This window comes from Ruditapes philippinarum, unplaced genomic scaffold (assembly GCF_026571515.1).
Source record: "Ruditapes philippinarum isolate M1 unplaced genomic scaffold, ASM2657151v2 ctg3604_1_1_1_1, whole genome shotgun sequence".
Taxonomy (NCBI): Eukaryota; Metazoa; Mollusca; class Bivalvia; order Venerida; family Veneridae; genus Ruditapes; species Ruditapes philippinarum.
The window spans coordinates 1-284,373 of record NW_026864919.1 but is presented as its reverse complement, the minus strand read 5'-3'; the positions used below and the strand labels follow the sequence as shown (position 1 = coordinate 284,373).

The 284,373-nt window shown below is 32.5% G+C and overlaps 9 protein-coding genes and 2 long non-coding RNA genes across 16 annotated transcripts; 5 read left to right on the top strand and 6 right to left on the bottom strand.

The window, feature by feature from the left end:
• Positions 1–6,524: 6,524 nt before the first annotated feature.
• LOC132727284 (ankyrin repeat and SOCS box protein 11-like) lies at positions 6,525–17,188 on the bottom strand. Of its 3 annotated transcripts, none has more exons than XM_060712715.1 (9): positions 17,005–17,188; positions 15,748–15,786; positions 12,628–12,706; positions 11,844–11,897; positions 11,563–11,633; positions 10,645–10,703; positions 10,258–10,369; positions 8,232–8,288; positions 6,525–7,344 (listed from the first exon to the last, which is right to left on the bottom strand). In XM_060712715.1, exons 1-9 carry the CDS (start codon positions 17,116–17,118, stop codon positions 7,195–7,197), a joined length of 735 nt encoding a protein of 244 aa, XP_060568698.1. In that variant the 5' UTR covers positions 17,119–17,188; the 3' UTR covers positions 6,525–7,194. The 3 variants fall into 3 exon arrangements, with proteins under 3 accessions (XP_060568698.1, XP_060568699.1, XP_060568700.1); XM_060712716.1 differs by lacking the exon at positions 15,748–15,786 and adding an exon at positions 14,682–14,693; XM_060712717.1 differs by lacking the exon at positions 15,748–15,786 and having other exon boundaries at positions 17,005–17,186.
• LOC132727285 (UDP-N-acetylglucosamine transferase subunit ALG13 homolog) lies at positions 17,095–32,542 on the top strand. The gene is made up of 5 exons (XM_060712718.1): positions 17,095–17,189; positions 28,617–28,756; positions 29,274–29,436; positions 29,976–30,114; positions 32,357–32,542. Exons 2-5 carry the CDS (start codon positions 28,640–28,642, stop codon positions 32,472–32,474), a joined length of 537 nt encoding a protein of 178 aa, XP_060568701.1. The 5' UTR covers positions 17,095–17,189; positions 28,617–28,639; the 3' UTR covers positions 32,475–32,542.
• Positions 32,543–46,272: 13,730 nt separating this feature from the next.
• LOC132727281 (pyridoxine-5'-phosphate oxidase-like) lies at positions 46,273–50,873 on the bottom strand. Its single transcript, XM_060712714.1, has 7 exons — positions 50,735–50,873; positions 49,511–49,667; positions 49,139–49,238; positions 48,585–48,638; positions 48,074–48,202; positions 47,164–47,240; positions 46,273–46,495 (listed from the first exon to the last, which is right to left on the bottom strand). Exons 1-7 carry the CDS (start codon positions 50,748–50,750, stop codon positions 46,330–46,332), a joined length of 699 nt encoding a protein of 232 aa, XP_060568697.1. The 5' UTR covers positions 50,751–50,873; the 3' UTR covers positions 46,273–46,329.
• Positions 50,874–61,019: 10,146 nt separating this feature from the next.
• On the top strand, positions 61,020–149,261 carry LOC132727280 (uncharacterized). The gene is made up of 9 exons (XM_060712713.1): positions 61,020–61,055; positions 115,538–115,685; positions 131,873–132,039; positions 134,539–134,634; positions 136,024–136,148; positions 136,485–136,737; positions 142,305–142,519; positions 144,929–145,058; positions 145,883–149,261. Exons 5-9 carry the CDS (start codon positions 136,119–136,121, stop codon positions 145,972–145,974), a joined length of 720 nt encoding a protein of 239 aa, XP_060568696.1. The 5' UTR covers positions 61,020–61,055; positions 115,538–115,685; positions 131,873–132,039; positions 134,539–134,634; positions 136,024–136,118; the 3' UTR covers positions 145,975–149,261.
• On the bottom strand, positions 75,003–77,093 carry LOC132727282 (uncharacterized). The gene is made up of 3 exons (XR_009625324.1): positions 76,550–77,093; positions 76,137–76,290; positions 75,003–75,209 (listed from the first exon to the last, which is right to left on the bottom strand). It is a non-coding gene; the product is annotated as an uncharacterized LOC132727282 (long non-coding RNA).
• On the top strand, positions 86,891–89,429 carry LOC132727283 (uncharacterized). Its single transcript, XR_009625326.1, has 3 exons — positions 86,891–87,190; positions 87,456–87,643; positions 88,573–89,429. It is a non-coding gene; the product is annotated as an uncharacterized LOC132727283 (long non-coding RNA).
• A 2,265-nt stretch (positions 149,262–151,526) lies between the features above and the next one.
• LOC132727279 (actin-related protein 2/3 complex subunit 2-like) lies at positions 151,527–162,346 on the bottom strand. The gene is made up of 10 exons (XM_060712712.1): positions 162,156–162,346; positions 160,502–160,592; positions 159,845–159,898; positions 159,272–159,317; positions 158,418–158,604; positions 157,213–157,306; positions 156,507–156,633; positions 155,340–155,440; positions 152,740–152,837; positions 151,527–152,231 (listed from the first exon to the last, which is right to left on the bottom strand). The coding sequence occupies exons 1-10, from the start codon at positions 162,227–162,229 to the stop codon at positions 152,207–152,209; spliced, it is 897 nt and encodes a 298-aa protein (XP_060568695.1). The 5' UTR covers positions 162,230–162,346; the 3' UTR covers positions 151,527–152,206.
• Positions 162,347–162,631: 285 nt separating this feature from the next.
• Positions 162,632–198,672, top strand: LOC132727278 (sterol regulatory element-binding protein cleavage-activating protein-like). Of its 2 annotated transcripts, none has more exons than XM_060712709.1 (24): positions 162,632–162,759; positions 175,307–175,466; positions 177,239–177,383; positions 178,663–178,823; positions 179,009–179,146; positions 180,001–180,080; positions 183,290–183,404; positions 184,007–184,188; positions 184,444–184,570; positions 185,285–185,397; positions 186,454–186,548; positions 186,964–187,062; positions 188,858–189,154; positions 189,523–189,660; positions 190,262–190,443; positions 190,786–191,365; positions 191,605–191,720; positions 194,212–194,732; positions 195,455–195,582; positions 195,943–196,141; positions 196,503–196,675; positions 197,180–197,260; positions 197,612–197,887; positions 198,433–198,671. In XM_060712709.1, the coding sequence occupies exons 2-24, from the start codon at positions 175,354–175,356 to the stop codon at positions 198,613–198,615; spliced, it is 4,242 nt and encodes a 1,413-aa protein (XP_060568692.1). In that variant the 5' UTR covers positions 162,632–162,759; positions 175,307–175,353; the 3' UTR covers positions 198,616–198,671. The 2 variants fall into 2 exon arrangements, with proteins under 2 accessions (XP_060568692.1, XP_060568694.1); XM_060712711.1 differs by lacking the exon at positions 162,632–162,759 and adding an exon at positions 162,761–162,883 and having other exon boundaries at positions 198,433–198,672.
• A 6,312-nt stretch (positions 198,673–204,984) lies between these two features.
• On the bottom strand, positions 204,985–216,682 carry LOC132727277 (zinc finger CW-type PWWP domain protein 1-like). Its single transcript, XM_060712708.1, has 13 exons — positions 216,513–216,682; positions 215,102–215,601; positions 213,721–213,980; positions 212,591–212,798; positions 211,819–212,014; positions 211,071–211,394; positions 210,349–210,473; positions 209,370–209,525; positions 208,470–208,564; positions 207,534–207,730; positions 206,673–206,753; positions 205,820–205,927; positions 204,985–205,149 (listed from the first exon to the last, which is right to left on the bottom strand). The coding sequence occupies exons 1-13, from the start codon at positions 216,538–216,540 to the stop codon at positions 205,022–205,024; spliced, it is 2,406 nt and encodes an 801-aa protein (XP_060568691.1). The 5' UTR covers positions 216,541–216,682; the 3' UTR covers positions 204,985–205,021.
• A 2,721-nt stretch (positions 216,683–219,403) lies between these two features.
• On the top strand, positions 219,404–276,220 carry LOC132727276 (transmembrane protein 98-like). 2 transcript variants are annotated; one of them, XM_060712706.1, is made up of 7 exons: positions 219,404–219,555; positions 223,156–223,241; positions 255,088–255,626; positions 261,479–261,607; positions 262,882–263,091; positions 265,708–265,828; positions 271,882–276,220. In XM_060712706.1, the coding sequence occupies exons 3-7, from the start codon at positions 255,484–255,486 to the stop codon at positions 272,011–272,013; spliced, it is 735 nt and encodes a 244-aa protein (XP_060568689.1). In that variant the 5' UTR covers positions 219,404–219,555; positions 223,156–223,241; positions 255,088–255,483; the 3' UTR covers positions 272,014–276,220. The 2 variants fall into 2 exon arrangements, with proteins under 2 accessions (XP_060568689.1, XP_060568690.1); XM_060712707.1 differs by lacking the exons at positions 219,404–219,555; positions 223,156–223,241 and adding an exon at positions 246,702–246,794.
• On the bottom strand, positions 229,115–232,849 carry LOC132727275 (uncharacterized). Of its 2 annotated transcripts, none has more exons than XM_060712704.1 (2): positions 231,936–232,849; positions 229,115–230,167 (listed from the first exon to the last, which is right to left on the bottom strand). In XM_060712704.1, the coding sequence occupies exon 1, from the start codon at positions 232,833–232,835 to the stop codon at positions 231,945–231,947; it is 891 nt and encodes a 296-aa protein (XP_060568687.1). In that variant the 5' UTR covers positions 232,836–232,849; the 3' UTR covers positions 229,115–230,167; positions 231,936–231,944. The 2 variants fall into 2 exon arrangements, with proteins under 2 accessions (XP_060568687.1, XP_060568688.1); XM_060712705.1 differs by having other exon boundaries at positions 231,940–232,849.
• Positions 276,221–284,373: the final 8,153 nt, after the last annotated feature.

The window sequence follows — 284,373 nt, the reverse complement described above, 5'->3', positions numbered from 1 at the left end:
ACCGGAAGTTGACGCCATAACTTAATATGAAAAATCTTAGATAAGATTGCTTTGATAATTGGATTTCATTTGGAAAATTTTCCCTAGTGATGAAAAATGATATACATGTATGATAGTTAGTCACCGACACAATAACTGGCCCCATCACAAAAACTGGCACACCAGCACCAGAGTAAAAAAACTCCATGCCATATATGAATCGGGGGCTCTTGCCAATTCACCCTAGACCGGACTTCTGAGGAGTTCACTACTGCTGAAGAAACCGGTCAGGGATATCAAGTCATAGCTCAAGCTTGAGAGGTTCCCACCAAGTCATATTATATTAAAATTATCTCCATTTGCAACCTAGATGGCTCCACAGCACTTACCAATGTGAATCACACATAAACTAGGAGTGGTTTGCAAGCCAGTAAGCTAACCAGTACTGTTGTCAAACCTGGATGTAAAGTCAGTAGTGTTCAAGACATGTAACCAGCTAGTTAATCTTTTACTAGCTAAATTTCCCTTCTAGCTGAGGAGTTGGCTTTAAGGGTTGAGGCATTAGAATTGCAGCCACCATTTATCCCTGTGTGATCATTAAAGGCGACTAAATGGGTTTGAGTCTATGCATCCCTAGGTAGGTGGGGTGGTTTTGGCTAACCTCAGGTGTTGCTTTAAAATTTGCAAGCTCTGTGTTCACTAAAAGAAGATCAGGATCAAGTGATCCTGATTTTTTTTTCATTGTTTTATGTTATACCATGTACTAAAATTAATCATGTCTGTTAGAATTAAGTGGTAAATATTCAAAATGTAAAAAAATTACTGATTTGCAAAGTAACCAAACTATTTTGGGATAAAATCAACAAATAACAAAACAAATATATTAATAATTTGGATCAAAATAAGGATCAATTTTATGATCAGGATCAATATTTGGATCAACTGTAAAATGCCGGTATCTTGCAAAAATAACAATATATTTATTCTAAAATTTCATAAATTTGCTATTGCAAGTCCAGTTTTATTAAATTGTATTAGATATTTAATCTATGAGGATAAACAATGAAGAATATTAGAGTCCTGATCTTGATCCTTAAATCTTTGTGAGGTTAGCCAAAATCATCTTTCCTGTTTTGGTGCCATATGACCTATATTGTGATGGTGGGCAGTTAAACCAAACAAAACAAATAAACTAGCTAAACCTTTTGAATTTCACTGTAATAAAAACTAGAAATGTGTCCATAGGACACGGGTGCCCCCACCGCGCCACTGTTCTGTCAATCTTTTTACTAAGTCAAGGGAAATAACTCTACAAATACTGGATAAATCCACAAGCGAAACCCCAGGTGCAAATCTAAATATGCTGAGCAACCTGCCCATAAGGTTTAATGACTCTATGTCAAATCCTTTTTGAGTAACTTGCGACACAAGTTGAAAACTGCAAAAATACCTGGCGTACAACTGCACATGCTGATCAATATTCCTGTGAAGTTTCATCACTCTAGGTGAAATACTTTTTGAGTTACGTGCGACACAAGTTGAAAATTGCAAAATATTACAAAGTTAAGGGCAATTACTCTGAAAATACTAAAAATATCCAGACGAAAATACCCAGGTGCACAACTACACATGCTGATTAACATTCCTATTAAGTTTCATGACTCTAGGTCAAATACTTTTGAGTTACATGCGACACAAGTTGAAAATTGCAAAATTTTACTAAGTCAAGGGCAATAACTCTAAAAATACTAAAAATATTCAGACGGAAATACCCAGGTGCACAACTACACATGCTGATCAACATTCCTGTACAGTTTCATGACTCTAGGTGAAATACTTTTTGAGTTACGTGCGACACAAGTTGAAAATTGCAAAATTTTACTAAGTCAAGGGCAATAACTCTGAAAATACTAAAAATACCTAGACGAAAATACCCAGGTGCACAACTACACATGCTGATCAACATTCCTGTAACGTTTTATGACTCTAGGTCAAATACTTTTTGAGTTACGTGCGACACAAAAGTGAACGGACGGACGGACAGACGGACGGACAAGGGTAAATCTAAATGCCCGCCACTAAAGTGGGGGCACAAAAAGTAATTGGTCAAAATTCTGTAATTATATTTGTTCACCTTAGAGCAGTAATGGGTAAATTCCTTATATAATTTTAAGGAGTAAGCCCGTTACTGCATTAATGTAATGATTTCATAAATATTGTATACCGTATTAATCCCAAAACATCTAAAGAAATAAGCAAGATTCAATTTTACTATGGTATTTTTAATCAAGATACAACCTTGTGCAGTTTACAACAATTGGACAACAAAACAAACACAGTGCTGCATTCACTGAATTCATTGAGACATACATGTATTTTAAAAACATATTTGAGCCACGCCATGACAAAACTAGTAACATAGTGCGTTTGCGACCAGCATGGGCTCAGACTAGCCGGCGCAGTCTGATCAGGATTCATGCTGTTCGCTATCAGTTTCTCTACTTGTTACAGGGTTTGTAAGCAAACAGCATGGATCCTGATCAGACTAGGCGGATATGCAGGCTGGTCCTGATCCATGCTGGTGGCTAACACACTATGTTAGTTTTGTCATGGTGCGGCTCATTTTACAAAATATAATATACTAACTCATAGCTGTCCAGAAAATGAAATATATATTTGCTCTTAAATGTATTCTTGGTAATCAATGTGTATCTTAAATCTGCAAATTTAACCATTTTCTGTATAGACAAACACTTTTTAATAAGAAATGAGCTGGCAAAAATTTACATAAGAATAAATGAGATGATAGATGAATTACATACTTGGCTTAATTAATTGAAAAAAATGTTAAAAATCTCAAAGTTGTAGAGCAAATTATGTGCATGATAGGTTGATTGACTATTCATAATTCTCAGGTCTTGTAAAACAAGTTGATCAAGTAATCTTATTCAGTAAAATCCATGCTACAGTTATTGGTTTTGGAAACTGGTTTTTGGAAATTGAATCAATGTACAGTTTCAAAGAATACCTTCAGTGGCTAATAAGATATGAAAATCTTTGCAAATCAAAACCATAACCAAGTATTAAGTATGCCAACACAGATACCAAGGAGAAGAAAAATGCCACTATTCTTTGAATGAAGAGAGACTTTTAACACATCATATTTGCAATAAATTTAACATAAACTTTCTGAATTTCTGTAACAGATTTGCCTAGTTTTGATTTTGGAACAGCCCATTCAATGTTGAATGGATTTCAAAATCAAACACATAATATGGGCTTTTAACAGTACATGCAGATTGCCATGGCTCTATACTGACGGCAAAGACTTATCATTAAAGGTTAAAGATAAAAGAAAAACTGATCTTTTCAAGTTCAGCATCCATCTTATCTCTTCTAACCAGTAACTTTGCTTATATAACATCTGGGACAGAAAGATACAAGTTACATTTTTAGTCCCAGTATCATGTTATAAAAGAACAATAGAATAGGATAACATATCATAAAAAGCACTAAAATTTTAAACACTTAACTAGAACTATCACTAAATGTGATTAATACCCCCACAAGTCTGCTTCGGAAATGAGGATGTTACTAGTAACAGAATACCTTGTAATAGAATTGAAACATAGAGTTATGGTTGTGGGCAATTAAAGATAATTGTGGTTCATGTATGTTGCATTTCCTTTCAATGTGGTTGGCAATTGATGAAGTTTAATTGAATTACTCTGTAATAAGTCCAGAAAGACAAAGAAAAAGAACAAAGGGCAATAACTCTATAAATACTGAAGATAGAGTTATAGTTCTTGTGCACTGCACTTCCTGTTATTGTGCTTGACCATTGTATGAAGTTGTTTTGAATTCAACCAGTACGTTTTAAGTTATGCTCAGGACAAGGAAAAGTATCAAAGGGCAGTAACTCTGTATTTTGTCAAAATGGAGTTATGGCTCTTGTGCACTGCACTTCCTTTTAATGTCCTTGACAACTGTATGAAGTTGTACTGAATTCCAAACAGTAGTTTTCAAGTTATGCTCTGGACAAGGAAAAGTAACAAAGGGCAATAACTCTGTAATTAGTCAAGATGGAGTTATGGTTCTTGTGCACTGCACTTCCCCTTATTGTGCTTGACCATTGTATGAAGTTGTTTTGAATTCCAACCAGTAGTTTTCAAGTCATGCTCTGGACAAGGAAAAGTAACAAAGGGCAGTAACTCTGTAATTAGTCAAGATGGAGTTATGGTTCTTATGCACTGCACTTCCTCTAAATGTGCTTGACCATTGTATGAAGTTATAATGAATTCCAACAATAAGACTTCAAGTTATGGTCCGGACAAAAGAAAGCAATGGAAAAGTAACAAAGGGCAATAACTCTGTAATTAGTCAAGATGGAGTTATGGTTCTTGTGCACTGCACTTCCCCTTCTTGTGCTTGGCCATTGTATGAAGTTGTTTTGAATTCCAACCAGTAGTTTTAAAGTCATGCTCTGGACAAGGAAAAGAAACAAAGGGCAGTAACTCTGTAATAAGTCAAAATGGAGTTATGGTTCTTGTGCACTGCACTTCCTCTCAATGTGCTGGACCATTGTATGAAGTTATAATGAATTGCAACAATTAGTCTTCAAGTTATGGTCTGGACAAAAGAAAGCAATGGAAAAGTAATAAAGGGCAATAACTCTGTAATTACTTTAGATAGAGTTATGGTTCTTATGCACTGCACTTCCTCTCAATGTGCTTGACCATTGTATGAAGTTATATTGAATTCCAACCATAAGTCTTCAAGTTATGGTCCGGACAAAAAAAAGAAGGCAATGGAAAAGCAACAAAGGGCAATAATTCTGTAATTACTTTAGATAGAGTTATGGTTCTTGTGCACTGCACTTTCCCTTATTGTGTTTGACAATTGTATGAAGTTGTTTTGAATTCCAACCAGTAGTTTTCAAGTTATGCCCCGGACAAGGAAAAGTAACAAAGGGCAATAACTCTGTAATTAGTCAAGATAGAGTTATGGTTCTTGTGCACTGCACTTCCTCTCAATGTGCTTGACCATTGTATGTAGCTATATTGAATTCCAACCATTAGTTTTCAAGTTATGCTCCGGACAAGGAAAATGCAACGGACGTCTGGACCGACCGACCGACCGACCGACCGACCGACCGACCAACCAACCGACCGACCGACCACCGGGTGACTCCTATATACCCCCCAAACTTCGTTTTTGGGGGTATAATAATGTAAATGTGTGTAAGCATAAATGAGCCGCGTCATGACAAAACCAACATAATGGGTTTGCGACTAGCATGGATCCAGACCAGCCTGCGCTTCCGCGCAGTCTGGTCAGGATCCATGCTGTTCGCTATCAGTTTCTCTACTTGTTATACGGTTTGTAAGCCAACAGCATGGATCCTGATCAGACTGCGCGGATGCGCAGGCTGGTCTGGATCCATGCTGGTCGCAAACCCATTATGTTGGTTTTGTCGTGAAGCGGCTCAAATGTTAACAGTAAAGGTCCTTCATGTTCATCACAGCATAGAGCCAACCTGAAAGGAATAATATCTTATAATTTACCCTAAAAAAATATTTTCAGGAAAATGTCACCGGTGTAGGACTTAAGCTCACCTAGACAAAAGCCTTCCCATCAAAATGACAGTCATGGTTTAAAATAAATGATTACAGTTCAAGAATTGCAACCCTCGCCATCAAAATATTTCAAAACATTGTACATGTGAGGGCTTTTGTTAGCTTCCAAAATCACAAATGCTTCTGTACAAGATTACTCTATAAAATGTACATGCAAAATGAACAGGTACATGTATTTTAAAATCACATAACAAACATAACAAATAGAGAAACAATAATAAAATCAGACATTGTTAAAATCTGAGCTCCACTGAGGTCAAAAAGCCTAAAAAAACATATTTGAAATTTTTACAGTTTCAAGGGAAGCACTTAAAATGGAACAATCTGCAAAAGATATTAAAGAAACTGAATTTAAAACTGGCAGAGTTAGTGCGAGTCTGAACCCTATATAAGTGAAAAATGTTGCAATGCTTTTCTTTTTTGGGTCATTTTGCACAATAAAAACGATTATTTTGGAAAAACAAATTGAGGGAATGATCTCAAAATTTGCACACATGTTATTGGTTCAATTACCTCCATCAAAAGGTACACAAATCTTGGAAAAAAACATTTCCTGTCCCTTCATGTCAAAAACCTCAGTGGAGTCCCTTTAAAACTACTGTACAATAAATATATATCATACATGTACACCATATTTTGAATGTTTATAATGTGTACATGTTTATAGAAATTTATTTTTCTGCGAGATTCAAAGACAAAATATGTGGAATTTATAATACATAACAACAAAAGGTTACATAATAATTTTAAATATTCTGCTCTGGAATGTATTTTTAAAAAATACCTGTAGAATATATATTGCAAAAATATAAAATCTCATAAAAATGTTAATGAAATTTTGAATTTAAAGATTTAGAAGAGCTAACAAAGTGAAATACCAACAACTCCACCTACCAAGGAAATTGTATAGAACAGGGACCAAAATTCCATATTTCACTCAGATCCAATATTGATTTTCAGATATATTTCAAAAGGGAAAACAATAATACCGACACTTATTAAGTAAATACAGTTGAAAGCATTGTCATGGCTTTACAAGATGCAATTTTGTTTATGATTTGATATTTGTCTACTGAAATTAAATGGAAAGAAAGGGTATTTCATTTTCAAATGTAATAAGTCAACTGTCACAACAATAATTCAAAACAAATTAGTTTAATTACATGATAAATGAAAAGCATTTTGAGTAGATTCCATTAGAGAAGATTCCATTTTTGCTAAATTATCCTTATTCATAGAAATTATATATTTTTCACCCTAACAAATCATAAATGATTTGTTGTACATGTATCAAAGAAAACCAAAAATTCCTATTTCAAGGATTTAACATTTCAAGGTTCAATTCACAATTACTTGTATAACTTATGAAGAACACTTTTAGACATCATAGTGACAAGCCCTCAACATTTTGAGAATCATGTCGTCCACTACATAAATCATTACTGTGTTAAACAATAACAGAAGTTTTCTTATCTAAAATTGATAAGATTTTTCTCTTGGAGAGTTTTATCTTTAAAATAAGATTTTAGGATATCTAGAGGATGAAGAAGTGTTCTATTGTATAAGTCTAGATCCCCCATCATCTCCACATTGAAAACTGAGGAATATTGGACGTTGAACTGGGAGCCGAGCTTTCACTTTGGTCAGCTAACACGTCACCTGTGACAGCTGCATGTATAAATGGATCACTGTTATATTCATACTTGGATTCTGCCCTATCGTAAGAAGCCTGAAGTAAAAAATTTATAAACAATAACCATGTCCTTACAGAGAACATCCTACGATAGAAACATCTTAAGTCAAACCTGGGTAGTGTTTCATAGAAAGTTTCAGGTGTATCCTTATGGCCAACTATAGGATGCACTGAAGAACTTCAATAAATATTTTTACCGTTAGTGAAAGACTTAGACTTTAATTAAATTTATTCTTCTGAGAAAAGTTAAGAAATACAAGAAAGTGGCATATTCTTTAATTCAAAATGTGTTTATGTTCATCTGCGTTGCCATTCAAAAATTGAAGGACTCTAAAAAACATAGGAGTCATAAGTTAAAGTCTTTGAAATGCAATATTTGTTTCAGTTTTGGTCTTGACGAGAGACTGATTATCATTCCAGGAATCATTCTATTCAGTGGTACTAGATTCAGCCTTGTTATAGGAAGACTACACTCAAATTTCCCCAAAGATTATATTCATGAAAGATTAGTTAGGTTACTACACACCCATAATGTACCAATATATCATAAGCAACATAATTTTATGATTACCATATAAACAATCTAGTTTAACTTGACTGTATATAATCCTGTCTTAATAGTCACCCAACTGCTTTTAGCAGATCATTCGAAATTTACCATTAATTATAGTAAACACAATTGTATCAAGTGATCGTCTGTTGTAGGAGATCAGATTTTAATGTGTCCCTTGGCTGACTGCATAAAGCAGGTTTGACTGTACAGATATCAGAACAAAAACTGACATTTTGCAAAATATTTGAAATACAATTTTTTTTTAAATATTAAAGATACAAATACATTTTTAGATATTTTCATGTTTTTTTTATATATAATTTAATATTATTCTGGAGCAGTTACAAAAAAATAAAAATGGTTTCCTTACCATTTGTATACCCTGACCAGGGACCCTCATTTTCCTAACTGCTGATTGACTAGAAGTCTGAAAATTATAATAACATATATATTTTAATAGCCAATGTAAAAAAATACCTTGTTAATATTTTATTTCATCAGGAATCAAACTTTAGATTGTAATGCTGCTTTTTATTTTAGCACATTCCTTGGATGATTTTGTTGACCAGAAAGAATGAATAAATAGGTTTCAAGAAATTCTTATTATACAACTTACAATAAAACTTTGTACAATTTACCCATAACTCACTTTTCACTTTTCTAGTTCTTTTTAAAGTGGTGCAATTTTTTTACAATGACAAAGAAGGAAAATTCAAACTAGGGCAGAGAAATTTCTAAACCTTTGCATGACTAATGAAAATAAAAAAATTGAAAGAAAATTGATTTATAAAAAACAACAACAACAGACACCACCCTACTTTTGTGTTATCTGCTCTCTTAATTAAAAAGATGGGTCATGAAGCATACACTTTATCAGAAAATTGATAATTTCAGTGACTGATTGTAATAACAAGAGCTGTCGGTAGGACAGCACGCTCGACTATTCTAAGTGCTTGATAGTAAAAGAGCCTTGATAATGTTAAATTTCTTAAGTTCACAAAAGGGCTAATTTTTCATGTTATAGGCCTTAGAGAGAGTCTAATTACACAGTATTGGCTTGACTATTCGGAAGGTAATGTCACAAGGGTGTTTTATTGAGTATAATAATACTAATAACCTATGAATACATAAATTTGACAGAAAAGGTACAAAGGATTGTTATTAAGATAGTTTATCAAGTAAATCACTGCTTTATTATTATGAATGCATAAAATTGTCCCAAAAAAGGCACAAACCCTTCAGTAGTTATGGAGATAACAGCTTACAAGCAAAACTTTACCATGAATTTCTAAGTTGAAAAAGGGAAGAAAAATCAGCCTAAATGCAAGATAGAAATTATGGATCTTTGTCAGTGACCTACAATTATGACCCTAAATGCATATGTGAAGTTTTAAATAAATATCTTTAATTGTTATTGAGATATGTAAAACTTGCATGTAAACATTAACCAAGAGAATAAGTAGAAAAGGGGATATAAATCAGCCTTAATGCAAGATAGATTTATGGAACTTGGTCAGCGACATAAAATTATGACCCTCAAATTATGACCCTAAGTACATGTGTAAAGTTTCAAGTAAATATCTTTGAAGACCTTTAACCAAAATTTCTAAGTTTCAAAGGGGCAAATAATTCTGCAAATATTGCAGGCAGAGTTATGCAATTTTGCAAACTGATGTACATTGTTACTATAAAAAAGTATTTTAAATTTCAATTGAATATCTCAAGCAATAATTGAGATATTTGACTTTACAAAAAAACTTTAACCAAAATTTCTAAGTTCCAAAGGGGCATAATTCTGTCAATATTGTAGGCGGCAGAGTTATCCAACTTGTCAATCTGATGAACCTTGTTACTATCAATAAGTATTGTAAGTTTCAATTGAATATCTCAAGCAATAATTGAGATATTTGACTTTACAAAAAACTTGAACCAAAATTTCTAAGTTAAAAAGGGGCATAATTCTGTCAATATTATAGGCAGAGTTATCCAACTTGACGATCTGATGAACCTTGTTACTATAAATAAGTATTGTAAGTTTCAATTGAATATCTCAAGCAATAATTGACTTTACAAAAAACTTTAACCAACGCAGATGCCGACGCAGACGCTGACGCGACTACAATAGCTCTCATATTCTTCGAATAGTCAAGCTAAAAACTGTCACACACTAAAATAGTTTTATTCATTATTATCCTTAGAAACGTGCATTTCCTTACACAAAGATTTTGTATTTAGTATAGAAACATCCATTGAAGACTAAAAATTGCATGAACCACTTGTCATCTACATGATTCCATTATCAAACTTTTGACAGTTTAAAAATCTCCAAGTTAGAGCATAAAATTTTATACCACTAAAACATACAAAATTATTTGTCATAAAATATAACAACTTACAGGTCTGAGTACTCTTTTCTCTATAAGTTCTGCACGTGAAACCCGTTTACAACCAATTGCGGCAAAATGTGGCCATATCTTATCTGACGCCGAGGCAAAATCTATCGGAGTCCTAGTTAATATTGAATAAAATGTTGAAAAATTAATGTAAATCTAAGTCCATGTGTTATTTCATTGTAATGAATATGGATAAAAAATTTATCCATTTTTTTAAATTCAGTCAAACATAAACTGAGAATACAAATATGAATCAGTTTTTTTTCCATTATTATTATTATTTATTATTTGTAAGATAATCTGAAAATACTTCAACTTATCTTCAGCAAGTAATATATAAAAAGTCTTTGCAATGTATAATTAATAAAGAACTGACAAAACAATTCAAACCTGCCAACTGAGTCAGGGCTGTCTGGTTTAGCACCATATTCTAACAACAACATAACAATCTGAAAACAGCAACAGATATATACTTTATTTCCTTCAATGTACATGAAGAGCTGATAACATATTGATAAATAATAACATTCATGTATTATTATTTGGCGGTGTGATGGTCCTAAGAAAAGATTTTATCTTAAATCTATCACCACAATACTTCAAATATTTTTTAAAGAAAAAGTAGATTGTTTACGGGTTTTTTATCTCAATAAAGCAATGTATTGCATTAATAAATTTCTATTTTCTGAAGAGAAAAAAATTAAATAACTTATGATAACAAGAGCTGTATATAGGACAGTGTGTTCGACTTTTCTCAGTGCTTGATAGTAAAACGAGAGCCTGGATAATGTAGAAAGTTCAAAAGGGCCATAATTATGTCAAAATCCAAGAGTTATGGGCCTTGGACAGTGACCTTGTATTATGCTCTAAATGTGTGAAGTATCATACAATTCCCTTCTTTGGAGATACCAACCTGAAGGCAAAACTTAACCAAAGTGTTAGCGTGATGCTGATGTGTGTATAATAGCTCTCCCTATTCTTAGAATAGTTAAGCTACAAATTTAGAAACTCATCAATGACCATCCATTTAAATTGCAAGTATTTAACTTCAATTTGCTTTTCAATCAAAAGTTTATTTCTTACTTTATGCATGTAATATCTTAAACAGACATGCAGACAAAACAATTAAGAATTTTTAGCAATAATTTCAATACACATACTGACTACATAACAAACAGTGCAGACCATGATCAAATGGTACAAATGTCCCAAATGATCTTGATCTCCAAAATGGTTGCATTGGCGTCTGCAGTAGGCCAAGTGTTACAAATTTTAAGAAATATAGAGAAAGATATGCGTATATCTTACTGGACCATATTCCTGGAATGTGGCAGCATGAAGTGGTGTCCATAATGTTATGTTATTCCTTCTATTTACATCTGAAACAACAGAGAAATATTAGATGTGGTGAATAAATGTAGTTTCCATTTTTCCACAAAAGGTCAACTTAAATCACTTCTTACTTTGTTTATACAAAATACTTAAAATTATAAAAACATTAAACCACGCCATATCCACAGCAATGCCCCATAAACTTAGATTTTTCTTAAATGCATTTATTTATTTATCTATAATAGTCTTATATGTACCTGTTTTGTTTCTTAGTAACTGATCTACTATATCTCGAATGCCCCAAAAACAAGCTGAAATGAAAAATGTGTAATTAATCAAGCTGATTTCAAGAACAGAAACTATATTAACTTTTATAAAAGAGGATCTAGAAGTCATCTACCATACAAAACAATCCTGTTATTCATTGTACAGTGTTTTACCCAGTAAGACAGTTGTAAAAAGCTCAAATAAACATACCGTATAGTTTCCATTTAATAACCTTTAGGCTCGCCTTTTTAAGTCAGATTTTACATTACTGGAGTGACATTTAAAATTGTTACTTTTGAAATAAAAATATTTGGTTTTTAATCATTGCTCCTTCATTATGGATTATAAATCTACAGTATGTATTCTTAACCCTTATCTGGTTCTACTCAGGTGCCTGTTCGTGCCTGTAATGCCAGAAAAGCTGGAACGTTGCCATATGACATATGTGTCGGTGTGGCGTAAAACCCAATTAAACAAACTTATACCTTATCTACTGAATTACTAACATGAACTTACCCACTCAGCTTCTATTTTTACATTATCATAATGTATCAAGGTAAGGTGTATCAAGTTTGGCCACTAGCAGTTTAGAGCTTGGTCTGTCTGCTGCTGGATGTGCAGGCTCCAACCTGTGGTTCTGTACTGGTGGTAAGGGCTAATCACTTTTGGTGTCAGCACAGTAAGTGTTAATGGTAAAAGTACATTTTTAACAATTTTCCCTGAAAATGTATCCTCAATCATTTTTTCCCCTAATCTACCAAATATAATACATACCTATGTATAATTGGCTTTGTGTAACATCTGGACCATTGCCTTCTAATTTAATATTCTCTGTTAAAAACTGCTCTATCAACTGTAAAAGGATGAAATAAGATCATTTAAAGCACTGTTTGCTCGATTAAAAAATGTCTACTGAGAGAATATGTCCAAGACATATATAATATAATGCTTTTTTCAAGTGTTATCTATTTTTTTCGCCAGACAATGATAGCAGTAAATTGAAGATTCAAAGATGCTTTGAGAAAAATTGCTGCATTTTTCAAGTTTCAGAGACAATGTCATATTCTTTGATTAAATTGTCTCAAAAAAATAACAGTTGTTTTTTTTGTTTTTCTTATACATTTTAGGAACTTATATTTCAAAAGCTTAAATCATAAATATCAAAGTGAAAATCATACTGAATATATGTTACTTTTATGACAACAAGGACAAGCATATAAATCTTAAATTTCAACAGTGAATCAATGGCTTAAACTTTAAATCAAAAATATGATTTAAAAAAAAAAATCTTAATATTTCCTTAATTATAGCTTTTGAAAAGAAACTTGACTACAAAAAGGTACTACCTTACATATTAATGAACATGAATAAAATGTATTGAACAAAACATTTTGTTGAAGAAAAACAATCAACAAAACAAGCACATGAAGTGAAATTGATGAAGAGCAAATGACAGAAATCAATTTGTGAACAAATCACACTGGTGCTTTTCAAAACAGCTTTGAAAGTGTAAGATGATAGAGTAGAAATTTCAGCTGAGTAAATTAACCATCAGTCTCAGCTAAAAAATGATCAGTCACAATACCCTTTGCAACCTGCTAGACTCAGACTCAAGAGTACCTCAGCATTTTGCATGTTCTTAGGTTCCAGTTATAAAAACAATGACTATTTCAAGTTATTATAAAAACACAAATTCAATTGCAATTGTTTTCCGTAAAATTTTAATGTTTTATAAATTTCTATTCACAGTTTTTTTGCTGTTTTTTGCTGTTGTTTTTTGGGGTTTTTTTTGTTCTTTCATGAGCAGTTATAATATAAATGTATATATCTGTATACATGTGTACATGTATTTGTATTAAAATTGCATAAAATAGCATAAAAAAAACAAAACAAAAAAACCCAAAAAAAACCTGTAAAACTCCAATTCAAAAAACACTAAAATGTCAAAAAAGAACGGAAACATTCAAAAGCTGACAAATTTTGTAAACAAAAAAAAGAAATTTTATTAAATTGAAAAAAGACTGATTTAAGCATTGTAGTAGAGTTAAGATGTATAGTAAAAACACTTTACAGATAGATCTACAGAAGATGGAAAGTTTACACAATAAGTGAACTATGTATGTTAAAAACGACTGCTTACTGAATTTTATAATATAATGATAAATTCAGCACTTGTACATCTCTAATTTCAACAACAATAAACACTACTGTCCATACACCCAGGTTTCTATATATTTTCCTTTAATTCTTGACTCAAAACAATTAAAACATCCATTGAGGACAAACATAAAATTATGTGTGTGTGCACATTTTCAATTTCCAATCAACTTGGAAAGGATAAAATTGATGTTTCTTATCACCTCAAACATTCTTGTCATTTAATAAATAAATCACAAGTTTCCATTAAAATGATTTTGGCAGACATAATTATTGATCATTCACTTCAATATTATTGTGGACTTCATGTGCTTTCAACTTTTATTCACATAAAATACAATTTTGTATTAATCAAACAATAGTTAACTCTTTGCATCTGAAATCAGCACAAAGATATTCAAAACTTCTACATAAAGGACACAGTTATTCAATATAAAATGGACACAGTTATTCAGTATAAAAATGGACACAGTAAGTTATGCAGTATAAAAATGGATGACGTTATCCAGTATAAAAATGCAACATTTCAGCAAATTAGTGAGTATAAAAATCCACAGCATACATCATCCTACATATACTGTACACATGCAAGGTCAATAACTAGAAGATGCAGATAATTCAGAAACAAACAAAGAAAAAACAACAACAACAATTTTTCATTGACACTATACCTCTCGTTCTGACTAAATAAAACAAAATAAAAACAAGAAAAAAATAAGGTAAGTGATACAGCTATGGTATGGCTACAAAGTTTGCTCCTTTATACTGAATATTATATAACCACTGCCTTATACAATATGTAAATGATACTACAATGAAGAGAACAGTCCCCAATAATAACACAAATTTTGATTTATAAATAAAGGTATTGTAAATTTGGAACTACAAGAAAATTGTATTATTCATCAGATATATTTAAAGTGACATTATGCCCATCCAAGAGTAAATAGTTAGTGAACAGGTGAAAGACAAAGTATGTTTTCATTTTGACATACATGTAATTCCCTTTAACTTTTATAATTACTTCGTATGAATGAAAAATATCTCACAATTGGCCTGATGAAATTTCTGTAAATATCCAACAGAATTTACCTCTTACCGGTCCAATTTATAAAACAAATGGGGCAATCTATTTATATTTTGGACAGATTTGTGTTTTTAAATCTTAATCATTTTCCAATATCAAATGACTTTTTGACTGTTGGTCAATCACCATTAAAACAGTCAATCTTTTGAAATATATAGTCAATTCAGCTAAACATGACAAGTAAAAAATGTGCATAATGTCACTTTGAGTTTGAAAACAAAAATACTTTCTCAACACTGCTTTAAATAGTACCATTAGATGAATTTGTGTTTAATATTTCAAAGGGGACTGCCTAACTATGTATGCATTCTAGTGCTTACAATTTTAATAGCAATGTGCTAGCAAATAATCATAAATCTCAAGCCATATTCCTCCCAAAGAGCAAGGCCATCATTAAAAATATAGCAAAAGCAAAATTATGACATGTAACTGTAATGGCCATTATAAATCTTGAAATTATATCACTGGTCCTGTTACAAGTACTTTCTTTATAAAGCTTGAGAAACATGAATGTTTGTTTAATGGGAATCTCAATACTCATTAGGTTTAGGATAAAGCATGATGAGAACAACAGACATTTTACAAAGAATATGGGAATATCTGATAGAATAATGTGCCGGAATTGAAAATTACACTACATAGAACTATACCTTCAGACTTTCAGGATCCAAGACATATTTTTGATCTTTCTGAGAAAATTAATAGTGATAAATGATTATTCAATACCTTGATTATTTCCAGCTCTAAGGATTAATAAATTGATAATGATTTGTCTATTAAAAGTAATAACATTATCTCACATACTGTTCACTCAGTGTTGATTTAAATGTTGTTGTTTCAAATTCATGTCTAAAACTAACTCACTTTTTTTACAAGGATAACCAGTCCTGGAATATTTGTTGCTTGGTATAAATGAATTAATATTAAATTTTTTTGACTTTATATGTCACTTAACAGAACTTTCTACTAATTAGATCAGATGTGTGAGCCACAGAAATTGGGACCATAACTGTATAAAGCTCTAAAGCAGTCAGTTAACATTGTTCTCTGTTCCCATTAGAAAATCTGGGAGGAATTTCAATTTAGCATTTAAAGAGCATGTCATCGCCAATAACTGTTCACTTATTAGGACAAAAGGTGTGTAAGCTGCCCTAGATATCTCGGTTTCTGAAGTTGCATAATGTTACTGTATTCTGAGGGTCCAGAGTTAAAGTCCTGGTCAAGCTGGGAATTTTTTTCACCTTGTGACATGTACAGTAAGTTGAGAAATTCTTTGTTAGAAATAAATGTGTTGTCATAATCCAATTTTTACATATTATCAATATTTACATGTAATATATATTTAATTATATCATATTGATTTCATATTTAAATTGTCATGAGGGGTTTTTTGAAAAAACCATTTCCCCAAATATGGAAGAATGGGGGAAAAGATAGATATTCCAGGTTGTGTAGACACACAACTGAAGACACAGTGCCGGCAGATCCAATTTCTATGAAACATTTATGTTATTGTTAGACAAAATAATATTATTTTTTTTGGAATTAGACTGTTTAGATAAAAAGCTATGCATACAGATTTTATTTTTTTTTGTTAAAATAACTATTGTAGAATATTATAGATCTAATATTGTTCAAACAAGTGAACCACTATCAAATTTCAATTCTCAGTGTCAGAAATTTTGTGATTCAAAATTGTCACAACCAATAGATTTATCTGATAAAAAAGAATAAGCATATGAAATAGATAATCATTTCAAACATTTATATGTAAACAATGGTATAAAGCTATCTTTTGACAGTTGTAACCAAGGACGCCTAAAATTGCTAAATTGATAATTTTTAATTTATGTAAATTTTTAACACCATGGGTGAATGGACATGTATATTTTCATAAATTACCGCACCTGCTCATCTCCCTCTTGTGCTAATGTTGATAGATTTTCGACAGGGATTTTAGCTGTGCGTAAATGAACTTGTAAATCTTGTAAAATGCCGAAATTTTGGCCATCTTCGGCCATTTTTAAGATTCGGAATATCTTCGTGTCGGTGTTAACGTAAAAAAGTCCCTAGACCGGTTGTCCACCACAGGGTAAGTACACGTTGATGTTTTTCACAGTTTTTGTCTGAAAATGACATATTTTTTAGTATTATATGTATCTTATACTTCCATAATGATAATGTGCTAATAATCGAACAACGATAGTTTTACACAAGTAGACCGACATGTTGTATTTTTGTCGGTAGCAAGACACTTCACCCTCCAGACACTCCTCTCCCTCAAGACATTTCACCTCCCGCCCCCCCCCCCCCCTCAAAAAAAAAAAAAAAAAAAAAAATCAGTAAGACACTTCACCCCTCATCCAATTTTTTTTCTATAAAGTAAATAAGCCAACTCCACAATGCTTTAACAGTGTTTAATATATAATATGCTTATTTTTAGTATTATTTGATTAATAATTTTTTAATTAAATGACAATTTACAGACATTTCTAAGAGTAAATATTTGTTAAGTAATTAATTCAAGGGAAGTTCTGTAAATCTTTTTGTCCCCCGCCTTTTCAAAGAAAAAAGGGGGATATAGAAATCCGTCTGTCCGCTCTCACGGGACAGTAATAATGTGGCTAGAGGGACAATAGGTAACTGTTCTTTCTCTTTGATGTCATTCATTCCATAATGCTTTTATGTGGCTATTTTCTTTTGTGACGCTAAGAAGAACAATAGAGTAGCGACATAATTACTGTCCCTTTAGAACGTCCATCCATCACACTTTTGTGTCCGATCCATAACTTTGTCATTTGTAAAAGGAATTTAAAATTACTTGGCACAAATGTTTGTTATAATAAGACGATGTGTCATGCGCAACAACCAGACCCCCCACCTCCAGGGTCAAGGTTGCACTTGCTCATTCAACGTCAACATTGTCTATTTGAGGGTATATGTCGTATCCGGTCCATAACTTTCTTATCTTTGAAGGAATTTTGAAAATACTTGCCACAATTGTTCACAATAATGAGACAATGTGTCATGCGCAACAACCAGTCACCTTCCTCCAAGGTCAAGATCACACTTGGAGGTCAAAGATTAACAGTCAGTTATAGGGTATATTTTATGTCCAGTCAATAACTTTTTCATAGATCGAAGGATTTTGAAACTACTTGGCACAAATAGTCACTATAAAAAGAGGATGTGTCATGCGCAACACCTGCATCTCTACCTCCAAGGTCAAGGTCACACTTAGAGGTCAAAAATTACCATTGTCTGTTGTAGGGTATATTTTGTGTCCGATCTAGAACTTCTTCATAGTTCAAGTGATTTTGAAATGACTTGGCACAAATAGTCACAATAATGAGACAATATGTGTAGTACTACACCTGCACCCCTAAGTCCAAGGTCAAGGTCACACTTAGAGGTCAAAGGTTAGCAGAGTATGTTAATGGTATATTTTGTGTCCCTTCCATAACTAATTCATAGATCAAGGGATTTTGAAAATACTTGGCACAAATATTAGTCACAATGATAAGATGATATGTCATGCGTAACTTCTGTGTCCCTACCTCCAAGGTCAAGGTCAACTTAGAGGTCAAAGATTTACATAGTCTGTTATAGGATAAATTTTGTGTCCATAACCACAGGGGGCCCACACAGTGTTTGGATGGTATATACTGCTTGATAGTGACCTTAAAATGAGATTTTAGTCATAACCTTGTAATATGTATATAAATATAGACTATATTTATATACATATTACAAGGTTATGACTAAAATCTCATTTTAAGGTCACTATCAAGCAGTATATACCATCCAAACACTGTGTGGGCCCCCTGTGTCCATAACTTTTTCATAGATCAAGGGATTTTAAAAATACTTTGCATAAATAATCGCAATAATAAAATGTTATGTCAGGCGCAAAACATGGGTCCCTACTTCCAAGGTCACACTTAGAGGTCAAAGTTTAACGGTATATTTTGTGTCCGATCTATAACTTCTTCATAGTTCAAGCCAATCAAGGGATTTGAAAATACTTGTCACAAATAGTTACAATAATAAGATGATATGTCATGCACAGCACCTGCACCCTTACCTCCAAGGTCAAGGTCACACTTAGAGGTCAAAGCTTAACATGATAGATTTTTATATTCTGTGTTTCATTTTATTTCTTTAATAAATTTATTGTTGTATTAGCAGATCTAGCATTGATCATAAATTTGGACTGAAAGCTCTGAGATTCATACCTCAATCTTTGAAATAGCACAATTTTATGCTTCATATAAAACTTCCCTGAGGCGGGGGATGTTGGTAAACTCTGTTACAAATTCTTATTAGTTTTACACATGCAGGAAATTTCATGCGTCATGGGGGATGCCAGATTAGTCACATGCAGCATGATTTCAGTGAATTAATATCTTTCTTGAATAATATTAAAAAAAAAAATACCTGAGATATGTTTGTGGTTCAGATTGAAATATCCACTGATACCAGCCCAATGGGCATGTGTAATGATTTTTCACAAATTTAACTAGATTAAATTTGTTTAATACTTTGTTTTCTGTTGTTGAAATGTGTTTCAATTTATTCCTCACTTTAGTAACATGAAAATGAAATGTCTGACTTATGATCTAAAATAGCTAAATATACCTATAAGTTCTTCCTTCTCTACAAATTCACATGCTTAAATCAAAAAATTAAATATCTATTAGTATAAATGTTATAATATAACGAAAGAAATGATGAAAATGTAAAAACTATGATATAATTTTTTCATTTCACTAAAAAACATGTGTAGAAATAAGATTTTATTAAAATATTGTAAGTTTATCATTGCAAATACATAAATAACATATAGTCAAAATTGTCTTTACAACATAAGATATTACAAATCAATATTTTATGAATAACTTGTGTATGACAAATTTACAGATATAAGTCAAAGAATTTTTCCAGCATATAATCGCCAACTGGTTTAGCCAGCCAACCATTGGATACAAGGTTGTCAATGACATATTTCCTTGAATGTTTATCTGTGCTTTGATCCTTATCATTTAATTCATTTACAGTTTCTTTTAAATCAATACTTCCAGAATACCTGGTTTTAAAACCTTTGCCCATATTTTTCCTTTTTCTAAGCTGCTTTTTTTTAATTTTTTAGGGAAATTTTTTGGGGTTTTAAATTTAGGACAAAATTACACGCTGTTTGGCAGTTTCATCTACAGTCTTTTATCTTTTCCCAAATGAAGTGGAATTTTTTTCTCATTAATTTGGCACCAAAAACCATTACCTTCCCTTATTGCATTTATAATCATTTTTAAATTCATTAAATTCAATTTCCCTTAAATAAGGAAATTTAAATCCCCAGCTTGATGGAATTTTTTCCAAATTTTCTTGGTCATTTAAAGATTCGTCAGTCATATTTTTATATGAACTGTGTTCTTTCATTGTGCTTGGGTTACTTATTATTTCTTTATTTGTTTGGTTATTTACACCATATTTCATGTCATATTCAGTTCCACTCAGCTGCTGTCGTATTTCTGTAGAATTGATATTATCAATTTCATCTTCAATCATTATAAAGTCAGGATTTGTTACAAGATCTTCTTTGAATTCTTCTGCATATGCTTTTCTCACGGCCTCAGTTTCACCTTTACGACCTACACAGACAGTTAAACATTTGCTTTTTGCTTTCCATTTCCAGTGACCATTGCTGAATGCAGCCTTGTCTGCTCCAATTACCATGGCAACCTTGGCATTTTTGAAATTTTCCCACTTCTTTACATTTTCTCCGCAGTTTCTGGCAGAATGAGTGGTGGTGAAGTGTGCTTTAATCAATTTTTGGCCACTGCAGGCCAACTCGCATAGCTTAATCCGATGTTCAGCTTTAATGCACCTATCCCCTTTTCTTTTACACTTCTTTTCAACATAACTATCAGGTGCGACAGCAAGACGTGCTGCAACAACATTATAGTTTGCCATATTACTCAGCCACTTCACTGCACTATCTAACATTTGTATGTGTCCGACATGAACTGGATTAAATGACCCACCTAAACATACAATTAAATCCACTTTATCTCCAGCAAAAACTGGTTTTGTACAAGTAGTATATTGAATTCTTTGCCACAAGGTTATCAATGGGTTTTTCTAAAAACACTTCCTTTTTTCATTTGTGGGTTTTCATGGGCTTTAAAATCCCTCAGCAGTTAACCTTTTTCCCTTTTTGCTTCTTCCCCGTCCGAGCTGGGGAATTTTATCCCAAAAAGAAATGCCTTTCAAAAATTGGGTACATCTGAAAGGTGTGTAAAACGCGTTCTCAGGAGTTTGTTAAACTTGTGTAGGGTCGTTTTTTTAGTACATGCTGACGTTGCTCATGGACCATGTCAGTTATGTCCTCTATGTGTTGTATATATTGTTCGTGAAATCTCTCTAGAGGAATACCTTTGATGCCAAGCTGTACGGCCCTTCGTCTTTGGTTTCCTCCTTTAGGGTCATGATCTGGATCCCATTGGATTCGAACATTACCTTTGTAAACGAAAACAAATATTTTATAGACAGTTTACATTGGAGAAGTTTTATATGTTTTTATGCCACCGCAGCATCTGCGATGCGGTGGCATATAGCGATTCACCTGTGTGTGTGTGTGTTTGTTTGTTTGTGTGTTATATAGATTATATAGTGAACTTAAAAAATCTTCTTGTGAAAAACCACTTGTCCAATTTCAACCAAACTTGGCAGGATTGATCCTTGGGTGAAGGGCTTCCAAAGTTGTTCAAAGAATTTTATTCCATGCAGAAATCTGGTTGCCATGGCAATGAAAAGGAATTAAAGAATAAATTTAAAAAATCTTCTTGTAAAGATCCAAAAGGCCTAGAGCTTAGATATTTTGCATAAGGCATTGTCTGGTAGACCTCTACCAAGATTGTTCAAATTATAGCCCTGGGGTTAAAATCGGCCCTGCCCCGGGGGTCATTGATTTTCACTATATGTAAATATAGTAAAAACTTAAAATAACTTCTTGTAAAGACCAAAAAGGCCTAGAGCTTAGATATTTTGCATAAGGCATTGTCTGGTAGACCCTTAACAAGATTGTGCAAATTATAGCCCTTGGGTCTAAATTAGCCCCGCCCCAGGGGTCATTGGTTTTCACTATATGTACATATAGTAAAAACTTAAAATACCTTCTTGTAAAGACCCAAAAGGCCTTGAACTTAGATATTTTGCATAAGGCATTGTCTTTTAGACTTCTACCCAGATTGTTCAAATTATAGCCCTGGGGCCAAAATCGGCCCTGCCCCGGGGGTCATTGGTTTTCCTTATATGTATATATTAAAAATTTCTTCTAGCAATTGACAAATGCTAGAGTTTAGATAATTTGCATGAAACATTGTGTAGTGAACCTCTAGCAAAATTGTTCAAATTGTAGCCCTGGGGTCAAAATTGCCCCCGCCCCGGGGTCATTGATTTTCAATATATACATATAGTAAAAAATAAAAAATCTTATTGTCTGAAGGTACAAGGCTTAGAGCTTTAATATTTGTAAGATGATATCATATATAGATACTCTACCAAACTGCCAAAGTCTTTAAAATTTTGCCTCTAGTGTCAAAATTAGCCCCGCCCCGGGGGCCATAGCTTTTCCTTATATGTATAAAGAAAAAACTTAAAAAATCATCTTCTCTAAATTTTCAACGGCTAGAGTTAAGATATTTTGCATGAAACATTGTGTTGTGAACCTCTAGTAAGATTGTACAAATTATAGCCCTGGGGTCAAAATTGGCCCACCCCTAGGGGTCATTGATTTTTACTATGAACATATAGTAAAAAATTAAAAAAAGGTTCTTGTCTGAAGGTCAAGGCTTAGAGCTTTGATATTTGGTATATAATATCATCTATGGGTCCTCTACTAAAGTTGTTTTAATTATGCCCCTAGTGTTAAAAATTGCCCTGCCCCAGAGGCAATAGTTTTCCTTACATGTATAAAGTGAAAACTTGAAAAATCTTCTTCTTTGAATTGACAAAGGCTACAGGTTAAATATATAGAATGAGACTTTGCGAAGTGAACCTCTACCAAGATTGTTCAAATTATAGTCCTGGGGTCAAAATTGGTTCCGCCCTGGGGGTCATTGATTTTCATTATGTACATATAGTAAACAAATAAAAATATCTTTGTCTGAAGGTACAAGGCATAGAGCTTTGATGTTTGCTATATAATATCATCTATAGGTCCTCTACCAAAGTTGTTCAAATTTTTCCCCTGGTGTCAAAATTGGCCCTGCCCGGGGGCAGTGATTCTCATTATGTACACATAGTAAAAACAGAAAATAAAACAAATGTTTTCTGAATGGGAGAAAGCTACAGCTTAGATATTTGACTTGAAATGTTTTGGTGGACCTGTATCAAGATTGTTTTGAATTAAACCCTTTGGTTAAAAGTTTGCCTTGCCCAAGGGGACAGTGACCTACTTTCTTGTCCAATGAAATTTAACCATGTGCACAGTTTTAATTGGAAAATTGAACTTTGATATCAGCTGACCTAGATTTTGATGATGTGACCTACTTTCTTGTGCTTTGATCTACAGCTATGAAATTTGAACCATGTGCACAGATTAAGATGTAAAGTGAACTTTGATATCAAGCTGACCTGGATTTTGACAAAGTGTCTTACTGTGTTATCCTTTGATGTAGTCATGAAATTTAGGCTGTGTGAAATATGACCTTCACCCACCAAATCATTAGACTCAAGTGCATTGATATATTCCTACTCTGATCTTTTATTGGATTAACAATAGATTTAACCACTAATCTGATAATAAGAAAATTAGATAGGTCAGGGATCTATGCATTATGACAATCTTCAATTGTATAGAAACAAAAAAAATCTGTTCCTACACTACTATTAGTGTTGTGTTAATGCGGTGGCATAGCATTTTTCTCAAATGCAATCTTGTTTTAAAATTATTTCATTGTAAAAAGAAAACTTGCATGATTTAAAGAGCAAAATAATTCTATATAAATATTAATTACATCATTTCCCTTGTTTTATCTGAGCATACATGTATTTTTGTATGTATAATAAATGCCGCTGAAAAAGGCTGTAAGGTAGAAAGCTACGGCAAATTCAAATTAGCATTTCTTTTATTAAATATTGATTAATATAATTAAATTCTTTAGATATTTACCTGGGGTGCGGCCCTCTGGACGGATGCCATTGCCTCTTGAAAATTTCAGTATCTGATCAAACCCTTCTATTGACAGATATATAGCAAGGATTCTGTTCTGATTTTTTTTCTGAGCCCAGTTTGATCTGTACATCATCCATAGGAAATTTGTCTTGATCCAGGTCATACGTGTAAAACTGTATCTCATCCCTGAAACAATAATCACTTTTATTTTTATTATTATTATACCCTGCACAACGAAGTTGTAAGGGAGGTATACTGGAATCAGCTTGTCTGGCCAACAGCCGTCCAGACATCTCCCCGTCCAGCCGTCTGTCGGTTTTTCCTTGTCCGCCCAATAACTTAAGATTCCTTTGACCCACAGTAAGATTCCTTTGACCCGCAGTCTTCATATTTGGCATGGAGGTTAGTCATGACTAGTAGATGACCCCTATTGATTTTGAGGTCACTGGGTCAAAGGTCAAGGTCACAGGGGCCTTGACTAAAAAAAGCTTGTCTGCCCAATAACTTAAGATTCCTTTGACCCACAGTCTTCATATTTGGCATGGAGGTTAGTCATGATTAGTAGATGACCCCTAATGATTTAAAGGTCACTGGATCAAAGGTCAAGATCACATTGGTCTTGACTAAAAAAAAGCTTGTCCGCCCAATAACTTAGGATTCCTTTGACCCACAGTCTTCATATTTGGCATGGAGGTTAGTCATGATTAGGTAATGACCTCTATTGATTTTGAGGTCACTGGGTCAAAGATCAAGGTCACTTGGACTTTGACTTCAAAGAGTTTGTCGCCCAATTACATAAGAAACCTTTGACCCTCAGTCTTCATATTTGGCATGGAGGTTGATCATGACCATTTGATGACCCCTATTCATTTTGAGGTCAAAGGTCAAGGTCACAGGGACCTTGACTCAAAAAAGCTTTTCACCTCAATTGCTTAAGAATGCTTTGGTCAACAGTCTTCATATTTTGTATTGAGGTTGTTTATGACTAGTAGATTGCCACTATTGATTTTAGTTGACTGTGTCAAAGGTCATGGTCACAGGGATTTTCACTATAATAAGTTTGTCTGCTCAAATGTTACAGAATGCCTGTCCGCAGTGTATTGATTTTTGACATTTTCACATTTGAAGCATGTAGAATACATTAGCATGTAGAATACATAACATAGCAATGCACTGGCTTAGTAACCTCAGATTTGACAGGGAGGTTGTCCTGGAGCTGTAAATGGCCACTGTTGATTCTGACAAAGTAGTATGCGGGGGTATTTGCGCCATGACAGTGGCAGTTCTAGTTATTATTATTAGCTCACCTGTCACAAAGTGACAGGGTGAGCTTTTGTGATTGCTTTTCGTCCGGCCGTCGTCCGTAAACTTTTACTTTAAATGACATCTCCTCATAAACCACTAAGCCAATTTCATCCAAACTTCACAGGAATGTTTCTTTGGTGGTCACTTTTGAAAATTGTTCAAAGAATTTAATTCCATGCAGAACTCTGGTTGCCATGGCAACCAAAAGAAAAAACTTAAAATATCTTCTTCTAAAAAACCCAAAGAGCTAAATTTTTGGCATGAAACATATTCTGGTGAGTGTCTACCAAGTTTGTTCAAATAAAAGCCCTGGGGTCAAAATTGGCCCCGCCCCAGGGGGTCATTGATTTTCCCTATATACATATATATATAGTAAAAACTTTAAAAAATCTTCTTTTAAAGAACCAAAAGAGCTAGAGCTAAGATATTTAGCATAAAACATCTTCTAATGGATGTCTACCAAGTTTGTTCAAATAAAAGCCCTGGGGTCAAAATTTGCCCGGCCCTGGGGGTCATTGATTTTCCAAATTTCCTTATATGTGTATAGGAAAAACTTAAAAAATCTTCTTTGGAAAAAATCAAATAGCTAGAGTTTAGATATTAAGCATGAAACATCTTCTAGTAATTGTCTACAAAGTTTGTTCAAATAAAAGCCCTGGGGTCAAAATTGGCCCCACCCCGGAGGTCATTCATTTTCCCTGTATGTGTAAAACTATAGCAAAAATTGAAAAATCTTCTTTGAAAAAACTCAAATAACTAGAGTTTAGATATTAAGCACGAAGCATCTTCTAGTGAGTGTCTTCAAAATTTGTGCAAATAAAAGCCCTGGAGTCAAAATTGGCTCCGCCCCGGGGACATTGATTTTCCTTATACGAGTATAGCAAAAACTTACAAATCTTCTTTGAAAAAACCCGAATAGGTAGAGTTTAGATATTAAGCCTGAAACATTTTCTAGTAAGTGTCTACAAAGATTGTTCAAATAAAAGCCCTGGGGTCAAAACTGGCCCTGCCCCAGGTGTGTCATTGTTTTTACCTATATGTGTAAAGAAAAAACTTTGAAAAATCTTCTTTTAAAAATCCCAACTAGCTAGCCCTTAGATGTTTAGCATGAAACATCTTCTTATGGTTGTCTACAAAGTTTGTTCAAATAAAAGCCCCGGGCTTTAAACTGGCCCCGCTCCGGGGGCCTATGTACAGGTGAGCGACTTCAGGGCCATCATGGCCCTCTTGTTATTATTATAGTGTAAAATAAACTTGGAAGGGCATTTTCTGAACTTAATTTGGGATTTGTAACCATGATCTGAATTGTTACAGTATCACAGACATAAATACATTTGTCACTTTGATTTAATGAAAAGCTTTTATTAAGATAAGATTTGCCTATTTGTAAAACATAGAAATTTGATATATATATAGATTATAATTATATTCTTATAAATAAATTAGAATTAAGCACAAAAGTAATTTTTAAATCTGAAAGTATTGAAAATTTTACTAAAATAATCTTTCATCATCTTAAAATAGTATTTGTAGAAGCATTGCAGAAATAACTTAAGAAAAAAATACAATTTTCATATAATTAAGATATGAATATTTTATGTTGTATTATTAATCACTTCTGAAAAAAAAACAGTGATTACAGCTAGTTTTAAAAAATTATTATTACCAATACACAAGGTACTGTGTATCTTTAAATGAAGATAAAATATATTTTTTACAGAATGATCTGAAACATTTTTAAAATAAACATTTTAAAGGTACCTCCAAACTTTCCATGTTTCACTGCATAATCAGCAATATCTGGACAAAATGCTTGATACACAACAATATAATCCTTGTCATACTGAGCTAGAATATGTTTCCCTATTGATGGCCAGTGTGAAGCACACTGTTCCTTGTAATTCTCCCATTTTAACCTAAATGTTTTACCTTCAGCCATTATTGTAAACTTGAACTACTTATTTTACAGTGTTTATTTTATATATATACTCCATGTACAAAAATCAACTGATAATATACATACATGTCTATTTATAGATATTGGGTAATACGGAAGTGTTGCGAAATACCCAATATCCTATTATTGTGCAATAGTGTGTTTAAACTTGTTTAAATCTATTTATATATCAGTATTTCTATTTGGTATATTTAATATTATTGATTTATGGTCACACACACTTCTTTTAATATTAAAGAAATAGTTAAATAATATCAGCAGATAAAATACATGTACATCAGCAGTAAATAAAACTGTTTTGTTTACATAAAATATTAAGTATACAGAAATCAGCCTCAGAAATCTACCTGAAATTATAAAGTTAAACGTTTATGTCCTAGGATTTGAAGAATAGGGGGGAATTTTTTGTATAGAAAAGTGGGAATTTATTACATTTGTTGATGTTTTTCCTTCTTTCTCTATGTGAAATTTTCCTCCTGCCTCTGAAAAAAAAGGGGAATTCTCAAAAATATGAGTGAATCCCCCCCATCCCCCCTCCTAGAATAGACACTGAATTAGGCTTTATCCATTATTTATATTTAAATCTATTAGTATGATTTAAGTTAATAGAACATATTAAATGATCAAACTGAGGTTGTATACAACAATTTTCAAACATTGAAGAATATGTAAAATATGTACTGCAAATATTTGTACATATCAAAATTTAATGTAATCATTAAATTATATGCATAATGCCATTCATTTCTTATTGAAACATTTGACTTAGATTTTATAGAAAATAATTTTTTTATTACCTCCCTTTATTTACATGAAATATTAAATTGTTATTCAGTAATATCTTTATAAATAATGCTTTTTGGAACTTACAAAATTGATAAATCTTAATTTGAGCATCATATTTATGATTTAAAACCATAAAAAAATGTGTTAAAAGCGTAATGACTTTATTTGCTTGGAGAATTTCTGAGAATTACAGAAGCTGTGAGAACAGATTTATTCATGTATAATAAAATATGCAAAATCTATACATAGAGGGGGAGGATCAAAATATAAATAAAAATTCAATTTATATTTTACAGAGAAAACTCTTATTCCGGTTGTCATGGAAACAAGAAGCAGGAAACAACATGGTGGGTGGGAAAAGTCTGTTTTCGTAACAGTTGGAACAACAAGATTTGATAAACTGATTGAAACAGTTTGCTGCGCGAGTACATTAAAGGTACATGTAGTCATTTATGTATGATAATAGTAGAATCGTTACAGATAGTCATTTTATGGGTATTTAAAGTACAATCATGTTATTTGTTTACAAATGGTTATGTAACAGTTTTGGTTATCTGTGAATGAACTATGATGATTTTAGACGTGTTTATATCTACAAAAAAAAGAAAGGACCCTAGCAAAAAATACAATTTCCAAACTTTATTGTATATCTGAGTATGTATCTTAATTACCTTTTTCATATTTTTTTCTGTTTGAAGCGCCCAAGCTGATCTATGTAAGAAAGTCAATTTTTATGTATTTAGGCTTTTTGACCTCAGTGGAGTTCCTGTCATGCCAGTGTTTTATTGAATCTCTCCAAAATTTATCTGTTATTTCTATTTCTAACAGGGTTACATGTTCATGTGAAATCATTTTTACCTATAAAGAAAATTATCAAGTTGTAGAACATGGTATTTGTTTATCTAAGTGGTAAGAAATTTTGTATCATTATTATTCTTTCTCTCTGGTTTCAGTGTCTACAGATGTTGGGTTATAAGAAAGTGCTGTTGCAGGTTGGAGCTGGTGAGGTTGAACCAACAGAGTCCACAGTTCAGGGTATCACTGTTGATTCCTATAGGTTCAAGCCTTCAATAAAGGAAGATATTGACTCAGCTGACCTTGTTATTAGTCATGCAGGTATATTTGAGCAGCATCACGACAAAACCAACATAATGGGTTTGCGACCAGCATGGATCCAGACCAGCCTGAGCATCCGCGCAGTCTGATCATGATCCATGCTGTTCGCTTACAAACCCTATAACAAGAAGAGAAACTGATAGCGAACAGCATGGATCCTGATCAGACTGCGCAGGCTGGTCTGGATCCATGCTGGTCGCAAACACATTATGTTGGTTTTGTCATGACGCGCTCATTTATAGATCATTCCTTGAAATGTGTATTTTACAATACAAAAAGGTTAAAATTTTCACAGTAATTTTATAATATAGAGGATATTGAATGTGTGTAAGTTCAATACTGAATTTATTGAAGTAGAATAAAATATTATAATATTTTATTTATCAAATAATATTTATAACAATTATTTAGCATGGTAGAGTTAACAGAAGTACCATTATTAAGGTGTACTGTCTTGAAATTTAGATTTAAAGAAATCACATTGCGACATTGTATGAAAATATATGTACAAGATTAACAACAGTGTATTTATATAACAGGGGCAGGTAGCTGCCTTGAGACACTTGGTGCTGGTAAGAAACTTCTAGTGGTGATAAATGACGAGTTGATGGGTAACCACCAATTAGAGCTGGCTTATCAGTTACATCAAGATCAACACCTGTATTACTGTAATTGCAAGTAAGTTCCGATTTATTTCTTAAAATTCAAAGGAGACAGATTCATTGCATTTGAAATGTGAAAAATATTTAGCTTTACGGTAGTCTTACTGTAATGATTTCCCACCCAAAGGATTTCTAACATTGGCCAATACCCTAATAAATCAGTCATTTCCTGAACGTTATTTTTCAAAATTTTCGGTATTCAATAACTTTTAACCATTTATAACCAGAATTTAGTACATAGTGATCAAGGATGAGTGATTATAAATAACCTAATGCCCAAGATTTTGAAAAAAAATGTTCTGGAAATAACCTTTATGCTACGATATTGGCAGATGTTCGAATTTTTTGACGGGGTGGGGGAGGGGACACAAAAATTGGTTTCCAGTAATAACTAAAGTTAGGAATTAGACTCAAATTAGTAATCAAATTTAGTATATAGCAAGCTTATGAGGAGACATCTCTTCGATATTGTGTTTGGGCCTCCTAGGGTCAAGGTCACTGTTACCTGGGAAACCTGGGAAGGTAAAATTCATCCCAGCTGTTACTAAAAATAGAAAAACTGCGTTTTGGTTTATATGAGGTAAGGCATTGGATTGTAATAATGTTTTGTACACAGGTATGACATCATAAAATACAAACCACTAATGTTTCACTAAAGGTGGCTGATGGTGGTATGGATAGTACGGAGCCCCTAAGGTGACATTTTCCACACTTTTTTCCCCGGAATTTAATTCGTTTTTACGAAATAATAATTCGTAATTACGAAATAATAATTCGTTTTTACGAAATATTAATTCGTAAATACGAAATATTAATTCGTTTTTACGAAATATTAATTCGTTTTTACGAAATATTAATTCGTAATTACGAAATATCATTTCGTTTTTACGAAATATTAATTCGTTTTTACGAAATATTAATTCGTTTTTACGAAATATTAATTCGTAATTACGAAATATTATTTCGTAATTACGAAATATTAATTCGTTATTACGAAATATTAATTCGTTTTTACGAAATATTATTTCGTAATTACGAAATATTATTTCGTTATTACGAAATATTAATTCGTAAAAACGAAATATTATTTCGTAATTACGAAATAATAATTCGTAAATACGAAATAGTATTTCGTAAAAACGAATTAAATTTTTTCTGGCGTTTCAAAGAGTTTTGGTAATATTTATAAATAAGGCCTCAAAACTAAGTTCCTGACTTAATATAAGGCATGTACATGCAATATAAATAGTGATTTTTGTTCTCCCCAAGTTTTTTAACTTTACACTATTGTACATAAATTAAAATATTCGCATGTCAATAGCGTTGAGCCACAGCCGTAATAGACACGCGCTAGGAAAATTTACTTAAAATGGGGGTCCTGTGCTTCAAATCCAAACACGGACATTTCTAATACTAAATTGTGAGGAAATATTCATTTTAAATTGATTAGATTAGTGAAATCTGGACCAACCCCCTCCTCGTCCCATTAGTTTTACTTATGTATATGATAAAAGAACGGAATAATATAGCATGTTTCTGTTTTAAAGATACATGTCGTAAAATATTGCCTCAAACATTAAAACATTGCTGATAGGAACATGTATTTGACAATGGGGAAAAAAGACCATTTTGGATAGAGAATGACTTCTCACTCAAAAACCCTGTTCACTTAAATATAATAACTTGAGAACCATTCGGCTTATAATCGCAAAGTTGATCAAGGCATGTAAATGACCCATTTGTGAGATTAATAGGTTCATTATCAAGCTCAAAATGACCTTAAATAAGATTTCGTAAAAACGAATTAATATTTCGTAATTACGAAATAACATTTCGTTTTTACGAATTAATATTTCGTAATAACGAAATAATATTTCGTAATTACGAAATAATATTTCGTAAAAACGAATTAATATTTCGTAAATACGAATTAATATTTCGTAAAAACGAATTGATATTTCGTAATTACGAAATAACATTTCGTTTTTACGAATTAATATTTCGTAATTACGAAATAATATTTCGTAAAAACGAATTAATATTTCGTAAAAACGAATTGATATTTCGTAATTACGAATTAATATTTCGTAAAAACGAATTAAATGCCGGGGTAAAAGTGTCGAGAATGTCACCTTAGGGGCTCCGTAGGATAGCTCTAGTTTGACCAAGTATAAAATTTAGGCTATACATACTATACATGTATGTATGTTGGTATGAAAACACTTGCATAAATTTCCATTTTCCATTCTTAATTTCAGAAATCTTGTGGAAACATTAGAAACTTCAGATTTTGAAAAGTTGGTGCCGTTCCAGCCAGGGAAACCAGAAATCTTTGCACAATTTCTTGATAAAATGATGGGATTTTCATCACCATGACAGTATCTAAACTGAGCTCAGACATGCAATAATTTATGTGTTCATCACCAGTAAAAGTTGGATATCTGTCCATTTATTAAGTATGTTTAAGTAAGCTGATAAGATGATTGATAGATTAAGCGAGGCTGAAAGAAGTTTGGTGAATCGTGATCATTTGTTACAAAACTTCTCCTCACACAGATCACTGATGCAGCGACCAGCGGCGAAGTTCTTCATATTGTAAAGATGCTACAGAGTAGACCAAGTTGTTTAAGTAATTGTTAAAATGGGTGATATTATTTTACCAAATGGTGAAAATCACTAATTAATGTGATATCTGCTCATTTTTATGCCACCGCAGCATCTGCGATGCGGTGGCATATAGCGATTCACCTGTGTGTGTGTTTGTTTGTGTGTGTGTGTGTTATATAGATTATATAGTGAACTTAAAAAATCTTCTTGTGAAAAACCACTAGTCCAATTTCAACCAAACTTGGCAGGATTGATCCTTGGGTGAAGGCCTTCCAAAGTTGTTCAAAGAATTTCATTCCATGCAGAATTCTGGTTGCCATGACAACCAAAAGGAATTATAAGAATAAATTTAAAAAATCTTCTTGTAAAGACCCAAAAGGCCTAGAGCTTAGATATTTTGCATAAGGCATTGTCGGGTAGACCTCTACCAAGATTGTTCAAATTATAGCCCTGGGGTCCAAATCGGCCCCGCCCCGGGGGTCATTGATTTTCACTATATGTACATATAGTAAAAACTTAAAATACCTTCTTGTTTGAAGGTACAAGGCTTAGAGGTTTGATATTTGGTATGTGTTATTATCTAAAGGTACTCTACCAAAGTTGTTCAAAGTTTGCCTCTAGTGTCAAAGTCAGCCCCACCCAGGGGGTCATAGGTTTTTCATATATGTATATAGTAAAAACTTCAAAAAATCATCTTCTCTAAATTCACAAAGGCCAGAGGTTAGATACTTTGCATGAAACATGGTGTAGTGAACCTTTAGCAAGATTGTACTAATTATAGCCCTGGGGTCAAAATTGGCCCCACCCCTGGGGGTCACTGATTTTCAATATGTACATATAGTAAAAAATCAAAAAAATCGTATTGTCTGAAGGTACACGGCTTAGAGGTTTGATATTTGGTATGTGTTATTATCTAAAGGTACTATACCAAAGTTGTTCAAATTTTGCCTCTAGTGTCAAAATTAGCCCTGCCCCGGGGGTCATAGGTTTTCCTCATATGTATATAGTATAATCTTAAAAAATCATCTTCTCTAAATTGACAAAGGCTAGAGGTTAGATATTCTGCATGAAACATTGTGTAGTGAACCTCTAGCAAGATTGAACAAATTATAGCCCTGGGGTCAAAATTGGCCCCACCCCTGGGGGTCACTGATTTTCAATATGTACATATAGTAAAAAATCTAAAAAATCGTATTGTCTGAAGGTACACGGCTTAGAGGTTTGATATTTGGTATGTGTTATTATCTAAAGGTACTTTACCAAAGTTGTTCAAATTTTGCCTCTAGTGTCAAAATTAGCCCTGCCCCGGGGGTCATAGGTTTTTCTTACATGTATATAGTAAAAACTTTAAAAAATCATCTTCTCGAATTGACAAAGGCTAGAGGTGAGACATTTTGCAGTAAACATTGTGTAGTGAACCTTTAGCAAGATTATTCAAATTAAAGCCCTGGGGTCAAAATTGGCCCCGCCCCTGGGGATCATTGATTTTCAGTCACAATGTCATAAAGTAAAAAATTAAAAATCTTATTGTCTGAAGGTACTAATCTTATAATAACAGATAGGTAAGTGATCTATGCATTATGGCAATCTGTGTAGAAACAAAAAAAATGTGTTCCTACATTACTATTTAGTGTTGTATTTATGCGGTTGCATGGCATTTTTTACAAATGCAATCTTGTTTCTTCAGCCATCTATGAAAACTATTATTAACCTTTTCCCTTATATAAGCGTGTTTCGACGGCTTTTTGCCCCCCCCCCCCTTTTTGAGGCCTCAAACAGTGAAAAAATGTCCTATTTAGACCCCAAACACTGTTTTTCGTTTGAGAAATGTTGTTTAAAAAAGTGACCATTTTTTCGGCGCCGTCCCCCATCCAAATAATACATCAGGGGGTTGCCAGAAGGGGGATGTGCCCCCTTCTGTTTGGGGGGTTTGAAGGGGGGCGAAGTCCCCCTCATCGCCAAGAAAATTTTGGACTTGTGAGAGGCTTAAAATGACCCCAGGTTGATCATAAGGTAACGTGTAACCAACGCTGAAAAGCCTTTGACTCTATCTCAATCCCTTGAGAAGTTGCAGCACTTTGAAGTAAATTTTGATGGAAAAAATCGAGGCAAAAATGTGATTTTTGGCAATTTTGAGATGTCCCCTCGTTGCCATGGTAACATGAAATTTAAGACTGAGCATGTCGTTACAAAGGCAATGGTCTAGTCAACAGTTGTGCCAAGTTTGATTAGTATTGAAGCATTTTTCATAGTTTCATAGCAGTTTGAACTTGTAAGAGGAGGCTTTTCAGTGAAAATGGCAATTTTTCACAATATGCTCATGGGGGAAAGGGTTAACTAAAAAAATTATAAATGTTACAAAACAACAATTTTTCACCAAAATTAGGTAAAAGACCACATGTTAACATGGAAAAACTAGATTTTGAGTGATTCCAAGGTTTTTCATCATTTTTTTGTTAACCTTTTCCCTTATATAAGCGTGTTTCGACGGCTTTTTGCCCCCCCCCCCCTTTTTGAGGCCTCAAACAGTGAAAAAATGTCCTATTTAGACCCCAAACACTGTTTTTCGTTTGAGAAATGTTGTTAAAAAAAGTGACCATTTTTTCGGCGCCGTCCCCCATCCAAATAATACATCAGGGGGTTGCCAGAAGGGGGATGTGCCCCCTTCTGTTTGGGGGGTTTGAAGGGGGCGGAGGCCCCCATCATCGCCAAGAAAATTTTGGACTTGTGAGAGGCTTAAAATGACCCCAGGTTGATCATAAGGTAACGTGTAACCAACGCTGAAAAGCCTTTGACTCTATCTCAATCCCTTGAGAAGTTGCAGCACTTTGAAGTAAATTTTGATGGAAAAAATCGAGGCAAAAATGTGATTTTTGGCAATTTTGAGATGTCCCCTCGTTGCCATGGTAACAGGAAATTTAAGACTGAGCATGTCGTTACAAAGGCAATGGTCCAGTCAACATGTGTGCCAAGTTTGATTAGTATTGAAGCATTTTTCATAGTTTCATAGCAGTTTGAACTTGTAAGAGGAGGCTTTTCAGTGAAAATTGCCATTTTTCACAATATGCTCATGGGGGAAAAGGTTAACTAAAAAAATTATAAATGTTACAAAACAACAATTTTTCACCAAAATTAGGTAAAAGACCACATGTTAACATGGAAAAACTAGATTTTGAGTGATTCCAAGGTTTTTCATCATTTTTTGTTAACCTTTTCCCTTATATAAGCGTGTTTCGACGGCTTTTTGCCCCCCCCCCCCTTTTTGAGGCCTCAAACAGTGAAAAAATGTCCTATTTAGACCCCAAACACTGTTTTTCGTTTGAGAAATGTTGTTTAAAAAAGTGACCATTTTTTCGGCGCCGTCCCCCATCCAAATAATACATCAGGGGGTTGCCAGAAGGGGGATGTGCCCCCTTCTGTTTGGGGGGTTTGAAGGGGGGCGAAGTCCCCCTCATCGCCAAGAAAATTTTGGACTTGTGAGAGGCTTAAAATGACCCCAGGTTGATCATAAGGTAACGTGTAACCAACGCTGAAAAGCCTTTGACTCTATCTCAATCCCTTGAGAAGTTGCAGCACTTTGAAGTAAATTTTGATGGAAAAAATCGAGGCAAAAATGTGATTTTTGGCAATTTTGAGATGTCCCCTCGTTGCCATGGTAACAGGAAATTTAAGACTGAGCATGTCGTTACAAAGGCAATGGTCCAGTCAACATGTGTGCCAAGTTTGATTAGTATTGAAGCATTTTTCATAGTTTCATAGCAGTTTGAACTTGTAAGAGGAGGCTTTTCAGTGAAAATTGCCATTTTTCACAATATGCTCATGGGGGAAAAGGTTAAGCAATTGTATAAAATAAATAATTAAATTATGAGGGAACAATTTTATTTCCAAATCCTTTTTTTCACATTCCATTGTTATTCAACATTAAAAAACACAGATTTGTGTACCATTATTATTACATAATTCAATAATTATAACACAGTTTTACTTATAATGTTAAATTAGTGTTTAAAATCATTTGTTGACCAATGGAAATCACTACAATGTACAAAAATTGCCCTTCTTAATCCTGTAGACAAGAAAATTTGTCACTTAATTTTGAAGTCTGGCACTAAGACTTTTGTGTGCATATGTAAACAGAGTGTAGAAGCCCGTTCTTGTTTTGTAGTCTTTGTTGAGATATTCTTCCCGTTGTGGGTTCTGGTGTGTCCAAAACATGCAATACATATAAAGAAAATGTCACTTAATGAACTAAAAAAAAACAGTTTCTAACTTCATTGTTTTTAATGCATTGTTTCTGGAGAATTTGGCATCACATCATCACTGTTTATAGCCTTAGCTAAGTTTGAGTCGGGAGCAGGCACTGTGTTTTCAAAGTCTGATGGTTATGTTCTTTCTGTACAATTCTTCATTGAGTCTTAGAGCGTTTTTTTTATATTGCATAAGACTTATTAATTTTCCTTTTTCTCAATGTTTTTTATACCGATGCTACGCTTTGCAGCGATTATATGGTAACATGTACCTGTTGTCGGACAGTGACACTTCTTTTGGAAAAAGTGAAACAGTATATTTCTTATCCCTTAATCCACAAGTCACAGATGTGTTCATTTCTGCGGCACAATCTCCTCGCCCCGTCTGCTGAAATAACTTTATTTGCTAAATCTTCTTATGTTTTTTTTTAATTTCATTTGTTTCTTTGTTGCGCTGTGTTTTTTTTCTCCATGGCCCGCGATCAGCAACAAACCCAATGTCTGTCTTTTTAAGATGTGTGCATTTTTCGAGAATGATTGAAATATAATGTTCATGAAACTTTTGGTCCTTTTTTCGTGAAGCATAAAGGCAACTGGCGTAGTAGGCCCTTTCTTAAATATAAAGTTTTTGTACAATAATGGCGTGACCTTAAAGTTTCTGTATTCAAATGTGGTATTACAGTCTGGTTTTACAGTCTTGTTCAATGTTTAATGAACTATTTAAGTTGTCTACAAATTCTTTCATGCCCATTACTATCGTCATGTCAGTTTGGTGAACAAACCCATCTAACTGATAAGATAGATGCTTTATAAATGTCATCTTATGAGGAACGCTTCCGATCTTGCATATATTTTGTCACCTTTTTCACTTGTTTTTTTTATCTTTGGTTTTCCAGATAGCACCTGTTATTGTTTTGGTCACCTTGGCCTATTTACTAGAGAGGAATGCCCCTTTCATGATGCGTGTTCCAATCCTCATGTTGTGCAGTAATCCAGGTATCCGTGTCATTGCCCACTTGCATATTATCATCCAAAAGATCGGGAATGTTCTGCAATGTTATTATTTACATTTATAACATGTTGGTTGAATTGCTGTTTACCAATTCACATGACTGCTTTATTTACAATGTCATATATGAAGATTTTGGTCCTCTAAGCTTATCATAACCAACTTCTGTGCACTTGATGCTCTTGAAGCATTTGTGACCCTCACTTCCTCCTGTGATGAACAATGCTCGATTTAGTTCAGTTTAACATACTCATTAGATTGACTATGGAGCATATTTTTCACCTTTTCCATGATACATTCTCAATCCTTGAAGCTGTTGTACTTCACAACAATAGTGCATTTATTCAGATCCTCAATTTTACTCTATGGGCTCTTTCGATTTTAACATTTTCCATTTCCAGCATGTTATGTTCATTCTTTATAAAATTCCTTACTTTTGTCTCCCATATGGCCAAGTTTTCGAATATCGCTCCCATAAAGCCACTTATACAAAAATTATTTCTCTGTGAATGTCCTTCTATACTATCTAGCTGGTCCTTAAGTGTCTTAAGCTCAAATCTTATTCTTCCCTGCCCATCGCTATTGTTAGGCTTGGATACAAATCAATTTGGTGAACAATTGGTAAGATAGCAAAATATCAATAGCAATGCACTATAATTATTATCTTGTGATAGGCGCATCCGATCTTGCATACATTTTGTGTTCTATTTCACTTTTCCTTTGTTCTTTGGTGCTTCAAATAGTGCCTGTTGGCCATCTACGAAAAGATGAAGCTAATTCTTTATATATTTTTGCCGTCTGTTTGTTATTTTTGGCTTCTTCCCCTATTTTATCTAAAACTGATGGGCATGTTCTAACAGAAGCTTGTTTGTTTCATGCCTTTATTGCTGAGGTCAGTTGGCACATACCAAGATTATGTAATAAGTATGTAATATCAAACATTTTTCTAATAATTTGTGTTCAGTTCTTGCGAATTCACTTGAAGGTAAGCCTTTTCATTTTCGTTGTTCTTTACCCACATTAAAACGTGTTTGGCAGATCTTTTGCTGTTTTCTTGGTCCTTCTTTTTACATCCATCATTATGCCATTGGTAATCATGGCATCTTCTGTCCAGTTATACTTTATTTATACAGGTGTGAATAAAAATGCTATCACTGTTGCTACAAGTGGTTTAAAGGGATTGTGTTTCCCTTGTGTTTCCCTTCACAGAAATGAAACCATTGTTTCATACTGTTTCCTGGTTGTTCCCCACCACAAATTGATGAAAAATCTGCTGATCTTCTTTTGAAATCCTTCTATCTTCCAAGTGCTGCCCTGATATGGGAAAAAGTGCCAAGCTCATTTTTTTATGCCCCCGGGCATATGGTAATTGAACCGTCCATCCGTCTGTCTGTCCATATGATGTTAACCTGAAACAGCAAGTTGGATTTTTCTCAAGTTCTACCTATACCAATGGGTTCATAATTTACACACTAATCAACACAAAGTACATGATCTGGGCAAGTTACATAACAGTCAGTTTAGTAGATAATATAGGGCTTTTAGCAAATTCCATCACATTGATAATTTACACCTTAGAAACTGTTCACTTCGTATATAGGTATAGTGTAAAATGCATCAGAAATGTCAATCTTGCCAAAATAACAATTTTTCTCATTACTATTTTTTTTGTGCTCTTGATAGCTGTTTTGTTCTGTAATTATATCCCTACAAACAAAGTTTAGGGGGGTGTATACAGGAGTCAGCTTGTCGATCGGTTGGTTGGTCCACATCATGGTTTCAGGACGATTACTATAGTTGTAATGACTTATTGTACTCAAACTTGGTATATAGCAATCTTATGTGGAAACCCTGGTTGTTTCCGCATTTGGACACCCTGGGGTCAAGGTCACTGTTACTAAAAATAGAAAAATGGTTTCCAGACTATAACTAGAGTTAGGAATGAGATATTGTAATCAAACTTTGTGTATAGCAAACTTATATGTGAAGACTCCGGTTTGCATTGCATTTGGATCCCTTCAGGTCAAGGGCAAGGTCACCGTTACTAAAAATATAAAAATGGTTTACGGACAATAACTAGAGTTAGGAATGAGATATTGTATTAAAACTTGGTTTATAGAAAGTTTATATGAAGATCCTCAAGTACTTTAGACTTGATTTGGCAACTGCCGCCATAACTGATCATTCACCAAAGGTATTTGTAGAAAATCAACATTGTTAGGCCTCTTATGTGCGTCAAAAAGTTCCTTTAACTTTTCTTCTTTCTGTTTTACATGCAGAGCCTTATTCCTTAAAGTGGTTAGTTTGTCACTTATCGCCACTCCTGTTTCTGAGCCATCCTCAAAATCCATCATACCGAATTCATCCTCATCATTTCCGTCAGTGACCCCAGAGTCTGTGAAAAAGTTTCCCACGCTCTTGTCATCTGAGCATGAATCATCGCTGGCACAAGAACGTTTCGAACTTGATGTTTCCTCTAAGGTAACTGCAGGTATTTTCAAAGAATTAACCTCGGACCTCATTTCCGCTAAGAGAATATGCTAAACCTTTTACCAATAAGCTTATAGCTTCCAACACAATCAATCTAAAATAAATTTGTATAAATTAACATCAAATCTCATTAAAATCAGATCATTGTTTTCCCTCCATTACTCTTCGCTACATATTGCACTATTGACGTCCAAATTTTCAACGTCAACGTTTTTGAAATATACATTAAAATATTAACATTTACGAAAGTTGAAATAAAATTAATTACTTAATTGTAAATGAAACATGTATTTACTGTTGATTATAAATATCATTTGTGTTAAAATGTGGTGCCTCATTTACATTTTTGCATCCTAAACCCTGTTTTCTTTTCCTACACACTTTTGCGAAATGATTTAACTTTGTACAGAACAAACACTTTTGACCCTTGGCTGGATATGTATCACGTTTTAAATGGTAAGTCGCACAGTTATTACAGTTATTTGTATTTCCAGTAGGTACTCGTTGATTGGTTCTAGTGCTGTGTTTACTGCCATCTGTCTTCCTGCTTTGCATCCAAAACTTCTTAAATGATGCTGCTGCTGTTGCTGCTGAGGATTTCTTGACTGCATTGATGGATTTGGCTTGGCCGCTTATATCCCTTAGCTGTGTCTGACTTAATGCATAAGTGCGAGACAAGTCAATACATTTTTCAAGTGTCAAGTTTGATCCTTCATTGATGAAATTTTTCTCTCTTATCTGGTGGGAACGTACACCAAATACAATGTAATCACGTGTCATCTCGTTTTGTATCTCATCTGCATATCCACAGTCCTTTATTAATATTTTTAACTCTGTGACGAATTCTTTAAAGGTCTGTCCTTTAGATTGTTTGCACGATTTAAACTTATACCTGGAGTATATGTGGTTCACTTTGGATGCACATTATGTCTCGAAACCTTTGTAGTATGTCTGAAGCAGTTTTCTTTGATCAGCTGTAACTGTCCAGGTTGAAAAAATTTGGCGACCCTTCTCACCAACCCATAACATTAAGTAGTTGCACTTAGCTTCCTCTGTTTTCTTTTCTAGTGGCCCTCCAAACATAAGCTAACAATGTTCATTAAACTTCATAAAGGCGTTTGGCAAGTCTCTAGGTTTCCAGTCCATTCTTGGGTTTGTTTGTGAATCCATCTTTTAACAATGGTTATATATCCCAAAAATAGGTTTAATTTCTGTTATTTTAATTATTATTATAAATAATTTAATCCTTTTATTCTGACACCATGTTTTATGTTTGTTAATTTGGTGTGGATGCAGAAAATACGAGGTGTTGATACTATGAGTTTATTTCTAAGACCGTCTAACAATACAAGTAGGCGGAGCTTAAAGGTGCTGCATGCAATATATATTTAATGTAGAATTAAATATGAAACAGATTCCACTTCACAGTAGCATTAAATACATATTGCTGTCTTATTATTTGACTAATAAATTTTTCACTGCCTTATTCATGTTACGTAAGCGTTCCTTGCTTACCCTGAGCTTTTGTTTTGATAATTTCTGAACATTATTCCTACCACTTCCAGTAAGAATAATTTCCAAGAAGCATTCCACAGAAACAGCAACAGTCAACCAAGGAATGGATTTTTTTATGGTGTTTTTGCCACCGTATCGCCTATGCTTACACCTAAGCATTTTGAAGACAATGATTTGATTGGCTAATCAAAAGGTCAAATTTAGGCAACACCGAATGCCATGTCCTCCGATCCTACGAGCATAGGGTAGTGGAGTGGCAGTTAGGATATGATTTAAATGAGATTGAATTAACATCAGGGCTATTTTAGGCTATGTAATTAGTCCCCTACCAGTCTACCGGAGGGGACTTTAGGTTTACCCTCCGTCCGTCAGTCCGTCCGTCAGTCTGTCCACAAAACTGGATCCCGCGATAACACAAAAAGTACTGAAAATATTTTAATGAAACTTGGTATATGGATAGATGGCAGTATGGAGATTATGCACGTCTTTTTCTTTTCTTCCTATGTTGAAAATTCTGGTTGCTATGGCAACAAATAGACTGAAAATATGGCAAATTTTACACATAACCTGGATCCCGCGATAACGCAAAAGTACTAAAAATATTTTTATGAAACTTGATATATGGATAGATGGCAGTATGGAGATTATGCACGTCTTTTTCTTTTTTTCCTATGCTGAAAATTGTGGTTGCTATGGCAACAAATAGATTGAAAATATGGAAAATTTTACACATAACCTGGATCCAGTGATAACGCAAAAAGTATTGAAAATATTTTTATGAAACTTGACATATGGGTAGATGGCAGTATGGAAATTATGAACATCCTTTTCTTATCCTCCTATGTAGAAAATTCTGGTTGCTATGGCAACAGATAGACTGAATTTCAAGATTTCTGACTCTAGTTTTTAAGTTTTTTTCACTATAAGTTCTTTATATCTTAAGGTATTTTCTTCAAACTTTAAATATAAGTTGCTTGTCATCAACAACATCATATGTGACAAGGTTTACAATTTTAGCACACAATTTATCAGAATTACCTCCTTTGAACTTAAAATTTTCATGAAAAAAAAACATTTTTTTTTTAATAACTTCATTTTTCTAAATGTTTCTACTTCAAACTTCATATAAATGTTTCTTATTATCACTCAACATTTGTGAGTGTTCAACACTCTAGCAAGACTATTTCTAGAATTATGCCCCTTTTTAACTTAGACTTTTTTTTGAGAAATTGGTAATTTTTACTCCAACTTCTTCAATCATGATAGAATTTTCTTCAAACTCCCACATCATTATAATATGACAAGGTTTATAAATCTAGCATCCATATTTCCAGAATTATCTCCTCCTTAAACTTTTAATTTTTCCTATTTGTTCTTTTAACTTTCATTTACTTCAATTTCAAAATAAATATTCAATATTCATACCTTCATTACTAATTGTTCTTTGTTACACTCACATCATGTATGACATCGTTATCTTCTTTTTTTTTAAATTTTGCTTTTAAAATGTTATATTTTGATAACAGGGATGTTTAAAAAATAACTTTAGACTGTCTTTCAGTCCGTCTGTCTGTCTGTTCACTGTGATCACTTTTAAAGAACTTTTTCAACAAATTTACTTAAAATCGAAACATAAGTGAATGGCCAATGGCCCTTCAGAATGTTGCTTGGGCTCTTACCGGTAGGGGACTTATGGATTGCTTGCAATACTTTGATAATTGCTTGTTTTACATGTATCTGTTGGTTTGGTCATACAATTTGAGCCGTGCCATGGCAAAACCAACATAATGGGTTTGCGACCAGCATGGATCCAGACCAGCCTGTGCATCCGCGCAGTCTGATCAGGATCCATGCTGTTCGCTTACCAACCCTATTACAAGTAGAAAACTGATAGCGAACAGCATGGATCCTGATCAGACTGCGCGGATGCGCAGGCTGGTCTGGATCCATGCTGGTCGCAAACATACTATGTTTGTTTTGTCATGACGCGGCTCAAATTTTATATATTATTGTTACATGAAACATGAAATATAATATTTAAATGTTTGATTAAATGAATGAAAAACATTATTTTTTGTTTGTAGTTTTTACTTGAGTCACAAATCATTATGAAGTGAATGACATCACATCTGTTTGAGAGGCTTTCTCAGGACTTAATGTAATTTTTATAGCTATTTTATTTTATGATTCTCCTATTTAACTAAATAGGCAGATTTAACTAAATAGGGAGAGGACTGGGTTGTAATTCAAGGAAGGGGCACTTGTTTTATCCCCGGGAGAGGCTGCATTTCTCCATGACATTGAGTTTTATCATCAATTGTCTCTAACCACTGAATTTAGAAATCATGTGGAATAAGTAGTAGGACACATGCAAAGAAATTGGTAATTACAGGTTACTTATCCAGTAAAGCCATCTGAGGTTGACCTAATGCCAAGATATGACAAAAAAGTGTGAACACCAAAATAAAAACAAAGACAAATGAATGATAAGATATTGAAAAGCTGGTTCATGATAAGATATTGAAAAGCTAGTTCATGATAAGATATTGAAAAGCTGATTCATGATAAGATATTGAAAAGCTGGTTCATGATAAAGATATTGAAAAGCTGATTCATGATAAGATATTGAAAGCTGTTTCATGATAAAGATATGTTTCATAACACCATAGATAATAAGACTTGGCGCCAAATTTGGTAAAATCTGACTGATGAAATGGAAACATAGAATGCAATGTAAAATAAAAGAAAACATAACACTGGCACATGCCATTGCTGACATGTGACCTCAATATTACTGTCACCTGACCTAAATGGTGTTAGCATATGACCCTCAATGCCATCCGGTTAGCTCAATAGGTAGAGCGTTGGACTGTGAATCGGGCGACCCGGGTTCGATTCCCAGACAGTGCAGGTCACATTTGTTGCAATTGATCATGAATTCTTTCTATGGTCATTCGCACTGTACTTCTGCTCTGGTATGTACAGAAGTTTCAGTTTCTTGCCAAAGTGAAAGCAGCTAGTACTGGTAATCTGCTTGACAGCCTGCCCAGGAATGATGCGGTGGTTGAAATGTGCTCTGGTGAATTCAATGTGGCTTACTACCGTGATCTGGAGTGTCAAACTACCAACACACACACCCTCAATAGTATTGGCATAAGATCATTTCTGTACTGAAGGAGCAGCTAAAAAAACAATAGATGAAAATAAAAACATAGGCATTTTAAATAACAAATTTTATTAACTATAATTTTTAGCACAATTAATCAGACAGTAATGCCGTAAAACTTCTGAAAGACATGTTCCTAAGACTGGACAACATTACAACAAACATGTACACAAAGCAGATAAAAAGACCCTGCTCGGCTATCAAAATTTGTGATCATATAAATTTTCTTAACAGATTAAATATCATATTAAAACCATAATACTTATGTTTTTATAGCAAAAACAAGTATAGAAATATCAGAAAAAAAATGAAATAAATCATCAAAAATGAGATTAAACTGTTATGGTAAATTCAACAAATACAGCTTAAAATTGTTAAGAAAAAGTGTATCAAGCAAAGTTTTAAATCTTATCAAAAGATATGTTAAATAGTGTGATTATAAACCTCTATGATTAGTCAATTTTGTGTAATTCAATTTTTATCACTTTGTCACGTCAGTGCAGTAACGTGTTAAGTCCTTCTAAATTTGATCAGAAATAACCAGTTATTCCACTAAGGTGACAAATTACTGCAATCATCAAAAACACTTCTACACTGAAGGAAGCAAAGCCACCCTACCAGTATATACATGTATAAATATTGTTAGAATGCAAAGGATAGCATAAATCAACATTCAAGAGATTTTTTTCTTACCATTTCTGATCAAACAATAATTATAATAATTTAGAATAGTAGTCTAATAATTCATGGAATAACATATGACAGCTGTTCATATTGCACACATTATAAAATTACAATTTTCAGCACATCACACTAGTGGCACACTAATTGTCTAATTGTCATGACTTCAATCTGACACAACCATAGAAAGTTAAATGACATTTGCAGCTCCACACCAAAAATTTGCAGCTTTACACCAAAAGTACATTTAATTAAATTTGCAACATTTACTTTTGAAAAACTGGGTTCATATTTGATTCATTTCTTGATCACAAATAAGACTGCGAATGTAATGTTAAGTTCATGGGTGCAAGTTGAAAATTTTGAAAAACCTGAAAACTGTATTTCATAATCATTTTTCTACATAATGTAATAGTAAAACATGATGAAATTTGTCACAAACAACCTGAACTTCAGGCATATGCCTGAAAACTTGCACCCATGTAAGTTTAGTATTTCATAGCACTACAATTATCGCTATGACGATAATCTCTCTATGATCCAGTCACCTTCTCCTTTCACCATAAGAGTCTCGTTAAAAGTTTCACCGTCGGAAAGTTTACGAAACTGGATTCGGTCATGAAGCCTGTTTGTCTGCCCCTGCCAGAATTCAAACTGATATGGTCGCACCAAGAATCCTCCCCTGTCAAAAAAATTTATCACCATGATTACTACAGGATTATATTCACGTTTGAATTTAACTTTTTGGTTGACATTCCCTCTATTTTGAATAATAAAATATTAACTATAACTTTCATTTTATTTGAAACTTCAAATAAAACATTTTAAAAATTTGGTTGGTTTTCATGTCACACCAACACTGTAGAGGTCATATTGCCACTTTCTAGCTTTACAGGTAGAGGGAAGACCTTGGGTGCCCCTCTCATGCATTATTTCAGATATAAGTCATAGAACCACCACTCTTCTGTAAGCAAGATGGATAGCTTCCAAATATCAAAGAATTCAATATAATCAATAAGCCTGCGAGATAGAGGAACCACCGACCATTTTTGAGCTCCTCACATAAATTCATTCATTGTACCTAGCATGACATGCTCCAAACTAACTCACTTTGAGCTAAAATCTCCACTTCCTTGAAATTCAGAACACAGAGCTGAGATATGAGTTGAGATTTTTTAAATGTTTATACCCTTGGGGCCTGGACCGACATAGTAATGTTCGTTTATCATGAAATTTTTTTTTTCATTTTCTTGATGTTTTTTTATTGAACTGTTTTCAATGAGCATAAAAAAACTGGTCAAAGTACATGTATCTCTTCAGTATAATCTAGATATAATAGATGGTCCTTACCAGTAATCAGGTTTAGGCACAGTAACATCGTCTCCCCCATATTGTTCCTTCAGATCCTTCAATTTCCTATCTAATGTCTGAAATATCAGTAGCAAAATAGTTCACTAATTCACTACAGCAATCACATATCTCTTTAAATTATGTTGTTAATTTCATTTTCAAAATAAGTTTATTTGATTATTTGAATGAAAAAGTTGCTAGTTGTTTATTAACGAATGTTCCTGTATTCTTTACCTGAGTCAACTTCAATGTCAACTAAGACTGTTCTACTGCTTGTAGAATATTCCTTGAGGCCCCTAGTATGCTAGAGCACTTGCAAAATTGTTTTCTTATATTTAAGTAGTCATCATACTTTGGGATAGGGCCTATCCCAAAGTATGATGACTACTTAAATATAAGAAAACAATTAGGGGCTACGGGGAATGATTCAGGGGTTGTAGGGAGGGATTCAGGGGCTGTAGGGGAGGATTCAGGGGCTGTAGGGAAGATTCAGTGGCTGTAGGGAAGGATTCAGGGGCGGTAGGGAGGGATTCAGGGGCTGTAGGAAAGGATTCAGGGGCTGTAGGGAAGATTCAGTGGCTGTAGGGAAGGATTCAGGGGCGGTAGGGAAGGATTCAGGGGCTGTAGGGAAGATTCAGTGGCTGTAGGGAAGGATTTAGAGGCTGTAGGGAAGGATTCAGGGGTTGTGGGAAGGATTCAGGGGCTGTAAGGAAGGATTCAGGGGTTGTAGGGAGGGATTCAAACCCACAGTTACAATGGAGAAGGTGATTATTCATTTACAAACTCTATAACCATACAGTCATGGATGACAATGTTGCAAGGCTAGTAAGTAAAATCTATTTGTAGAATTATTTTCATTTCATCTTAAACATTGTGTACCCAATAACAAGAAAAGATAACTCATGCTTACTTGTCTGTCTGGAATTACTGTACTTTGATTACTAACTATTGCACCAATCTGGCTTTCTTTTGGTCTTGAGTTGAAATACTCCTTAGACTTATCTGTGGATATCTTCTCAACTTTTCCTTCAATTCTTACCTGTATAATTTTAGACCAAATGAGTATACAAGTTATCTGTATGCCTTAAAATGAGATACTTTAATATATCAATGAGATATAAGCCATATCACACAGTGAAATATAAAATTTTGGGTCCTGTTTGTATACAGTGTTAGATAGAATGCAAAACTTTAATGAAGTATTACAACACCACTAACAGTCCAACATAAATCTTATTCTTCAAAAAGTCCTGATAAAACATTACAGACATTTGAGAAAGGGTTAAATGCTGATGGGGGAGGGAATAGATAATCTGTTTGTATAAATCAGTAACAAAATAATATAACCTTTTTAAAGTATAAACAATTATTCAAATCTAAGTGTCAAAGTATAAGAAATGAAAGACTGAATGAGTACTTACAGATCTTTTCAGAGGTTCCCAGTAAAACATTAAAGAGCATTGTGGATTTTCTTCCTGCAAATACAATGTATTAAAACATCTATACATTTAAATTAAACTTTTCTACAATATAATTTTAAAATGTTTCCTTTAATTATATTTCAAACATTTTTAAAAGTATTTTTGTTGCATTTAAAATTAAACTAAAACTGAGGGGAAAAGGTTTTCAAAGTCAAGATCACTGTGACCAATACACATTGTCATCCCCAAATCATTAGGGGTCTTCTACTCAATGTGGTTGATTATCTTAAGAAGTCTGAAGGCTATATATCAAATGGTTCTCAAGTTATTGAGGGGAAATGATTTACACATTCAAGGGTTCTGGTAGGTATAACCTTGACCTTCCACAGAGTCCCATACTGAATAAGGGTGATCATCCTACCAAGTCTGATGGTTCTCTAAAACAAACAGGTCTATTTTCAGACCAACAAACATATCCCCTTATCTTCAAAGAAAGGGGGGGGGGGCATATTGATAGTTGAAAGGCCCACAACTATAACCTTTAAAAATCTTACCAGTTCTTTCCCCTTTTTACTCTCATAATTTGTGAAAAATGTGAATCCCTCTGGAGATATATTTTTACATAACACAATCCTTACTGAAGGTATTCCTGACCTGCAAAATCAAATAAAAAATATGTTAAGTCATTAACGCTTACAGAAATATCTTCAATAAGAATATAAAATATCCTTGATAAATATATTATTAATGTAACAAAGGTTAAATAATGATGATAAAAAATATATAGACAAATAGATTAGTTGCCAAAATATATAAGTTGCCTTAATATGTAAAATACAAAAAACGGTTTCCTTATTTATAAATTAATTTATAAATATATATAGCTTAAACTACTAATGACTCAAACTGTCCAATAGAAACTACACCTTGTTGCTGTAGCAAGAGCCATGGCATTTGGTTCCTCAACTTTTTTGTTTTTACGAATATCTTCAAACCATGCCTCAAATTGTTTTATTGGATCTCTACTTGCCAGATCTGACATATCAAACTTGAAATCAATCCCATGATAAGGGTGCCTCATATCTGTAAACAAGTAAGTGAAAGATATAATTTGAATTGTTTTATAGTTCTAAAATTGAATCTGTGGTATAAAAGGAGTAGTCTAAACTTTACCACCTTTTACGGCCAAAGCGTAAGAAAACGTATCGAATTTTTACATTTCTGAAAGCCAGTTCTTATATTAACAAGACACCATAGCCGCGTAGTTTTAAAACATATCAAAAATATACCTTTTCTAGATCCATAAGCGAAATCAGCGTAAAACTTGAATTTTGTTTCCTGCAACCCCGTAAAAACCTCGTTTTTGTACATTCTGGCTTTTTTAATGTGTTTATGAAAATCGGATGGCCGTCGAAAGGATATACAAGTTTTAGACCTGAAAAATATATAGGGGTCTAATCCAGGAGATTGCCATGGATAAATCTTTTTTAAGCCCCTCTTCTTTCTGCAAACTTTTGCCACAAATTCATGTTGGTATCGTCTTACATTTATTTACATGTATACTGTAGACTATATGTAGCTGTTGTATAAGTTTTTACAACATTATGCTACAGGTAACATTTTAAATTTTGTATGGTACATGTATTTCTCTGGTCCAGTGTTGATCCAGCTTGATTTTAAATTCATGAACACTTTTTGAGTCTACTACATTTTCATTTCTGCTGTAAAGTTTTTGCAATAAAAAAATTTCCCAATTTTGTATTTTTTTTAAAAATCAACTAACGTAAAAGGGTCAATGTATACATTTTAACAAAAAGGGTTCCGAAAAACTCAAAACTTTAACCTAAAAAAGGGGATTAGAATGTTTTTCCCATCGTCAGGGTTTCCCCCTTGCCAATTTAAAATAAATCGAAACCCCAAAAATTTTTTGGGCCATATGTTTTTTATCAAATTGTACAACAATCACCTTTTATTGACCCTTAAATCTTAAATATGTACATGCATAATATACATGATACAGATGACTGACATGTAGAATTATGCTAAATAACCATTCTTGAACATGTTTAATTATGGACTTATTTCTGCGTGTCATCCGTTTATATATTTGCAGAACATAACAATTAAACAAACTCTTTGAATAAACATACCTGACAGGTCTGCCATTTCGATATTTATGCTAAAAATTATGCTTGAAATTTATTAACAGTCACGTTTACTTGGGACGGATGTTGACGGAGGAAGTAGTAACAAACACCGTCTTACACCGTACCTTACCGTAGATTTTCGCGCCCCCCAAAAAAAGAGCTATGGTCGTTAATGTTTAACTATTAAGGCAGAGCTCTATATATCTAGGCGAATTTGATGCAAAACATACTACTAATAAAAGAATTTAGCGAAAAAAATTACTACCTGGTCACAGAGACACGGACAGTGATATCTACATACACTGTATCTGCTGTTCGTTCACACCCCTAGCACCGACCTGGGATGTCCCAGCACCGACTTAAAGCTACATATGCCTCCAGATGAGTCAAAATATTTCAATAAAATCAAACTTGAGAAACATGTACTAAGATGTAAGAAAAGGTAATAGGTTTCAAGATTGAAGTAATATTTTACATATTATGTGCGATTAATTACTGATTTTTCAGTATTTAGAAATCTACTACTGAATTTAGATACCGCGTTACTTACGCAGTAGATGCTGTTTATGCATATTTTGACCACGTTTTGGTAATTTACGTGGCTTATAAGTGCCATTGATAATGTGTAAATTGCTTCCTTTGGTTACTTCACAATATTACACATTCAAATACATTTTTAAAATTAAGGACTCCATTTCAATTTTGATGTCAAGAATAGCCCCAAATAATAATAATAATAATGATGATGATGGTGATGGATAAATAAATGGATCATAAGATTTCATTTTGTAAAAATATAACGGAAATATGTGAAAGAAAAAAACAACAACACTGCATTGCTTCCTATCCCCTACTCACTTCGCTTTCTCCCCGTACAGCCCACTTTTAAGGCAGTTTTTAAGATAAAACACATTCTGAAAGATTCGGAATCAATGACTATGATACTTTTTTCTTCCCGTCGGAGATTGCTTGTCGTAGAGGAGACACAGAGTAGAGCAACAGCAAAACAAGACTCTGGTCCTATAAATATGACGTTGATTTGGGATACTTATATATACTCTTTATTTCCGCTTTTCAGCGATTACAACATATACAACATGAAATATATATACAAACATATGATACATGATTATGACAAATGTACATTTATATATCATTAAAGAGACATAATAATTAAGTTCAAGTTAAATGGTTTCATATACATGTATAAGCTTCTATATGATTATATTTCTATATGATTATATTATCATTATATCAAAGGATATCTTTGAGCAATAAGTATTTAAGCGTAACAATAAAAAACACACATTTATATAATTGTTTTATACATATTTTCATATTTAAAATTTCATTTGAGTTATCTTACTGATAATGCAATGTAATTATATATGGTTTAAAAATGCCTCGGTATTCAACCTAGTATCACACATCTTACCGAAACGAAATATAAGCTATGTAAATTAGGTAATACCGCTTAAATATTTTCTGTCATTTGAAGTACTTGTATTTATTTAAATAAAACGTTTAGTTATTAAAAACTAAACAATCGTATATAAACTTACAAGCACTTTGTATGAAGTCTTTTGGAGAAATTCAAACAATGTCATATATATCCAAGGCACGAGGATTTAAAATAGTTCTTAGAAACGTCTCGTGGTTACATCCTTTCAGGAAGTTACTAAGTTCACAACTATATTGTTTTTCAACACTATTAAGGAAAGTTGTTCGAGTCTTTTTAAGTGAAATACATTTTGATATTACATGGAGATTTATGTCACTTGTTTGAGAACCACATTTCTTGCATATTTTCACATCACTTTGCTTTGCCTCAACAAGAACTTTAGCAGTACATAATGCATGTTACTTACGCAGTAGATGCTGTTTATGCATATTTTGACCACGTTTTGGTAATTTACGTGGCTTATAAGTGCCATTGATAATGTGTAAATTGCTTCCTTTTGGTTACTTCACAATATTACACATTCAAATACATTTTTAAAATTAAGGACTCCATTTCAATTTTGATGTCAAGAATAGCCCCAAATAATAATAATAATAATGATGATGATGGTGATGGATAAATAAATGGATCATAAGATTTCATTTTGTAAAAATATAACGGAAATATGTGAAAGAAAAAAACAACAACACTGCATTGCTTCCTATCCCCTACTCACTTCGCTTTCTCCCCGTACAGCCCACTTTTAAGGCAGTTTTTAAGATAAAACACATTCTGAAAGATTCGGAATCAATGACTATGATACTTTTTTCTTCCCGTCGGAGATTGCTTGTCGTAGAGGAGACACAGAGTAGAGCAACAGCAAAACAAGACTCTGGTCCTATAAATATGACGTTGATTTGGGATGCTTATAAGTTATTAGTCATAAACAATAGTCTATATATATATATATATATATATATATATATATATATATATATATATATATATATATATATATATATATATATATATATAATATATATATATATATATATATATATATATATATATATATATATGGACTACAGAAGACCCTAAACACCAAGAGAGGAGGAAGAGGGGATCTTTAACTGCAATCGCAGTTAGGAAAGAATAGAAAATAAAACACTTGCAGACAGAACTATTTATACATTTTTGCTTTTAAACCACAACTTCTTCATTTGGTGGGAAACTGATCTTTCTATTTATGGCCCATGCATGGTTCCATCTCTACAGAGCGGTCCTCTGTAGAACAATAACTTTCTAGACAACAACAATAACAGTTGACAATAAATTTACCCTTTCCAGAGCAACACCTCTCGTGCAACCACAATCCAAATGATCGTCTACCTAGTATAGGTTTGTGTTTAAGTATGGGTAAGAGTTCGTATTAAGACGACCGTCGAACTCTTACCCATATAACTGCAAATGTAATTCAAAGGCAAACTACAACGCTATTACAAACATGAAAATTTAAAGAAATGAATCCACTTGTCGTGTTTTTCAAGGACTTGATAATATAGGAAAATATTTGAACTGTCAATAATATTAACCTTCCAATTTACATTAACATATATTGTTTTATGATACACTGATGCCAGTTGCGAGGTTAATAGTCTCCCCTTTATTACATCAATTTAACAACTTATAATCTGCGCCGATTAAGTTAATTTCATCCTTTATTTGTCATAAAGCGATGAACATTATTACCTCGAGAAAATAATGTCATATGCTAGCAAATGAATATTCACTTACAGAAGTTACTTGCTGTAATATGCAATTGGCTTATGTCTTAAAAAGGGAGTGCGCTGCTAAACTTAAGACACATATAGTATTGTATGCATGTAACTGACAGAAACAACAGATCAAGCACACATGTATGAATATAGAAAAATGAAGTTTTTCATGTTCATTTCTCTATTTATAGTGCAATTTTGTCGTACTAAATCATCACTTTTTGTATTGTAACTGCATGTTACTAAAAAGCTTTTTTCGATGCACATACCGCATTAATAACTTTTCTATCTTGAGAAAATATTAGAAATGATAGTTTAACGTCTCAATTCTGACTAAAAGGACGCAAAGAAAAGAGGAATTGATAAAAGATTGAACTTAATTTTCTGTCAGAATGTTAGCCACTTTCATGGTATTTCTGCCATCGACGGCAGCATTTATAATATGTATCTGCCTACAACGGCAGCATTTTTTCTTCGACCTGACAAGATTGAGCGTCTGTAAAACTTTCAAGAAAAGACTCATGGGGTAGATATTTGGCTTGCGTGACCCTAATGGATAAACGTCTATAATGATAACAGGAAATCTTGTCATTTACTTAAAACTTGAGATATTTTGAACAGAAAACAGACAATTTCACGGATTTTTCGGAGGCTGTCACTTTTAACCTGCTCAAAATAGTCTTAAAACAGGAAAAAACGAGTCCAAAATTACATTACAGTATCTCCATTCAATGGAAAATAGTTTTATAGCAATGATATGGGCCGTATTTGTTTAATATAATTAAACCAACCAAATTTATAACCTACCTGTACCGATCGGTAATTTTCAGATATCTGCCATCACTGCAGTGATCTGCCATCACTGCCGCCGGTAATACGGTGTGAGAATGGGTTCAGAAAGGGTAGAAGTACAATTGATCATATATCTTCATTAACTAATATTATTGATACTAGAAAAAAGGCCAAAAAATCTACTTTTTGTGCATTTATTGATTTCAAAAAAGCCTATGATTTTATAAATAGAACTATTTTATGGGACAAATTGATGAATTCGGAAATTGGTGTTAATGGCAAAATGATGAATGCTATGAAATCTCTATATAGTCAAGTTACATCTAGTGTTAGGGTTAACGGTTTTTATACAGATTGGTTTGATGTTAAATGTGGCTTAAGACAGGGCTGCTCCTTATCACCTTTGTTATTTAATTTATTCGTAAATGATCTGGCAGTATCTATAAAAGCAGCCGGAAAGGGTATTTGTATTGATAATGAAAAACTATGCATCCTTTTATATGCAGACGATATTGTACTTATAGCTGAAAACGCAGAAGATTTACAGTTTATGTTAGATATGTTAAATAATTGGTGTAACAAAAATACTATGATTGTGAATCCTATGAAGAGTAATATCATGCATTTTAGACCTGTTTCTGTTCCCAGACCTTCATACAGTTTCACATGTGAGGACCACAGTCTGAAAGTTGTTGCCAACTACACTTACCTAGGTCTGTTACTGACCGAGATGCGTGATTTTAATATCATGGTGAAATCTGTTGCTCAGAGTGCTGGTAGAGCCCTTGGTCTCCTAATAGCTAAGTCCAAGTCCTATGGTGGCATGCCATATAAGGCATTCACAAAACTTTACGATAGTACAGTATGGCCTGTTATTGCATATGGGGCATCTATTTGGGGAACAAGATCCTATTCTTGCATAAATGCAGTGCAGAGTCGAGCAATAAGATTCTTTATGGGGTTGGGTAAATATACCCCTATCAATGCCATTTATGGTGAGTTAGGTTGGCAACCCCCTCATGTGAAACAGTGGAGATCTGTGTCTCAACATTGGCATAGAGTGAAGTCAATGGATAGTGAGAGAATTAATTTCAAGATTTTTAGATTTTGTGACAGTAAGAGTAATAATAGTTGCAAAAATTGGCAATTTCTGTATAAGAAACATCTATTGTCAAACAATTTATTGAATTTGTCAAACGATTGTATTAACATGTCTTCCAAATATTTTTGTGATAAGATAAGTAAGTGCACCATGGATACTTTCATTCATGATTGGAGAACCAGTATTCAAAATGTCACGGGTCCCTCTGGTAGAGGTAGAAATAAACTTAGGACTTATACGCAGTTTAAATCTGTTTATGAAACTGAAAAGTATGTTGAATGTTCAACTTTGTCTAGTAAATACAAGTCTGCGTTAGCTAAGTTTAGATGTGGAGTTGCCCCCCTCCGTTTAGAAACGGGGAGATATGAAAATATCCCAGAAGAACAGCGTCTATGTCCGATTTGTGAACTTGCAGTGGAAAATGAAGTTCATGTTTTATTTCATTGCCCATTGTATCAGAGTCTCAGAAATGATATTGTTAATAAAGCTATTGAGATTGATGCCTCATTTAACAATTTATGTGATCAGGATAAATTAAACTTTGTACTCTCAAATGAACATATGTTAAAAGTAAGTTCCAAAACGTGCTTTTTGATTTTAAAAGCCAGAAACAATCATTTATATAAATAGTTTAACAGACTACATTTCAGGATTAGTCATATATCCTTTTTATTTATTATAAGTATTAGTAGCGTAAATAGTGTAAAGCAAAGTTATATTATCTCATTCTATGTAGGAGATGGGGTATACATACAGATACTGACAGTTTAAGTATGTTTGTTTCACTGACAATTCTATTTTTATTTTTATGCCCCCCGCCATGTAATGGCCGGGGCATATAGTGTTACCCTGTTCCGTCATTCCGTCCTTCCGTCATTCCATCCTTCCGTCCTTCCGTCATTCTGTCATTCCGTCATCATCAGTTTCCGTTCATTATCTTAAGAACGGTTGGGCACATTCAACTCAAATTTGACATATGGATATGTCATGAGAAAATACAGGTCAAGTTCGAATTTGGTCATGGTTCGATGATTTTTGGCAGAGTTATGCCCCTTTTACTTTGAAAATAATATGAAATTTCAGTTTCCGTTCATTATCTCAAGAACGGTTGGACACATTCAACTCAAACTTGACATATGGATATGTTATGAGAAAATACAGGTCAAGTTCGAATTTGGTCATGGTTCGATGATTTTTGGCAGAGTTATGCCCCTTTTACTTTGAAAATAATATGAAATTTCAGTTTCCGTTCATTATCTCAAGAACGGTTGGACACATTCAACTCAAACTTGACATATGGATATGTTATGAGAAAATACAGGTCAAGTTCGAATTTGGTTATGGTTCGATGATTTTTGGCAGAGTTATGCCCCTTTTACTTTGAAAATAATATGAAATTTTCAGTTTCCGTTCATTATCTCCCCAACGGTACAACACCATCAACTCAAACTTGACATATTGATGCGTCAAAGGAATGCGCAGGTCAAGTTCAAATTTGGTCGTGGTTCGATGATTTTTGGCAGAGTTATGCCCCTTTTACTTTGAAAATAATATGAAATTTTCAGTTTCCGTTCATTATCTCCCTCAAGGTACAACACATTCAACTCAAACGTGACATATGGATGCGTCAATGGAATGCGCAGGTCAAGTTCAAATTTGGTCATGGTTCAATGATTTTTGGCAGAGTTATGCCCCTTTCACTTTGAAAGTAATATGAAATTTTCAGTTTCCGTTTATTATCTACCCAATGGTACAACACATTCAACTCAAATTTGACATATGGATATGTTTTTGGAATGCCCAGGTCAAGTTCAAATTTGGTCATGGTTCAATGATTTTTGGCAGAGTAATGCCCCTTTCACTTTGAAAATAATATGAAATTTACAGTTTCTGTTCATTATCTACCTAACAGTGTTACATATTCAATTTTAATTTGACATATGGATATGTCAAAGGAATGGGCAGGTCAAGTTGGAATTTGGTCATGGTTTGATGGTTTTTTGGCAGAGTTATGTCCCTTTCACTTTGAAAATAATATAGATACATCTTAGGAATAAGCAGTTTAAGTTTGAATTTGGTCATGGTTCAATGATTTTAGACAAACTTATCTTTCCTGAATGTTGGAAAAATTTTGAACTTTCAGTTTCAGCACTCATTCTTTTAGCCATTATTTTGGCTACAAATATGCAATATGCTTTTTCTAAAGGTTAAGACTGAATAATTTCAGTGCCTTGAACGTTGTATGGAAATGGTTTGTGTTAACATTGAAAAGTTTTAAGGGTTTTGAACTTAAAATGAAAAAAAAAAAAAATTAATGCACCATCTGAAATTTTGGCTGCATGCGGGGGCACCTGTGGCATGATGACACATTTCTAGTTTTAAATAAGTGTTAGTCTTTAGAACATTTCTTAATTCATAAACAAGAATGTGATGTTATGCCTGTATCTCACCTCGTGCCTGGAGTGAACAGTTGATATAATTTTAAACACATAGAAATTTTAATATAGAATATGATACATTTGTATATTTTAATTTCATAAATAAGTTTTATCGCTATGTTTTGATAATCACTACTGAACAGTTCATCCATTGTCTAAACATGAGTGTTAAACCTTTTTTTATATTGCGTGATAGTGCTTTTATTACAAAATTTAGTATTTTACAGTATAATTTCTTATGGAAGTTTTTAAGACAAGGTCAGTAGAGGTTATCAAACTTTTAGAATGTAAAAAGTCTATTATAATTTTGTAATTAAATGTCTCAAATAACTTTTTAATGACAATGTGCAATTATGTCATCCTATTGCAATTGATTTATATGATGTAAATGTTGAGAATGTGAATATACATAAATAAGGGGGGTAAATCTACAGTACATATTATACATTTCTATAATATGGACTGTGGAATTATCCCTTTTAGTATAAGCTATAACAAGTCTCTTGTAATTCTTTCGAGAATGGCTATATACAATTTTAATGTTTTAAATGTTTTATATGTATATATGTGTATAGATGAGACTATAATAAAGAATAAATAATATCACATTTAGATAAGCTAAATAAATGGCCCTATCAACAAATAATCAGGCACATTTTTTTTACTGAAATGTCACAGAATTTATACCTATAGAATATCTGGAAAAAAAAACAGCGAGGAAAATGATGCAATTAGGTAAAAACAATGGAGTTAATGAAATGTGTACATCCTTTATAAATAAATGGAAAATGTGAGAAGATACATTAGATTAATAATTTATACAAATTCGTTATTAGCTTTAAGTTATTCACTAACATTTAAATTCCCTATTGATTTGCTCATTTGAAAAACAGTTTTTCTGTGTGTCAATCTAGGTTTACAGGCGGACGGGGTCCATTTACAATGAGTTTTCCAGCCAAAAAATTTAATCATTGTATTCTTAATTAATATCAAGGATTGTCAATGCAGTTCATTCCTATCAAATGAAAGAAAATTATGTTTTGGTTACTTTTTCTAGAAAAAAAAAGAAGTTTAAAACAGTCAGCAATTTATAACAGACATTTTTCTTAGAGTTAAAAGGATATAAAAAAGTTACTATGTAATCATTTGTCTCTGCATGCCCCACATGTATTATCTATGTAATAAATCAATTAATTGACTTCCTCACATTTAGAGACACCTGACCTCGCTTAATTGTTTTTTACGTTGGCATTGTTTTGCTAACCTAGATATTTTACAATTCAGAGTGCAAATCACACCTCTAACTCCTCCCTAATATAATGCATTATTGAATTTTGTTAGACTGGTTAGACGACAGATTAAGTAAATTTTATTTAGTTAAAAGTTAGACTTAGCAGAAATTTGAAAAATACTACAATGTGATTGGACAAAAAAATAATGTTGATCATTAAATGGAATTTCTCCGCCATATCCGCAGAGGGTTAAAAAAGCTGTTCACCAATAACTCACACGTGCCCTTTCCGCGTAAAATTACGAGTATATAATTATCTATATTTCGACTAGTTATTCATTTTTTTTCTTTGAATTTCCGTAATCCAATACCACACGGCTGTAACAAACTGCGCTAGAAGGGAGATAATTAGTAATAACTCGGAAAAGAAACCTATAAGAAGTTATCTTTCTTTGGGTTTTTTCTTTTACTTTCAATTATTCTAGATTTTTTGTGTGTTTTAAGATAGCAAATGTCTGTATTTTTTTTTATTTATTTTTTCGTTAAATGTTGAAAATGTCTGTATTTATAGGAAATTCTTAGATTGCAATATATGGAGTAATAGGCAATGACATTAAAAATAATAGCGTCTAATGCTTCTGTAGGCAGTTGTTTAAGACATCTAGAAGGTTGTCTACATCTCTATTAATTATGTATTCGTTGATTTATTTATTTTATTTTTGTATGTTATATTTGTTTTATATAAAGATCTACTTTAATCAGATAATATTAATCACATAAGTCTAGACATAATCATATATAATGAAGTTCTCATTATGTTACAGAAACCGTTGATAAGTATTCCTGCATGCGATACTGTTGTTTTGGGGTATAAAGCACAGGCACGAGTATCGGACCTGGGAAGAAAAAATATGACCAGATTGATAAAAAACCTGTGTTCATCTTAAAATTGTCAAAAAAACCCAAAAAAAATGTAAATAATGACCCCCTTTAAAAATATACTATAAGTTAACTTTTAGTCTATATTTTTTAAAAAAAGGGGGAGTCTTATTTACATATTATTTTTTGAGTAAAATATATAAAAGTTTCATCATTTTTATCTGCGTTTCCCGAGTATGTGGCATTATTATAAAACCTGTTATTAGCATTAAGTATTTTTAAAATCGCTGAAAGTTTAAAAATGTATATGATTGTTATAACTTATCATTTGATATTGTATAACAAAGCTCCTGTGGTTTTGTAGCATATTGCCAACTTGTTTACGTTTTCAATATTAAAGATATTTATCAGTTATTATTTGTTTAGCCGACACAGGGCCCCGCCAAAATATCTTCAAAGATCAATAAACGCCTAGTATTTGTGGACACCACTCGCGCCTAGAGGTACGCAAAACGCTCACGTGACAATACATTTACTCCATTATCAAGTTAGATTTACCGATAAGCGGAGGTTGTCTTTTCAGGTCACTCTGGCAAATAATTTCTCGGAAAAATGGATCCGTTATTTTTGGGCTAATTTTAGGACTTATTTCCTGTCTTATTGCAGGTAAGTTTTTATATTAAAAAGTTATTTAGAGATGTTACAACGTACTTTCATAACTTTTAAAACTTTGGCGACACCTGTAATCAACAGGTAAGTTACCGGTAAAAAGGGGAGGCCATTTTTGAAACTTTTACAAGGCGTCTGCCTGGATTATTGGCGCGATTTGAAAATATATTGATATATTTGTTAGATAATTAAGACCTTGCATGTAGTTGGCATTATAAAAATAAAATACAGTAATTGTTTTATGTATTTAATTTATAATGAATTATCGCTGACAAAGAATATCCTGTACACCTGTATTTCTGCATAACTTTTAAATCTTAAGGTGTATCGAATTTTGCGGCTATAAAAAGATTAAAATGTACAGGAAAACCACGTGTGCACAGAGATATTGACTAAGTTATGTAAAATTTTAGAAAATTTGATATGCCATTAAAATATTTAGCTAGATAATTGCCTTATTTGGAAATTCCATAAAGTTTTGTTAAAAATTTATTTATGAATTTTTATTGATTAAAAAGTTTATGAAATGAGAAATTGTATGGATTGCAGGAAATTGAAAGTCAGATTTGTGTTATTTTCTAATGGACCGAGTTTAAAACTTGATAATATTGTTTTTTCAGAGCTGATTTATATGTTTATTGATTTAAAAAAAAATGTAACTGACATTGCAATATTTGTTGTCATTATATAGATCACATGTAGAGCAAATTGATTTTTGCTTTAGAAAAAGCGGAAAGAAAGCTTCACACTCAATATTAAAGGTATTCGACATTTCAGGCCTCCAGGCACTACAGTACTATCTGTTTGATTTTCCCATTGTTCATTATTACTTTATACATAGAGAAAGTGTTTTATCTATCTATAATCACCCCCTATCATGCATTTAAGTAAACTGTCAAAAGTTAGTGGCCATGCACATCTCTTTCTCCTATATACCAATTGAATACCAATACCCTGGGGATAGTTTGTGTGAAATCTAATGAATCTCAAGTTGTATTTTTATTATTTAATTTAGCATCCAGAGGGTAGACATACATAATCGTATACCCTCCATGATTTTGTACTTTTATCAACATTGATTTTAAGAATAGCTGTATTTTATAGTTGTGCTAAAATAAGATTGTCTTTGGTGTGTAATTAAATTAAGATTTTCATTCATTAAATATCCATTTGGAGCACGTTTTTGTAGTTTTTTTGTTTTTATTATATATAACTTCATATATTTTTATTGGCAAAGTTAGTCATTATTTAAATAAAGATAATCTGGATCTTAAAAATCAGATTTTTTTCTTTGCATTAAGATCCGGAATCACTGCAAGCTTTATGTTCATGTTTTGAATTAAATTACAGATATTCAGTTATAATAGTTAACATTTCAACTTGAAGGCTTATATTGACATGTTAAATCGTAATAAGGCACGTTTTTAGAATTTTATAATTCTTCTAGGTGCATCAACAAAATCTAGCAAAAAAGTGTTGATTTCAGAAATTTATATTTTGATTAAATAAAAGAGAAAAATAAACACGGGAAAACCTTGTGGAAATTCATTGTTGAAATTCCTAATTTGAATTACTTTTTACTGAATACTAAAACTTTTTAAACAGCTCAAGCTTTCAAGTAAATTGTACATTTAACAATGATCAATTACTTGAAATCATATAATTTAAGTATGCCAATTAGTAGATTACTAACTTTCTTTTCTTTTACTTGGCCTTTGACTCATTAAAAAGATTTTCTCATGAAGATTTTGTTTCTATACAAGGCCATATTTTAAATGGTTCCCTATTATTACTCAAGACCGACAGAAGTCACAGATAAGAACATTCCACAAAGCACATCAACAAAGGTTAATTAACTTTCATCTGTTTATTCTAAATCATAGGTAAACATTGATTAGTAACTAAACATCTGCTCAATTTCTGTGATAAAGGTGGGCCCTTTGTCCAATTTGACAGAAACAATTTTTTTTTACCAAGGGCATTTTGATACAGAATTCTGCTTTATATCCATGGTTTATGATACAAAAAACAAAAAAGAAATGAGAATGAGAGTTATCTGGGTTGATAAAACACTTAAAACAATAGGAGAAAAAATGCAATAAAAAACAAAGAATTGTTATATATACCTATGGCTTATCAGAGATTTGCTGACAGGTCCGGTAATTATGTAAATAATGATAACCGTGCTAGACAATATCTCTGTGACCTTATCCACTAGCATTTCTTTCTCTTGGAATAAAATGTCTAGGTATGATTCATATAAGTCATCTGTTTGAAGACTTTGACATTAGAAAATTGCATTACAGACAAACCCTTTTCCTATAATTTAACCAGAGAATTAATATAGCTTCATTTAAGCTTACCTGAAGGTATTTTTTTTAAGGCTAGGCACACCTCTCTATGATTAAAACCCAATTAGGCAGAATTAAATTGTATCATTTACCACAGCATTTTAATACTATTTTCTTTAATGTAGTCCTTTGATAGATTTTGATGAATAGTTTCAATTTGAAGTTTCTTATTAAATTCATGTTTACTAGATCGATGAGGAAAGGCTTTACAAACCATAAATAATTTTAGCTGTCAGATGTGGTGTCATATAAGACTGGGCACTCAAGTAAAATGTTTTTGGTATGTTAATGCATTATCTACCTACCTGGCCGAAGTTTCAGTGAACTTTTATCCACCTATTTTAAATGATAAAGAGCTAGGGTATAAATGGTAAAAAGGTGAAGGTATTTCACCCAATAACATAGCAAACATTGGGTCTAAGTCAGTATTGTAGATAGCAAACTGGAGGTTATTCATAATCTGGTAAAGAAAACATCACAGGTTCCTTAGTCACCCAAGGAAAAAAAATAGCAATGAAAAATATAATGAATAATAAGTGATAAAAAAGATACATAGATAGCTTATAATTTACAGCTTTTCCAGTTCACCTTTGCATTGTGCAATGCATTATAGGCAATTAGTTCAGGCTGTTCATGAAACTAAGCAATTCAAGTATTTTATGTTAAAACAATACATAACCACACAATATGGTTTCCAGTGTCTATTCTAGGATTTGAAAAACGGGGAATTTTTATCGAAATGTGAGGAAATTTTTTTAAATTTTTTTCCCTTTTTTCTCTATGAAAATTTCCCCCTTTCCTTCCCCGAAAAAAGGGGGGTTCTCAAAAAAAGGGGTGAAACCCCCCCCTCGCCCCCCCCCTTTTATTGACATGGGTTTTTGTCACTGAAACCCCAAAAAAGTTCATTTTACTGGGAGGTTTGTGTTTCTTTAGCAAATTTTTATCTAAAAAACATTTTCCCGTTTTGCTCTTCCCATAAGGATTTGTTGAATAAACATGTTCTAACCCGAGCTTTAATATTAAAACTTTCCTCAAAAAGAAAGCTTTACAGTTTATAAAAGTCAAAACCCTCTTTTTAAGGTTCATAATCTTGGGGGAAAAGGGCCCCTGCTACAGCAAAGCAGAGAGATCCTTTTATTTTACAAAAAAATTTAAGGGTCAAAAACAGGAAAAGGGGGATTGCAGTTTTTCAATTAAAGTTTTTCTTGGCTTTTTTTGTGTAAAACTGGCTTGTTTTCTCCCCGTTTAGGAGGGGTTTGCTCAATTAAAGTAGAAGGGTATCTGTGACTTTTATCAAAATATTTTCGTACTTTTAATTTTTCTTTTGTATCCAAATATTAAAATACTGTCCAATTTCTTAGATTATGGGGTTTCTCTAATTTTTTGTGTTTTGTACAAACTTTTTTAAAAAGGTTTTTTTCTTTTGCCCAAATTTTTTTTTTTAAATATATTTTTCTATAAAATGTTTAAACTTAATTGTATGCCTTTCCCGTTTAAAACAAGGGTTTTGATGAAATGGTTGCAATAAATTTTTGTCCCTTGGGATTTTGTGAAAGAAAGGGGGGGACATTTTGTAATTTTATTTTTGGGGCTGCCCAAAAATGGATATAAATTTTAAAAGCGGTTTTTTTTTTTTTGTCTTTAGGCGGTTTTCTGATTTTGGGAAAAGGGTCCAAAAAAGAAAAATTTTTATCAAAAGCCCTTTTTTTACAACAGTTTTAAAAGATTTTTTAATTATGTATGGGCAGCAATCTGTTAATTAATTGAAAAACCCGATTATATTTATTCCCGGGGATGTCCTCCCCGCCCTTAAAAATTTAGGTTTATTTTCGAAATGTATTATTTTTAAAAACCCACGTTTTGGTACCCTTTTTAATTTGTTTATTCTAAGAAAAGAACTTTTTCTTATTTTTTGGAAAAAAGAATTTTTAATTTTTTAGAAAGGCTTTTACTGTGATGAAGGGTGAGGAGGAATTGTGTCTTAAAAAAGGTTAATCCAAAAACGAATTAATGTCGATGATAAACGTAGTAGCCTTTAGTAAGAAATATCTCTTGTTTTACAAAATCATTACAATACTTTTTCCAGTGATTTGAAATTTTATTGAAATGAAATTATTCTGTGTAAAGGGCATTGATTTTGTCAAATTGTAATTGCATTATTAAAAGGCTTTTTATAATGGTTAAATTGAAAATTCCCTGTTATAAGAGATTTAGTGAGTAAAACCAAAACTTGTTTGGGAAAGATAAGAAAAATGATCTTTTAATAGTTTGATATTGTGTTAAAAATTTCTACTGGTGGAGCATTGTTCTCTTCTCCTGTTGTTAGGATGAGGGTTGGGATGTTCAATGTTAGTTCTGCAATCTCAATTATATCTTCACCTGATTGTGTAATAACAGCACTTGTTATGGTTTGATTTTTGGTTTGAGCTTCAGACCAGAGTGCTAAGAGGTTGGAGTGATTGCCAATAGCATTGCTTGATCTTGAAACTGTTTATAAATAAAATCAAATGATGTTTTTTTTCTCTAAAGGATCACTAAAACTAATGGTTAATTGAAATGATAGCTATGTTTGCAGTGAAAGCCATGTTTGCAATGAGACATGTGTCTGTGTTTGTTTTAAGATTTAGAATTGTCAAATCGCTCAAATTCAAAACCAATTTTCAAACTGCCGGACTAGTTTTTTCAGGTTGTAATTGTTTTTGTGATCATTGAGCTTTATAATTTTTGTTGAATTTTTTTGGTTGAGGGTTTAATAGTGCCCTCTTTATTGGAAACCTAGTCTTGTTTACAAAAAATTTCCCCAAAAAAGGTTGGGGGAAAATTCTTATTTGTTAAAGTTTTAAATAACAAAGATGGTTTAAGGGTTTAAAATTTTTTTCAATTTCTAATTTTTTTTCAGTTTAGGCCTACTTTAAAAAAATGTTCTTTTAAAAATATTTAAAATTTATTTAGAGTTTTATTGTTCAATTTTCAAAAAAGCTTTGCCTTGGGCCCAAAAGGCAAGTTGCCCTTTCTTTTAAAACAAAACTTTCTTAAAAGCAAATTTATTTTTATTTACTTTCAAAGGAGGTCCTATTTTTTGCTTTCTTTCCCTTTTTGAAACGTTATCCCGGGATGTTTTTTGGGATCCCAGTTTTGTTTTTCTTTTTTGTTCTGTTTTCCCAAATCTGGCCAAAAATCATGGGCCTTTAAAATTTAGGTTTAAGGGCCCGTAGGGGGGGCAAAATTTATAAAATTGAAAAAATATTTTTAAAGGGGGTGGGTTTTATGAAAAATTTTTGGTCTCAAACCGGGGGAAACGTGGGCCCTTTTAAAGAAAATTTTTAGTGGGTTTAAAACCAGGGGTTGGGTATACAACCATGTTTTCCCCAAATTTGGCCAAATTAGGGAAATTCCAAAGGGAAATGGAACCCAAAAAATTTGTTAACATTGGGGGTTCCCCATGTTGCAAACTTTGCTACTTGTAAAAGGGTTGGGAAAAAAAAGCATGGCCTTCTTAAATGGCAAATATTTTTAAAATTCATTTAAAATTATTCTTATATTCTTACCCATTTTTAAATAAAAAAGTATTTCTTGAAAATAAATATATTTTTATAATTATTATTGCTCAGATTTGTAATTTAAATAAATTAAAGACTAAAAATCAAGTTTTTAAACTACAAAAAAGTTTTAATTTCGTTTTTGCGAAACTTTTTTAAATTTTCCAAAAAATTTTTGGTTTAATTAAATTTTTGGTTTTTAAATTTTGTTAAAAATTTTGTTTTTTAAAAATTTTTAAAGTATGTTTAGGGATTTAATTTCCCTTAGGGAATTAAAGTTTTCCCCTTTTTTTTGATAGGAAATTCAAAAATGATATAAAAAAAATTTTTTGTTCTTTTTAAAAAAATTTTTTCCCCTGAAAATTTTTTGATTTCTATGGTTTATAAAACCCTTTCAAACATTTTTAGCAGCAAAAACCAAAATTGGGAGTTTTTTAAATTAAACCCCAAAAAACCCCCCGTAAAGAGTTTTTATTTTTTACAAATTTTTACAAATTGGGGACTAAAAAGAATTTAAAAAAGATATTAAAATTTGGGGAGCCAACCCTTTCAAAACAGTGTAAGGCCCTTTCCTTTTTTTTTTGGTTAAAAATAATGTAATGATTGGTTTAAAAACTGGTGCTTTTGGGATTGCAAAAATAGAAAAAAAATTTTTTTGGGTTTTGGCCCTTTTTTATTGATTTTTTTTGTAGGTGGGAAAGTGAAACCCCGGGGTGGTTAAAATTTTCCTCTGTCACCCAAAAATTAGCTTTAAATTTTTGGGTCTCAAAAAACTGTTTTTAGAATTTAAAATTTCTTTGTTTTGAATTTTGGGTTTCAAAATTAAAAATTTTTTTCATAAACAAACGATAATTTTTAAAAATTTTTTTAAAAAGAATTAATGGGTTATTGTAGTTTTTTTGGCCCAAAAAAAAATAAGTTTTCATTTGCTTGGGGTGTTTTCTGATTACCAGGGTTCCCAAAAATTTTTTCTGAAAATTTTAAAAATTACGAGGGGGTTATCCCCCTTTGGGGACTTTAAAAAAAACCCCTCTGATTGGGGTAAAATGTTAGGTTTAAAAACTTTTGGGGTTTGTGAAAAAGCTTTACAATGAAAGGTTTTTTCTTCCCTTTTAATTTACAATTTTTCAACATTAAAAACCCGATGTTCTAAAATTCCCCTTGAAAGTTTAAAAGGCCCGTAAAAAAAACCCATAAAAGAAATTTGGAAAAATTTTTCCAAAAAAAGGGGGTCACATTTGGCCCTTTTCAATTTTTAAAAATTTGATTTTAAAAACCCAAAAATTTAAATAGAGGAAATTTTTCTTTTTGACCCTTTAAACAAAAAAAGAACACATTGTTTTTTATGACAAAAAAAATTTCCTTTATAAAATTTTGGGCCCATCAGTAATTGATAAATTTTCATTTTTCTTTGTTCTTTTCCAAAAGGTCATAAAAAATTTATTGATTAATTTTAAAAATGAATAAAAAAACAAAGTCTTCCTTAATTTTTTTCTTGATTGGGGCTTCGGGGGGTTTTAAAAGTTAAAATTTTTCTAATTTTTGGAGAAAAGTGTATTTTGATATCCCTTTAAAAAAAATCGTTCTTATTATTTTTATTTTTTTATTTTCCCCCAAGCTTAAAAGTGAAGTTTTAAAGATTAGCTTTTTCCCTTTTTAACAATGAATATTTGAGATTTCACAAATTTTGTCAATCAGTGAAACAAAGGGGATGACTTTCTTTTTTGGTCATTTAAAATTTGAAATTTTTTTTTCATTTTTTCTCTAGCCCGAGGTTTTAATTTTTATGTGTTGAAAAGGGGTTTTTATAAAAAACCTTATTATTTATTCCCGAAAAAATATTGCAGTTGTTTTTAGCTTTTTTATTTTACATCAGATGGTCATTGATAAATGTTTGACCATAGAATTACAATCATGTAGAATATTTAAGTACTTAGTACAGGTATTTAAGTGAATTATATGATCTATGGGAACCTTGAGGGGGTTATTAACATTGTAGTGGTTAGAGGTCAGAATGGACATCTCAGGACACTGACAGTCCAATTGTCAGGTAAACTGGACACTGACCAATAAATTAATTCAGAAATAGTTTTATTTATTTATTGTATTATAAGTACAGAATGGTGTTCAAAATAAAATGAAAATAAGGACAGCTTATATGTTCTCATGCCATATTTTCACATTGTATAAGATATGCTCTAAATTTTATAATTTGTTACACCCTCAAGAAATCTGCAAATAAGGGTTCTTCCATCTATTCTCTTGGTATCAAACAAACTTAAGTTACTTAAGCTAGAATTGTAAAGGTTTGTTTGGACCTGAGTGTTGATGGGAAAAATCCACTTTGCAGAATTCTGGATAACAATAGATTCTATCACTGTACCCATGTATTTTATTTTGATCCTTGTTTAAAAAAAAACTTGTTTAAAAAAACAAAACAGTTTTGTTAATGATCTTAGTTATTATAATAGCATATCTGACAAATACTAGGATCTGAGGCTTTTGTTCAATGAAAAAAAATTAATGAGGACAAAAGTATTTTATAATAATTTATTTCTGCATGTGCAACATGACCTAATTTTACTTACACCATGCATTTTGCAATGGTATGCATACATCAGTTGGTGTTGGCTGAACTGTATTTCATTCAGGCTAATACAATTAATGGAAATGATAGTCCTGTTTGACATTGATACTGTGTTAATGTATACTAACTGTCAGCAGCTGAAACAAGTCCAAAGTGAAATCTAGTTCATGATGCTTCAGTCTAGGCAGGGAAGAATATTACTGCTGACTTGTAATTTATAGGTTATGAGACATTGGAAACAAATATCTGACTTATAAACCCCCCAAAAAAGAATTTGCAACAGTTCTTTTAAAAGTGCAGGGATTTCAATATCAAAATATACAAAAATTAAGGGTCCAACAGTATATATTATGTATGTATTCTAGGCTTAATGAGGGGCCGATCGCTCTTTCACGCATTGAGAGTATGAACTTTGTACATGTCACCATTCATGTCCTTAAAGGTTATTATCTGCCGAGTGGTGACTTATAAATTTTGAAATGAATGATTCAGTTGACTTTTGTGATGTTTACTATTTTGATGCTCGGGAGGCCTGAGTGAGACATATTTACAGTTTGGCCACATTGATTGTTTTCGTTGGCATAGATAGAAATGAAAACCCTGTTGAGATACATGCATCCCACTATAGAGGTTGGGAAGTCGCATATGATCCAGCATCATTCATTACCTATGCAGACTGCATTCTCTAGAGTAGGCGACGGATGATTGGTCAATCACTGCAAGGCTGCATGTACAGGTTGTCTTGGCTTAACAGGTTTTAGGTTATATGTTAAATATTATCATTAAAAAACACACCTTGGCACAAAGATATTGTCATATATCTGTTTAAAGAGTGTTACCTGTGTGCCGTAATCTGCAGCCATTTATCAACATTAATGTCACATATTATTTATACAGAAAAACAGTTTCTTTATCAGTTTCTTTGACAGGTTCATTCATTTTTTCCCCCACTATACTGGCTAGAGTTTCTCTTGCTCTTCCAAATAGCATTATTCATTTCCTGTATGTCATAATTAGCAAAATATTGCTGACTAGTATGTATGTCATTTTGTTGACCTTGAACAAAAAACATAGCTCATCTCAATTTATATTTATCTTTCTTTTCAACTACATATGCTATTCTTCTTAAATTGGAAAATTTTAGCATGTTATCCATACATATTCACATATTTTGATTAAATTTGGAATTTTCAATTGTTTGGTCATTTGTTGCGGAAAATACCAAGTTTCAATCTCTATGCCAAAAGTAGCGGATTTCTTGCAATTGTGTTTGCAAATTTTGAAACAGAACATCATAATATTGTGTAACATTTATAAGTATTTGTATAAACTTTTAAAATATTATCTCATGTTTGTCTGTGTTACATACTCAGACATAACATACGAGATTTTCACTTGCACATAATTTGTAATGGATTTTTGACATTATGAAATAACTGAACATGAACAGAAAAATGTGATTTTACTGAGGCAGACATATATAAGCAGTATTGATAGTTCATCTTGGGTCACTGACGTGTTGAAATTTTACGAATGAATGCACTTTATTTGTACAAAATAACATATGATTTGGTTTACGGCAGTTAGATAAATGATTAGAAGTAAGTGGGTGTATGTGCCTATAAACTGTAAGATAAACCATGTAATGGATGAACAATACAAAAAGAAGGGGAAAAAAAGAAAGAAAGTGACACATTCTTCAATGTACTAAATTGTAGAAAAAAGATTTAAACAAGTCTACTGTAATGAATCACATACTTTTGTTGTCTGATCAACAAGCTATGAAAAGATACTATCAGAATTTGTAAAAAAAAATTTGTCAAAAATATGTTTATATCTTCGAGACAGAATATATGAGTTTCTTTACAATAGAATTGTTGCCCATATATATATATATATATATATATATATATATATATATATATATATATATATATATATATATATAGTTATTGTCTGTGTATCTCAAGTCTGTTTTGTCTATGTATTAAATTTCAGTTGAGTTTTTATATCTCAATTGTTTTGTAGGCTTTATTTACAGCGTACAGTCACCACTTTTTCCAGGTAAATGTTTGTGATGAATCCGTCCTGTGAATTTGGAGTACAGTCTGTCATAGTTTTTAGAAATTTCAAGGCCAACATGTAAGTTTGAGTGAAAGTGACAATTAGTTGGTACTGGCATGGTTTGCACAAGTCTATCATTATAGCCTTTACATTCTCAGCGCTGTGGGTTTGAATCCCACTGCGGACTTGAAATTCTTTCATGTGAGGAAGCTAATCATCGATGATTATGACTGGTTGTGCTCAGGTGACAGACAGGTAACAGCCCTGAAATAATACAACTAATACAACAGAGGGTACCCGAGGTCTTCCTCTACAAGACAATAACCAAAAGGTCATCATCATGACCTTTGTAAAAGTGGTAGCAATTGACTTGAAAGTCACCAAGAAAATCATCATTTGTTACCACTGCCAGCATTCCTCTTTGCACTTGAATACATAATGTTATATACGTTTGATATTAAAGTACGTCTTAAAAACTTGTAATGAAGGTGTAGAGGACTTTGAAAAGAGACTAATATGAACTGATCAGGTATTTTTATGCTCAGGTAGTTAATTTCAAATTTGAAGGTGTTGAGATCAATGTTTTATTTGAAGTTCCTTGTTTATGTAAACTTTAAAGCCATAATGTTTGTCATGAAATGGCATATACCTCATTATTTTACTTCTTCAATTTAGAAAGACAGTTCAATAGCATACGAATTGAGAATTATGTTACTGAAAAGGATACCTACTTGAAGCCCACTGACTTTCAAAATGTAACATGATCTGTTTGAAAAAACAACTTTGAGATAAATAATTTAAACTGGTGAAATTTAAGTCAGAAATTTTCTAAATGGAACGCTGACGTGTATAATCTGAATGACTTGTACGCAGCAGTTGTTTTTTTGTTCCATATTTGATTATTTGTAAATGATTCTTTCAAAATAATATAGACTTCATTTATGTTTAATGATTGCCCATTAAAGTTTGACACTTTCTGATTTTAGAATTTAAATAAATTCTGGTTATGTATAAGTTTACAGGTCCTAGCTATACAATTCTAGAAAAAAAAAACCCACAAAAGAACATGCTTAACTTGTTTGTTTAAAGAAAGACCCAAGTTAGGTCATGAGGAAATTTAGGCCACAGTTTGAAAGTCATTGTTAGCTATTGTTCTGTCACTTTTTTTCTGGGAAATTTTGATAGTCATTGACACATAAAACCTGAGTTAGTGTTATTCAGCACTTAATAATTATGGCAACTTTCCAGCATAACTGGTGGAGGAAAACCTTAGATGCCCCTTAGATCAAACATCATTTTTCAAACTCAAGTGGGCATCTTGAGTAGACCCACTGACCTTCTGAAAGCCTGCTTGATAGCTTAATAGGTGTATTGCTTGCCATCTAGTAGGCTCAATAGGTAGAGCATTGTAGTGTGAATTGGGCAACCTGGGTTTGATTCTGGGATGGTGCAGACCAGTTAAGTTTTGATTGATCATGAAATCCTTTGTACGGTTGTTCCGACTGTTCCTCTGCTGCGGCATTTGTTCCTTGCTAAAGTTAAGGCAACTAGTTCTGGTAAACTGCTTGACAGCATGCCCTACGTGGTTGCTAAAATGTGCTCTGTTAAATTCAATGTGGCTTGCTGTCATAAGCTGAAGTGAAAACTACCAACACCTCAACCAACTTGATGTTTTCTGTGTAATGTAAAGAAGTTAAACACCACAACTAATGGGTGCGCTTAACCCGGGTGTAGATTTTCCAAGGTTTTTGGCTCAAAATCCTTGGAAAAAAACCTCGGAGTATTGGAACAAGAAAATACAAAACTTTGCTATTAAAAAAACCTTGGAAAAATAGGGAGAGGGTGAAAAACCTTGTAAAAAAATTTCCTAGTTTTTTAAAAAAAAAACCTCGTAAAAAGTAAGACCTCGGAGTATTGGAACGATTTCCAAGGATTTCAGAATAAAAACCTCGTAAAATAATTTCCGAGGATTTTTTTAGAAAACCTTGTAAAATGAGTGACCTCGGAGTATTGGAACGATTTCCAAGGATTTCAGAATAAAAACCTCGTAAAATAATTTCCGAGGATTTTGTTTAGAAAACCTTGGAAAATGAGTGACCTCGGAGTATTGGAACGATTTCCAAGGATTTTTAAAGTGTTTCCGTGGTTTGTTTTCCAAGGTTTTTAAATGAAAACCTCGGAAAGTTTCTCACAACTGGGAATACTGTTATATTTTCGAGGATTCTTACTTAAGGGCATCAGAGAATTTTCCAAGGTTTATTTGAGCAAAAACCTTGGACATTTCTAGAATATCCATGGAAAATCAGAAAATATAACATCCAATGAAATATTCTGAAAAGAGCAATTATATTGTCCTTTTAAGGAATTAAGAAACTTCTTTGTAATAATACAGAGCAAACAAGAGCGATCAGTAATCACATGTGTCGCCTCATGATGGCCAATTTCATGTTGGGACAAATTTTGTGACAGACGGACAGACAGACGGACAGTGCACAACTAGACTTTGTACTGATCATTCCTGTAAAGTTTGGATAAAATTGCACCAGTAGTTTATGAGGAGTAGTTCGGACAAGCTTTTGCGTATCTGGCAACACACAGAAAAAAACTCCTTTTTATCAAAGGGCCAATTAACTCGGCAAAAAATCATTCAACCGGAAAACCCGTGCAATATGCGCAAGGACTTGAGCTACAGATCAATCCTGTAAAGTTTCATTGAAATTGCATAAGTGGTATAAGAGAAGTAGTCTGGACAAACTTTAAAAATAAAAATTATTAAAGGGCCATAACTCAAACAAAAATCATTGAACTGGAAAATGCTGACAATATGCACAACTAGACTTGGTACTGATCATTCCTGTAAAGTTTGGATGAAATTGCACCAGTAGTTTATGAGGAGTGGTCCGGACAAGCTTTTGTGTATCTGGCAACACACAGAAAAAGAAACCTTTTTATCAAAGGGCCATAACTCGGCCAAAAATCATTCAACCGGAAAACCCGTGCAATATGCGCAAGGACTTGAGCTACAATTCATTCCTGTAAAGTTTCATTGAAATTGCATGAGTGGTATAAGAGAAGTAGTCCGGACAAACTTTAAAATTAAAAATTATTAAAGGGCCATAACTCTGACAAAAATCATTGAACCAGAAAATCCTGACAATATGCACAACTAGACTTGGTACTGATCATTCCTGTAAAGTTTGGATGAAATTGCACCAGTAGTTTATGAGGAGTAGTCCGGACAAGTTTTGTGACGGACGGACAGACGGACGGACAGACAGACGGACAGACAGACGGCGGAGAAGTGATCCCTATATGTTGCCACTACTCCGTAGAGGCGACACAAAAATGATCACATGACTCACTTAAACATTTAATGTCAGTGAGAAGTAAATAGCAATGCACTACAAATGAAAAGTTAAGTTAGAAGTCTTTAATGGTAAATATTACACTCAATGTTCAGTTATAATTTTTTGGTATCCGGTTAAATTTTAATGTATTCAAATATCTATCTTTTGAATTCCTGTTCACTCTTCATGATTTTTAAATGTCCCTTAGTTTTTCCCTCACCATCACAGGGGTCACATGTGGAAAATGCTCCAGGATACAATTCCTGAAATAAATAAAGTAAATATTTAATAAAGTACAGCCATTGAAAGAAGTTAGAAAAACAATTATATAAAATCACCACTGGGCGCTTCCCTCTCCATTGGGCGCTTCCCTCTCCATGTGGTCAGGATCAAAGACTTCAAACTACTTGCCTTACAACATTGTATTTTTGACTCCTGAAGCCAGGATGGGCTTCTTCCCTCTGAGGGAGCTATCCAGCCCAGGATTAAGGAACACCTGTGGTTATACTCAGGACAGTTCAGTATATGTAGGCAATCAGAATTACATCATTTAATTTCTTTTTTTATTAATCAATAAAAAAAATGATACATTCCTTAAACGTTTCCATAGACAAAGATATCAGTTCACTGTTGATATATATTGTTTTAAAAAATCAGCACTTTTGTGAAATCCAACACTACTTGAATTACAAGTTGTTCAAGACCATTGATTAAAATGAAGGCTTTAATATTTTCAAATGACCTTTTCTGTAGTTACTTTTAAATGTTTGTCTACTGTTTTGAAATAGTGAATTTAATTTTTTTCATGTTGATTTCTATTTTTTCTTTATCAGTACTTAGTGTCAGGATTTCAAGAAAACTTTGGTAAGCAGTGTGACAATTCTGCGATGTTAAGAAAGAAACGATGTCTGTTACTATTATTTTAGATAATGTCATACTTGATGTTACAACCTAAAGCACTCTAAAAATATTGCAAAAAATAACGCTTTTCATAAGGTGATTCTGATTGCCTACACTAATTGTATCTGTCTGCTCAAAGTGACATCTGTATCAATAAAGCTGGAGAGTCATCATGTAACATTAACAGCATTTCCAACAAAGTATCAATAAAAAAATCAGTTCCAGAAACCTTCATTCATTCAAATTTCAAATTGAAACTTTTAAAACCTAGTTTTAAAACAAAAACATACTGTAGTATATTCCTTGAAGCCTTTCCTGGTCTACAGTTGGCTTCCTTTATCGATGCCTGGATGCCAATGATATACTATGATAAAACACAGCAAAGCTGGATTGCCATCTTCTTGTAGTTTGAAACAGTCTTGCAAACTTGCTTACAAGCTGACTCTGTAATTAAAAATTTGTAGATTCAAATAATAGATGAAAGTTTATAAATAATGTCATCATAGTTTCATGCACTCATCTTGTTCAATACAATCATAGACAAAAATAACATTAATACTCATAAAATATCCTCTAAACAATTGTATTTAAACTAGCTTACATTTAGGTTAAAAATATAGATCTAAAATAGTTTGAATTTAATACTTATTTGAAAAAAAAACAACAACAGATCTTATGCATAAATGTATCTAAAATTATTTACCTGAACCTTTTTACTATCATGTTTCTTTTGTTTATCTTCCTGTCCCAGGTCATTGATCTTTAGGTTCAATTACAACAACCAAACATTTCCTGAATCTTGTCACACTTAGATAAATGTTTTCTTTGAAAATTCCAAAATATGCTCCCTAACATTTAAAACAAGATAGGTCCAAAATTGCTTAAAATAAATCCAGGTTTGCACTATTTCCAACTATAACCACTTGACCCATTAATGTCTGAGATTCAAATTTTTCAACAGTATAACTGAAGGGGCAATCATAATGTGAAACAGGGGTGATCCCAAAATATCAAAGCCATCATCATTTTATTTTTACATTAATTTTATTGAAGGTACAAATATATCAAATGATAAATAAAAGTAAAACTTGAAAATTATAAGAGAATCACAGTTGCAGTGTCATTTTAGACTGTTTTGGATTGTATAAAAACCCAGACTCCCCCTGAATAATCACATGGAACAATCTGGTCTATCCCAGAATGCTCAATGAGAAGATTGATCATGCATAGATTATAAGAGGGAACCACCTGGGTGCCATTAGTTTTATCTGATCAGACTGTGTTATATTCTGTGTGTGAAAACTTAGTGGATGCAGTATTTATTTATCTTAATTATAAGAAAGTATCAAGCATACATATTTTACACATTAATTGTACATAATTATATATGAAAAGGACAATTAAATGAATTAATAACTATTTATGTTTATTGTACACATAATTAATGGCAGAGTAAATTGTAATCTGAATGTATGTCACAGACTTGCTTAGTAGAATATACTATTTTATATGGCATAAAAACATATATTAAAGATTAATAGCATTCTTATTTCAGTGTTGCTTACAGGCTGTCAAGAAACCCTAAGTTAAGTCTATATATAGAAAGAAACTGCAGGAAAAATACTGATGCATTTAGAAACTAATAGACATAAACACTGATTGTTTCTTTTTGTATAATTATAAGTTTTGCTCTTTTATTTATTCTTAAAAATGGAGAAGATATCTAGTAACAATAATTATAAATAATAAAAAAAAATATGAAAATAAAAAAAATAAAATTTTCAAGTCTTTCTGATCATCAGTTATTTGAATAATCTTTATCTTATTATGATTAGTTACAATACCTTTATAGCCATTAATAAAAGGTATTTTATGGCAACAAGGAATTTACATTGTATTTAACTTTTCCATGTTTTCACACTTAAATTTGTTAATTGATTCCTCCCACAAAAATGGCTTCAGAAGATTAAAGTACAAATTTATTGAAAAGGAAGTTGGCCATTGACAATGTCCATACTAAAAATTGATTCCCTGGACCAAATCTCTCCTTTCCATGCTGTTGGACAATTGTTTGCTCTGACCATGGATTAAGAAATATCCATTGGCAATCTACAGTTGGGTTGTTATCTTAGTTTGCTTAAACTGTTGATTATTGCTTTTGATGCCCATTATAAGTTAAATCATGATTATGTCTTAACATTTTCTGAGATGAAATTTAGTTAAGTTCAATTATCCGAGGTCATTTCCAAGCTAAATATTGGCAAAGTGTTTCCAACAAATTTTACGTAAATTTTCTAAGTTCTTTTCCGAGCAAAAAAGTGACAAAGTTCTTATTTCCAAGCTTTTTCCGAGCTGATTTTTGGCAGAGTGTTTAATTCCGAGATAGTTTCCAAGGTTTTCTTTATTTCCAAGGATTTTTATACAAAAACCTTGGATAAATTTTCCAAGGTTTTAAAAAAAACCTCGGAATTAAGAAAAAACCTTGTAAAACTGGTTTATTTCCAAGGTTTTTGAAGCAGTTTCCATGGTTTTTTTCATAAACCTCGGAAAATCTACACCCGGGAAGACAGAAAAATGTGTTGAAAAATGACAATAGCATTAAATACTTTGTGACAAGAACAGTAGGTGTCAAGTGTAAATTTATAGGTGATTATAAATCAGTACCTCCTTCCTGTCATATAAGTGTGGTGTTGCAATGACTTTTGTGTTAAATAAGGAGCTTTTCGAGTATTAATAAGAAATTACCTGTATAAGATTATGAAGTTTTGTTACAGCTAAAGAAGTTTCATTCATGGACTACAATATAATCTTACTTCAAATGAAAGTAGACTATTGTTGCTTGTCATAATTTATAAAGAGTGTAAACTTAATCCTTAAAATGTTTTCCCTTTAAAAAAAAACAACAACAACAAAAAACTGCCCTTTTGGTTTAAATGTCAAATTGTAAGCAAGTACAACAAAAAGAAGGGATATAATTTAAGGTTTCACTATCAACATACATTAATATTGTATAACTAAAGTTTGGTTATTTAGACTTAAAGAAGTTCTCTTTGACAATCCACTTATTATTGACACTGTTGAAATAAATGAATTATTAAATGAATTATAATTTAAGGAAATAGATAGATTTCTAAATATCGCAGAAAGCCATATTTGATATGCTACATTTAAATACTAAATATTTGTCTAGGTGCGCCAAATTGTCCTGCATTGAATTTGGATTGAAGTCATTTAGACAACATGGCTGCAGTGAGGGCTGGCAAAATTGGATTTTGACTTACTTAATGTCCTTTTCACCTAAAGCATTGTTTCTTTACTTGTTCTTATGATATTCATAGAGTAAATTTTGGAAAAAATTTCACTTGTCCATTTATGACCCCCATGCTTATGGCCTGTTATTTTGCCTCTGTATGTTCTAGAAATATACGAAACAAATTTCAATGTTGCTATAACTTGTATCAAATTAAAAAAAACAAAACATCTTCATGTCCAAATAGGTTGGTCATATTTTTCTATATTAGTGAGAAAGGTATAATTTTGTTGTGTGGGTTTAACTTTACATGTTCATGAAGTGTAGAGAGTTTTGACATTGATATAATCACTAGATAAACATGATTGAAAGCTCTAAATCTGACTTGACGTGCAACTCTGAACGATTTGTTGAATGTTCCGAGGTTATAAATAACAATAGTTATTGGCATAATTACAATTAAACTCCACTTTTTTATGGCAAAATTAAGCATCATAAATCAGTTCATTAAGTCTGATCAAGATTATAGATTACGGAATCACGCACATATTTTTATTGACATTCAATCAAGTGAATTTGACGTTTTTACCAAAAACATCGTAACAAACAAAATTAAAGAATTGGCATTTTGATATACACAGTTTGTGATACTTTGGTATGTGTCACATGACCTTAGGTGAAATTGAAAGTAAACATACACAAGAATCTTGTGAATTAGTGTTACATTAAACCTGCTTAAATTATTTTACCATGGTCAGTTTCAAATGAAATTTACAATGGTCAGTACCAAATTTCAAATGGTTGGTACCAAATTAACAATGGTCAGTGCCAAAAATAAGTACCAAATTAAATTAACAATGGTCAGTACCAAGTTAAATACAATTGTAACAAATTAAATTAACAATCAGGTCAGTACCAAATGAAATGACTAATTAACAATGGTCGGTACCCAATTCAGTACCAAATAAAATTAGCAATGGTGGAGACCAAGCCTATAGATCATACAAATTTAGCATGTTAAAGGGGAACGTTTTTATAATTATTGTAGAGAATGTCAAATTAGGACAATGAATTATGCTTCTTTTTTTGGTTGAGAATTAACAGTTTCTATACTACTGTGATGGAAATTCTTTCATGCTGTCTGTTGAACCATATGCCATATTAATCCCATGTACTATTATATTGTTTTCTATTATGAGCATAACCAAATATGGCCTGTTACACATCTAGCCACCTATAATATCCAGGGACATGGCCTTTTGTCGGTGAGTACAAGTATAATGGATTAGTTCTTGCTCCAATGGGAATTTACTACAAGCATGCAAATAAGAGCATTGGTATTTTCCATGTGTTAATGTCACTCATTACAATACAGTTGATGGGCTTTTTCTATTGTCAGAGCAACTGATTCTTAGTTACAAGCAATTTATTAGCTATTCCCTCCATTAAAGCATTGTTATCAATAACCATATCAGTTCTTGTGATCTCTGAATAATTTTTGGAGGGGGGGGGGGGGTGATTTTGGTGTATATGACAATTTATTACCCACATATAATGGTATATTGCTTTTGTTTCATATATAGTTTTTAGAAGAAATTATTCTGTACTATTTTCCTATATATGTAAGGAATGGTTCAAAATTCCTTCATATTTCTTTTAGATATCATCGTACTTTATCACTGTCCTTCAAAAGGCAAATAAAAAAGATGTTTCTTAAAAGAATATGGAGAAGTATATGGCTTGTAGACTTTTGACCCATACAGTCTACCATAATTGTGATATATCATAATATATAATGCATGCTGGTGCAGATTGATGTATATATATATAATAGCTCAGCCCACATGTGTAAAATGTTGAAAGTCATTAATTGTTATGATAACACATCTATCAATGTGCTGAAAGTGATAAAAAGCAACCTTGCATTATTATTTCGCTTTTTTGTCTTATTACTTGCATCCCTATAGGGACACATAGAATGTGCATGATGATGGACCTGTTGTCTGTAATTTTGTGTCTGAACTAACTACATACTTAACTACAGACATTTTGTGTGTGTTCCAGTCAAGCTATTTCTTTACAGAGTTACTGCACTTTGATACCTTGAAATATCACCATTTCATACACTCGTAAAGAGTTACTGCTCTTTGATACTTGAAGTATCTCTATTCCATACACTCATACAGAGTTACTGCTCTTTGATACTTGAAGTATCTCCATTTCATACACTCATACAGAGTTAGTGCTCTTTGATACTTAAAATATCTCCATTTCATACACTCATATAGAGTTAGTGCTCCTTGATACTTGAAGTATCTCCATTTCACACACTCGTACAGAGTTACTGCTCTTTGATACTTGAAATATCACCATGTCATCATACACTGTTAGTGTCTGAAATGATTATTTCAAGTATCAAAGTATTGGTATATGAAATGGTGATATTTAAAGGATCAAAGTGCAGTAACTCTGTAAAGAAATCATTGTTAAACAATGAAATATCTATTGGTCTTGTCTATTCATCTAAGAATCAAATATTATTATCAAAGTTATAGAACATAGAAAACATTGATCGAGGGGCAATTCATAGATGAACAAGTATCAGTATTTTGATGGCCAATTACCTCCTATCACTCATCGCAATAATTTTTGTATCATCCTAGGATTAGCGCACTGAATCCTCTGAATAATGCATGAGCCAGATATCTAGATATTGCAGAGAAAAAATTTCAGAGCTTACAAATATGATTGAATTGAAGCTGCTCTCTTGGGAAGAACATTTAAGCACAATCAAATTAACTTTTATAATATTTCGGGTTTTTCATATGGTAAAGAACAGGTGCTTCATTATCTGGAGTAGCCAAAGGGAATTTTTCAGATGGAGGTCATGCAAATACGCTGACTTTAAACGGGCAGGTGGTTGGCAATATCATTTAAGTTTTACAAGGATCTCTTAATTGTGCCTTTGCATTATTGGCCCAAGCTTCAACCAATGCCATTTATTTTAGTTAGGTTAAGTTTAGATATTTACAGGTTGCTTTATTCATCAGTAGTGGGAGCTTTGACTTGGGGACCAACAAAAATTGTAATTATCCAGCCTCAGATCAGACAATCAGATGGTAAAATCTGAGTCAATTCCTTCACATTGCAGGCCCGACTATCATACCCAGCTATTTTTGGTGCAAGAACCACATTGACAAACAGTTGAAAGTGTAAGGTTCATTTCCCTTGCTATCAGGGCTCTAGGGATGAGGGAATGGAGGGGGTGGGGAGCAGGTCCAGGGGATACCCACCAAGGTTACAATTGATTTGCACATTACTTCTCTGTTAAAATCTTCAATTTTATTGTAATGCGAATTGGATTAAAGACAAGTCCTGGAGAATGGATTATTTTAAAGACATACGTCATCTTTATAACATTACCAGCTGCTGTATTTAATCCTGACAAAAATGTGAGAATGACAAATTGGATTAAATGATAAAATTTGCACAGGGTAATTTGTCCTTTCTTTAAATAGAGTAAATGATCAGCATAAAATTTGTGTCATATTATTTCCAGCTTTAATTTTATATAAATGATTTGAGCCAATAATATGCAGTTATAATATCCAAAAACAACAACAAAATGGAACAGGAAGTTCAAGTCAGGGTTATAGTGAAATTGTGGCTTTTTCATGCATGCATGATCAGGTCCTTGATACTCTAGGGATATACAATGTAATTTTTTTGTCCTTTTCAAAACTAAAACATTATAACACCCATATTCAACAGCCCAAATCTACATGTCCTGACTTAAGTCACCTTGGGTGTGTGGTTTAGATGTAACATAAAATTCTCTATAAAACCAATAAAGGCAGATTTTTGGTGGTGATAAATTATGCAGTATGTTAGAGTTAATGGCTATGGCCTGGAGATAGATAGTAAATTTTGTTGTAAATTTATCTTTTATTACTTATATCTGCCTTCTTTAGTATTTGTAAAATACACTACTATGGGGTTTTCTTCTACCATGAAGTAACATGTATTTTTTTTTTTTTGGTATACAGTTAATGCTTGCTATCAGATTGCCTTCAAGATTTTTTAAGGAATTTACATCAAGATTTTGGATGTTGCACCTTAGGGCTTTAAGCTTGGCTGCACTGCTAGGTGCCATGATGTATCAAAAGTAACAGTGATTTTTAACATACAAATTGATGATGAATGTCAGTTAACTGCAGGTGACACTGCATGACTGTTTCCTTGAAAAACATACATTTATATGTATCTAAAGAGTGAGTCAAACTTGCCCTTTTGTGCAAGAAATTCAGAGCAAGACGTGTACAAACTGTATTAACTTATATGGGAAATTTCAGACACAAGGTCAGATAAGGTCTTTTAGATCTGATATTGATTTTCATGTTATTGATAATTGAAGTTTCTGACGGGATTATGTCATGAATTGAGTCACACGTATCTGTGAATCATCGGAGGGAATATGCTAGCTAAAGAAGGAAAGCGCTAATTGAAGATTTTGCACTTTTGCAGCAGATAATGAAGAAAAATCAATACCTGATTTTTAAATTTGCTCGCTATGAAAATAGAAATGATGCATGAAATTTAAAATGAAAATTTTACTATGAGAGATAACTCACATTATCAGAATATCAATAAGGGAGATAATTAATTTTGTCAATTTAAATATATGTAAGGGTTTGTCAAGTTGATCTGAGAAATTGTAATGGTATATTCATTTATTAGAGATGTTTAAATTGTCCTTGAATAACTCTGGAAAATTAATAATTCAGCGTGATTCAGATCTGGAAAAATTCAGCCTGATACAGACTTTAAAAATTAAATGAAGGAAAAGGTAGAAAAAGCCCAAAGTATTTGAGTAAAATTTAATCCAGAAGAGTCAGGAAGAGATGAAATAGAGCGATTTAGTTTGCTTTGTGTATTTTATAGATCTACAGATGGGTCCAGTAAATGAACCCTATTTACCACATGCTAGAAATTTGATTTATTTCAGTTTTTCCCAAATTGTTGTAAATAGTTTTTCAAAACCTACAATTAAGATGATGTTTGCAATTCATTCAGCCTTTCCAAATGACCCCAAAAATCATGACTTCAAAAAAAACAAGTTCCAAAAACAGTTGGGCAAAACCCAAACAGTTTCCAAAATGGATGGGGGAAAGAGTATAACTTTTTTATGCATATGAATTGTTTAAACAATACTTACAAAGAAGAAATCAATGGCATTGAATATGTTCATGTTGAAATGTAATTTGTGTAAATTTTGTGACAGCTATTATAATCATTGTCTTGTCAGATTGTCACATAGTTTCTGTTTGACAAAATACAGGTCAAAAGTTGGTAATTAATTTTCGGCAGTTACAAATTGGTACAGATATTATTCTAACACCTGGGTGAAATATTTTACATTATTATTATATTTAACATATAATTTTTATCGCAAATTAAGGTGCGTTTTTATGGTTTAAAAGGATGTTTTGGTTAATAAAATGCAGGCGAAGTTGATTTAAATTGCTGAAATAAGTGGAGAGATTGCATGTGACAGTTAACCACCAAATATTTCATATAATTGAGGCATTCTGAGTGAGTGAATTAAGAGTGCACATGTTCAACACATTCTAAAAAGATGCCTCAGTTCTTCCTATTGAGTTTAGATCTATCAAAATGAATACAAAAATTGATATCCGATCTTTTAAGACTTCAGACAAAAATTCAAGGTGGTTTAATCACTTTAATAATTTTAATGGGAATTTCAAAACAGTTTTTATTTGTATGAAAACATGCATTTTAGTCATTAACAACACTTCTTTAAGTCAAGACTGAACATATGTTACTCAGATAGCAAACGAAAGTTGATACTGGTTTAACACAGTTTAATTCTGCCCTTTGGGCCAAAGTCTCTTCATTGACCATCAAAGTCTTTTAAATGACAAAGAGCCGTCACACTGTGGGAAGTCGAATCAACAGAAGTAGGTCATTGACAGTATTCTACTATCTTAAACTGTTTCTTTCATGTCACCACTTATTCCTTCACGATTGTTGCACGATTTTTGTACCGATTTTTGGGTAGTTGGGATGTCATGTTGTTAAGCTATCGGAGGGTATGATTGTAAAGGGTGTCGGTAGCTCAAATGGAGTGAAATAATTATCTTTCACAGGGGATAAGATTGATGAATTCATCTTGGAGAAGCTGTGTCGCGGCATTTGGTTACCTTTCATGGGTCAGATGACTTACTTACCCGGGTGTAGATTTTCCGAGGTTTATGAAAAAAACCATGGAAACTGCTTCAAAAACCTTGGAAATAAACCAGTTTTACAAGTTTTTTTTTAATTCCGAGGTTTTTTTTAAAACCTTGGAAACTTTATCCAAGGTTTTTGTATAAAAATCCTTGGAAATAAAGAAAACCTTGGAAACTATCTCGGAATTAAACACTCTGCCAAAAATAAGCTCGGAAAAAGCTTGGAAATAAGAACTTTGTCATTTTTTTGCTCGGAAAAAAACTTAGAAAATTTACGTAAAATTTGTTGGAAACACTTTGCCAATATTTAGCTTGGAAATGACCTCGGATAATTGAACTTAACTAAATTTCATCTCGGAAAATGTTAAGACATAATCATGATTTAACATATAATGGGCATCAAAAGCAATAATCAACAGTTAAAGCAAACTAAGATTATGAACAACCCGACTGTAGATTGCCAATGGATATTTTTTAATCCATGGTCAGAGCAAACAATTGTCCAACAGCATGGAAAGAAGAGATTTGTTCCAGGGAATCAATGTTTAGTATGGACATTGTCAATGGCCAACTTCCTTTTCAATAAATTTGTACTTTAATCTTCTGAAGCCATTTTTTTGGGAGGAATCAATTAAAAAAATTTAAGTGTGAAAACATGGAAAAGTTAAATACAATGTAAATTCCTTGTTGCCATAAAATACCTTTTATTAATGGCTATAAAGGTATTGTAACTAATCATAATAAGATAAAGATTATTCAAATAACTGATGATCAGAAAGACTTGAAAATTTTTTTATTTTTTTTTCATATTTTTTTTTATTATTTATAATTATTGTTACTAGATATCTTCTCCATTTTTAAGAATAGATAAAAGAGCAAACTTATAATTATACAAAAAGAAACAATCAGTGTTTATGTCTATTAGTTTCCAAATGCATCAGTATTTTTCCTGCAGTTTCTTTCTATATATAGACTTAACTTAGGGTTTCCTGTAAGCAACACTGAAATAAGAATGCTATTAATCTTTAATATATGTTTTTATGCCATATAAAATAGTATATTCTACTAAGCAAGTCTGTGACATACATTCAGATTACAATTTACTCTGCCATTAATTATGTGTACAATAAACATAAATAGTTATTAATTGTCCTTTTAATATAATGTACAATTAATGTGTAAAATATGTATGCCTGATAATTTCTTATAATTAAGATAAATAAATACTGCATCCACTAAGTTTTCACACATAGAAAATAACACACTGATCAGATAAAACTAATGGCACCCCAGGTGGTTCCCTAGCTCTATCTATGCATGATCAATCTTCTCATTGAGCATTCTGGGATAGACCAGATTGTTCCATGTGATTATTCAGGGGGAGTCTGGGTTTTTATACAATCCAAAACAGTCTAAAATGACACTGCAACTGTGATTCTCTTTCAAGAACTTATTATAATTTTCAAGTTTTACTTTTATTTATCATTTGATATATTTGTACCTTCAATAAATGTAAAAATAAAATGATGATGGCTTTGATATTTTGGGATCACCCCTGTTTCACATTATGATTGCCCCTTCAGTTATACTGTTGAAAAATTTGAATCTCAGACATTAATGGGTCAAGTGGTTATAGTTGGAAATAGTGCAAACCTGGATTTATTTTAAGCAATTTTGGACATATCTTGTTTTAAATGTTAGGGAGCATATTTTGGAATTTTCAAAGAAAACATTTATCTAAGTGTGACAAGATTCAGGAAATGTTTGGTTGTTGTAATTGAACCTAAAGATCAATGACCTGGGACAGGAAGATAAACAAAAGAAACATGATAGTAAAAAGGTTCAGGTAAATAATTTTAGATTCATTTATGCATAAAATCTGTTGTTGTTTTTTTTCAAATAAGTATTAAATACAAACTATTTTAGATCTATATTTTTAACCTAAATGTAAGCTAGTTTAAATACAATTGTTTAGAGGATATTTTATGAGTATAAATGTTATTTTTGTCTATGATTGTATTGAACAAGATGAGTGCATGAAACTATGATGACATTATTTATAAACTTTCATCTTTCATCTATTATTTGAATCTACAAATTTTTAATTACAGAGTCAGCTTGTAAGCAAGTTTGCAGGACTGTTCCAAACTACAAGAAGATGGCAATCCAGCTTTGCTGTGTTTTATCATAGTATAAAGCAGAGGAATATACTGGAATGTCATTGGCATTGGCACCTTCAAAGTCAAGTGATTAAGGAAGCCAACTGTAGACCAGGAAAGGCTTCAAGGAATATACTACAGTATGTTTTTGTTTTAAAACTAGGTTTTGAAAGTTTCAATTTGAAATTTGAATGAATGAAGGTTTCTGGAACTGATTTTTTTATTGATACTTTGTTGGAAATGCTATTAATGTTACATGATGACTCTCCAGCTTTACTGATGCAGATGTCACTTTGAGCAGACAGATACAATTAGTGTAGGCAATCGGAATCACCTTATGAAAAGCGTTATTTTTTGCAATATTTTTAGAGTGCTTTAGGTTGTAACATCCAGTATGACATAATCTAAAATAATAGTAACAGACATCGTTTCTTTTCTTAACATCGCAGAATTGTCACACTGCTTACCAAAGTTTTCTTGAAATCCTGACACTAAGTACTGATGAAGAAAAATAAGAAATCAACATGAAAAAAATTAAATTCACTATTTCAAAACAGTAGACAAACATTTAAAAGTAACTACAGAAAAGGTCATTTGAAAATATTAAAGCCTTCATTTTAAACAAAGGTCTTGAACAACTTGTCATTCAAGTAGTTTTGGATCACTCAAAAGATATATTTCTTTTCACAAAAGTGCTGATTTTTTAAAACAATATATATCAACAGTGAACTGATATTTTTGTCTATGGAAACGTTTAAGGAACTTATCATTTTTTTTATTGATTAATAAAAAAGAAATTAAATGATGTAATTCTGATTGCCTACACATACTGAACTGTCCTGAGTATAACCACAGGTGTTCCTTAATCCTGGGCTGGATAGCTCCCTCAGAGGGAAGAAGCCCATCCTGGCTTCAGGAGTCAAAAATACAATGTTGTAAGGCAAGTAGTTTGAAGTCTTTGATCCTGACCACATGGAGAGGGAAGCGCCAAGTGGTGATTTTATATAATTGTTTTTCTAACTTCTTTAAATGGCTGTACTTTATTAAATATTTACTTTATTTATTTCAGGAATTGTATCCTGGAGCATTTTCCACATGTGACCCCTGTGATGGTGAGGGAAAATTTACTAAGGGACACTTTAAAATCATGAAGAGTGAACAGGAATTCAAAAGATAGATATTTGAATACATTAAAATATAGCCGGATACCAAAAAATTATAACTGAACATTGATTGTAATATTTACCATTAAAGACTATATATAACTAACTTAACTTTTCATTTGTAGTGCATTACTGTTTACTTCACACTGACATTAAATGTTTCAGTGAGTCATGTGATCATTTTTTGCTCTGTATTATTAAAAAAAAGATGTTTCTTAATTCCTTAAAAGGACAATATAATTGCTCTTTTCAGAATATTTCATTGGATGTTATATTTTCTGATTTTCCATGGATATTCTAGAAATTTCCAAGGTTTTTGCTCAAATAAACCTTGGAAAATTCTCTGATGCCCTTAAGTAAGAATCCTCGAAAAATATAACAGTATTCCCAGTTGTGAGAAACTTTCCAAGGTTTTCATTTAAAAACCTTGGAAAGCAAACCACGGAAACACTTTAAAAATCCTTGGAAATCGTTCCAATACTCCGAGGTCACTCATTTTCCAAGGTTTTCTAAAAAAAATCCTCGGAAATTATTTAACGAGGTTTTTATTCTGAAATCCTTGGAAATCGTTCCAATACTCCGAGGTCATACTTTTTACGAGGTTTTTTTTTAATAAAAACTCGGAAATTTTTTACAAGGTTTTTCACCCTCTCCCTATTTTTCCAAGGTTTTTTTAATAGCAAAGTTTTGCATTTTCTTGTTCCAATACTCCGAGGTTTTTTTCCAAGGATTTTGAGCCAAAAACCTTGGAAAATCTACACCCGGGTAAGCGTCATGTTGCCGAGGGTATAATGTGTAATTGAGTTAGCTAAGTTGGCTTTTAAAGAAAATATCCACACTTCAACCATTTCACATCCTGCCTTTCCTTATTTTAATACCTTAAAAAAATTCTGACTAATTTTGCTTGCGTAAGAATAAATTGCACACAATTTTACCCATATTTAGATTACATATTTTTCAAACCCATTTTGCCAGGTTCATCACTAAAAATTCAATAATGACGCATAACTTGTGTGATGTTTGAACATGAAATGTTTGAAAAGTTGTTTTCAAATTTGTTCATTATTGTATTCATGGATCTATTATAACTAAATGGAGAACTCCATTGATGATTGGGGTTAAATTGTATGGTAATGTTATAGAAAGATTGCTGAATGTGCAAGTCAATGTAAAAAGGGTGCCTCATTTATATTCTGGGTACAAACTTGCTATAATTTAAATTAGTATTCATTTCAATGCACCATTTTTAAAAGATGTGTAAAGAAGACATTGGTTTTGAATTTGAAGGTCAAACATTTAATTTCATATTTTATATTAAACAAAGTCTAGTCTTATAAACAATTTTGTTTGTACAGAAATAAGCCAGCCAGTACAAGCCATTGCACTTTCAAGCATTCATAATGGCTAATAATGACTTTTGAGGACCAAAATAATTGTATTACAAAAAAATGTATTATAAGTTGCATAGAAGTACTGACTACATGTACCTTAAGTGGCCAGGTACTTTACCCAGGCGGCATTCAGGCACTAAAGTTATTGTTACTTTTAATTTATATTATATAAAAAGAGATTTAATTTATAAAAAGTTAAAAGACCCAGTTAGAATGGCAATATGACCAACTGAATTTCTGATGTTGTACTACATGTATATGCCTATTGAAAGAAATCTGACTTAGTGTGCTTTTCTCCTTGAATTTTTATAAACATTTGAGATAAACATAAAAAGGTTTAACATTTTCACAGCCTGATCTTCTTGTGCTATATTACAGGACGTAACTTTGTATTTTTATGATCAGTGTACATATAAAACTTGCTTTATGCAAATAAGGTATTTTGACACGTTAATTTACAATGTCATTTTAGTAATAAGGAAACCTGATGGGGACTTGTAATTGTAGCTGTTCTCATCATTTCATAGTATAATCATAACATTAGGAGTTTTAGGTGTTTTATATTTATATAACAGTGGTTTATAGAAGAAAACAATTACTTTATGAAAGTAAACAATTTTATGGGATTCTTAAAAGTATCCGATGTTAACCACTGTGATTAAGTGTTATTTTAATTACAGTTGGTCAGAGCATTTTAGCTATTGAAACTTTGTCAAAGTTATCATTTTTTAAGGAAAATCAGTGTATTATAACAATTGTTGCTTACAATGAAGACAATTATTATTCTAAAGTAGACAAATGACAAACCAATATTAACTGTTATGGGGAAGTGACTGTGCCTTTACCTCAATTTACCCAGCTCGCAAAGAGCACAAGATTTGTAATCTCAACATAATGGGTTTGATTCCTATGCTAGCCAACTAAAGTAACTTAAATTCCAAAATAACTAAGTCTTTCAGATGGGACTTTAAATCGAGGTCATGTGTACGAGTGCTTTAAACACTTGGCATGCTAAAGAACCAGGAACAGCTTCTGGAATTCACTGGCGGCATCTTTCTGTATCTTGCACTATCCTCCAAATTAATATATAAAATGGCCAATACTCTCCTGGAGGACTTAACCAAGGCAAGCAGACCGATCAGGCTCTTCTCAAATATTGTATTTTATTTTTAAAATCCCTCAAAATTCAAAATTGGACAGATGCGAATAAGACTTTGTTTATGATAGTTAAAAAACAATTACATGTATTATACATTTCCTTATCAAATGTCACTTTTGTAACAAATAGAATTTACATTTCTCATGGAATTAGTTTGCATAATCCAGTAGATTATCAGTGCATCACATTCTAAAAACCTTTATTCTTAGACATAAATTAAAACAACATCTAAAAAACAAATACCATGTCCCTGACTGAGAATTTTAACTAACTTGCACGTAAAGAAAATTGCAGCATATCAAAATTTTGTTAATTCCCATGCCACTTTAAAAAGAAATAGCATTAATATGTCAAGATGACTATTCAAGAATTTTGATGTGAAGTTTAAAAAAAAAAAAAAAAAAAAGAAAAATGAAATTGAATATTTAACACAAAACGTTAAAGTATTGTCACTTAAGATTTACAACTTGCATTATATTAACACAAAAAAATTGTTACTAAAAATGTGGGAAATACCAGCCTGTTTGAAACATAATCGCAGAACTTATGGGGATTCATGTATTTAAATTGTCTGACTCATATTATACTAAATGTCTTACATAATGTTTGCACATATTGAATGTAAAAGAAAAAAGTACATGTAATGATTAATAGGCAATAATGATTACTTTTAATGGTCTTGACAATATAGAACATAATTGTCACTTAAAGCTTGAATATTCAATCCAGGATTATAAATTCATGATATTTTTAAGTGTAACTTTAATATTGAAAATTGAAATTTCTTGATGTTTATGTTTATTTCAAGGACACATGTATCAAGTTAATTTAAAGAAGTTATTCAAATATAGGCCAAAACTATTTGAGGATCAAGGATAATTTTCGTTTTCCGATACTCAGGAAATCCTTGAACATTTCAGATTACGTGTCAAATGGGGGTAAATAGACCACATGTCCCCAATAAATTGCGTAATTTACCGAATTACAGTTTGAACATGGCATGTTCATTATACAAAGACTCCTCTGTATCTCATACAGTCATATACATGCAATAAGCTTAAATTGTTTCCGTTTTAAACTTGCAATCTCATTTAAAATTTTAAAGAAATTTAATATGATGGATGAGACATAGCTGGAAAATATTAAAACTTACTTGAAGATAAAAAGTGATATTAAAAGCTGTACGTAGTGGGCCATATTTGTGTACATTTTGATATAATTTATATTGAACATTTATACTTCAAATTTAAAATACTTGTTTACAAGTAAGGACAGGTATTTCTGCCAAGCAGTTTTGCATTTTTTAATGCCTATCATTCTTAATTTCATACAGACTATCCAGCACTGAGAAAAGTAATTTTGCTCTTGCAACAGCCCTCGTTTTAACACATCATTTAAAAAAAATAAAAAAAATCTCAGGCCATCCTTAAAAAAATGTTTGTTTGCAGTAAGCCGACCCAGAATTTTCAAGGTGGGTAGGTAGGTTGATTTTTATGCCACCGCAGCATCTGCGATGCGGTGGCATATAGCGATTCACCTGTGTGTGTGTGTGTTTGTGTGTGTGTTATATAGATTATATAGTGAACTTAAAAAATCTTCTTGTGAAAAACCACTAGTCCAATTTCAACCAAACTTGGCAGGATTGTTCCTTGGGTGAATGGCTTCCAAAGTTGTTCAAAGAATTTCATTCCATGCAGAAATCTGGTTGCCATGGCAACTAAAAGGAATTATAAGAATAAATTTAAAAAATCTTCTTGTAAAGACCCAAAAGGCCTAGAGCTTAGATATTTTGCATAAGGCATTGTCTGGTAGACCTCTAACAAGATTGTTCAAATTATTGCCCTGGGGTCAAAATTGGCCCCGCCCCGGGGGTCATTGATTTTCACTATGTACATATAGTAAAATCTTAAAATACCTTCTTGTAAAAACCCAAAAGGATTAGAGCTTAGATATTTTACATAAGGCATCGTCTGGTAGACCCTTACCAAGATTGTTCAAATTATAGCCCTTGGGTCAAAATCGGGCCCGCCCCGGGGTCATTGATTTTTACTATATGTACATATAATAAAAACTTAAAACACCTCCTTGTAAAGACCCAAAAGGCCTAGAGCTTAGATATTTTGCAAAGGCATTGTCTGATAGACCTCTACCCAGATTGTTCAAATTATAGCCCTGGGGTCAAAATCGGCCCGCCCTGGGGGTCATTGGTTTTCTTTATATTTATATAGTAAAAACTTATAGTAAAAACTTCAAAAAAAATTCTTCTAGCAATTGACAAAATTTAATGCTAGAGGTTAGATATTTTGCATGAAACATTGTGTAGTAAACCTCTAGCAAGATTGTTCAAATTATAGCCCTGGGGTCAAAATTGCCCCGCGCCCTGGGGGTCATTGATTTCAATATATACATATAGTAAAAATAAAAAAATCTTATTGTCTGAAGGTACAAGGCTTAGAGCTTTAATATTTGTTAAATAATATCATCTAAAGGTACTCTACAATAGTTATTCAAATTTTGCCTCTTGTGTCAAAATTAGCCCCGTCCCCCGGGGGCCATAGGTTTTCCTTATATGTATATAGTAAAAACTTAAAAAATCATCTTCTCTAAATTTACAAAGGCTAGAGTTAAGATATATTTTTGCATGAAACATTGTGTAGTGAACTCTTGCAAATTGTTCAAATTATAGCCCTGGGGTCAAAATTGATTCCGCCCCGGGGGTCATTGATTTTCATTATGTACATATAGTGAAAAAAATAAAAAATATTTTTGTCTGAAGGCACAAGGCATAGAGCTTTGATGTTTGATATATAATATCATTTATAGGTCCTCTACCAAAGTTGTTCAAATTTTTCCCCTGGTGTCAAAATTGGCCCTGCCCTGGGGCAGTGTTTCTCATTGTGTACACATAGTAAAAACAGAAAATAAAACATATGTTTTCTGAATGGGAGAAAGCTATAGCTTAGATATTTGACTTGAAATGTTGTTTGGTGGACCTGTATCAAAATTGTTTTGAATTAAACCCTTGGGTCAAAATTATGCCTTGCCCAAGGGGACAGTGACCTACTTCCTTGTCCTTTGATGTACAGCAACGACATTTTGACCATGTGCACAGTTTTAGTTGTAAAATTGAACTTTGATATCAGGTGACCTAGATTTTGATGATGTGACCTACTTTCTTGTCCTTTGATGTACAGCTATGAAATTTGAACCATGCGGTGGCATAGCATTTTTCTCAAATGCAATCTTGTTTTTTAATTGAACTGTACTCCCAAATTAACATGGAATTTCAAAATGCTGGACAATAATATATGCTTTGATAATCTGGTAACAATTAATAAATTGATAACTGAATTCTAATTTAATAAGAACTACATTTTATTTCTTCTATAACCTTTAAAAGAACGAAAACAAAGCACACGGCATAATTTTCTGATTAAAAAAAAAACAAATTTTATCCAGACCATGAAAAAACATTTGAGTAGGGGCAAATTTTGTGAGTCGGTCGCGTTACTGCAAACAAACATTTTTTTAAGGATGGCCTCACTTTTTGTTTTCTTTACTCTTCATGAGGTAACTGTACAGATTTAATATTTTCATTTGTTTGATGTGAACTTTATGATCCCTGACAGTTGTTAAACTTTTTGATTTTTATCTTCTTTAAGTCAAGAGCTTTAATTACAAATCTAATTGTGTTTGTTGGTTCATTGACAGATAATTTGTTATCTATAGGACAATGATTTATCAAGCTTTGTGCAATGTTTTTCATTTAATAATGTATGAAAACAAGAGAATTTTGATTACAATAAGAAATCATGTTTGTTGTATTTTTGTAATTTAAAGGTAATCAGAATGTGTTGTTTTGTTTTTATATGTGCAGTCTTTGCAACTCTTGTTTATAAATCATATGTGGTCATCATAAATGCCCAACCTAACATAATGTCAACATAGAGCAGTATTTTCTGGTGAGCTTTTGGGACATGACTCAAACTCATGTTATTATGTATAACCTTCAAACGAATACAAACTAGTTCTCTGTTACTGACAATTTATAATGACTAGATCACTGCTTGCAGGCATCATGAATGAAACTTGTTAAGCATCTAACAACATTGATAAAATCTTTAAATATTCCATCATCATAGAACCAATGTGTGCAGTGTCAACCTTTGACTGCACATTTCTTCACCGGATAACTTCTATTTCACAGTACAATAAGACTTTTCAATATTACACAGATTCAGCAGGGTTAAAAGGCTTAAATAAACCGAGAATTACAAAGACAACATCCATATTTGGTCTAATTAAGCTAAAGGTATTTACCCCATATATCTTGCATGTTCATGGAGTGTCATTAATCACATGCCTTTCCCATTGTCATATTTTACTCTAATTTTGTGAGTGATTTGGTGGAATTTAGACCACAGCAGGCAAAAAAAATTTGACATGAAGAGACAGTGCTTGTAAATGACTGCTCTAACAACATAGTTAATTGTCAATTTAAGACAGTTTAATTGCCTGGCCTCTGACATAGTTTGCAAGTGTGGGAATATTTCTTACCTGTAATGTGTAAATTACCTAGGTGGTGCATTAAAATGCATGAACTTCTTGAAACCAGGGGGATACAACTTGTTATAAATGTCAATTATAATTAACCAAAAACAATGATTGTAATTAACTCAATGACATTATACATGGAAACATGCTTGTATTACATATTACATCATTTCATATTCATTGACATACAGTGTTTATTTATGCACCAGGTATCAGAATATGTCTGATTTTCAATTACAGTTGCAAAATTATTTTTGAAAATTGTCGGCTATTTTCTATGCAAGGTGGTTTTTAATGTTTGAATGGTTATCAATTAACTTTTTGAAGTGATAATGTCTTGCAAATGCCACGTGTATATATTGCCATGTTAAATGCAACAAAATGGCTTTATTACAGAATAAATAATACAAATGATAATCATAACATCACAATCATGTCTTGCAAAAAAAAAAAAAAATCCTTACACCTTTGCTGGTGGACGTTCACTTTCTGGTAACAAACTTTCTTCCTGCAAGTTATCAGGATCATCCAGAAGCCTTGCTTAGCTTCCCTCTCAATATAGAGCCACTCTAGACCTGTCTGTATGGACTGCTGCATAATTTTATCTTTACAATTTTGTCTTTTTTGCCTTCATGGTTTGTTTATGTACAGTCAGTGCCAGTGCTTGCATTTATTCTTATTGACAGAAATATAAAAAGATATTTATACAGATATTTGAAGTCATTTATCATACTAATAATGAACGCTTTATAGATGAACAGGCATATCAGTGATAGGATTTTGTTCAATTAAAAAGTCGTTAAGTTTTTACACCTTTTTTTTTTTAGATGACATGGTTAATGTATTATGAATAGGAACTGAATTACAGCGTTTGTCTTTTTTGTGTTTTTTTTTTGGATGAAATGGTTAATATATTATGAATAGGAACTGAAGTTGAATCATCAACTTGACCATAAATAATTCAGAAATGTAATAATCTGAAGTTAGGAATTTATACCATTTGTTTTCTTAGAATCTATAAGTTGTTCAATATAGCCTATGTTGAAATATTTGTATTAATGTTAAATGATATAGTATTTTAGTCATAATTTATTTATGCATTGTCTACGGGCAAAATGTTTGAATGAAATGAAATGTCAGCAAAGTCAGTCAAATGACGGCCAGCATAGCTCAATTGGTTAGAGCACAACTCTTGCAATCTTGATTTTGTGGGTTCAATTCCTGGACTCGCCAACTATAGAAAATACTAAGTCTTTCGGATGAAACTTTTATGGTCCCCTTGAGAGCTTAAACACTTGGCATGCTATACGAACCAGAAACTTCTAGAATTAGGGTATCTTTCTGTATGTGTATCATGCATTATCCTCCAAAACCTTGAATGACTCTGCAGCTGAAATGGGAAAATTCATTATTTTAACGGAAGCGAAATGCAAAAAGGACACTAGAAACATAAAATCTAGATTTAAGTAAGGTAAACTATTCACAGGTCAAGATATATATCATTTTGATTGACGAGACAGTGTTTGGTTGACTGGCCATCTTTTTTATTTACATTACACATACATACACGAAATCCCTTTGAAATAGGTATTCATAATCATGTGTGTAAATACCAATCTCTTTGCTAATATTTAAAAGTTTTACATTTATCTGCTCCGAGAAGTCATAGTAAAAATATTTGATTAGGAAATATTTCATATTGACGAAGGTGTAGGAAGACCTTAAATAATCTCCCATTGTTTGTTGTTCAAATGTGGCTAGATTTTTGGAAAAATGTTGAAATTGAATGCAATGAAAGTCAATATATTATTATGTTTGTACCACATTTATGTTAAACCAATAAAGAAATTTTGCTGAATGGTTAATGTTATATATCAGGTGTGTATTGCAATAAAATTAGAGCAATTTGATGAAAGTGAAGACAATATTAAATAAATCTCAGGTTTTTGGATATATATCATTATATCACAAATTTCTAGTATAATTATGTATTGCTTTTAGATCTGATAACTTTCTGTGCTTAAATCATTTAAGAAATCTACAGTATAATAGTTTTTCAGCATTAAGATGGATAAGATTCAATATTTTTATTTAAATCTTGTAGACTAAAATGGGTAATTTTAATTTTCTTATCAGAAAAGTTTGTAATTATGAAAGTGAATTACATGGTTGGGTTGATAATATCAGTATTATACAATAAAGTTTTTTGTTATGGTAAGAATCTGTATTATATTTAGAACCACAGATATTTTTAGAAAGCTCGGTTGACACTAATCTTTGAAAAGGAGGTTTAAAATGGAGGATCAGTTGTTGAGCTGCGATAGATCAATGTCAGTAATCTTCTTTAGCAGTTATATATATATCTTCCTATAATTTTAAATCTTCAGCTTGCAATCTGTTATTCATCTAATCTATAAATGGGAAACATTCAGGATAGTAATCTAAAGATACAATGTTTGGTTTAAACATATTTATTTAAGCTTGATTGCAAAACAAGTTCTTGCAACTACTTATAATTCTATCACTTTCGAGTCTGCTTCCTGGAACCAACCTGAGTACTGATGTCATATGAAGAAACACGGACCAGAGTTGTTGCAGGGAGGTGTTTGCTCTAGAGGTTGATTTTAATGTTGTCCTTCTTTGAAAAGATCTTATAGGTTGCTGCAAAAAGGATATAATGCTTTGCAGAGAATTTGCATCACAATTAAAAATTGCGGACCTTCCAAGATAGCCCAATATATTGGACATTGAATGAAGCATTAAGGTTGGTTTGAGTCAGCAATTTCAGTGACAGCAGTGGCTAGATTATGAAAGTCTCTATGTAACCAATGCCAGGCTGTCCAGCGTCCCTAAAATTCCTAAAAAATCCTAATTTTTTTCAGTTTGGCTAAAATTCCTAAAAAAATGAAAAATTCAAAGGGAATTCCTAAAAAAGCCCTATTTTTTCACTTAAATTCCTATTTTTTTTATCTTTTGTGATAAACATAATGCGAAACAACCATGTTACAATCACAACTTAAATTCGAACACAGTCAGTGGAGCTCAGATGTCATGTCTGTCTAAATTGCATAAAGTCACATAAAGTCACATGTTGTATTTACTTCAACTCCTGCAGAAATGCTATACTTGATTAATTACCAGATGTTATCAGAAAAATTATAAGAAACTGTTTGTTTTAAATAGAACAATGAAAATTGTCCGACTTTGACTATATCAAAATAGTCACCAGTTTAAAATTGTGATAAAAAAATTTCCAAGGAAGTTACATTTTTATTGGAGTTTTACCATTTACCTCAGTCTTAGGTGTATTTAAAGCAACTATTTACATTATGAACCACTAAATTTCATCAAACTTTTAGTTTATGTAGGGGTCCTTATTAATAAAATCTTAATTTGTAATCAAGTTATTTTCAAGTGATGACTGTAAAACAGATCTTTGGTAAGTGATACCAGCTGGCAGATCTAGACAAGTCTCCATTGCTAAGTGGGTAAGGTAAACTGGCAGTAATGATTGGATGCTTTAACCATTTTGCTACCCAATTAGTGTACTAAGAAGTGACACATTCATCTGTCCTTTTTGTACACATTAACATGTACTGAACATATGTTATAACATATAGTGTAAGTTTTTTTAAAATCTGGAAAAAAACTGTTGAAAATCATTGAAAACACTGACATTGTTGTGAAATTTCTACAATTTTTAGTAGCCTGATTTATCTTGAACAAATTCTTCATTGTGTATACCCTGCTGTTTGAATTTAAGTTTTAATATTCCTGGGAATGACTTGAGTTGGTCATACTGTTTTTATTATTTTTTTAAAAAAGATCAAGACTTGTTGAAAATGTACCAACCTTAAAATGAATAAATGTTGATAATAAATGCATTTATAGCTAAAATAAATCTAAAGCATAATTTCCCCTTCCATTTATTATTGGCTAATCATAGCTTAACTAATTGAATATTGGTAGTTCTGGGATACTTATAACTTTGAAAATGTTTTCATTCTAGTTATGTTTTAATGTAGTTTTTCAGCTCTTTTTAAAGGCAGTTAACCAGTGAATCCATTTCTTCACTGGCGACTATGGAACACTGGTAACACCTTTGCTATAACCGAACTAGAGCATTATTTGTGAGTTACTTTTGTGTTAAATATGCAAAAGTGAGCCCATATCATGGTCTTTGAGGCCATAATTTAGTTACGAAATTCCAAATTTTAGCCCTAAAATTTCTTTTATTTACCCTAAAATTCCTAATTTTAGCCCTAAAATTTTTTAAAAATTGCCCTAAAATTTGCCCTTAATTTTTGTCAGAAGGTGCTGGACAGCCTGCAATGCACCTGCTCTAAAGCTGAAAATTTAGAATAATAATGAGTCAACAATTGGAATCTTCCATATGACATGAGAAAATTGGACAGCTGTTATAATGATTTAGTACATGTGCCTTAGTACATAGTACATGTGCCTTAATACATGTACCTTAATCAAAAAGAAAAATTGTTTGAGTTAAAGTGCAATGAAATGTACATTTTAATATACATTGTCTACTCCAGTTTGTAAAATAATAAATCATTAATTTAAATTTGCTCCCATCACTTAATCAATCTGGTTTAAAATTTTCAGAATGTTTTATACATTACTGAATAAAGCCTAAAACGTTTTATATATAAGAGCAAATGAAATATATGAAGCAAGTTATGTGAATTTGTTGATCACAGTTCTGTATAATGTAGTTGCATACTATAAAGATGAGAAATCATGAATTCAATTACAGCAAGCTTTCATTTTGTGAATAGACCTTTATTATCCTATGATATACAAGGAAAAAGAGCAATATTAGCGGCACAGAAAGTTCATGATCTGAGAGTTAAAAGTACATCCTTTCTTTCTCAGACATTAACTAAATCAAAAGCCAGAAATAGCGTTTTATATTAGAAATAGCCACCTACTCCTTATTAAGACTTGTGTTTTGAAGGAATTAGTCATTCAACATGGTCCAAAAGTGGTGTGTGGATACAGTGAATGTGCTAAAATGACAAGACATTTGTTTTCAGCAATATTTTCATTAATTGTTTGTCAGAATATTAGCAATATCTTTACTGTTTCCATAGAAAAGAGACATAAAGGTGATGATATAAGTGTCTGCTAGTGATATATTTTTTCTCCAAAATAGTATATCCTAAAAAAGAGACATTAATAAAAGGCAAGGTAGATGAAGTATATATGTATATATGACTTATTATAATTATTTCCTGGTCAGTTTCTTTTGTTTAAAGGTTTATTTTTCTCTGAAAGTAAAAGTGAAAGGTTAGTTAATTGTGCAGTTAAGGGTTTGTTAAGTGAAGTAATTAAATAACAAAAGCTACAATTATGGTCATTCTAATAACAGTGATTTTTTTTCCAATTTTTAAAACAACCTGTGGCTTTCTGAAGGGGAAAATATAGCGCGATAAATCAGGGAAAACACGAAATCAAATTCCAACAACTGAAAATGGGATTTTGCCATACATTTTATTAAAAAAATTAATTTCAATTTAATTTAACATGCATGGTACATAGCAGAGGCTTCCTGTAGGGACAGATTTCTGTCTTCTAGCTGATATAAGTCAGATGCTATTAAGTCATGGTTCTTGTAAGGAAGAGCACAAGGCATTTTAGGGGAAAATATTAGCATTTTTAGGGGAAAATATACCTATTTTTGGCTAGGGGAAACAACCTTTATTCGGCTGTAAAATACAGTGAAAAAAATCACTGAATAACAAGTATGGGATCCATTGTTTCCATGATGTACGCAAATAATTCACTTTAAATCTGAAATTTACTGGAATATTGAGTTCCAAAATAACTTCCTTATCATGATTTAATTTCCTAAGGTCAGTTTCTTTTGTTTAACAAGTTTTTTTCTCTCTGAAAGTAAAAGTGAAGGGTTTGTTAATTGTGCAGTTAAGGGTTTGTTAATTGAGCCAATTAAAAAACAAAAGCTACAATTCTTTATCTGAATAGAGGTCATTCTTATAACAATGAGATCAATTGTTTCTTAAATGTATGCAAATGATGTACTTAAAATCTTAAGCTTACTGGAAATTTTATTAAGTTCCAAATGACTTGGATGTTATTCCAAATAAAACCTTAGTCACCTGTATGTGTGAAACTGAAACCAAATTTTAAAATGATATTCATTATAATTAAGCAAGGAAAACTATTAATTTTTGTTAACAATAAAAAGTTTCTATAACTCCGGGATATTAATGCTATAAATTGTCTTCCTTGTTTATTGTAGGGATCGATATGTAGGGTGTCTGGTCAGGAAATCCTTTACTATAAGTTACTTGGCTATGAAAAACATGGTGAAGAAATGCCTACTGAGATACGAATTGATTTCCTTCAAAGAAATATTAGAAGAAATTGAATAATATAACCACATGATATTTTGTTTGGGTACTTAAACAATTCCAAGAGCAATTATTAGTTTTGCTTATTAAATATAGTTGTGTTTACATTGATTCATGAATATGGAAGGTTGGGGGTCATAATCAGACATATACATATGCCGCAGGGCCGGCAAAATCTGATTTTGACTTACTTGTCCGTTTTTATCTAAAGCATTTCTTAACTTGTCCGTATGATATTTGCAGTCAATTCTTGAAAATTTCCACTTGTCCGTACAGGCTGTGGGACAACCTGGGCAATACGCCGACAATTGATTTTGCCGGCCCTGCATATGCCTAAAGTTTAGTACCAGTCTATGATATCTGCATCACCAAACTGCATATAAAATGGTGTTTGCTCAATTTTGGTACTTATGATGATAATGAATCCCGTAAAGAACAAGTATCCTGGGTGAAGTTAAGATAATTTTATCAGTCAGTTTAAAATCTTAAATGGGAGAACACAGTCCTCCAAATATACCATACCATTATTTTAAGTTTGGGAAATTTTGCTTGTTTACCTGTAATTTAAAAATGCATACTTGACACAAGGTTTTTTTTTTTGTGTAAAAAAAATTCCAACACGCCTGTGTGACCTTATTTAAATTTTCAGGAGGGTGGGGGATTATAGACGTGAATTATTTTGACAATGTTTAATTAATAATAAGTATTGCTAAAAGAAAACCTGCTCCCAGACTTATTCTAACTTGTTGTCTTGACTTGAACCTGTTACCATTGCAAAATCAATCAGTAAAATGCCAAATAAATTTATCTTGTTATTCAGTGTCCTTAAGCTGCTTACAATCAGACTAATCAGGATCAATAGATGCTTGTCACACAACCTAAATTGTTAATTGATTATTTTCTTTTGAACTGATACAAAAAAAAAAGAGGTAAAAATTCTGTCTAGCTTAAATTTGTGGAAAATGCACTGAAATAAGAGTTCTTTTAGAATATATTTTGTAATTTTTTTAGAATTATTGGCCTGTCATTTTGGAACAAATATAAATCTCTTAGTCAATTGATATTAAGTTTTACTTTGCGCCTATTTCGTTTTATGATAATTTTACATGCTTTGAGATTGATATTATTATAACACTTTACCATGCTAAGAGACTTGTCCATCTTAATTCAATATGGACAAGACCCTTCATCTTTTTTAAGGACAAATTCAAAACACATACTGATAAAATAGCGAACTTTGCAGACCATGATCAGGAAGCATGGATGTGTCGGTTGATCTTGGTCTGGAATGGGTAGATTTATTTGCGGGCAGCAGGCTAGTTAGAATAATTATACAGCCTGCAAATATATTGCAATGAAATTAAAGTGGCTATTAATTTTAAGAGTCTTGAAAAACTTAAATTACAGTCGACATTGTATTAAGAGACCACTCAAGGGACTGCCAAAAATTGGTCTCTTAATAAAGTGGTCTCTCAATAGAATTCTGGAAAATTCGAGACTTTTTATTACAAGTCATAGATATAATAACATCTTTTTATAAAAACAAAAACTATACAATATTATGTATGTATTACCGTTTTATAATTACATTTTTTTTTTTTTTAAAGTCATCAATATTGTTTGTTTTTGATTTTTAGTAGAAATTTGTGTTCAAATGTGTTTTTCGCTCATAATACTGTAAACATATCATTTTGACCATGATACAAAGCATATTGTCTTATATTTTTAATATGTTCATACACATCTCCTGCTGAACATACTTTAGAATCATCAGCCAGAGCTCCAGATAATTATTTATGCAATGAGTTTTAATAAACTTCTTGATTTTTTCAACAATTAGTTTTCACACTACCCCGATTTCAAATTCAATAAGATTTTTAGTACAACATGTATTTTGTAAAGCATCAGATGAGCACCTACACCATCAGCAATGAAAGGCTCGACTCTGTAATGTTTAGTCTACTAGGTTTCACGATTTTATTTCCACTACAATCGATGACATTTGCTATTTACTCAGACTCAATTCCATGCACGATTTCCTCATACAATTTATCCGGTCTTATTAGTTGTCTGTCTTTTTTTCGCTCGATCCGACATCATTTTTCGATAAGGGAGGTCACTCTCAGCACATGACAAAACTATGCAAACGCGGTGTTGTGATACGTTATTGCTGTGACAAAATATGTCACAATAAATATTACGATCGGAAAATCCGATTTTGAAACGATTGCAATTGTTATTCATTTCGTTTTTAAACGACAATTATTTGTGACCAATGACCATGAAAATTATTTGTTTGTTTGCTTGTATACATCTAGCCTACTCGCTAATTACACAGGTGAGAATGCCCGCAGGGACGATTGTTTGTCACAGCCGTTTAATAGATACTTTAACACTTAATTTTGTACATTTGGGCCGACATTCAGTGGCCGCTGGCCGCGATATAAAATAGTCGTTTAATGGAATTAAATTAAATAGTAAAAATCATCGGGAGGGATTTTATGCGGCCGCTTAATAAAAAAGTCGCTTAATAAAGGTGGCCGCAAGTACGATGCCGACTGTATTAGATTCAAGGCCATCCTTACAGAAAAGTTTGTTTGCAGTAACGCGACCGACTCACAAAATTTGCCCCTACTCAAAATTTTTTTTCATGGTCTGGATAAAAAAAAAATTTTTTGAATCAAAAAATTATGCCTTGTGCTTTGTTTTTGTTCTTTTAAAGGTTAATAGAAGAAATAAAATGTAGGTCTTATTAAATTAGAATTCAGTTATCAATTTATTAATTGTTACCAGATTATCAAAGCATATATTGTCCAGCATTTTGAAATTCCATGTTTATTTGGGAGTACAGTTCAATAAAAATCGACCTACCTACCCACCTTTAAGATTCTGGGTCGGGTTACTGCAAACAAACATTTTTTTAAGGATGGCCCAATCAAAATGTCTTCCCTGCAGTTACGCATATTTATTCAATATTTCATATCCTTTGCAATATCAAAATGTTCGTTTGAGTGACATTTGACATTGATCATAGTATCATGTCTTGGATTTCTATGTTGCATAAGATACAAAGTTTCCTTCTTTCGAATGCTGTCTGAGGGATGAGAATGAGTCAGCAAAAAATATTTCTTAAAGGGACTCCACTGAGGTTTTTTGACATGACGGGACTGAAAATATTTTTTCCAAATAAATGTACCATTTGATGTAGGTTTAGACCACTAATCTTTGTGAAAAATTAGAGATCATTTGTGCACTTCTTTTTCCAGAATAATTATTCAAATTGTAAAAAAATGACAAAAAATTAAAAGCGTTTAAACGCTTTTCACTCAATCGGGCTAAGACACGCATAAAAATACGATTTTCAATTTATTTCAAAGTATATTTCTTCACTATCTTTGCATATATATTTGTTTAAAGTGCTCTAGCTCATTTATGTAAGAAATTCAAATGTTAGGTTTTTAGGCTTTTAAACCTCAGTGGAGTCCCTTTAAAAAAGAAAACAGAACAACTTGCAAAGAGAGCATGAAATTCCTCAAAATGGATTGTTATATGTGAAAATTTGATAGTGTGCAGTGACAAAGAAAGTTTGAAAGTGATACGAGACCTACTCCATCATATAGAGAAACAAGACGTGTTGAATAATTAAAACGGTAAGACCTGGCTACTATAACAGTGCCCTATACGACAGAAGTTTCCATCAATCAGGTTTTTCATGTTACGACAAGAGCGAGAACACTGTAATATGTCAGAATGTACTATTAGTATAACATAGCATTTCAGTTTGAAGTGAAATAAAAAAGTATTTAAAGATACTCCTCTGTTGTCATGGTTATTATTTTCCATTTATGGTTATTCCTTCATCCTATGGTGGCTATATTATGGCGTGGCACCATGGAAATTTATAGCACTCGATAATGCCATTCCCAATGGAGTGAAGTGAAGCAGCCTGGGGTCAAGAAAATTAGCTCTTTTTTATACGATAGAGAATTTATGAAAAAACATGCATATAAGTCCTTATAATTGTTGCAAGTTACATGTTATACGTACATGTATATCTATTTTAAGCTTTAGAAAATGAATAATTTTGTGTAATATATTTTGCAATTTTAATTTTATTGAAATGCAAAGTAAATTTTATATCCAAATTTCATAGAAGAAAAAAAAAAAAATGTCATAAATCAGTATGTTGGTTTTGTTTAGACGCGGCTCAAATGTTTATTTATTGCTGAATAGTAAATGAAAAATGAGAAAATTTTATGGTTTTATATCTACGGGAATTCTACATTTATACACCTAGTAAAATAAACATTTTATTGAATATGGCACATAGCTAGCATTCTTGCGTAAAACAAAATCGTTTGTTACAAAGTCAAGCGTATTAGCTCTCCTAATATGGTAGTCATCCTATTCAGCTAATGTCCTGATTATAGAAGGGTTGCTTTTAGTTAAAGTTCATTATAAATTGTCCCAAAATTGGTTTCAAGGTAATAAATACTCTGGTTGTAGAATAACCATATTGTTTGCGTACAGTAACATGATATTTTAATGCGAGTATAACTCCTTTTTGGGATGCTCTTTTCTCTGATTAATTTCAAATTGTTAGAGGGTTCAAATTACACCTATTTAATTGTTTCACTGATAATAAATGCAAAGCTATAGATTTCCGGTTTGAAAGAGTTTGAAGTGAGGTCAGTAATTAACCTAGCTCTTTTTATCCTTAATTAGTATTGACTTCTGTTTTTGTATGAATTTTGAGTGCATTATCTATGCTGGTATAAAAAAAATGAGTTGTTAGTCAAGTAATGCTGTGACATCTTTTGTTTTGAACATTATACTATAAAAATGACTGCTGAATAATAAATAAATTAGGTCAAGGTGATTTAAACCATTATTTGAAAAAATTTAATATAAGTTGTTTATGTGTTCTTTTCACAATGCAGAAAAATAGGAATCCAATTAACCTTATGCATTTTATGTTCCCTTAAGTCCAAATTATTTTAAATTGTTAATTAAGAAACAATTAACTGAAGAGGAAATAAAAATGCATACAAAACTTTTTATCAGCCACATGTAATTCTGTTTACACATAATGGCTTAATTATAATGATTTTAATTATTTAATGCATTTATCCAGATCTCTGCTTTATGGTTTTATTCCCTCTCATGAACTTTTCATTACTTCTATAAATGTTGCTTGTTTATTATGCAAATGTATGCAGTGGCGAGTGTTGAACGACTGTGGCTTAATATCAGATCTGCATGTGCATGACTATCCGTGAGTGAATGCCACAAATTATATATATCCCAGCGGCTTTTAATTTGATTAGCCAGACCGGATACACATTGTAATAGTATATTTATTGCAAGAAATAATTCTTAATTTATTCTATATGACAATGCTTACATGATTTTGATATAGGATAATGAAGGGTGTTTAATCTGAATTGCCAAATATGCATGGTTTGAATCTGGAACAAGATTTAAATAACGTAGTGAAATGTAAATATGAAAACCATGTTCTTTCTTTTTTAGCTTAATGATTTGATTACAAAAATAAAAATTTTACATTCGTACAAAATAAGAGGTTTAAGTGTACCAATTGGTAATTTAAGGCATAGTTTAGATGCCCTCCGTTTGTGATAATTTGCCAAGCCCAATTGCCAAGACTATGTCAGTGTATTTTGAAACAATTATCTCAATTTTAAGGGCACCTGACCTTTATCTAATTGATAGCAGCAGATTTCACTCACAAATATTCTGTCTGTGTAATAAATTTCAGTGTTGTCAAACTTTTATGATAATAAAGCATGACTTCATATAATTGAAGGTCAATATCAATATTGTCATATTGACCAGTGTGTGTGTTGGTCAACATGCTCTATTGAAATCTCCTAGGGGTATGATCTTTCCATTTATAGTTAATATCGATGCGATAGTTATCTTGAATTAGGATGCGATAGGAAAACTGATTAATACCTTTATAGTTGACCATCATTCAATTTACAAATATTTAAGGCTGTTTTACAGTCTGAAATGGTCAATAAGTCGTGTGCAGCATATGGAAGTTCATGGTTTGCATCTGGATTGTCGAGTTTATGTTAATAAAACTATCAGGCAATTTGTTTGTACATTCATTTGCGAATGTCATTGGACGTGGGTTCTTAACATCTTAAGTTGTCAGCCCAAACATCTGTCTTGATATTGAGACTTGCAAGATTGAACGATCGTTTGCTGTGACAGGTTTTTGTTGAAGAAGACTTAAGTGATGGCACTTCAGACCCTTTGTCTGTACAAATGCCTGTTTTGTCAAATGGCCACTTGTAAACCTTATAAATATATCTTGTCTTTATGTCAGTTGCTTTGAAGAGAAGGTATGGGGACTTTTCAGTTTAAATTTACAAGGGTGCCTGTTAAGTTTTAGATTCAATGTTTGCAAGGTATTTTCACCCTTTCACAAGGGACCATTTATAACAATAGTAAAAGATGTACATTGTCATGAGGTAGTTTGTCAAATTAAAATTTCTCATATTTACCAAAATGCCAAATATTTTTTCTCAGTTTAATTAGTTGGGGGGGGGGGGTCTTTTTTGCCAGGGTCAAAGGGCAGATATATATCTCTTTGAGAGACAAATTGTTATTTTATTATATTACTCTTCATTACTTGATTTTTAGGGGAGTGGAGGAGGGATTGAGCTTTCAATTTTAGAAACCGTAAAAGTACAACATATAGTTTCAGATTGTATGAGATAGTTGTCTTTGTCTTAATAATAATTTAGTTTTAATAACATTGTCATTTTGAGTCTGTGATAAAACGTGTTCTGCTATTATGGTCACATTGTGACTGAAAATTGGAAAATTCCAAGAAAGATTAATCCTTGATATTTTGCCAGACATCACGTCCATACATATTTCATGAGTCTCTTAATTGATTCCAGTGCGGATAGTTGCTTTTTTATGTTTTGGTTAATTATAGCTAAGATTTTCTATAAGTGATGACTCCATTATATGTATTTGTATTTATTATGTTCTCAAAAGTTGTATAACTCAAATGTTAGTATTTATTTTTTGAATGACACGTTTGAAAACACTGACAAATTGTTTTGAATGTTTTATCACAAGCATAACCTTGGTGAGTTTTTGGAAGATATAAATAAATGATCTGTCATATGCAGATGAATTGTTAAACATGTTCTTTTGATATCCTAGTTTGCCCTAGATGCTGGAGACACTAAATTAGTCAGTTTTCCAATCTTCTCTTTAAAAAATACTTTCCGTTTCCTTATTTTATATGAACTTCATTATTAAACAGGTCTGAACTAGATAAAGTATTAAAGGGGTACATTATTAACCTTAATGCCACCTCCGCTAAATATCTTAAATGGTCATGTCCATCTCTCAATCTAGACAATTTAACTAGGTTGAGGGCCACTCACTTTCAGAGCAAATAAGCTGAGAATTGCCAGCTAAAGAGAATAATATTATAGTTATTAGACTTTAATCAAATGGAAAATAATCAGAATCTGGGTGCCTGAAATCACTACATAGTCTTGTGCCATTCACACTACATAACTCTGTACCTCTTACTACATAACTGCAATTACATATGCCAATTAAAAGGTTCAACAGTAATTATAACACAATCCTAAATTGTCATAACTGGACCAAATAAATATAGATTAGATAACAGTTGTTTTTAAAACCATCTATGTGTACTAGATATAAAGTTATCATGAAATGTTCCCACAACTCTGTGTCCTTGCAAATAAAAGAGTCTATTTTTGAAATTCAAGTACTTGATAATTCTATTCTTGGGGTCCTTTATCAGATATCATAAATCTATTTATGACTTCAGTTTGTGGGTATAGCACTTCTATATCCTGTGCAAATTCAGTACTCCTCTAGACACCAGTATAATGATTGTAAGGGACTGACTGATTTTGTCAGATGTGTAATGACCTTTGCATTGCTTTCACTGAACAATGATAGGGCCTTGCAACCGATGCAGAGCTAGATCATCCTGTACAACCAACATCCTTATGGCCAGACCAGCTTGTGATATCATATTACTAGTTTAGTTGGCTGCTTATAATGTTTAAGCATTGAATTTTGATGAAGAAATCCTTAAAATAATCAAAAGTGAAACAATTTCAAATTAAAGGGACTCTTGACTGAGGTCAAAAGCCTGAAAGCATAAAATTGGAAATTCTTGCATAGATCAAGTGAATCACTTGAATTAAAAAAGTCCTGGAAAGGATAGTCATGAAATTTACCCAGAAATATATTTTAACATCAATTTTTTGTGTGATTCTTAGCCTGAATGATATAAAAAGCATTTCAAAGCTTGTTATATGCACAATTGAAATTCATATTAAAAATTGGGTGAAAATTGCTTCAAACCTGCATCAGATGGTTCATAATATATATTTTGGAAAAATATTTCTAGTCCCATTATATCAAAAAGGTGCCATAGTAGTTAAGATGTTTGTCTCCCAACCATGGGGGTAGTTGGTTTGAGCCCTACAGGATCACAGGCATGTTTCTTCATATGGCACTTGTTAGTACTGGCAAGTTTTTAGACTGGTGCTGAGATCTTTCCTCAGACAATAGACAATAGTTCATTTCTATTTGCCAAATAATGTTTGAAAATTTCAAATTTAAAGCATTTTTTTATGTAAGTTTATTTAATAAATTTAGGATGGTTAAAGTTTACATCAACAAAACAGTATAATATTTGGTTTAAGGAACATCTGTCATTACCAATATATCTAAACTTGTATCCACCCACTCTGGAATGTGACATTCTGAATGTTACATCATTTCTAGATAGGATATTCTTAAGCTATTTTATATGCAGGCTAAGTGCAGCAAAATGAGCAATATTTTATCATTTCTTTTTATAGTGAAACAACATGACTTGTACAGTATAATTAAATTCATCAATTTTTGCTATAAAGTATGCATTTTCAAGGACAAATGCTTGAATTTTATACAGTAAAAAAAAATGGTAAAGTTATTGATGTGTACAATGGTTCATTACAAGAAACATTTAAACCGAACCATTTTCACATTATGACACCAGGAGATCAGACTGGTGTAGGACTGTGTAGGAAAAGGTGATTAGACTGGTGTTAAAGTTGAGAGTTTAACAGAACGAAATATACTTTTGATAAAATGATGAAATATATAAGACAAATAATTGTTTATCTTAACATACTGTACCATAGACCTATGCTAAAATGATTCTCAAAGTAATTACTAATGATGTTCTTGAGGGGGCTGGCGGATGGTGCTTAGCTTGCAATAACCACTACTGCCAGCAAACCTGCATCATATAAGGATTCCATTTTTCTCCAATTTTAATCCCAATCAGTTGAACTTTAAAAGCTTGATATCACTTAAAAAATTAGAACAGTCCATGGACCATTGAAAAACTTGATGTGGGATATTACTTTAGAGATGGGAGATTGGTGTATATCAGGTTTATCATAATTTATAATACTGATTGTTTCATGTTGTTGAATCGATTTTCATTTTTGAAGTATTTGAAATGGAAGACAATTCACCTGTTACACATCAATGTTGACATAATAGCTGATCAAACATTATGTCATGTTATAAGAACATAACAAGAGTACTGTACAACTGTCTTTAACAGTAAAGTAAACAGTTATTGTCTGGTCACCTTAGTGCATTTATGGGTTAATTCCTATTAAATTATCTAAGGAGTTAACTCATTACTGCACACTAAGGTGACAATGTATATATTGACATTTGTAGTCTTCCTATGTTTCATTAATGGGTAATATAAGGCAGTTTTATCTTATTTTTACATCAGAAAAAGGGAGCTTTCTGTATGTTAATCTTCAATAATTTTTAGCTCACCTGAGCATGCTCAGGGTGAGCTTTTAGGATCGATGATTGTCCGTCGTCCGTCGTCCGTCCGTCCGTCGTCCGTTCACATTTAGTTGTTAACACTCTAGCGGTCACATTTTTGCCTCAATCATCATCAAACTTGGTCAGGATGCTTATCTAGTTGATAGCTCGGATGAGTTCGAACATGGGTCATCTCGGATGAGAAACTAGGTCACAAGAGCTAAAAATAGAAAAACCTTGTTAACACTCTAGAGGTCACATTTTTGCCTCAATCATCATCAAACTTGGTCAGGATGTTTGTCTAGGTGATAGCTGGGATGAGTTCGAACATGGGTCATCTCGGATGAAAAAGTAGGTCACCGGAGCTAAAAATAGAAAAACCTTGTTAACACTCTAGGGTCACCATTTTTGCATCAATCATCATCAAACTTGGTCAAGATGCTTGTCTAGGTGATAGCTCGGATGAGTTCGAACATGGGTCATCTCGGATGAAAAAGTAGGTCACCAGAGCTAAAAATAGAAAAACCTTGTTAACACTCTAGCGGTCACATTTTTGCATCAATCATCATCAAACTTGGTCAGGATGCTTGTCTAGTTGATAGCTCGGATGAGTTCGAACATGGGTCATCTCGGATGAAAAAGTAGGTCACCGGAGCTAAAAATAGAAAAACCTTGTTAACACTCTAGCGGTCACATTTTTGCATCAATCATCATCAAACTTGGTCAAGATGCTTGTCTAGGTGATAGCTCGGATGAGTTCGAACATGGGTCATCTCGGATGAAAAAGTAGGTCACCGGAGCTAAAAATAGAAAAACCTTGTTAACACTCTAGGGGTCACATTTTTGCATCAATCATCATCAAACTTGGTCAGGATGCTTATCTAGTTGATAGCTCGGATGAGTGTGAACATGGGTCATCTTGGATGAAAAAGTAGGTCACCGGAGCTAAAAATAGAAAAACCTTGTTAACACTCTAGTGGTCACATTTTTGCATCAATCATCATCAAACTTGATCAAGATGCTTGTCTAGGTGATAGCTCGGATGAGTTCGAACATGGGTCATCTCGGATGAAAAACTAGGTCACAGGAGCTAAAAATAGAAAACCTTGTTAACACTCTAGTGGTCACAATTTTGACTCAATTGTCATCAAACTTGGTCAGGAAACTTGTCTAGGTCATTGCTGGGAAGAAATTGAACATGGGTCATCTTGGATGAAAAAGTAGGTCACTGGAGCTAAAAATAGAAAAATCTTGTTAACACTCTAGTTGCTACTGTTGTGATCCAAATATTCTGTTAATTGGTCTGAAAGTTTGTTTTGATGATTTCTAAGTCAAGTTCGTACATTGGTCATCTTGGATGAAAAAAACTAGGTCACACCGCCCAAATATGGAAAAACCTTGTTAACATTCTAGTGGTCACATTTTCGACTCAGTTATCATCAAACTTGGTCAGGATGCTTGTATAGGTAATTGCTTGGATGAGTTCGAAATCGCATGTGGAACTAGGTCACCGGAGCTAAAAATAGAAAAATCTTGTTAACACTCTAGTTGCTACTGTTTTGATCCAAGTATCCTTGAAATTGGTCTAAAAGTTTGTTTTGATGATTTCTAGGTCAAGTTTGAATATGTGTCACCTGGGTAAAAAACTAGGTCGCACTGCTCAAATATGGATAATCCTTGTTAACACTGTAGTGGTCACATTTTTGACTCACCTGTCATGAGACTTGGTCAGAATGCTTGTCTAGGTAATTGTTTGGATGAGTTTGATAAATCAGGTGAGCGATCTAGGGCCATCATGGCCCTCTTGTTTTTTGTACCTGTGGATCCTTTCTAATGTATTTTAATGTTTTAAGATTACTAAACAGATTTGAAAAGTATTTATTTCATTTTTGTGACATATAAAGACGCTTCAAAAATTGTGTTGTTCAACAACCTGAAGGCAGCAGAATGGACATAACTTCATGTGGAAATGAAAAATAACTTTATTTAAAAAGTAGAAATATACTGCAAGAGAGTGTCTGTGGCCGAGTGGTTAAGGTTGTTAATTTCGAACCTCTAGCCTTCAACAGCTGTAGATTGAAGCTGTGCAAGCATCATCCGATTCAGCTATCCAGCCAGCTGACATTCTACTTGGGGTGCCCATCACTGCCTGAAATATGTATACTGAAATAATGCACAGTACAGAGGGGCACTCCATTAGCTGGAAAGTTGCCATATGACCTATACTATGTTGGTATTGCAAGGTGCTATGTAACCCAAGCAAACAAAAAAAATTATAATAATATACTACAACAGTGCTTAGCTGACATGCACATGCATAATGTTACCATACAGATTGCACAGTGTTAACCAATGTTGATATTTAAATCCCTTAAATATGAAAGCAAAACAGGTTTGTTATGTAAAGTTGGCAAGGTTAATTAATGTTGTAAAATTGGCGATAAAGCTTTTAATCAGCATTGAAAGGGTGGTCTCATATGGTAGTAGATTCCTTATTTAATCATGAGATTTTAGTGTCACCTTGTAAACATTAGGATTTATAGTGTTTGTTTGTGTCAGATAAATTTGTTGTTATCTGTATGCAGATAATGGGCTGACTGGTTAATTAACCTTTAGCCAGCTGGCAGTAACAGATTCTTCCAATGTGACAAGTGTCCACCAAGATTGGCCCAGCACATCTCAAGCCGTCTTGGTCTGCATTGTTCTATAAAGTTAATAAATATTTTTTAAATTTCCCCTTAAGTCAACAAAGGTTTCAAAGGTGGAAAGAGTCCTGCATTTACGATATTATATTTAGATATTAGTGTTGTGTTAAGTGTAAAAGATGCAGTTGCCTAAAGAAGAGCCAAAATATTACAATAAGATCAGACCTGAGAAAAGAATTTAGGAAATGTAAAAAGGTTAAATATTTAAGTAATAATTTCAGGTTTTTATAATTATGCAGTATAATGATTGATTTTCCATATTTCTACAGCAGTAGTGCTATTATGCAGCACTTAAATGATGTTTGAATATTTTTTTACCTTCTTTTGGTTAAAAATTACGGGATGTATCCTTTAACTTAATTAGTCTGGGAGGGGGATGTTGGTGAATGAAAGATTAACTGCAAATCCACCCACTTGAAATTGTTGTTATTCAGGTTATAAAGATCAGGTTGAATATTTGAATATGTTTAGTCTTTATAAATCCATGAAAGTTTAGTAAGAAGACCAGGAGATGGTCATATGGGTTTCAACAAATCCTCGACTGCTATACATTTTTCTGTGCTTTTAATACAGAGTTGAGATTATAAAGCTTTGTGCATTGAGGTGCAAACATTAACTATTCATAAGCATGTCTACAGATAAGGATGAAAGTTGTGAGAATAAAACGGAAAAGACATTTCCTTACATATATTAAAATTGAAATGAAGTACTCAAAAAATGTTACACTGTTGTATTAAGCTTTGCTTACTCTGTTTAATAAGTGTGAATACTTATCATTTTCTTCTAATAATATTTTGCAGGATCATTGGCAGCTGAATCTGTGACGGTTAGCAATGATATAGAAGTGAAACCTACTCAAGACCCACTACTTGATCCAGCCAACAGAGTAGATGTTACCCTTAACTGTACTGGAAGTAGATCAGATCTTAGTTATTACATCAAAAATAGGTAAGGACACCACTGTACTCCCAGGGCAGCACATTGTTCAATTTTACAAAGATTGAATGGCTTCCTTCTGTTTACATTTGAGATCAATGATCTAACTTCTATAAAAGAAAGAAATGGTTTTCTTTAGTACTAAAATATGGAGGCACTATTTTGTGCCAGAGTAAATTGGAGAGGTGTTATTCAGTCTTTGTAAAAATGAAAAATTTGCTGACATTTTACAGGTTGTAACAAAATGCATTATGTAAGGTTAATAAGTCAAAAAATCTTTGATATATTACAAACTTTTGAGATTGAGTCTAGTGTGATTAACCAGCATTTTATTTGTTTAATCTTTTGAAATTTACAAAATGGTAGTAATGTGCAGACTGGCATTCAATCTTTTCACATAAAACTTAAAGTAAGGATTTTACAAATATTACACAGTCTAGAAAACTGTAGACCAGTTTCATGTCAGTCTCTCCTTTTTGACTGAAATAACTATGAGGTTTGCAATCAATTGCTTGAAATATAACTGGCAAACATGTATGTCTATTGTCTACAATGTGGAGCCAGGCTCATCTACGACCACATTATGCAGGGTTGAAGGCTGTCCAAATAGCTAAATCCACAGTGTCCTAATATCTAATGGACCACAGGTATGCTAGTTTTGGGCTTGACACATGTAGGTCCATAATGATTTGTTAACTTACTTAAGGTGATATTTTTTTGTTTGTTTATAAAAGTTGTACACAATGTACATGTACTTGAATTGTGTTAAGACCCATTCTAAAATAGGTTACTGCCTGCATGCCTAGTGTAATAAACTAAGTCTGATGGACTGGCTGGAAAAAAAACAACAACAAATTATTGTTGGTTGATATGAATTATTGGATATGGAATTCCATAAATATATACGTTTTCAAATTCAGAGCAAGCAGTCATTAACACAAATTTATTAGGACGAAAGTCAGTAAGAATTTTTTTACAAACAATTTTTAGTGTAAATTTGGACACTTGTCTTGTGTAAATTTGGACACCAGTGTCAGTGAAAATTTGGACACCAGTCTGCTTACTACAGTGGCAATTATGATCAAATGTCATAATCTTTCTAAATTATTTTATCATCAATTTGATTCTGAATGAATGCATTCTCTAACTTAATATTTGCTTGCAATTCAAGGGAAACAACCCTGTGAATACTAAATTTTCTTTGTCTTTGTAGTTAATTACCTTTGATGATATCAAATATGTTTTAAGTTGTTTCATTGAATTAATGTTTTAGATATGTTTTTATTTTCAGGCTTATAAATGTTTGACTTGAAATGTTTATAATTAGTCTTAATTAAGACCATTAGATTTAATAAACAGTACTTTGTTGAAGCAGTTTGTTCCAGAAGATATATTTGCATAAGTAAAATGAATGCAAGAAACTTAGGCTTCCTATCAGTACTATAATTTTATATTCTGTATACCTCTAAAATATAACACCTTTGTAAATGACGGCTTGAATTTTATGTTTGCATTTCTTTAAGAGTGCTTCTAGTTGTGGTTACAATAATTCATTTTTTTAGTTTGAATTTGACTATATCATGCATAGCCTTTTGTTAAGTCTTGCAAGTTATCTAATTTTATTGCCTTAAGAAAATTTATAATCATTTAGAGGATGTGGTTTATGATTTATTTTTCAATTTGTTTATTTTGAAATACAGAGTCGCATGGGCTTTCACAGACAGCAAGGGCAGAAAACATGATTTAACCCAATCGTTCTATCAGGATCCAAAGTCTGAATATGCTGCAATACACTTTAAAAGCGGACATATTGGTTTTAAATATTTACAAGAAAGCGCAACAAAACTATATGTGTTCAGTTTATCCATTAATGGTATGTGGTGTGAACCCCCATAATTGTTTTTAAAGGCATTTTTTTTGCTTTATTGTTGGGGAATGATTTTTTCATATCACTTGTGTTACTATAGTGAAAAACATATACCCAACTTTGTGTAATCATGACATGTTCAGTAGAGACTGTAGCTGAAGTTTTAATTATATTCTCTCTATAATCATCATGACTTGTTGTATCTCACTAGGCATTGGCAACAAGACTGATTGTGATACAGTAGCTCAAGCAAAGGGTTTTTCCCCTAGAATACACGAAACAGTGCAAAAAAGCTATATGTATTTAGTTTAGACTATTTAGTTATATATAAATGGCTTGTATTCCTAAACTTTTGTTTATTTTTGAATAAATTTTAAATTGAAATAAACTATGTCAGGTCAAATACATGTTCTAAATCAGTCTTGTTGGTCATGCATAAAGGTGTCTCTCAAAACAAACTATATATAAACAGGGGAAAAAAGACTAAGGAAAAAAAAAAGAATTTTATGGAAACAAATACATGGGAACAGCAGTTACTGTGAAAGAAAGACAGCTCTATCTGAGACTGGTCATGAATATTGAAAAAAAACAAAAACAAAAAAACACTTAAAGCTGCGTGCCTCCAGATTAGCAAAAAATCAAACTGAAGAAAAATGTGCTTAGATTTAAAAAAAAAAGTAAAAAAAAAAGGTTCAATTTCAAGAAATAATTAACATATCATGTTAGATTAATGACTGATTTTTTTGCAGTATTTATCATTATACTTTAACTGCTTGTTGGCTACTATTGGATATTTTGACCTCCTTTTGGATAAGTTACGTGTTAATTTATTGCCATTTGTAATAATTTAATTAATTTCTTTGTTCAATTAACTACATTTTACTTTTAAATATATTTTTAAAATTTTCACGAGCATTAGCACGTATCTGGAGGCGTGCTGCTTTAAGACATAAACCAGTGCAAAAGGATCAGTCATCAGGGAAGATATTATTAACGTATCATTACATGTTAATGTGGTTATTTTGAGAGGCTCAAAAGTTTTTTATAATTAGACGGTCAGTGAGATTTGACAGCTAAAATCTAAATGCTTGGCCAGTATTTATTAACATTAGCTTACCTTTGTTGGCCAAATAGCTTATCACAAGGTGACCTCGATTCAACACTCTTTACATTTATATTGTAACTTTGTTTTGAACACCATGTTTCCTCATGTTCAACCCCGTTTGTTGACAAAAATTTACTGGTAAATTGAATATTTACTTTGTTGTGAAAATAAATGAAATACTATTGTGTGTTCTTGCATATTGAACACTTCATGTGGATTCATTGGACATGGAAAAATATGGTGTGGAATCAAAGATAGGGTTGAATCCAGGACACCTGATGCTAAATTAGATGTAAAAATATCACCAAAGAAATTTTTTCTTGTGAATTTCTTTGAAAATTTTAAATTGAAAGATCCCACACCCTATAATTAATCATTCTTATAACTGCTTTGTCACATTTTCACTTACCTAGTAGCTCATGATTTTTGAAAAATAATTAATTTCTCTATTTCTTTTGCATCAAATTCTGAAATGTTTTGTGTAAGTTGAAGGAAAAAAATTATCAGAAGCTTACAATAAGGAAGACTATTCGAAATTCTTTCATAACAGTTTCCATAGAATATATTCTTTCATTTGAGCAGTTAAGTCTTATTTGTTTAAAAATTACAAAATAATGATTTCAAGGTAGTAGAAAGACTTATCAACATCAAAATATTATATAAAACATTTACTGGGAGATCAGTTAGATAGATTTTCTTTTTAAACTAATTTAGCTTAAAAAGGTCAGGGCTTTAATGTAATGAAGTCCTTGTCAAAGAGCAATTTTGCAAATTGGTGTATTGTTCAATTTTTAGAGAAAGGGTAATAAAAATATTCCATCTTGATAAAAAAAATTTAAGATATAAATTTGGATTAAAAAAATATGGCCTGTTCCTTACTGATATAAGCTGGCATATATTAAAGGGACTCCACTGAGTTTTTTTACATGAACAGACTAGAAACAATTTTTTCTAGATTAATGTTCCATTTTATGAAGGTCTAGACCAATAACTTGTGTGCAAAATTTCGAATCACATGCTCAATTTTAAAAAAATAAAAAATTGAGAACAATTATTCTGATTGTGCAAAATTTTGCTCATGCCATTTATACAAAAAAAAATTTTTTTAGTACCAAAGTCTCACTCAAAAGGCAAACTCCATTTAGTTCTAAACTTGTATATGAATAATTGTCTGTTTTCTTTGTGGAAGCCGTAGGGGGGGGGGGGGGGGGGGGGGGGAAATTGAAATTACAGATAAGACAGTTTTTTATACACCATTGCAACTGCTCTTTCAAGGCTCACATACAGTAGTCAATTATGTAACTAAATTGTGCAGGTTATAGATGGGTGTAACTAAATATTTTTAACTTTTTTTCTTCTATATGTCGTTTTATAACTGCTCAAATATTAAACACACTGTGCTGCATGGCTAGAGATTTTTGAGTGAAAGATTGTATAGGACATGCTCTTTGTGTAAAGACTTTCTGCTCTTTATAAGGCACTAGAACACTGTTGTAGTCAGTTTGCTAATTGAAGAAAATCATATTTATCATTGTTAATTGTTGCATGAAATATAGCAGCATTTACTTCTACTATTTGGTAACTTTGAAAATACTTATGTGTCAATAACAGACATTAAAGTTTTACCAGTATAAAGGCAGTCCAGGCCAAAATTTGTAATAGTCTGAGCAGTATGCTGGTAAAAAAAGGTATTTTATTTAACATTTCAGTACTGAAATCTCTTTTGTTTTCGCTTGTCTATAACAGAGCGGAAAGTCATCTGAAAGGAGCATTGTAATTGCTTATTTAAAATATTTATGAATCGTACCAGCAATTACTGAATTATTGAAAGTTTTTGGTCATACCATTTCATTGGCTGTTTAGTTCCATGATTTGTACTGATTGGATTAAACTCTTGACACCCAGGCTTTCTAACATTTATACCGACTTAATCCATAATCAATCATCATCATCATTGTCATCAGCATTGCAATCATCAATCATCATTGATCTTGATATTTTAATTAGGTTGCAATATTGAAATGAGGAACTTGTTATGTAATGATGTGCCTAATATGTCATATTTTACAACTTATTTGTGCAGAAAGATTTTTTTTTCATTTTGGTTGCCGTACGTGTAACTCTAACCTTAAACAGTATAAAACTCAAGTTTGTTTGGTTTAAATTATGAAAGTTGTTTGATAATTTTACTTTTGTGCCAAGGTGTAATTAATAATAATGTGTAGGCTTTCCAAGTTTGAGTTTCTGAGGTTTTCATCTTAATAAGAGGCTATGTGATTGGGGGAAAACTGGTAGTTGTTTTTGATCATCTATGTTTATGTACAGAATAGAGAGAGGGGAACTTTTTATGTGTACTTAAAACCAATAAAACTGATTCTGTCCATGCCACCAGTGCAGAAAAGTTTCAGTTGGCATCATCTAGGAAGTCATATCATAAGCATCTGCACTGCTTGCTCTTCAGTCAGTACATACTTCAAAATTTCCCCATAAAATGATGATTTGTTTTGTCTAGACTTAGCCCATTTAAGACTTACAATGGTAAGGATTCAAATATATGAATGTACTTTCTTGATATATACAGTCTTCTGAATGAACATATTATATGATTTTTACAGTGCCTTATTTAAACCCTGAATGCAATCTTTAAAAAGTCTGTCTGCCTACCTCTTAAAAAAGTACAAAAATTAAAAGCAGCAACACTACCATAAAATGGAAATGCCTTAAGACACTATAAGCCATTGTTAAAATAAAGTTCAAGTATGATCAATAAATGTAAAATATTTTTATAGACAATAGATTAAGTCACACTACCCATTTTCTTTGGATGATAAGCTAGTTGTAGACTTAGTAATATATTACAATAATACTTTTGTATTTTTCTTACAGATCACAGAATTAGATAGGATTTTATTTGAATATTAATTAGATAGTTATGTTTACCTTTGATTGTCAATCATTGATGTGATTTCTTTACAGCATATGGTGGTCAAGAATTATGCCAGGTGGTAAAATAATTCCAATGACCAGAAATTTTTATCCTGCCACCGATCTCATGCAGCGAAAATTTGAAATAGATATTAAATACACTGTCGAGTATAGCCCGTCAACAGGGGGCGGATACAGTTTCGACTTAAATATCATTGGTTTGATTTTATAATTCATAGAACTTACTGAACATGTGTGAACTTTGTCACTAATTTATCCTAATGACTGACCGAACTATATATAAAAATGGCTCAAAGGGGGCACACTTTTTAACTTTTTATATTTATCACAGCTTCTTTTCATCTTTACTTCAACTTGACTTGTATCTTTAAAACATAGTATGAAAGTGCCTGTTTTTTTTCCTGTATTTCCTTGCAATTTTGTCATCTATCAGTTTGTTTACTTGTTCTCTATCTCTAGATCTATAAATCACCTGAATTTCTCATATAGCCTGTTTGATAAAAAGCGTGAAGTGCCTGTTTCCTTTTCCTGTATCTTCTTACATTTTTATCTCCTATCAGTTCATGAACTTGTTCTCTATCAGACTGTTAAGTTGTTCTGTATCAGACTGTTCAGTTGTTCTCTATCAGACTGTTAGGTTGTTCTCTATCAGACTATTAAGTTGTTCTCTATCAGACTGTTAAGTTGTTCTCTATCAGACTGTTAAGTTGTTCTGTATCAGACAGTTAAGTTGTTCTGTATCAGACTGCTAAGTTGTTCTCTATCAGACTATTAAGTTGTTCTCTATCAGACTGTTAAGTTGTTCTCTATCAGACTGTTAAGTTGTTCTCTATCAGACTGTTAAGTTGTTCTCTATCAGACTGTTAAGTTGTTCTCTATCTTTAGATCACCTGAATTTCTCGTAGAGGCTGTTTGATACAATGCTTGAAGTGCATGTTTATTCTTTGACTAATTTTCATCCACAGGGTCATATGGAGCTTTATCAACCGTAGTGGCTTGCAGACTATGCTTACCGAAAGTTTTTACCCACAAACAAAACTTCAGGATCTCTTTGAACACGACTCACCAAAGCAGAAATATTCCATATCTTACGGACAGCAAAATGCAAAAGATCACTATACCTTCTCTTTGACTGTACTTCGTAGGTGTTTTTTTTTGTGTTTGTTTTTTTTGGTTTGTTTTTTTCTTGTCTGTCTGCCCTTGGCATCAACGTTCTGTTAACCTATTAAAGTGTTCTTTTGTATTTGCTTCTTTCCATCTTTGTTATTCATCAGATGTTTTAAAAGACACCAAGACTACATAATTTAATGTTTGTATAATTTTTTTTTTTTTGCCAATATTTGAATAGGAAATTTATTTTTGGTTAAAACCTTGAGTGTGCTGTCAAATGATTATTGTTTCAGTAGCAAGGTAACATGTCTCACAAAGTTTTGGCTACATTCAATACCCTATGATAAATCATTAATGTTGTTGTCCTCGCTTTTGTCAGTTATTTGGCTTTTGTCAATCTTTATTTTCTTTGCCCTAAAGAAACAATTTTGTATTTTCAATTCCGATTATGTTTTGATTGATAATGGATAGTTTTTACAATTACTAGGGCAACCTAATTAAAGTTTTGAAACATTTAGATGTTTAATGCCATATCTTACTAATATTTACATTAGAATTATGCATTGAAACAGCCATATTCCCTTTTCTTTAAAGGCTATATAATGTAGTGCTATTTCTTATAATAATATCTAATTATCTGACCTGTAGATCTAATTCTGCTACATCAATAGTACATACTATATCCTTACAAGAATTTTGATGCTTTTCTTATCTATTTAATGCTGATATACACCAGGAACCAAGGTTTAAACTCAAATCTTCAGTATTTGATTGGTCAGAAATTGCCACTGAATATTCAATGGCATTATTTATACATTGAAAGTTTATTATACTGACTAAACATTGTATATATAACAATTTCATCTATTACAATCCCCCCTCCCCCTCCAAAAAAAGGGGAAAAAAATAAAAAATGAAAAAATAGATAGATAGATAGGAATAGCGAACTACAGACAGCATAATTTTTTTATTTTTTGTGATAAGTCAGTGTCATAGTTTAATACTACACCCACAAATATATATATATATTAATTCTAGAGCTATGTCCATCAAATCTACCTCTGCTTTTAGCTAGTTATATGCACCCCTAGTTATAAGTATAAACAATCTATGTATATTACCGTCTTAGATGTAGTCCTTTCCAGTCTGTGTACATGAAGGTCTCCATTACTGTGTCTTTGTATCGTTTCCTTCTGTTGTGGACTCATTGGTGACTAGTCTCAGATGTTCTGTTGTATTATTCCAAAACCGACTGTATGATACTATCCTATGGACTAGAACTGTGTCCCCAAATGCTTTTTACCAATAGACAGAGAATTTGTTTAGTAAAGTGGTTAGGTTTGTGTTTGTTTATCTCGGTTCATGATGATTTTTATTATTATAAAACCCCTTTACCTCTCTCCATATCACCTAACCCCCCCCCCCCCCCAATTCTTTTATTCTTTATTTCATTTTCATTCCATTGTTCATTCAAATATTTTTTTCCGATGACATAAAGGAAAATTCTTAACATTAAGAATGTGAAAATTATTTAGTCCTAAGAACTTGAAGACTGTAATTTATATAGTTAGTTATATATATTTTGTATAAGGCCTTGATGTGATTTGATTTGTTGCACATACATCCAGTGAGTGATAGCCAGATTAATGTTTTTGTTTGTTTGTGTTTTTTTTTACAGGTTTTTATGCACACAGTCACGGTGGAAGATACAACTTTACAATAATGTGTTTAGATTAAATTTTATACATGTAATTATGAATGTAAATTAGGTAACATTTCATGAAAAACGACAAGGAAAAAACATTTCTTTCTGAACATTGCTGTTTAGCCGGATGGTTATCAAAATTCTTGATCTAGTTTTAGCTCAACTATTCAAAGAATAAGGAGACCTATTGTAAGCACACAGGCATTGATGTTGGCGTCAAACTTGGGTTAAGTTTTTGTGTGCAAGTTGGTATCTCGAAAACCACTGAAGGGATTTTGTTGCAACTTCACACACTTATTTAAGAGCGTAATAGAATGTCACTATCCAGGGGCCTTCTACAATGGATTTTGACAGTGTTTTGGCCCTTTTAATGAACTTAAAAAAATTCAATATCAAGGTTCTTGTTTTTCTATCAAGCACTGAAAATAGTCAAGCACTCTGTCCTACAGACAGCTCTTGTTTGTTTAATGTTTGTGCAACGAGAACAGAAATTTAGTAATGATATTACTTTTCTAAAGTGTTGTAAATTGAAAAACCTTTAGATTAAAAGAGAGTACATATAGACTGTTACAGGAATGGGCATGAGAGAATTGTTTTAACCCTGGCAATGTTGAAACTAAAACTGCAAAACCTTTGCTATGTTGGCTGACTAGACTGACTATACTGCAGTCTGTCCGGACTACTATCTATTGGCTGACCAACTTTCAAATTTTCATCATGATAATCCTAGTATTGTTTTTTTTGGACAGAGATATTTAGAAAATTCAACAGTCTATGGGTTGATTGAAAATTACCTGTTTTACAAAGTTTCATAGTTAAAATAAGTGTTAAGAAATTGATTAAACTTAGTACAAAATGTATTATGCAATATGCACACTGTTTCACAGGTTCGTTTGGAGCTATAAAAGTGTGGGCAGCAATGAATCTATTCAACTCTCTCTTGGATTTTATATTGACTCAATCTTGAACACTTCAACATACTCTTTATCCTACGGCGAAGTGTACCCCGGCACTAAAAAAGGGGGCTACTTTACTGCAATCAAAATTTCAGGTCTAAGATCATGTTTCATGTTTGGGTTCATTAGTATTCCTGTATGTGTTTTCTTTTGTCCCACATGCATGACATTGTTATGTCACTGACTTTGGTCCTCAGTTTCTTTTGTTTATTTATTTAGCTTGATTATATGAAGTATTTGGAGAGCTGTCCTACCCTGGCGTAGGAGTTCAGATTTCAGGTTAAAGTTTTTACTGTTACTTCTTTATTGCTTACAGTATCAAACTTCAAATATATATTCCTTATCATCAACCACATCTTATGTGACAAGATTCAATACTATAGAAACAATATTTTCAGAATGATCTCCCCTTGAACTTTGAATTTTCCTTCAAAAATGTTAATTTTTTTCTCTCAATTCTTTAGTTTGTAAGGGATCATCTTCAAACTTTAATAAACACATCATATGCAACAAGATTTTCAACTCTAGCACCAATTTTTCTTAGAATTTTCTCCCCATGAACTTAGATTTTCCTTAAGAATGTTATATTTTACTCTTTATTTCTTTATTTCACATTATTTTCACATGTGTGACAAGATTCATAACTCTGGCATTAGAATTTCCAGCTTGAACTAAGATTTTTTTTCTTTAACTTCTTTATTTTTTAAAGGATTTACTTTAAACTTTAAATTTAAATTTCACATCAACTCCCATATCACCCATTCATAGTTTTGTCTTTACTGTGTCCAGTATTTAATTAGTCAGGCGTGCTGTTTCCTCTCACAGCTCTTGTTATCGTATTGGCGTCAACAAAACCAGTTTTTGATACATCAAAATGAATAGTTGCACCCCTAATTATATGGGACTGTATGTTGTGGGTTATGCGAGACAATGTCCTTGCTAGTAACATGGCCTTAGAATGACCAGTTATTGAATGGATGTGATTTTTGTTCACAGTTTTTGCATTATTTATGACATGCCTTGTAGAAAGTTATTTTCTGTATTTATCTGGTAATACACCTTTGTTTTTGTGTAATGTTTCGCAGGTTTCAATGGACATATAAACTACACAACAGCAAAGAATATAAGCCATTAGCGCTAGCCTTTTATTTGGATAGTAGTATTGATAAAGAAAAGTATAAATCAGAGTACGGTCAGGTTGAGGATGGCTACTTTAATTCAATACTTATTAAAGGTGGTTTTTAAAAATGAATTATTTCTTGCTGCTTTTATTTGCACAAGCTTTTTCTTCTTCATTTCATATTTTTTGTCACATGTTCTGTTGCTTGCTAGAAGTTACAACCAATGTTTTTTTTTTTAAATTTGAACATAAACAATCAAATGTGTCTTCAGAAAATTGTCTTGCTGTTCAAGGGGTTTGGTATCTTTGTTATGTTTTAATTGGTGATGATGGATTGATATTATGACAAAAATAATTTTTTTTTTTTAAATTTTGAATGGCTTAAACACTGTTTACAATGCCATAATATATATATATATACTGTGAAGAACCTGTGCACACACAAATAACAATGTATTTCAACATTCATACACATTTACCTGCATGTGTGCATACAATTTATTATCCTGTTTAGTTCCTTGTACATGGGGTATTTTTATGCTCCCCAAAAAATTTCGGGGGAGCATATAGTCGGCGCCTTGTCCGTCTGTCCGTCCGTCCGTCTGTCCGTCCGTTTTCTTGTCCGGAGCATAACTTGAAAACCCTTGAAGATAATTTGTTTAAACTTCATACAGTGGTAGAGGGCATTGAGGGGGAGTGCAGTGTCAAAGAACCATAACTCTATTTTGCCCGGTTTTTGAATTATCTCCCCTTAAAGAAAAATCTTGTCCGGGGCATAACTCTAAAACTATAAGAGATATCAACATGAAACTTTGTAGGTGAATAGATCTCAAAGGGTAGATGTGCAGAGCATAAGAACAATAAGATGTGCAGAGCATAAGAACAATAACTCTTTTTGTCCTAATTTTGGAGTTATTGCCCTTTGTTAATTTCAACACTTTGAACTTTGTCCGGAACATAACTCTAAAACTATAAGAGATATCAAGATGAAACATTGTAGGTAGATATAGAAAAATCTTGTCCGGGGCATAACTCTAAAACTACAAGAGATATCAACATGAAACTTTGAAGGTGAATAGATCTCATTGGGTAGATGTGCAGTGCATAAGAACAATAACTCTTTTTGTCCTAATTTTGGAGTTATTGCCCATTGTTAATTTTAACACTGAACTTTGTCCGGAACATAACTCTAAAATTACAAGAGATATCAAGATGAAACATTGTAGGTAGATAGATCTAATTGAGTAGGAGTGCAGTGCAAAAAAAACATAACACTGTTAAGCCTCATTTTTGAATTATCTCCCCTTTTAGAAAAATCTTGTACTGGACATAGCTGTAAAACTATAAGAGATATGAAACTTTGTAGGTAGATGTATCTCAATGGGTAGATGTGCAGTGCACAAGAATCATAACTCTGCCTTGCCTAATTCTGGAGTTATTGCCATTTGTTTATTTTTACTTTTTGAAGTTGTCCGGAACATAACTCGGAAACCATAAGAGATATCAACAAGAAACTTTGTAAGTTGATAGATAACAGTGATTAGAAGTGCAGTGGAAAGAACAGTAACTCTGCCTTTCCTTATTTTGGAATTATTGCACTTTGAACTTTTTCCAGGGAGATAACTCTGAAACTACAAGAGGTGTACTTTCCTGTGTCCAAAACCTATTCGGGGAGCATCACCCGGCTCAAACCGGGCTCTTGTTTGATTCAAATGTCATTTCTTAAAAAAAAGTTTGAAGTTACATGGCTATAATGACTTTATATTTGAATTACTTCTTATTGCGCAGTGCTCATGTAACTGTTGAAGGCCTGACGTTAACTTATTTATGGTTGCTTTTTCTTATGAACTTGTGTTCAATTACAATTTGCGTTCTATGGTCATATTTATCTGATTCTGGATTTAATAATATCTCCGATATTCCTGTCAGCAACTTCTCTAACTCATAATAAAGATTCAAGGTTTCCATGCTGCAACATATGGAGCATACTGTGACATATGGAGTATGCTGTGACATATTGAGTATGCTGTGACATAGGGTGTATGCTGTGATTAGCTCAGGTACAAAGTCTGTGACCATGCTAGAGTCATTTTTAACTGCTCCATGATTCTGTCTTTCCATAATTGTTAAATTCATTGCCCCTGTACTGTAATTTCGATGACAAACTTAATCCTTTATTGCTGAACGTTAGCTGATGAAATCATGTAATAATGTATGCATTGCTATTTAACTTATGAGAACGTGTCTGTAAAAAGTGGTCAAATTTCCCTTAGAGGAATTATATTGGAAAAATAAGTCTTCAAAAAAATAGAACCTGTGACAAAATTTCAGATCAATTTCCATTTGTTTGTTGGTTTTTTTTAGCAAATAATTTATAAAGCTTATTAATAACAGCTTGAATGGCTGTATAATATAAAAGCCTGTCATATCATTGGCTGCAAATAAACAGATAGTTTAACAATAATATCTTTTGCATGTTTTGATTTTTTTATATGAAAAATAGATTAAAAACAAGATGTATTATTGGATCGATGGCCTCTAGGAGATGGGCAAAAGGCAGGACAGCAGAGGTCAAGGTTATGCATACCTAAAGAGGTCAAATGTCAGATACAAATTCGATAACTTTTGTATGAACAATTTTGTATTCTTGAATTTTATCAGTTATGCTCGCATCTTGGCAGTATAATCAATGTCAATAATATGCAAGGTGAAGGCCACCAGAAAAGATGAAATACTTTGTCTTGAGAATAGTAATCTTCTACACCAGCATGGAGTCTAAGGATTACTCATTACAAATATATCATAATGAGATTTAGTGTTGCACACATGAATCAAGTCTCTGGGTCAAAGGTCAAGGTAACACTTAAAAGCGAAACTTCTACATTTAATGTTATATAACTTGGCAATAATATTGTATGGCACTCTAGTTTTGTGCACACAATTCAGGTCAAGGTCACATACAAAGGTCAAGGGTCAGACAAGAAATTGAGTATTGGTCATTTAGTGATCATAAAATGTTGGATTTTAATATTAATGTTCACAATAATTATCTCTTTTTCTTATTTACAATTTTTCTTGAAAGGTTCTTTTTCTTTTAAAGTATTTTTGCTTGTCTAAACTGATTTAATTTTAGCATCTAACTTTGTGAAAGGTTGAAAAATAATAAATTAATACTTCGTTTTTTTTTATTATCTAACTATGCTTGCAATATATCTTTATTATTAAGTGAAATGGAGCAGGTTTAAATCCCATCGTCGGGAAATAATTTGTTCAAATATTAACATATTCTGAACTAATGCTTTAAAATGAAACCAAATTGTCATTCTGGAATAACTTCATATTTTTGGTTTACCAAAATAAGGTCAATAACTGATTTCATTGGTTGTACCAAAATGAGGCCAAATTGTCATTCCAAGTAACTGATTTCATTGGTTGTACCAAAATGAGGCCAAATTGTCATTCCAAGTAACTGATTTCATTGGTTGTACCAAAATGAGGCCAAATTGTCATTAAAAATAACTGACTTCATTGGCTGTACCAAAATTAGGCCAAATTGTCATTCCAAGTAACTGATTTCATTGGTTGTACCAAAATGAGGCCAAATTGTCATTAAAAATAACTTATTTCATTGGTTGTACCAAAATTAGGCCAAATTGTCATTAAAAATAACTGATTTCATTGGTTGTACCAAAATGAGGCCAAATTGTCATTAAAAATAACTGATTTCATTGGTTGTACCAAAATGAGGCCAAATTGTCATTAAAAATAACTGATCTTTTTTCAAAATTATCATCTCTTTATAAACTATATCATATAGTTGAACAAAACCAAGGTGCATTGTCAGACCATTGTTGCTTAGCTCAAACATGCATATTATTACGGTGATTTTTGTGGCTTTATTTCTTTATAATGCAAAATGACAAAGTTCTGCCAATTTTTAAATGTGTATGATTTTTTTTTCTTTGTTGAAAAAAAAAATGTACATGACATGTGTTTTAGAATGGCAGTTAGTTTTTTAAATTCAAGATTTTTGCTAGTTTTATTTGGTACCAGTTGTACATGTTATTAGAATTTCTCAGAAAATGTCATTTTGTATTTTTACGCTATCTCTGTACTTGTTAGTTTATGATTATGTTTATTTTTGTATCACATGATACTATTATTAGCACACTGAATTCTGATCGTATACTAACCATATTTAAGACACATTTGTCTTGATAGAAATAAAAAAACCTTGAAAATAAAAAATGATTTTTTTAATTGAGTAAATGAAGATACCGGAGTTGAATTATCATACTCCTGGTTTACTTTCAACTTGAATACCATATACCCCAGTTCAAATACCATTGTAATCTTCAATTCAATGACTCCAGCCAAGGTTGTTAATTATTATGCTGTTAATTTGTCAAAACCAAATATTTGCTGTACATGCTATTCCAGTTGGAAACAGGTTCTTGCAGTGTCTGTGTAATTTATTTTCTAGAAACATTATTAGTCGTAGCAAAATTATCCGAAACAGAGGCATTTTAAATGGTACTGGACAACCAGCATCCAGACTTAATGTTATGCAAGATGACTATTAATTAGATATGGGTATTTTGGTACAGACTGAACCACAATATTTACATACTAAAAATCAGTTTGGATGTTTAGTAAATATATAAATCAGAATTGAGCAGTGCATACATAGTAACTGTTAATATATTGTTGGGTTAAGATGGTGACATTCTCTTCTGTTTTTTTTTTTGCCAAGCAAAAAATTGGAGCTTTACTAAAAAACAGCGAATTGTTATAACGTTGCGAGTTTCTGTATGCTTTATACTGGCATATTGTATTGCTACAATTTCTTTGCTGATATCTTGATATGTAAAAAGATTTGTGTGATTTCTCAAAGCCTTTAATCTGCTAGAAATAAAGTGAAAAGCATTTGCCACCAGTATGATGGTCAGTCGTCTGGCCAGACTCTGTACTGCTGGTAGCTTAGTGTTTTGTATTTTGATAATGAATCCCTTCTGTTTGAATGTACTGTTTGTTGTAAATGCAAAGCACACAAATTTAGCAGATTAATGGTTCATTTGGAAATTATATTGTTTATAAAATGTTTTTGAGTTAAGCAAAAAAATGTTGATTGAAAATCTTTGCTGCTTTTTTGAAGATTTTTTTGGCTTTTCGTCATAGTTTTCATCAGCTCGTTAATTTTCAGTACTTCGAAGTCTTTCAACATATCAAGATATATTTAGAGTGTATGGTGCAAAGAGTTTGTAACTCGCAGCTTATCAGTTATGGACACAGTCTTTTTGCACCAACCACACAATGTTTGGTTTATTTTAGGTCTGGTATTTGCTTTGCACATTTTTTTTGCTTAACATGTCTATTGCTTTGATTGACAGGATAACTTGGACTTATAGGGTTAACAATAGCTCGTCTGAGCTCCTTTTAACGGAAGGTTTCTACTCAACCAAAGAGGCCGCTGCTTTATTTGAAAACGCCGGTTCACGCTACGAACTGTCGTATGACCGTGGTGACTCCGGATACAAATTTGATATAAAGATCTCAGGTGCTAAATTCAGACTCGAAACTGTTGAGTTTTTTTTCTATTTGGAAAAAAAAATTTGGCATTACATTTAGCCAAATAAAATTTTTTCTGATCTAGAAATACTTCTTATTTATTAGTTGTAAAAAAGGTTATTGTTTTTACTAACTGTTTCAGTATACAAAGTAAATCGTGGTGAAGGTGTGTTTAGTAGAAATGTTGTTGATCTTTCAGGACAGCTTAAAGTTCCATTGATTTGTCCTTTGTTGGTTAACTTTATTTAGTTAAATTCACTAATTGGATAACCATCAAGTTGGTATTAGTTCTCATTTACTTATCGATACCCATGTGTAAAGTAGGCTAAATATCATCATTTTAGCTGCTTTCAAAAGCTGTTGTTTTTTGTTGTTTTTTTTGGGGTGTTTTTTGTGTTTTTGTGTTTTCAATTTTATTGTCTTTTTGCCTCCTTGTTTAATATTTTTCAATGTTTTTAGATATAAAAAACGCCCTTGTTTTGGCATATATTAGAAAACTTTCATCTTGTGAAGATGTCAGATTGTTACTTTCACCACTATTTATAATGTATACAACTTTATAGTCTTGGTATTTTAGGGTTTAAGTAGTGATCAGAATGATGCATGATGGGGGAAAAAGAATAAAGGCATTTGTATGCCATCACTTTTTAAAAGATTTAACTGTATTTCAGCATCTGTGTATATTTTGTATATTTGTGGAGGTTTTCACTGCATGATTATTTTGACTGACTTATTAATTTTGTTTTGTTGATATTTTTTCTTTGTCAGTATTGTTTATATTGTTTTTAATTTTTAACCTGTACCATGAATTGCATATCATCATCATAATCGTAGGCATCATCATTATCATCATCATTGTCGTCATCATCATCATTATCATCATTGTCATCGTCATCATCATCATCATAGGCATCATCATTATCATCATCATTGTCGTCATCATCATCATCATCATCATTGTCGTCATCATCATCATCATTGTCGTCATCATCATCATCATCATCATCATCATCATCATCCCGACCTACATCATTTTCCTCGTAGTTTCAGTATAATGTTACAATATGCCTGAATCCCACAAGCCTTTGTTGCAATTTTCCACCAGCATTGCTTTAAGTTACATTCCCATCCTGCCAAAGCTTTTGTTTTGTACCTGTTCAAAAATAACATAAAATTGAAATCTCCTTTACAAACTCGAAATTTTAGAAGGGGGGGGGGGATAATAAAATGATGAGTACATTTTTTGCTGTAATTATTCTGCATTGCATGCATTTTTATCAGCTTTGATATTATTATTTGCATAATACAATATATATTAAGAAAAAAATCAAATACAACGCCAAATTTGCTTGATCTGCCTACAGTTTAACCTGTTTAGCACAGTGTCACAATTAAAGCATGATAGAGCACTACACCTGTAGCATGTCCAGTAGCTATAGTTTTACTAACAACTTAGAAGAACAACTTAGTTTCTCTTGTTGCTTATTATCTAAAGAATCAATATGTATTGTAGTAAAAATGAAAATAATAATAATGATAATAGAACAATCAACAATTACAATAAGTTAAATTAATTAATTAAATAATAAATTATCAATTGTATTGATTTTGTGCTTCAATTAAACAAGAATGATAAGCTTTTACAGAATTGTGGAATTATTGTCATTTACAGGAAATATTAAGATTTATGTCATTTTAATTGAACAATAAAAGCTATTTAATTGTTAAGCAAAATTGGAAATACATGTAGTACATAAAGCTGATAGGCCTCATAACATGTTAAAATGGGCATTCTTAACAAAATTATTTATACATGTACAGTTTAGGTTTCTTTAAAAAGTTACTGTGTCACTGTGGGAACAACAGTGTAAAGTTAAGAAAAATATGATAAAATGAAACTTAATATAGTTACAGACTGGGATATTTATTTCTTCTAATTAAATTATAATAGATGAATAGAAAAAAAATCAAATTGGAAGGGAAACAAAGAAAGCTTGTACAAACTAGACAATTTTAGCATGATTTTGGTCAATTGTGGAATGTATTATAAGACAAACTTTTAACGCTGTGTAATGTTAGGAAACTGTCATCTTTCTCTCTTGATAATCTTAATGTTTTTATTGATATTTTAAAACAACATTTATGTAATAAAGATTGTTCATGACACTTTTAATTAATTATTTTCTTAATATTTAAAATATGAACTGTTTTTCAGAAATTCTGGTCATTTTGCCTATTATTTAACTTGATAATTATTATTGTTTAATTTTATTAACTTAATACAGTATATTCATTATTCAATGACTTCAAAGCTGAATACCTATAAATTTATAAAAATATTTCTTGATTTTGATAACTTGAAAATAAAGATTTAAAGAAGATAAAATGAATTAGTAAGATGAAATAATTATTGAGATATTTTTTACGAATGTTTTACATGCTTATCTGTGCTTTACCTTAATTGGATAATTTGTTTCTTGTTGGTCAGGTGTGAACCGTGCTGATAATGGGGTGTACAAGTGCTCTTTGATAGGTGAAGATAACGTGCTGATTGACTCAAAGGAAGTGAAACTCACTGTAACCAGTAAGTAATTGTACTGTACTATAGGAAAAAATTAGAAATAAAATTTAACTAGTTTAAAGTCTTGGACAAAAAGAATGATGTTGCATTGTCATCAGAAAAAAACCCTGGACAACAATATGTGAAGTAATAAGAAAGTATCAGGTACAACAAGACGGCTAAAATCAGATTTGTTAAATGATATTACTGCAAAGATTGTGAATTGTTATATTACTTAAAGATTTGTGAACCTTGTACACAAAATAACCAGATAATATAATACTGTATTGTAGTATAATAAGAGTCGTCCAAGGCTGAGTGGTTAAGGTCTTTGACTTCAAAGCACTCGCGAGTCGTCGTGGCCGAGTGGTTAAGGTCATGGACTTTAAAGCTCTCGTGAGTCGTCGTGGCCGAGGGGTTAAGGTCATTGACTTCAAAACACTCGCGAGTCGTCCGTGGCCGAGGGGTTAAGGTCATAAACGACTTCAAAACACTCGCGAGTTGTCTGTGGCCGATGGGTTAAGGTCATGGACTTCAAAGCACTCGTGAGTCATCTGTGGCTGATGGGTTAAGGTCATTGACTTCAAAACACTCGTGAGTCATCTGTGGCTGATGGGTTAAGGTCATGGACTTCAAAGCACTCGTGAGTCATCTGTGGCTGATTCGCAAGTCGTCTGTGGCTGATGGGTTAAGGTCATTGACTTCAAAACACTCGCGAGTCATCTGTGGCCAATGGGTTAAGGTCATGGACTTCAAAGCACTCGCAAGTCGTCTGTGGCTGATGGGTTAAGGTCATGGACTTCAAAACACTCTCGAGTCGTCCGTGGCCGATGGGTTAAGGTCATGGACTTCAAAGCACTCGCCTCTCACTGCTGGAGGTATGAGCCACATCAGTGTCTGGATTCTTTCCTATGAGAAAGCTCTCTAGCTAGCTGACAGAACTTCGGTGGTTCTGTGCCTGTTTTGTCTGAAATGATGTATAAAGGGGCACATGAGATCTTGCTGGAAAGTCGGCATGTGACCTCATATTGTGTTGGTGCGACTTTAAACCTAAAGAAAAAAAGTTACAACACAAATTTCTGTTGATATTTCATGTTTCACTATCTTTGACATTTATGTTACTTGATGAGGTGTTGAAATTTTACATTGATATTAATCAACAAATAAAATTTAGTATTAATTCCAGTTTTGTGTTTATTTACTGCATCCAGTATATAACCAGAGTCGACTGTGCTGTCTGGAGTGACAGATCTTGTTTTTTGAACTGTTCCATACATACCTGACATTTTCATTACCAGAATACTTTGTTAAAGCATTACTTAAAATAATGTAAAATGCATCCATATTTTTATTTTTTTTGTCTAATCTCTAATTTATTTTCCACTATGTCATGATTTGTTTCATTCCTTTCAGACCCAGTTGAAACTGTTGGCATTGAAATCCATGATGCTAGCCATAATGTCCTTGCACGGTCTAGGAAACCAGTTTCTGCTTCAAAGCCAGGTGATATGGTGCGTCTGACCCCAGGACAATATATGGTATGACTATATATTTATTAACCAGGCTTTCAAACCAGATATCCACAGCAAATAAGTATTAAAGGTTTCTCTATTAATTGAAAATAGTTTCATGTCCCAGTATTCTCTGTCTCTGCTTAATTTTCCTGTTAACAGGGCTTGAATATCTTTGACATCACATTATGGTACTGGAAATTAGTTATGTGTAGCAAATTAGCAATCATGGGTATATAAATTACAACTCAAAAGCTTAAGTCAAGATTTTCAGGAACTTTGAAATTTCTACAATTGTTAATCAAATGACGAGTCATTTCATTGTCCTTAAGAACTGGTTTAATTATTTTACCTTCTTTACAGGTGAAATGCGATGCCGGTGGCAGTAATCCTGAACCAGTAATGAACCTGTTCTTGAACGATCAAAATCCATATGTATCAGTGAAAACTATGGCAGACACCACCTCTGAGTTTGCATCATACACGGGCACTTTCACAGTTGACAGTTTAACAATAAATGCTCATAATGCGCCACAAGCTCTTGTTTGTAAAGCCAATATCCCCGGAGCCTCATATCCCTCTGTGGAGGCAGGAATTGCATTGATGGTACAAATTGGTAAGTTTGGTATTTTTGCGACGGACGCGCCCTCAGGCGCGTTCAGAGCTAAGTCATCTACACATGGGATTTCGTTGGCTACACTCGCGCAATGTGTCCTAAACCAATTAACAGCCCAAGAAATAGTACATGAATTTGATCCTTCAAAACTCCCATACTTTGTCTGGATATCTTAATGTCTTCCATATTAAGCCTTTTCAATTTCAAATTAAGTTATCCAAGTTAAAATATGAACGTATATTATTGATAAAAACGTTGTAGTCCCGTAGTATTATTGCGCAATATGCAAATTACTGCTGAAACGATTTACCGCTGTCGAAAAAGTAGGACAGCAAATTATACTACAATAAAGTGTAACCTCTGAGTTCCAAGACATTATTAGTAGGAAATAAATATTTCTACATTATACAAAACATTATTATTAACAAATCAAAAGTTTTTCGTGACTCTAGGATAACTCGCGCATTAATAAAAGAAGAACTATTTTCGTGACTCATACCGCGGGTTTAGCTGAATATTCAGCAGTTATTAATATATTAGATACAGTCAATGGCTAGTATAAATATCTATTTTAGAAAATGCATGTAAGACACTTTACCGCCATGTAGTCTTGAAATCATGGTAAGGAAGTTATAATATCAGTTCTACTTCCGATTCTTGTGGTTTGTTTACATATTTTACTAGGTCATGATATGAGTTAACCTTCGATATTCTAAAAATAGATTCTGCTTTACCTGTTCTGATTTTTGGACAGGCGATTAGGATGTACAACCAGCGGATTGTAATGCAATAGTTTTAGAAATGCTATACAATTGTAAGAAGCAAACAAGTTGAAAATGGAATTTAGTGTGAAGTTGAAAAGGACAACTAAACACTGTAGTGCTTAAGTGACATTTAAATTAAAATAAAAACGATGTGCTCTGGCCTCTACATCTTTACCTTGTAAATAAAAAAAAATCTAAGAAATACACTATTAATTGCTGATGATTTTAACCAATTTTTTTTTTAATGAGACATATCCAAGAGAAATAAAATACAAATGACTTATATTTTATTGTCTGTATGCCCACTATATGATAACACGAAGCAATTCTAAATAGCATTCTCAAATGTACAATGTATTAATGTTTGAAGTTTTATTTGCCTGGATTTATTCTAGAAATATTTCGTTGATAGTTTTTTTTTTCTATTTACATATCATTTCTTAGAATAAATCGATAAGGACACTGATTTACAAGTTTGACCAGAGTTTTTAGGCATAAATTTCATTCTGTATTTAAGTGCTTGAAAGTAGAAAATCTGAATTATATCAATTTGGGACACAAAATATATTGCTCTACAAATCTCGAACTTGTATGGAACAAATTTTCTCTGTTATATATTTTGTGTTTTGTTTTTATTTTGTTTTGTTTTTCTAAAAGAAGCCTTGGTGTCTATCCGGTTGCATGTCCGTCGCATTCAGTGCTGCAGCACTTTGATTTATCTAAGCCTCATGGCTCAAGATAAGTCATTCCATGAAAATCAACATGAGAAAAATGTACCATGATTTTAAAAAAAGTAAAAATATTCACAATTCATTTTATCAATTACTTATTACATGCAACATGCAATGAATGACTGATTTTGCAGTATTCATCACCATATTTTTATTGTGTGACTAAAGCAGGCATTCTACATTAATATAGCGATATAAGATGTTCAGGTTTTGATCAATAAATTCATTTGATTTATTGTATTAAAGTATATACATGTAAACATCTAAAATGATAGTTATGATAGAAAAATTAAATAAGTTGGTCTTATGTGGGCACTTAGCTTAACTGAAAAACAAATTTATGTTTATGAAATACAGTCGAACTTCGTTCGCTCGAACTCGGAGGGCCTGTGCAAATTTGTTCGAGAGATCGGTAGTTCGAGCCAACCGAGGTTGAACTATTATTACGTTGATCATATGCCTAAAGGTTTTCCTAGCTTACATCGGTCGAATGATAAATGCGTCAATATAATTGTTTGTTAGTACATCTGTTTGTCGAATATTTCATATTCAGAATTATTATCCCAGTGTTTTAATTAAGTATTAACGGTACGCTGTGTCAATCTATATTCATGCATATTGTAATTGGTTGAGTTCGATTGGGCAATCACACCAAACTTATTGAACAATGATCAAAATATATTTATGTTTTCTAATGGGATGAATTTAATTTTTGAAAATAAATTAATGAACTATTTATTAAAAACATTTACAGCAGCATCTATTTGTAGTCATTTACTAAAATAAACACACATAGAAGTATCATTCTATAATTAGATAACACTGTTAGTCTGTTACGATTCACTTTACATGAACCACGGTTGTAATTAAAGCCGTCCGGGTAAACGGCATTCTTTATTGGCATGCATATTTTACTTATTTCACAAGTTATTTTCTTTTTATTGTTACCATAAACGGCAAATCAACAATATTATCATACAAATAAATCGGTTACAACACCTCCTATTTTGTATCAATTAACCTTAATTACCTTTGTCACAATCACGAGGTGTTAAAAACATGCGTCGCCAACTGTCATTTATTTAGGACATACCAACTTGTCTTTTTGTGTTCGACCGAAAAGGTGTGATTTTCACTATATTTCTGCCGAAGGGACCAGAGATCAGGTTCGAGAGTTCGAGCGATCGGTGTTCGAGCGATCCGAGGTAGAACAATATATATTATATAGGAATTTTGCCGGGACTGGGCGATGAGTTCGAGCGAAGGGAGGTATTCGAGCGATCCGAGTTCGACCGAACAAAGTTTAACTATATATTAATTGATGTTTATTGGATTAAAAAGTGTTAAATTGAAATTTTGAAATTCTAAATTTTGGAATATTCTTATGATGAAGACTAAATCTTGCACTAAGATAAATTAAGGGTTAATATGCCAAATGAGATCTAAGGTTAAAATAATTTAAGGATTTTGTTTTCAAAATAGTAAAAAATGGAAACTTTACAGCTCGGCCAACATATGTGTTTGTTACCAAGTTAAGGCAGTTGTCTTTAAACAACTCACCATGGTGGGTTCGAATCCCAGCAGGGAATTTGGAAACTTTCATGTGAGACCTTTCAATTTTTGTGCCCCCACGTTAGTGGCGGGCATATAGATTTACCCTTGTCCGTCCTTCCGTCCTTCCGTCCGTTCACTTTTGTGTCGCACGTAACTCAAAAAGTATTTGACCTAGAGTCATGAAACTTTACAGGAATGTTGATCAGCATGTGCAGTTGTGCACCTGGGTATTTTCGTCTGGATATTTTTAGTATTTTCAGAGTTATTGCCCTTGACTTAGTTAAATTTTGCAATTTTCAACTTGTGTCGCATGTAACTCAAAAAGTATTTGACCTAGAGTCATGAAACTTTACACGAATGTTGATCAGCATGTGTAGTTGTGCACCTGGGTATTTTCGTCTGGATATTTTTAGTATTTTCAGAGTAATTGCCCATGACTTAGTAAAATTTTGCAATTGTCAACATGTGTCGCAGGTAACTCAAAAAGGATTTGACCTAGAGTCATGTAACTTTACAGGAATATTGATTAACATGTGCAGTTGTGCACCAGGTATTTTCGTCTGGATTTATTTAGTATTTTTAGAGTTATTGCCCTTCACTTAGAAATTTTTTGCAATTTTCAACTTGTGTCGCAAGTTTCTCAAAAAGGATTTGACATAGTCATTTAACCTTATAGGCAGGTTGCTCAGCATATTTTAGATTTGCACCTGGGGTTTTGCTTGTGGATTTATCCAGTATTTGTAGAGTAATTTCCCTTGACTTAGTAAAAAGATTGACAGAACAGTGGCGCGGTGGGGGCACCCGTGTCCTATGGACACATTTCTAGTTTTTATACCCCCAAAAACGAAGTTTGGGGGGGTATATAGGAGTCACCCGGTGGTCGGTCGGTCGGTCGGGCGGTCGGTCGGTCGGTCCAGACGTCCGTTGCATTTTCCTTGTCCGGACCATAACTTGAAGACTAATGGTTGGAATTCAATATAACTACATACAATGGTCAAGCACATTGAGAGGAAGTGCAGTGCACAAGAACCATAACTCTATCTTGACTAATTACAGAGTTATTGCCCTTTGTTACTTTTCCTTGTCCGGGGCATAACTTGAAAACTACTGGTTGGAATTCAAAACAACTTCATACAATTGTCAAACACAATAAGGGGAAGTGCAGTGCATAAGAACCATAACTCTATCTAAAGTAATTACAGAGTTATTGCCCTTTGTTACTTTTCCATTGTTTTCTTTTGTCCGGACCATAACTTGAAGACTAATGGTTGGAATTCAATATAACTACATACAATGGTCAAGCACATTGAGAGGAAGTGCAGTGCACAGGAACCATAACTCTATCTTGACTAATTACAGAGTTACTGCCCTTTGTTACTTTTCCTTGTCCGGGGCATAACTTGAACACTACTGGTTGGAATTCAAAACAACTTCATACAATTGTCAAACACAATAAGGGGAAGTGCAGTGCACAAGAACCATAACTCTATCTAAAGTAATTACAGAGTGATTGCCCTTTGTTACTTTTCCATTGCTTTCTTTTGTCCGGACCATAACTTGAAGACTAATGGTTGGAATTCAATATAACTACATACAATGGTCAAGCACATTGAGAGGAAGTGCAGTGCACAAGAACCATAACTCTATCTTGACTAATTACAGAGTTATTGCCCTTTGTTACTTTTCCTTGTCCGGGGCATAACTTGAAAATTACTGGTTGGAATTCAAAACAACTTCATACAATTGTCAAACACAGTAAGGGGAAGTGCAATGCATAAGAACCATAACTCTATCTAAAGTAATTACAGAGTGATTGCCCTTTGTTACTTTTCCATTGCTTTCTTTTGTCCGGAGTATAACTTGAAGACTCATGGTTAGAATTCATTATAACTTCATACAATGGTCAAGCACATTGAGAGGAAGTGCAGTGCACAAGAACCATAACTCCATCTTGACAAATTACAGAGTTATTGCCCTTTGTTACTTTTCCTTGTCCAGAGCATAACTTGAAAACTACTGTTTGGAATTCAATACAACTTCATACAGTTGTCAAGGACATTAAAAGGAAGTGCAATGCATAAGAGCCATAACTCCATTTTGACAAATACAGAGTTACTGCCCTTTGATACTTTTCCTTGTCTGGAGCATAACTTAAAACATACTGGTTGAAATTCAAAACAACTTCATACAATGGTCAAGCACAAAAAGAGGAAGTGCAGTGCACAAGAACTATAACTCCATCTTCAGTATTTATAGAGTTATTGCCCTTTGTTCCTTTTCTTTGTCTTTCTGGACTTATTACAGAGTAATTCAATAAAACTTCATCAATGGCCAACCACATTGAAAGGAAATGCAATATACAAGAACCACAACTATCTTTAATTGCCCACAACCATAACTCTATATTTCAATTTTTTTACAAGATATTCTGTTACTAGTAACATCCTCATTTCCGAAGCAGTCTTGTGGGGGTATTAATCACATTTAGTGATAATTCTAGTATTTTTTTTTTTTACAGATAAGCCGACAATCAAATGTGACAATTTCACAGCTTCTCTGGATGATAGACAAAGCAAAGTCGGCTGTAATGTCTCTGCTGGTGAAAACAGTCGTGCACTTAAGTGTGACAAACTGAGTTGGTACTTGAGTGTGAAAGGTCAAAAGATTATGGCTGAACAGAGGTGGAAGGATCAGACAAAAGAGTATGACATCATTGAGTCTTCGTGTAAAGATGTAAGTTTTTTGTTTTTATTTTTAACTAAAAACTTAAAATTTTGAAATTTTTACATAGATCAAGTGAAGCATATAATGGAAGAATCTGCAGACAGAGGGTAATAAAGAAATGTACTTGGAATTGAATTAAAAATCAATTTTGTATGTGATTTTTTACCCTGATTTCAGTGAAAAGCATTGGACAGCTTTTCATTCTCTGCTCAATTTGCACAATGGAAATTATTATTATGAAAGTGTTAAAGGGACTCCACTGAGGTTTAAAAGCCTAAAAATATAACATTTGAATTTCTTAAAAAAAATGAGCTAGGGCACTTTAAACATAAATATATGCAAAGAAAGTGAAGAAATATAATTTGAAATTAATTGAAAATAACATATTTTTATGCCTTTCTTAGCTTTATTTGAGTGAAAAGCGTTTAGACGCTTTTCAATTTTGGTCTCTTTTTTATGCCCCCGCCATGTAATGGCCAGGGCATATAGCGTTACCCTGTTCCGTCATTCCGTCCTTCCATCCTTCCGTCCTTCCATCCTTCCGTCCTTCCGTCATTCTGTCATTCCATCATCATCAGTTTTCGTTCATTATCTTAAGAACGGTTGCACACATTCAACTCAAATTTGACATATGGATATGTCATGAGAAAATACAGGTCAAGTTCGAATTTCGTCATGGTTCAATGATTTTTGGCAGAGTTATGCCCCTTTTACTTTGAAAATAATGTGAAATTTCAGTTTCTGTTCATTATCTCCCCAACGGTACAACACATTCAACTCAAACTTGACATATGGATATGTCATGAGAAAATACAGGTCAAGTTCGAATTTGGTCATGGTTCGATGATTTTTGGCAAAGTTATGCCCCTGTTACTTTGAAAATAATATAAAATTTTCAGTTTCCGCTCATTATCTCCCCAACGGTACAACTCATTCAACTCAAACTTGACAAATGGTTATGACATGAGAAAATACAGGTCAAGTTCGAATTTGGTCATGGTTCAATGATTTTTGGCAGAGTTATGCCCCTGTTACTTTGTAAATAATATGAAATTTTCAGTTTCCGCTCATTATCTCCCCAACGGTACAACACATTCAACTCAAACTTGACATATGGATGCGTCAAAGGAATGCACAGGTCAAGTTCAAACTTGGTCATGGTTCAATGATTTTTGGCAGAGTTATGCCCCTTTCACTTTGAAAGTAATATGAAATTTTCAGTTTCCGTTTATTATCTCCCCAATGGTACAACACATTCAACTCAAATTTGACATATGGATATGTTTTTGGAATGAGCAGGCCAAGTTGGAATTTGGTCATGGTTCAATGATTTTTGGCAGAGTAATTCCCCTTTCACTTTGAAAATAATATGAAATTTACAGTTTCTGTTCATTATCTACCCAACAGTGTTACATATTCAACTTAAATTTGACATATGGATATGTCAAAGGAATGGGCAGGTCAGGTTGGAATTTGGTCATGGTTTGATGATTTTTTGGCAGAGTTATGTACCTTTCACTTTGAAAATAATATAGATACATCTTAGGAATAAGCAGTTTAAGTTTGAATTTGGTCGTGGTTCAATGATTTTAGACAAACTTATCTTTCAAATTCCTGAATGTTGGAAAAATTTTGAACTTTCAGTTTCAGCACTCATACTTTTAGCCATTATTTTGGCTACAAATACATGTATGCAATATGCTATTTTTAAAAGGTTAAGACTGAATAATTTCAGTTCCTTGAACATTGTATGAAAATGGTTTGTGTTAACATTGAAAAGTTTTAAGGGCCTTGAACTTAAAATGAAAAAAATAATAAATGCACCATCTGAAATTTTGGCTGCATGCGGGGGCATCCGTGGCATGATGACACATTTCTAGTTTTTTTCACAATTTGAATAATTATTCTGGAAAAAACGAAATGCGCATTTGATCTGACATTTTGCACAAAGATTAGTGGTCCAAATCTACATCAAATAATAACATGTATCTGGAAAAAACATTTTCAGTCCCATCATGTCAAAAAACTTCAGTGGAGTCCCTTTAAAGACTTGAATTAATTTTTGTCTTGAAAAGTCCTTTATTCCTGTGATTGGGACATCAGATTTAATTTATAAGAAAAAAAAACAAAACGAAAACACAACATAATACTATTCTCAGTCTGAATAATGTTTTATGATAGAATAGGACAAATTCACTTATACTTCTGTAGCAATAATATTGTAGTGAATGATATATGTACAGAATATGTATATTCTAACTCTTAATTGATTCATGTTATCCACTGACCAGATATACATGGGGATGTTAGCTTTTTACAATGAATGTATACATTATATTTATGAGTCCTCAAAAAGCCCTGAAATTTAGAACAAAGATTTCTTGCAATCCATTTATAAACTGACATTTATAATTTCAGCTTGACGACAAGGGACTCCATATTCAATTAATGTTGTACACAGTAAAAGAGAAGCTGTTTAAAGAGACTTTCTTCTTGGTATATGGCGAGGGGCAAAATGCTCACAGGCAACCAATCACATTATATGATGGTAAGATAGTGGTTTATTATATTATACAAGTACCTGTACATAGCCTCTGTGGCAAAGTGGTTACAATTGCTGACTTAAAAAATCACTTGCCCCTCGCCCCTGTGTAATTAAATCCTGTCAGAGACTTTGGATTCTTTCATGTGAGAAAGCTTTCTATCTGGCTTTCAGAAGTTTGTTGTTGGAATACAATATACAAATACATATTCTGCAACTATCCAGCTGGCTTACGGAACGTAGTTGGTTCTGCTCAGGTTCCTTAAATAATGCACAGAGGAGCACCTGAGGTCTTCCTCCACCAGTAAAGTTGGCAAGTTGCCATATGACCTATACCGTGTTGGTGCGATGTAAACTAATAAAAAGAAAACAAGGGTAAAACTTAATTGAATGTAAGACAAGGGTAATCAAAGGAACACATACATCCTTTAAATTAAGCTTCTTCAGGACCACAGGGAAAGGTTCATACAATATGTCCTGTCATTAGACAAATGCTACAGATACAATGGCTTACTGCAGAACTAAGATATACTTTGCGGTTATGTTATGATATTGTGTAGCAAACAGTACTACATTAAACTTCTACAGCCTGCAAGGAATTAACACAAGTCTGTCAACATAAGTCTGTCAAACTGTAGCTTTATTTAATTCTTTATATAAAAATAAGGTTGGAAACAATTGTTTTAAGCTCAATTGAGCACCAAGTTTAAAGTGAGCTTTTGTGATCAGGCTTTGTCCAGTATCCATCGTCTGTCAGTGTGTCATTGTCAAGATTTGCTTTATCATATTTTGATTTAACCAATTTAACTCTTTATTATATTTTTTTTCAGTGACAGTTTCTGCTGCGGGTATTGCGACACCATTGTCACTGCTGACCGGTCTTCTTATGGCTTTTGTATCAACACATCTTGCACGCTTGTAACGACATTGACTTTAGTTTTCTATTAATATCACCATCCGTAAGTTTTAACATCAGCCAATCAAATTAGAGATGACGTCGGAAAATCCAACGATGAGGGCATGTATACAATTGTGTTTGAAAACAGACAAAAAAAGAAAAAGAGTGTTATAAAGCAAAGACGAGACATAAGTTTATGACTGGAAAAGTTTTGAACGAAATTATGTTGCCATGGAAACCCGCATAATGATATAAAAATTATTTACCTCGTCATTAGCTAGAACTCATTCATTAATACAAAAAAAAAAAAATTAACATGTGTTTAACATCCTGATTATTATTTCACATTTGTTCAGAAATTTTCGATCTAAAAGAATTGGGAATAAAGTGTGCTTAAATATTATTATATTATGTGCAAGACTTGTGTGTTGAAATGATTTTTAGAATGAAAACATCAACAGAAATCAGGCAGGAAAATATGTTAAAATGTGTATTTGTTGAAATGATAGGAAGTTTAGTAATCTTATAATTGATAATATTGTAAATATAATGTGTATTGTATTGTCCTAGATTGAAGTCTTTTAAGTATAAGCCACCATTATTTTAATCACCAAAAAGTTTTTTTTTTGTATTTTTCTGACTAGCTTCTGAAGTGAATTAAAAATTATAATGCCATATTTGATAATTTTTTTGTTTTGTAAAAGTAAATGAGATTTGGCTTTAGGAAGGCTCTTTGTATCTGAATGGAAATTAAAGAAGAAGCAATTGGAAAAAGTTTTAACAGGAAAATAAAATAACGTAAAAATCTCTTAGTATGAATCATAATGGGCTTTTATGAGTAAATGTTGCTTTAAACATAGTCTGAAAAAAAGAAGAACAACAACACAATAAGCAAATTTTATACTGTATACATGTAAACAGATCGTATGAATAAAAAGACCATCTCTCTGGAATATACAATACATTTCAATCATGTACAGTTTAAATTTAGAATTTTATAGTTGTTTTTTTTTACTACTTTATAAATTGATTTATTGAATTATAATAATCAAATCATTCCAACACTCCTAGTGCTATTGTAGAATAAAATATCTTCAAAATTTATAAATCTTCTTTGCTGTAAGAGATTTTTCCTCTTGTTTTGTAAGTTTCCTAGTGTTAGTGTAAGGAATACAGAGTGAATATTTCTTATAAAGCAAAGAAATTTTTATGAAGATTAACCCTTGAAAATAAATCTAGAATAAAATGTCAATGATCTAGCTATGTGTATTACCCATTGTTTAAAATATGTGTGTACATTTTCCTCTTTTTAACATAAATATATAATATTTCAGGCTTGCAAATTTGTTTTCCAGTTTGCATACTGTTGTAAAAGCTTTATCAATGCAAAAATATCACATTAAAAAAATAAATAAAAACTGATCCCCACCTGACTTGTTTAAACAGTTAAAGTTCTTGAGAACACCCCCACCATTTATTTGTTGTCATTTGTGTTCAAGTTAGTTATAATTTTTTAATTGTTCAAAAAATGTTCAAAATGGATGTTCTATTTATGGAGATAATCATGTTAACTAATGTTATTCCTGTCAGTTTAATTTTGATTTTTGTATCTGCATCAAGTCGATGTAAGCCAGATAATATTCATTCATTATTAATCGCAGCAGCAGCTAAAACACGCCATTTGATATACAGGGCTTCCCTCACAGCTTTCTCAAATACACAACTATACTTGAGATAACGGAAAATGTTTTCAAATAAAATGCATTTCAAGAACAAAATTTATTATCATTACAAAAATGCATTTTTTTTCAGCATATGCGTTTGTTATAAATGCACAAGTGAAAATGAAAATTTGTCGCACATATACTTTTAAAAGCTCTGTGTATTTTTGGCCACACCACTATATCAGGTCTTAAATATTTATACATGTATCCAATCTCTCTATATATAATTATATACACTAGGCTCATGTATAGCATCATGGTACGAATTTGTTTGCGTGTTTTGAAAAGATGATTTTTTGATCATTATTATATTCTGTCTGATTTCATTTAGCCTTTTTTTTTATCATCACTTCTCTATATCATTACATCATAATAATTATATGAATCATCCACATGTATAGTTATGTTATACATTTTTGCTTAGCTAATTCCAAGTTATTATATATTTTCAAGTGGAATAACTGTTCTTTTTTGTATTTTACATTACATTTATACATAGATTTTTTTTAAAATGTGAATGATATGTAACTATGTAATATAACTATACAATATTTGTATAGATGTCTGATCGGTATGTATGTGGTACAAATCCCATGATTGATAAAATACAAAACAGAAATCCTATAATACGGGAAATACTCAAATGTGCTTTGAGAAAAAAAAATGAGAGAAAGTGATCTAAGAGTTGTTCGAGGAAAACTTCCATTTTATAACATTTTTAATTAAATCAGTAAAACAAATTTTAGCGTTGGGTAAATCTTGAAAAAAAAATCTGATAAAGACTTTCATTAGCAAAGTAGGCATTACTGCTTTTGTATCGAAAAAATAAGATAATACTTTTATATTGAAAATTGACCATTCCTTAATTTTATTTGAAGAAATTTTTTTTGAATTGAAATCTTGTTTTTTTACAAAGATATTATAAGAATTGTATTTGAATGTGTGTGTATATGTGAGACTTGTAAGCTTTCTAGACGAGCGTTTGACTGCTTTAAGTGTATCCAATAAATGTATGTCTGTTTTTTACACATTGTATTTTTCATATTGTATAGTTTATACGTTTTTTTTTCTCTTTGTGTATTTGGTGTGTAAACAATAATATTGTGTCCATTCTTAATAAAAGGATAAATTTTATGTGTAATTTTTCAAAGTTTAAACGAGATAACATACACATAAATTTCTATTTTATCATCAACATTTCTCCTGTAAGATATATTATTTTAGTACTGTGTTATGCAAAATCCTTATAAATAATTATTGAAAAACAGAAACTAACCAAAACAACCCTCACAGTTTGAAATGATTAAGAAAAGAATATCAAAATATTGAACAAGGTATATCAACATTTCAGCTGAAGTAGTGAGAAAGATTCAAACTTCTAGCATATGCCTGACTTTTTGTAATACATAACTAATATTATATAGCTGTTAAAAAAAAAATATCTTGTAGAAAAATGTATCCATATGTTTTAAGAAATAATATTGAGTTTTAAACATGTATGAAAAAAAATGTATATCGAAAGTTTGTCATCATTTTTAACATTCTTAATCATGCTTCAAATGTTTAATAAAACAGTACGAGAATTTTTATGACTTTTGACTTTTCTCAATTGAATATCCTAGCAATATTTTTATTTTGAAGATTTGTAAACAGCCTATATAAGTGTGCACTTTGCCATTTTGCTACAACTTTGGCTCGGATTATTTTTCATGTGGCCTTTAAAATGAGGCTATACAAGACAGGAAAGTTTATGGCCAACTGTGAATGGCACTATAAATATTTGAGCCAGTGTTGCCACTGCATATATTATTATTGCGAACTACGGACCTTTCAATATTCAGTGCCTTTTATGAATGCTTACCCTATACCGTAAAATTCCTATTAAACACCCCCAGGGGCTAAACATTTTTCAAAAGGGGGGCTATTATTACAACACTTTTTTCCTAAATCCAAAAATCATTGAAAATACATTGATTAGTGTTAACAAGTGTTGGTAATAACATTAAAATGTGTTATGATTTTAAAGTTCATGTAATACATATTTGTGTTTACTATGAAATAAAATGAATTCTGAGAGATTTGAATAAAATTACGGATTAATTAAAGAGTTCACCACTGATAAGCAGATTTTTTTCCATATCAAATAGCCTAAGGGGGCTTTTATTAAGGGATGGACGTTTATTAGGAGTTTTACGGTATTTGTTTTTATCCTCTCCCCGCCTCGGTTAATTGTAGATTTAGCCACAAGGATTGAAGTTTGGAGTTTACAGGCCTCCGCCAAAAGGTGGCAACAAAAATTTGTTGTAATCCACTTTTAAAAAAAAAAGAAAAAAAGTTTGCCGAGGGACAGGAGAGCAAAATAAAGCAGAAAATGTTAGACCACTTAGTATGCAAGGACTGCACCTACCAGTTCACATCTTATTGTTATGAAAAGTGCAGCCTGAATATTAATGTATAATCCGTGAAAAATTAGAATATCAAAGAGTACTAAAATTGTTGTCCGTAGTTTTTAATACATTATTTTGTACATGTGTAAAGTTTCTTGGGGATCTATTTGCTCAAAAGTCTCCAAACTTTAATCACTTTGTGAGCTTACAATTGTCTATGTACATTCTCTTTGTGTAGATTAATGAATTTCTAATAAAATTAGATCTGTGTTGTCCAGTTGTTTCTTATTTGTAGAGATGTTTTCCAAGTGTGTTGATTATGGGATAGTGTTATTTTAGGATGTTAACCGGAAGCTGACCTTGAGCACCGAGCTCTGACGTACAATTGTGTCAAATGGGTTGCATACTTGTTTGATGAAGAAAAATTTGCTGCAGCACATCTTTGGATAGAGCTTGTCTTGCTTCCGCAGTAGCATGCATTTGATTGAACACTCAACATTTTCCTAACTTGTAAAAATAGAGAAAAACAGAATCTCTAAAGAATGTCCAAAATGGCAATATTGAAAATGTTGCAGGCTTGGATTCATTGAGCCTGTCCATTGACCGTACTGGTAACTGCAAGCTACTGTCAACGCTCCCTAAAAGCGGCTCATTCAATATGAAATGGTAAAATTTTTAATGTAGAAACATCTGAAGTACATTTCTTGTGATTTAAAGCCAGAACCCCATAGACTGAACAATCGTCACACTTAAATTATCATTATGGCTCCTTTAAAATCTCCCATTAATAACATAGTCATTCTTGGAAGAAAATTGAGCGCTCAATATTTAACACTGAATATTACGTTACATAATTAACAGGTACACACATACCTCAATATATGCAACTACAAACTGTGCCAGGGATTCAATTTCAATATCTCGGTGGTCTAGTATTGTATTATTATAATTCATTTATAATACTTTTTTTTTTAAATGAATATCAAAGGGAGGTAATAAATTAATGGGAGGTAATTCAATTGAAAAAGTTATTTCTGTCAAACATTGAAAAATAACAAAATGGTTATTATACTGTTTTGAAACAGTGAATTATGAGTTTTAAATCACTGATATTTCTATAATTCATTAGTAAGTAAAAAATACATGGTAATACTCTCCTGATTAAACCACAAGTTGCGAGACTGATCCTCCACCTTTGATTACATTCTGTGGGAGACTGTTAACCATTTGTTTTGCTCTCTCAACAAAACACTTCATACTCCAATAATTTGTAGCAATCTATTTCTTTAAAGTTATTTCTATTTCTTTAAAATCATTTTGATGTTAAGAAAGTTAAGGACTGTTCAACATACTTTTCAGGATATCTAAAAATAATCATATATGCCATAGCTGGGACCTGATGAAGAATTTCGTAATTCTATTTGACATGCTTGTATGGCAAGAGAATATCAGATATATACACAGATAAATTTCAATTAATATTTTAATAGATACACGATTATGATAGAAAATGTACAATTCAACATGGGTTAAGTTAACAATTTGCCACTGATATTAAAGTCACACAAATGCCTTGCAATAAAACATTTGTGCTTTTTGTATAGCAAAAAAAAACCAACTAGAATTTCAAAGCATTTTTTGTATATTAGCACTATCGAAGGCTTTAAGCTTTCAATTTTACTGTCGTCAATTTATTTCTTTTCTTAAAATATTAATCAATAGAGTTATATATATGTATCTACTTTTTATCATAGCTAAATGAGGAATATATATGTTTTTTCTGGATGTTTTAATAACCAATTATTACATTTGGTTTTATTTAAATATAAAAATCTAAATCCATAACCCTCAAGATAGACATAATACATATAGTGAAAATTTCCTGTGTAGGTTTAAGTCTGTTTGGTTTTTATTTTTTTTATAATTTTACATATCATATTTTGTTCATTTCACTTGATGTACTTTACAGTTATGTAGCACTATATTTGCACAAAATATTCCTTTAAATCCAACAATAAATAAAAAAACTGTTTTGCAAGCAAGATTAAGTGCAAGTAGTAACTGGTTTTCCTTTCTCTACAATTCATTTTTCCCCTTGTCCAATTCCAGATGCCAATTTTCGCTGCAAGTTACATCACGCTGATCCTAGGACATTCTGAAAGTCTTTCCACTGTAAAAACACAACAATTCAATATGATATATACAACAAATACATGCATTGTACAATACTATAACTTATTGCATGCTTTTCCATAAATAATGACACTATTTTTTGATTATTTCACAATAAATTCAGTTATTTTTCAATGAGAACATTGTCCTGCCATGATTTATGACATTTTAAAGGAGAACACAAGATGTTACGCTGCAAAAATCAGTCTTATTGTCATAAACCTACTATAAACAATGAAATAAATAGAAAATTTGTTTGTTTAGCAGATCAGATCAATTCTTTTTTCACAATTAAGCACCAGCTGTTCTATTTTCATTTGTGGCTACACCACTATGAAAATATTGCTGGTGTTCACTCTGTGAAACATATAATACATGTATACTTCTACCTAACATGCAAAACTCACAAATATCCTTAATTATGACAAGGCATCTCATCCAGTATTCGGCCAACCTTGAGACATATTTAGACATATTGGTGTGAAATTATTTGCATAAGTACAAACCTGATTGTTTTCTTCTCTTTTTCTTGTTCTGGTCGGGCTCTGTTCAATACGCGCAGAAACTCGGATGTCTTTGCCCTCATTCTGGTATGAATATATGCCTGGAAAATATTCAAAATTTTATCTTGCATTACATTATGACACCTTGAGAATTCATTGTCTTACTGTTAACAAGAGGGCCATGATGGCCCTAGATCGCTCACCTGATTTATCAAACTCATCCAAACAATTACCTAGACAAGCATTCTGACCAAGTCTCATGACAGGTGAGTCAAAAATGTTACCACTACAGTGTTAACAAGGATTATCCATATTTGAGCAGTGCGACCTAGTTTTTTACCCAGGTGACACATATTCAAACTTGACCTAGAAATCATCAAAACAAACTTTTAGACCAATTTCAAGGATACTTGGATCAAAACAGTAGCAACTAGAGTGTTAACAAGATTTTTTCTATTTTTAGCTCCGGTGACCTAGTTCCACATGCGATTTCGAACTCATCCAAGCAATTACCTATACAAGCATCCTGACCAAGTTTGATGATAATTGAGTCGAAAATGTGACCACTAGAATGTTAACAAGGTTTTTCCATATTTGGGCGGTGTGTGACCTAGTTTTTTTCATCCAAGATGACCAATGTTCCAACTTGACTTAGAAATCATCAAAACAAACTTTCAGACCAATTAACAGAATATTTGGATCACAACAGTAGCCACTAGAGTGTTAACAAGATTTTTCTATTTTTAGCTCCCGTGACCTACTTTTTCATCCGAGATGACCCATGTTCAATTTCTTCCCAGCAATGACCTAGACAAGTTTCCTGACCAAGTTTGATGACAATTGAGTCAAAAATTGTGACCACTAGAGTGTTAACAAGGTTTTTCTATTTTTAGCTCCTGTGACCTAGTTTTTCATCCGAGATGACCCATGTTCGAACTCATCCAAGCTATCACCTAGACAAGCATCTTGATCAAGTTTGATGATGATTGATGCAAAAATGTGACCACTAGAGTGTTAACAAGGTTTTTCTATTTTTAGCTCCGGTGACCTACTTTTTCATCCGAGATGACCCATGTTCACACTCATCCGAGCTATCAACTAGATAAGCATCCTGACCAAGTTTGATGATGATTGATGCAAAAAATGTGACCGCTAGAGTGTTAACAAGGTTTTTCTATTTTTAGCTCCGGTGACCTACTTTTTCAGCCGAGATGACCCATGTTCGAACTCATTCGAGCTTTCACCTAGACAAGCATCTTGACCAAGTTTGATGATGATTGATGCAAAAATGTGACCGCTAGAGTGTTAACAAGGTTTTTCTATTTTTAGCTCCGGTGACCTACTTTTTCATCCGAGATGACCCATGTTCGAACTCATCCGAGCTATCAACTAGATAAGCATCCTGACCAAGTTTGATGATGATTGATGCAAAAATGTGACCGCTAGAGTGTTAACAAGGTTTTTCTATTTTTAGCTCCGGTGACCTACTTTTTCATCCGAGATGACCCATGTTCGAACTCATCCGAGCTATCACCTAGACAAACATCCTGACCAAGTTTGATGATGATTGAGGCAAAAATGTGACCTCTAGAGTGTTAACAAGGTTTTTCTATTTTTAGCTCTTGTGACCTAGTTTCTCATCCGAGATGACCCATGTTCGAACTCATCCGAGCTATCAACTAGATAAGCATCCTGACCAAGTTTGATGATGATTGATGCAAAAATGTGACCGCTAGAGTGTTAACAACTAAATGTGAACGGACGACGGACGGACGGACGACGGACGACGGACAATCATCGATCCTAAAAGCTCACCCTGAGCATGCTCAGGTGAGCTAAAAAGCAATGACCTTCACCTCTGTAATATTTGCACAAATGATGTCAACGTCACCAGTTCATTCAGCAAGGAAGCATGCAAAACTATGAAGCCTGACTAACTTGGCTAATTAATTTTATTTTATCAACCTTTACATCATCACATCATTTCTTACATGTTAACAAGATTCATTTACCATCACAGTAAGCTCCTTCAGTTGATATACATGTTATATCATAGACACTTCAAAAACCTAAGCCAGACAAGTTCATTATTCAAATTTAGTGGTGTATATCTAAAAGAACAAGTAATACTGTGCCTTCTTAAATCTTAATTAACCAGTTAACCTAGTTAACAGTATTAATCTTCAGACATGGATCAACTGCATAAAAAGCCCAGGAGAAATGCAGTATACATAATGATATCTCTTTCAGGCAAGGTATAGAGGAAAAATATATCCAGCCACAAGGACTTAATTCCTGATCATCTGGTGGACCTTATACTCTTCTTTGATTGTCTGATTTACTAAATGGGAAGAGCATGATTGCACATATGGATTTAAGAAGATTGTGTCCTGCATTCTATTTAAAACCTCACTTGTTCTCCTCTGTGCTTTTAAATGATTCACATACAAAGTTGACTGTTACTTGCAGAAGAAAAAACCCAGATCAGTACTCACTAGTACAAAGTTCAAGAACACATAATCTATATTAAACTGTCCAGATTTATACCAAATGTCCTATTAAACTGATAATTGACCTAATAAAACAAAAACTGAAAATTTTACCTTAGAACATTTGATATGATAATGAAGATAATCTCTGAGCGTGTGAATCAGGTTGATTGTATTATCTTTTACAGCAGCAGCAGTGTGACGCGGAAATAACACTGAAATAACAATACAGGTAAATAACAAAACAGGTAAATAACAATACAGGTAAAAAACAATACATGTAAATAACAATACAGGAAAATAACAATACAGGAAAATAACAATACAGGTAAATAACAATACAGGTAAATAACAATACATGTAAGTAACAATACAGGTAAATAACAGGTAAATAACAATACAGGTAAATAACAATACAGGTAAATAACAATACAGGTAAATAAAAATACAGGTAAATAACAATACAGGTAAATAACAATACATGTAAGTAACAATACATGTAAATAACAATATAGGTAAATATGTACTGGTAATTAATACTGGTAAATAACAATACTGGTAAATAACAACACAGGTAAATAAACATACAGGTAAATAAAAATACAGGTAAATAACAATACAGGTAAATAACAATACAGGTAAATAACAATACATGTAAATAACAATACATGTAAGTTACAATACATGTAAATAACAATATAGGTAAATATGTACTGGTAATTAATACTGGTAAATAACAATACTGGTAAATAATACATGCAAATAACAAGACAGGTAAATAACAATACTGGTACATACAGGTAAATAACAATACAGATAAATAAGTACAGATGTAGAATATTGATATACAGAAATAAGTCAAGCAACAAACGTATGAAATGCAGATAAAAGAATACTAAAATACACAGAAATTACAATACAGGTAAGTACAGATACAGAACACTGAAACAAATAATAATACAGGTAAATAAGTATAGAATACTGAAATAAATATATAACAACACAGGCAAATAATTACACTTAAAAGAATGCCAACATGTAGAGGAATAACAGTACAGGTGTAGGTTACATAATATTAATGAACAACCATTACATCTGTTAGTCGTTCAATATAGTTTAATTTGTACTAAACTGTTCATATAAGAAAATGAAATGTTAAATGAAAGTGACAGCTCTTTAAATCAAATCTTTTAATAAAGATAGATCTTTAACAAAACTCTGACTTTATTAATAATAAATTAATAAGTATATACACATAAACATGTATACAGATTATCTCACCAAAAGTGATATATCCAATATTATCTCCTGTTCGAGCATCCATGCCCTGAAGTTCAGTGGGTGGGTCTTTGTGACTAAACAAAACCTGCGGGGCTTGTTGATAATTTCTTCTGCCTTCTTTAAATTCCTAGGTAATACATCAAACATATTCCATTGCCAATTTATCAAAAAAGGAAAAATATATATTATTAATTTTCTAAACCATACAGAATTTATGTAGACGACGACTTCCATTCCACTATATATCTTTTAATCAGGTCTAATGAAAATGGGTATATCACCAGTAAACACTGGTATGATATTTTACAAAATGTCTGAATCAGGATTTCCAGAGACATAAAAATCTGAACTCTTACCACATAAATGAATTAATGAAATGAGCCGGGTCACGACAAAACCAACATAATGGGTTTGCGATCAGCATGAATCCAGACCAGCCTGCGGATCCGATCAGTCTGATCAGGATCCATGCTGTTCGCTATCAGTTTCTCTACTTGTAATAGGGTTTGTAAGCGAACAGCATGGATCCTGATCAGACTGCGCGGATGCGCAGGCTGGTCTGGATCCATGCTGGTGGCAAACCCATTATGTTGGTTTTGTCATGACGCGGCTCATATCATTATTCTAATCATCTATGCCGATGTTCAGTACAAAAGCATATTACTTACGACTTAATAGATATTTTAATGTGTTACAGTGTACTTACTTGCATGAAAACTTTTCCTATGATTACATCATCATCATCCTTAAAGATTGTACTAAATATAACAGTAACTCTGTCTTTCTGAGCTGCTATATACCTGTAACAGAAAAACCAAAACAGTTGAACCTGTATAACACATACATCTCATGATCTGAGAGGACATTATGTTGGATTTGACTGTAGTAGAACCTCATAAATATATAGTTTGTATAAGAATTCAAAAATATCTGTAGGAAACTTCCTTTTCCCCCAAAGTATAAACATACTTTCTATGCACTGTTCTATGACTATGCAGGAAAATAAATTTGTTAGAAAATTTTGTGTAAAGAAATGGAGGGTGGATGGGGTAAGATGTTGAGAGAAATTTTAAATTGCAGACAGTGACTGTATTACTCTGAAGTAAATCATTTATGTTTACAGTCTTCTTTATCTAGACAAATCTATGTTGCCAAAGAAATTATAAATATGTGCAAAGTTTTTGAATAATGAAGCACTAACTTTTATTGTCTAAATTTTCTGTAATATCTCCAAAGCTGCCAAAGATTCAGACACAGCTGTGATGGCCATCCTGGCAAATGTTTTAAATAGCTGTTCTATTAAGGTTTTTACATTGAAAGTATCTTTTCTAGAAAGTCATATCTTCCCCCTCACACCTATTTTCCGTATCATTACATTTATTAGTTCCCATTCATGACTATATAATCATAAAAGCAGTATCTATAATCTTCAGGAGCATGTTACTGGCAGCGGTAGTCTAATGGTTAAGCCTTAAGGTGTCTGCTTTTGAAACCAGGGATAAAGGTTCTAGCCCTACTGAGATCCAGATCATATATCCTCATATGACACCAATACTGCTAAGTCTACAATAAACTGAAGTTTCAAACATAAAAAAAATCACCAATGCTATATATATGGAAAAAAAAAACATAATTATGTAAAAAGGGTGATTTTCTTTCTTAAAATGTTTTTTTTTCATTTTAACTTCAGTTTCCTGTGGTAAGTCCCAGGAATCTGACTTGAAAACAGTTAAAAAAAACTTCAAACTTTACTCATTATCTAGCTGTTATATGTTTAAACTAAACCACAGGAAAAGTGTTTTTAAAACATGTATATAGAAGGGGTGATATATTTTTTTCCCCCTTGAAACCTTTTTTTTTTCGTTTTAAACATCAGTTTCCTGTGACTAAACCATCAAGTTTCCAACTCACATAGTTTCTTCCTCTCTATAATGGATCACAGCTTTTTCCCTGCCAGCCTCCCCAGCCTGCTGGAAGGCAAAGTATTTCTCAAACACTGATGCGAAGCAATTTCTCTTTAGAAGCCCTGCTTTCTCCACACGTTCCTCCCAATCAGATGGAATGTTTTCAAGGTCAAATAGAAGTGATACATTGTAGCCTACAGTATAATGAATATACATACATCAATACAGGATTTAAACAGTAAAACTTCAAAGCAAAATGGATAAGAAATATAGAGAAATATAGATATACATAATAGTATTAATACAGTTTCAACTAAGTTATTTATCAATATAATTTAACAGAACTTCTTCAATTACTCAACTGGTCCAAAAACAACAGATTTATGCTAATGTTATGAAAATTTAGAAAGTGCTTATTAATGCATAGCCGTAAATTAAATTTAAAAAAATATAAGCTTAGTAAGTGAACAAATGGAAGTAACATAATATTGTAGAACACATAATCTACATTTATTACCTAAAACCTGCTTATCTGCTTTTGGTTCAAAGCAGGTTTAGAGCTAAATGGAGTTAAAGTAATTGGCCTGGTGGTTAAGGTGTCTGCCTCTCAACCCAGGGATCATGGGTTTGAGCCCTATTCGGATCATGATCTTGTTTCCTCATATAATATGGCATCAGTACTGGTTAGTTCCAGGAACCGGACTTGAAAGTGATTCATGTCAGTTGCAAGAACTTATTTTACAATCAAACAAAAATAAATATATTTAAACTAAGTGACTAACTTAAAACCTATTTATTTTTGTTTGATTGCTTTTTAGTTTAGTGTAAAGAAATACTTCAAATTATGGTAGAATGACGTACCATCCTCTGTGTTTGTTAGCATATCTGAATAGATCTTTTTGATGAGCTACAAAAAGAAAATAGACATTCTCAAGTTATTTTTACTATATCAAGCCTAAGAATATCCCATTTATAAATAGCAACTAGTGATTATAAACAGTCATCAACAACATCAAAAATACTTTCAGATTCTTTCACACAATGACTAAAATACATCATTTATATATATTGATAAGATTAATAATATTATCTATCTTTTTGCAAATTAATTAATGGTTATATAACTTTTATAGAGAAAAGAAACCTTTTTTTTTATTCGTAACATTTATTTTTCAGCACAAAATACATCACTTCCCATTTGATTTCAGATTTAAAGAAGGCAACTTCAATAAGTTTCAAGAAAGTCAATAAGCTGAACATTTTTACTTCACATTTTGAGAAAAAACTAATAATAATAATAACAATTATTCCTCCAAGCTCCCATTACCTCAGTTAACTTTATAAAGAAACGCCTCAGTGTTGTAAATGTTATCACATTTACACAATAATCATTAGGGAAAATCAACAAAACAAAATCGGCAGAAAAAAATGTACCTCATCTGCACCATGTTCCTGGAGATCCTTGTAGAAGTGCATTGAAATGCTTACCTGGAAACAAAAAAAGTATTATTTTTTTTGTACCATCTTTTATTTTTACAACAGACACTATGCAGAGACTTAATCAAATTTTAAGCTAAATAAATTTAAAAGACCTTACATCATTTATCATTGTAAAGAAATGATGAATTAACCTTGTATAGACAAAGCACAGAAGAAGTACAGTTAATTTTAAGGAATGAGAAAAGATGTTATCATGACAAGTAAAACTTTTAAAATTGGCAATGTAATTAAAATTTTTATTGCAAGTTTTATTGAAATGAAAATCACCAGCATTAATATCATTACACTGGCACACAGCCATTATAAGGCTCGAGTTGAGGTCCAAGGTTGCATGCTTTTCACATCGTTGCCAATGTCAAGCATCCTATTTCGTTTTTATTGTACTTTTCTGGCACATTAAACAAGCATTATAATGGATTTTCTTATTTTACAAAATGTACATACTTGTGTATTTTATAATGATCTGTGAAAATTAGTTTTTATTCCATTGAGTTTAGACTCATGAATGTTTTAGTGAGGTTATTCTTATAAAGGGGTGGCAGGGTATATATAAAAGAATGAGATTTATAAATTTCATTCAGAAAAAATTACCAATATTTTATTTTTGTCATTGGGATTTGACAAATGAAACAGCACACCATCAAAATCTGCTACAGTCACATCTACTGTATCTGGCTTATTCCTGAAAAAAATTAAACCATTCCATTACCTAATTTATACTGTATATTTATACATCAGACTAGTCATTTTTTTCATACTTTAAGAGTCTTACTTTTCATTTTTCTGATGTCTTTCTTGAAAAAGAAGTTACTGATACAATAAAATTATTAAAGAAGATTAGCTGACATCATAAATCTGACCAAAAGGCTAAAAATTCATAGGTAAACAAAGATAACCAATAGTTGTTAGTTTATTGCAATGATAACAGTTGCCACTTAATACAGATTTTTATCCTCTTGAGTATATTCAGTTAATTTAAGCCTTTACCTCATATAAACGTGTTTTAATGGCTTTTTGACCCTAACCCCCCTTTTTTTGAGGCCTCAAACAGTGTAAAACTACCCTAATCAGGCCTGAAACACCTTTTTTTGTTTGAGAAATGTTGTTAAAAAAGTGATCACTTTTTCGGCCGCCCCCTCAAAAAGGTACATCAGGGAGTTGTCAGAAGGGGGATGTGTAACCAACGCTGAAAAGCCTTTTACTCTATCTAAATTCATTGAGAAGTTGCAGCACTTAAAAATCAGTTTTGATGGAAAAAAAACAATGCAAAATAGTGAGGTTTGGCAATTTTGAGACGTCCCCCCCATGCCATGGTAACAGGAAATTTAAAATTGAGCATGCTGTTTCAGAGGCTATGGCCAGTCAACATTTGTGCCAAGTTTCATCAGTATTGAAGCATTTTTCATAGTTTCTTAGCAGTTTGAACTTGTAACAGGAGGCTTTTCAATGAAAATGGCCATCTTTCACAATATGCTCATGAGGTAAAGGGTTAAGCACAAGAAATATCTTTGCCTCTAGAAGCACAGGTTCAGTAATGAGCTGTAGTACTTGGGTAATAGCAGTGTTTGCGTTTACTTGCTAAAATTGTGAGGGACAAAAGAAAAAAGGGGCATTACGTCACTAGGACAAAACACTCATTCCTCATTAATTCTCGAGGTTTTTTGCTCTCGTTGAAAACAGATTTTCAATTTGCTATAAATATGCTTTGTTTGTATAGAATTTTAAGAACATGCCTATCACCTAATTTTGATTTGTTCCCTTCTTATAAGCAATGCAGATTTATTTCCTACTTGTAAACCATGAGCAAGTGATTAGCCTCATTTAAGGCCAACCTATCAACAGTCACTGAGAACATAGCCTATCAACAGTCACTGAGAACAGAGATGGTTTTTGTTGTCAATGGCAATTAAACTTAAAGCAGCATTTGTGTAACTTTCTTGATGTCTGATCTGAAATTAGGCAAAGCCTATGAATGGGTAAGTCTGTTAAAAAAAATGTTCATTTTTCAGTTTTACTTAAGTCAACTCATTCGGATTCGGTATTTCATAAACTTAAAGCATAACACTTCTGTTTCACTCGGCGATTGTTGGTTCAAAAGAGATAATAAGTAAATAAACTTTTATGCAAAAAAAAATTACTAAATGATTAATTGGCAACTAACTTTGACAATTTTATATTGAAATTAGATGTTAAACACGGAAGTGAAATTTGCCGTGACTTAGTCACAAGTCAAAGATGACTTTACCCTTCTAATGCATTTTTTATCTTGGCTGTTAAAGTTTCAACAACAATTCTGTTGTGTATTTCGAGCAAAATCATCTTCTTCACGTATGAATTACAGCATAAAATAGAAGTAAATTTAGAAAATGTTCATTTGGGTGTGTGGAAACAGGAAATTAAAGTTGCTTCCCTTTACAGTTTGTAAGCGTTGATTTCATTGGTCTTAGCAAACTCTAAAAATTCCGTACTCTACCGTACTTTAACCGTATTTATAAAAAAAAGTTCTAATTTGTCCATTTCCACTTTATTCTTCAATATGGCAATCAAAGAGCAAAATATAATAATTGAATAAATTGCTAAAGCCATTATATCATAAAGGTTCGACCGATTAAATAAACGTTATCGTGTTCGACTTATAGGTGTGATCTTTTTTTCGTTCAAGGCCTTGATAATGGCCGTGTTGTCACTCCGGTATATAATCTATTTTAGGAAACATTACGGATTCCCTAGTCCGATTTTAAATAGCCAATCAAATTTATGCTTACAAATACCGGATGTATTCTCCGAATGGCGAATGCCTGCAAAGTTTTGGTCAGGACTGGAATATTTTCTCTCAAAATTTAGCAAAGGTTTGTTGGAAATACTTTAAAACACAGAAGGACAGTTCTTTGCCATGCAAGCGAATGTTTTACGATGAAGTTTCTTGTCAGTTTATGAGACGTCAGAAGTGCAACCCATCCTATGTCATTTGTTGTGAACTAATTTTTGATCTTTAGATTCATCATTGTCTATTATGAGACCTCCTTGCATATGCAGTGTCTATTCGGTAGACTATTCTCTCCCTTACCAGTTCCTCCCGTGACGTTTCCTCCCTGACGGTTCTCTCCCTATTTGGGGCAGAACCGTCTGCAAATAAGCAGACAGTTCCTCCCCATTTTTTTATTAATGCATTATAATTATTATTGAAGTATTTAAATGTTTAATAAATGGAAAAGTTTATTATTAAATTATAATAATAATTGATAATATGAAATTAGGTGTTACCTATGGCGCGGAAAGCTCTTAAGATTTATAATTTAAGCGTAACATGTTTAGTGTGATAATAATTATGAAATTAGGTGTTACCTATGGTGCGGAAAGCTCTTAAGATTTCAGACTTCCCGAAATACGTCGGTCCGACAGACATGTCCGATAAATTTTGATCAGGTCCGACGAGTTTTTATTCCGGATCGGTCCGACTGTCCGGCTTTTATCCAAGCAGCATGTATACAAAATGGCCTCGCTAAAGGTGCCAAACCTTGGAAAAATAAAAAATCTACGTCAGAGGAACAGGCACAACAGCAGTAAAAGGATAAAAAGAATAGGCCTGAGACAAAATTTAATGAAAAATAGAAGCAAGACAGTGAATCGTTGGTGTATGATAGGGAGGAGATGAAAATGCGCTGTAAGGAATGTGCCGATTTTTACGGTGAAAAATTAAAAACAAAAAGTGTCTTAGAAATACAAACACAAGTTATTCTTTGATTTTGATCAATTTTATTTGGTCCGACAGATTTCGTTTCGGTCCGATAGATATCATGGTTTGTCAGACCGAATGTCTGACAGTTTTTTTTCAACTTTCGGGAAGTCTGAGATTTATGATTTAAGCGTAACATGTTTAGTGCAGGGATCATTCTGGGGGCGATTTCCGCGATTTCTCGCAAAAAAATCACCAAAATCTCAGAGAAATTTGTGAAATGAGAGAAAATCTCGCACGGCAATTTGAGCCGGAAAATGTCTAACCACAATCTATAGAATGCTAAAATCACACAAAAATATGATGAGAAATTTACGATTCCCATCAAGAATTTAATTTCAAATTGTTTATTAATGAAATCGGTGTAAAAAAACTCCAAAAAGTAGTCCAACACTTTGAATTATTTAGCCTAAAATAATTGCCGATCGGAGACCGCAAATTCACCGTACAGAAATACGGTATGATGGCTATTGTAACCTTTATCTATCTGTAAGTCGAGAATTTACACAAAACACTTTTAATTGATTTTAATAAAAATTGTTAGACACAGACTAACATAAAAATGGACATGTCAAAACCAAATATCGGTAAAATTTGTCTTCTTAATGTCACATCAACCACGGTAAATTTTGCCGTAAAGAACAAATTTAAAAATTTTGTTTTACGATTCCTGATGAAATAGCCGATAATAAATATTCTTTTATTGAACAAAAGTATTTAATTTTATATAATTGCAATCAGCAACAGCTAGAATTGTGAATGTTTCAGCGGAAAACAGACAAATATTCATTTGTCACATATTTTCGCGATGTCGTGATTAAAAAAAAATACTAAAAGGAAGCTGAGTGTTATTCAAAGGTGTTTTATAACACTAAAAATGATGTTTATGAATAAAAATTACTTTAGGTATTGTTTATATTTGTGGATATGGAGATATTTGTCATTATGTGTTCAGGTCACATATTCAATGAACATTTTTTAATGGAGGGAGGTGTGTGAAGAGAATCATAAAGAAAACAAAATGTAAGGTTATAAAAAATATTCTTCAAATCTCAACAATCACTTCTGTACAGTACAGTGTTGTCCATTAGGAACATTGGCTGCAAATAATAGTTGTAGTAGATATCCATGTATAATTCTTTTATATTTCAGAATGAAAGTGTTATATTTATTTTTCATAATTAGAATTTTATTATGTTTAAAAAATCACAAAGGAAAAGGCATAGGGTGAATCAAAAAAGTGGAAAAAAATCACTGTAATAAAGAGAGCTACATCTATATCCTCATTAGATAAACAATGTTTATATGTATAATGATTTTAAAAAGTAAGAAATTTCCATATTTTAACCTCGCCCATCATGAAAATTAAATCTCTCAAGAAAATCTAATTTCTCTCATTAAAATTTCTCAAATGAGAGAAAATGTCTCACTAAAAATCCTGACCAGAATGATCCCTGTTAGTGTACATGTTAACCAGATTTATTTTATACTTTTCAGTGGATTACAGATTTATCCGTGAAAATTATATTTGATAATTTCACAGTGAAAATTATCAAAATATAATTTCACTTTTTTCAATGACGAAACTACTTTTTTAAGATTTTCCCCATGTGGTACCTAAATTTTATTTTTACTGACAATTCTGACAGTATCAGGCTGTTAAAAAAATAGCAAAGCTGAAATAGATAAATAACTTAAATGTCAAAAGTAATAAAGAGAGAAAACTTACTTCTATTCCTTCAAATTCCAATCACAAAATTTCGTCTCTAAATTTTTTTGTTTCGTTTTTACAGTCTGAAAAATACATTCCTTCCCCATGCTAAACTGCTCTTGATGACATTTGGGCATATTAAAGTATCCTACGAGCAATAACTGCCGTATGCATTATGAAAAATTGAAAAGCATTGACAGCCATCACTTGTAAAATAAGTAAAACAACCCAGCGTTCCTTACAATGCCTTAGCAAGCTTCCAAGTTTTCCATTTTCCTAGCTCCTTTTCTGAATGTTTTCACTTCTGTCAACACTTATTTTTTGTCTGTTACAATCCTCAAATAAGTTTTCTTTCTTTTAAAAAGGTGTATGACTAACAAATCCAAATTATATCCTTCTGAATCTTACACATTTATTTTCCTCCCATGAAATACACAACTTTAAAAAATGGCTGCCGCTTACATTTTGGTAAACGGTAAAAGGGACCGAGTAAGAGTACACTTTGCATATTTAGCCCCGCCTATAAATAAAGCACGAATTTCTTATAAAGCGTTATCATCATGACTATAAATCTGTGGAAATTATCAGTGTTACTGTATGTAAGTGCATATGCTTAATCCTCCTAATAAATTTATGCATATGTCTAGAAAATGGAAACAGGCTTTAAACTTCAGGACATACAACTGTAGAATAATGGTTTTTCATTCATATGCCTAATAATTTAATCAGCAGATGAACCTATGTTAGGATATCAAGTAAGATTATTATAGGATCATCTGAATGCACTTGTACACAATGTATACTTATGTTCATTAAAGATATATGAGTAATCACATTATAACAGGACCAAGAGATCATCTGCATGAACATATACTAGTTTTTATAGAAGATGCATGAGAGGTTAATGTAAGATGAGCAGGGAATCATCTAGATGTAAATATACATTAGTAGTGATAGAATATATATAAGAAAGAGTCATCTGGTCTTTAAGGTGTATAAACACTGTAGTTCTTAAAGAACATATGTGAGGGAAATACATATAAACATTTTTATTATGGAACAGATATAAGGGTAACTCGTAAGATGCACAGGGGATTATCTAGATGTACATATACTATAGTTTTCATGGAACAGAAATAAGGGGATCACGTAAGATTACAAGATCATCTGGATGTACATAAACTTTTTTTCATTACATATCAGATGTAAGGGGATCAAATAAAATGACCAAGGGCTCATCTAGATGTACATATACTATAGTTTTCATTGAACAGAAATAAGGGGATCACGTAAGATGACCAGGTGACATTTAGATGTATATACTTTTTTCATTCTAGAACATATATGAGGGGATCAAATTAATGACAAGGGGATCATCTATATGTACATAAACTCTTTTTTTATTATGGAACAGATGTAAGGAGATCATGTAAGAATACAAGGGGAATATCTAGATGTACATATACTATATAGTATTCATTGAAAATAAATAAAGGTATCACGTAAGATGATAAGGGGATCACGTAGATGACAAGGGGATCATGTAGATGTACATTTAATATAGTTTTAATTGAACAGAAAGAAATAAGGGGCTCACTTACGATGACCAGGAGATCATATAGATGTACATACTCTTTTTCATTATGGAACAGCTATGAGGGTATTTCGTAAAATGACAAGGGGATCATGTAGATGTACATATACTATAGACTTCATTGAACAGAAATAAAGGGATCACATAAGATGACAATGGTATCATCTAGATGTACATATACTATAGTATTCATTGAAAAGAAATAAGGGGATCACGTAAGATGACAATGGTATCATCTAGATGTACATATACTATAGTATTCATTGAACAGAAATAAGGGGATCACGTAAGGTGACAAGGGGATCATCTAGATGTACATATACTATAGTATTCATTGAAAAGAAATAAGGGGATCACGTAAGGTGACAAGGGGATCATCTACATGTACATATACTACCAGGAGATCATATAGATGTACATACTCTTTTTCATTATGGAACATATATGAGGGGATCGCGTAAAATGACAAGGGGATCATGTAGATGTACATATACTATAGACTTCATTGAACAGAAATAAAGGGATCACGTAAGATGACAATGGTATCATCTAGATGTACATATACTATAGTATTCATTGAAAAGAAATAAAGGGATCACGTAAGATGACAATGGTATCATCTAGATGTACATATACTATAGTATTCATTGAACAGAAATAAGGGGATCACGTAAGGTGACAAGGGGATCATCTACATGTACATATACTACCAGGAGATCATATAGATGTACATACTCTTTTTCATTATGGAACATATATGAGGGGATCGCGTAAAATGACAAGGGGATCATGTAGATGTACATATACTATAGACTTCATTGAACAGAAATAAAGGGATCACGTAAGATGACAATGGTATCATCTAGATGTACATATACTATAGTATTCATTGAAAAGAAATAAAGGGATCACGTAAGATGACAATGGTATCATCTACATGTACATATACTATAGTATTCATTGAACAGAAATAAGGGGATCACGTAAGGTGACAAGGGGATCATCTAGATGTACATATACTTTAGTAAGTATTCATTAAAAAGAAATAAGGGGATCACGTATGGTGACAAGGGGATTATCTACATGTACATATACTACCAGGAGATCATATAGATGTACATACTCTTTTTCATTATAGAACATATATGAGGGGATCGCGTAAAATGACAAGGGGATCATGTAGATGTACATATACTATAGACTTCATTGAACAGAAATAAAGGGATCACGTAAGATGACAATGGTATCATCTAGATGTACATATGCTATAGTATTCATTGAAAAGAAATAATGGGATCACGTAAGATGACAATGGTATCATCTAGATGTACATATACTATAGTATTCATTGAACAGAAATAAGGGGATCACGTAAGGTGACAAGGGGATCATCTAGATGTACATATACTACCAGGAGATCATATAGATGTACATACTCTTTTTCATTATGGAACATATATGAGGGGATCGCGTAAAATGACAAGGGGATCATGTAGATGTACATATACTATAGACTTCATTGAACAGAAATAAAGGGATCACGTAAGATGACAATGGTATCATCTAGATGTACATATACTATAGTATTCATTGAAAAGAAATAAAGGGATCACGTAAGATGACAATGGTATCATCTAGATGTACATATACTATAGTATTCATTGAACAGAAATAAGGGGATCACGTAAGGTGACAAGGGGATCATCTAGATGTACATATACTATAGTATTCATTGAACAGAAATAAGGGGATCACGTAAGGTGACAAGGGGATCATCTAGATGTACATATACTATAGTATTCATTGAAAAGAAATAAGGGGATCACGTAAGATGACAATAGTATCATCTAGATGTACATATACAATAGTATCCATACCGTAGTACATCAAGTGGACACCCTTTACACGTTGACTAGTATGTTCTCTTTTATATATCCATTTGATTCCCTTTTAAATGTTTGAAGGTAAATTCTGTGTTGTACATCTGTATGATCCCCTCGTCCATCCTTTTGATCCCCTCTTATATTTTATAGTATATTCTCCTTTGTACATCTGTCTGATCCCCTCGTCCATCCATTCGATCCCCTTTTATATTTTTGATAGTATATTCTCAGTTGTACATCTATTTGATCCCCAAGTACATCAATTTTTATCCTCTCTTGTATGCTTTATATAATGTTTTCTGTTGTAAATTCATATGATCCCCTACTCCATCTAATTGATCTCCTCTTAAATTTTTGATAGAATATTCTCCGTTGTACATCTGTATGATCTCCTTGTACACCCATTTGATTCCCTGTTATATGTTTGATAGTATGTTCTCTGTTGTACATGTATTTGATCCCTTAGTCCTTCCATTTGATCCCCTATCATTTGCTTGAAGGTATATTATCCTCATCTATATCACACCTGGTCTTACGTGATCCCCTGATATCTGTTCAATGAAAACTAAAGAATATGTACATCTAAATGGCCCACTGGTCATCTTACGTGATCCCCTTATATCTTTTCAATGAATAGTATAGTTTATGTACATCAAGATGTTTCCCTGGTCAACTTACGTGATCACCTTATATCTGTTCAATGAATACTATAGAATGTGTACATCTAGATGATCCCCTGGTCAGCTTCCATTATCCCCATATATTTGTTCCAACATATGAAAGAATATATGTACAGGTAAATGACCCCCTTGTCATCTTCCGTGATCCCTTTATTTCTATTCAATGGATACTATAGTACATGTAAATATAGTTGATCCCTTTGTCATCTTTCGTGATCTCCATGTATCCGTTTAATAATTAGAAAGAGTATATGTACATCTTGATGACCCACTTGCCATATTACGTGATCTCCTTTTATCTGTTCAATGAATACTATAGAATGTGTACATCTAAATGATCCCCTGGTCCGATTACATGGTACTCACATATCTGTTCCATAATAAGAAACAATAAATGTACATGTAGATGATCCTTGCTCATCTCACGTGATCCCTTTATTTCTGTTCAATGAAAACTATAGTATATGTACATATAGACGATCCCTTTGTCATCTTACGTGATCTCCTTAGATCTTTTTAATGAATACTATAGTATATGTAAATCTGAATGATCCCCTGGTCAGCTAAAATTATCTCCATTTATCTGCTCCAAAATATGAAAGCATATAAGTACATCTAAATGACCCCCTGGTCATCTAACGTGATCCCTTTAGTTCTGTTCAATGGATACTATAGTAAATTTTGATATAGTTTAACCCGTTGTCATCTTTCGTGATTTCTATATATCCGTTCCATAATTAGAAAGAGTATATGTACATGTAGATGATCCCCTGGTCATCTTATGTGATCCCCTTATATCTGTTCAATGATTCTTACAGTATATGCACATCTAGATGATCCCCTTGTCATCTTACAAGATCCCCTTATTTCTATTCAATGAAACTATAGCATATGTAAAATTAGATGATCCCCTGGTCATCTTACGTTATCCCCTTATATCCCTTCCATAATAAGAAAGAGTTCATGTACATTTAGATGATCCCCTTGACAGCTTACATGATAACCATATATGTGTTCCATAATAAGAAAGAATAAATGTACATGTAGATGATCCCCTGCTCATTTTCGTGACCCCTTTATTTCTGTTCAATGGATACTATAGTAAATGTAAATATAGTTGATCCCCTTGTCATCTTTCGTGATCTCCATATATCCTTTCCATCATTAGAAAGAGTAGATACATGTAGATAATCCCCTGGTCATCTTACGTGATCCCCTGATATCTGTTCAATGAATCTTATACTATATGCACATTTAGACGATCCCCTGGTCATCTTACGTGATCCCCTTAATTATTTCTGTTCAATAAAAACTATAGCATATGTAAAATTAGATGAAGCCCTGGTCATCTTACATGATCCACTTATATCTGTTCAATGCAAAATATAGTATATGTACATATAGATGGCCCACTGGTCATCTTACGTGATCCCCTTATATCTGTTCAATGAAAAGTACGGTATATGTACATTAAGATGATTCCCTGGTCAACTTACGTGATCACCTGATATCTGTTCAATGAAAACTATAGTATATGTAAAAATAGATGACAAACTTGTCATATTACGTGATCTCCTTATATCTGTTCAATGAATACTAAAGTATTTGTACATAAAGATGATCTCCTGGTCAGCTTACATGATACCCATATATCTGTTCCGTAATAAGAAAGAATAAATTTACATGTAGATGATACCTTTGTCATCTAACGTGATCGGTATCCCTTTATTTCTGTTCAATGAATATTATAGTATGTGCACATCTAGATGATCCCCTTGTCTGCTTACATGATACCCATATATCTGTTCCATAATAAGAAAGAATAAATGTACATGTAGATGATCCCCTGCTCATCTCACGTGATCACTTTATTTCTGTTCAATGAATGCTATAGTATATGTACATATAGACGATCCCTTTGTCATTTTACGTGATCCCTTTATTTCTATTCAATGGATACTATAGTAAATGTAAATATGGTTGATCCCCTTGTCATCTTTCGTGATCTCCATATATCCGTTCCATAATTAGAAAGAATATATGTACATGTAGATGATCCCCTGGTCATCTTATGTGATCCCCTTATATCTGCTCAATGAATACTATAGTATATGTACATCTAAATGATCCCCTGGTCATCTTACGTGATCCCCTGATATCTGTTCAATGAATCTTATACTGTATGCACATCTAGACGATCCCCTGGTCATCTTACGTGATCCCCTTATTTCTGATCAATAAAAACTATAGCATATGTAAAATTAGATGATCCCCTGGTCATCTTACGTTATCCCCTTATATCCCTTCCATAATAAGAAAGAGGACGTGTATATCTAGATGATCGCCTGGTCACCTACGTGATCCAATGATATCAGTTCAATGAAAATTATTTTATGTGTACAAGTAGATGATCCCCTGGTCATCAAGTACGTGACCCGCTGATATCTGTTCAATGAAAAGTATAGTATATGTACATGGTCATCTTACGTGATCGCGTTGTATCTGTTCAATGAAAACTATATAGTATAAACTTGGTCCTCTTATAATGTGATTCCTAATATATTTTTCATATGAACAAAACTATACATTGTATGTATATTCAGATGATTCTTGATATCCTCACATAGGTTCATATGCTGATTAAATCATTTGGCATATGAATGAAAGCACCATTATTGCACGACTTAACACTTTAAAGCCTTTTTCCATTTTTATAAGACATTCGTGTATATTTATTAGGGGGGTTAAGCATATGCACTTACATACAGTAACACTGATCATTTCCACAGATTTATAGTCTATTTTAATCATGATGATAACGCTTTATAAGAAATTCGTGCTTTATTTATAGGCGGGGCTAAATATGCAAAGTGTACGCTTACTCGATCCCTTTTTCCGTTTACCTTACATTTTACAAAGCCAGGTCTAATATAAATTCGCAGTAAGTAACAGAAATATGGATGGATGGTTGGACTTTTTCTCCTACAAGAATTGTTTGTTTTTATTATTAAAACAAGCGATCATTCATATCTTTTTAATAAAATGAATTCATATCACCGTCATTTAACCTTGATTGGCGGACTTATTTTTAAGCTCAAGACTTCTTGTTTTTAATGAGAAATTCCCTCTAAATGGGGCTCTCAATGGGGGAAACAGATTTTAATATTAACGTTAAAATTATGGAAATTTCGTTTTACCTTGTTTTAAAGCATAAAATGAAAAGAAAATTTGTCTGTTTGTTGTGTAAGATGTAATTTTATTTCATCTCGTGAACTTTAAAAACAGTATTCTCACTCTTGGCTACGCCACTTGTGAGAATACTGTTTTTAAAGCCCACTCGATGAAATAAAATTTCATCTTACACACAAACAAACAAATATCCTCTATATATCATACAATTCCTTAATAAGTAAAAATGCAGTTATTTTGTAACGTAAACAGAAACAAATAAATTGGTGGTGTTCAACCTACCATCGGAAAAGAACCACTGCGCATGCGTCGGCGTTTGGAAAATCCTGTTCGCCATTTTGTTAATCTCTAATCACATATGTTGTTTTTACATTATTTTTAATATGCTTATTTATCAAAAAGGATTTAAAAGTAACTTTTTACATTTATCAGCGTTACTAGTATAGTTCTTATGAATGAAATGAATGTTTATTTTCTGATTTTGTACATCATTCTTTCACCGGAAGAGTTATTAAACATGCGTCTGCTAGCAATAGTCTGAATTATGTAGACGCTCATTAAAAGCACTGTGATATCTATATTTAGCCCAAAAGGATTTCAAAATGGCGGCGCCCAGTTAACTAAGGATTTTTTCACAGCTCATTAGGTATAGGATATATATTTTTTGAAATTTTTATTTACGTTTAATTTGATTTCATTTGAATTTATACGCCTCATACATGTTATCTAAGAGCGCTGCAGCCCTCGCGGGCCTTTGGCCCCGCTCAGTCTTTCCGCGTATAAATTAGAGAAAAAATATTTTATTGGAGTATTTAATTTAGATGTTTTATACATGAGTATGTTTATGATTAATTGATATAGATTAGATAAAAAAAATATTTTTAGCAAATAAGTATGCTTTTTAATGTGTTTATAATTTACTTGATTAGGATAATCATTCAATTTTAATTATTGGGTGAGTTTTTTTTATAAATAAGAAAAAAAAATATAAGAAAAAAATGATTTATAAATTTTAATTGCTAAATTCCATACTTTTGTATAATGAAGAAAGGAGTTCAAACTTCAATACACATGCGCGTTAAGTTTGCTGTCAGAGATAATTTAGGTGTTTATTAATTCATTATTCAAGAATCAAGGTGTTGATTAGATTAAAATACATGGAGCTGTGAAAAGGTGTTAAAACAAATATTACGTGAGAATATATTTAATTTTTTGAAAAAAACTGGGTAGTACTCAAAATATGAGTGAAACCCCTTTTTTAAATCCCCTCTTAGAATAGACACTGGCTTAAGCTATAGTAGTCCAAATATTTAGACGTAAACCTCGGATTTGAAGTTATTTTTTACATTGGTAAATTAAAATCCGCTTCAAAGTCTAAAGATATCTATTTAAAGCAATATCCATAGCAAAATGAAAAACAATAAACATGCACAAGCAGCCAAAATACCGCCATATTGAATTCCTGGAGGTACATCAACAAAAAAGACTAAACATTTTTGAAATTTTTACTGCGTGCACCTTTCAGCGTCTTAGATAACAACAGAAAAAAATTTCAATCAAACTAATTTCGTACTATTGTTTTTGAGTGGCGTCACAGCATGACAGGGTATTTCCAATATGGGGGTCAACTCAAAATGTCTTTCATGTGTCTTCTTAAATATATGGATAAATAAACTACGATAATATCGTGAGTAATTTTTGCATATTTTTACAGTTTTTGGGAAAATAATTATGCTTCCGTCTTTTATGCAATCAGTTGGTTTTTGTGATAAATAGCATTTAAGTTGTTATTTACCGGTAAATTCAAATCGACTCAAGAAGCATGTCGATTTGTGCTATAGGAAATAAGCCAAATAGGGAAAGACTTATTGTTCAGCTTATTGACTTTCTTGAAACTTATTGAAGTTGCCTTCTTTAAATCTGAAATCAAATGGGAAGTGATGCTTATTATTTTTTGAGTTATTGCCCTTTGTTAGTTTTCATATTTCATTTTTGTCCTGGCCATTTCTCCTAAACTATTTTGTTCACAAGGCGACACATCCGACTCGCGGAGTTCTAGTTATGATTTACAGAAGTTTTTATTGTTACTAATTATTATAACTTGTTAAACATGTATCGTATGATTACTGGAGGTTACGTACCATGGAGGAAACGTACCATTTTTGGAGGTTACTTACCTCAATATATATATATTTTGAAGTATATATGTACCATTAATATATTTTCATCTAATTTCTATAAAATATTTACAGAGTGAATATTTATGGCTTAATAATTCTAATAAAGGCTAAATGAACAAATTAATACATTAATATCACTTATTTCTGAAAAGACATACATGTATCATAATTCTTATCAAAGTAGGATAAGTGGCTCTGAATTTTTTTTTGATCCCTCATCCCTGTGTATCAAAGCTTGGTTTTGACCTAGTGCTGCTAAAGTAAAAAACAATGTATAAGAACAGATAGCATTGATTCATATTATATGACTTAATAAATGTGAGAACAAAAGCATTTCATAGCTAACTTGTCATCAGATTTCATTGCTTTTTAACATACACATTGAAACATGCTTTATTTGTCTTATATGAAATTGTATTTCAGAAATGGTATTAAGATTGAAGATGATAGATTGATAACAGCATAAAGGAATGAAGGCTATCAAGGACCTTGTATCACAGGTGTTCTATACACATGGTCTCCTTTGTGCTAGCCATCCATTCTCCATCCTTGTATCTGTGTGTGCAGTTATTATAATATTATGGTATGTATTTTCCTTCTAATGTGATATAAGGGATAGGGATTAAATCATTCTGTTTCTGGCTTCATAGCTGGAATTAAAGGCTCTTAATGTCACTGTACAATGTTATATTATTAAATTTATTTTGGATTTCAAATGGTATACAACACGGTAGAAACACATAATTTCTGTAATGCTCTAGTGAACCACTTCGCTACTGTGCCTTTTCTCAAGTAAAAAGTATCAACATTCATCCCTAGTGGGATTCAAATGTCTACTACAGGAAGGACAGAGACAAAGTGAATTTTTTGGATACAAATGCTGGTATCAACTTGCTGTTTATGCAAATAAGTGCCAGAATATTTTAGTATACAAATTAGGTGGTTTGAGGTGATTCTGCTGTTTTTAGTCCCCTACCGGTTTACCGGAGGGGACTTTAGGTTTACCCTCCGTCCGTCTGTCTGTCTGTCCGTCCGTCCGTCTGTCCGTCCCTCAGTCCGTCCGTCCATCCACAAAACTGGATCCCGCGATAACGCAAAAAGTACTGAAAATATTTTAATGAAACTTGATATATGGATAGATGGCAGTATGGAGATTATGCACGTCTTTTTCTTTTCTTCCTATGTTGAAAATTCTGGTTGCTATGGCAACAAATAGACTGAAAATATGACAAATTTTACACATAAACTGGATCCCGCGATAACGCAAAAAGTACTGAAAATATTTTTATGAAACTTGATATATGGATAGATGGCAGAATGGAGATTATGCACGTCTTTTTCTTTTCTTCCTATGTTGAAAATTCTGGTTGCTATGGCAACAAATAGACTGAAAATATGGCAAATTTTACACATAACCTGGATCCAGTGATAACACAAAAAGTATTGAAAATATGTTTATGAAACTTGACATATGGGTAGATGGCAGTATGGAAATTATGCACATCCTTTTCTTATCTTCCTATGTTGAAAATTCTGGTTGCTATGGCAACAAATAGACTGAATTTCAAGATTTCTTATTCTAGTTTTTAAGTTTTTTACTATAAGTTCTTTATTTCTTAAGGTATTTTCTTCAAACTTTAAATATAAGTTGCTTGTCATCAACCACATCATATGTGACAAGGTTTACAACTCTAGTACAAAATTTATCAGAATTACCTCCCTTGAACTTAAAATTTTCATGAAAAAACATTGTTTTTTTTAATAACTTCTTTTTCTGAATGTATCTACTTCAAACTTCATATAAATGTTTCTTATTGTCACTCAACATTTGTGAGTGTTCAATACTCTAGCAAGACTATTTCCAGAATTATGCCCCTTTTGAACTTAGACTTTTTTTTGAGAAATTGGTAATTTTTACTCCAACTTCTTCAATCATGATAGGATTTTAAATATGTTATATTTTGATAACAGGGATGTTTAAAAATAACTTTAGAGTGTCCTTCAGTCCGTCTGTCTGTACATAAAAACTGTATCCTGTGATCACTTTTAAAGAACTTTTTCAACAAATTTACTTAAAATTGGAACCTAAGTGAATGGCCCTTCAGAATGTTGCTTGGGCTCTTACCGGTAGGGGACTTATGGATTGCTTGCAATACTATGATAATTGCTTGTTTTAAATGATTTCTGGTTTAATAGTATCCTATGATAAGAAAAATCTTATATTTTTAGCAATTTCAAACAGTCAGGCTGCATAAAAGTTGTCAAAGAAGTGATACAAATTTTGCTTTTGTTTCGTCAATGCTAAATGTGCAATTTGTATAATAATGTTAACTTTTCACACATCTTTTCTTTTAGCTACCCATTGCTGTATGTGCCTCTACCTGGCAACATACCTGGTGAGTATGTTACATCAGTGAAGAATTACAAAGTGCCACCAAAAGCTTTCACCAAGGGAGATAAATCATTTGATACAACAGATATAACAAGCATACCAAGATGGGTAATGAATAATTTTTTAATGTTAGCCATTTTACATATATCAGCATTATAGAGCCAAGCTAGCCTGTTTGTAATATTGTAGTCTGACTAGTCTAACACTTATTACCTGTGTTTATCTTTATTTTTAAGCTCCACTTAAGGCACATTCTGCCTCAGAAACAAATAAATCTTTACTTCTTTAGAAAGGGCAAACTGAAACATGAACTTTATAATGTTTAAATGATGGTTTTAGAGAATGTTAGAAACTTGTTACCTGAAGAAAGTAACAATTTGTCATGAAAGAAGCAAAATGTAAACAAAGTAGTATGTTGACTGCCATACCAAATACTCATTCAGCATAACAGTAATGATTGCCAAAAAGCAACAAATGAAAAAGATGGTTTAGGTAATTGGCCAGTGAGTAATTTTTGGATACTATACATGTAAAAGTACACTAGTAGTAAAAAACATTTGAAAAATAAAGTTGAACGCATTTCTTAGGCAGGCCTTAAAGGGATATTCAGGCAAAATAATGACAACAATATTAAAATGATTTTATGTACTCAAATCAGGCTAAAATGACGTTTCTTGAAGTTTCAGCGTGAATTTCTGTTTGAATTTTATATATTTTGGGTTTGAAACGTAAATATATCTATATATGTTGAACAAAATTTAGACGCCAATAAAATCACCAAATAGTTTTAAAACAAGTCACATGACTTTAACAAACACTTGAGGTTACAATAACAGATATTTTGGATATTGTATTATTGAAACAAGTATATGTCATTCATTTGACATGTTCTTTAACGTTTCCAGAGTTCACTTTGACAAATATTGCGAAATCATAGCGCTCTAACCTGACCCATGCGGGTCAAGTTAGGAAACCACCATTTTATTCTTTATACTAAAAAAAGTTTTGTTCCATTGACTGTCTAATATATTTATTTTAAGGGCATGTACAGAATAATGAATGAAAATTTCAAAACTAAGAAATGAAAATTTTGCCTGTGTCTCCCTTTAACCTATTCATTAAGGTCCATTTTCTCAGAAACTATAAGTTATTCACCTCTAATGTGGTAATCATGTTTATTGTCATGAAAGGATGCCATTTAAAAAGCGGGATAATCTGGAAAAAAAAATGGCACTGTTGTGCCCTTTTTTAACTTAAATTTTTAAACCCTGACTAAAGGGTTCTTTTTGATGTTATAATATTTAATAATGCTAATGCATGTAAAATCTATATGAAAAATAGTTTATATCGTGTAATAAATAGTTAATATCATTTAATTAATTAACAGTACAAGGGTCCATCTCAAGCATATATACAACAGCTGGTAGTCAAGACAACAGTGTCACCATGGGAACCAACTCAACATGATCCTTTAGATGCCTTGTATGCACCACTGACCAAGGTGTTCAAAATCCTGGAAGAAGTGGAGAAGTTAAGACATCAGCATGGGTATAAATTTATTTAATTTTGTTTCCAGAACTTTGTGGTAAATCATTAATTTTGAGTACCGTAATACTAGTATCACGACATTGCTTACATTGGACAGTTAAAACCGTCTAAAACAGAAATTTGTAAAAGTTTTAAGAAAAAACCCAGTGATAGCATGTTATTATTTTGATGTATATATGTTTCAGGGAAGAAGAGAAATCTCTGGTGAATTGTTGTTTGCGTGTATCCGAACCACTGCGTTCTAAATACATTGACAAGTTGTTACCAGAATATGCCTGCCTCGTACTATCTCCAGCTAATCTGTGGCAGAAAAATCTGAACAGGTCTTGTACAAAGTTTTCATCTTTATACTTTACATTGATATTGGTTACAATGACCACTACTACATTAGAATTAAGACCAGGTTTTGCTGATAAAAGTTCTCATAGGATTTATCTAAACTTTTAGAACACCAATTATGATTTTGACTGTTATCATACCACTATGATACCAATGCCTCTTTTGCAACTTTGTAAAAATGGTATTTGACCTGACATCATTTGCGTTATACAAACATAGCCTGAAGACAGACTTAATGTTAATGTTAAACTATAAGTGTGTGCCAATGAAAATTTATTAATTTAACTGTATTAAATCAGCTCTTAATTTGGATATGTGATAAATAAACTATTATATTTGTGTAGCTTCATTACTAAATTAATTGATTTTTTATTTTTCAACATGTCCAATAAATTCAGTATTGAATCTACACTCTTTCAATGTCATTATATTAATATTTCTATACTGACAGTATAGAATCAAGCTAGCCATCATATTATTTACATTTTGTTATAGAATACTCTTAAAATAACAATTGACTGTTCCAAATTCAAAGCAAGAAAAGTCCATTGTACATATGATGCAATAATATTTATTTTTTTACAATTTTATTGACATTTAAATGCTACTAATTGTATTTCCATGAATTGTGCTTTGAGTATGCATGATGGATAAAAAGTTTTCAGGAATATTTCACAACAGGATTTTGGGACACCTTACACCGTTTTTCTCTGTATAAAACTGTAAAAGTCAGTATTGTTAAGATTTATTCATTTCCAACTTTTAGCCATGAATTGTAAATAGTATTGAGGGATCTGCATTAAGTTTTTAATTTTAGTAACATTTATTATTGGTACAGATTTCTGGAAGATAAAGAAGTGTTACGAACCATTTACAAGAGGTATAACCAAGCTCTGGATGCGCCACCTGGTATCAGAGGTATATATTTGCTTATATAATATGCTTCATTTGTGTTTTCTGATCTAACTTTTGACTTCATTTCTTCATTCACTTTAACAATCTATCTTTGTTGATGTTTGTTAATGGAAATACATGTTGGTTAAAATTTATCTTTTCCAGATACATGCAATGTCAAACCAAAAATAACTTATTATGTGCATCCAGTTGTTATCATTTATGTTTTTAGCTCACCTGTCACAAAGTGACAGGGTGAGCTTTTGTGATCGCTTTTCGTCCAGCGTCCGTCCGTCGTCCGTCCGTCGTCCGTAAACTTTTACTTTAAATGACATCTCCTCATAAACCACTAAGCCAATTTCGTCCAAACTTCACAGGAATGTTCCTTTGGTGGTCACCTTTGAAAATTGTTCAAAGAATTTAATTCCATGCAGAACTCTGGTTGCCATGGCAACCAAAAGAAAAAACTTTAAATATCTTCTTCTAAAAAAACCCAAATGCTAGAGCTTAGATATTTGGCATGAAACATCTTGTAGTGAGTGTCTAACAAGTTTGTTCAAATAAAAGCCCTGGGGTCAAAATTGGCCCCGCCCCAGGGGGTCATTGATTTCCCCTATATGCATATAGTAAAAAACTTAAAAAAACTTCTTTTAAAGAACCGAAAGAGCAAGAGCTAAGATATTTAGCATGAAACGTGTTCTAATGGATGTCTACCAAGTTTGTTCAATGAAAAGCCCTGGGGTCAAAATTGGCCCCACCCCGGGGGTCATTGGTTTTCCCTATATGCATATAGTAAAAACTTAAAAAAACTTCTTTTAAAGAACTGAAAGAGCTAGAGCTAAGATATTTAGCATGAAACATGTTCTAATGGATGTCTACCAAGTTTGTTCAAATAAAAGCCCTGTGGTCAAAATTGGCCCCGCCCCGGGGCGTCATTGATTTTCCTTATTTACGTAAAGCAAAAACTTAAAAAATCTTTCTTTAAAAGAACCAAATAGCTAAGGTGTAGATACTAAGCACGAAACATCTTCTAATGAGTGTCTACCAAGTTTGTTCAAATAAAAGCCCTGGGGTCAAAATTGGCCCACCCCGGGGGTCATTCATTTTCCTTATAAGTGTTTAACAAAAACTTAATAAATCTTCTTTGAAAAAACTCAAAAAGCTAAGGTTTAGATATTAAGCACGAAACATCTTCTAGTGAGTGTCTACCAAGTTTGTTCAAATAAAAGCCCTGGGGTCAAAATTGGCCCACTTCGGGGGTCATTCATTTTCCTTATATGTGTATAACAAAAACTTAAAAAATCTTCTTTGAAAAAACCCGAATAGCTAGAGTTTAGATATTAAGCATGGAACATTTGCTAGTTAGTGTTTACAATGATTGTTCAAATAAAAGCCCTGGGGTCAAAACTGGCCCTGCCCCAGGTGTGTCATTGTTTTTAACTACAGTAAAACGTGTATTAAGCGACCGGGCAAGGGAAACACCAAAAACGGTCGCTTAATGAAACGGTCTCTTAAGACAGTCAGCATGATATAAAAGTCAAAATTTATAAATGACATCTTTTTTATTCGATGGGATTGTTTTTTCAACTTCATTTTTATATAAATGTTGAATAATAAGTACGCTCCGATAATCTAAACGGATGCAAATGTAAAAATAACGTTCTGATATTTATTGACAAAACAGTTTTGATCCATTACGTACATGTTTGACATTTTTTCCAGAATTTTTTAACTTCTCCGTTGTTTTTCCTTGTCTCCAACACGAAAACCCTATTAGTGAATATGTTTTCTGTTGTGCATTTTTTCATTTAAAGTAAACAAACTACATGTATTTGTTACGATTAATTTAATGGCTGATCAAGTTCAAGGTCAATTCAATGCAGTCTAAATGTCAACAAGCGAAGCGTATACACCATCTCAGTATGGGCGGAGCGTTGCATTGTTTATCCGATATTATTGGATAATACACGTCACGCGTATACTTAACTTCATTTGCGTACGCTAAAACGGTATGGGAAATAGAGTTTTTCACACGTTTATTGTTGTGTTTTGATTGCTGACACTTGTGACATAACGAGGTGGCGTTCTCTAAAAACACAATTACTTGACAGGTAAAAGTGGTCGTTTAATGAAAAGATTGATGTCAATTAGGTGACTAATTAGCGGTCGCTGGTTGCGTTGAGCAAAAGTCGCTTAATACATTAAAGATATAGAGAGAAAATGATCGGGGGGAATTTAAAGTGGTCGTTTAAGACAAAAGTCGCTTAATACACGTGGTCGCATGGGCTGTAAGTTAGACTGTATATGTGTAAAAAAAAAACTTGAAAAAAATCTTCTTTTAAAAAACGAGCTAGACCTTAGATGTTTAGCATGAAACATCTTCTAATGGGTGTCTACCAAGTTTGTTCAAATAAAAGCCCTGGGGTTTAAACTGGCCCCGCTCCGGGGGCCTATATACAGGTGAGCGACTTCAGGGCCATCATGGCCCTCTTGTTAGTCATTATGTCTCCCAAAATGTTTTCATATTCATTATTGTGTTTGCCTTTACTGTCTGTCCGTCCATCCACATTAAGCTTGTTCGGCCTTCATAGGTCATATTACTGGTTGGATTTCAACCAAACTTTACAGGAGTGATCAGCACCAGTTGTGCACATCACCTGCAAATTCCGCTTGGCTTCTCAAAATGGCCGCCAGAGCTAAAAATAGGAAAATCTTGTCCACCCTTCACAGGTCAAACTACTGGTGGAATTTCAACCAAACTTTTTAGGAGTGATCAGTACCATCCCTAGTTGTGCACATCACAGCCATGTTTGGCTTTGATGCACAAAATGGCTACCAGAGCTAAAATTAGAAAAATCTTGTCCGGCCTTCACAGGTCAAACTACTGATGGGATTGCAACCAAACTTTACAGGAGTGATCAGTACTATCCCTAGTTCTGCACAATACCAGCATGTTTCACTTCGGTGCACAAAATGGCCACCAGAGCTTAAAATAGGAAAATCTTTTCTGTCCTTAACAGGTCAAACTACTGGTGGGATTTCAATGAAACTTCGTATGAGTCACTATACACAGTTTTGGGAGACTTTGTTTTTGTGACAAAAACCCTTGTGGTTAATACTTTATGACCTTGCTACAACATTCAACTTTGTCACTTATTTATTCTAGTAGTAAAAAATTATTTATAAATAACACCCATCTGTTGTAAACTTTTAGATATTATATTGATTTACAGATGTTTTGTTTGGGTTGCCATGGAAACAGACTGGGATATCCAGATATTTTATCAGAAATAGACAGAGGACTATATCATTTGCTATCACACTTGTCCTGAAGAAGTATGATGAAAGGTAAGAGTGATAAAAGCATAAGTACATCTTCCTCTTGTGGTTGAGGGGTTGCCTGTAATGGTTGAGGCATAAGAATTGCAGCCACCCTTAAACCCTATGTTTTGGTAAGAGGGGAATAAATGGGTTTATGCAAAACATGATTTTGAATTACTGGTGTGTATGTGTGTCTTTGCTCCAGCAGGTGAGAAGGTTTTAAGTTTGTAACACCCAAGGTTAGCCAAAATCATCTTTCCTGTTTCGGGGCCATTTGACCTAAATTGTGTTGGTGTGTTGTAAAACCAAACCAAACCAAACAAAATAAAATGACATCTGGGTCAGTGTTTTCCTATGTCTTTAACTGTTTATACTGAAAAATGTGTAATGGAATGTTGTCATATGACTAACAGACAACTACAAAACTATCTGTATAATTAAGGAACAGTTATAATTGGCCATTTATAAAGGTTCTTAAACCTTTTTGGTTTGTCAATATTGTTTTGTTTTGTATATTAGAATATTTTTAAGGTATGTTTTAAAATTATGATATTGTCACTAAAAGATAACATGTAACAATTCTTAAAAAAACTACACCTGATTTATGTATTTATGATTATTTTTTGCAGTTTTGTGGGGAATCTGCGGACAAAGCTGGAAACCGTTTATCCGGATACAGTGTTAAATGTGAACAATTCTCATATAGATCATATTGTACACCTACATTATAAAGATATCAACATCTATTTTGAATACATTCATCTTATAGTCTTGTATCTGGTGCTACTCATGTATCTCTACTTCTCTGTCAGTAAGTATAACCTTTTAGAATGAAATATATATTTTTAGTCAGTCTGTTTCCAAAAAACAAAAAGTCGAGCTATTATGATTGCTGTGATGTCTTCTTTGTTTTCATAGATGTGCAAAAACTTCTATGTAGCTTATTACTCAAACAATTTTAAAGGTATCATTTAAAGGTATCAATATGAAGCTTGGACTGTGCTTAAGAAATAAACATTACTCTTACATGAAAACTAACAAGGACGTTGTTTATTATAAATTGTAGAGAAGATAGAAATGGTAAAGTCCAAGTGGGGTTTGGCATTCAGTGCTGTGGTTACGGTGGTATCGTCATTGTTGATCTCAGTCAGTGTGTGTTCCATATTTGGTCTGAACACGAGACTTAACGGAGGGTAAGCTTTTCTCTTTTAATGTAGGTGTTAACAGATTTATTTCCATTTATTCCTTAATTTATATGAAATCATACAACTTGCACTTTATATTGTATGTGAAATTGATAAAATTTACCAACAATGTAGATTATGACTAGGGCGTCCGTGGCCGAGTGGTTAAGGTCGTTGACTTCAAACCACTTGCCCCTCACTGCTGTGGGTTCGAATCCCGACAGGGACTTTGGATTCTTTCATGTGAGGAAGCTATCCAGCTAGCTTACGAAACGTCGGTGGTTCTACTCCGGTGCCTGTTCATGCCTGAAAAAATGCACGGAAGGGCACCTGAGATCTTCCTCCAGCAGTAAAGCTGGAATGTCGCCATATGACCTATGATATGTCGGTGTGATGTAAAACCCAATCAAAAAAAAAAAAAATATGACTATATATATTGCTGAAATAATAAAAGTTAGTGTTCACAAGGATGGGTATATTTTGAATGATATCTGATTCATAATGATATATAAAGTTATATGTTATTATAATTACATTTACTTTTTGTTTAAGGAAGTTAAGAAAGTATCCTTTTACAACCTGGAATTTTAGTGTACCAAGAAACAAACTTGGACTTATCCTAAAAAAAGGTAAAGATTGAAAAAACGAACACAAGGAATAAAGTTAGCTAAAGATAGCATGGGTATTTATGCAGTTAATTTTATCCTTGTTTATTTCAAACAGGGAGATATTCCCCTATTTGGTAGTGTTGATTGGTGTAGAAAATGTGCTGGTGATGACCAAGTCTGTTGTTTCAACTTCTGTAGAACTGGATGTGAAATATAGAGTTGCTACAGGTATGTTAAATAAGTTTATTGTTAACCGTTTAAATACCATGCTGGAACAGAAAATGATCAGCCTTTGCCACCAGTATAGGGCCAGGCATGTCTGCACATCTATACATTCTGACCATACTCTATACTGTTGACTGACCTAACTTCATATCTTTATTTTGAGACATCTAAAATTGATAATGATTAGTTTCAAAAATGGAAGCTGGACAAGTCCATGTAAGAAATGCACCAGGTTAAGGGTTAAGTAGATATGCTGATGTCAACAGTGGTAGTACCAGTTTTGAGCAAGAGACGCTCTACCGTCCCTGTTGTGTTTCAGTATGTTTATAATACAATCAGCAAAATGAAACTTTGAGAATAAAGAATCTTGTCTATTGAATGAAGTTATTGTGGATAGTGTAGAAATTAATATATATAATGTTAACGCTTTCTCTGCAGAGTTTATGGAACAGTTTTGTCTTTCTTTGATTTTAGAACATTCCATTAAAATTTAAAGGGATTTCAGTTAGAAATTTAAAAAATGTGCTATCAACAGTATAGAGCCTTCTCAGACCGAACAAATGTGCAGTCTGGCTTTGGCAAAGGGAAATCACTTTTCGGTTCAGCATGTTATGGGTTATAAACTGTCAAGTGAATGGATTAGATTTTTTAAGCCAGGCTAAACTTATAAAAGTTAAAACTTTTCATGTATATTAGGCTTACAGTCTTTTGCAGTAGCTTTTTTGCTGCATTCAAAACTTAGCATTAACACTTATAATCTTTAAACACAAGTCTGGACCATTGTGGTTACTGACTTTGAAGTAATATTCCTTTACAGATGATTCTTACCTTGCAATTTTTTAATTGATGCACCAAAGGGCACCTAAGGTTTTTCCAGATCTGTGAAGTTGCAAAGTGGCCTAGTAACGTTGATAACATTGGATTAACCATAAAACTTGAGTTGCGTTTCGTGCGATTGCTTGATTTTTCTATATATACATGCATATTTTAAAATTAATAGCTGAATGTTTCTACATAATACAATAGATCAATATTTCACGAGCCTGTTTCTCTATTCAGGTCTAAGTAAGGAGGGATGGTACATAACGAAGAATCTGCTGATAGAGTTAGTCATCATTATGGTGGGCTTCTTCACCTTTGTACCTGCCATACAGGTCTGTTGTCATTATCATTATCCATAGTTAATTAACTATTTAGATAACAAATTATTGACTCTGTGAGAGGAGAGTTTTACTAGAAATAAAGAAATTTGTTTTAATCTTTTACTGTTTTATTTTTAGGAACATTATTCTTTTGTACTCCGGTATTTAAATTGAGAATTTATTCACAAGGTTTAGAAATTTAGAATTAGTATTTTTGTTCTATACATGTGTGTATATATCTTTTTTTTGATAACCTATTCTCTGCATAGGAAAAGGAAATTTTATTTTTTCTCATATATATGTTTCATTGATATGTTTTATAAAATGATGTCAAGTAAAAAATTTAAAAAGACTGCATGCATAGAGATAAGTAATTAGATAGTAAGGTAAATTATAGTAAAATAGCATTGTTATTCTTGTATTGTAGGAGTTTTGTTTGTTTGCACTAGTTGGCCTGCTCACAGATTTCACGTTACAGATGGTGTTTTTTGTTACAGTACTGTCAGTGGATATCAGGAGAATGGAGGTGATACAGCATTTATATAATTAGCAGTAATTGACTTCAACTCAATTGCCTCTCACCAAAACTGATGTTTTTATCCGCACCAGTACTTTAAATTCTTTAATGTGAGAAAGCTATCCAACTAGCTTAAATTCTACTCAGGTGCCCAACAAAATAAATGAATATATATATATTTAGCTAATATTCACCTTTGTTGTTTTTTTTTTTAATTATAATGATATAAGTTGAATAATTATGATATCTGATTTCAAAACATTTTTAAAAAGCAAGAAACACTTTTTTTTTCAAAATAAAAGCTTGAAAGATGCTATAATTTGAAAATTGAAATTATTCTTTGCTCAACAGAATAACAGTATTTCAAATGAGTATCACATAGCACATTTACTTTGGTAAATCAACTTCTAGTAAATCAACAGTTTTATGAAAATAATTTCAAACACTAAATTGGTTAGTGTTTATTAGCATTTTCTAAATTAGATGGTCTTGACCAATTTAATTTTGTAAATGCTTACTTATAAATAAACACTAACCTATACTTAAAGTGTATAAAGCTAAACATCTGCTGCCTGTAGTTTACAAAATCAGTTTTTGAATTTGGCAACAAAACTTACAAAATACCAGTATGAAAGTAATATGTATTTTTATTCAATTTTACCCATGAAATATGGTGCTATATCAGTCAATTATATTTCATATTTTTTAAAAATAAATATGAAAGTGGGCGGAGTCAAAACTCATATTTATTTTAAGGGACTTCTTTCGCCTGCCGTTTTGTTTAAAAAATCTGATAAATACAAAACAACTTTTTCTTGAATTTTGTTTTAAAAACTATCTAGTATGATAGAAAATGGTCTAAGAAAATTAATCCGAACACCAATATCTTTAATTCAGTAATTAACGCTGTACAGACGTTTAAAGAGTTGTTTACATGATGTCACAATGTAGCACTAAACGCGCGTGCTTACGCATAAATTACTGCGCGCTGTACAATTGCAGTTGGTAGCAAGAAAGAGGATTCGTTACCATTTTCTTTGATAATGAAATTAAATAAAAAGGTTATTTTTTCGTTTTTCGTGAAATATGGAATATATTTTCACTCAACATGATAAAATGCCACATATTTTCACTCGCTGTACGGGCTCGTGAAAATATGTGGCATTTTATCATGTTTCGTGAAAATATATTCCATATTTCACGCAAACGAAAAAATATCCTCTTAATATTCACTTAAGAGCAAATTACACTTGTGAGATATCATTGTTAATTGGAAAAAACTGCTTTAAATAGTAGCATAATATTTTGAACTGGAAACTGTTTATTCAGTTAACATATAATACATACTATGTTACAACTCTTTCAGGAATAACATTATGACTTTAATCTTTTAAAGACACTTAAAGCTAACATAATTGACATTTAATTAAATTAACAGCTTGTAAGAATTTGTAGAATTCAAAGCTTGAAATTTTGAGTGCAGTTTTTATTATGGTGTTTTTTTTCTCTTTTTACAAGAAATATTATGGTTATATTACATTGGTGCCTGCATGCATCTGACATCATCCATAAAAACAGCATTAAAAGTCTTTGTAGTAAAGCTGGAAAGTGATTATATGACTTAACGGTGTTGATATGACTTTAAATCAAATCAAAACAAACAAAAACAAATATGTTGAGGTTTTAGAATAAAGTAATAGAGTTGAACTCTCCATATCTGTCTTTTTTTTCAAATTAAAGCTTAATGAGATTCTGTGCTACAGTATGAAGTATCTAAACATTCCAAATTTATTTTTCATTCCAGTTGTCAGATCTCCATAAACACAAACAGGACACCTCAACACCATCAGATCTTGTACAGTTAGAACCTCTCTTCAAATGCCCATTCAAAACCAGTCTGCCCACAGATCGTGTCAGACTCCAGCCAAGATTTAATCTGTCTACTGGCATGGGAATGATTTCATCCCGAGGGACACCTGTGTCTCCCAGGGTACAGCATGAGGAGAGATTATTCCAGCGTGAATCATTTCTAGATTTACCCCGGAGATTAAGGTTGCTGTATTTCTGGGCCAGTACTAGAGTTGTTCAAAGATTTATCATGGTAAGTGCAAACATTTTATATCTTGTTTTCTCACTTGACAGTATTCAAGTGTGAGTTAAATTTTCAAATTTTTAGAAATAATTTGACCATGAATAAACATAATGTTTGTAAATATGACTTGGTTTAGAGAATAAAGCAAATTAAGAAACCTTAAGTCAGAATTTTGCCTTATTTTGGTGTTATGTGTTGTCCATTGAAATCTGTTTTGTTTGTTAAATGTGACAGTATTACAAATACAGAATTTATTTCTTTGGTTTATATTTATTGTATATGATTTCAGCTGTGTCCGCTTATATGAATTATTCTTCTTGTATATGAGTTTAGGTGTGTTCACTTGTATGGATATTTCTTATTGTATATAATTACAGGTGTGTTCAGTTGTTTGGATTATTCTTATTGTATACAAGACTGGTTTAGTTCATCATATTACCAACACATCATTCAGTATTAATGGTACAGTTATACCAGACTCTGTAGATGACCTGGAACAAATGATCAAATTACAGGTAATGTCTTACGCAATGCCCTAAAACCTACCCCTCCAACACACCCCCACAACCATCTTCCCATTTTAAAGAAAATATGAAGATATATTTAGTAACAAAACAAGGGACCTTTCTACTATTATAGAAAGTTACAAAAGAATCAATGTCTTGTTTCCATTTCTTGGCACATTTATCCATCTGTCTGTTTGACTCCATGCTGTAAACCAGATTTCAGCTAAATGTATTTTGATATGATGGATATATATGTTGGATATATTCACATGCACCAATTGCACTGTAAATATGAAGGAATGTTAGAATAAAGCAGAAATTGTATTAAAGTAACACTGACTTATACAAATGGATTCATAGTGCTTCCATGCTTTTACAAGGTGTGTGTTTAACCTCGGCATTTAATGAAACAGTTACAAGTAAGCAGTCACTTAATCTATTCATGACTATATTTGAATTAGTATCAATGATTTAGTGAATTAGTATGCATAAACATTTATAAAGAGAAGTTGTCACTACTTTATGGTTTCACTTTATCAAATGTGATAGGTGCTTGAAATTGCGTCATTGTAAGAAAATCAGCTTCACTCTTGAAATGATTTTTTTTCAGGAGCAGACAACTACTGCTGATCAGAACAAGATTAATGTATTATCTCCCTTGGCCTATTTTTGGCAACAGGATGATGAGGATTTGGGTTCGGTCAAACATACTGACCTAGAATTATGGAGGAAGCTCTCACATGTACACTGGGTCACCATGTTTAACTATTATAATATCAGTATTGTTGGAAAGTAAGATCATTACTCTTATCCATTTGAAATTTTTAAATGCTTTTTATGCTTTTTGTATTTTGTTCTGTGCATTTAACGTTGTTACATCCTGTATCAATGATTATTCTGTACAATTTAGACTAACCATGTGTTTGATTAATTTCACTTCAATACAGTTCCAGAAGAGCTGTAAATTCATGGAGAAAAAAATATTTTACATACAGTTTGATTTGTTAAGATATGCTTTGGTATTGAAGGAAACTTCGCTCTTTGCATGATTTTTAGATAGGGAGAGATTACTCAGTAAAAAAGATTGTCAACATGTAAGATTTTTTTAAATATTTATATATTTTTGTCTTTTAGATATATCAGCATTTTACCATCCATTCATTTATCCATAATCATTCCACCAGAGGAGGCTATCAGACTGCGTGTCCCTGGATACAAAACCAACTGGCCACAGAATGAGGCAAAAGAGACGCAAATTAGACCAAAGATACCTGAAATCCACCTGCATGAAAAGTCCAGAGACAAAAATGAACCCAAAGAAAAAATCACAATTCAAAGTGAAGAAACTAAAGAACAACCACACGAAAATGGAAATATCCATATTTCTGGTTCTGAGCAATACAGAAAGACAACACAAGAACCAGAATTTTTGTCTGAGGAATATTTGCGGAAGTATTATCCGTACATTGATCCAGATCAATTAAGACAGTATTACCCAAAGTCTCGGTCTGAGTTTATTATTACCATATCACTAGTGTTCCTCAGCGTTATTTGTATTACATATTTTATATTAACGTTGTATAGATGTATGTGTTCAAAAAAATATTCCAAGTGGAGGGCATCATGGAATAAAATACCGAAGAATTCCAGAGGGAATAGTTATTACAAACAGATCAAAGAGGCAGTTCCAATAATATTGAAAGGACATTTACAGGTATGTTAATTACAAAAAAATAAATTAATAAACAGTACGTTGTAAACAGTATTAACTTCTTATTTGTAATTTTTATAATTATTTGCGATTTAATTATACACCAATGATTATTTTTGTGAAATTAAATATATCTTGAGAAAATAGGAGCTCATGAAAGTTTCTTGTATACAGTATCTTATTAGAAGCCATAAAATTCATTAAGCTTTGTACCAATATCTAATACTTGCTTTATAATGTAGGAAATTGAATGTCTGATCATTGACGGCAGTGTTATAATAAGCTCATGTCTCGGGGGACAGCTACGTGTCTGGGACTCCATCACAGGAGAGTGTCTTCATACCATGCAGAGAAAATCGTGAGTACCATTTTAAGTATTGAAATAATTGATTTACCCCCTCTCAGTACCTGATATTTATAGAGAAACTTATATTGAAGACAAATTCTGTCCTGACAATGGGTTATTGCTCTATTTACAGATGCATTTTTAGCTCACCTGTCACAAAGGGTGAGCTTTTGTGATCGCTTTTCGTCCGGCGTCCGTCCGTCTGCGTCCGTCCGTCCGTCGTCCGTCCGTAAACTTTTACTTTAAATGACATCTCCTCATAAACCACTAAGCCAATTTCATCCAAACTTCACAGGAATGTTCCTTTGGTGGTCACCTTTAAAAATTGTTCAAAGAATTTAATTCCATGCAGAACTCTGGTTGCCATGGCAACCGAAAGAAAAAACTTTAAATATCTTCTTTTAAAAAACCATAAGAGCTAGAGCTTAGATATTTGGCATGAAACATCTTCTAGTTAGTGTCTACCAAGTTTCATCAAATAAAAGCCCTGGGGTCAAAATTGGCCCCGCCCCGGGGGGTCATTGATTTTCCCTATATGCATATAGTAAAAACTTAAAAAATTTTCTTTTAAAGAACCCAAAGAGCTAGAACTAAGATATTTAGCATGAAACATGTTCTAATGGGTGTCTACCAAGTTTGTTCAAATAAAAGCCCTGGGGTCAAAATTGGCCCCGCCCTGGGGGTCATTGATTTTCCCTATATGCATATAGTAAAAACTTAAAAAATCTTCTTTTAAAGAACCCAAAGAGCTAGAGCTAAGATATTTAGCATGAAACATGTTCTAATGGGTGTCTACCAAGTTTGTTCAAATAAAAGCCCTTGGGTCATTGGCCCCGCCCCCAGCAGGGGGGGGGGTCATTGATTTTCCCTATATGCATATAGTAAAAACTTAAAAAATCTTCTTTTAAAGAACCCAAAGAGCTAGAGCTAAGATATTTAGCATGAAACATGTTCTAATGGTGTCTACCAAGTTTGTTCAAATAAAAGCCCTTGGGTCAAAATTGGCCCCGCCCCCGGGGGGGGGGGGGGGGGGGTCATTGATTTTCCCTATATGCATATAGTAAAAACTTAAAAAATCTTCTTTTAAAGAACTCAAAGAGCTATGGCTAAGATATTGAGCATCAAACATGTTCTAATGGGTGTCTACCAAGTTTGTTCAAATAAAAGCCCTGGGGTCAAAATTGGCCCCGCCCCGGGGGGTCATTGATTTTCCTTATATGCATATAGTAAAAACTTAAAAAATCTTCTTTTAAAGAACTCAAAGAGCTATGGCTAAGATGTTTAGCATCAAACATGTTCTAATGGGTGTCTACCAAGTTTGTTCAAATAAAAGCCCTGGGGTCAAAATTGGCACTGCCCCGGGGGTCATTGATTTTCCTTATATGTGTATAGCAAAAACTTAAAAAATCTTCTTTGAAAAAACCAAAATAGCTAGAGTTAAGATATTAAGCATGAAACATCTTTTAGTGAGTGTCTACAAAGTTTGTCCAAATAAAAGACCTGGGGTCAAAATTGGCCCCGCTTCGGGGGTCATTGATTTTCTTTATATATGTATAGCAAAAACTTAAAATCTTCTTTGAAAAAACCCAAATAGCTAGAGTTTAGATATTAAGCATGAAACATCTTCTAGTAAGTGTCTACAAAGTTTGTTCAAATAAAAGCCCTGGGGTCAAAACTGGCCCGGCCCCAGGGGTGTCATTGTTTTTTAACTATATGTGTATAGTAAAAACTTTAAAAAAATCTTCTTTTTAAAAAGCCCAATGAGCTAGAGCTTAGATGTTTAGCATGAAACATCTTCTTATGGGTGTCTACCAAGTTTGTGCAAATAAAAAAGCCCTTGGGTTAAATTGGCCCTGCAACATTGGGGGGGGGGGGGGTTGGGGGGGGCCTATATACAGGTGAGCGACCTCAGGGCCATCATGGCCTCTTGTTGTGATGATAATGTTTAAATGTCTGAAATAATGCACGGAAGGGCACCTGAGGTCTTCCTCCACCAGTAAAGCTGGAACGTCGCGATATGACCTATACTGTGTTGATGTGACGTAAAACCCAAAACAAACAAACAAATGTTTAACGAATTTCTAAAATAGACAGTGAAATGGTTCTTTATCAATTTAAGTACATGTAATATCACGTCGAAAGTTAAGATTAAGTTGGCCAGCAGTATAAGTCTAGTAGAACTGCATGGATGTGCAGGCTGGCCTTGCCCTGTACTGGTGGCAAAGGTTAATTACTTTTGGTTCAGGCAGATTTATGGGATGTTAAATTTGCTAAATTTTAAGACCTATGAAGTATAATGGTTCTAAAAGTAGATGATCAGTAGTCTCGTGGTGCAATTTGAACAAGTTAAAATCTCAATCGTCAAAAATTTACCATACAATAAACATATCTTGCAGATATCTTATACTGTCAATTTTGAGATTACATCTGACTAATGTTATCATCATTTTTGGATTGTCAATTCATGTAACAAAAATTAAATATTTTGTACCTTTTATTCCAGGGCTACTCCACCAATGAGGCGGAAACCATGTGAAGGTCGCAATGTCAATGACAGTGAAGCTGATCTGTATGCAGAATACCATGGTAACAATGGAAACCAGTCAACATTTTCAGTTGGACTTGACCTTAGCAACAACTCAGATGATCAACCTAGACCCAGACTGCGTAGAATTTCTGGAAGAAGTGAAACTGAACAGAATGTGTCACAGTCTAAGGAAATATTTGAAGACTTCCCTGATTTGAAAAATACTATAGATTATAATTTTTCAAAAATGTATAGATATAAAAATTCAGATGTGAATGTAATACAAAGTGCCAAAACTGAATCAAAGGAGAATACTGTGGGTGAAGTAAATGAAAGTACAGGAAAGAAAGGTTATGATTTTCAACAGCAATTTGGTGAATTGTACAATGAGCACTCGAAATTTCTGGAAGAGAAAAGAATTCATGATGAAAACAAGAGACAGTACCTAGAACTTAGTCATGAATCTCGTGCTAGCAGGTCAAAAAGCTGGAGTGAAGGTCAGTATCTGAAAAACACCAATGATAAAATTGTTTCTATATGTAGTATTAAGAAACGTATAAACTAACAACTGAAAGAATCAAATTTTAATGCATTTTATCGTCAATCTACATATATTAATGCTTTCTTGCTTCTGATCTAAATGTCATTAAAATAGATGGCATTTCACTGTTTCAGTTAACTTAGTTGTCTGTAAATTAACATAAATGTGCTGCTTGTGTCATTTCCCATAAATGTTAATAAAGCATCTGTAACAACAAACAGTTTAAGTGTTCTGTCTGATATTAGATCATTCTTTTATAAAATAATTACATGGAATGTTTCTATTGTCATATTGTTTGTGATTAGAAGTAATACTTAGACAAAAAAGGTATCACCTATGTTTGAGTACAGAAAAGTAGGTTGTCCAGCAGGATGTGTGAGTTTTAACTTCCTCTAAACCTATGGGACAAGAAGATTTGTTTATTAATTGATTTGAAATAATTTGGTCAAAAGTCAAGGTTGCAGTGACACTGAGGCTGAATTTGCTTTCAGCTTGGCCAAAACTTCTGAATTTCATTGGGATTAAATAAAACTGCAACCAAGTTACTTTCTATTCAAATGATGACTTTAATTATTCCATTAGAGAGGAAATCATGATTGGAATGACATACTCCATATCTCAGTACATTTTCTGAGCTCAATTGATTTTTTTTCTTATAAATTATGTTCTTAATTTCAGGGGACCATACTCTGTCTGATACATCTATGAATGATTCCTCCAACCTAGAGTTAGCTCCCTCTCCTATATGGTGCCTGGCATGTAGAGGCAATGTTGTGATAGCAGGATGTGGGAATGGAAAAATTGAGGTACCAGTCTGTTCAGTCTCTTGATAAGGGTCATGAGCATATTTTCACTTCAGCATGTAGTTGTACATTTGTAATAGTTACTGTTATAGACACTTTCAAAATTGAAGCTGGGCATGCCTCTGAACATCTTAATATCCCTAAAATTGATTATAGACACTTCCAAAAAAAAGCTGGATATGCCTTTAAACATCTTAATATCCCTAAAATTGATTATAGACACTTCCAAAATGGAAGCTGAACAAGTCTGTTTAGAAATTCAGCATGTTAAAAGTCAAGTAAACATAGTTTTTACCACAGAATTCAGAAGAATTTTTTGTTAAAAACTCATTTATATTTGATATGTTTATTTGTGTTATTTAGTTTTGGGATTCTACCACTGGTGCCTTGAAATGCCTGTATGGAGAGAGTGACGTTGGGGTGACGGGCATTAATTTTATCGGCAAGAAAGTTATTGTGGCCAGACTGGATGGTTCCATAGATTTCCTAGAGCTTGAAACATTTCAGAATCCCAGAATATCAACTCCTTTATCACCTAGCAGTTTAAATAAAAAAATCAAAGGTAAGAATAGTCATCTTTTAATTTTTTCCTTTTTGTCCTTTTCTCTTTATTAAACTTATATTCACAATTTTGAAAGGTTTTCTTAAGTTCTTATTCACTACCTGCCCTGGCTTGGCCACTAAAAGGAAATTGATCGATCTCAAGTAGAAAACGTTTGAACAACTGCTTTTAACTTTCCTTGAATCACTATCCAAACTAGGGCCTATTGCCACAAGTCTGCTCGATTGATTTACTGTACAGTAGACAAAACAGTAAAAATACAATTTTAATTATAAACAAAAACATTTTCTTGTAATTGACCCCATTTATGAGGATGCTCATTTTTAAAGTTTGAACATTTTAACATTGATTATATTTGTAGGGCATTCTCGACATTTGAGTCATACCCGTACAGGAAGTGATGATTTAAGGTTATGGGATGAGGTTATACACTGTACACAGGTACAACATACCCAGGCTCATCACCGACCGATAACCGTTCTACTTACTGAGGGTGGTAGAATAGTGTCTGCTAGTCAGGATTTTACATTGAAGGTATGCTAAAATCTCATGAAAATTATTAATTAATACAGTTACACCATAAATAGTAAAAAAATAAGTAGTCAATTACAAATTCTTTAATTTCCCTTTTATATTTCAACATTTCCGCTGACCAGCTTTCTTCAGGGTACAGTTACATCATATTGATGTTAAAGAGTTATGCAAAAATTTATGTTATTTGGTTAATCTAGAACTTTCTGTTTTATTTATGTTGGAAATACGTATTTAAAAAAAAAAAGTGGTTTAATATAAAGAGCCATGGTTTATTGTTTAATTGGTCATAAATTTTGAGACTTATTTTTTAAGTGTCTAATTCTGTCTACTAGATTAAAACAAAACCTATTTCATATAATTATATTCTAAAAATGATTTTGAAATGGACCAATGGTAAGGCTTCATTGCTTACATGTACATTTGTTGTAAGTGGCATTGAGTATGAAAGTAAGAAGTATGTGAGTGAACTGATTATTAAGAAATATGTGTACCTTGTATTTTCAGGTATTTCGACTGGAAGATTACAGGTGTTTATATACCTTACACGGTCATACAGGTGCCATCACATGTTTATATCTAGATAAGGTAATAGTGCTGATAGCAAATTTGTATATAATTGTGTTTAAATTTTATTTCTGCCTTTTATAACATACCAGTATTAAAGATGCAAACTGTAAAGCAAACTGTAAAGTTATTACTAGCAAAATGTTATATAAATTGTGAAACTGTACAGTGATGTTTTTCATATTCTTATGGTGATATCTTGAGTGTGAGTTACTTCAAACATGAAATTTAGAATAATAAAAAAGCAATTATTATAGACAGACAAGAAGGGTTTGCCAATTGTGTTTCTCCACTGATACAGATAATTATCTTTGCTAATTGCTTTATAAATCGTGTTTATTTCACCAAACTTTAAATATACTATATTTGCAGTGTGCACCATACGCTGCTGTAAGTGGATCAGCTGATGGAACAATACGACTGTGGGATCTTCTCACAGGTCACTGTGTTCACAAGGTCATAGGTCATGAAGGTACGATAGTGGGTCTGACCTGTACTGACACTTACATCATCAGCTCGGGCCTCGATGATAAAATGTGTGTATGGGACAGGAAGCGGGGACAATTATTGTATTCCGTAGAGATGGAAACTTCATGTGGTAGCTCCATGTCCATGCTGTGTAAAAACTTCCTAGTCACTGGGGGACAGGTAACTTGATTAGATTTCTCTCATAAATTAAGGTTGTCAGTTGTACAGTGGTTAGTGTTTTCAACTAATAAAGATTTAATAAGGGCCATTAATTTCCTTTATTGGTTAGGAAAAGCTTTCATATTTGGACATAACATACATTTAAAGGAAATCTTCATTTTGCCAATGTCACCTTCAAGGTCAAATATGTTAAATTTAGTAATTTTCACCGTTATTTTCAATATATCCTGAGCCTTAGGACAGACATATTTACATTTGACAAACATTGTTAGTCAGATTTTGCTAGACTGAAAGAACTCGTGGTTTAAATTAAAAAAAATTTTTTTTATCTGACTGGATTGAGAATACATGTACATGTATTTTAACCCTTAGACTGCTGGTACCGACCAAAATCAGTTGGCATATTTCTGATTGATTTAGTATTTATTTTGAAATGAAGACTAAAATAATGGTTTTGTCAAGATTTAAAAACGGGACAGTCCATTTAAGATATTTAGCGGAGTAAGGGTTACATTATAAACTATTTTGGACATGTTATATTTCAGGGTTCACTGTATTTATGGGATGTTCATAAAGGGGAGCTTGTGCGTGTTGTAAATCTAGAACAGAGGGATCGTACTGCGTTTATTCACCATATACAGGCCATGGAGAATTCTACAATAATCTGTGATTACGGGAAAGATATTAAAGTTATACATTTTCCTTTGGTATTGGAGAAAAGAGACTAAAGACTTTGGCTATCAGTGATATGTTTTTATAATCAAAGTGGTTTTGTTTCCCTATTTAGATAGATCAGGTGGATTAGTCTGGTAATCAGTTCCGTCAGTTCCGTTCCCAAAAACAGAAAATGCCTACTTTTTATCATTATTATCAGTTTTTATTAACTGTCATTTTTGCCCCCTCCCCCACCCCAACTGTTTTTTCATAGGATTTTATAGCAAAAATGTTAATATTTTCATACATATTTCAAAGCTTTATGCCTCATGGATTTTCAAGTTTTGATTCAATTAAATAAATGTACTGTTAGTTAAAAAAGAATATATATATATAAATATTCACAACCTTAATGACTCTCTGCATGTTTCATGTAAAACATGACAGAATTTCTTCCTTGTAACTAATGTAGTAAGGTCTATTTCTCCATATTCAGTTGACATGTTATAGGTAATTTCTGTAGATGGAAAATACCTTAGGATAAATTAGATCATATTATTTATACACTTCTATTTGAATAATATTGTAATTTTCATAGAAAAATTAACATGAATCTGGTTGTACATGCATGTAACTAACAGGGAATAACCTTCAAACAACGTTTAATGTAAACCAAAGCTGAGAACACTTATGTCAAAACAATTTATTTAAAATCATAGAATATCACATTAATATCATGATTTGTGTTATACATAGGCAGCTGTTCATATAAGAAATTATTCAGGGCCAAAACACCAATTTTTGGGAAGGGGCCTCAGCCTTTTTCTTGGGAAAAAAATGCGTGATTTTGGCATACTTTGGGAAAGGGGTCTCAAATTCAACACAAACTTTTAACAAGTTCTTCAAAATAGACAAGCAAAAACTTCCAAAAAGCACTGGGAAATACAAATAAGGCAGTAAAAAACCTTAATTCGACACCATCATTTAATTTTTTCTAAATTCTACAGGAAATTTTAAAAGACTGGGGAAATTTCAGGACCAAACTGGGGAAAAAAAGTGGCTAGTTTGGTTGGGGAAGCAGCTTAAATTCGGCCTCTACAAAGAAGGGTTTTTTAGGCCCTGTTATTTCATCATTTTTTTTAACATTTCAAACCATTTTTCCATTGTTCTAAATTGGACCTTGCTGTTAATGTTACATATGCTGAGATTGAAATATTTAGTGAATAGCACACATTATACAGGTCCTGTCAAATAGCTTGAATATGCTGACTGCTTGTTTGAATATGCTGACTGGTTGCTTGAATTTGCTGACTGGTTACTTGAATATGCTGATTGGTTACTTGAATATGCTGACTGGTTGCTTGAATATGCTGACTGGTTGCTTGAATAATGCTGACTGGTTAATTGAATATGCTGATTGGTTACTTGAATATGCTGACTGGTTGCTTGAATATGCTGACTGGTCGATTCAATTTACTTTCTGGTGGTACATGTTTATGCTTTCCATGCCTTGGTCCAAATACATGTTTATAGAATATAAAATATTTTTCTTGATTGAATAAAATATATTTCTTTCAGCCTACACAATGCAAAATTTTATTTATATTTTCTTTATCCTTACTATATTGTGAGAATGCGATGTGTATATCATTTGTTTCATTTAATCATTGAAATACCAATACATTCTTTGATTTAACACAGAATTTACCTAGAAAAGTGTCTAGTGAAATACAGGTAGTATTATCACTGCCTGTTAATAGGCTTGACTGTGATTATACAAAACAACATCTTAAGAGCATGCACAACTACCTCTATATAGCAACCGTGTCATTTTGTCCTAAAGTGAAAACTTAACAATAAATTAAACTTCTCTTTGACAACACCTCTTAGCAACACATATACTTAGTTGTTGATATGCAGACATTGTACATGTTTTGTGGTCAAAAGGAGTAAAGTACAAATGTTTCCATTGACTCTTTTTCTAATATATCTTCAGTGCAGAATTATATATGATAATATTTATTTTATTTTCAATTTTACTTTTGTATTTTCCATTCATTATTTATGCCAAACCTTTTCCCCCACCATAATTATGTTATAACGGCTTTCCTGTTTTTGTAAGATATTGTATGTAGTTTTCATTATTTCCATGAAAAAAATTGTGATGTCAATTTAGTACACTGTTGTTTAAATGTATTTTTGTTACTTTAATATTTTTTTTAGTTTTCATACAAGTGAAATGTACTGATGGAGAGCTGTAAAATATTGAGCTGTCTGTCAACAATTTATTTGAATGATAGATTATGATGACTAAGTAATCTGCAGATAATGATTCTTTGTTAATTCACACATGAAAAGATGGTGTTAAAACACATGACTTTATTTTTAAGAAAAGAAATCATCAAAAATTTCAATATGGAGGTTAGAAATATAAACATTTAGTAAAGTGTGAATTAGCAATGTGAATTTATTATAAGAAGTTTGCCATGAATTTAGAGGTATATGTGTGACTTGTATTGAAATTATATTAATGAGAGTTACAGTATATTGCCAATTATGTATGTTTAAGACATAGAAACTTATTGTTTATGTGTATATATAAGATATTACAGAATTGTGTGTGAATATTTCTTTTCAAATACCACACTAAACTTATACATTTTCCATTCTAAGTGTTGATATTTTTTTTGCAATTTTTTAACTTTCTTCTGCTTATATATTGTTGTGTAAAATGAAAACAATGCAAGTTTGATATCATTTCCGTCCCCTTTTTATCCACTTGTACATCATTGATATTTATATGTTCAACCCCCACCCAAAATCCCTGCATATTTATTTGTATTCATGTTAAATACTAAATACATGTAATATATCCAAATTTATTAAAATGTAAGAATATAAAAATTGTTAAAAATTAATTTTTATTAAATTTTGTAGCCTAACTTTTTTGATACCTACATGTACAAGAGAAATAATTATTAAAAAAAACCAACAAAAACATGCAGGAAACATTAGAATTTTTAGCTCACCTGTCACAAAGTGACAGGGTGAGCTTTTGTGATCGCTTTTCGTCCGGCGTCCGTCCGGCGTCCATAAACTTTTGCTTTAAATGACATCTCCTCATAAACCACTGAGCCAATTTCATCCAAACTTCACAGGAATGTTCCTTTGGTGGTCACCTTTTAAAATTGTTCAAAGAATTTAATTCCATGCAGAACTCTGGTTGCCATGGCAACAGAAAGAAAAATCTTTAAATATCTTCTTTTAAACAACCCTAAGAGCTAGAGCTTAGATATTTGGCATGAAACATCTTCTAATGAGTGTCTACCAAGTTTGTTCAAATAAAAGCCCTGGGGTCAAAATTGGCCCTGCCCCGGGGGGTCATTGATTTTCCCTATATGCATATAGTAAAAACTTAAAAAATCTTCTTTTAAAGAACTGTAAGAGCTAGAGCTAAGATATTTGGCATGGAACATCTTCTAGTGAGTGTCTACCAAGTTTGTTCAAATAAAAGCCCTGGGGTCAAAATTGGCCCCGCCCCGTGGGGTCATTGATTTTCCCTATATGCATAAAGTAAAAACTTAAAAAATCTTCTTTTAAAGAACTGTAAGAGCTAGAGCTTAGATATTTGGCATGAAACATCTTCTAGTGAATGTCTACCAAGTTTGTTCAAATAAAAGCCCTGGGGTCAAAATTGGCCCCGCCCCAGGGGGTCATTGATTTTCCCTATATGCATAAAGTATAAACTTAAAAAATCTTCTTTTAAAGAACCCAAAGAGCTAGAGCTTAGATATTTGGCATGAAACATGTTCTAGTGAATGTCTACCAAGTTTGTTCAAATAAAAGCCCTGAGGTCAAAATTGGCCCCGCACTGGGGGGGTAATTGATTTTCCCTATATCCATATAGTAAAAACTTAAAAAATCTTCTTTTAAAGAACTGTAAGAGCTAGAGCTTAGATATTTGGCATGAAACATCTTCTATTGAATGTCTACCAAGTTTGTTCAAATAAAAGACCTGGGGTCCAAATTGGCCCCGCCCCAGGGGGTCATTGATTTTCCCTATATGCATAAAGTAAAAACTTAAAAAATCTTCTTTTAAAGAACTGTAAGAGCTAGAGCTAAGATATTTGGCATGAAACATCTTCTAGTGAATGTCTACCAAGTTTGTTCAAATAAAAGACCTGGGGTCCAAATTGGCCCCGCCCCAGGGGGTCATTGATTTTCCCTATATGCATATAGTAAAAACTTAAAAAATCTTCTTTTAAAGAATCGTAAGAGCTAGAGCTTAGATATTTGGCATGAAACATCTTCTAGTGAATGTCTACCAAGTTTGTTCAAATAAAAGCCCTGGGGTCAAAATTGGCCCGCCCCGTGGGGTCATTGATTTTCCCTATATGCATAAAGTAAAAACTTAAAAAATCTTCTTTTAAAGAACTGTAAGAGCTAGAGCTTAGATATTTGGCATGAAACATCTTCAAGTGAATGTCTACCAAGTTTGTTCAAATAAAAGCCCTGGGGTCAAAATTGGCCCCGCCCCAGGGGGTCATTGATTTTCCCTATATGCATAAAGTATAAACTTAAAAAATCTTCTTTTAAAGAACCCAAAGAGCTAGAGCTTAGATATTTGGCATGAAACATCTTTAAGTAAATATCTACAAAGTTTGTTCAAATAAAAGCCCAGGGGTCAAAACTGGCCCTGCCCGAGGGGTGTCATTGTTTTTAACTATATGTGTATAGTAAAAACTTAAAAAATCTTCTTTTAAAATACCCAATGAGCTAGAACTTAGATGTTTTGCATGAAACATCTTCTTATGGGTGTCTACCAAGTCTGTTCAAATAAACAAATAAAAGCCCTTGCGTAAAAATTGGCCGGGGGGGGGGGGGCTATATACAGGTGAGCAACCTCAGGGCCATCATGGCCCTCTTGTTTGTTAATAGCACTGTTTGTATAATACTGTAGTTTCTCCTTAACCTATGATACATTAAATGATAATTCAGATATAATGTCTAACTCATGAATTGTTACCTGATCATTAAATTTTCCAATAATTCTGTTAAGATTGCTCAACTCTTGTTACTGTATTTTCTAATGGTGTAAATAATTTCGTATCATTATTTATTTTTGTGCTGATTTTATAAATAAAAACAATGAGTGCTTCTAACATGTATATGTGTTCCATTATCAATGTTTATCCCTGTGAAGCGTTTCGTTAAGGTAGACTAACTGTAATGCTTTCCCGCCAAAAAAGTCTAACATCGACCAATAGCATAGCAAATCTCTAATTTCCAAAACGTTATTTTTAAAAATCTTTGGCATTAGATTATTTACAATCATCAATCCTTTATCGCTATGAACTAAATTCCGAAATGATCTGAGCTTAAATGCAATATAAATTCACTTCCTATCTGTAAAATTTGGTGACAATCTTTTCATGTAAATAACTTTTGATGAAATATGGGATAAATGCAACTGCCACACTGCTTTATCTACCAGCATATGAATGCTGGTAAAAGGGACATCACACAATAACAATGAAAGCAATATGGAAATACAATGTATGGGGAAAATATTTCCGTGTTCTGGAGACTGCTACTATTGTAACACATCCATTATCAGCTTTAAAACAAGTAGTTTAATTAATGATAAATTGGCCACCACTTTCTATACATGATGTGAAAGTTTCTAAAGTTTTTGACTATATTCTTAAGAATGGATGAAAACAAAAACTGTTTTTTAACGATTTTATTTTGATTTCAATCTTGAACAATTTAACTTTTTTGTATTTATCAAAAAAACAACAAATAATTGGTAAACAATTCATTTAAATAAAAACAAATAAAATCTCCTAAAACTTAAACATAAGAATATTAAGTACATATTGTAATATAAACATATAACTAAATATATTTACAAAGCTATTAACTTTTTTACACAATTTAATATTTTAAAGAAATATCCTGCTTTGAATATCAGACTGTCCATAAAACTCCGGACTGTCTATATAAGCAAGCAACTGTATTTACTAGACTTGCTCTTTACTGATAATTAAAGCTGACCATTTTTTCCTCTCAGGGGCACAATCTTAACATTATAATGCTAGTTTTAGAAATATATTTTTACAAGATGATTTGCATGTATTAATACATAGTATCAATTTTGAAACTGATTCTAGCTGGCAAAATCTGTGCTGTCTGTTCATAACCTGCACTGTTAACTAGGTACATATTTTGGATTTTTTTTTCTAAAGATAATGAATGGTTTTGTCGAAGCTGAAAGATGGACATGTCTGTTTAAGATTTTTAGTGTGGTAAGGGCAAACATCGACGTCATACCTGTCTTGTAAAAATGATATTGCTTATTGATTTATGGGTGAGGGACTCAACTTTATGACATTTACATGACAAACCCTGTGACAATTTTAACATGATTAACTGTATAACATGTTTCACTATACTAGTATAACTTTAGTTATCAATTCTCTACTCGAGGTCACTGATTTCATTAATATCATCCTCGAGAGCTTTCATCTCGTGTAGAATTTTCTCCTGAATGTCAGAAAGTCCGTCACCAGAGAAACTTCCACCAGGTACCTCCTGTACATCACAACCTAAAATATACACATTTATATCTACACTGTATAACTGTTAAACCCTTAACCTGCTGGAACAAAAAGTGATCAGCCTTTGCCAACAGTATAGAGCCAGGCCAGCCTGGACATCTGTGCAGTCTGACCAGACTCTATACTGTTTGTTGGCAGATAAATTTTTGTATTTAGATATTAAAGCCCCCCTTGAACTTGAATAGACTGTTTCAAATTCAAAGTAGGACAGATCTTTTATAGAAATATAGCAGGTAAAGGGGTAACCACTAAATCTAAGTAACTAACAGACTTGTCCTGACTTTACTTTCTTATTGTTCATTTTTCATTTACCTTGTAAGGTCATAATGCTAGAGATGATCAACAATATTATTCAAGCTGGACAGGAATTTTTGTATAGCTGGGTCCTGGTCAGAAAATAGAGTAATATAAAGTTAGACACTTCTGTCTTCAAAGTTAAAATAATGTTCCATGATATTCACCCAACCCCCATGCCTCAACACCAAATAAAATAATGAATAAATAGAAAATAAACAACAAGCATAATTAACACTCAGGTCTTTCAACAGAAATTGCTAGACACACTGCATACTGTATTTTGAAAAAACTGACTGCAACAACTATGAAAATAATTCAAGGAAAATTATTGTGAAACTTTGTATTTGTAAGTTTATATTACCAGTGGTAGAAGGGTGAAACTCTGAGGGGACTTTATGAGCCTCCTGACTCTGTGAGTCGGTTTTGTCATCATGGAATTTTAAACCTGAACATGTCTGTTTTGTCTTTACTGTAAATATTTACAACAGAAAATAATGGAAAATTTCTGCAAATAAATTACATTCAAATTTACAATGTACATATTTAGAATGGATGATACAAGCTCAGGCAAAGTTTTGCAGTACACTAATGATGCAATAAATTTTTTATACCAGGTTCTAAGTCATTTCTTAAATGTTGAAAGGCATTTTTTTTTTCACCATAATTTTTTTTTGTTAAAAAAAACTTATTTTCAAACATTAATTTATAAATGATTTTATGCATATCTGCAAGGAGCAAAAAGTAGTACAACAATGACTTAACTATAATTGTCTTTTTTTCCAAAAAAAAATGTCTTAAATTCACTCACAGAATTTTATTTTTAACTCTTTTTTTTATCACATAACTATGTACAAATGTACATGTGTTATAATATATACAGCATGACAAAATATTGCTTTTTGGACAATGTTAACTTTGGTCAATGTACTAGCAAGACCAGTATAAATATTATGATGATATTTTTCATAAGCAAAGATGTTGCCAAGAGACTTTCAGAATCACACATTTAGCTAAAACATGTTTATGAATTAAAGTTTATACAAATTCATGTTAGTTTGATTGTGTAGGGAGCTATAAGCTTATTGAAACACTCTGTAACCTGTTCCTGGACCAACCAGGACTTACCAATTAGTGTTAAGTTTCTTGCACAACGAAATAATGACTTGACCCTGATAGGGCATAAATTAGAATATGAATTTTTTAGTATTTGATACCTTTGTGTTGATCTTTTGGACTGTAATCCTCTTCTAGCTGATCTAAGATAGCCTCTATATCTTGACTTAATGATGAACCCTCTAAAATATTTTAAAAAATATATACCTTATTTATAATTCCTTTTATTAATGTACCTGCTCTTTATGTAATATTTAAAGTGCTCTAATCAGTAAATATGTTTAAATAGTGTCTAAAACTATACTAATATTTCAAAATTACACTTAAAACGAATTAAATTCAAATATGCATTAATATAATATATATGACAGTGCAGTGTAATTTGCTAAATTATTAATCTAATGAAAGAAATTGCTGCACGCCAAAGAAATAAACCACAGTGATCTTTAGTCTGGCATAGTTTACAACATCTGTGTTTTTATTGGTGAATTATATTAACATAAAGTCATTAAATTTCTGTATTTCTGCTCAACAGCTTGTTATAAATGTATAATTTATACTTATATAAGTAGTTGTAATATTAATTAATTCTAAATCAGTTCAATATGAAAAAAGTTACGCATCTGTCGATTGTAACTCCAGCCATCAACCACCCCTCTCCCAACCCTAGGGCAGTGAATGGAATGCCAGGAGAATGAGTTTTTCATTCTGATCACTCACAGCTCAACATTGCTGGCTCATTGCAGTGATTTTGTTGCCAAGATAGAAATAGGAATATCATATATAACACACAATATGGGAGCATTTAGCAAGACATATACCACCTGACTGTCACTGTAGGGCTGTGCCTTTACTAGGGACAGTGCAAATCCAAAAGTCTAAGTCCCGGCTTAATTCCCCTTGAGTAGGGGACTTACAGTTGGTTGGTGCATTACAAAAAGGTGGAAAAATCATATACTAACCATCTCGAAACAATAGTTCAGGCATTTCATTTGTCACTTCTTTCTCAGGAAGTACAGTTTTCTGTGATGTGTACTCTTCATGTTGAGTGGACTGCGGCTTTATGTTTTGTCGAGGTCTGCCAACAGGCATTTTTCTGCTCATGAATATGTATTTGTAGCTCTTGCCTGTGATATATAGCTCATATGGGTACAAATTGCTGTAAAAAGATAAGAAGTTTCATATCTATTTAATAAACAAAAAAAATAAATATTTGTTTCTACGTGTTATCATATTTTTGCCGCTAAACACCATATCGTTGTTTGCATGTTTTACCCATGTTCCGTTATGATGCTTATATCGATTCCGATAACTTTATTATGTTTTGCACTTATGAAGGCATATAGCTGAAATGTATGCAATAAATAATTACTGTATGTCCGTGTTTGTGTGGCTTCTTTGTTAATTACATCTACTTAATAGTTGATATTATATTTATCCTATGAAATTGTTCCATTTTTTTAAATTTGTTACTACTGTCCCAATTTCAAGATAGGTTGTCAAGTACAGATATATGTTTGAAACCATTTTGAAATGAAATCAATAGAGGTCATCTACATGCTAAGACTAATTCACCTGTAGTGTTCCAGTGCAAAAGCCCCATGGATTGTCCAGTTATTAGTTGGAAACCATTTTGAAATAAAAGGTCAATGTAACCTTGACCTTTGACCCAAAAAACAATAGGACTCATCTACTGGTCATGACCAATCTCCATACCAAGTTTGAATTTAGGCCTAGGCATTTTTAAGCTATTGATTGAAAACGGTTTGGTGTACAGACTGATCGACATGTACAAAGCAATATGCCTCCACTTCTTCAAAGGGGGGGCATAATGATATTTAACATACAACAGTATCAAAAGCTTTAATTTCAAAAGTTTTACATGAAAAGTAGCTTACTGCTCATAGTATTTTTTGGCATTTACTCCGTTTTTCACATGCTGTTGTTCCGTCAGTTCCTTATATATAGATGTCCATTGTTTCTTCTTGTTAACCTGTAAATCATGGTTCATAACATTTACTGTTATAGTTATTATATTCTATATTACAGGTGATTTTTTTAATGTCTGTTGTTTATTTACATGTTAAAAATAGAATTGTCTTATTTAATTACAAATTCTTCTAGAAATTTCAAGTCAATGCTTCCAGATAATGTAAGAAAATTTATAATACATTTGAAAATGATTAAACATTTGTTAAATTAATAAGGTTCTATGAATAAGCCTTGTTCTAGGTGACTAAGAGCAACACTGGATCTTGTCAAAAAAATAAAATCTGATAAAGGGAAATAACTCAAAAAGAAGCCATGATAGAGTTATTGCACTTGTACACTGCACTTCTCCAAATGTGCACCGTCAGTGTATAAAGTTTGAAGAAAATTGTTCAACACTTTTGGAGTTATGCTCTTCAAAAATTGGTATGCATGCATGAGATGTTTTCTGAAACCTCCTTTGCCTTTTGCAGCAGGAAGGGGTGGTGAGGGGGGTTGGTAGGCGGTAATTAATATACATTTAAAAAAGTGTCAAAGTTTGCTTCATTTATGCAAATTAATGACAGATGAAATAAATAAAGCGTTCTGATTCACATTTTCTTTCCAATGTAAATTTCTATCTCTATTTCAGTCACTAGATCATTAAAAATGTGTTTACCAGAAGGCCTTTTCAGAAGTTGTGTCTCCATTCTAAGAATAAATCATTAAATATCATCATCTTAGTTTTTTTATATAGATAATCATCTAATTGAAAATGCTGTATATATTACAAAGCGTCATTACTAGGGAAAAATATTTTCTAGTCTTACTTGTTCAAATCCGCCTCTCTCATGGACAGCCAGATAAAGCTGGAACAATCTGACGGGTACATTATGCCAGACTGGAGTATTTCTGATATTCTGTCCATTCCTTGACATAAACCTTCTTACATCATGCTCAAATGCTTTCTCATTCCTTCTGTACATCTATAGTAAATATATGTTCATGTATAATAAACAGACAACAATGTTTTAGTAATGTATTAGTCTTAACCAAGAGTCATGTAAAAAGTTATTCAAGGTTTTGGAGTTTTGTGCCAAATTGTAAGAGAATCTGATCACCAGTCATATGCAATTTACAGAACTCAGAGGCAATTACCTAACTAAGGTTCATGTGGGCATTGTACCAGTACTTCTGTAATAATCATGGGATTGCCAAGTTTAAGTTTAAGTTCCAGATCAACAAAGTAGAATTTGACTGTTATTGGACACACTGTTATAAATAAAACTTCTTTTAGAAGCATGGTCCTTTTCATTGTTTCAAACTTATATACCTATAACTGTAGTCTTTACTTTTACATAACAAAGCTCTCTACTCATGCCAAGCAGGGTTTTCTTTTTTATCTGAGGCAACAGATGCTCGAAAGGGTGATACTTTAATTATAATACAAGCTGAAAACACAACCGATTTTAACAGCATTTTAGCCGATGGTTTGGATTGCCAATAGGTTAATAATGAAAACCCTGGCCAAGATCGTCTAAGAGATAGAGATCTGGTTGAATCCTATTTCATCAGCATGAAATTTTGTACAGGAAGGTAATTATTATTAAAGCAGTCTTTATTCTATTTTCTTGCCTTACAGTTGTATCTCTGCACCAGTATTTGAAGATTACATGTCCCTCTACAGAGCTAGAGCATACCAAATCATCTCACCCAAAATATGGACTAACACCAATTTAAGTAAAACCTTAATTTTATTTTTCTTTGAGCTGAATTTATCAAAACATGGTGTGACCAGAATTTACTTACATCCAGATCAATGCTAAATTTTTCTTCTTTACTTTTGTCCTGCATTGTATTCAAGAACTTCAGTTGTGACTGGGAGAACTGGTCCGGGGAGTCAAAGATAGATGCTTCTGTCTTTACTGATTTAACTGGAAAAATAATTCTATTATAGTTACACATGTCAACGTAACAATGATGAGTACATATGCACATGAAAATTGTTTGTGCTTATGTTTTTACAATACATGTACATGCAATGAGGTTACAAATTTATTTTGCATAAAATAAAGATCAAAATTGTGCAGGAATATATTTCATCCAATGAAAACTTAATCATACAATGTATATCACATAATGTTATATCACATACACATGAATGGTTTTGATAAATTATATACAATAGCTATTAATTCTGCCTAAAGGCTTCCATGTAATTTTTTTTAGGTTCTACAAAGGATAATACCAGATAAATTTAAATATCATTTGAAATTTCTGTAAAAATTGCAAATCATGATTCCTTAATTGGCATTTTTAAAATTATCAACAGTATAGAATTACCACCCAGGTTCAAAGGTCTAAAAACCAGACAGTTGCAAAAGATGATAATGAAGATACTCAGAATTAAATAGATTTGAGTAATAAGTGTTTAGACACTCTCTTTTCATTTTTGGGTCATTTTGGCCAATAAAAATGGTTTTTATACTAAACAGAGGGAATGATATTTTGACTTGGAAATAAAGATTTACCAGATATGCCCTCATCTGGGGACATTGTCTCAGAGGTATAATCAAACACACTGGTGTTTTCTTTCCCTTTCTTCATCATTTTTCTTCCTCCAGATGTTAACTCTTCCACAGCCTTTTTCTTAGACTGTGTCTCTTTTATGTTAGACTGAGATTCAAATTTCTTAGAATGGTTACCCAGCACTTCATTTACTTTATGCTCAAATTTCTTTGATGTTGGCAGTACTGTTTCTTTTTCTTGGGAAGGGTGTTTCCTTTTTCTCCCTTTCTTTTTATGTTGAGAACATTTTTCACATGAGGCCTGCGATAATCTTTTCTCTCTCTTTTCTATAGGAAAAATAATTTTGAATGAAAATATTTGATAAAAATTGCCAAAAAGTACTGGTATGTTTTTTTATGATTGTAAGTTGTATAATTGATATAATAAGCCTACAATCAGATAGATTAAAATGTTAAAAACCAACATTTTGATGTCATTGCATGTCTCACTTTATTGGGAACAGGCCTACGCCTTTTGATTTTGGAAAAAATTATCGCAAAATTTGCTAATTAGCAAAGTAAAGAAGCTGGTTTAACTTCAGATTTTTAGGAAAACTAAGAAAATTCCCATTAAGAAGAAGCCTTTTATAGGCCTCTGTTATATAAAGTGAAAAAGTCAATGCATTGAAAAATTATGTTTTTGAACCAAACTAGTAATAGATGTCTATTTAAGGTAATAAATCATAAACATTTATATAATGAAAGTACAAACCTAATCTCTTTTTTCTCTCCGGATCAAACTGGAATACAGTATACTTCAATCTTTCCTCTGTCTCCAGCTCTAGCAGGAAATCAGCTTCTTTTATCACTGCTGCTATGTGCATTTTTCTATACGAGTTCCTCCTTTTACCACCAAACTGGTTGGTTAGTGCAACTTTCCTCTTTCTACCTGGACCCCTTTGAGATTTCTAGAAACATGTAAAATTGAGCCGCGTCATGACAAACCAACATAATGTGTTTGCGACCAGCATGGATCCAGACCAGCCTGCGCATCCGCGCAGTCTGATCAGGATCCATGCTGTTCGCTTACAGACCCTATAACAAGTAGAGAAACTGATAGCGAACAGCATGGATCCTGATCAGACTGTGTGGAGGCGCAGGCTGGTCTGGATCCATGCTGGTTGCAAACCCATTATGTTGGTTTTGTCGTGACACGGCTCAAATGAAGCAGTGTCTATTGTAAGATTGTAAATATGTCAAATGTATCGGAATTTCTCTTCTCGGAAAATAATTTTCTTAAAGGGAATTTTAACATTATATGAGTATAACCAAACTGGCACCTTTTGTCTGCATAAAGAATGAACAAAAAAATAAACTTTCATGTATTTCATAAATACAAATATTTGCTGCATTTTAGCACTCATTTAGAATAATATAATATGTTACAATTTGCACAAAAATGTCAACGTACATGTATTAAACTGAAACTGTACCAATAGATTACAAAACATGACTTTTCTATATTATTTCATATCATCTTCTACCTTTCTCCTCATATCTTCTATTTGTGTTTGAGATTCGTCCAGTTCAGGCACATTCTTGTGTCCATACATTTCGACAAATTTAGCTGCCACCCAGGAATGTGTATGCTGTTTGCCGAGAAACTCAACATGGTAACTATGGGGATCACCGTCGATGTCAATTAACATATGACATCCAACGTCCGGGTCTCTTGTCACTAAAGCTGGCCACCTAATGGTGAAAATTATAAACACTGTATCATAATGATATATTCTGACTGTACATTTATCCACGCCAATATGGTTTAAGTTATGTTGTTACTTTCTAATATTTACTTGTGGAGGTTGATCGTACAAGATGCCCCTCCCTGTAATTCATGTTAGGCATAAGTGGGTAACTGGTAAGAACTACTAACCTACTGTAAGACAGCGGGTGGTTAGATTTTAGAAGTGACATTGCTAAGATTAAACAATTTATTCAGATAAAAGAAGAAATTATCACTGTCTGAAGACTTAAATTAAAATATGAAGGCAAAAGTACTTTAAGTTTATCACTTTATCAAAACTGATGATTTTGTAATCAAAATCTAGACCATAAATAATTAATTGTATCATAGTTTGGGGACCTTTCTCAGGATTAAATCATATACATGCACAGTGCATTAACTGGAGTGCAGGTATTAGTTACCTGCCCCATAGATTGGTTCATTTTTGCTGGGGTTTACTTATTGTGACAGCAGAGAAAGGGAAAGCGATAGAAAAATCATATTTAGATGCTCGTTCATTAGTTACTTATTTTCTTGGGTTTCATATTGTGACAACAGGGAATTTCTTATTGTTTTTATGTTTGACTATGATACAAAAGAGAAAGAACATCAGAACACTCGGCAATCTGATAAATACTTAGGTGCTACGCCCTCTCATACAAATCAGATAGCCTTGTGTTTCCATGTTCTTTTTATTACATACCTAATATCTTCATTAATGTTGATACAATAAAATAAGAGAAAGTTTAGATGTTTTCTAATATCTGTCAATAAAAGAAAAGCAATTGGTCTTAATTTTTTTTTTTAAAAGTATACATTTCGTTTTCCCAAATTTTACAGTCTTGTTTCAAACATTTCTTCTGTGTGAGTGTTTTCTAAAATACCTACCTGCAATAACCAGCCATTTTTGCCCAGACCAATGACCCTACACTAAGCATTGACATCACAAACTTGATGCCGGCTTTTTTCGCCATTCTATCATACATGGCATGGTCTTCCTCCTCGGCTGAACATGTGTTTCTACTGGTATCTGAAGACATGTAGCAGTACCAAGGATCGGAGCTTAGTTCCTCGGCTTCTGGGGCTGGAATTCGACGCCATTTTTGACAGTCTGGATTGTCACACTGTACCCATACAAACTCTGTCAACTTTGAAAGAATTAAACAAGAACAACCTTTATGAAGATTGATGCTCAACCTAGCTCTTATCTTCCACAGACTTGTTAATATGCCATTATATAAAGTTGAACATAGTCATACCTTTGTGTTTTCATATTCTCGAGGTGAACAAAAATGTCAGAAGCAGGGAAAAACACAACACAAATTTTGTTGTGGTATTGCATTACATCTGCCAACAGACATGTCCTTGTTTTTACTTGACAACTATTTCATTTGCTTGTCATCTTGAAACTTTCTAAAATAGTGTAGATTCCCCTCTAAAATAGTGAAGATTCCTCCCCCTCCCTTACATTGAGCAAGCAATTCTACTTATTATTTTATTTTATTTTTTTTTAATTTTCATCAATTTATGTAAAATAGTGAAGATTTGAAAGGAACTCCACTTAGGTTTTTGACAAGATCGGGCTGGATATTTTTCTGAGTTTTGTATATCTATTGAAATAATTCTGGATCAGTATATTGGTTTGCAAATATTTAGGTCATACCTTCAATCCCTTTTTATCTTGAATAGATATCTAATTGTGCAAAATAAACCAAAAATGAAGTGATTTATTGGTTTTGATTCAATACCAGCCATGAATCACACAAAAAATTAATTTCTAATTTAATACTAAGTATATTTCCTTGTTACCCTTCTAATAAATTTTACATTTTAAGAGTTTACATGATATTTGTAAGATTTTTAAATTTTGTAATAAAGTTTTAAGGCTTTTGCACCACAGTGGAGTTCCTTTTACATGTTTCCTATATTTTCTATGATTTCTCACGCTTACCATGCTATAATTTCCCATTTAAAAGGACATGGGAACGTTGCAGAAAACACTTTTTAAAAAGTCATTCACTGACTGTTTTTATTAATCAATCTTTGAAGTGATATCATTTTCAATATACCTTTAATCATGAATGATGAAACATGAAAAACTCATTTTTAACACTAAAAACATAAATCTGAATTACACAGACTCCCAAATGATTATTACAAATATGGCAGGTTTGTAAAGCTTTCACTTAATACAGAAAAATAAGAAAAAAACATGTATAATTAAACTGCTACTGGAATTACTTTTAAGACCAAGTTAATTTAACAATACCTGCAATGTAATATCAATTTGTTCATCTATCAATGAGCCTTGGGATGTCTGACTGTCAAACAAATCTCTACTACCATCCTGACTCTCTTCTTCAGTAAACTCAGCCATTTTATCTTCCCTCGTTGACATGCCAATTTCTGTATTAGATTTGCATGTTAATTGTTGATCAACTGACTTCTTCCCACCAGACTGGCCTCTTGTTACTCTGTCACTTTCTAAACAAGGCTTATCTGGTAATTTATGTGACCTGTTTTTATTTTTTAGAAGTCTTTGCTGGTCATGATCTTTTATGAACTTAGTATCATTGGCTGTAGGAATTCTTGACATAGTTGTAACAATTGCATGTTCAGCCAGTTTATCAGCCTGGACTGGTGCTTCTGTATCTGTAGACTGGTTTGATGCTTCAAAACTAAATAATTTTTCTTTGCTATGACTAGACTGTGTTCCAGGTGAACTAATTCTTCCTGATCCAAAAATTGCCAACAGCAAGTCGTCACTCTCTGAATGTTATACATGTATTTTAATTATATATTTGTCTAATTTATGATAACTTTAAAAAAAGCCGAAATAAGAAAATTTATAACAAAGTAGTTTATTTCCAGATTCTAATTTGATTTACAGTTAAAGGTTTAGTATCAAACATTATCCAAGCTTGGCTTCAAATATAAATATATGAGAATAATAACAAATAATTTTTTAAAAACCCTGTCACACTAGACTGATTTTGCAGGGCATTGCTAGATTTAACAAAGCCCTTTGAGATGGAATTCGTTGGGCTCACACTGTGCTGAAATTGTAAAACTCCGTACACACACAGTATAAGCAAAGTAGAAATGCTGCACAAACTCTGTACAAGCGCCGTGTAAAACATGACATTCATTTGACAGTCTGTCTGCGGTTTTACTACAACTTGTTGCATTGTAGGAGATGCTAGTAGCTGGTTTGCTTTGGTGTTCTTAATGCGAACCCACTGCACTCTTATCAGAATGCCGAGTGACAGCCTTTGTTTTGAGTATACTCAAAAGGCACGCCATTATTCGGTGTTCTATGCGATGCCACTGCAATGCTTGCGATCTTACTGCGCTCACCTTTGTGTGCTGAATTTTCTTTGGATGCTGGAAAACACTGCCCTAGTGTGACAGGGGTTAATTTTTTTTTCTAAAGATCTGATAACTATATACACATGATATCATAATGTTATGTCTCACTACTTTTAAGCTAATAATTATATAAATGGTTAATTTGATTGCCTCTCAACTTCCTTGTTTGTTAGAAAATATAAAAAATACACAGAAAAAATATACATGAAAAACATATTGAGTTAAGTTAAGTTAATGAGACAATAAAGGCAAAATAATGCATTTTTCAACTAAATAGTTACAATAAAGATTTTTAAAAAAATATTTCTTACCCTCTTGTGAATTATAACATGCAGTCATCACTTATTTGATTGGAATTATTGAGCCAGGCAGTTTCTGTAACTATTTCTGAACCATGGACCCTTCTCAGTTGCTACTGGGAGATAGTGAAATGGGAGAAGCAACTTGAGTTATAAGTACTGCATAATCTTTTGCCCAATAAGATATCTGACAGCCTACAATATTTTGTCATGTTTATCATTGTGAATTTGTGACAGAGTAACTTTTATGTCAATAGAAAACAATTAAATGAATTAAAATATTAGTAATATAAATAAGCCAAATGGCTTAAAATTTTAATAGCCTTTACCAGTTTTGAAATGGTAAACATGTTTCTATAAAAAATTTATCAACTTGAAATTTTCTTGAAATTTATAAATCAATGTAAAAATGTTTGAACGCCACTGTGAGAGTGGCAAAATGAGCAGGTTTGACATTACCAATTCCTACAAAATGGTATATTTGGAAATATTTTGGTTTGGAATTGGAAGAAAAATGTCTGTTGGTAATGAATGTTAGTAAAAAAGAATATAAAAGTAATGGAAATGAGCATATTGAACAGGTTGAAAATAGAGAGGGTATTTTAAGGAGACGTATGTTCAATCCGGCTTACAGCCAAACTGAACTCGGGGCCAGACAAGTTTATGATATCAGGTGGTAAAGCATTCCAGTGGACTATTGTTCTTGGGAAAAATGAATATTTATTGTAATCAGTTTTAGTTTGGACTTGTTGGAATGCATGGGGATGGGATGTTCTTGATGATCTTGTAAGCGGGACAATATATTTTGGGAAATAGGTAGCCACCTGATAATGCAAGATGTTGTGAAACATTACCAGGCCTTGGTCAATACGCCTCCTAGCATAACCTTCTCTGGACGGACTCTGTCTGGTCAATGAGGGTTCCTGTGTAGGGGACCAGACGGTAGAGCTGTACTCGAGCTGGATCCTGAGAAGTGTCTTGTATGCAGTTGACTTTAACCTGTCTGAGTGAACCTTGATGTTTCGGCGTAGAAAACCAAGTGTTTGATCTGCCTTTGTTGAGATGTTGTTTATGTGTCTGCTCCATGTTAGATTTCATTTGATATTGTAATGCCAAGGTATTTTGCAGATGGAACTGTTTCTAATGTGGTGTTATGAAAAAGGTATTGTGTTGGAATGACTGTTTTTTGTTTTGTGATTTGGATAACCTGGCATTTTGATGGATTAAATTGCATGTCCCATTTTGTCTCCCATTGTTCAAGTTGGTGTAAGTTATGTTGCAGTAAGCTAGAATGAGAAGCAACAGTCAGAGATAGATAGATGGCTGTGTCATCAGCAAATAGGCGGACTTCAGAGCATTGGACATTAATGATAAGGACTGATGCCTATTTTGTTTAAAAAATACTTTATTGACTGTACACAGTAGTGGTTCAAGCCGGGGGATAGGGTCTGACCCCCCTGTAAGTTATTATGCTCTGACCCCCGTGTACGTTATTATGCTCCAGAGACGGTTATGTACAATACTGAAAGAAGTGTCTGTGCCTGTGGACAATCTAACCCTGGGCCTGGGACACTGGGAATTAAGGCTCCCACGTTTACAATTTTTTGTAAACGTTTACACGACTGCTAAGAACCGAAACGATACCGTTTAAACGGTGGTACCTCTATGTACTATACACACCATGTATTTGAGTCGCCAAATGATGTCTTTCTTTCTATTTTTAATACATGTACAAATAAAGAATGTGCAAGGCTCATCACGATTGAGTCAGCACACATTTTTTGCATTGTAACCCCATTTTTTTACCAAAAATGTATTATGTCACGAGCAATTTTGCACGGTAATGCTGTGTGGAGGGTTGTAAACACCCATTTTCCGTTTGTTTACTTTGGAATAAACCAATAGAATTGATAAAATCCATGATTACAGGCAATGATTAAGAAATTTTGTAAGGCAATATGGTCATTTCGATTAAACGGTAAACAATATCGTAAACGTTTATGAATGAAAATCGAAACGAATCCGTTTAAACGTGTAATCGTGGGGGCCTTACTGGGAATAGTCAATACAACTCTGGTATGACTGTCTTCGCAAAGCCAAAGCCTGTTTTTTTTATTTGATAGGGATCCTTTACTAGGGGACTTGGTTTCAAAAACCATTATAAGCTTAATAATGCAAGTTAAGGCAATGTCTAAAATGATTTTCATGACATGCAAAGACAAAACATCTTGAATTTGATATCAAAGATATTGATTCAATGAACTCGTTCTATAAAATAATTTTCAATTGTCTGGTTTAAATTTGATACATTTTGAATTTACGAATTTTTGCCACTTAAATGCTCAAATTTGCTTTTAAAAATACAAAGATACATGAAAGAGGATCAACTCAAACTTCAAATTTACCGCTTTTAAAAGGATTTAGCTCAATACAGGATTGGAGCAGTACCTCTAGACGCTTGCAGAAATCATGATCACAAAATAGACAAATATCGTTTTTTTCGCTGATTTTAACATTTTTCATGCATTATCAGACGTAAATCAGTGTGAAAAGATGAATTAGACCTAATAAAGTTCATTCCGTTGCGTAAAAAAGCAAGATTTTGGCATTTTACGATTCAAGCGCCTTGTCCGGTATATACCGGAATACGGTATTTAGTGTGGTGCTCCAATCCTTTATTTAGTCTCACTCCTTTTAAAATATTTTATCTCCCCTGTTTAATCTCTACGCCAACCAAATTTTAACAGCGTAAGTTATTAGCTCAGTATGTTTATGTGAAACATGTTAATTTTTGATGGAAATTTAATTATTATTTAATAAAATGTAAAGGTTTATTTATTTTAAATGTCTACTGCAAAGTTGACTAATGTTTTTTTTATTTGATATTTTGAGATTAACGTTAGAATAACTATCAGTAAAATTCGATCACGCACTTGATTTGTTTACAAAATTTTGGTCAAAAGCTCAATATTTTAATGTTTATAATGCTTTGTTGGCATGAAGATTAACATGTCAACAGTTTAGAAACTATCCGGATAAACTATTATTTCTGCAGGTATAACTTTCCACAAGGAAAATCATTTAAACTCTTCTGTTTTAGCAAATGAACTAAGTCTAAGACTTTCCTTTAGTTTTTGTTTCAACTGTTCAAATTATACACAGACACTGTCACAGTGGCAATGTCAGTGACAGTAGTTATCACTAAAACAGGTGGGCTGTAGATGTGTACACTGATCAATATGTTTTTCTTCAAACAAAGTATCTTTTTTTCTATAATGTGTTTGCTGATTATATTTACAGAACTGCCGCATAGTCCAACAAAGTGTTTTTTTTATAATTCAAAGGCAGATAAAAACTTAGTCTCAATATTTCAACTGCAGGACTGACCTCTTTTATAATCTGATAATATGAAAAAGGCCTCAAAGCGAGCCCAATTTACTTGTACCGTGAAATAGTATAAAATAATCGTTCATTTTTATTTAACATTTTCCGTTATAAAACTGTCAGTCTGTATTTTATACACAGCTTCCATTTATCATGATAAACTGATGACAGGAAAATTGGCAATATCCTGGACTACCTATGGGTAGTCCAACTAATTGTACATATGTACTCTTTTAATTATGGGCAGTATCTCCCATATACAAAGAAGCGTGATTCTTACCAGAACAAAATTATCCCAGAGTCTAGCTGTGGCATGTCATAATATTTTTACTAGATAGGTGTCTTGGCAGGTTATGATTTTATTCAGTAAAATACTACAAATCAGTGGCATTGCATCAATATTTAGAAAATACTTATTCTCAGTACATAAAATGACAGTATGAGAATGATCATCAAGACACAGACTACTGTTTCTAAGACAATTGTGACATCATCAAGTTATATGTGCAACTGTGACATGTATCAGACCTGTTGTCTTGATTAGATGTGAATTGCAGTCTATTGGCCAGTACCATAATCAAATTAGATTGATAATATACTAAACTGTTTTTTCCAATAAGTACTAATTTTTATAAGATGAAAAGTTTGATGAAAGCAATACAAACAGGTGGAGATATTTATAAAGATGATATTGAATTTCAAGTATTAACATTTTAAGATTTTACTGAACAAAAAAACCCAAAAAACAATGAAAATATTATAAATGTGTGATCTTCTTCTTTATGTTAATATGACAGTTGACTTTAATTTCCCAAACATTGTTTAGTAATTACATTTGTACATGTAAATAATTTCTGCGTCAGGATCAGTTGTGACGATTGTATGATCAAGTTATATTGAAAATTTGTTGTAAAAAAAACCTTGCTGCATGATGACTTGATGATGAGAAAGTTATGAATTTACAAAAAAATGATCTAAATAAGCCATTGTTACATGTAAATCAAAAAGGCTGCTTGATGATAAAACATTAGCAATGTCTTGTACTTCATTTCAATCTCACATTTCAAAAATTTATAGATTATGAAAGTGGATATCCTCCCAAGTCCACCCCTTTTGAAACAAGAAGTACATGTTACAGCTCCAATATCAAAACATGCCTGTAGATATGAATTAAGCCCACTTTTCAGTGTCTATTCTAGATGGGGGGATGGGGGGATTCACCCCTATTTTTGAGAATTTCCCCCCTTTTTTTTCAGAGGCAGTGGGGAAATTTTACATAGAGAAAAAAAATGAAAAAAAAATCAACAAATGTAATAAATTCTGACTTTTCGATAAACCCCCCCTGTTTTTCAAATCCTAGAATAGACACTGACTATTTGTACTTTTTTGACAGCTCATAGAGATCTAAGGTTAATTATGTTAATTAGGTTTAGTTTCCTCAAGAGTGACATCCTTGGAGTTAGATTCTTCAGGTGATATGCATCTAACAAAAATTGCTCCATTATTTAATCTTTATAAAACATCATGTTTGCCCTTTTTAAAGGAAAGAAAAAAATATTTCTGAGGCATAACGTGCCTTTAATAAAAACAAATCCTTTCGTTTAATTTTCAGCTGTAGTTAATGTACAACCATTGAAGTAAGCAGAAAAGCTTGACGAGATATGGCAATTAAAACTGTTAAACCATTAACCTACTGGAACGGTGATTTAAACCTTTTAAAATGTTATATAGAGCCAGGCCAGCCTGCAATATCAGTGTAGTGTGACCTGAGACTTTATATTGTTAATTGCTCAATATTTATATTGTTACTACATGTATTTGAAATCCCTTAAACCTTGAAAGGACTGTTTCAAATTCAAAGAAGGGCAAATCCAGTACATAAATTTAGCAGGTTTAGGGTTATTGCCTATAGTGCATTATATGTCATATCAAATGACACTGCTTAAAATTCAAAGGTAATCCAGTAAACTGCTATCAATTTCCACTGGTAATTAGGAAGGTAATCAACTTGTAACTTCAGTAATATATGGGCCATGGATATCAATTAAAATCTACTTAATCATTTGTCTAAATCAGATATTCCTCCCAAGTGCCATAAAAAAGTAACGCCTGTCATTGTATATCAAGTATTTACAAGCTTTTTGTACTGACAAAATAATATTTCTGCCATAATATTCAATTGAATTGTATTAAGAGCTTGTTAGGGCATTCAGATATCTGACATTATGGATTGATAGGACAGTTCAAAGGTGTAATAATATCTGATATTGTATGAACGAGAGCGTGCTTTAATTAACATTCATTCATGAAACCGTTGACATGAAAATGGTCTCTTTTTTTGTAAATTAAAGTTTTATTTGTCAAATTCATGAGCAGAATATCGTGTGTTACCAGTGAGAATTGAAAATGACTTTTGTGCACAAACCTTTAGGTTTTAGAATATGTGAGCAAATTGATTTTATCAACTAGGTCTGGTCCTGCTTGGTTTAAAATTCTTTTTGTGTGTCTGAGTAGTAGTAGTACCCTCCATTGCTGTTGGTTTGAAGCCCACAGTGACAACAGACACCAGACTATTTCATTTGAGGAATCTATACATCTGTCATGCAGAAGGTTGGTGTGGTTGTTCTACTTGGGTGCCTGCTTCTGCCTGAAATAATACAGTCTTACTTTGTCAATGAAACTGGAGAATCCTATTTGACAAATCTCTAATAACAAAGAAAATTATAGTATGAAATATAATTTTATATAAGTTTGTAAAACTAGAGTCCTCAAGTTGATCTCAATTAAGGGAAAGCATTGGATAAGAATTTCAGGGGTGGCTGGTTCAGGTCTCAGTTTATGCAAAATTTCTCTTGTAACATTTGATCTTAACCATATACTGTAAATATATTAATGAGTCTGATGGTCATTTATCTTTCATAGCTAATTTAATAATCATTGAAATCATTTGGTATTATGAACAAGTCGGTCTCTTGCGGAGAAATTTGTATTTACTTGTTAGTTATCCTGGAAAGTCTGATAGGTGGTTTGACCACCAAGATATGACCAAAAAATGTGTTAAAATGGGCAAACCAGAAAAACAAATAAAATTGTTACAAGAGATTTATTTAAAGCCCAACTTTAATGGAGAAAAAAAATTAGTAAAAGTAACCTACATTATATTGAACTATGGGTTTGATTTGCATAACAAGATACTTCAGATAAATGTTTGCATTTTTGAATGGTCCACAAACAAAGCTTGTTTAATTATTCTGTTTATTTCTTGTTTCAGATTTAAAATCTCTTGAGATGCAAATCTTACGTGACGATGTTTGGATAAGAGTATATATCGAGAGTTATAGTTAAGCCTTTATTCAGGTATACATATTGTTTTAAATATTTATAAAATTTAAATTATTCACTGTTCACAATTCAGGATTAAATACAGTTAACTTGAAGTTAATAAAGTACCCCTACAAGATTCAAGTTAAGCAAATCAATTATTTTTATTGACTTAGAAATGAAATATAAACTATATAACTAACAATTTGGATAAATCATGCCAGGCATCGAAACATATTTTCAGAGTCACTCGTCTTTCTGGACGAGTAGCTTCTAAATCCAATGTGCAGGCAACATTTTTTAATATCTCCTGCATCAAAATTAATTCTCTTAAATTCTACTAGTAATTAGGAGCGGACGAGTGGAATTTTCGATCTCTTCATGTGACCATTTTTGTACTTATTAGATATAGAGAGTTATGTTCAAAATATCAAAAGTTAATGGTGGCACATGAGTACCAATAATTGTGCTACCTAACTGCCATGTAATGGAGCTGTACTAACTTTGTTCTACCTTGAGGTGCCCACAAGATTGTGTTTTGAAATAATTCATGAAGGTGGGTGGGGGTACCTAGCAGTAAATCTGAATTTGGGAAGTTTGTATATGGCAATAATATTGTCCCTATAAATTTATTGTTAAATGTTCAAAGAGATTGAAGCTGGCTGAAGGCACTTCTAATCCACTGATGTGTTAAATTTTGCCAAATTGCACTTATTTTGATGGAGACAGGGTAGAAATAAGGTAAGAAAAAGTACATTTAGCCATAAAACATGTCAATATATTTGATTTCTTTAAAAAAATTAGTTGTTATTGTTAGGCCTGAAACTTTAATACTAAAAATAGAAAAAGCTTGTGCAAAGTGTGTATGTTCATAGGATGAAATCTTATTATTTTCCAATATAACATTTCGAAAAAAAATCAGCATTTTTTGGTCCTATTGTTTTGCGTGGAATATGATGCAGATTGATTTCAACTGCATGTGTGCACTTATATCACTTGACTTTTGCATATTTAATTTCCACTACCTGACAAAAATACTTCTGAAATACTATGCTAGCCAGGTAACTGATATTTGTCAGGATGTATAAGAATGAACATGTTGTATGGCTGTCATGCATACATGCCTGCCCGCCTTATTTTTTACAATGATTTATTTTCAACCCTCGACTTCGGTGCATTGTAACACGATACCCAGAAACGTGTCCCATGTCATGGCTTTATGATAATGTTATAGGCATGAAAATAATTTGTCTTCATTGGTCTACATTTAATGCAAAACAATCTTGTTCTTCTGATTATTTTTCTTGTCAAATTGTTTGATAGTGGTGCATTTTCTAAGGTCTCAAGATTTTTTTAAACTTTTTTTTTGTTTTTATTTTTTGCTGATATTTGATACTGTCATATTTTCAGGTCTGGTCTTAAAGTATAACGAAATTATTCAAAGCACTGAAATCCATTTATGTACTTTTTACACTTATTACCAGGCTAAATATCTTATTTGGATTTGTTCAGCTTCCTTTTTTTATACCCCCACCACAAAATGTGGGGGGGAGCTATAATGGATTCGCTTTGTTGCGTCGGTAGGTCCGTCCGTCTCCATTTTCGTGTTCGCTCTATAAATCCTATACCAATTGAAGGATTTTCTTCAAACTTGGCTCAAATATTCACCTGAACAAGGGGATGTGCAGAACCCATGTTGCCCATGTGTCAGCTCAAGGTCAAGGTCAAAATTGAAGGTCAAATATCAAACAATCTAATATTAGACAGTATGTCGTGTACGCACTGTAAGTTCTACACTAATTGAAAGATTTTCTACAATCTTGGCTTAAATGTTCACCTCAACAAGGTAATGTGCAGAACCCATGTCACCCTTTTGCCGGCTTAAGGTCAAGGTCACACTTGAAGGTCAAAAATTGACTCAGAAAATATTCTTAAATTTTAACATGTATTTGAATATTTCTTAAACTAGAAAAGGTATTTGCTTGAAACTTAAAATATATATGAAGTGTCACAATGAAGATATGCAGGTCAAGTTTCATAACTCTGTATTGCATTTTAACAAAGTTATGCCCCTTTTAAGACTTCAAATTTACATACAATCAAATATTAGACAATATGTCGTGTCCGCTCTATAAACCCTATTCTAATGGAAGAATTTTCTTCAAACTTTACTCAAATGTTCACCTCAACAAGGTTATGTGCAGAACCCATGTTACCTTTGTGCCGGCTTAAGGTCAAGGTCACACTTGAAGGTCAAAAATTGACTTAGAAAATGTTCTTAAATTTTAACATGTACTTGAATATTTCTAAAACTAGCACAGGTATTTGCTTGAAACTTAAAAGATGTATGAGATATCACAAATAAGATATGCAGGTCAAGTTTCATAACTCTGTATTGCATTTTGACAAAGTTATGCCCCTTTTTAAGTCTTTAAATTTACATACAATCAATACTAGGCAGTATGTTGTGTCCGCTCTATAAGTTATATACTAATGGAAGGATTTTCTTCAAACTTTACTCAAATGTTCACCCCAAGTGGGCAATGTGCAGAACCCATATTACCCTTGTGCCAGCTTAAGGTCAAGGCCGCACTTGAAGGTCAAAAATTGACTTAGAAAATCTTTAGTGCATTGGGAAAATGGAAGGTTTTTTGTAAATGTTTCGAACATGATTTGAATATATATATTTATACTATTACCTATACAATTTGTCCTTTTTTCACCAGAGATAATTTTTTTTATGTATATGTATTTGTGCCACTAAAGTTATTCCCTTAACCACCTTTCCAAGTCATCTTCTGTCAAGGACATTGGTGGGGGTATATCATTCAGCGATAGTTCTAGTTGATTCAGTTGGATAGTCCATTATCAATTTTAGGGAAATCAAGATGAAAATTATAAGTTGGTGGGCCTGGTTAGACTGTATGAATGTGCAGGCTGGCCTAGTGGCTCTATACTGGTAACAAAGGCTAATCACTTTAAGTTTCAGTAGAGTAATGGTGAGGTTACAAAGTTCCAGATTCAAAGCAAGAGAAATTTATATATAATCAATTTTTTAATTGTTTTGGATTAAACTTCATTGGTAAATTTGCAAAAGCAGGTGCTTTGTGTTTAATTTGAAAATGCAACATTGTTGTTTTTACACTTTGCATGGCAATGTCGGCAATTATCAATATGTTATTAACTGATAAGCCCTACAAATTTAATATTATTTTTATTTCTTTTTTCTTTCATATAGTACAGTAAGTTCATTTTGTGTGTGCGTGTGTGTTTAAAGTCATATGAGTTTAGGTTACACTAGGTTATTTTGTAGCAATGCTGCTTGCATGTAAACCTGCCAGAATTATGCATCCTGATTTAATCTTATTGGTCACGCTGCACATTCTGTCATATGATAGCCTGAGGTTTTGTTACAGTGATGACGCTAGTATGGTAATGCATGCTTCTGATGAACTCAGATCAAATTGTGTCAGAATTACCCATGATGCACTTGATAATATTGTTAGTTTTTTTACTAAGGCTTGTTTGTGTGGTGCTAATGACCTATTTTGACATTTATTTTTAAGACTGAGACAATTTTTATCATTATTTAAACTAGGAAGGAATTTTCTTTAAGTTTGAACACACAAATATTTTTTGGCAATCATTGTTTTCCAGCTTCACCCTATATAGGTTTATGGACTGAACAAAGTACAAAATTTTGACCAAATCAGTGCATTCAGAGGTGTACACTTAATTTCCTTAGTTTTGTAAATTAGACAGTGCAACCTGTTTACGCTGCTGAAGGTGTGCGGCTGGCTTGTCTTACCTTTCATTTGGAAAAGTCCATTGTTAATACTTGTTATACTATCAAAAAAATGTTCAAATTGAGCAATTTAACTACTACTTATAGTTTCTGAATCTTGTCCAGTAGGATAAAGTGTACAGGCTCTGTTACGTCTTTACCATTAGGGTAGACTTGATACTATAATTGCTATTTGCATTCAAAGAATGCTTGTATGATTGTGAACTAAGCTTCATTTAATAATCTTATAGACTTAAAACTTATGCTTAGCTCTCCCACTATAAATGTTTTGAATGTTTCTGAAATAATGTGTCATCACAGTGTTTTTTTCCCTGCTTTGGGAAAGGTGCTGGTACCGGACAGATTGGGAAAAAAGTCCTTCGGTTTGACTCAAAATTGAAATTTTACATAAGATGCAAAATATTCATGGGAAATTTCTTTTATTCAGGGAGGCATGAAAATTATGCGTGATATACCCTTTTAAACCATGTATTATTAACTTTAATTATTATTTTTGCTACTTGAGGTTTAGAAAAATAATGATAATCATTACAATTGTGCATAAATAATGTTTAGGTGTTAAACACTAAAAGTACGAAATGAACTGGGTACGTATATCACTCATGTGGTTATACTTGGTTTTATCCTATATCACTTATCAATGGCATTACTGTTTTTGTTTAAAGTTTTTACCTTTAAAGTTGCCGACTTTTGAGGAAATTTTCGGTGTTATTTTTGGAATTTATCAGTTATGAATTGGGAAATTTGCTGTCTATTTTCTATTGGAAATGGTGCCGTTTTCCGGTATTAGATATATAAGGGGAAAAAACACTGCATCAAAAGATATAGCAACACAATCATGTTCATATATTTACATGGAATCAAAGACGATTAATACATGTCTAACTCCCAAAAATACCAGTCTTTGTTAAGTTTTGCCACTTATGTCCTGCTGTTAATTTGAATTGTGGCAATTGTTTGTAAACATTGATCTAGAAAAATCATTATTATATCACAAAAAAAGCCTTACACTGCACTATAAGAAGCAATATATCACATTATTCATTTGGATCATGTTACTTTATTTAATAAGTGTGCTGAAGGGATTTACTTATTTTTGAAAAATAGCAAACCCATTAATGTACTTTATTCTTCCACCTCTTATTAAAGAGAGTGGAACAATTTTCAGAAAATTTTATGAAATATGATGATGTATAAACAGTGATTTTCACCTTACATATCGAGGGCTTACATGTACATGTATATAAATCCTTTTCCCAATGGAAATATTCTTTAAAATCGTGCAGTTTTCCCAAAAATTTGAACTTACACAACCCAAGCTAATTTACATCCCAGATTTGCAATTTTAAAGCAATATTTTTTTCTTAAAAATGAAAAGACTTGGGTCTCTTCCTAATTAACTGAGAAAAACCACTACCGGTAATAATATTTAAGATATAGGATAATAAACATTTAATTATGATATATAATTTCTTTATTAATGCCAAGATATATTACAAAATGTACCGTATTTGATAAGTTTGTACTTTTAAAATCACTAACAACCTAAATGTCCCCCCTCATCCAAGCTTTAGTGATGGATGAGGGGCAGTATTGGAATAAAGCCGGAGGCTGAGCATGTATAAATAGCATGTTATCCTAACGCATCGAGTCCACAACGCCGCTTCAACGAACCGTAAAAAACATGACCAAAACCATGCGCGCGACCATGTCAACCCCAGAAATCATAATTCAAAGCCCAAAAAATTTGTTGACGTACATAAAAAAAATAAACTGGGAGGGAAAAAGAAAAAACTTGTAGCACCCAAAAATGGGGGGTTTATACATGCTCAGCCTCCGGCTTTATTCCAATACTGCCCCTCATCCATCACTAAAGCTTGGATGAGGGGGGACAGTATTTTCATAAAGCCTCAGCTTTCACATGTATAAATAGCATCTTTAAAGATCGGCAACAAATATTTCCATGTCATTAGAAAAATGAAAAGACACATAACGCCAATCAAGAAACACAAATGTAATATCTGACAAATCCATAATATTTATATCAAACAAAATATAAAATTCATAATTCATCAAAAATAATAAATCCAAATTGCTACTTTGAGGAAAAAACAGCTGTAGAAAAAGACAGATCCTCATTTTCAATAATAGGTCTATAATAAAACTTGTAAAAGTTATTGTCCGATTTCCAACCAGCTGTATTCAAGATATTTTTAATTGAACATCTCTGACTTCTTGCTGCTGCCGATACCGAGGCCCCACGAAAAGAATGGGCCTTAAAAATGGCAACATCAATGCCTGACAATTGTAACACTGTCTTTAGCCATCTAGCAATAGTGCTTGATGTAACTGCATTAAATGTTACATATGAAATTAATAATTGATCAGATAGTCTCAACTGTTCCGTTACTTTGATATAATATAATAATGTATGATATACACACAAACTTTCTTTCCTAAAATGCTCAAATTTAACACAAAAATTATTTTCTTTTCCCACGACTGAAGTCTTCAATAGATTCGGGAAATAAAACACACAATAAGAATTATGTACCTTCATATAATTCAAATCAAGTGACATAATTGTCTGAGCTCTAGGAGCACATGCTAACGCTATAAGTGCCGTAACTTTTAAAGTTAAAAACTTTAAATTTAAAGTTTCTAAAGGATACCAAGTACTAAGCAATTTCAAAACTATTGTCACATCCCATGTGAACTTGTATCTCGGTAACGCCGGTTTTAAAATAAAAATCCCTCTCATAAAACGTTTAATCAAATTAGGTGAATCACACCAATCATTTCCTAACAATGACAGAGTCTGCAATAACATAGCCTTGTGAGAATTCAGCACCGAATATGACTTCTTGTCTAGATGCAAAAAATATAAAAACGATATTACCTCCATTTCAGTTGCTTTAAGGGGATTCTTACATTTCTGTGAACACCAAAACAGCCATCTTTTCCATGCCATGGAATACTGTTTACGAGTTCCTTGTTTCCAGGAACCAAGGATGATGGCAACAATTTCTGGAAGTAATCCTCTACCCTGGAGATATCTGCTGATAGTTGAAGAGCGACAAAAGTTGTAGAATGGACCATTGGACACACTGTACTGGAATCTTGAGGCATAATCATCAGATCCTTGTGACGCGGCAACCTAACAGGATCAGAAATTAGAAGATCTATAATAAGTGGAAACCAAAATTGTGTTCTCCACAAAGGGATAATCAATATAGCTTTTTTAACCTTATCATCTTTTAATTTATTGATAATTCTCCCAACCAAGTAGAATGGTGGAAACAAATAGGGCTTAAGGTTTGACCAAGGAAACGAAAAAGCATCATTTCTAAATGCCCCAGGCTGTGGAAACCATGACACAAACCTTGACAATTGACAGTTTAACCTAGACGCAAATAAATCGATGTCTGGAAAGAACATCTGTGAACAGATTCTATCAAAAATCTCCTTTTTTAACATCCATTCAGCAGACTCTGAACGAAAATGTTGAGAAAAATAATCAGCTTGTACATTCTCTGAACCTTTAAGATAATTAGCTGATAAAAATATAGACCTCTCTAAGCACCAATTCCAGATATCAATAGCTAAACTATCAAGACTGGGGGAAGACATTCCACCCATGTCATTTATGTATGCTACAGCTGTCACATTGTCTGAAAAAACCTGAAGATGACAACTTCTAAAACTATCATACAAGGCTTTAATTCCATTAAAAACAGCTAAAAGTTCTAAATAATTTATGGCAAAACTTTGTTCACAAATTAACCAACGACCATTAGCAACTGAACCTGATGAAACATCAACACAAGCCCAGCCAAGTTTACTAGCATCTGTTTGACACGTAAAGGAAATATTTTGAGGTCGTATTCGCTTACCATTCTTGAGACGTATATTTTCAAGCCACCAACGAATTTCAGATTTTGCACCTTCAGACAAAAACACTTTATTGTCAAAATTCATATTTTTACCTAATCCATTAATTTTACATCTTTCCATTTGTCTATAATGAAGAGGAGCTTCTAAAACTGCATGGAAGGCATTTATAACAGACCCTATAAATGAAGCAAGCTCTCTAACAATCACTAACTCACTGTGAATGAGATTATTAGCCTTTGAGAGTATTTTCTCAATCTTTTCCTCTGTCAAAAACACCATAAAAAGAACTGAATCCAAAAGATACCCAAAAAAGACAATTTTATGACTAGGTACCAAACTTGATTTTTTCTCATTAATAACATAGCCTAAAGACTGTAATGTGTCACAAATAATCTTTGCATTTTCTAGACACAAATCTCTATCACAGTTCATATTTAAAGAATCATCTATATAATAGGCACATCTGATGGCTTGAGAACGAAACCAGGCATAAATAGGTTTTAATAATTTGGTAAAGACTCTAGGTGCAGCACTATAACCAAATGGTAAACAAACAAAGGCATATAATGAATCTCTCCGATAAAATTTCAGAAATTTTTGGAACTCTGAATGAATGGGAATGGAAAAGTAAGCATCTTGTAAATCAACTGAACAAAAATAATCATTTTCTTGAACTAAGTCCAAAATTACTTTGAAATGCTCCTGTTTGAAATGTTCATAATGAACAAAATTATTTAACTCTTTGAGATTAATGATTGGTCTATATTTACCATTTGGCTTTTTCACTACAAAAATATTAGAAATAAATTGATCACTTTCCTCCACAGAAGGTGCAATAGCCCCTTTTTTAAGCAAATCTTCAACTTCAGAATCTATAATACTCATTTCTTCTATATTAAAATTGATTTCCTTTGGTAAAGAATATTGCACAGGATAAACATCAAATTCTAATGAATAACCCTGAACAGTACTCAATACCCAAGGGTCATTAGAAAACTTTTCCCATGCATGAATAAAGTATCTTAACTTACCTACCGAACTTATTTCTCCCCGTTTGGGGGTGCCGTCACAGTGGCGGACTTAAATGTTCCCTTCCTCATGGGAGCTCTCTGGGAATAACCACCCCGCACCTGTGGATAAGGTGTCATTCTTCCTCTGTTAAAATGCCTTGCTCTAGAAAAACGACCTCTGAAAGAATTCCTATTATACTGTGCGTTATAATCCTTTCCCAGATTAACCCCTACTTCACAATGCTTAATCTCTTTAGAAATATCGTCACCAAAAAGAGAGGTTGAAATAGGGACAGACATGTTACACAAATTTTTATACCTCTTGTTCAATGATGGACGAATCAAATATCTACGTCTGATACTAATGTTATACTGTGCTTGTCCAAGAATTGACAAAGAATCAGATAGTAACTGTTTAGCCTGTGGTTTAGCAGAAATAGAGGTAATCAAAATCTTAGCCAGCTTAATAATGGGCACCATACCAGCTGCTAACAACGACTGAATATCCTGAAATAGACGGTCATGAGACCGAGAACGTTTATCCATAACCTTCCAAATTTCCATGTTCACCATTGGAGGATTCAACTTCTCACAGTTAGCTGGTACAGGATATTTATCACAAAGTTCATCACTGTCACAAAGTGCGGTGCAGGCAGTTTTAATGAGTTTAGCTAAGGAGGAAGAAATTGCCTCACCTTTATTTCTCTGCTTAATTTTAGGCAGGCCCCAATCTTCATCATCACTAACATGGGACACATCGTCCTCTCCAAACATGGAATCAATCAGCCTTTTAGTCATATCTCGACTTCTAGCATGCCTTGCAGGTCTGTGGCCAATACTGTCATCGCTATCTAAAAAATCATTTTCATCTTCAATTTGCATATTAGGTGCTCGGGCCAAATCAACATACTCATTTTCCATATCACTTTGTTCCAAAGAAAAAGTGTTAGAATCCTGTGGAGCAGGAAGCCCCAATTTACTACGTAACAACTCTAAATCATCAGAGGATAATTTATTCAAATCAATCAAACTTTTATTAGCGTTCCTTGATTTTGTCCCCTTTTTATCACTAACAGAGGTCTTTGTTTTCTTAGATTTATCCACATTGGTCGATTTATTTACCAGTTTTCGCGACCTCTTGACCAACTTTTGACACTGAACTTTTAATTCTGCCAGGCCCTTTACCACGGCTCTTATTCTTAACGGGGACATCGTCCTCCGAAAATCCAGAAAACTCTGAACTCTCGTCAGAAAGATGTAACACATCTTCATTCTGAACAGATAAATTCCTATTTACCGAGACATCGTCTTCGGACTGGCTCATATTGAAAAAACAACAAAGTCTGGACAACGTCCTAGACAGAGCCAAAAATACTGTATAAGAAATAAAAATAACAAAAAATTTCACGTCAATTCACACACTTACCGACAAACAAAAGGCCGAGAGCTGTAAATACAAAACAAACCCTCAAAAACTGCATAAGAAAACGAAAGTAAGCGTAACACGTGTGGACTATTCAACGACGCCAGGAAAACTATGATTTCTGGGGTTGACATGGTCGCGCGCATGGTTTGGTCATGTTTTTTACGGTTCGTTGAAGCGGCGTTGTGGACTCGATGCGTTAGGATAACATGCTATTTATACATGTGAAAGCTGAGGCTTTATGAAAATACTGTAGGGGAGTTATACTAGAGAACGGGATTATGTTTCTAGTTCATGTCTTGAACCTGCGATCTCTGGTCTGAGAGATCAACCGTAAGAACTAGGGCAACATCACTGGTACCGGCATATTATAAATTGTGTTATTGGTGAAAAATGGACCTACATACCTTTGAGCTAAATTCGCTTTTTATTCAATTATAAAATAAAATGGGTAGGTAAAAAATTAATTGACAACACAAAAATAGTCTGACTTAATTGTTTGCCATTTATTCTTCTCAATTTTGAATTAATTAATTTTTTGTATTCAGTTAAATGAAGTAAACTAGAAATTCAACAAAATAACAATACCACCCGCCACCCTTTCAAACTGAGTCATTTTATTTATACAAAAATGCGTACTTGACAGACGAAAATGTAAATACAGAAAACAAAGGGCCATTATTCTGTCAAATGATTTTTGTACAATCATTCTATGTTTTCAGAAACAAATTATTTGCTGATAGAATTCCATTATAAATGGATTAATGGATAATAGTGTAATTGGGAATAGATATTTTAAAAATATTCATCAATTTTCTGAGGAGTGATGACCTAGTGGATAAGGTGTCCACGTCTCAAGCCAGGAATCATGTATTCGAGCCCTACTTGGGGTCACAACCATGTTTCTTCATATGACACCAGTACTATAGTTTAAGTACCAATGATAAATATAAGTTGCAAGAACTTGTTTCGCAATTGAGCTTAAATGAATATGTATAAATTAATCTTGTAGTATTTTATTGTGAAAGAGTGGGAAAGAAATTCATTATATTTAATTCAAATAAACATGACCTGGTAGGGTATAATTATTACCCTATTTGACCACGGACGAGTGGCGATTTATTTTGTAATAATGTTTAATTTGAAAATGTTGCGGTGAGATGTAAATATTTATAATTGTGTAGAAAATAAGCCATCCGTGTAATGTTGGGTTAGTGTAGGAATGTAAGCATTAAAAGTGGCTCGGGGAATAATATCATAATCGTAAATATTTCCTGTACCCGATATATATTGACAATTCAGCCATGATCTAATGACTCATTAAAAGGTACAAAAATTTCGTTTCCGCTCGCATTTTAATTTTTTTAGGCTTGTTAGGATAATGATTATATGTTTGAAATTTTTAGATTTTACTGAGTTTGTGTTATATTGAAAAGTGATTTAATTCAACATGATAATAAACTTTTTGTAAGAATGCATGCTGGAACTGTTTAATGAGGATATAAAACTATTGAAGCAAAAAAGGTAATTTTATGATTACTATTATTTTTTTCTGATTAATTATTGTAACAGATTTTATTTTCACATGTTCAGTAAAACATTGTTTGTAATTCAATGAAAATTAAAAAAGCTGTTCAGTGGCAATATTATTATTGAATATTTTAAGAAAAAGCAAGAATATATTAATTTGTTATTGCTTTTTTGTTGTTTTTTATGATTATTTTAAAAGCATCATACAGTGCTTGGTTTACATGATCAGGATTTTTTTTATTATACAATATTTAAAGAATTATGGGTTTGTATAATGGTTGACATTAACATGACCAGTTAGAGTATATATATATATATATATATTTTTGAATAGGAAAACATTTTATCTTAAGAAGTCAGGTAGGCATCAGTATGAGTGAGAGGTTTGGGTCAATGCTTACTTTCAATACTTGTCCTCGACATGTGTGAGTTTGAGTCCTGTCTGGCACATTGCATTTTTTTTTCATGTGAGGAAGCTACCTGCATTATCAAAGAAGGCTGGTGGTTCTAAATGGTTACCATCCTATGTCTAAAACACTGCTCAGAGAAGCAGTTAAGGTTTTCCTCCCTCCTGAGTATTGCTGAAAATTTTCCATGTTACCTATATATACAGTGTTGATTAATTTTATGATGAAACCAAAAATGGAGAGAAAAAATATTTATTGTAATAAATATAATATGATTAGTTTGTGAAATTATGATGCTTAACCAGTTACAGCATTCAAGAATAAGCATTTACCTAAATGTTCCAGGGTTCTATACAAAAACTAGATATGCTCTTGTTATAAAAGCTACTGTCAACTGACACAAAGTTGAAATACTGATTAAGTCTATGTTATAGGAAGGGTTGAAAAGCATTATTGTTTTTGACAACAGTTTAAAAATTGTATTAAGAAAAATTCATTAAATGAATATAAGAATTGGTACAGGGTTGAATATTATATATTTCAACAAGACTTAGTATAGATTGGCCTATTATATAAGAGGCCTGTGGTATAATACTATTTCATTGCTTATAAAAGAAAGAAAACTGATTTTGCTTTACTTGCTAGTTTCAGACTGGCTTGTCTCATATGTTTGGGTATTTGTTTCAGTAAGTATAAGCATAGTTTTAATTATTTACATCATAATATACTACAACAAATAAGTTATACAACAACCAGTATATTTTGATTCAGGGGCAATAAATTAAAATGAAAATTTCACTTTCAACATTTGTTGTAAGTTTTGTTCTCCAAAAATGTTATTCAGGAACTGTTCAAATTACGTTAAATTCCCCGGGACTTCTTTGATAAACTCTGCTTTTGATATATCGAAGAGAAAAAAGACACAACATTTTATGAAAATTTCATTTGAAGCACATAGTAACCTGAGTTTGATTAATATACAAGTAACGGAGAGCTTCTTTTCAGATTTCATGCGTAAATGTTTCTATATTTGGACATACATTAATATAAAGAAAGTAGTACATTTTATTTCTGTTTTAACCATCATATTTCATGTTATGATTGTCATGATGTTTGAGTAAATAATCATTGGTACAAGTTATATAAAAGAGAGGAGCATGAATTCATGGAAAATAACCCCACCCTACATTCATGCCACATAGGATCACTGGTATGGCCTTTCCATGCATTATTTCAGGCATAAATCGGCACCTGAGAAGAACCATTGACATTAAGCAAGCTAGCTGGATAGCTTCCTCACACGAAAAAATCCAAAGTCGCTGTCCGGATTCGAACTCACATCTGTGAGTGGCAGGTAGTTTGGGCACCAAATAAGAACAAGATTAATAAACTGACGTATTGAGAGAGTACCATAGACAGAGCAGTTAGCAAATAAACATTGATTTCCAAACCACTACAAAGACCGAACAACAAGTGGAGACTTTTAAAATAAGAAACTTTTAAAAATGTTACAATTTATAGACCAGAAATTTTACAAACAATTTATAGACCAGAAATTTTACAAAAACAAAGGAGAGAAAATTACATCGGAGTTAATTGAAGAAAAGAATGGAAGGAAATACATACAGTGGATAGTAACTCTTAAATATTGTTTCTTCTAAGTCAATGTGTAACAATTAGCAACATTCATCTTTTAATAATTTTATTTTGGCCATGTGCAAGATTTTTTTGTTAGTTCTGCTCTCGAAAATTAAATGAAAATTTATGTAATAACTATTTATTTACCTATAAATCTGCATATTTTTTATTACATCTTTGTTATTACAGGATACTCTTGTGATACTGTTAAATGCTGTAAATCTTTGCTGATATATTTTTTTAACTCTTATTTTTTTAAACTTTTTTTTTTTTGCGTGACATATGAAACATTCAGTTAAAAGCTGAATTATTGAAAATAGCATCTTCATTAATTTAAGATATTTATCTTTTTAACATGGTAGCTGATACGGGGGTCCATTTTAACAAATTATGTTTCTTATCAGGGCTCAAAATCTAACGCAATGTGCTATTTAATGTGACTTTTGGCGAGATTTTGACAATAATCGGGTGAAAGTGTGGAGATTGTATCGCAATGAAGTTGAAATTATTTAGACAGCGTCTTGCTTACTTTGATACTGTAAAATTGATGGTGAACCAACTCTTATGGTACCATCGTCGAAAAAATAGAGGAAATAAATAAAATAAAATAAAAATTGTTGTGACTTGGAGTATAAAAAATGCTCCCTTTGTTGCTAGCACATTTTTAGCGCCTCATTTTTGTGTCGCCTCTACGGAGTAGTGGCGACATATAGGGATCACTTCTCCGTCGTCTGTCTGTCCGTCTGTCTGTCTGTCCGTCTGTCCGTCCGTCCGTCACAAAACTTGTCCGGACTACTCCTCATAAACTACTTGTGCAATTTCATTTCCAAACTTTACAGGAATGATCAGTACCAAGTCTAGTTGTGCATATTGTCAGGATTTTCCGGTTCAATGATTTTTTGTCAGAGTTATGGCCCTTTAATAATTTTTTTTAATTTTAAAGTTTGTCCGGACTACTTCTCTTATACCACTAATGCAATTTCAATGAAACTTTACAGGATTGATCTGTAGCTCAAGTCCTTGCGCATATTGCACGGGTTTTCCGGTTGAGTGATTTTTGGCTGAGTTATGGCCCTTTGATAAAAAGGTTTCTTTTTCTGTGTGTTGCCAGATACACAAAAGCTTGTCCGGACTACTCCTCATAAACTACTGGTGCAATTTCATCCAAACTTTACACGAATGATCAGTACCAAGTCTAGTTGTGCATATTGTCAGCATTTTTTCCGGTTCAATGATTTTTGTTTGAGTTATGGCCCTTAAAATTTTTATTTTTAAAGTTTGTCCAGACTACTTCTCTTATATACCACTTATGCAATTTCAATGAAACTTTACAGGATTGATCTGTAGCTCAAGTCCTTGCGCATATTGCACGGGTTTTCGCGGTTGAATTGATTTTTGGCCGAGTTATGGCCCTTTGATAAAAGGTGTTTTTTTATACATTGCTTGCAATGTATACAGAGTTATAGCTGTATTTCAGATTTAGTACAACCTAACCTGTTTTGCTGAACAACATCCACCTTTGGATGAAACCTCGATAAAAGTAGATCCTCATTTTGCAGGAAATTGTCACATTACGATCACTTTTTATTAATATACTGGTTTGCATAGTGGTCAATAGCTTTGAAAGTTCAAAAACTATGCACTTTCAGTTTAAAATAAACTTTTTCTAAACATGAAAGCAAAAAATATGAAAATTTCAATTTCATTCATAAAAGCATTGTGTAAACCTACGCTTTCAACTTCGTATCCACGCATGCGCGTGCAAGAATGAATGAATTACGACAGACTCTGTATAAAAAATATGTCCAACATCCAAAATTAATATTAAATCAAACAAGTAAACCTTATTTACTTTTAGTAGACTTTGCATACTTTTTCTATTTCAAAACTGTTTTAGAAAACGAGCAGATACAGATATATATGTCTTATTTAGTGTTTATGTAACATTGTTAAGCTTCTGTATGAATGGATTAAAGTTTACGTTCTGAAAACGTATTGTCATATAATTGCATATAATACAACCCTATCAACGTGTGGCATCGGAGGAGGAGTATGCAATTATTTGTTTCACACCTGCAGTGTGAAGTATTTTCTGCCACTTTAGTGAAATATATCGTCCAAAAGCCATTTTCGGGAAAGGGAAGATTTCGTACTCAATATTATTCGAACTAAGGATTTGTACTCAATATTTATTCGAATTTAGCCCCCCCGCCATTTCGTAATCGGTATTATTCGAACTGACAATCATGGCAGATACGTTTAGACCCCCTGGACATTTAAGATGTTGAAAATGGTAAACATATCACATAACTTTATCAAATGGAAGCGCCAATGGAAATTTACTTTACCAGTGTTGAACTGCCAGTGGAAAATGCTGAGAAAGATGAAAAGATACAAGTAAATATCCTATTACACTGTGCTGGACCCTAAAGTTATCAATTTACATGGGCAAATGCAGACCATAAACTGAAAGTGAAAAAATTATTTGACAATCCTAGAAAAAATGAAGTGCTAGAATCACACAGATTTTGGGTAACAAATCCAGATGAATATTCATCATTTGACAGTTTTCTTAAAGAGTTTTGAAAGCATGTTGAGTCTAGAAATATATTTTGAAATATGTTATTTACAATCAAATCACTCAGTCAGGCTGAGCCACCCTTAACATTTTTTCCATAACTCCTTAGACTATTGATATATATAAGGTAAAATTATTAGCCATATATGAGCTTATGATTGCATGGGCAGTTAAATTAAAGCCATTAGTAAAAAAAGGGTTGACCTGGGATAACCAAAGTGAAGAGTGAAATATGACACTCAACACAGGAATATTCTAAATATTTAGATTGATGTTTATGATCAGATTTAGCACAAATAGTGATTTAATTTCCCCTGATACCACAAATATGAATTTATTTAGAGTCCTGAAGATCTTTTTATGATGAAATCTTAACTGAAAAAACCAGGTTTAACTGAATAATTATAAAATTCCTTGCCACAATAACTAAAAGGTACATAAAGCCAGTCAAAAAAAAATATTTCTATCCATATTCATCATTCCCTGGACCTCCATCCATTTGATGAATTTTCTCCAACTGGTAAATTTTTCATCTTATTATGTTTCTGTTTGTTAATAAAAAGATTTTTTATGTTAATATACAGCTAGAATAGTCTGTAATGGCTAAGATAGACAGATAAGAACAAACTATTTAGTAAACATGAGTTACATCCCTTCAAATGGAAATAAAGATGAAACCCATAAGAAAATTGCCATGTCTGACAGACAGCAAAATTATAAATTCTGCAGGCTCAGTTTAATTAGGCCCCATTAGGAGGTAGTGGTAACAACTGTGGGTCAAAAATGAAATGAATATCATTTTCAAGGGATGCTTCTGAATATGATTTACTTTAAATAATGGGTCATTATCTAATGAATGTTTCTTTGTCTTCTATGCCCATGTGTAATAGATTATTGACATTGCCAGCTAGATAGCTCAGCTGAGTGAGTCAGTAACAGCCCACATACATGTAATATATATTCTGATTCAGGTTTGATTCGGTCAAAACTGCACATTTTTTCCTCAACCCTGTGATATTTTTCACCCTGTTACTTTTAGGGTCCAATATATGTTTATGATGGTACATAACTGAATCCATAAGTCAATTCACCTTTGTTACTTAAGTGTGCCAATGAAAAAGGAAAAATTTCAATATGCTGTGGATTAATGTCAATGCATAGAACTAATGAGACTGAAAAATATTTAAGCTGTAGAGCTGCTGTATGGTATTCCAACGGTTTCTGGGTTTTTTTGGTAGTGCTGAGGTATGGTATTCTGAGTGTCTCTGGTTTGAGTTTTAGTCAGGCTGCATATCATTTTGTCAACTCTTTGAAATTGATAAATTTTTTTCAGCTCATTATTGGCAGGACTGCATATATTAATGATTTATTTGTGTTTAAATCAATATTGTTAAAATATTTAGTTATTGTCTATATATGTGACTTTATTTTTGATAAGGCATTGTAACAGTAATACTTTTTAATTTGACCTTTTTTGTATTAGGGGGAAAGCCCTTAATTAACTCCTTACCAGTAAGTTTTTATTGTACACGATGATGATAGCTTGAAAGAATTTAGCTAAAAAAGATACTACATGAATCATTTTTTTTTTCCTATTGGATTGTAAAATATTTATTGATTGGTCAAAAAACTATATGGAGTTCCTCCTCGGTGACATTAAACAGTCCCAGCTGGCCATACATGCAGGACCTTGCAGACCATGAGACAGGGTGGTCTGTACCAAGACAAATCCGATATCGAGACATGGTGGACAGGACAGACAGTGATGTTCAGATCCCCACTCAGAAAGGAAGTTACTAACACTCAAGGTCCTGGTCTTCAAATTACTTCATTTGCTTACTTGGAGTAAAGGTGGCCGGAAACAATAGTATGTATCAACAAAAAGCACAGACTGTGATAAAAAGTCAAACCAAAAAAGATACTATAAACTGAATTCATAGATTATATAAAAGAAATTTATTAATTCTTTAAGTTTTATAGTAACATAAAAAAAAGATACTGAGTACATTTGTATTTAATTTTGATATATAGCATATTACCACACATAAAGTGCATTATGCCGTATAAATTTCAACTAGTAGTGCTTAAATACTTTCTGATGCACTCAGTAAGCAAACATGATTTACTAATCTTTGGATTCCCACACTCCTCTCCACACTAGCTCCAATGAGATCCACTTGGTTGACCATAACATGTACCATACCTCATATTGTTTGTTTTACAGTTTGGAATGAAAAAAATGAAAGTTTATTCTAGATATTATAAAGCTTTTATTAAATTTCCACAAGGCTTTTCAACACATCAACAATGTAATTGTCATTTTATTTTTTGAAAAATGTGTTGGACTGCTGGTTCTGATGCATGTAGAATGCTGTGTTGGCATATAGCGATTCTCCTCTTTTGTGTGTGTGTACATGCATGCGTGCATGTGTGTGTGTGGTTTTATACATTATATGTTAACATCTTTTGAAAACATCTTGTCGAATTTCAACCAAACCAGGGTTGACAGGGTTGTTCCATGAGTAAAGGGCTTCCAAAGTTGTTCAAAGACTTAAATGAGGCCAAGAGCATAGATATTTTACAAAAGGCATTGTTTGGTAGACATTCACAAGAATTTTCACAATTATACCTGGGGGTCAAATTAGCCCTGCACTAGGGTTCATAGGATTTTCCTGATATGTATGTAGTTAAAAACTTAAAATCTTCTCCTCTGAATTGACAAAAAACTAGAGGTTAGATATTTGTCATGAAAAATTTGGTAGTTAACCTCTACCAGATTATTCACGTTACAGCCAAGGGTCAGAATTAGCCTCACCCCTGGGGTCATATATTAAGGTTTTCCTTATATGTATATAGCAAAAACTTTTTTAAAAATCTTTTTATCAGAAGGTTTAAGGCTTAGAGCTTAGATACTTGGTAAATAATATCATCAGTACGTCCTTTACCAAAGTTGTTCAAATGTTGCCCCTAGTGAAATAGCACCAGGGTGTCATAGGTTTTCCTTAAATGTATAAACATGTATAGAAAAAAAAACCATAAAAAATATTCTCCTCTGGATTGACAAAGGCTAGATGTTTGATATTTGGCATGAAACCTTTACATGTGTAGTAAACCTCTATCACTATTGTTCAAATTATAGCCCTGGGGTCAAAATGGCTCTGCCAAGGAGTCTTTTTAGGTTTTCATTATATGGTATGTATAAAGTAAAAAACTTAAAAAAAATCTTGTCTGAAGGTACAAGGTTAACCAGGCACCGTGGTGTCTAGGATTTCCTTAAATGTATATACATGTATAGAAAAAAAAAACTTAAACAGTATTCTCCTCTGAATTGACAAAGACTAGAGGTAAGATATTTGGCATGAAACATTGTGTAGTCGACCTCTACCAAGATTGTTTTAATTTTAGCCCTGGGATAAAATTTGCCTTGTGGGAGGGTTGGGGGGGGGGCAGGGGAGTCATTAATTTTCGTAATGTACTTGTAGTAAAAATTTAAGAATGTACAAGGCAAGAGCTTAGGGCTTTGATGCCTAAATTTTGTCAAGTACAAATGCTTTTATTTTGAATCAATAATTGCACTATGGAGTGCATTTTTTTTCCAGTGAATGCGTTTTGCATGTAAACAAAAACGTTCACCTAACTTTTAAGTCTTGCTGAATGATTCAATACCACATTTTGTAGACTTACAAACCCGCAAAAATGTTGGTCTTGTTTTTTTAAGTAATAGATAAAAGCACTGAAGACTCTATTTTACTATTTTAGCATTGTATACTGCAGATAAAAAACCGGTCTTTGCAAACTGATTTTTGTATTGCTCTTCAGTTTCGCAAACCATATAGTCTTGCCTGGAAAAACACCTCTTTCTTGTCCTATTAATAACTTGAGAAGAAATAAGCCTAGATTTGTGTTCGAAATTGACTGTAACCAGAAGATGACTTCTATTGAGTTCAGTAGATTAAAATCACATGGTCTTGATGTCAAGCAATGTATACCTCAGTGCTTGCAGTGCTTTGATTTCTGTGTGTTGGCCAGATACGCAAAAGCTTGTCCGGACTACTCCTCATAAACTACTGGTTGCAATTTTATCCAAACTTTACAGGAATGATCAGTACAAAAGTGGTTAGTCTAGTTATGCACTGTCCGTCTGTCTGTCCGTCTGTCACAAAATTTGTCCCAACATGAAATTGGCCATCATGAGGCGACACATGTGATTACTGATCGCTCTTGTTTAGACATTCGCTTTTCCTTTGTTGTTTCACTATGTACAATTGTCTAAAAGAATTATGTTGTTTTTTGTTGTTTTTTTGTTGCATTTATAATTTGATGTTTTTTTAGCATTCTGAATTATATATTAAGTCATGCAGTTAAACCTGAATTTGCTGAAACATACTGTGATTTTAGCTTTTTCTGCCAGTTTGCCAACTTTTGGCCATCTGTGCAGTCTGACCAGGATCTATACTGTTTGTAGCTCGATTTTTGTATTCCCTAAAATTTAGAATTTATGGACTTTTCCAAAATGATATCCAACAAATTCAGCATGTCAAGGAACTTTTCATTTTAAGTCAGTTAACCAACAGTATGCCATAATTATAATCTATTATTTACCATTTTATGTATTAATTTATTTATTTAATTTCTTTTCTTTTTTGTGGTACATTTTTTAATAATAAGAAGAATGATACTCTTATTCAATCTTGACCTGGTCAGATGATGATCAAATAGAGCGAAGGTAAATACACTAAAATTAAAGCTGGTAAAACAGAAAAAAATAAAGGGACAGGTTTAGAAATAGTGTAGACTTCACAATGCAAAAGTACTAACTGGGGGAATAATAAAAAATAATGCAAATTTAGATTAGGACTAAAGGACAGGATAAGGATTTAGGACAAGATAAATCAGGACAAGATGAATCAGGACAAGTTAAATCAGGACAAGATAGTTACCCTGAAGTCATTGATTGTATCATTGAATAAAAATCAGAAATTCAGGTATCATAAAAAAATATTATTAAAGTTATTATAATAAAAAAGCGTGAATTAAGGACAAGGTAATGTTAGATAAATTGGATGTATTTAAAAAGCTCAGTTGATGAAAAAAAAACAAGAGATCAAAAGAAAGTTAATAATAAGTAAAAATTTAGGCCTAAAGATTGAATAAAATGATTGATTGCAAGAAAATTAATAATATGACATGAAAGATGTAAAACATGCATATAAAGATCATTTTTTAAGAAAAGGTTAGTGTCAAATTCCAAATCTAGATAAAGATCAAGTAATTTAAAAATTTTATGAAATTTTGAAAATATTAGACGTTCAAGAAATGCTCCTAAATTTTTGGTATATGTGGAGGTATCGTAATCAAGTCATCTACATAATTATTTAATATAATAATTGTAAGTGAAGATTATTTCTGAGAAATGGACATGATAGAAAGCCATTGTTAAATGAAAGTAAGAGAAAGTAAAAGTTAATTGCAAAAAGATTTTAATAAGATAAGTGATGTAAATTTTGTATAATTGTTAAAATTGAAGGATCATCATTACATTTTAAATGATTCAGTTAAAGGGACTCCACTGAGCATTTTTTGACATGAAAAAAAGTAAGTTTTTAGAGATTTTTATAGCATTTATTTTAGGTCTATATCAATAACAGCAAAACTTCAGATCATTCCCTTATGGACTCTGCTTTTAGGGGCGTCCGTGGCCGAGTGGTTAAGGTCATTGACTTCAAATCACTTGCCCCTCACAGCTGTGGGTTCGAATCTTGACAGGGACTTTGGATTCTTTCATGTGAGGAAGCTATCCAGCTAGCTTACGGAACGTCGGTGGTTCTACTCAGGTGCCCGTTCATGCCTGAAATATGCACAGAAGGGCACCTGAGGTCTTCCTCCACCAGTAAAGCTGGAACGTCCCAATATGACCTATACTGTGTTGATGTGACGTAAAACCCAAAAGCAAACAAACAAACTCTGCTTTTAAAAATTCTTATCTTTATTGTGCAAAATGACCTTAAAATGAAAAGCACTTCAATGCTTTTAACTCATATTGTGCCAGGAATCACCTTTTTAATAGATTTTCAATTCATTCCAAGTATATTTTCTTTTTTGTCGTTTTTCATATTTTTCTGATTTAAGTGTCCCAAACGATCTATTTGAGATTTTCAAATTTTTTGTTGACCTCAGTGGAGTTTCTTTAAAAGTATATGAGCCGCGCCATGACAAAACCAACATAATGCGTTTGCGACCAGCATGGATCCAGACCAGCTTGCGCATCCGCGCAGTCTGATCAGGATCCATGCTGTTCGCTTACCAACTCTATTACAAGTGGAGAATCTGACAGCGAACAGCATGGATCCTGATCAGACTGCATGCAAGGATGCGCAGGCTGGTCTGGATCCATGCTGGTCGCAAACCCACTATGTTGGTTTTGTCGTGACGAGATATAAATTTTGAGTGACATTTTGAATTGTCCAAATCCAGAATATGTCAAAGTTGAGTTGAGAATGACTGTCTATTGAAATTTTAAATTATGATAATTTATATGGAGAATAAATGACATAAATGTATGCTGAAAGTAAAATTTTATGTGTTTTTATCAAAGTAAGTACAAATGAAATATTATTATAGCCTTATATGAGATTTAAAGAAGCTTTACAAGAAACCTAGGGCTTAAAATGAGACATTTTAAATATGTATGTATTTTCCTTCTTATTTTTAATTATAGTATAATTACCGGTATGTATAGGTTAAAGTTTATTAGTATGTATTTATGGCACAGCCGCGCGACCATTGTAATTTTGTAAAAATGTACTAGTAAATTTTAAACAGCATAGTGTTTTGAATTATTTTCATAACTCGGTCAATTTACTAGGCTGATTAATAGTTTGCCGATTTACCAAAGTAAATGTGTGACGATTCATTTGAAATACTGCAATCCTATTGGACAAAAAATAATTTCAAACACTAAAGTAGGAAATAGAATGACCCCCAAAAAATGGCTGCCACTAGTTTGGCAAGGGAGGTAAATACCGTGAACATTTGTGTAAGGGGGGACTATCTATTAAGCTCCAGATGACCATAACAACGTTGATGACCCAGAGTTTGTAGATTATATTAGTTTTACTATAATATTCCTTTATCATACCTGACTAACTAGGTTATCTGTATTTACCTTGTATACATTTATTATTACAGTATGTATTAAGTATGATCACTGGCTGCATTTATCGTGTTACATAAGAATTGTGTTGCATCCCATGTTCTTAACCGGATTATAAAGATCTGATGGAATTTTATTGAAACATTGAATGGTTAGTTGTGAAAAAAAAAAAAACTTATTTGGAATAATATGTGATTTGACGTTTAGTTAAAATTTTGGAAATTATCAGATATTGTTTTATAGCACATAAAACTATTTTAAGAATATTGAATTTTTTATTAAAAAACCACAAACTTTGTAAATGAAATAAACAAGTGGTATTTAGAGAGAAAGTGCTTTTTTCATGACATTGTAAGAATGAAAGTTCATCCCAGAGCATCAATTTTTTGTGACCACAGGATGCAGATTAAACTGTGGTAGTTTCATAAGAAAGTAAATAACCTGCTGTAGGTATTGATGTTAATTGTAAGTATGATCTTTTTCAATGACATCAGTTGATGCTGACATTATGAAATTTGTGAATAGCTTCTGGATACAGACCACCTGTAGATAAAATCCATGCAGTATGATTTATTTAAAATGTGAAATAAGAAGTAATTATTATAGGAGCATATGTAAATATGTACCATTATGTAGCCACAACTTCCATTCAAATCCATAATAAGGTTGCATGCAAAGCATATAATGTAATTTAGAACTTTAGCATGAATTTACTATGGTATGACATCTACATTTAGCCTTTACCCATACTAAAATGACTGATATGAACATGTGAATAAGATCGCTGACTTCTCGGGTTCAAGTCCCTATATGAATTTAGGAAACTAATCATATGAGGCAGTTATTTAGCTTTAGCTGACAGAAGTCTGTAGTTCTATTAAAGGCCCCATGGCTAAAAACAAATGGATTGGGTTCGAATTTTGTTCAAAACTTGAAAGTATATTTTTTACATTTTAGTCCGAAAAACCAGATTGTCTTACAAAATAATTAATCATTCCTGCTATTGGAATTCTTTGCTATTCTAAAATTTTCAAATAAAAACGATTGTTTAACTTTCACAAACGTAAATTGTGGCTCAATCCATGATTCAGTAAGACCTTTTTGTGAAAGTTGATTTCCTTGGCTCAAAAGAGCGCTCTGGGGATAGCAATGCAAAAAATATTGTTTTACTAATTTTGATAAAGGCTTTGACAGTTATTTAATTTACAACATATAACTGAAATGTACTCCATTGGGCCGGAACTTTGAAATACTTTGTAATAAATGTAATAGAAGTAAAATTAAAAACTGCAATCATTTCGGTTCTCAACAAGGTAAACGTACAAGTAAAATTTGTAAACGTGGGAGCCTTAGTTCTTTCAACGTGCAAACAAGGCCTGAATAAATGCAACAGAAGAGCTCTTTGCGAAATTTTAAATTTTGTTTGGGTCGAACTATGAAAATCACCATGATGTCTTTTACCTTTCAGTTGCGAATCAAACCCTAAGGAATTTGATTGTATTGAAATACCGCAACTAAATTATTGGATTAACCCTTTGTGAACTGTTTTTGGATATTTTTCATGAATGATTAATTTTTCATGAAGAATCATTATGACCTTCAAAACCTATGAGTAATTCCTAACATATTTGAACGACTTTCTTACATTGGGTGTCAATTCGGCATTTATTGCTGCCCAAGTTTAATAACTTCTTTACAGGAAAGAATTGCATAACTTTGAAATCAAGATTTTATATATTGATTTTAGCTTAACTTTAATTGCTTAATATATAGGGATGCCTTACAATTTAGTGGGTTAATTTATTAAGTAACTGCACTTTTAACTGCTTACTCAATTTTGTATAGGCAAGGTCGAAATGATTGTTTGTTAAATCTTGTATATTAGCGAAATAATTTAAACGCATACTATTTTTGTGTACTAATGGAATGAAAATGGGGATTAGAGTTAATATGTTATAACCACAACAGGCTGCGGTGATATATTCAATAATGATAACAGATGAGATTTAAACATTTATTGATTTTTTATTGTGTGTCTATTGGGTGTGTTTTTTACTTATGAAATCAGAGGCATGTCTGCTTTTCACCAATTGTTAGCAATGCCTTGTATCCTCAATGGATGTTTTGATTGGTTTCTGATATGTAGGCAAGTCGAGTGTGGTGGGGTAGCAGGGGCCGTTTCAGCTCGTCAGAAAGTATTTTCTTATTTTTTAGATTTCCTTAATAGCATAAGATTTTCCCTTGGTTTTAAGATTTTCGTAGTTGCTATACAATTTTTAACTTGTTTCTTAGACTTTTTTACTCAAAATGTTTTAGGAAATTGTTATTAGATTTTCTCAGTTAGAAATTTTGCCAAGAAACGAAGAAGCTTTATGATTTCATTCTTGAGTTGTTACTAAAAAGAATCATACTAATCCCTATTTTGGCTCTGAGTATAGTCTTAGGGTGGTCATTGTATATAATTGGTTATTTAAAGATACTTTAGACCCTACTGTTTGATACATTTTGGTATAGAAAGGTTAAGAATTATGTAGTGTTTACGAGTCATGCAGACAAGAACTGATTTTTCCATGATATGCTTCATATTATAATTATTAAATGTTTGATCTTCACAATCATGTAACAACTATGAGTGCCTATTGTTTTATAACTCAAATTAGAAAAAAGTCATGAGTGTCAAAACTTACAATGTCATGAGTATCAAATGTAATAATGTCATGAGTTTAAAATTTGTCAGTGTTTTAGTGCCAAATCTTACAATGTTATGAGTGTCAGGTATTACAATGTCTTGCTATGTCATGAGTTTCAACTCTGACATTATGTCATGAGTTTAAATCTGTCAGTGTTTTAGTGCCAAATCTTACAATGTTATGAGTGTCAGGTATTACAATGTCTTGCTATGTCATGAGTGTCAACTCTGACAATGTCATGAGTTAAAATCTGTCAGTGTTTTAGTGCCAAATCTTACAATGTTATGAGTGTCAGGTATTACAATGTCTTGCTATGTCATGAGTTTCAACTCTGACAATGTCATGAGTTTAAATCTGTCAGTGTTTTAGTGACAAATCTTACAATGTTATGAGTGTCAGGTATTACAATGTCTTGCTATGTCATGAGTTTCAACTCTGACAATGTCATGAGTTTAAATCTGTCAGTGTTTTAGTGCCAAATCTGACAATGTTATGAGTGTCAGGTATCACAATGTCTTGCTATGTCATGAGTTTCAACTCTGACAATGTCATGAGTTTAAATCTGTCAGTGTTTTAGTGCCAAATATTAAAATGTTATGAGTGTCAGATATCACATTGTTGTGAATGTCAAATTTTACAATGTTTTGAGTGTCAATTATCACAATGTCAAGAGTTAAAAAAAATTTCAGTGTTTGAGTGCCAAATCTTACAATTTTTTGGACCGGTATGTATGAAAAGTTACAGCAGGGGCCATTTATAGTTGTCATACCCTAGGAAAATTCTGTAGAAAATGCAGTTTTCCTTTCAATTAAATTTACATTAAGTTTTCTTTCTGCCCTTTTTGTAAAAAAAGTGTTATTTTCCCCTAATTGTAAGGATAAGACCCATTTTCCCTGCCAGTGAAAAACATACTATTTGAATGTCCTTTTTTTTTCTTTTTCTTTTTTTTTTCCTTCCTCTAGATTTTCATTTTATATGTTTTTAACTATTTGTAACAATGTTATTTCTGTAAATGTTCATACTATGTACATTGTATATTTGATAGAGGCTCATAGAGAAGACTGGGCATGCCTAACTATGTAAATGCCTCTTTAAATAAAGTCTTTATTATTACATATGTATTATTATTATAATCTTCTGAGTGTTAAAAATCTTTCAATTTTATAATTGTCTATGAATTTTTAAAAGGACGAGAATTTTTTATTTTTGATATAATGGTTGATTTATCAGTAGTTTAAAGTATCACATGAGCAATTTCAAAACTTGAAAATGTTCAAAATTTACACCCCCCCCCCCCCTCTTTTCAATTCATGATATAATTATATCAATGTATAAAAGTTGATTATTTTGATAATTTCAAACCATATTACATTACAGCTTACTTCATTTTCATTGACATAAAATCCTTTGAGATAAGATTTTAAGTTTCTAAAACACTTTACATTCATTATCTATGAACAATTTTTTTTGCATTAAGGGCTGGCTTGATTGCAAAATTCATGTTTAATCAATTATAATCTGCGTATAAATCAAGCGCAGCTAATTGTTTAGTGTAGACAGAGTGGCGTAATTGTTATATCAATATTTGCAAAGATTTTCACTCCAGACTTAAAAAAAAACGTGTATACTTAGTGGCAAAAATTATATGGCTTCACTGCAGAGGAGTGTTGGTAATCAGTAAATCAATTATTAATATTACCTGCTGTCTCTTTTAAATAATTTGCAAATTGAATATTTAAGGCAGTAAATATCTGAGGTTTGAGTTAAAAAAAATAATGCTCTATGTTAAAATAATTACAGCTGCTTAACAAAATTCTTAAACTTCCAAAATGAACTGTTCAGTTTAAAAGAAATACAAATTTTTTCTGTTTAGTATACTTCCTGAATAATGTATTATTCTTTATTTGGTACTCATTTATAGAGTAATACTTCATTTATACATGTACATACTTGTGAAGTCTCCAAGTCAGTAACATGTTTTGATGTACGTGTTGTATTGGTGAAGACTCGAATCAATTAGGGGGCAGGGGACATATTCGTATGATGGCCCCGGTCAAATACTTTAATAACTCAGACATGGTGTTTTGAAGGTACTGATAACTTCTGATATTTCTCTGTCATTGTAATTCTTTCTTGTTTGTGTGTAGGAAATGAGATATATTTTTGGGTTTTTACCCGAAACTAAGCATTTTGGTAGCTTTGTATGTATTTCTGACTCTCCGAATGGAGGTGAAAAAGTTAAAAATCAAGCTTTGACAGTTGGCGCCAAACAAGTAAGAAATTTCAGATAAATTTTGTGAAAAATCTAAACGTATGACAGACACTTTATTTGTCATTTCTGAAAATGCTATAGCTTGCACTGCGTGTTACTGATATTTTTAAAGGAATCGGGCGGATTCTGGAGTATGCTGCACCTTCATGAAGATTGCCCATATTGGTATTTTTTTAGGTGTGATTTTGGCTGGGTGGGGGTAAATATAAATTGCTGTCAGTCATTTTTTGAAGGAGCAATGCATGCAAACTATTATTTTCTTCAATGTATGTCATATATCATTGAATAATGCTGTGCAACTGGTTATCTGCCTGTGAAACAGATTTTGAAATATTTGGAATTGTGTTTCTGGTCACACTGAAATACAAAATTTTTCATTTTTATGTCCCCTGCCCCCTTATCTTGTAAAATGAATTATTAATACAGGAAGTGGATTAACTTAGTTTACCATAGTTGGTGGTTCTTTAATCTAGGTACTTTGTAGAAAGATGCATCAAGGAGTACCACACTTGTGAATTCTTCGGTCTTCTACCACCTGTAAAACTTTTGGTCTTTTACCACCTATAGAAATTTTGGTCTTTTACCACTAGTGAAATGTAAAACTGTTGCTCTTATACGGCCAGTAAAACTTTTGGTCTTATACGGCCTGTAAAACTTTAGGTCTTATACGGCCTGTAAAACTTTAGGTCTTATACGGCCTGTAAAACTTTTGGTCTTATACGGCCTGTAAAACTTTAGGTCTTATACGGCCTGTAAAACTTTAGGTCTTATACGGCCTGTAAAACTTTAGGTCTTATACGGCCTGTAAAACTTTAGGTCTTATACTGCCTGTAAAACTTTTGGTCTTTAATCACCTGTGAAACTTTTGGACTTATACAAGCTGTGAAACTTTTGGTCTTTTATCACCTGTTAAACTTTTGGTCTTTTATCACCTGTAAAAACTTTTGGTCTTTTATCACCTGTTAAACTTTTGGTCTTTTATCACCTGTAAAACTTTTGGTCTGTTATCACCTGTAAAAACTTCTGGTCTTTTATCACCTGTAAAACTTTTGGTCTTTTATCACCTGTAAAACTACTGGTCTTTTATCACCTGTAAAACTTTTGGTCTTTTATCACCTGTAAAACTACTGGTCTTTTATCACCTGTAAAACTTTTGGTCTTTTATCACCTGTAAAAACTTCTGGTCTTTTATCACCTGTAAAACTTTTGGTCTGTTATCACCTGTAAAAACTTCTGGTCTTTTATCACCTGTAAAACGTTTGGTCTGTTATCACCTGTAAAACTTTTGGTCTTTTACCACCTGTAAAACTTCTGGTCTTTTATCACCTGTGAAACTTTGGATCTTTTATCACATTTGAAACTTTTTTTTTTACCTCCAGTAAAACTTTTGGTCTTTAAAATATATCACCTGTGAAATTTGGTCTTTTATCACCTGTGAAACTTTGGTCTTCTACCACCAGTAAAATCTTCGGTCTTTTATCACATGTGACACTGTTGGTCTTTTAACACCTGTGAAACTTTTGGTCTTTTATCACATTTGAAACCTTTTTTTTTAACACCTGTAAAACTTCTGGTCTTTTATCACCTGTGAAACTTTGGATTTTTTATCACATTTGAAACTTTTTTTACCTCCAGTAAAACTTTTGGTCTTTAAAATATATCACCTGCAAAACTTTTGGTCTTTAATCACCTGTGAAATTTGGTTTTTTATCACCTGTGAAACTTTGGTCTTCTACCACCAGTAAAATCTTTGGTCTTTTATCACATGTGAAACTGTTGGTCTTTTACCTCCAGTAAAACTTTTAGTCTGTTATCACATGTGAAACTGTTGGTCTTTTATCACCTGTGAAACTTTTGGTCTTTTATCACATGTGAAACTGTTGGTCTTCATCACCTGTGAAACTTTGGTCCCCTTCCACCAGTAAAACTTTTGGTCTTTAAAATATATCTTCTGCAAAACGTTTGGTCTTTAATCACCTGTGAAATTTGGTCTTTTATCACATGTGAAACTTTTGGTCTTCTTCGAGGTCTTCTGCCACCTGTAAAACCTGGTATTCTACAACCCACCTGTAAAACCTCCAGTCTTCTGCCTTATGATAGACCCTAAATCTTTACCATATTTTCAAACTGGATTAAGTGTCCAATTTAACATAACAAAAGTGATAATGTGATTTTTAACAAGACAAAATGAATAATATGATTGTCATGATCTAGAATTAACTGAATGTAATAAATGACAATGCAATAATTAATTAATTCTCGTCAGACTGCTCAAATATGCTATCTGGTATCCAGGCTTACAGTTTTAAATAAATAAAAAAATTAAAATCAAAAAGTAGAATGACAGTCACATATATTTTGAACATGTGATCTCACTATTTACTCCAGATAGTATTGTTTTAAAGATAGAGGTAAACTGTTTGTTGTTTTCACCTTGAAGAGTTAATTTATCAGTGTGTGTTTAATGTATGTTAATTAAGTAGACTATGATGATAATTGGTGAAAAGGTCATGACCTTATTTGTTATGATTATTGGTGTTGCTTGAAAATTGGATTTATACTGGTTACTGTGATTTAAAAGAAATTTTGGGATTTAAATATGCCGTGGGTGTTGATGTCTTTCACAGAATCTTGAACAAATGTTGGTTTCTGTGTGTTTTTATAATATTTTTTAGAATATTCAGTTATTTGTAGTGATAAACATTTTTGTCAGGTTATATGGCCTAATTGATAAACTATTATAGCTTGATATATAACCATAACCACTAGATAAATTACATTTAAACTTGGTCATATAACCTCTAAAAAACAACATGATTATGAATTTGTTAATACAGAATTTATTTAAGTTCAATTGTGTAGGAAACTGTGAGCTTTAAAACACACTCTTGAAAGTGTAAAGTTTCTTGCTCAGGGAAACAACGGCTTGCCATTGACAGGGTTTGAACCCACGCACTACCTACCACTCAATAAAAATTCATGATACAGCACAACTCCTTTATTTGAGGAGGAAATAAAATTTTATTATAAATTTATAGCAAAGGTGTGAATAGGGGTTATATAAATATCATGAGTATCCAATCAAAATTGGCTTAACAAATGTACAATTTATCTATGAGGAGGTTTGGGTTCTTGAGGTAAAGCTGGGTCTGGTACATGTATCAAGCTCAACAGTGTCAGGATGATAGACTTAAAACCTACAACCCTTTGCCAAGCCTTCAATTAAGCATCCCTTATATTGAGACAACTATCTGGTTGGCTAATAAAGCATGTCTTGATTGACCTGTCTATTTTATGAATAAGATATCATGTATGGATTTTACAATCAAGGAATTGTGTTGTTCTATTGAAACTGAACAGAAATGCTTCCAAAGAAATGAAAATTAGCAAGATAAGGGATGTTGTCAAGTGTGCTACGAATCTCGTACAACATTTCTATTTTGAAACCAAAAAAAATAAATCAAGTTTCTCTTTATTTTCAGGTTTTGAAAGAAGAAATCAACTTGAATCACAGATGCTTAGATGTTACTGTCTGTGAGTAAAAATAAACTCAAAGAATGCCAACAACAAGAAAGATAGTAAAAACACAGAGATGTGAATAAGCGCTTATAAAAAGAACATTAAGAAAATGATTTCTGTGAACAGAACTAGATTTGAAAATACTGTAAAAGTGACTCGTACATGTAAGTAAAAGTTTCTGTGTAAACTGTTTTCATTCACTTGAACAATCCAGCTTGAGATATGGCCTTGATAAAAACAGATATTTGTGTAATTTATAACAAGATTTTAATTTGTGTTCAGTGAAAAGTGAATGTTAATTTGTTAGGACTGTGTACGAGTTTAGTTCAGTGAAGCGTTAACGAAAGAGGAAGGATTTTATGGCAGTTATGGAAACCGTTGTTGCCGTAGCGATTGGAATCCTGTCAACTATATTTGTCGTGTCCCTAGTAGCATTAATTTTTGTGTGCTGCCAAAGATGTCGAAGGAGGGATTTAATCTCACAGCTTCACAGAGAAACCAGGTTGGTTATCAGTTTTTGTTTTTTTTTCATTAAATGCTTACTTAAATGGCTTAAATGCTCATTTATTTCCAAAATGGTGACCAAAAATTGGCAATGACTAAAAATTCATAATTTATTCTGAATTTACCTTATAAATTATCATGCCTGTAAAATCCCAAGTTGTGTGGTGTCAGACCAATTATTCCAATACAGTAAGGGAAAACAATGAAACTTGAAGGTGCACTCTTCCAGATGAGCAAACTATAAAAAAAGATCAAACTGAAAAATTAAAAGAGTTTAGGAAATGTATTGCTTGGTAAATTTGATGCTTTGTTCTGGCCTGAAAATAAAAAAAAGACATTTTGAACTTGTAGAAAAGTGGTATTCAACAGGATTTTAAATATCAAGTGATTTTCCCCACTGGACAGTCTCAGCTTTGAAAGTCTACTGGGGCTCTAAAGATTTAAATATCAAGGTCCCGGCTGTTAATGCGTAGGGAAGTTCCGGGGTTACTATGACCAGTGCATAAGCCAAAAGGCATTTTGCTTAATCAATTTATCATTGAATATAACCAAAAAAACTTATTTTTTTAAATTCAAGTAATTAGATGGAGAATTATAAAAATTTAAGTGGATCATGTATCATCAATAATGTTGTTATGATGGCGTTAATTAAGATTTTTTCCTCATAAATCATACCCGTAACTTGATAAATTAACTTTTAACAACCTATTTCATGTAATAAAGTTTAGGATTCTCAGTAATTTTACATCATATAAAGATGTATTAAGAAATTCTTATCTCTCAACTCAATTACAGTAAGTGATGTTAACAGGATAAATGTAAATAATAAATGAAAATTGTCAGCGACTTAATGTTGCGAGACACTTTAAATCATTGACCCAATCAGTAGTTAAAATGACTTTTTATTTATAATTGTGTATTTATGGGATAAAACTTTACCGATACCCTCCTAAATTGAAGAGTTTTTAATGCAATAAAAATGTCATATCAAATTATTCATACAAATAAAATGTGTGTTTCCGCTAGAAAGAGATATATGATTATCAAATATAGCATTTAACTCTAACCATTAACACGTACTTAATCTCTTATTACAAACTCCTTACAGTGATTACCTCCCTTGGCAGATTGTAATCACTGCCATCACAGACGTCACATGATGATGAAAGTCACAGGACGTTACCATGTAAAAATCGACTGTTACATAGAAAATCTAACGTCATTTTTCTCTTTCTGTTTTATTTTTATGCTCCCCGAAAAATTTTGGGGGAGCATATAGTAGCCGGGTTGTCCATCCGTCCTACAGTCTGGGCGCACGAGAGGACACTTCTTGGGTAATTCTATTCATTCTGTCAGTATTGTTGGGTACTTTTGTTCTCTTATTGGGTACTTTTAAACAAAAGAAGTACCCAATAAATGTCCATTCTTAGGAACTTCCATCCGTATGTTCTGAATTAGTGTCTGGCCCATAACTTCATTATTTGAAGTCGGATTTTACAACTATTTCGCAGAAATGATCACCATATTGAGATGACGTGTTGCGTCCAAAATTTGGGTCGCTACCTTGAAGGTCAAGGTCACAGCATGACCTTGAAGCAAAATCGTGTCCAGCCCATATTCGTTATTTGATGTCAGATTTTACAACTATTTCACAGAAATGATCACCATATTGAGACGATGTGTCGCGCACAACATTTGGGTTGCTGCCTTGAAGGTCAAGGTCACAGCATGACCTTGCAGCAAAATCGTGTTCAGCCCATAACTTTGTTATTTGAAGTCGAATTTTACAACTATTTCACAGAAATGATCACCATATTGAGACGATATGCTGTGCACAACATTTGTGTCACTACCTTGAAGGTCAAAGTCACAGCATGACCTGCAGCAATGTCGTGCTTCATTATATGAAGTCAGATTTTACAACTATCTCTCAGAAATGATCACCATATTCAGACGATGTGTCTCAGGCAAGTCAGTAGATAGAGTAGAAGTTCAGTGCAAAGAACAGTAACTCTGCCTTGCCTGAGTTTGGAATTATCACATGACCAATGAGATTTAAGACAGACCTTACAGGGAAAAAAGTTTTATGACATCTAGCCCGGGGCCTGGGATCATAATTGTGTAGAAACATGACAAGTGACCCTAGTAAGGCTCAAACCCATAATCTTTGACCGTAAAGACAAGACCACAACTTACCATCAAATAAAGCATTTAGTATCTTGTTATTGCATTAATTCTGTTAATTTTGTAATTGCATTTTTTGTCTGGGTTGCACATGTGCAAACCAGGGTAATAGTATGGTGAATGATGGGCGGCGGGAAGGCTGGTGGCGGGTTGGCGGGGAAAAAGTTTCGTAACAGTTTTCTCAGCAACTACTTATCACAGCCTCTTGATATTTAGCATACAGCATTGACACATGGTCCTATACTGTGGGATTCGATTTCAGGTCTGTCACTCATCCACTTCCTGTTCACCGACTTAGTTAAATTTTCAACATTAATTGTGAATGGTAGGAAATTTTTGTAGCAGTTTTCTCAGCATCGACTTATTGCAGCCTCTTGATATTTGGTATACAGTATCAACACGTGGTTCCTTATCATGGGATCTCATTTCAGGTCTGTCGCTCTACCACTTCCTATTTACCGACTTAGTTAATTTTTTGACATTAATGGTCAATGATAGGAAATTTTCTAGATTAATGGTCAATGATAGGAAATTTTCGTAACAGTTTTCTCAGCAGTTACTTATCACAGCCTCTTGATATTTGGCATACAGCATTAACACATGGTCTCATACTGTGGGATTCGATTTCAGATCTTTCACTCATCCACTTCCTGTTTATTGTCTTACATTAATGGTCAAATTATTATTGGTAGGAAATTTTCATAACACTTTTCTCAGCAACTACTTATCACAGCCTCTTGATATTTGGCATACAGCATTAACTAGTGGTCCCATACCGTGGGATTCATATTCAGATCTGTTGCTCATCCATTTCCTATTTACCGACTTAGTTAAATTTTCAACATTAATTAATTAATGGTCAGTGGTAGGAAATTTTCTTAACAGTTTTCTCAGCTACTTTTTATCACAGCCTTGTGATATTTGGCATACAGCATTAACATATAAATTTAAAATAGTAACAGTGTATGCCAATTCAACTTAATTTTTTGCACATTTTATTTACACTTGCCTATAATTGGTTTGCAGTTTAAAAAAAAAGTTCAAAACTCAGAGGAAGTAATTATTGGGAAATCGTTGAAGTTTGATAGATTTTATAATTGTCACATTGTCATTTCATATATAAAATGATGTAATTGATATTTCTTAACTTCAATGATGTTATGATAGTTTTTAATTATTTTGAAATACAGCCGAAGTTAGACCATAACTTTGTATAAAAGATGTCAGAGTTAATGGATTGATGAAATATATCAATAAAACGGACATTAATCAAGTTGCATGTTGACTGTAGAAGTGTGTTGTTACTCCTCTGGAAATACAGTATCTTATTACTATATTTGTATAACTGCCAACAGTGTGATTGATCACTTCTGCAGGACCTACATCGTTGAGAAAATAGTCCCTGTATCATTGAGAAAATAGTCCCTATATTATTGAGAAAATAGTTCCTGTAACATTGAGAAAATAGTCCCTCTATCAGTGTGTATCATTAAGAAAATAGTACACATATTAGTAAGAAAGGCCCGCATTGATTTGAAAAAACTGTCCTTGTAAGATTAAAAAAAGTCCCATATTAATCGAGAAAATGGTCCCTGTTACACTGAAGAAAGTAAAGTCTTGGTATCATTTACAAATAAATCCTGATATCACTGAGAAAATATTCCCCACATCATTGACAAACATTAGTCTTAACATCTAAGTTGGCAAATAAGTGGTCTATTGGCAATAAACTTTAACAACAAATCCAAAGCTTCACAAGCTTGGTACCCGATTTGAGGTCAAAACTACTTTCCCTTTGTAGAGTAGCAGATACCTTTAATCACTAAAGTTGATAGTAAAATTGTATATAATTATATACATTCAAACCAACTTACGGTCACCTCTTATCGGCGGTCACCTGACCTGAACAGCCATTTCGTGACGCGCCCGACGAAAATCACTCTATTTTATACATCTGTTTTGCGGTCACCTGCTGTCCACGGTCAACGGTCACCTAAAATACTTCCCTTCTCGTAACTTTGATTGTCTTTTAAACAGTCAGCGGCCAGCAAGGTGATTCGGCCAAGCTATCATCCTAACTTTACAAAGTTGACATGTGGCACCAAAGCTACTCGCCAGATATTAACACAAACCACAGACTTTCACGAAGTTTGCGTAATTAATCATCAGGGTCATCATAATTTCTAATGAACAATTCTGATTGGATCCTCTGTGTGCACTGCCTTCATCTTTTGTTAAAATATTTTAGAGTTAGGCCAGTTGTTTTAATCTTTCGATTTCATATATTTTTTAAAAGATAGAAAAAAGGCTGTTTCTGAATTATGTATTATTTCTGAGATAAAATTTAGTAACCTTGTATTTTTTTGACTAAGATTATTCAGAATTTAAACAAACATGTCTTCAATACTGTTGAAAATAAATATGTGATGAAAAAAACAACATGGATCTTTGCGGTTCCCATCTTAATAAGTACAATTAAAACCATAGCTTACGGTATTGCGCTGTAACACTCAATATGATTATTATCTCACAAAATTAAATTAAAACACATCTTACTGCGTACAAGTCACAAACTTTAATGAATATTTATCAAAGATTAATATATCATGTGCACTGTATGCAACTGACAGGTTAATCAAATCAAACAATGTATACATACATAATTGTACAGTTTTTGAAATTTTTATTATAGTGCTATTTTTATTACATGTATTTTGCCTCTTTATTCTTAAATAATTACATGTACATTTTGCTTTACATACTTTTAATGACATCAGGAATGAAAATATATAATATAACATGTGAATTTATTAAATTTGTCAATCAAGGACATCTTGATTTAATGATTATCTCTTGCCAAGCATGATCAGAATAAATTGAAAAGTGATTATCATTAAACTTAAATTTTTACTTAATGTAAATTAAAATGTGAATGTTGATCATTTTTAGTATTTTAATGGTAGACTAAAAGGCAAATTTTTTCAGACAAGAGTGAAAGATAAGGTGGTTTTTTTTTTCTAATGAATTTTAAAACATACTTGTTTTTAAAATTGCAATTTTCAAACATTCAGAAAATTTTTGAATGAAATACATGTAATGAAATAGCAATATGATTTATATTACGCATTTAAAAACATGCATGATTTATTGAAAGTAAAAATCAACTATCATATTAATTAAAGTACAGATCAAAATGTGTTTTATAAAGAATTTTTTTTTATTCAAGTTTGTCACATTTTTAGCTTGTCTATTTCGAGGAAAAAATTGAGCTATTTCGATCGCTGCAGCAGCGTTGTTTTTGTCATTGTTATCATCATGCAAAAACGTAGAAATGCAAAAAATGTAACACATTATTCAAACATTTCAAAAATTATCAACATGAAACTTGTAATACTTGCTTATCATGACAAGATGCAGTTGCTAGAAAAGGGGCATAACTTTGGAGTTGTTGCCCTTATTTATCTTAGAATTTTTAACAGACATGAGTTAACACCTCATGCACCTCGTGCTCATGTTGCATCTGACCTTGTTGGTAATCATTTTGCCTTGCAAGTTAGACTGAGAAAAACAGTATGTAACATGAATTAAAGAAAGCAGTTTTTAATACTTAATTATATAAAGGCAATCAGAATAATTATAATATATAATTGTTTTTCTCCATTTTAGACCAGATGTTCAACTCATTGTAGACGAACCACAACATTCCAAGTCAGAGGTAGAATTAGGGGAGGTGGAACTCGCTAACCCAAAATTAGACGAAATTTTACAAAATGAGCACTGGGTGGATGATGCATCGTAAGACTAAGTTATATTTCTCTTGCTATCTTGAGTCATTTGGCTCTTTAAATGTAATTACAATGTAGTAAGTTGACTATTTAGCTCTGTTTATGGAGAAAGACCCTAATTAATCCTTAATAAATTTTTTGAAACGGCATAAAAGAACGTATTGAAAAGAATATAGATATTTGCGAAGCCAGAGATACTCCTAGCTTCCATAAATGGAAGAACCAATGCCATTTGCCAGATTCAAACCCAAGAAGGTAGAAGTCAATGTTTTGAAGTCAGCTTATTTTAAAAGCACAGTCTTTGAGGTCCTCATGTCATGGGTCTGAATAGTGCTAGGTTCATTCAGCTGAGGAAGTTGTGGTGTATTCAGGGTGTGTGGTGTTACTCATAGTGCCTGCTTGGCTAATGGTAACCTCAGTTTGCACAAGCCCCTTAATGATCAGTACTTTGCAAATTTTAATGTGAGAAAATTACTCAGCTGCCTTACAAGATATCCCTGGTTTATCCGACTTCAGTTATTGCATTGAATAACACACTAGAAATTATTTATGGTCTTCCTTCAGCAGCTGCTGCAAAATCAACATATTTATGTGACATCAATACTTAACTAAAAAAAGATGTAGACAATATGGCTGCAATTAGTGAGCGTGAAGTGGATTTTGTGGATTACAATAGCAAATTTATTACGAAATATTAAAAGGTGTTTTGGTTTTATAATTTATATGCCAAAAGATGCAAATTTTTATTTGATTACATAAAAAATTGCTTCATATAATTATATTTACAAGTGTTTCTTACTACACAGTAAGTTAAAGAGGAAGTTTATATCATCTGTTAAAATGAATATGTAAATAACCTGCTGAATTTCTTAAATTGATTTTCCAGTCTAATTTTAGAGCTGTCCATTTTCAATTCAGGGATATCAAGATGAAAATTTAAAGTTAACTAACTTCTGTTATAATTATATAAAAGGCAAATAATGGTTATAATTATGAGCCGCGTCACGACAATACCAACAAAATGCATTTGCGACCAGCATGGATCCAGACCAGCCTGCGCATCCGTGCAGTCTGATCAGGATCCATGCTGTTCGCTATCAGTTTCTCTAGATGTTATAGAGTTGGTAAGCAAACTGCATGGATCCTGATCAGACTGCGCGGATGCACAGGCTGGTCTGGATCCATGCTGGTCGCAAACCCACTATGTTGGTTTTGACGTGAAGCGGCTCATATACTGTTAGTCCTAGCAATGTTTTAATTTGGCTATTCTAATTTATTTTACAGGGGATTAGTTCCACATTGTATTGCCATTTTAAAAACTTGTCATGAGCTTGCAGAGCGTCTTGTTGGCATGACGATGAACAACTCTGACAAGATACGTACGGAAGAAATGTTAACAGAAATAGTCTCAGTAGCAAAGAGAATCAACCCTCGTGTTGATGAAGTTGTGCAATCAATGTATCCTCCTCTAGATCCTAGATTGTTAGAAGCAAGGTATGTACCAATATCTGGATATAACCAGTTTAAAGCATATATGGTTTAAAGACTGTACCAGTTTCTGGATTGTACCAGTTCCTGAATTTGACTAGTTTTTGGATATGACTTTTTTTTATAAAACCTGTCTTGAGATATTACTAGTTTCTGGATAAAACCAGTTACTGGATAAAATGGAATCAGTTTTTAGATTGTACCAGTTTCTGAATTTGACTAGTTTTTGGATATGACCTTTTTTGGATAAAACCTGTCTCTGTATTGTATTAACTACTTTTTGCATAAAATTTAATATGTTAGTTTTTTTTAAAATTTCTAGTATGTTTTCCTAGCTTCTAAGATAATAGTAGTATCACTTTTTAATTCATGAAAATATAATATACCAAACTTAATACATTATTCTTTTGATGTTTTAAAGTACTTTATTTTTTGTGCCCCCACGTTAGTGGCGGGCATTTAGATTTACCCTTGTCCGTCCGTCCTTCCGTCCGTCCGTCCTTCCGTCCGTCCTTCCGTCCGTCCGTCCGTTCACTTTTGGGTCGCACGTAACTCAAAAAGTATTTGACCTAGAGTCATGAAACTTTACAGGAATGTTGATCAGCTATGTAGTTGTGCACCTGGGTATTTTGGTCTGGATATTTTTAGTATTTTCAGAGTTATTGCCCTTGACTTAGTAAAATTTGGCAATTTTCAACTTGTGTCGCATGTAACTCCAAAAGTATTTGACCTAGAGTCATGAAACTTTACAGGAATGTTGATCAGCATGTGTAGTTGTGCACCTGGGTATTTTCGTCTGGATATTTTTAGTATTTTCAGAGTTATTGCCCTTGACTTAGTAAAATTTGGCAATTTTCAACTTGTGTCGCATGTAACTCCAAAAGTATTTGACCTACAGTCATGAAACTTTACAGGAATGTTTGATCAGCATGTGTAGTTGTGCACCTAGGTATTTTGGTCTGGATATTTTTAGTATTTTCAGAGTTATTGCCCTTGACTTAGTAAAATTTTGCAATTTTTCAACTTGTGTCGCATGTAACTCAAAAAGTATTTGACCTAGAGTCATGAAACTTTACAGGAATGTTGATCAGCATGTGTAGTTGTGCACCTGGGTATTTTCGTCTGGATATTTTTAGTATTTTCAGAGTTATTGCCCTTGATTTAGTAAAATTTTGCAATTTTCAACTTGTGTCGCATGTAACTCAAAAAGTATTTGACCTAGAGTCATGAAACTTTACAGGAATGTTGATCAGCATGTGTAGTTGTGCACCTGGGTATTTTCGTGTGCATATTTTTAGTACTTTTAGAGTTATTGCCCTTGACTTAGTAAAATTTTGCAATTTTTAACTTGTGTCGCACATAACTCCAAAAGTATTTGACCTAGAGTCATGAAACTTTACAGGAATGTTGATCAGCATGTGTAGTTGTGCACCTGGGTATTTTCTTCTGGATATTTTTAGTATTTTCAGAGTTATTGCCCTTGACTTAGTAAAATTTTGCAATTTTCAACATGTGTCGCACATAACTCAAAAAGTATTTGACGTAGAGTCATGTAACTTTACAGGAATATTGATCAGCATGTGCAGTTGTGCACCAGGTATTTTCGTCTGGATTTATTTAGTATTTTTAGAGTTATTGCCCTTCACGTAGAAAATTTTTGCAATTTTCAACTTGTGTCGCAAGTTTCTCAAAAAGGATTTGACATAGTCAATGAACCTTATAGGCAGGTTGCTCAGCATATTTTAGATTTGCACCTGGGGTTTGGCTTGTGGATTTATCCAGTATTTGTAGAGTTATTTCCCTTGACTTAGTAAAAAGATTGACAGAACAGTGTCGCGGTGGGGGCACCCGTGTCCTATGGACACATTTCTAGTTTTAATATTATATGAATTTACAGAAATTACCGAGTAAGTGGTAGTTTTCTGAAAGAAAATACTGGTTATTAAATTGTTGAACATCAGCAGGTGTATTATGGGTAAGGCAGACATTAACCAGAGATCTTGTTCCTTATATGACAACAGTACTGGTTTGTTCCAGGAAGCAGACTCGAAAGTGATTAATATAGCTGTAAGAATTTGTTTCGCAATCGAGCTTAAATAATAAGTATTATCAGTGTAAAGTGCAATAAAGAAATAATAGTTTAGGTAACATAAGTTACTCATAAAAATGATACTTTATGAGTTTATTATGCCATCTCCTAAGTGCAATAACGGCTTAATTGCTTAAATAATTAAATAGCAATTAACCAGTTAATTAAAATCAGTAATTATCATCAGTCATGGTTATCGATACTGTTCAGAAATTAATGTTACAATAAATAAATACATAGAGGATATTTGTTTAGTTAATACAAAGTGATGTCATTATTAACGTCACGTCAGTAAGTTGGTCTCCAGTACTGTGTACGCTGGTATTTCACTGAAACAACATAACGGGCTTAAATTCAAAACAGTAAAAAATATTTAATTGATAATTTCACTGTTTCAAACACTGAAAATATCAGTTTTTTTATTTTACTGAAATATATCTACACAGATATACATACAATTAATATTAAGCTCCATGATATCTATGAACCACCGAAAAGCATGTATCAAAAGAGTTATAATATTGTTATTGCAGGTGTACAGCATTAGTTCTCTCAGTTAGTCATTTAGTTCTGGTCACAAAACAAGCGTGTAGATTGTCACAAAATATAGACTGGATTGACCAGTCGTTAGCTGATGCTGATGATCATTTAAAAGTAAGTACCAGTATTGTTAAATGAGTCATCTTCTCTTTGGTGCTTGTCCCAACCGTAATCACAGTCATGTATGAGCCTTATTATTGGGGACAAGTTTGATTTGTTTCCAAAATTTCATAAAGACTAGGCTAAGCAATATAAAAAAATTGTTTTTAAGGTCTTTTTAGGAAGCTGAGCAAGGCTACATAGTTATTTCTTCTTTTCAAAAGGCCAAGAGTTATTATACCCCCACCACAAAATTAGGGGGGGCTATAATGGATTTGCTTTGTCGCGTCCGTCCTTCGGTCGGTCAGTCCGTCCGTCGGTCCGTCCGTCTCCATTTTCGTGTCCACTCTATAAATCCTATACCAATTGAAGGATTTTCTTCAAACTTGGCTCAAATGTTCACCTCAACAAAGGGATGTGCAGAACCCATGTTGCCCATGTGTCAGCTCAAGGTCAAGGTCACAATTGAAGGTAAAATATCAAACAATCATATATTAGACAGTATGTCGTGTCCGCTCTGTAACTCCTACACTTTTTGAAAGATTTTCTTCAAACCTGGCTCAAATGTTCACCTCAACAAGGGAATGTGCAGAACCCATGTTGCCCATGTGTCAGCTCAAGGTCAAGGTCACAATTGAAGGTCAAATATCAAACAATCATATATTAGACAGTATGTCGTGTCTGCTCTGTAACTCCTACACTAATTGAAAGATTTTCTTCAAACCTGGCTCAAATGTTCACCTCAACAAGGGGATGTGCAGAACCCATGTTGCCCATGTGTCAGCTCAAGGTCAAGGTCACAATTGAAGGTCAAATATCAAACAATCCAATCAAATATTAGACTGTATGTCGTGACCGCTGTGTAACTCCTACACTAATTGAAAGATTTTCTTCAAACTTGGCTCAAATGTTCACCTCAACAAGGGGATGTGCAGAACCCATGTTGCCCATGTGTCAGCTCAAGGTCAAGGTCACAATTGAAGGTCAAATATCAAACAATCAAATATTAGACTGTATGTCGTGACCGCTGTGTAACTCCTACACTAATTGAAAGATTTTCTTCAAACTTGGCTCAAATGTTCACCTCAACAAGGGGATGTGCAGAACCCATGTTGCCCATGTGTCAGCTCAAGGTCAAGGTCACAATTGAAGGTCAAATATCAAACAATCAAATATTAGACTGTATGTCGTGACCGCTGTGTAACTCCTACACTAATTGAAAGATTTTCTTCAAACTTGGCTCAAATGTTCACCTCAACAAGGGGATGTGCAGAACCCATGTTGCCCATGTGTCAGCTCAAGGTCAAGGTCACAATTGAAGGTCAAATATCAAACAATCAAATATTAGACAGTATGTCGTGTCCGCTCTGTAAGTCCTACACTAATTGAAAGATTTTCTTCAATCTTGACTCAAATGTTCACCTCAACAAGGTAATGTGCAGAACCCATGTTACCCTTTTGCCGGCTTAAGGTCAAGGTCACACTTAAAGGTAAAAAATTTACTTAGAAAATGTTCTTAAATTTTAACATGTATTTGAATATTTCTGAAACTAGAAAAGGTATTTGCTTGAAACTTAAAATATATATGAAGTGTCACAATTAAGATATGCAGGTCAAGTTTCATAACTCTGTATTGCATTTTAACAAAGTTATGCCCCTTTTTAAGTCTTCAAATTTACATTAATCAAATATTAGACAATATGTTGTGTCCGCTCTATAAATCCTATACTAATGGAAGAATTTTCTTCAAACTTTACTCAAATGTTCACCTCAACAAGGTTATGTGCAGAATCCATGTTACCTTTGTGCCGGCTAAAGGTCAAGGTCACACTTGAAGGTCAAAAATTGACTTAGAAAATGTTCTTAAATTTTAACATGTACTTGAATATTTCTGAAAGTAGCACAGGTATTTGCTTGAAACTTAAAAGATATAATTATGAGGTGTCACAAATAAGATATGCAGGTCAAGTTTAATAACTCTGTATTGCATTTTGACAAAGTTATACCCCTTTTTAAGTCTTTAGATTTACATACAATCAAAACTAGACAATATGTTATGTCCACTCTATAAATTCTATACTAATGGAAGAATTTTCTTCAAACTTTACTCAAATGTTCACCCCAACTGGGGTTTGTGCAGAACCCATCTTTCCCTTGTACCAGCTTAAGGTCAAGGCCACACTTGAAGGTCAAAAATTGACTTAGAAAATGTCTAGTACATTGGGAAAATGAAAGGTTATTTGTAACTGTTTCGAACATGATTTGACAATATATATTTATACTAAAACCTGTACAATTAGTCTTTTTGTGCCCCCACTTTAGTGGCGGCATTTAGATTTACCCTTGTCCGTCCGTCCATCCGTCCGTCTGTCCGTTCTCTTTTGTGTTGCACGTAACTCAAAAAGTATTTGACCTAGAGTCTTGAAACTTTACAGGAATGTTAATCAGCATGTGATGTTGTGCACCTGGGTATTTTCGTCTGGATATTTTTAGAGTTATTGCCCTTGACTTAGTAAAATTTTGCAATTTTCAACTTGTGTCGCATGTAACTCAAAAAGTATTTGACCTAGAGTCATGAAACTTTACAGGAATGTTGATCAGCATGTGTAGTTGTGCACCTGGGTATTTTCATCTGGATATTTTTAGTATTTTTAGAGTTATTGCCCTTGACTTAGTAAAATTTTGCAATTTTCAACTTGTGTTGCATGTAACTCAAAAAGTACTTGACCTAGAGTCATGAAACTTTACAGGAATGTTGATCAGCATGTGTAGTTGTGCACCTGGGTATTTTCATCTGGATATTTTTAGTATTTTTAGAGTTATTGCCCTTGACTTAGTAAAATTTTGCAATTTTCAACTTGTGTCGAATGTAACTCAAAAAGTATTTGACCTAGAGTCATGAAACTTTACAGGAATGTTGATCAACATGTGTAGTTGTGCACTGTGGTATTTTCATCTGGATATTTTTAGAGTTATTGCCCTTGACTTAGTAAAATTTTGCAATTTTCAACTTGTTTCGCATGTAACTCAAAAAGTATTTGACTTAGAGTCATGAAACTTTACAAGAATGTTGATCAGCATGTGTAGTTGATGCAACTGGGTATTTTCGTCTGGATATATTTAGTATTTTTAGAGTTATTGCCCTTGACTTAGTAAAATTTTGCAATTTTCAACTTGTGTCGCATGTTACTCAAAAAATATTTGACATAGAGTCATGAAACTTTACAGGAGTATTGATCAGCATGTGTAGTTGTGCACCTGGGTATTTTCGTCTGGATTTATTCAGTATTTTTAGAGTTGTTGCCCTTGACTTAGAAAATTTTTGCAATTTTCAACTTGTGTCGCATGTAACTCAAAAACAATTTATTCAGTATTTGTGAAGTTCTTGCCCTTTGCTTAGTAAAAGATTTTTAGTTTTCAAAAAATATTTGACCTAGAGTCATAAGATTGACAGAACAGTGGCGCGGTAGGGGCACCCGTGTCCTATGGACACATTTCTAGTTTCACCAGAGATAATTTCTTTTTATGTATATGTATTTGTGCCACTAAAGTTATTCTCTTAACCACCTTTCCAAGTCGTCTTCTGTCAAGGACATTGGTGGGAGTATGAATCGCATTCAGCGATAGTTCTAGTCTTTCTTGATATTCTTGCTAGAATGTGATATCACCCCCATATTCTAGAATGTTTACTGAATACTATGTAATTTAAGTTTTAATGATGTTATTATACCATATAATTATGGTGTAAGATGTATTATGTAAGGGAGATAGACACTTTGTTGGTATGATGTTACTAGGATGCAGCCCAAACTTGAGTTACCTATTTAGGTGACTGTTGTCAGTTAAGATAATTATTAACAAAAATGACACACCAGTAGCCAGTATAGAACAAAGTAGAAATGTCCTTAAATACACTGTTTTCAGACTCTATTAATGTTACTTGCTTTGATTTAGTCATTTAATCTTGTAAATCCCTAAAGTGCAAAATGGATCCCAACAATTTCAAAAGCAGGGCCTTTCCATGACCCAAAATCAGTTGTGGAAAAATCTGTTACAGTAAGATTATAACTTAACTTGGGTTAGATATTATTATTCTGATGCTCATTGGTAAAACTGTCCGATCCTAAAGCATAAAAACATATTAACATTTCAATTTTTTTAAATGGATAAAGTGGGGCACTTAAAACAGAAAGATATGCAAAAGAAAATTAAGAAATATACTCAGAAACAAATTAAAAATTGTATTTTTGTGCTTCTTGTAGCTCGGTTTGAAATTTTGGGTCATTTTCATGATTAGAATAACTTTTCTGAAAAAAATTGAGTGAGCAAATGCGTCGGTGGAGTCCCTTTAAGAAGTCACATGTAAGAGAAATATTCATCTGAAGCTAGGATTGAGGTCAGATTCAGTATAAAAGTTAAGAGGCAAGTTATCATTCATAAACTCAATGACTTCACTAGTTCTAACATGAATATTATCAAGGTCTCAACAATTCAGATTATTTTTGTTTGATCATATTCATTTTATGGGGCATTTCTGATGACTTTTATCAGTTTTTAAGGTGCATTTAATAGTACCAATTGCATTTTTTTTTTTTCAAATTGGCAGGGAAAAAAATGTGAAATATTTGATTTTGTCTGCTAAATGAAAAAAATCTTTTCAAAAAAAAGAAGCTAAACTGTTCATATACATTTTCTCCCAAATATTCAGTCATAACTAAATATTGAGAACAGGAAGTTATGTACTAAGTTAATTTTGCTTAAACAGTTTAATAATTCCATAACTGATATTCAATAAAAGAGAAATGTGTATGCAGTTAACCTGAATATTCTTGTGCAAGAATAATTAATTTTTATCTCAACATTAACAGTATCAAAAATAAAATATTAGATGTAAGCTGATGTGCCTCTTAATTATAAAGAGACTTAAAGGCACAATAGGTATCAGATATAAATATTATTTCTTATTGTAGAAAGGGATAATAATAATAATAATTGTTTAATAACATTGTAATAACAGGTTTAGAAAGAATTAGATGCTTATCACTAGAATTAAATGGCTTCCAGTGTGAAAAAATTACTGATTATGGTAGCAAAATGTGAACAAAGTGGTATTTTGCCGTCCATACCAAATTATTGACTAAAGAACTGTAACTGTACTAATTGATAAAATGCAAAAGAAGGAAAAATTTCTCAGATACATGGCCAATAAATAACATTTTGGAAACTGATTATGAAATCCTAATTCATGCGAAATTCACTCTATTGACATTGTTTGTACGGATACATGTTAATTTTATTATAAACATTAATAAAATAAACAAATAAAACTATTGAGATATGATGTGATATATTCATGTAACATAGATTATAGGGCATAATAGGGCTAGATAAAGATGACTTTGTTTAGTTTGAAGTAGCCAATTTTAAAGATTTGTTATCTCATTCTAGGAAGTTAAAATGTTCATTTGTATATAAACAGAAGAAGAGGTGACTTAGTGGAGATTAGGGTGTTTGCTGGTACATTTGTAGAGGATTTGGGTACATTTGGGTACAAGTAATAGTATGGTCAATATTGATAAATTGACTGGCCAGTTTTGTATGAAACTTCCGTTCATATCAGTTACAACATTTAACCATTTAAATACATGTTGTTTTGAACAATCATATGATGTGAACCAATGGGCCCATAATTTGTCTTTGAGGTAAAGGAAAAAAAAAGAAAAAAGAGATGTTTATAAAAACAAAAATACACAACTTATAGTATCATTAGTAGATGTTGCAGGTAAATGTTACAGTTTAAAACCCTTTTTTGTTGTGTTTCAGTCTTTCAGAAATATCTGACTAGAGAATGATATTTTGTGTGTTCTTTTGGATCATTGTTTTCTTTGCAATGTTAAAGATTGAATGCTAAGTGAGGCTGGTCAAAGGGCAAAAGAGATGTTGTACTTTTAATTTCTTTTCATGGACATTCTTAGTCAAACAAAATCTGTTATTTTTTGTCATCAATCCTTGGCTAATATAAACTTAAAATTGTTTTTTACTTAACTGCAGTATGTTTTAAATTGCAGGTTTTACAAGAAGCAAGTTTTAATCTTGCTCCTGATGTCAGATCTCCGTCAAACTCAGTCGCTTCAGTTGACAGTCAGCAGCCTATGATGAATGGCCATGTGACTCAATTTAACCAATCATCACAGGTGTAACAAATTGATATATGGCTATCATTGTCATGTAATACTCTTCAGTCAATCAACACAGGTGTAACAAAATCATCTTTATTTGTCATGGAATGCTTTGATTTAGTCGATCAGCAAGAACTTTTCTGATTGGTTGATTGCCAATCTGTATAACAAATCATCACAGACAGGGCATTAACATGAAGAATAATGTTGTAAAAAGAAATATTCTTGTTCACGGATTATTTCTTGGTAGAGTGTAAACAACTTCTACCAATCCCAGTGAATTGATTGATGCAGCTGCAAGAACTGAACATGCGTGCACAGCTGTAAACAATGCTGTAAGATGCTGTGTTATTGGTTGACATATATATTTGAGCCAATCAACACTTGCTTTACAAATTTCATTTCATTCATGAAAGGAGATGGATGTTTTAAACGGACAGCAGAGTAATTTCTGTGCATTGTAAACGTTGAAAATAAAGTGCTACAAGCAGTACGATTAGTTGTCAGTAATTGTGGCTGCGTATCGACCCTGATGGAGAAGGAACATATGTCCTTTAAAAAACATTTCCAACACCCAGAGGTGGTCGATTTTATCTGTTTATACATGTATCTGCTAAACATTGAAGTCAAGTTCAGATATAAACTGTGATTGTACATGTATATGTAATTGCCGTGTACATAAACAACTTTTAATCTTTAAGCCATATGTTTTGTTTTATATATTTGTGTCAAGGATGCTGATTGGTTTAGCTTATTCTTCAAGATACTTTGTTAGATAACATATATGATTGGTCAATGTTTCTTCCATCTGATATTAAAGAGATTTTTAAATTGATGCCTGACAATTTAGGTGACTTCAATGCAGGATTATAACTCATTAAAAATAAACAAAAAAGTGGTAAATGTGAATAAGTCAAGTGACTGTAAACACACTAGATTTATGGCATAACTATGTTTACTTTTTAAGTTGAACCAGGGGTTGTATGATATCCCAGAAGTGTTGTTAAGAATCTGGCATTAGATGCTATTTTTTGTTACAATTTAGTGTTGTTGTGTCTTTTGATAAGATATCATGTTTGTACTGATAATAAATTTTGATTGTTGAATGCATTATTCTGTAACTAAACATTACATTTATAGCTATAAGATGTAACCATAATTTTCACATTTTAAATAATACTTCAGCTGGTTAAAACAAAGAATGGATTTGCAATTGTTTTTATCTGATGAATATTTTTCAGGACAGATCAGTTATACTTCAAACATTATTCTCATGTAACTGTGTTACAGCCTTTTATAATTTTTGCTGTATGAATAAATATAAAAAATGGGGAGTCAGTCCCATGTATCGAAAACTTTCAAATGTTGTGACACTGGATATTAATTACTCATTTTTTAAAAATATCAAGTTTTAATATGTGTACTTACTTCTCCAGTTTGATATAGTTCTACAGAATTATTTTTATAGTTATTTTTAATGAAAAAATCAAAAATTTTCTTTTTATAAACTGTTGTTGTTTTTTATTCTATCAATTTATTGCATTTTGATAATACTCAATTTCTATTTTTGTAATTTTTGAAATGATATAAATATCTTCTTTTAAAAGTATTGAAAACAAGTACTGATTACCATTATATGTAGGGACGTCTGTGGCCGAGTGGTTAACGTCATTGACTTTAAACCACTTGGCCCTCACTGTTATGGATTTGAATCCCAACAGGGTCTTTAGATTCTCTCATGTGAGGAAGCTATCCAGCTAGCTTATGGAACATCAGTGGTTCTACTCAGGGGACCATTTGTGCCTGAAATAATGCACGGAAGGGCACCTGAGGTCTTCCTCCACCAGTAAAGCTGGAACATCACCATATGACCTATACTGTGTTGGTGTGACATATAAACCAGTCAAACAAACAAACCATTATAGGTATTGTTTTATGAAAATCATTTCTAAGAATGTATAAAATATAATGTGTTTGTTTCCTATGGCAGCTTGAATTAATACTATGGTATATTAGTTTGTAATGTTAGATTTGGAAGACGTCTGAATTTTTTTTTATTTTTGCGTTACATATTTTCTTCATCTTTTATATTAACACAATTATGTGATGTTAAAATTAAATACTCCATAATTATAATTAGTGATATATTATTTGAAAGCTTCAACACTATAATCTTTAATAATTTTATAAAGGCAACAGTTTATCACCAAAGATTTGAACTAATTATTGAAATTCAGCAAATTGTTTTGAAAGGGAGATAATCAGTACCATAGATTTTTTTTAGCTTTTCAAGAGTTGTGTACCTTTTGTTAATGTATACCAGAATACATGTTATAATTGTATTATGTACAGCATACATATTGCTACAAAAATTATTTTACGCAAACATGATGTATTTGTTATTGTCTCAGCAATTTTTAGCATTGTTTTTATATAAAAAAAACTTTTGTTACTTGATTTTAAATAATGATAATTTTTCAATGTGCTTAGATTACAATGTGCCTTTAAACATGTTATGTGATGTTACATCCTCAATGTGCTTTTATCAAGTTAAAATATTTACATCAGTAAATATGCTTTAATAAAAAAATGTATTGATGCTGTGAATGATTTTAACTTTAAATTTTTGTATGAAAGTATTTAAATAAACAACTCAGTTATGATTGGTGAAATGTGTATACATTTTTGTTCACATAATATTTTTTACAAAACCCTTGTTGCTTTTATGTATGTATTCTATGCTTATTGAGGGTCCATCCGCCCTTTCAGGCACTGAGAGTATGGACCCCTTGGTTGTTTTAAAATCAAACTAGATACTCTTTTATACTCTATTCATGAAGGTTTATGTATCATAGCAACAATACTTCAGCTTTTATAAGACATGATAATTGATGTTGATTAAAAATTTGAATTGTTCTTCTGTAATATATGTAAAACAAGTGTTCTTCATCTTATAAAAAACCCTACACTGATTAACATAATGGGGTGGTTAAAAGAATATTTATTGTAGCCATTCTTTCTGTGTCCTGTTTATTTAAGACAAAAATATGCTTTATATTGACTGTGAATTGATATGATACCACTTTTGCTTTTAGAGATATCTTGATTTTTGCTTGTGAATAGAGCCACACTTTTATTATATATGGGACCAAAAATATATTTTTGGTGCCAGATTTATAAGTCTATTGAATTTAAGCTTTACCTACTCTAACTTTCCACTTTCAGTAGTTACTAGTAATCTTATTAATAGACTTAATTGTATACAATTATTCTATATTTGTTTTTGTTAAGAAATGCTAGTAGTAACGTTTATGAAACTGTTTATGGTGTTAATTTTGAAGAAATTAAAACAAACAGTGTATGAATGAAACATTCCAGATATTTGCCATATGATTATGTATAAAACAATTCAGACATTGACCATACAGTTATGTATGAAATATTCCAGGCATTTACCCTACAGTTATGCATGAAACATTCCAGACATTTGCCATATGATTATGTCTAAAACAATTCAGACATTGGTCATACATTTATGCATGAAACATTTCAGACATTGACCATACAGTTATGTATGAACCATTCCAGACATTTACCCTACAGTTATGTATGAAACATTCCAGACATTTACCCTACAGTTATGCATGAAGCATTCAGGACATTTATGCTACAGTTATGTATGAAACATTCCAGACATTTGCAATATTATTTTGCATGAAACATTTCAGACATTGACCATATATTTATAAATGGAACATTCTAGACACTTACTTTAAATGTATGAAAAATTTCAGACATTTGCCATATAATTATGTATGAAATATTTTAGACATTGACCATACATTTATTTATGAAACATTCCAGACATTTACCCTACAGTTAAGTATGAAACATTCCAGGCATTTACCCTACAGTTATGTATGGGACATTCCAGACATTTACCCTACAGTTATATATGAAACATTTCAGACATTGACCATACAGTTTATTTGTGAAACATTCCAGACATTTACCATACCATTATGCATAAACTTATGTTTGAAACATTTCAGACATTTGCCATACAAATATTATGAAATATTAAGACATTTTCACTACTTACAGAAATGACACGTTCCATTTATTACACATACTGTTACTTGTTTTGTACTCATTATTTGTGTTATGTACATGTTTGTGATTTTTGATACACACTATGCATACTGTATGACTATAATAAAAGAATACAACAAAACAGTTTTTTTTCTCACTATTATTTTCTTTCAGTTTAACCTAATAGAGTTAAGCTTATTATTGTAACAATAGTTGTAGTCTTATTCAAATCACTCTCATGAATGTTTTACTGTACTAGAAATCATTGATGTCATGTGATTTTAGTATGGGAGTCGGGGAGGGGGGCGTACCTTGGCTTATTTTGAGTATAAGCCAATTCCAGTCCCTTAGGCCAAAGTGTCCTTACTACAAAGGGAAATCTAAGCCATGAAATGTCATTTAATTTTATCTTTATCAAAAGTTATAAAAATAATATGAAGTACAGTATTGAATTGACAGATATTTGCATGAAGTCTGACGTGAAGATTTCTTTTATTAAATAATTTAAAAGTTATTTACCATTATGAAAACAAATCATAGCAGATACCTCTATTGTATTCAAAATGGTCAACCTTTTGTAGCTCACCTGTCACAAAGTGATATGGTGAGCTTTAATTTGTGATCACTTTTCGTTAGTTGTCCATCTGTCTGTCATCCGTAAACTTTTACTTTAAACGTCATCTCCTCATAAACCACTAAGCCAATTTCATACAAACTTGGCAGGAATGATCCTTCGGTGGTCACCTTTAAAAATTGTTCAAAGAATTATATTCCATGCAGAACTCTAGTTGGCATGGCAACCAAAAGAAAAAACTTAAAAAATCTTCTTTTAAAAAAACGAAAAAGCTAGAGCTGAAATATTTGGCATGAAACATTGTCTAATGAGTGTCTACCAAATTTGTTCAAATAAAATCCCTGGGGTCCAAATTGGCCCCGCCCCAGGGGGACATTGATTTTCCTTATATGCATATACATGTAGTGAAAACTTAAAAAAACTTCTTTTGAAAAACTCAAAGAGCTAGAGCTTAGATATTTGGCATGAAATATCTTCAAGTGAGTGTCTATCAAGTTTGTTCAAATAAAAGCACCGGGGTCAAAATTAACCCCACCTAGGGGGGTCATTGATTTTCCTTATATGTATATAGTAAAAACTTAAAAAATCTTCTTTAAAAAACCCAGAGAGTTAGAGCTTAGATATTAAGCATGAAACTTCTTCTGGTGAGTGTCTACCAAGTTTGTTCAAATAGAAGCCCCGTGATCAAAATTGACCCTGCCCTGGGGGGTACTGTTTTTCCCTATATGTCTTTAGTAAAAACTTAAAATCTTCTTTAAAATAAGCCATAGAGCTATAGCTTAGATATTAAGCATGAAATATCATCTAGTAAGTGTCTACCAAATTTGTTTAAAAAAAGCCCCAGGGTTAAATTGGCCCCGCCCCGGGGGTCTGATTTTCCTTTTTTGTCTATAGTAAAAACTTAAAAAATCTTTTAAAAACCCCAAAGATATAGAGCTAGCTTAGTAATTTCTCATGAAACATCTTCTAATGGGTGTCTACCAAGTTGGTTAAAAAATAGCTCCTAGGTTAAAATTACCCCCGCCCCAAGGGCCTATATACAGGTTAGCGATTTCAGGGCTATCATGGCCTTCTTGTTTCTTTTTCAATATACCTAAACATGAGATAAAATCAAGGAAGATATTACTTTAAAAAGAATTAACCATTAGAAAAACAAAACATAGCCAGATATCTCTATTTTAAAACAATTTTTGTTTCATTTTATTTTATTTCAACATACCTAAACATAGATATAATCAAGGAAAATATTGCTTTTAAAACGATCTGTATGACCATAAAGCCAACAAAACTGATTAAATGTTTAAGTGTAACAATAATCTATAGCATCAAAACCACACCTAAAATTTATAAATTTATTAATACGCGATCACTAGGTCCCTAAAAATAACAATTTTAGAAGTGCATTGTGTCAATATTAGAGAACTATTGTTTTTAACAATTTTTCCTCAATTTCACTTTTTAAAATTCATCCAATATATTTAAGTTATATTATTACACAGTTATAATTAATGCCTTACTAGTCTGGCAGAATTTTGGCAAAACCTTAGAAAAAATAGATAAATAATATAAGTTTTTGCATCACATACTTACATGTATGTTTACAAAAATAGATAAATAATTTTGTTTTTGTATCCCATACATATGTTTTCACATGAACAGGATAATTAGTTTATTTATAACAAGAGTGGAAACATATTTTAGTTTTGTAAAAAGTTAAAAATGAGTGAAAAGGAAGAAAGATAGAGGATATTTGTTTGTTTGTGTGTAAGATGAAATTTTATTTCATCGAGTGGGCCTTTTAAAACAGTATTCTCACAAGTGGCGTAGCCATGAGTGAGAATACTGTTTTTTTTTAAGTTCACGAGATGAAATAAAATTACATCTTACACAACAAACAAACAAATTTTCTTTTTATTTTATGCTTAAAAACAAGTTAGAACGAAATTTCCATAATTTTAACGTTAATGTTTTCCCCATTGAGAGCCCCATTTAGTCGGAATTTCTCATTAAAAACTGAGCTGAAAAATAAGTCCGCCAATCAACGTTAAATGACGGTGATATTTATTCATTTTATTAAAAAGATATGAATGATCGATTGTTTAAATAATAAAAAACAAAACAATTCTTGTAGGAGAAAAAGTCCAACCATCCATATTTCTGTTACTTACTGCGAATTTATATTAGACTGGCTTTGTAAAATGTAAGCGGCAGCCATTTTTAAAGTTGTGTATTTCATGGGAGGAAATAATTGTGTAAGATTCAGAAGGATAGAATTTGAAAAAAAAAAAAAAAAAAAAAAAAGAATTTGGATTTGTTAGTCATACACCTTTTTAAAAGAAAGAAAACTTATTTGAGGATTGTAACAGACAAAAAATAAGTGTTGACAGATGTGAAAACATTCAGAAAAGGAGCTAGGAAAATGGAAAACTTGGAAGCTTGCTCAGAAACGCTGGGTTGTTTTACTTATTCTTCGAGTGATGGCTGTCATTGCTTTTCAATTTTTCATAAAGCATACGGCAGTTATTGCTCGTAGGATACTTTAATATGCCCAAATGTCACCAAGAGCAGTTTTGCATGGGGAAGGAATGTATTTTTCAGACTGTAAAAATGAAACAAAAACTTTTATTAACGAAATTTTGTGATTGGAATTTGAATGAATAGAAGTAAGTTTTCTTCTTTTTATTACTTTTGACATTTAAGTTATTTATCAATTTCAGCTTTGCTTTTTTTAAACAGCCTGACATTGTCAGAATTGTCAGCAAAAATAAAATTGAGGTATCACATGGGGAAAATCTTAAAAAGTAGTTTCGTCATTGAAAAGTGTGAAATTATATTCTGATAATTTTCACTGTGAAATTATCAAATATAATTTTCACGGATAAATCAGTAATCCACTGAAAAGCATAAAATAAAACGTTCTCTCATATGGCTATGCATTGTACTTATTATAATTTTATCTCTATTCTGTATGTATATATAGATGACACTATGATAAATACATAATAGATGTCATTGTTTGTAGAAATATGCACTCCATTTCTATAGTAAAAGAAATAAGTTTGAATAGCTTTCTATGGTGATATATCTTGTAAACCTTCTATTTTAAGGGACTTAAATTATGTAAAAATGTTATTAACAATAAATGTTGAGTTCGGTTTGTGATGATAGTTGTGGGCAATTGTTTGCTGCTAAGTTATTTTTACTTTATGGAAACTGTTCATTAAATACGCCCGTGCGTATTGGCTATCGGCAGGTACACCACTTGGAGTGAACCTGGTAATTGTCATTCATCTACAGGCAACATAAGATTACTATTTTTAGTTTTCATAATTAAATGGTTTGAGTGAGCCTGAAGTGTATTTGGTTAATGCTCTAGCTTTACAAGGCTAGAAAATACTGGATTAGATAATACTGATTTACCAGATTCTAACGTAAGAAACAATAGTCTTTTGTAGATAGTTTCTTATATGGTATACATCACTCTTGTGCACGTGACATTTGGATCTTTTTTACGATGACGTCTGAAAATAATTCCTCAGTCATGACAGTGTGCTATTTTGAAATAATAAGGAAATTGTTGATTTGCATATTTGCAATATGCATACTTTTTTTCTCCTTTTATTTCATGATATCAAAATCTGTCAATTTGTTTATGCCGAAATCTTTTTGCTTTTACATTGACTTCCGGTATATTTACGAGCCATTTGCCACCCTTTTCCCAGTATTTGCAGGATAAGTTAAATTGCTTTGCTTTACCCCCCCCCCCCCCCCCACCTTTCAGGTATCCAGTATTGTAAATGATACTTTGGTGAATTTTTACCTTAAGGTACAATTTCCAACGATTATCGATGAAGTGGGCAGGTAATACGTGCTTTGTGACTTCTAAGCAGTGATAATATTGGTTCATTATTTGAACAGTATGAATTTACTCAGCAACGTTTCAACTGGGTTTACCACGCCTGTGTATCTTTTTAAAGACACCCTGGTTTAGTATCATGAGGGTCATATTGTAATGAGTAGCAACGGCAGCTCGTATATGATAAGTAGAGTCCTTCAAAATATTCACCATGGACTTTACACTTTTCCAGCACCGGAATCCATTCCGAAAAAGCATTTTGAGCTGTTCTTTGTGTATACTGTTTATACACTGGTAGATAGCTTTTTCGGGTTTCGAACCGGCGTCCGCGAAGGCAAGATCTGAACCAAAAGTCAAAGGAGAGATGTCAGGACTATAAGCGGGATGTAGCAAAACCTCTATAAATAAGCTTGAACCAAAGTTGACCGATGCATAGATGCATCACCATAGAGTAACTTGATCCTGGCGCACCCAAGGACTTTGGGTTCTTTGTTAATGTAGAGAAGTGAGAACCATGGTCATGGTAAATGTTTCAGTGACACTAATCCTTTGTCAGGCACAGCGGACCATGGGCCACTATTCCATCACTAGTCAAAAATAGATCATACTCTTTAACGCTCCTTTGCTACGCTCGGAGCAACAACTGGGCGAATGCTGTTTTCACATACCAACATTTTGTTACTGATTTTATTGTCGGGCTCAAAAAATAAAGCCACATTTCATCCCCTCTGACAATTTCTCTCAGGCGTCTAAGGTCCCGATCTGCTCCACTTTCTTGTCAGAAGTTAGCAAATGCGTGATCCAACGGGCGTACACTTTTCTTAACTTTAACTTGTTTTTATGTCCGACTTAATGAGTGTCCATCCTACCATTTAGACACTAAGATTACGGACCCCTATTATTTGTTCTTTATGTATATATAGGTATTCTAGTTACTTCCTTTATTGCAAAGGATCAAGGGAGATAACTATACATGTACTATCGAGACAATTGTGTAAGGTCCTATTGCTACCTCTTTAATTAACTTAATTCACTGTGGTTCATGGGAGGTAAAACATCATTTGCATAACTGAAAATTTTGGAGTTTTAAAATGAGACTGGTTAATCGTTTATGGTTTTCAGCTTAGTCAATTTTGATGGGAACTATGATATGACAGGGAACCATACAAGATTTTGTGAGGCTCCTGATCCATTTGACGTTTATTAAAGTAAGAACACTGACGAACTTACTTTGGTTAGAACTAAAAAGTTCTGTTACGAATCACATCCTGATATGACAAAAGGGGATACCCCCGGTATAGAGACAAATGAGTTTGTCGTTACAGGACTGGTCAGTAAATAAGGTATATTTTAGTGACTAAGTTGTCTTTACCTTGTCTTCCACAAGTTATGTGTAGCTATAAAATATTCGAAGCTGTCAGATATATTTAGCATTTTCTTTTTATGCACTATACAGCTCGTGATTGCATTGTTATCTAATTATTCTATTAATATATTTAATTATCACCGACAACAGTAATCCGGTGACCATCTAGGATTGTCGAAATAATGGATGGATGTTCCCGGCGACTTTCTCTGAAAATTTTGCACGTGTGATGGCAAGTGCATTTTAAATGATCATTGCTTTACAGAATCAATTGGTTTGACATTTGTTGAATTTAGGCCGCACCCTTTCTTACAGTCAAAACGGTTCCACAACTCCTTAGTGCAAGAAACCATTCTCAAACTTTTTGAACATTTTTCCCCTAAACAAACACATTAAAAAGTCAAAAAGAAAATGTTTTATCTCAGTAATTTATATACAGATTTAATAAATCATTTCTTGTTCTACATGAAACAACATACATTTCATTGTCACGTGGCAAAAAACACTAGTACTTATACAATTAATAATTATTAATGAAAATAAAAAATAGACAAATATTAACATTAATGATGCTAATATGTGTAGATGATACATATATTATTTCCGGCCGAAGGCCGTCTAAAATCAGCTTGACTTCCTGTAAAATTTACAGGGAAGAACTGAGATATCATTGGTCATTTTAATATTACAAACTGAAATATGAAATGTTGAGATACTAATCATTATTCCTGATCTCAAACATACGCATCAACATGATAAATAATAATATGAGAGAACATTTGCATTTCAAGGGATGGACCCCAGATATGCGGACAAAGTTTTAAAAAAATCATTGCAATAAAAATTAAGGAGTTTTCATCTATCGACAAAGCCATGACCACATGGCAATTAAGTCGATATTTATTTAGAAGTGTAGCTCTGCCCATCGAATCACTGTGACTTTGGTACAAGGGAAATGCTCCAGTACCTGTTGTTCAGCTACAAAATTACTCTTCCCCTTAGATTTAGTACATTTTATTGAAGTAAAGTATCATTGTGAATCTCTCATTGCAAGTTGCTTTTATTGTACGGTTCGGTTTTAGGAGTCATCAAAGGTAACACCAAAAAGAAAATATATTGTAAAATCATAAATCATTGAGTAGGTCATCGCAAAGCTTCGTCTGTAGATCTTTTAGTGATTGTTTATCGAAACTGTTCGCTTTAATAGATTTACCTATTAATGTCCTCTTCTTATGAAATAATCATCTTTTTTACTAAACCTGGTCCGGATTACACTCAAATAATCTTTTGTCAAATATGATAGCTATACGAGTAAATAGAAATACCATTCACATTCTTCTTTTCGTGTGTCAGTGAATATTTCATTGCCAAACATAGAAGTGATAACTTCAAATAGTCCTCCAGCAAATGTGAAAAATGAATTTTGTCAGTGCATTCTAAAGCTTAACATAGAACAATATTTTACCATTTCTTTGCATATTGCTAAGCTTTAGACGGTCATTTATCAGGTCTTTTCAAATAAGGAGGAGACTTTTTTAATTTCAGAAGAACATACAGATACATGTATATGCATAAAAAATTATAGCAAGTCAGGAGCCACAATGAAAAACTTATATATGTGTTGAAATAAACCAAGTAGCAATAAGCATTTCCAGCACAAAGCTTTGCCCAAATATTTTTGGCATGTGCGACCTGTGGTCACGAGGGCTCATATATTGGTGTAAAGATCACCACCAAACATAGTCTGTAACAACTTTAACGGTGCTCTTTCAAGTTTGTTCTTCATAATTAACATGGTTCTATACAAAGCCATTTAATTTATTTGAATAAATACAATGGGCTCATTGAAGTGTTCGATAAAATGCCAAATAAAAATGTCTTTCCCATCTAACAAATTAACCAATGAAGGAATGAGTCCTTAAATATAGCATGTTTAAACATTATTGTCTAACATTATGTTTGCAACATAACTTCGTGAAGATCGATTAATTGAAACATCCTGCTTCCTTATTACATTTAAAAGAATAAATTAAATACAGATGACTTGATGCATTACAAGGATAAACTTTTGCTATTTAAATTTGTAGATATGTAATATGTAAAGTTTTTTGTTACGAAACGGATGTGGTGAATTCTTGATGAAAATTATTTCATAGATGTCTATAAAATTTTCCTTATAAAATTCAACTTAAAATAGTAGGCGATGTATAGTTACGTGAAAGAGATAGTTAATCTGTCGCCAGCCAGTCTCCAGGTGGTAAACATTTTTTTATTGGCTAAAAGTAAAATTAAGGCCTCAACAGACGGTAGGGTTTTGAAGTACAACACCAATTAAAACTAAGATGTACAAGCAAATCTTAATATGTGAAGGCTACTATTTTGAATTCGTAACATAGGGTAGACATTTCTATTTGAAAATTTGTCGACAGATTTTACAGCCCCCCCAAGAAAGTAAAGATTACCAAATTTTCTCCCGATAAAGGGTGTAAGAAA

Coding starts and splice junctions, on each gene's coding strand:
- LOC132727284 (XM_060712715.1), bottom strand. CDS start 17,118: ATGGCCGAAGATGGCCAAAATTTCGGCATTTTACAAGATTTACAAGTT. Junction 15,787..17,004: donor CACAAGAGGGAGATGAGCAG/GTGCGGTAATTT, acceptor TAATTTTCTCAG/AAAGATCAAAAATATGTCTT. Junction 10,704..11,562: donor CATTCCAGGAATATGGTCCA/GTAAGATATACG, acceptor TGCTGTTTTCAG/ATTGTTATGTTGTTGTTAGA.
- LOC132727285 (XM_060712718.1), top strand. CDS start 28,640: ATGGAAACAAGAAGCAGGAAACAACATGGTGGGTGGGAAAAGTCTGTT. Junction 29,437..29,975: donor CCTTGTTATTAGTCATGCAG/GTATATTTGAGC, acceptor TTTATATAACAG/GGGCAGGTAGCTGCCTTGAG. Junction 30,115..32,356: donor CTGTATTACTGTAATTGCAA/GTAAGTTCCGAT, acceptor TCTTAATTTCAG/AAATCTTGTGGAAACATTAG.
- LOC132727281 (XM_060712714.1), bottom strand. Junction 47,241..48,073: donor CAGTAATTCCAGACAGACAA/GTAAGCATGAGT, acceptor CTGATATTTCAG/ACATTAGATAGGAAATTGAA. Junction 46,496..47,163: donor GTGCCTAAACCTGATTACTG/GTAAGGACCATC, acceptor TTTTTTTGACAG/GGGAGGATTCTTGGTGCGAC.
- LOC132727280 (XM_060712713.1), top strand. CDS start 136,119: ATGGTGCGTCTGACCCCAGGACAATATATG. Junction 142,520..144,928: donor TTGAGTCTTCGTGTAAAGAT/GTAAGTTTTTTG, acceptor TTATAATTTCAG/CTTGACGACAAGGGACTCCA. Junction 145,059..145,882: donor ACCAATCACATTATATGATG/GTAAGATAGTGG, acceptor ATTTTTTTTCAG/TGACAGTTTCTGCTGCGGGT.
- LOC132727279 (XM_060712712.1), bottom strand. CDS start 162,229: ATGATTTTGCTCGAAATACACAACAGAATTGTTGTTGAAACTTTAACA. Junction 158,605..159,271: donor GCTAACAAACACAGAGGATG/GTACGTCATTCT, acceptor ATTATACTGTAG/GCTACAATGTATCACTTCTA. Junction 155,441..156,506: donor TATTGGATATATCACTTTTG/GTGAGATAATCT, acceptor TTGTTATTTCAG/TGTTATTTCCGCGTCACACT.
- LOC132727278 (XM_060712711.1), top strand. CDS start 175,354: ATGAAGGCTATCAAGGACCTTGTATCACAGGTGTTCTATACACATGGT. Junction 175,467..177,238: donor GCAGTTATTATAATATTATG/GTATGTATTTTC, acceptor CTTTTCTTTTAG/CTACCCATTGCTGTATGTGC. Junction 179,147..180,000: donor TGGCAGAAAAATCTGAACAG/GTCTTGTACAAA, acceptor TTATTGGTACAG/ATTTCTGGAAGATAAAGAAG.
- LOC132727277 (XM_060712708.1), bottom strand. CDS start 216,540: ATGACTGCATGTTATAATTCACAAGAGG. Junction 206,754..207,533: donor TGAACTATTGTTTCGAGATG/GTTAGTATATGA, acceptor AAAATATTTTAG/AGGGTTCATCATTAAGTCAA. Junction 205,928..206,672: donor TCCAAAAGATCAACACAAAG/GTATCAAATACT, acceptor AAATATTTACAG/TAAAGACAAAACAGACATGT.
- LOC132727275 (XM_060712704.1), bottom strand. CDS start 232,835: ATGGAAAATGAGTATGTTGATTTGGCCCGAGCACCTAATATGCAAATT.
- LOC132727276 (XM_060712706.1), top strand. CDS start 255,484: ATGGCAGTTATGGAAACCGTTGTTGCCGTAGCGATTGGAATCCTGTCA. Junction 255,627..261,478: donor CAGCTTCACAGAGAAACCAG/GTTGGTTATCAG, acceptor TCTCCATTTTAG/ACCAGATGTTCAACTCATTG. Junction 265,829..271,881: donor ATGCTGATGATCATTTAAAA/GTAAGTACCAGT, acceptor TTTAAATTGCAG/GTTTTACAAGAAGCAAGTTT.